Here is a 243793-nt window from a genome sequence, read left to right as displayed (position 1 = left end):
CATCAAATACCTTTAGCTGTCATGTGACAGGAGTGGTTTTCCATTTTTCCAGCAATTCAATGATTTCCAACCCTAGTACCATCGCTGGAACTGTTCTGTGCTGTTCCCCGACTGCTTCCTCCGCCTGCCTGCAAGGTGCCTGAGATGCTGCAGTTTGTCCTCAGTTGCAGAAGGACTTGCCCAAGTCCTTCTGGGGTCCCTCACTCTCTGTGAGGGTGTTTGCTCCACATTACCTGGAGCTGGCCCCAGTTCTGAGTTCTAACTCACCTATTGTGACAAGAGGAGAGAAACGTGATAGTTGATGTGAGTTAACCACAGAGTAGCTCTCCTAGACTCGGGAACGTACAAACGCAATGGAGCAGCTCCACAGCAACTCAGCAGGAATGTGAGCTGCCCAAGCACGAAAAGGAGAAATGTGTGCGCTCTACTTACACCTGTGAAACAGGAACTTTAATGTAGCACAAAGGATTATTAATTCTCATTGCCATGGCAGTAAGGGATAGGAGGGAAGTAGAAATTTGGTGACAAGCATGTTTACAATCAGCAGAGCAAGGAGGATGGTGCCTCACCATTTCATGAAGACCTCTCAATCCCAGGTATCTAAAGATTTTATTATGGTACAGAGGAGGAACAGCTGGATGGGGACACTCCAGGATAAAAGCGAAGCTCCAGGTTAGCAGCGGATTCCCATACCAATAGCCATGAATGTCCCAAATGTCCCACCGCTCTGCATCATCGTTTTGCCAACTCCACCCATCAGCTCTCGTCCTCTCATGCCAATCCTGAGATAAAGAAAAGCACAGGAATTATATAAAAGCTGAAGGCTGACAGGTAACAGACATGCAGCAGAAGACATCTGACACAACCACCTAATGGTTGCCTGAGTGCCCAAATCAAGATGTGTCCTTTTCACTCTAAATTTAAAACGATACCTCCTACATCTGCAAGGGGATGGGCTGCAGTGCCCTATGCCTGAGCTATGGCAAACAAAACCAGAGCTGTTGTGTATGGGGCACTTGAGTGACCCTCACCAATGGCCCATGTGTATTTTTTCCTGCAGTGGTACCAGCTGATGCTGTGCCCTCTTGCCACACCACCAGCAGGAACAGATTTACCTGCTAGTGCCCCAAATACCCTTAATTTGGGGGAAAAAAATTGTGCTAAGTATCTGACTTGCCAGAGAATAAAAAGGGTCTGACCGAGCTGTTGTACTACCATCCTGTCTGGCTGCGGTGGCAGTGTTTTTTAATGCCACTTACTTGAAACCATATTGCAAACTAACTTCCTATTAATCACTAACACTGTATTTTTAACAGGAGAGAAACTTGAAAGGCCTAGAGATGTCCAGGGGCAGTTCTCTTCTCCAGTTCCCATTTACCTGAGGTCAGAATGAAACAAACAAAAAAAAGTGTTCCTTCTCAGAAAGCTCTCATAATATTTGGCTTTTAAGCACTGAGGTGATTGTAGGGTCTGAAGAATTTAATGCGCTTGATTTTTAAAACATGGAGATTTTCCCTCCAAAATGGTACAACAGAAGTAACGTAGCTGTGTCATTCAAGTATGACAGAACCACTGTCACTGCTTCTTCTTAACATCCTAGAGCTGTTTTTTCTGCTAGCATCGTACCACTTACAAATACTCTCCAGGATCTGAGAGAGATCAGAAAACTTTAAAAACTCTTATCAGATTAGACTTTGTGCCTTTTCCTCCTTTTAGGCTCAGTACCAAATCATTGCCCATGTTTAATCACAGATTAAAAACCTCAAGCAGAAAGAGTTCTGCAAAAGATGAAAGAGCTTATTTCAGTAACTCCTTTTCACAGACAGTGTGTGCGAAAACCAGTCAGTGAGCAGCACAAGAGCTAACCTGGGCAGCAAGCATTGTTTGTTTCTGTGCCGGCATGCCAGGGAGCGCTGGAGGAGGGTGGAACATTGTCCCCCTCCGATTCACAGCGGGATTGTGCCAGCGCCAGCCACAGCTCTGCCTACACTCTGGCAATTAAGACTCAGAGTCAGTACAGTCATTGCCTCCATGCAGAGCGATGGGACACCCAAAGCAACCACGATGCAGATGCCCGAGAGCCTGCAGAGTACCTCAGGAGGCTTTAGAGCGAGGAGATGGCTGCACGTGTGTCTGCATGGAAAATTCACCCAGCTCCTCCTGGAACTGGTCTTCCACAGCCTCAGTTTCCCAACGAAAGCTCCCTTACAACTGGCAGGAAAAGGTCTGTGCAACCACAACCTCCTCGCACACAGATGACCCAAAGGTGACGCCTCACCACTGACAGACTTTCCCATTTGAGGTCAGGGTTGAGAGCAGGCTCTCGAACCACAGCTAACTCGGAGCCACTGGCAAAGTTTCACCTACGTGATGACACAGGACCAAACCCACGCCTCCCTTCCCAGTCCCAGAGTGGGAGCATTTCTCTCTGGCTATTGCTGTGTTACAGAAGCCATATCCTCGGCATACCTGAGGCAGGAAAAAGTGCCAAACAGCGCTCCAGCTGCCATGCCCACTGCAAAGCCCATCATGAAACCCATCTTTACTCTGTCAAAGCAGCTGGGCTGCGATTGCCCATATGGGCCCACGGTCACAGGCATCTAGAAAAGAGAGCACAAAAACCGACACAGACTTACTGCTTTGTCTAATCCACTTCTATAACCAAAGTGGGCAGCAGAGCAGGCCCGCACGTTCCAGCGCCCCTCATAAGCATAGTGCCAGAGGCTTTGGAGGCTTTCAGACTTGTTTCCTTGTCTGACATGTAGAAAAAGGCAGGGAGGAAGTGCCGGTGCCTTGATGACGGTCCCGTCTGCCCTCAGCAAGCCCCTGTGTGCGCTGCTGCCTCCGAGAGCTATTTCAAGGCCTCACCCCGTGCTCTTCAGCTCCCGGCGAGCAGTGCACGGCGTCACCGGCCTCGGAGGCAGAGCAGCACGGCAGCGAGCCTGCCCTTCGAGAGCCCAAGGCCAGGGCGGGGGCTCACGGCACTGACCGTCCCAGCGGCTCCCTAGGAGGGGGCGGGGGTGGCGACGGCCTCCCGCAAGGCCGCGCACCAGGGCCCTCAGCGCCCACTTCTCCGCATGAGCATTTCGGCCGGGCCGGGCCGCGCCCCGGGGAGACCCAGGAGACCCGGCCCCCTGCCCTCGCCCGTACCTCGCTCTCACGGCCGCGCCGCGCCGTCCGCCGCTGCCCGCTCCGGCCTCCGCTTCCGGCGCGAGCCGTGACGCAGCCGGAAGCGGCGGGCAGCCGCCCCCCCCACCCCCGCTGCCGCCATGCTGCTGTGGCGGTGCCTGGCGGCCCTGCGGGGGTTCCCCGCTCCTCGGCGGCTTTCGGCGGCTGCGGCGCGACCGGCACCGGCGGCTGCACAGGGAGCGGGTAAGGCCGCGGTGGAGTGTGGGGGGCGGGGGCGGCGGCGGGGCCCGAGGCGCGGGCTGGCCCGGCCGATGGAGCGCGGTCCCGCCGCTGCCGGGGGTGCCTGACGGCGGCTCGCCCCTTCCCCCCCACCCAGGGCGAAGCGGCGATGGAGGCGGCGCAGGCGGCGCGCTGCGGCCGCTCTACATGGACGTCCAGGCCACCACCCCGCTGGTAAGGACCGGCCTCAAGGACCGGCCTCTCCCCCGCGTTCCCAGCCTCCTGACTGCCCGTACCCGGCAGAACGGGGGAAGGGCAGAAATAAGCTTCCTTCTCCTTTTTTCCCGGAGCGCTCGCGCGCTTCCCGCCTTGGGGGCTCTCCCCGCGCGCCTGGGCACGGCCGCGTCAGGGACGGAGGCCTTCAGCCGGGGCCCCGGGCGTCCGGGCCTTCCCCCGCAAGGCCTTGTAACCCCGACACGAGCGTCTCCGCGCCCTGGGCTCCCCGCCGCGGCCCGGCCGTGCGGAGGCTCGGTGCCTCCGTCTGCGCTCTGCGGAGCCGCCTTGGAGCTGGCACCCGCACCTGCGGGGATGAGCACTGCTTTGAGCGGCGGCAAAAAATTTATTTAGCCGAAACACCTACCTGTGTCATTTTTCCTGACTTTTTAAGACCTTGTATTTCTGCCCAGAAGATCCCATTCTTCTGCGATCGTCTTGATGCAGATCGAGGTTAGGTGCGAGGGCACAGAACGCAATTGCCAGGTGCTCGTATTTCCCGGAGGCTGCGTTCTATATAACGTGCAGTAGCATCAAGTTTTTGAGATCTGGCATGAGCTAAACCTCGACACTGCAGCAGAAGTGCTGCCAATCCTGGGGCAGAGGTGGGGGGCATGCGTGTAGAGGGGACGGAGATGCTTTTCCTTCTCCGTTTGTAAGGCTGGGTGGTTTGTGTCCTGCAGGATCCCAGAGTCCTGGACAGCATGCTCCCCTACCTGACGGCCTACTATGGTAACCCCCATTCCAGGACACACTCCTATGGCTGGGAGAGTGAGGCAGCCATGGAGAAGGCAAGGCGGGTGAGTCTTCAGCTCTCTGCAGTTGCAGGGGTTTTCCTGCTGGCGAGGACATTCAATGTTGAAAGAAAATCAAAAGCGATGAGAAAACTGTTGTAGTTAGTTCTGTGTGGGCTGGGTTTAGCAGCTTCCTCTTTGCGTAGCTATGCTTTAGCAGATTTATTGCAAGAAAAAATAGTGAGATTAGAGCAACTGAAGTCGCAGAAACCAATACTTTAGGCAAAGGTGCCTCAGGACTTTTTGTTTCCTTTCGATCATAAGCATGCTGCTGCAGTAATTGGACTAACTTCATATTATATAATTCTCCTAAACTTAGATATGGGTCTTTGGTCTTTTTTTTTTTTTTTTTTTTTTTTTAAGTCATACTGGGTTTTTGTCTACTTAACTTTTATGTTCTTTTATGACAGGCTAATACTTAATGCCACTAGAGCTAATGACTAGGAATTCGTTATGTATTTTATATTAATGCAGATATTTAGACTATTGTACCTGTAGCATAACTTTGTTAGATACTAGCTGTAGTCCTTTCGAGGCTCAAGGGGGTATTCTTGAAAGCATTTTGCACATGTTTTGCTACGGTAAGTTCATTGTATTTTATCTTAATGAATCAAGTTTGTGTTTCTTTTTAAACAGCAAGTTGCAGATTTAATAGGAGCTGATTCAAGGGAAATTATATTTACCAGTGGTGCAACAGAATCAAATAATATGGCAATTAAGGTAAAAAGTTTACACTGATAGTTATTTATTATGTTAAAATTATACTCTTAAGAACTGTATACATCTTTCAGCAGTTTAATGTTAATACATTGGCCTAATTAGGAAATATTTGCATTCCTGGATTTACTGCTTGTGGTATTCTGCTACATACATAGAGGAAGTACTGGGATGTTTTGGTGCCCAGGACATGGCTTTGAGTACAGAGTGTAATACTCTGTGTTTACCTTACATGCACCAAATACAGTCCTTCTGCTTATGTAATTAAAATCTTTATCATGAAGTATAGTAGAGAAGCTGATTACATACTTTTTTCTGACTAAGACTAGGCAGTGTTTTAACATTCTGTATGTGGCTGTTCAGACTTGTCATATATGACTCCATTGCTTTTTTAAAAAATTATTTCTGTGAATAGTGTCTAGAACTGAACATCAGTTGACATTTACACAGGCTTTTTGAAAAGTGCTTTTTGCTTTGGAAAAATGAGTGCTGATGGAAATACATAGTATGAATGACGTGCCAGTACCTTTGAGATTCATGACTTTGGGGCAAATAGGGAAGGTCCAAGTGAATTATATCTAAATAGCAATTGCATTTTGAGTAAAGCTTGCTTTCTTCAGCGGTCTAATGGCAAATTTCTTGTTCATGGATTGTGCCTGACAGGGTGTTGCAAGGTTCTATAAATCCAGAAAAAAGCATATAATTACTACACAAACAGAACACAAGTGCGTGTTGGATTCTTGCCGTTTCTTGGAGACAGAAGGTTTTCGGGTCACTTATCTACCTGTTAAGAAAAGTGGGCTCATAGATTTGAAGGTAGGTTGTTTACTGACAGAAAGAAAGTGAAAATAGAAGAGGTATTTGCTTATGTAGTCTTGATGATAAAGAACAAAGCATGATAAATGTAATGAATGAGAGTCACAGTCAAATCTCTGTCACAGTTGGAGGAGGATTTTCTGTTCTGTCTGGTGCTCTAGACTTTGTCTCAACTGAAACATCTGCCTCTGATCCCACTGTTCACCTGCTGTCATTCATACTCATGGAAGTGGAGCTGTTGCGTAAGCTATAGAGAGCCCAGTACCTGACTAGGATGGAGCTGGCTTTGCTACAGGAGTTAGTGGTGAAATTTCCTGACCTGATCTACTCAAGGCATCAGACGCAGCGATTACAGTACTTCCTTCTGATTGCTGTCCATGAACTGACCCTTCTGGGTGTACTGGCTGCAGTCCTGGGATTTAGAAGTTGTATATGCTTAATATGCAAGCGCCCAACATAAGGAGGACATGGACTGGGTGGAGAGGGGCCAGAGGAGGGCCACGAAGATGATGAGAGGGCTGGAGCACCTCTGCTGTGAGGCCAGGCTGAGAGAGCTGGGGCTGTTCAGCCTGGAGAAGAGGAGGCTCCGGGGAGACCTGAGAGCGGCTCCCAGTGCCCAAAGGGGGCTGCAGGAAAGGTGGGGAGAGACTCTTCAGCAGGGCCTGGTGTGACAGGACGAGGGGTAACGGTTTCAAAATAGAGGGAGGTAGATGTAGATTAGATATTAGGAAAAAAATTTTTACACTGAGGGTGGTGGGACACTGTCCCAGGTTGCCCAGAGAGGTGGTGGATGCCCCATCCCTGGAAACATTCCAGGCCAGGTTGGCCGGGGCTCTGAGCAACCTGATCTGGTTGGAGATGTCCCTGCTCCTGGGAGGGGTGTTGGGCTGGAGGGGCGTTAACGGTCCTTTCCAACCCAAACCATTCTGTGATTGTAATTACATCATTTGTGTCCTGTAATACAGGGCAGCATCAGTTTTATTTCTAGCCGTGTCACCTGGCTTGGAGAAATATTGTGTGGATGTGGTGGGGTGGAGTGGTCAGGCCTACAGGCGCAGAGGTGTCAGTCATGTTCTCTGAGAAATTTCCTGGTAGACTTCTCCTTTGTATGACACTTTCTTGTCTGTAGTGCAGTTCCTTTATAAGCAACCTCACTTTGTCTAGATTAAGATTGTCTGTTTTGTGGGTGGTTAATTCATTAAAGAAAATTGTTCAGAGGCATGTGTGAGACATCGCAAAAGCCCATGCTGACTTGGTTTAATCAAGTCAAGTGGCATGGTGCATGCCAGGGTTAGGATATGCAGAAAGGCAATTGATCATGCTCCTCTTCCTACAGGAGTTAGTGTGCACGTGGATCAGTGCTCTCACCAGGACTGTTTGTCAGAACTGGAGGGGTTTGTTGGCAATACACTAGTTAGGGGGCTGGTGGTGAGGATTTGCTAGCAAATTGAAGGTGTGCACAGGAATCTTGCTTCTGCTGTTAGTCACAATTTCTGTCTGTCTGAATATTTCACCAGGAGTTGGAGGCTGCGTTCCAGCCAGATACAAGTTTGGTTTCTGTAATGACTGTGAATAATGAAATAGGAGTAAAGCAGCCCATTCATGACATTGGTGAGTACACCATGGCTTCCAGAGGCCACCTGATGTCGCTTCTGCTTCATTTTACTTAATATTTTCATAGCCAAGTGTGGCTAAGGTGTAGCATAATAATGCTGTTGCAAGTAAAAACTTATTTTGAAAGGGAAATGAGAACGAAATTAAGTACTTTTACAGTGAGCTTTGCAGCAATTATAGCCTTGTAGTACAGATCAGCTGTGGAGTTTCTGCTTTTGTTCTGAATTGTACGATGGATGAAAAAAATGCACAGAATAACTGGCCAAATTGATTTTACATACTGTAAGGGTTTATTGAGCACTTGCAGTGTTTAAGAGGAAAAATGTGCAGAATTTGGTGTGGGAGGTGATGGGGAGCACCACACTTAGACACCCCTTCCCCTTAGTATTGTCATATGCAGTTATAAACAACTGACTTGGAGGTCAAAAGGCTGCTGAAGAGCCAGCTTTCTGGAACAGGAGGCAGGGAAAGGGTGAGCCAGGCTCTGAGCAGGCAAATGGAGAGTCAGGGACCTCTAAGCGGTCTGGTAGACCAGATGAAGGGAGAGCTAGAGAACCAGGGTCGTTGGAGCAGACAGGGTGAGGAGGTGGCCCATGTGTGCAGCTCCCTGGATCTTGTGGTGATTCATTGATAACATTTCCCATGACACTGATATCAGCCCCTCCCTCCATTTCATTTTCAAGATGTCCTTTCATAAGATGCTTGAGTTCTTAGTTTTTAGGCTTTGGCCTCTGCCCCGGACTTTATACCGCACGGTGCTAGAGGATATTGTTTTCCCGAACTGTGGCACGCACCTTATCCTGTTGGGCAGCTGATTTTCCTCTTGCTTAGCTGCTGCATTTTTCTTTTCTGTATTATGCTCGAAGCAGCGTTTTCCCCAGGGCTCTTCAAGGTTATATTTCTTCATTGACAAGTGATTGACCATCAGTGAGTTGGTTATAGGCCTGAGGACTCTGTTTTCCTCCTGTGCTTATATTGTCAAGGCTATTACTGTTGTCCCACACTCAAATGCCAGAGATTCCTGGTACCAAGCTCTCAGTCCAACAGTAAGTCTCATAACACATTGATAATAGGTCTAATAAGCCAGGACTGGAGCCTTGCAGAGTTAAGCTAAGCCTCTCTTACCAAGAAGCCTGTGGCCTGACGTTAGCAGTAGCAATGCCATTCTTGCTGGAGCACAGGAGAACAACTGCTTCTGTGAAAGATAGTGCTGAACTTTTTCTGCAAGGAGAGGTCTAGGATGCAACTGTGGTACGTATGGATTCCGTGGAAGATGAGTTGTGAGTTTTTTGATAACAAAAAAAAATAAATATTTGAGTTCACTGCCCATGAACATTACATTATTTTGTTCCTTAGTGTGTTGTAGCTCTGGATGCAAAAACATTGATTGCAGGCTTGAGTGACTTCAGGTGGGAGTAAGCAGTGTGTATGAGGACTAATGACAATTCTGAGGACATTTTTGAAGCCAAGTATTGCAAAAAATTAAAAAATAGAGAAAATGCCTTAAAAATACATGGAAAATATAAACTTGAAAGTAAGGCTGGCTTGTACTGGACTGGTGTTGAGAAGAAAAAGAATCAAGGGGAAAAAAAATTAATTTTTGCCTGTCTGTTTCCCTTTGGGGAAACTTGGATGTCCTGTGCAGCCATTTGTACTTAAACTTAGTATGTGTGGATTTAGAAACAATCTTGCTTCCTAACGGTGGAAGACTTTTTGACTTCTAAACAGAAGAAATTCACCATAGTGTTACCTGCTGACCTGCCTATACCTGTGCCTAGCTAGGCATCAGCTAGAATAGCTCTTATGCATCTTTAGACACTTTTTACTGTAAAAGAAACATGACAACACCCATTTGTTTGTCACCTCAGAACTGGTCCCTGCTGTAAACTGATGCTTTAGATTCATTGTTGGAATCATAACAATTAGATGACATAATGTGGTTTTTTTTTTTTTCTTTTGTGTTTTTATTACAGGTGAGATCTGCCGCGCACATAAGGTTTTCTTCCACACAGATGCTGCACAAGCAATTGGTAAAATTCCCATGGATGTCAACGACATGAAAATTGATCTAATGAGCATCAGTGGCCATAAAATTTATGGCCCCAAAGGTACTTACTGAAGTGGTTTTCTGTAGAATGTTGTTTCCATGCCTACCTAAGTACATACACAAGGTATGAAGTCAAACCTATCTGCTAGTGACTCATACTTAAACTGTAGAAAACTATTCAAAGACTGGTATTGGACTGACTCTGGAGTAGTTCAGGCACTGCTGCCAGACTTAGAGCTGCAGTAAGTGGATCTTCAGTATTGATGAATTGTGAGGTGGCTTCACTGAAGGAAGAAACAGTGTCTTATAATGGTGGCAGCGTTAGGAGGAGTGGCTTTTCAGGACTCGTGTTTGGTGTGAAGCAGCATGCTGAAACGGTTGAAGTGAAATCACTGAGTTATAGAGCAAAGTTTACACTTAAGTGTAACTTGCAACGAGGAGATCAAAAGGTAACTGTAAAATTTAAATTCTGGGTGATTTTCATTGTCCGCTACTTGAATGGCTTCTTTCCCCTAACCTCATTTATGCATCTTCTTTGCAGAATGGGGTTTAAAGTCCAACTATGGATTTTCTGGTTGACTCCCAAATGGTAAAAGTTCAGCTATTATCACTATCACAGTCTATATAGTTTGTAACACTGGATGTTGAAAGACAGAAATCAGGTTTGCTGTATTCTATGTGCTATTTGGAAACAAAAGGCAAAATTACTATTTTTTTCAATATGTATTCTGTACAGAGTTTTGTTCAGTATTCTCCTGAGAGCTGAAGATGTATATCTAGACAAGGACTAAGTTTTCAACCAATAAGCTTGTGCGGGTGTTAGACGTACATTTTCACAACTTACTATGATCAGAGGTTGCAACTGTTTTTCCTGTGGTGACAGTCACTCGCTAGGTTTTGCACATGAAGACATGGAAATCAAGTTTCTAGGTGAAGAGACTAGAGAGTGAAATTGGCTGTCAAAACCGAGTCATCTAATCTGCCTGTTGGAAATTGGTGCCATTGATGAGTCTCACTAATGAGAAGAAAGGGAGAGGACTCCTGGGACTGATGGTGGCCTGATAATCCAGAGAAAGGAGTTATTCTAGAGATTTCAGTTGGAAATTAGTAAGGGAACACCAATGAATGAAATATGTGCACATAAGAACTTCAGTGCAAAGGGATGCACTTCAGCTGTGCACAGGAATTGTGAGAAGTACGGGGAGTAGTGAGTCCTTAGGTAGCTGAAGCACACTTGGAGAAACTGAGCTGCTCCCAGCCTGAATGAAGAGGAACATGAACGGTGGGAACAAACACAATTTCCTAGAAAATATTGTGCTTATATATGCATTCACTATGTTTTTCTCCAGTGAGGTGTCCAAATATGTGTTTGCTGTGAAAATAAGGTATGTTTCCAAACCTTGGAGTCCCTTCTCATAATTTCAGAACTGTGAGTGTGTACTGAACCAGCTTTACTTGTTTTCAAGGGGTTGGTGCTATCTATGTTCGCCGTCGACCACGTGTCAGGCTAGAACCCCTGCAAAGTGGGGGAGGCCAGGAGAGAGGACTGCGGTCTGGGACTGTGCCCACTCCTTTAGCAGTGGGCCTGGGAGCAGCATGTGAAGTGGCACAGGAAGAGATGGAGGTATGTGGGTGAAGATACTTGTCCTGGATTCCAGGAAATAAGATAACAGGGCCAGTTAGGCCTTTGATTCCTTAGGTCTCTTTGTGTCTGCGTGCCTGAATTAAATTTGATTCTTGGGTTGTAACATTAAGTACATGTTTTGAGATCTTCAGGGATGTTTTTGCATAATTGGAAGTTGATTTTCAGCTTTCTTAAGTTTCTTTTTTCTTGAAGTAGTTTGAATCATGGTTTACAGTTGACAGTTTAGTGAAATATGGCTTGAAGTACTTGTACTTATCTCTCAATTCTGCACACGTATTAGCAGCATCTCTGAAAAGGAATAAATAATATTTATGTAATGTATAGAGAAGAAAATAACACTTCCTAGGGCATTGTCATACCTATTAAATGTGTATAAGTTTGAGTTTATTGCAGCTTTGCAACTGAGAATCTGGTTTTTTCCCTAGGTTGGACAGTAAAGTTTATTTGCTAGGTCTTGTGTCTACGCCTCTGTGTGCTGCTATATCTGTGGGCACCGGTGCCTGCCTTACAGCTGGAATGTAAAAATCCTTTAATACAGTGGCAACAGGATGCTTAAGCCAGGAATCTACGCATAGCTACACATAGCTTCTTTCTGAGAGACAGGCAGAAATCTGCTGTGTGAGCTGGGTGGTTATGGAAGCCTTGTTAGAGGCTGGAGAGCATGCAGAGCCTGAATTCTGTATGAGCCTGAGGTCTGGATTCTGTTCCTTGCCTGGCAGAGTTTTGGCATTTCTAAACCAAGTAATACTTGAGATAGCCTTGTTTTCTTCTAAAGCTTTTTCAAGCATGTGAACAAGCGTGAATTGCGTGTGTGAGTCTGGCTGTTTCTGTGCACCGGAGCAGGTACTATACCTTACTGCTCTTTTAGCGTAAGTGACCTCATTTCTTAGTCTAGAATGAGACACTGCACGTGGGCAGTTCTCATTGCACAGGTTACATGCTGTTAAAGCTGAGTTCACAGTAATCGGCAAGTCCGTGTCTTTACGTAGTATAGTTTGAGAGCTCCTAGGGAAATAAGAGGCACTTACTGCAATAGGTGCCCTTTCTTGGGTTGCAAAATACATCATCTTATGCATTACCTAACTTGTGTTTAAACACAAAGAACTCAGTGCTTCTATGAAAGCCAATTTGGCAGCTTGAATAAATATATATGTATGTCTTTTTTCTGAATGGTTTGGAATATTTTTGAAGGCTGAGCTAGCTCGGACCAAACTGGTAATTCTCTTTTAAAACAGTATCTAGAGTAGGCAAAGTTTGATAGTTTCTTGTTATGTTTCAAGTGTATTCTTTCCCTACTCTAACCAAACCCAGCTACTTCAGTCTGCTCATGGCTGGTGACACAAAGCAGTTTTAGTGAGGTCAGACTGTACACTGTTTATTATTTTGGTCTCTTTTCTGATTTCTTTCTGCTAGTATGACCATAAGCGAATCTCACAACTGGCAGAACGGCTGGTGACAAAAATAATGTGTGAAGTTCCTGATGTGGTTATGAATGGAGATAGAGAGCATCGCTATCCAGGTAACATTCATAAAATCCTGAGCCCATTAGAACTGTCTGGCTCTTCAGTGTTAATGGCCATGACTGAATAATGCACTTTATCTACACATTGTGCAAGTACTGCCATATGGGGTAGGATTTTCTCTGAATTTCAATTGATGGAAGGTCTTTTTTCTATTTAATTTATTTGTCTGTAGGATGCATCAATTTATCTTTTGCATATGTGGAAGGGGAGAGTCTTCTGATGGCTCTGAAAGACGTGGCTCTGTCTTCAGGAAGGTAAGTGGAATGTGTGGGAAGGATAGCAGTATATTTTGAAGAGAAAATAACATCTGCTAATGGAGGTACAAACTAAGGAGTGGTCTCCTCTGTGCTCCGTATTTTAATGTTTGGCTAATGAGTCAGCCTGACATTGATTGCATTCTAAGATGAGTTTCTCTGAAGTGGCACATTTCAAATGAAGGTCAAATTTACTAATCCTGAAAGCAAAAAAAAAAACAAAACAAAAAAACCCAACAACAACAAAAAACAAACCTCAAACCCCAAAACAAAACTAGAAAAGCCAACCTTTGAAATTCCTACCTGCCAGGCTTGCAGACTGTTTACCTGTGATCTGAGTAGCCTTGACTTGTAACTGCTGGTGACGCTTTCATTCTAAAGGCTACAAGCTTTTTAGCAGCTTCTGGCCTTCAGCAGGATTTCACACAAGTGGCATATCGTAACTAGAATCTAGCGAGGCTGGACAAATATCTGAATTAAATTAGCTTATAGTGCCTGTGTTCAATGCAAAAGCAGAAAGAAAATTGAATACACTTTCATGGAGCTCTTTTAACTCTACAGGAGGGACCGGTAATGTTTCTGTTACTAAGACAAACTTGAAGCTTATGACTAAGTTAATGGAATGTAAAGATGCCCTCCTTTCCTCAACTTTCAGAACAAAGTGGTCAGCATATCTTAATTAGAAATATGTGTTGACACTATAAGCAGGAAGAACAAGTCTCCACATTACTGTCTCTAAAGCTGAACGCTTCTGTAATTTGAAAATCTCTTCTGAGGCTGTGCTTTGCACAGCAGAGAGCTGTGAACAGCTCCCTGGTTTGCGCTGCATGTTGCTACCTGTAAAAATTGAAAAACATATAACCAGTTTTGCCTACTGCTTCAAGGTGGAAGTTCTTCCTAATGACAACTATAACTAGATCATCTTGCTCTGGATTCCTCTGTGCACTGTTTTTCATTGGTTTGTTTGACTGCCAAACAGCAGCTTGTGAAGTCTTTTTTTTCTTTTTGAATGTTCCTGTTGGTATGTTGCCTTCTCCATCCAGTTCTGTCTTGGCTCATTTGCCTTTTTTCATGGCCTTTACTTCAGCTGCCTCTTAGCCTGCATTCCCACTGCTTCCGTTTGGCATTATGTTTATTCTTACTGCGTTACCTGTGCTCTCTCTTCTTACCTCCTGCTCCTAATTTATTACTCTCATTCCCCTCTAAAGCCTGTCCCTTCCATTCTTTTTCTTCAGCAGCAGAAATACCACTCTTCTAGCTTGTATTCACTAGTGGTTTCTAAGAGGCTGGGGAAGCCAATATAGTTTGTGGTAAAGATTCATAGTAATATTAAATGTCTGTAAGTGACGTGCTCTTTCTTGGGGGAGATTAGTGAAGTGTTACTTCCTTGTAGCATCTGCATGTGCACAAAAGTTTGAAATTTGCCTGCCTTCTCTTTCCCTAGTGCTTGCACGTCAGCTTCTCTGGAGCCTTCCTATGTGTTGCGGGCAATTGGAGCAGATGAAGATTTGGCTCACTCATCTATAAGGTGCGTGCAGTGGTCTTCCCTGATGCTTCCAAATACTTTTCTACTAAAAGTAGACGGTGGATTTGTTCCACCCCTCTGTATGCACATTGTTGTCGTCCTTAATGGTTTTCTTTTGGTTTAGATTTGGCATTGGTCGTTTTACTACAGAAGAAGAAGTGGATTATACAGTGCAGAAGTGCATACAGCATGTTAAGAGGCTGAGGGAAATGAGGTGAGCCATCTCTTATTGAACATAAAGCATTCTTAGGTATGATAATAATTTGAAGGGTTGGATTTAGTTGAAAGTAATTGCTTCAGAAATCTAGTGCTGTCTCTATATAAGCAAGTAGTGTTGCCAGAGTGGGCCTAATGTTAACAGTAGTGACAAATTTTTAAGGAAATACCTGATGACAAACCTTCTCCCAGATCCTGCCTTTGCCAGGGAAAGGACATGAGTAGGGCAAGCACATAGGGCAGTACCTAGAAGTTTCTAGGCCAGAGGTGGTATTACTGGGTATTACTGAGTTTATATGTCAATAAGTTGTTTTATTTTGGGAAAACTGAAAGACTCCTGACTCATCTGGACAGTGTTGAATGCGAGGGCTCAGTCTCTAAGAGGCATGAGTACTTTGTGCCCGAAGTGGGAGCAGGAAATGAGGTGGAGCACCTCTTGTGTTTTGGGCTAAGGGCACAGTTGAGGGACTGATCATCTGAAGCTCATTGACCTCCAGGAGGAAGGAGATAGGTAGATAGGTATCGCATAATTTCTTGTGTAGCTGATGAAATCGTCTGTTTGGTTATTGTTGTAGATATCATCCTGTGCATTTTAGATAGCCTGTGTTTTTCTCGTTTCTTTACAGCCCCCTCTGGGAAATGGTGCAGGATGGAATCGACCTCAAAAGCATTAAATGGACTCAGCACTGAGAAAACATTGCTATCCATGGACTAGATGTGGATTAAAATGCATTTTTTGTACATTCCTGAACAAATTATGCAGCACTTCTGGTTTTTGACACTTGCAATTTAACTGGAAAACTGCCCTTTCTGATCACAGAGTCCAAGAAGCCAAAAATGAAACTAGTCTTTATCGTGGAGAAAGGCAGGATGATGTAACACCAACTGCATTTATATTGACACAGAGAAATTTATGCTAAACCGTAATTTATTTGGAAATGTATTTTCCAATCAGAAAATGAAATCAGTGTGTTCTTCTGAGCCAGTGGAATCCTGGTGAGAGGCTGTTGCTTCTCAATGTATAACATCCCACGTAGCTGTTCTGTGTGTAGCACAGATCTATTGCCAGGCCTCCCCTTCTTTCTGTTTGAGGCGGGCGTCCTGCAACAGTAGCTGGCTTGGTGCTGCTCACATGCATTGTATTGCAAGAAATTCTCAGATAGGAAGAAGCTTGGCATTTCTAGAGGAAAAGGATGTCTGAGTGTGGCTACGTGCCTTCACAGTTAAGTTGTACATGCAGTTAAGAGCAATTTTTTTTCCAGGACCTGTGTGGGTTTTGGCTCTTTCTCCTTGTTTTTATCTATTTTTTTTTTTTTTTTTTTTTTTTTTGGGTGATGCTTATACAGACCAATGAGCATGAATCCAAAACATCCTTCTGGGTTATAGAGTTTGACACAATGATGATGCACTTTGCTGTCTCCTCTGTTGTGTTTTTTCCATGCAATTTTTTTCTAAGTAAGGGAAGAAAACTTGAATGACTGGGGAGGGGGATAGGCAGAATGTCTGCTTCAGTTGCAGGACCAGTTTAGTTGGCACATTGGTGGTGGTGGTGGGGAGAGCAGATAAAGTGCAGTGTCTTAATGTAGTCTGGGTTTTTGTTGTTTTGGTTTTCGGTTGGTGTTTGTTTTTTTTTTTTCCTCCCCTTGTGGGGAGTCCTTTGCTGTTACTCTGAGTTTGCCTATTGGCTGTTGGCTTCTGTCGCACAAGGGAGTCTTGCCGAGTTGAGCCTGGATGTTTTGTCTGGAGATAAGAACATGCGGCTCTGGAGTTTTCTCTGAGTGACAGACTGTACTTCTGTCCGACTAGAGACTTACATGGGAATCTGTTCCCTGCAAATGTTGGGGGAAAGTGTCCGTTAAAAAAGGGTTTGGTGAGATTAATTCATATCAGTGTTTCTTACCTTTGTTGATCTTTCCAGTAGGAAACTTAACCCCATATTAATAAGTGCCTTTGTTTCCGTTGCATAAGCAGACAGCTCTCAAATCAGTTTTGTTGATTGATGGATGCTGTATTAGCTGCTGGATTTATTATACCCTATAGACAGTACGTCTTCAGTTCTGGATGGTATCTACCTCGAGGATGAGCCATGTAATGTAAAAGCTGAAGCTAAGTCTCACAAGGTGGATTGTGTTACAGAAGCCTGTTCCTTTTTTGCTTACCAAGGACAGATTTGGTTGTTGGTAATGCAAAGCTAATTCTCAGTTGTCTTATTTGAAATTATTAGCTTTAGCAGTTTTGATATTGTAGGGCTGGCACCTTATATTTCAGCACAACATTATTAAAACTACCATATGCATAAATAGGTTTTAGAGGTGTTGTGTGTACTATATTTTATCCTTGGGCTATATATGTTTTCTGGATTAAGCATGTGATATCACTTTTCCAGCATGTTTTAGAACTGTATGTTTATGAAATTGTTCTTTGTGTTTCATGAATGATTAAAAAAATACATAGATAAGACTTGAACTCGGCTACTTTCAGTCTTTTCGGATCCACCTTTCTGGCTGAACTATGTAGCACAATCAGTAAGTTGCAAAATTGCAGCATTTCATTACAGAACAGAGAGAGAAAAACTCTTCTGTTTTCTGTGAACACTGTTAGGATCTCTTTCTGTTGTCAAGTCAACATTTGACTTCTGATGAGTCATTCTTCTCAAACTCAGTGCTTGATCTGAGCTAACTTTTTTTAAAACTCAAATAGCTTAAATTGTTATTATTTTGAGAAAAGGGAGTCCCAAGTCTTGAAGATTCTGAGCACCTCTTACATGCTAAGATTTAAAATATAAATTCTACATGTTAACATTTGGGCACCTCATTTGCACTGTTAACAAATGTTTGCTTCAAAATGCTTGTAGGACAAGATGAGGAAAAATTCATAGTGGAGATACTTTTCCCCGTGACAGAAGAAAGTAATGCCAAGGATGAATGTGTAGTTGTAGACCACTGCATGCAGTTAAAGCTCTTGGTATGGGGAGGTAAATGTCTGGGAGGAGAACATTTACAAATGGAACTGCCTGTAACTCAAAAGTGAGGGAGCTGTGGGGTGGGGGTTGGTGGTTAATTGGAGCCATGTGCAGGGCATTAAATTGATAATACAAGGTGAGGATAGCAGGAAGGCGAGGATTTAGTGTCACCATTTTGCAAGTGTCATAAAGATTGATCCAGTGGGACAAACTGGAATAAAATAAACTTCCAATAGTGCAAAATGGTTACATAATACACGAGCGGAGCAAAAAATTATCCGTGATGGATTTTAGAGTTTCTAGATGCTGGTAGAGCACATCACCTAACTACAAAATTTATTCAGTATTTCTTCAGGAAGGATGATGCAGAATTAGACAGTTACCTGTGCGGGACACAGAGAGGAAGAGGGTCAGTTAACAGATTTGTTGACAATATTATACAATATGAAAATATTATACAATATGACAATATTATACAACATTTATGGCTGGCTGATGATTTTTAGAAATTATAAATTAACATAAACACTATTGCTTCCAACAAAGTACCAACTTTTATCTTCCATCTTCTATCTGCTTGATTGATGGGCTTTGTGTTCTCTTCTCTGTCCAGTGTGACTTCAGTCATGGTGCAACTGTGTCCAGTCAAATTGTTTCTGCTAACAACATGCATGCCTTGTGCTTTGAAATGATACAGTTTCCCAAAGCTGAGTCCCAAAAAGTTGGCCTAAAAGATCTCTTCTCCACTAAAGACAGTTTTGATTAGATTTCAGGACGGTGAATAAGGTTCTGCACTGGAAGAAAGCAAATGACAGCTTTTGAAACGGAAAAGCTGAGAGCTTGAGAGAACTGAGCACTCTGACAGCTGATGTTCCTCGTACCTATCTGAAAGAGTAATAAAAAAAAGGCTGGTACAAGATGCTCTTACCAGAAAAAAGCTCACACTAATCAGCAATCAAACTGGTTTTATGCTAAGTAGGCATAGTAAAACAAAGAAGGCGTTTAGTTTTAAAAAGTAACTATACAGGATCAATAAGGCACATCATAGCTGACTGACAGATTTTAAGTACAGACAGGAATGAGGAAAGTCTTTCCAGGAGGTGTCTGTGAAGATTATTTCTGTTGGTTATTTCTAAATCATCTGGAAACAATTAAGACTTGCACTTGGCACATAGTAATCAGAAAGGAAAATACAAAGTAGTATGAATAATTTCATAAACTGGGTTCATTCATTCAAACCACATCCTTGTACAGATGATGGAATAGGATCAGAGGTTGTGGTTACAGAATGGTATCTCCACGGTGCTGGAGAAGCAAGGAGCCTGTGATTTGGGGTAATGTTTCCAGACTAATAGTGTAGCAAAAGTATGAAAAAGCAGAAGTGAAAAACAATCAAAATAACTGAATTGTTGAGCTCCCAAATCAGCTGGAAAAGTGTTTGCCATGTGAGGCGATTATTTTCATCCGCTTATTGCAGCAGACTATGCGGGTTTGTTGGTTTTTTTTTTTCATTGAAAACGGATGCAGCTACAGTATCTGTATCTGCTGAAGCACAGCGACAGCATCTCCTGTGTTTGTTCTCCAGCTCAGGCTGCTGCCCCATGAGTTGTACTGCCTGTGCGTTTAGTCAAACAAAGGGCAAACACAGCGTGAGGCAGTTACACGGCAAAGGGCGTCCACCCAAGGTAACATGACTTTCATTTTAGTTCTGCAGCCTGGTCCTAAGCGAAGAAGTCAGAAACAGCCACTTTCCTCAGGGTTCTTTCGTCCGCTGGAAGCTCGATGCCCCGGTGCGAGCCCCTGTTTCCCCAGCAGTAACCCTCCGTTACACCATCATTCATCTCCAGAAAATGTGTCACGCTATCACCGTACTGCAGAGGCAGCTGTACGGCCCCCTCGCTGCGGGTCTGACGTCGCTTTTCTCAGCCTTCCAGCTGCGGTGTTGCCCCATGAAAGGAGGAGGAAAAAGTGGGTGCGGGTAGGGGGCGCGCGACACAGGCCGCTTTTAGAGACGGACCCCGTGGGCCCCCCCGGCCCGTGTAGCGAGGCGCGCTGCGCATGCGCCGTCTGCCCGAGCGCGGGGCCCCGCCCCTAGCGGAGCAGGCGGCAGGAGCCCCTGCGCGCCCAGGCCCCACCCCTCCTTGGCGGCGGGTGACGGCGCCGGAGTGAGGCGGCCATTTTGTGGCGCGGCGCGGTCGGTGGCGCTCGGCTCGGCGCGGAGCGGGGCCTGGGGCGGTTCGGCTCCGTTCTCACCCTTTTTCCCCTTCCCTCGGTAAGAGCGCGGCGGTGCCCGGGCGGGGCGGCCCGGGTCGGGCCGCCTGCCCTGCGGGCCCGCGGCGTGGCGAGGAGGGGAGGGGAGGGGAGGGAGGCTGGCCGGCCGGCCGTGGCGGGCACGCATCCCCGCGCACAAAGGGCCGGGCGGTGGCTTCCGTGCTGCGGGCCCGGGGCGCCGAGCGGGCGCCTCTTCCGCCTCGCCGCGGCCTGGCGCGCTGAGGCCAGGGGGCCTGGGCCTGGGCCGGCGCCCGCCCTCGCCCTCTCCCGCTCCCTCCCTCCCTCCCTCCCTGTCGCCGCGCCCGCGCCTGGCGGCCCGCGGAGCTGCGCGGCCGGCGCGGGCAGGTGAGTATGTGCGGGCCGAGCGCAGGCGCCGTGGGCCCGGCGGCGAGTGACCTTGCGGCGGCGGCGGGGCCCGCTCGGCCCGGCCCGGCCCGGCCCGCGGGGGCTCTGCCTGCGGCGGGCGGGGCTGGGCGGGCGCGGGCGACGCCGCGGCGCTCGGGCTCGCGCAGGCCGGGAGTGGCAGGGCCGTGGGCGTTGTGGTCCCGTTGCGGGCGGCTCGGCCCTCGGGCGCGGGAGGAAGCGGCGCCGGTGCCGGCGGGGCTTGTCCCAAGGGGCTCTTCGCCCGGCCCCGGGGGACGAAGCGAGGCAACCACTTCGCGGGGAAGAAGACCCCTGGTGCTTGCGGCGCTGCCACCGCTCGTCGGGGTTTCCCTGTAAATACCGGCGAAGTTGCCGTGCAGTAACGTAATGCTCTTCTCCACGAATAAAAATCAGCTTTGTAAAACAAATAAAAAAAAAAAAAAAACAAAACAAGACAAAAACCCCCAAACTACCCCACAAAACAAAACCAGCCTAGTGTTGAAGTGGGTCCCAGAAGTAAACCAGGACTCTTTGTGAGCTTTCTTTCAAAAAAAAAAAAAAGTGTTTAACTCTGGTTTTACTCAAACCTACCTACCATTCTTAGTGATTTTCTTACCCACCTTGGTCTGTTTGGATTAGACAGAAAAACCAGCAGGTCATTTCCTTGGTGGACTCCTCTTACGGTTGTTTCATTGGCTGTTTTGTGTCCAGTGGATGGTGGTTCTTTCTGTATAGCTGATAGCTGTTGTGGAGAGTTTCTCTCATGAAGTCCTGGAGGTGTGGTTTCAGCGTTGTGTGGGAGCACCTGTGCCCTGGTCGATGTTTGCCTAGTCAATGTGTGCACCGGCTTGATTGCAAAGGATGCCTTTACATATTAGAGTGGTGGATGGTTTTCTTTAAAGTTGAGAGAATTGAGACTTGTAAACAAAAGTAGATGGTACTTGGTGGAAATGTTAAACGTAGTAGTGTGGAGTTTTGCACCTTTTCTGAAGAATGCTGCTTGGTTTTATATTGTTTCACATTATCTTAGTCCACTGCGAATCTTCAGATTGTTTTCAGTGTTGTGAAGAGGAATATACACAAGGCTGTGCTTGCTATACTGAAAAAAACATCAAACAACTTGGGTTTTTCTTCCTAATGGAAAGTTTCTTGTGCATGAAAGATTTATCTGCTTCTCAAAGCAGATGTGTTTTTGCATGAAACTCTTCTTCAGGTGATTACATTCTTTCCTGCATTTTAAATTACTGTTTGATGCTGCTAGATATGGAAGTATATAGTTGAATCCTTCTAATACAGGATTACTTGTTTCTCTTTTAAGATTTTTTTTTTAATTAGACCTTTATTTTCCTAAGTGCATTTGCCATTTTAAGTCTGAAGAGCATAGTTGTATCTTTCTCACTTGTAAGTCTGCTGTTAATGTCCTGGAAGATCTCTGAACATCTGTGTCTATTTTCCCTCTGTTAGGGGGCTTGTGGATGGTTTGGTAGTACTTCCTTCTCTAAGTTCACTTTGGTAATGATGCTTATAACTGAAAACAGCTTGTTTGGGTTGTGTGAGGAAGAGGCAGTTATTTCATCTTAGTGTGATTCATTCCTGGATAATTTTCCAAATAATCATAATTTTTGTATGAGCTGGTTGACTAAGCAATGAAAGAGCAAGGATTTTGCATCCCTTCTTTAAATACAAGATGCATATGTCGCCACTTAAAACATTTCACTCTTTTGTTGAGTTGTAATCCCAGGAAGACAATTTTTATAAAGGGATGAAAACGAGTATTTGATCAGGATTTGTATAATGACAGATTACAACTGGAAATATGGGATGTCGGTGGGGAGCTCTTACTGTGTGCTCTGTAGAGGTGACTGCCTAGGAGCGGCTGTGAAATGTCACTTAGTTTCACCAGTTTGTGTGGCTCCTGGAGAATTCTTCATGTGCAGCTATAGGGAGGCTTTCTGAGGTGCAGCTTTTGCTGCTTTGTTCAAGTAAGATGATGTGCTGTTGGAGGAAGTAATATCATTGATGGAGCAAGAGTTTGTTAAAATTCAGAATTTTCAAGTATGTAATTCTTGCTCTTTGCCTTCAAAAAGAGTGATTTGTTCACCTGTTGGTGATGGGAAAATTTGAAAGATTCTTTGAATGTGTTCTGGTTCTTTTTATATTCTTTGTGGAAGGCGCATTCATGTCTCGAAAGTATACAAATACTGTGCAGTGCCATTACTGATAAGTCATACAGGGATAAGATGTTACAAAATGCGCTCTTACTCTGGTGGTTGTGTGTCGCAGTGCCTTGTGATGGTTGCAGGTTTGAACTTTCTATATATACAGTTCTTTGTGGGCTGTTACTGCTGTTGTGTTGCCTGCATTGATTTTTGCCTCCATTTATTCTTTATTGCAGTCTAAAAGTTGGTTTTAATTGGTTGCCCACAGGATTGGCTTGGCTTCTGCTACTTGTTAAGAAAAAAACATCTGTCTTTACAGGTAAGAGCCTTTGAATTCAAGACTTCTTTATATGCATATTGAGTATATCTTAAGAAATATTTCAAGCTTTTGGAATCAGTGAATTGATACCAAAACACTTGGGTCAAGTAATCTGTAACTAGTCTATTTACTTTGACTCCTGCTCGTACTGGTGGTTCTGGCAATGTTGTTCTTGTAAACAGAATTTTTTGCCAAACTAATGTTTTGTTGTTTCATCAGCATATTGTAGTCTGGAACAGTCTCACAGTTATTTTGCACTGTTGGAAAATGTAACTATTGTGGTGCAGGCCACAGGTCTGTGTGTTTCTAACTACTGGAGTTTAGAAATGTGCAGTAATGGGTTTTAGTTAGATTTTTGCAGCATTTAAAGGGATCAGATGGGTTCAAATTAGCTCCAAGATTTCTATCTTAATCTGACAGGTTCATTTTAGCCTTTTTTTTTTTTTTAAAAAAAAAAAAACAAACAAAACTGTAGTGTGCAGTTTTAGCTTTTGCTAAAAGCGTGGATACTTAAAATTCCCCCTACAGTACTTAGTTATTCCAGTTCTTAGTCTTCATGCAAGAATTGCAAAATACATTGTGTGTGTACTGTCTGGTTATTGTACTTTAATACTCCCCAGAGACTAAGTTGAATCTTCTAAACTTCTCTTAAATTGAAAAAGCATACATCTTAAAAGTCTAGTCTGGTGTTTTTATCAATTTATGCACGTGACCCAAATTCTGCTTGTTTTACTGACTAGCACCTAGGTGGAAGAAGTGGTATTGTCATCTTGTAACATCAGCATTTTTAGAGATGTTAGTGTCCAGACACGTAAACATGCTGTTAAGTTTCATCAGACAAGTTGAATCGGATTGGTTGTCGGCAGCCCTTTACTCTCAGTTTTTGATCTCTGCTTGCTAATGGGGGTGGCTTGACAATGCTAGGATTTTGTGCTTCTGGTTTCTCTAAAAATATACTAAACACAAAAAATGACAGCAAAACCCACTTTTGCGTTGAAGTACCTTTTTGTACAAGGGGAACAGCAGGCAGGGGAAAAGCAGAACACATCTAACAGCCCTACCAAAAGCCTTCAGTGCACACTTGACAGGCGTGTAGCCCATTCTGCGTCTGAAGTTAATGTTGCCTCTGCATATATGTTGATCATTAACAGTGAACAGCGAAATACGTGAGCAGGCTTCATCAGAGGGAAAATTTGAGTGAGTGGGTTACTGTATCCTAAGTGCATTTTGGGAAAAAAAAATGGACTTGTGAGTGCTTATAAATTTGAAATTTGGCCCTTTTGGTCCTTGTGATTTTTCTTTAAATCACAGAAGTGAAACTAAGACATTGTTAAAGCACTAAAATCCTGAAAAACTTGAAGCAGTAGTATTTTGAGTTGACAAAGTATTTTTTTTTTGCCAAAAGAATTTGATGAGAATAAAGTCCTTAAAATTATTTTTATTCATAGAGTGTTACTGTTAATTCTTGTTCGATAGCAAGAATTTGCTTAATATCATACATGGAATTAACTATTCTGAAGTCATTGCAGCTAGTTTTCCTAGCACTGTTTGCCCAAGCAGCTGTTTGGATTTTTTTGGTCGATAGTGATTTAGTAGACCTAAATAGAATACTTTAGTAGCAAAACTTCAAGATATCTCTTAGCATTTATAATGAAGTTTTGAATTTAGTGCAAGATTGGAATACCTGCGTTTTCCCAGCAGTTATAGAAATGTTCAAGTGCTTGAACTCTTAAGAATTCTTTTGTGACTTTATCTGTTAATTTCTCTTCTAGGCTAGATTGATGGAATCATTATTAAATGCAGTTACCTAGCAGGTTTCACTTCTGATCAAGAGTATATGATGTTCTAAACCAGCAGATCTGAGCAGAAAAGCCTTTCCAAGTTGCCTTTGTTCAACTAATGGCCACATCAGATTGTCATCCCGTTTGCGTTAGTAAGGAAATAAATAAAAGTAATCTCACATTTAACACAAGAAACTTCAAATGTCTAACTCCCAATGCATAAAAAATGATCAAACTCATTTCTTGCTATAGTAGGTAATAGAGATAATGTAAACCTCCTAGCAAGATTTGCTATTAGTATTATTTTAGTTCTCAAAGCGTAGGTGCAAAATCAGGGATGCTTTTTTACTGCTTGCTTGCCTCAGTATCATCTAATTCAAAAGCAGTCCTGTAGCATAACGTAATAAACTTTGGTTTTACAATCCCTTTAGTATGGCTTCCTTAAAGTAGGCAGAATTTTCATTTTAACTTTCATTTCAGGGATTGCTGTCAATGTGAGGCAAATTTAAAATAAAACTACAGAATCATTGAAAAATACTACTGTTTTAAAACAGTGCAAAAAGCAAATGCTTTCTCAGATGTGTACATAACATAGACAGTTTTTACTTTGGTCTGGTTTTTTTTGGTGGGCTGGTTACTTTGCCATTGGAAAATGATTGGGCAATGAACTTTATTCTCAAGTTAAATGTAGATGTCACTATAAGAGATAAATACAAGATGTTGTTTTGGTTACCTTGCCATGGAGATGGGAAAGTTGCTTTTAAAAAAATAATCCCGGGGGCTTAGTATGTATTCCCTTTTCTATTGTTGCCATCCCTTGGTGGAGTAGGGGTTTTCTTAGTGGTACATACAGCTAGATTTGGGGTGTTTTGTTTGGTTGTTTGGGGTTTGGTTTTTTTTTTTTTTTAAGACCTTCTTGCAAGTTCCAGTCTCTCTTTCAAGGTGATGTGGTAAGGGATCAGATGTTCGTGCACAGTGGCTAGAGCTGACTTTGTGGCAGTGAGCTTGTCTGCTGTTCCATGAGCAAGACAGGTTTTCTGCACTTCTCTGGTGTCATCTGGATGTGGGCCGGTGCCCCAGCTTGAGTTCATTAGTGTGTGGAAGGGGTTAGTTCTGGTTTACTGGGCAACAAAACAAAATTCTTAAATACCCATTTGACTAATCTGAAGTTCCATCATGCAAACAAAATAATTACTACTTCCTCCCCACCCCCACCTCCCACCCCCACCCCCACCCCACCCCCCCCCTCCCCGTAGAAGAATTGTTAGTCTTGTTTTCGTGAAGTACTGAATTCAGCCTTACCTGACATGGTTAAATTGTTGGATTGCTGGATAGTGGCTTTATGTAGTGGTTAAGGATGTATTCAAGGCATGTCTACGCTGAAGCAATTAGAAGACCTGGACAGGCAGATGCAGCTGATGTAAAGATTTCACTGGATGCTGTGATACAATACTTAGCTGAATGTGAAATGTTGGGAGATAAGTTACTGATTTTAGTTGATGATGGCTTTGGCATATGGCCGGAAGCATTTGGTGGTGCACTGCCTTCTGCTATTGCATTGTGTCATCTGGTTCATTCTTGATTTCAAATTTCGAAGGCTTGGTTAACACCATTTGTATGTGATTAGTGGGAGACTTGGAGGTCTTCCATACATGTACTGAACTGGCTTGTACTTAGGAAGTCTAGAATTTTTAGAAATGAAGTGGTTCAGGTGAAACAAGGTGCTACTATTGACTGTTTAGGGTGAGAGGCTGGCTTCTGAACTGTTGAATTGTGCTAGTATTATTAATATGATACTTTCAGTCTTTACTGAATATTTGTCAAGAATAGGTGAGAATTACCTAGTTTCCTGTTCATCTTGAACTTCTGATAGGACCTCAGGCACTTCTGTAGAATATGTACAAGGTAACTGTCAAGATCTACCTATTCAAAATTGCTCTTAAGCTTCCACTAACCTCAGCTGCAGAGGTAAAAGTCGTTTACTTGTGCCTGAGATGGAAGGTGTAATATTAGACAGAACATCTGCAACTATTGAAAAGTTTTTTATCTTGTTTTTCAAAGTTGAAAAGGCCAAATACCTAACCAGGATATGCATAGAGGTTAATCTAGTTAAGGTAAGGTCTGTATAGCCACGTAGAGTTATTATGGTTGGAAAAGACCTCTGAGATCATCAAGTCCAACCGTCAACACAATGCCTACTAAACCATGTCCCAAAAATATCTGTGACTAGTTTATAATGTCCCACAAAATATCTTGGGCTAGTTTATAATGGTTAGCTAGCCTCATGGTCACCTGGACCTCTTGCCTTTGCTAAGGGAAAAATATAAGATCAGTATAATCTACGTGGTCCCTGTCAGGATGTTATGTGAGTCTCACTGTTTCTAGTTGTCCCTAAAGGGTTTTTGTTCATAACCAACAGCCTGTTATGCTGCTGATCGTCTTCACCTGGCAGGAGATAAATCCCTCCTGAAATGAGAGAATTGTTTATTTCCTATAGGTGTGCAGAATTTTTCGCAGTCATTTTGCCAGGTACAGTGACTACCATATCAGTGTATGGTAAATTAATTTTGTTTGCTTGGCTGAAATACTTCTTTTGCTTATGTTCCATTAAATATTCAACTACTGATGTAATAGTTCTGATTTTGCTGTTCCTTTTTGGTTTTTTGTTTGTTTGTTTGTTTGTTTTTTTCCACTGACACTTGTGGGTCTTAGTTTAATGGTTATTTTGGAATTTCTAGTGCAAAATGTATACTAATTGTGTTGGTAAATGTTTAATGCTTCGATCTGTATGAAGTAAACATGAATAAGGAACTTGGAATATAAACATGCTTAATTTTTGCAAGATATTGTTAGGTGTATGTAAACAAATATAGTAGATGGTGTCTGTAGGTAATTGCATGGTGTCATAAACAGTAGTCTGACATAGCCGTTGCCTTTTCTCATCTGCAGGTGTGTGTTGTTTCAGCGCAGCATGGCTGTGGTCATCCGCTTGCAAGGTCTCCCGATTGTGGCGGGGACCATGGACATTCGCCACTTCTTCTCTGGATTGACCATTCCTGATGGGGGCGTGCATATTGTAGGGGGTGAACTGGGTGAGGCTTTCATCGTTTTTGCCACTGATGAAGATGCGAGGCTTGGTATGATGCGCACAGGTGGTACAATTAAAGGGTCGAAAGTAACACTATTGCTGAGCAGTAAAACTGAAATGCAGAACATGATAGAACTCAGTCGTAGGCGTTTTGAAACTGCCAATCTAGATATACCGCCATCAAATGCTAGCAGGTCGGGACCACCACCTAGTTCTGGAATGAGTGGAAGGGTTAACTTACCTACTACTGTACCTAACTTTAATAATCCTTCTCCTAGTGTAGTAACTGCTTCTACTACTGTGCATGAAAGCAATAAAAACATACCCACATTTTCTACTGCCAGTATGGGGACTGCACCTCCAAATCTTGGGAGTACCTTTGGTAGCCCAACGTTTAGCTCAACTATACCTAGCACAGCATCCCCAATGAACACAGTACCTCCTCCACCAATCCCTCCTATCCCAGCTATGCCATCTTTGCCACCAATGCCTTCTATTCCCCCGATACCTGTTCCACCTCCTGTACCCACACTGCCTCCTGTTCCTCCGGTTCCTCCAATACCCCCTGTGCCCCCCGTACCTCCAATGACACCTATGCCTCCCATATCAGGAATGCCTCCTATGAATCCTCCACCCGTAGCACCTTTACCCACTGGAATGAATGGGTCTGGAGCAGCAATGAATATGAACAGCGGCTTGAATCCATTGTTTATTGGTCCCATGAATCCTGTAAATCCTATCCAGATGAATTCTCAAAGTAGTGTGAAGCCAATTCCAATCAATCCAGATGACTTGTATGTCAGTGTTCATGGAATGCCCTTTTCTGCAACAGAATCTGATGTGAAAGACTTTTTCCTTGGGCTCCGTGTGGATGCAGTCCATATGCTGAAGGATCATGTAGGTCGAAATAATGGAAATGGACTAGTTAAGTTTTTTTCTCCTCAAGATACATTTGAAGCACTGAAGCGAAACAGAATGCTGATGATTCAGCGCTATGTTGAAGTTAGTCCTGCAACAGAGAGACAGTGGGTGGCTGCTGGAGGCCACATAACTTTCAAGCAAACCATGGGTCCCTCTGGGCAGTCACACCCTCCTGCCCCCCAGGCTCATTCTAGGTCCAAATCTCCTAGTGGACAGAAGAGGTCACGGTCAAGATCTCCACATGAGCAAGGTTTCTGTGTTTATTTGAAAGGTCTTCCCTTTGAATCAGAGAACAAACATGTGATAGATTTTTTTAAAAAGCTGGATATAGTTGAAGACAGCATTTATATAGCTTATGGACCTAATGGGAAGGCAATTGGAGAGGGTTTTGTTGAATTCAGGAATGAAGCTGATTATAAAGCAGCTTTGTGTCATCATAAGCAGTACATAGGCAATCGCTTTATTCAAGTTCATCCAATTACTAAAAAGGCAATGTTAGAAAAGATAGATATGATTCGTAAAAGGTTGCAGAACTTCAACTATGACCAGAGAGAAATCCTCATGAATGCTGAGGGAGAACCAGGCTCGCCAAAATTGTGTGCACATATATCTAATATTCCATACAATATAACAAAAATGGAAGTCCTTCAGTTTCTAGAGGGACTGGCAGTAGAAGAAAGCTCTGTACAAATTCTTGTTGATAATAATGGGCAAGGTTTAGGACAAGCACTCATTCAGTTTAAAGCTGAAGATGATGCTCGTAAGGCAGAGCGTTTGCACCGTAAAAAACTGAATGGAAGAGATGTTGTTTTGCGTTTGATAACTGTAGAAGAAATGAGAGATATTGAGAGAAACCCACCATCTCAAGCGAAGAAGATACTGAAAATACCAATACAAGGAAATGTGACTGTGCCAGGAGCGCAGGGCACTGGTGGGGATGAGCATGCCTTCTTGGGGGGAAACTCTAAAGATGCAAACAATGGTCCTCCATTTAATTTTCCTGGTAACTTCAGTGGGTCTGGCACATTTGGTCCCCCTCTGCCACCACCTGGAATAGGTGCCTTTCCTGATTCTAGACCAGGAATACCTGCAGTTGCAACTAGCGGCTTACCTGGTGCAGGTATTGAGGTCCCGGGTTTTGCAGGTGGTCCTGGTAGTTTGAGTGGACCAGCAGGTTTTGCAGGCGGTCCTCAGACTTTTGGTAATGGTCCTGGCAATTTAAGTGGACCCCCTGCCTTTGGTGCTGGTCCTCCAGGAATTGCTAGTGGTCTTGGACATTTAAGTGGACCTCCAGGTTTTGGACCTGGACCAGGAAATATACATATTAGTGGACCCCCAGGTTTTGGAACAGGGTCTGGGAAGCCAGGACCAACTGTCATTAAAGTGCAAAATATGCCCTTTACTGTTTCGGTGGATGAAATTTTGGATTTCTTTTATGGTTACCAAGTGATTCCTGGTTCAGTGTGCTTAAAATATAATGAAAAAGGCATGCCCACTGGAGAAGCAATGGTTGCATTCGAGTCTCGTGATGAAGCTATGGCAGCTGTTGTTGATTTAAATGACAGACCTATAGGCTCCAGAAAGGTAAAACTTGTTTTAGGGTAGCTGTTAATATGAAGTAGTTGTAGAATAGATATTCATAGTGCTGTGATAAATCCATCCGGATTGGTTTTTATAGTATTTTCAGGATAGAACCTGTGGATTGTTTAAATCGTAAAATAGATTGGTTTTGATAAGACAGGGCACTGGGTTAGCCGTTACGTAAGAAACCGCAAGGATAGATGCACAGTGGATTTTCCCGTACAAATATGTGGAGAAGCTGGACAGATTCTTATTTGTCATAGAAATTTGGTAAACTGTACTGAACACAGTGCTTATCAAGGAATCTAGATTGGTTTTACATAATTTCGGATAAGGGAAATAGATGAAGTCAGTGAAGCTCTTCAGTGCGTGCTCTTGCAAGCCATTGTAAAATAGCTAGCTATTTCTAGATTGGGTTAAAAGCTGGCTGGATTGCTTTGTTTACAGGTCAAAGCTTTGTTTAAAGTCCTGATTTTACTCTGCAACTGAACAAATTCTCAGTGTACACAGATTAATTGTTTTGTGTATGTATCTTTATTTTTTTCCAAGATTCCCACTTGTATGAACAGTTGAATTATGCCCGTTGCTGATGTGTCTACCAAACTAATTCCTATAAGTATGAGCAGAATCGTTCTGTAAAATTCAAGCTGTTCTTTGTGGAATAATCTTTAGTTATTTATATATTGCAATTATATCTGTGCAGAATAAGACTTTTGCCACAAGTATAGCTAACCTCAAACATTATCCTATGAGTTATAGTACACTTATAAAACATTTGCAGTAGAAGTAACAACTTGAAAATACTCATTGTTTAAGTAGCTTGATTTGTTAGGATTACATGAATCGGTTGGGATAGGATCTTTGACAGTTGGATATTGATGTTGTATTTCTCATGTGTCTCTTGAATTCCTTACATAGAGTCTCTGCTAAGATAACCACAGTGGTGATTATTAGTAGAAGATTGGAGTCCAGCTAAAGTTTTAAATTAGTTTATATATGAAAGAAACTTTTATCTGCAGCAACTCTGTCATGAATTACTACTATGGGTAAATTCAGAGATAAAATTTATTTTTCTCCAAAACTTGAAAATACTGAGTTTACTATATATTTTTGCAATAAAGTTGTGCTGTTATATTCAAAGTCTGTAAAGAGTTGCCATTTCCTTTGCTGTGCAGTAAAACTTTCCATGGAAAACCAGAGAATTGGAAAGGAAGTAATTATACAAGTGAAAAGTAGAATTTTTTTGATTCATCCTTGCTTGGCTTGTGATAAATTTTAAGACTTGGGCATTGTCTGAAAAATTGTGCTATTCCCTGCAAATCATTGTACTTAAACATAGTAAACTTTAAACCATTTTGTTTTTTGGACAAAGTAGAACAGTGCCTTTTGGTGTGACATATCATGGAACACTGAAGTGTATGGTCAGGCAAAACTGAGAGGTGTAAGTGGCAACAGTTTTATTCATGTGGTGTGTAGGTGAGATTTGAAAACCTGTGCAGCGCTGCGTCCTGAGAGGATTTGATTTCACAGTACAGGAATATGTGGAAGGATTGTATAAAGGTGTACTTCAATAAAGAGGCAGTTGCATTACACAGATGCTTCTGTAATTCATTAGCATAATTTTGTTTTGACAGATTACTAGGTGGTCCCAACTTTGGAAAAGTCATGTGATTTGTATATACTGTTTAAAATTAAGCTTCCTGTTAATAAAAGTGTCTGTCTCTGAAGCTTCATGTTATGCGTTTCAACGGTCTTTGGGAGTAATGTTTCAACTGCAGATCTTTTGTTTCTTTTTTTTTTTCCTTTGAAAGTCTGAAAGTACTCTTGCTGATGTCAGAAAGATGTGTGATTAGGAGTCAAGCCTTTTGGTTTATTTTTAAAAATTTTGCTCTTTTGTTTTTTTTAAACAACTTTTATTAAAGTTTCATACTATATTGGAGTTATTCGGGTGCTTGTTTCTTCATGTTTCATATTAGAATAAAATTACTGAAAAGGAAAACTTGGCTTCATTGTTCACAGAATTGATTAAGATACTAGTGTGTGTTGACTTGTGGAAACTGGTGATAACTGTTTTTTCAAGTTTAAATTAATCACAACAATGCTTGTCTTGTTGTGAAATGGAATTAAACTACGGTTGTCTGGAATTAGATACACAGTTCTGTGTTAACTGTCTTTTGATTTCATATCTTGATCCTCTTGGTAATGGATACAGGGTTATTAGTGGTTTTTGTTAGCATATGCTGTGAAACATGCTTGTGTGCCTGTTCCTTTGGACTTTCTAAAAGTGCAGGTTTGTTTTGGAAATCTTTCGTTTTATGATTCTTGATTTTCTGTATGGTCTAAAGATGTTGAAATGCTTGTCTATAAAAAAAAGTGCAAACCAATACAAAAAGCCATTGGTATTTGGAACATTGATATGGAACGCTTAAGTGGAGGATTTGGGGTGGGGAAGGGACTCTTCATCTTGCTGAGCAGTTGATGCTCCGTATCTTTTAGCATAAATTACTAGCAAATCAGTTAGTAAATATTCCCTCTTCCCTGAGAGTAGATTCTTGGAAAAAAATAAGAAGTCATAGCATATGTAGAATTTCTGCATGTACTATAGACAACACAGCTGCTGTGCCAAATAGTTACAGTTGATCCTTTAACGCATATATAGAGAAGAGTTCATTATCGTCACTTGTGAATATAATAAGTTTTCTGTAACAACTCGCTTTCATGTTGGAAGCAACATTAAACTGCGTGTTGTCCTGAATTATGAGGGATACCCTTATATTAACAGACTACGTGGCTAAATTTGATAAAATTGCTTACTTTGCACGCTTGTATTCGTGAACAGCCTTGCAAATGAGGAGTAGGACCTCTGAGGTCCCATCTCCAATATGGAAGTTATGTGACTGCCCTTGCATATACACTTCAAGGCTGACTGCTAACAAGAGGTAGTGACAGAAAGGATCAGCAAATGGACACTGCTCAAATTCACAGTTGTTTTGGCCTTGGTGCTTTGAGTGACAGGAACTGACATCCTGCTTAGCCTCGCTGGAACAATACAGTTTGACATTGATGTCCCAGTTTCTTCAAGTTAAGGAAAAAAGGTACTTGTGTTTATATAACTGTCTAAGTTGGTGTTTTTAGCAGTTCCTTGAGTGTTAGTGTCTAAGTACTACTTGTTAAAAAAAAAAACCTGTTACATTCACAACGTGATTTCTGTTAAACATACAGATTTTTGTCATCCCATTCACAAGAGAAAATATGAAAAAAAAATTTGATGATAAACTTGTGACCTACGTGGAAGAACTGCAATGGGTAGATGAAAGTCTGACTTTAAACCAAGTTTTCAGGCAGTTAAAAAGTGTTGCAATCAGATTTTGTTTTTAACACAAATAAATTCTGTAATATCACAGACAGCATTAAAGCCAGTTGATGAATTGTTGCCACGTTCTAAATGTAGATTTATGAGAAGTTTGAGGCTTTGTAGGTTTAAAGAAAACTGAAGGATACTTCCTTTTTATTCTAAGTAGAGTTATTTTAATAGTATTTAGTATTTTCCTTGAATATCTATGCTCTGAATTTGTTCTGAGTGGAGAGGAAGATCAGTGCAAAAATGAAGACTATAGTTGTGCGCCTGTTGACGTTGAAGGTCTACTTCTAAAAAACATACATGCTGGTCAGTTCTGCTAAATTGTTCAGGTTGTCCTTAAAGAAGTTCTTGCCCATACTGTGTGAAATTAGCAGCTTGTTTTGCTGAGATTATTTTGGTACATTAAAGACCGCAGACTCTAAAAAAAAAAAATTACTTTTCCAGTTACCTAGGCACACCAGTTGTCCATTAACTGTAAGTAACGATTTCAGTTTCTGTATTTTGTTCCTTCTCATTCTTCTGCTGTGGTTGTTCCAAAGCTGCTGCTTCCCGCAGTGAATGCTGTCAGTCCTCAGCGTGTGGTTCAGCAGTGCACGCCTCTGAACCATGTTAGCCTTCTGATCTGCAAAATTGAAACAACTACATATTATGGACCACTTAAAGCCTCTGGTTGGACAACAGACCGCTCTTTGAGAGCAGTTGTTTTAGTATGATTATCCAGATACATGGATTAGACCCTGAATCAAAGGATTGCAATTCCTGTTTAATACAGACCCTAGTCCTAGCAAAAGACTAGTTTCTGTCTTTGACAAGATGGTTGGAAGGAGGCAGAAACATTTAGCTTGAGTATAGAGACAGACACAAATTAATTTTTTGTCAGTCTACTTCTTTAGATACTGTGGAGGTCTTTAAAAAGAAAAAAAATAAGAAGATATGCTAAATTCTGTGGCTGTAAGAGGTTTTTCAGAAACAGTGTCTTGGGCCTGGAAGCAGTGTTGCCAAATATATTTGCCTGTCTTTTGCAGGTTTACTTGTGCTCCTTTTTGTTCTATAGCTGTATGTTCTTTCATGGTTTTGGGAAAACTGAGCTAGAGTTTGTGTACAGAGCAAATGACTCTGATGAGGAAATGAAACTGTTAAATTTTTCTACGAGAAGAGTAACCTCAAGGGGTTCGCCTCCTATCTGTTTTTGGCAGTGAGAATGTAATTGTAGTTGAAAGATTTGACTTTCCCACAGAATGAAAATCTGTTGGTAGATGGTATGCATTCCACTTAATGTTTATGGCTGTGTACTAAACTCCGCTATTCTTTCCTTATCTTATGATCAGGTAGGTATACTGTAGCATATTTTCTGTGCATATGACTTTCTCGGAGCTGTGTTGCTATGTGGAATGTTTGGGTGGTGTTTGTGCAGGGAGTGCTTACCTTGCCGACTTGGGTGCTTTTCACTCATTGGGTATAAATACTGCATGTAAGCAAAGCAGCCCTGGAAATATTCCTTTCCCATAGCTGCAGACTGAACGTGGGTGTCAGGTGGTTTAGTTCTGACTCTTTCCACTCACTGGCACTCACTTTGTTACCGTTCTTCTGTTTTTATATATATGTATTCACAGCATGGCAGTTTAGGAGAGAAGCAACCGGATGAATTCTGATCTGAGTAACTTTACTGCTTCTGCAGAGTCAAAGCTTACTCCTTTGTGGCTGTTTTTCTCTTGTATGCTCTTGTCTCTACAGCCTTAGACTTAAATGGTGTTACCAGTTGCTTCCCAAATATATTAAAGCTTTCAGAAACAGTGAGTATATTTCCACAAAATCAGTTTTGTTACTCTGTATTTACTACTCTTACACCAGCTTCACTGTTTTCCCCCAATTTTTGAGAGGTCTTTTGTTATGAGTTGCCAGTGAACTAGGCTGTCGCTCCTCATTCAGTTGGTCACAGTCAGGATAATTTCAAGGAGTAGAGTGGGGATTGACTTCATAGTACAATTGAGGGAGTACAATTCCCCTGTAAAGTTTAAAACTGAAAATTTAGGATTTGGAAGGCCTGCACAGCGGAAACGAGAATTGATCCTGCCTAGAACTCTCTTGGTTGGTGTATTCTGGCTCTTTGGACTTGTCACTGCTTCTGGAAGGCTGGTGACTTTTTGAAATCTTCATGTTGTAGTTACAGTATTGTTAACCAAAGAATCAGTAGTATGGTATTGCTCTGATTTATGACCATCTGAAGGTAGGTGGAACTTCTGGCTAGCTATTTCATACTTTTGATCATTTAGTTTAATTTCAATCATTTCCCATTAATATGACTATGTGGCTGTAGCGTTGCTCTGTGTGATCTGTGTGACAGTAGGAAGCTTAGAAATGCTTTCTAGTCACTTAGAAATTAAGGCGGATTTTGGAAGGAAAATAACAATATAGTGAAAACCTAAACTACTTCAAGAATTCCTTTTTGGTAATTTTGATTGAGTGCCTTTTATGATAAAATTCATAGGACTGCTGTCACAAGATTTTATACAAGACTCTGTAGCACCTATTTGCTTAGTGACCTGCTTGCTGTGGTGACATTTGCCAGAATGTGCTCCATAATGTAAGCTTTTTTCAAAACTTTTGTTGTCAGCAGTATAATGAAATAATTGCTGCTTGTTTTGATGGGAGGATGGATATGGAATGTGAAAAGTCCATGCTTGTTTAAACAGAAAGCTCAACTTGAAAGTAAAAGTAGTGGTTGCTGATACTGTTTAATTTTTAGCAAATGTTTCTAATAAAAGGGCAGTATTGATAAATCCCGTCTTCTTGAGGAACACTAGTGGCCACTAATGAACACTTGAGGAACACCTACAAAAGCAAAGAGGCTAATTAAAATTGGTGGCAGTTCGTTGGCTGAATGTAGGGGAAACCCCCTTCTTTCAGGAGGGGAGGCAGAGTTATTTCTGATTCACTTGCATAGGATTCCACCCGCTACATTCCAGCGTTGCTGCAGAGCCAGTCTGCTGTGTTACAGATCCAGTCTCATGCAATTAAAGGGAGTGATTTTTATAGCGCTTAGAGTTCTTTTCATCTAAGGACTTGAAAGCTTTTAGAAGGTGAGGTAAGTGTGCATGCAGGGTAGTGGTGTATAGCTAATTTGTCTCTGAGTAACCAGTAAGCCAGTGGCAGAATGTTTTCACCCGCGCATTAAAGGCACATCAGCTTTAACATTGGTGAAGTGGCATTAGGGTTGAAATTGAAAGGTTGAGGCCAAGCTTTCAGTCTAGATTTAGTAAAAGCAACCAAGGGATGCCCTAATCTACTGAAGAATGTTTGTGATTCAGAAACTTCAGCACTGAGCTTGTGTGACAAAGAGTAGACTAAAACAGTGAGTAGATAGTTAAAGTCTTAATGTGAAATTTAAATTGACTTGTTAATGATAGAATGCATGAGAGATGTAATCAGTCTAAATGGTCTGCTGTTAAACAGTTAAACTTGAGGCCTCTACAGTCTTATGTATTCTTAGATTGTAAATCAGAATTACATTTGATGGTCAAGTCTGTTTTAAGGTTTTTGAAGACAACTGTAGTTGTTGTTGAAGTCAGTGATAACCTCTGTGTGTATATAAAAGCACTTTGAGTAAATTGGATGCATCTCTGAAAACATAACAGCGTGACGTACTGCACAAATGTCCTGGAGTTGTGAAGGCCTTTTTTGTGGTCTGGACACGCATCCCTCCCTTTGAGTAACTGACACTGTACTTTTGTCAAGATGGTAATTCAAATGGCATTTCTTCCTTGCAGCGCAAGCAATGTGTCATGCTATTTCTTTGAATGAGAAGGTAGTATTTGGCTACCCTAATGACTCCAGGAGCAGAAAGGAGAGTGTGCAATGAGTGTTTTCGTTCTGCTGGATGGCTTGTGCTACTTCTTGTGTTGAAATTTGTCATTAGTTGTGCTTGTAAAAATAACTTCAAGCAGAAACAAGAGTATGTTTTCTGAAACTAAAAATGCTTTGGTTTAAACAAACAAAAGTAGTATAAATCCAAATATGAATCTGCAGATCTTAGATCTCTATGAAATATCAGCTATTTTCAGTCCAGTGGTTTGAATATGATTGTAGTATCATCATTTAATTCTGTTATGTGAAAGGTGAAAGGAATCCCTGTAGTTGAGTTCTGTGCCAGCTGTGGTGTGGTGTTGTAGTATTTAACCTTCCTCTCTGTCTTGTTTAGTCTTGAAAAGGTAGTAAGAACTTGTTGTTCTGAATGTTTTTCAGCAGCCCACACTCCAAGGTTGCTTACGTGTATAATGTGAAAAACAGATACTCTTTTTAATCTTTTTGTGATCTTCAAATCCCTCTCCTGGTGTGTTAGGTACATGTGAAAGTCCTGTTGGTGAAGAATCTGCAGTGAATGAAATGCTAATGTGTCGAGCCTGTGTGATGTTTTGTCCTGGCCTGCTGCCTGCCTCAGTTGTTCAACCATTCCCTTACTATGCAAATAGCACTCCGCTGCCCAGAGAATGTGCTACTTGTAATCTGAGTTTCTAGGTTCACCTAATGGTGATAAGTCCAAGTCTCTCTACATAAATGTAATTTAATTCCTGCCTTTACAGCTGTTAAATTTACTCTAGGTTGTTTGGTTTTTTTTTGTCAGAGAGGTTTTTTGCTTCGAGAACTTCTCTCTTTCTTAGTTTGGTCATATTTATTTAAAAATTATTGAAAGTATTCATTTGACTTTAAGAAAATAAAAATGCTCGCCTGTGGGAGAACCTAAGGCTTACCAGTATTGGGTTATAGGGGTTTTCAGGTTCTTGCAGAGACATGTTTTCTAGAGGGTGTGGAACACCTTTGTAGCAAATCCCAGCTTAATGACAACAGACTTTTTTAGGGTGTAGATTGAAAAGTGTTGCAGTATATATGCTATGGATAGCAGACATAGAAGAAGCGCTTGAGGAAATACCTGTCTGCAGTTGTGGAATCTCTTCTCCCTCAATGAGGGGAGATTGTATGGTCGTTTAGGCCTACTTGGCACTGAGACAAGCAGAATAGCTTGAATCTGTCATCATAATAGGTTTGTGCTTTTGGGAAGATATCCTGGCAGGAAAAGTTGAGTCTGAAGGAGAACAGAAAAGGGACATGAGGTTAGAGTGGTGTTTTGTGGCCTTTAAATACTTCTGTTGTTAGTCTGAATGGGGGAGAGAGAAAACAACTTTTAAATTCCCTTGCCAAATCCTTCCCTTTGTTCTACTTCCTTGATTTCAGGTTTGTGGTGGTTTTTGGTAGTTTTTTTCTGTCTTGAAGTATCATTATTCTGCAGTAGGTTAGGATGGAGAAGTGAAGATGTTCATACTACAGATGGTAAAAATTAAGTGACATGAAAGTATTATGGAGGTGTGAATCTCTTTCTTAAAAATAAAAAAAAAAAGGAGAAAAAGGAGAAAAAAAAGAACCAAAAGACAATGTCCACATAAGAAAGGCTGAACTTGCAGTGAATAACTTGAAAAAATAAATTTCTTATGAATACTGCAGAAGCAATATTATGGGATGATTTTTTTGCCAGGTCATATTTCATGAGGAGCTAGATTCAAGATTAAAGTCCATAAGGAAGAAAGCCTGAATTATGTAATGTGAGAGAGAGTGTGATTCTGTAATGCGTGAGATCTGGAAAGGTCGCTTCTGCTTTATGCCTTTACTAATTTTTTAGGCAAGACTTGTCACTGGGCAGTAATAACTCTAGGACAGCTGAGAATAGTCTAAAGAATTCATCTGGGGTATCTCAACTTTTTTTTGTGATCATTCAGCAGTGCAATATAGACAAGAAATGTGGCAGACTTCTCATAACTAAGTGGCTATTGGTACTATGTGATCACCAAAATTCTTCAGTTATGTGAATTTGGTAAAGCAGCAAAGATTGGTAAAATGTATTGCTGGCCTGTTTCTTCTTAAAGACTTCTTTTGAGCTCATGCTGTCCATATGCAGCATGGTCTATATACTGGTCCATATACTGGTCTAAACAGATGGACCCTAATGAGGTTCTGCCTTGAGGTCACCTGTGTAATACTGTGGCTAGGTTTGCAGGAATGGGTAAAACCATGCAGGCTTTAGAGTAAGTACAGAATGGTTTAGATTTCTGGTGTTTGGGAAAGAGAGCGGCAGAATGAGCACCGAGGTAATGCCTCAAAAATTGCGACTGCGTGTAAGTAAGAAGTGGTACATTGAGGTACTTGCAGGTGAAGCTGCAGTGTAGTTGAAGAACCAAAGAGGAGGAATATGGTGAGGTCTTCCATCTCAGCTTAAGGAGTTCGGACTGTGAAGTGGAGGAACCATAGCCAGCTTGATTTATCTGGGGCATGGGACAGAATGTTTAGCTCTTTGTGCCCGAGATGGGAATAGCTGGAGTTTTAAGGGAAAGAATGAAGCCTTACTAGAGAAAGGCAAAGATTTGCAATGTAAAGCGATATGTTTGGGGTTGTTACAAAGGCCAGTGTGGATGAGGTTTAAGTCAATTAAGTTGTTGTTTACATTTTGTAATAAATATTTGAGAATTGTGTGGTGGGGGTAAAGCAACTGATAAAATAATATGAAAAGAATGAAGAAATCTTATTTAGTGGGAGAAATCCAGTGAAAAACTGTAGGATTGCAGTTACTGTTCCAGGTTGAGCCAAATGAATAATTGACTCCAAAGCTCCAACCTGCTTTAAATTATTTTTCAAGGAAATTTTTTTTTTTTTAATACTCTGCTGCTAAATGGTATGAAGAATTTTGAAATGCGTTTTCTTTGGCATGAAGAGCTTGGAAAAGTAACTTAAGTTTTGTTTAAGTTCAGGTGTTAACTTGAATGCCATTGTAATTTAATATATTACAAACTAGTATTTGAAATAGAGTTAATGTTGACCTATCAGTTCGTTTACTTATTTCTCAGAATGGTGGAAGATATATGTTGTAAAGGCCTGCACAGGCCTTTGTTTGAGCTTGTTGATTGTGATTAAGGGGGATACTGGTGATGCATAAGTTAAAAGTGAACTTGCAGAAGAAGTTATTGCGTCCCTAGAGTTAGGACTTACCTGGCTGTTGTTCATTGGGGGAGAAAGCTGCAATAAAGAAGATGAAATGACTGAAGTTCTTGTTTGCATTTTCTGCTGGAGATTACAATCCCATTTGTGATTTTTGTGCTTTATTTCAACTTTTTTAAAAAACAATCATAAACTTGTTATTTTTATTATTGCATAGATATTACATAGGTATATAGCTATTATCGTATAGATATTTTATTAGCGTATAGATACGGTGCTTAGGGACATGGTTTAGCGGTGGACTAGGCAGTGTTAGGTTAACATTTGGACTCTGTCTTAAAGATCCTTTCCAACCTAAATGATTCTGTGATTCTATAAATGTGAGTTTTGCCCTCAGTCAGTTTCCGTGAATGTCTCGGATCAGACTGCCACAGCGCATGCTCAGCACTTGTGCCCAGCGACTGCCTTCAGATAGAAAAAAATCAAATTCTCATGGTGTTACTGAAGCTTCAGGGTTCATGTTGACAAAACTCAGTAAGTAGAACTAGGTCATAACTTCGATGTGTAGTGGCCTTAGGTGTGCATTAGTCAATAACCTCCTCGCATCAGGCTTGCGTTCAGATTCAGAGCTCAGAAAGGCTTCTCTGCACTGGTGGCTGTGCTGCTGCTTTCCTCTGGTCGTGGCTTGGAGTGTGGTTCAGTGTCAGCACAGCATCGATGCTTCACTGCTGCACCCTGTAGGAAACACTTGTCAGCTTTCCATTGTGTGTCCATCCTCCCTGGGAACTCTCATCCCTGAAATTAAGTCTATCTGATGGACTGTGGACTGAATGAAGCTGCCAGAGCAGTTTGGTTAGAAAGGTGTTCTTAATAGCATTCACTACTCTGTTTCTTTCTCAACAACTAGCAGATGCCTTTTGTTTCAGGTAACAGTTAACCCTCTTCCCACAAAGTTTTGATTGATCAGTCAAAATATATGGTGACAGGTAACTTGGAACACAGTATAGAGAATACTGATTTATTATGTGCCTGTAGTAGTGCTGGTCTTAACAGTCTCTGCTCCAAACCCCCAGGAATAATGAAATGGTAGAAAAAAATGTAGCAATTTATATTCTTTGCAGAGCTTCTGGGCTGTGGGATGAGGCTCTGTGGCCCGTGGAAGAGCTGATGTGCCAGAAAGAGGCTGTGTTTACTGGTAAATTTTGTGAACTGTGGTCTTTATCATGAGACTCTCTTAATCTCAGCTTAAAATAAAGATGCTTTTTAGTGCATCTAGTAATAGAAACCTAACTTTATGATTTCTTGTAGAGCATTACGGAGTTCAGGAAAGTAGGATCACATTAGAATTTTTATCTTGATAATGCATTTAGAAAGTGGCATCAGTGTCAGCTATGTAATACCAAAACACAAAACCTTACAGGCTTCCCTCTCAAAATCGAACTAGTGATCTGAGAAAGCATTGCTTCTGATTTATCTGCACGTTCAGGGACCACAGCAGGAGGAGAGAAAAGCTTCTTTGGAGAAAGTAGGGTGATAACTGCAAGATGTGGGCTTAAACTAAGTAATGGACAAGGAGGGGACGACTGTATTAGATTGTTGGGAAGTGCAAGATTTATTAACTGGGGTGGTCTGTAACATGTGTTTCGGGGTATTTCTTGAGTTGTTGGGTAGCGTGAGGACAAGATGGTGAAAATTGCAGTTAGTACATCTACTGGCAAGGTTGCTGGCACTTCTGTTGTGTTTGTAAGCAGAATGTAAGGCAGAAGCCATATAAGCTCATAGGAAAACAACTGTCTTTAAGCACATATATTAAAGCTGCAAGCTTGAGTTAACCAAGTTCTTCAATTAAAGTGTAATAGAAAGTGTTGGGTATCCTGTACAGAGTGATGTAGTTGATGAGAATTTATTAGTGTGATTAACTAGGAACAAATGGCAGGTTTTCTTGTGCTGAATCCTTGCTTATATTCCATCTTGCATAGAGCAGTGAAGCCAAGCTGATCCACAAGACTGGGTTCTGGGATAACACTAACGTTTTCTCTCCAGAAGACATCACTCTTGGCGTTACTAAAACTACCACTGGTGGTGTTTGAGGCTATGAAGTTATTAGATTTTTCTTGTGCTCTGTGTGACTTGGTGGGTTCTGTGAGCTGCCACACTGGGGTGATCTGAGTCACAACCCCCTTTTGCCCTGTGCTCCCCCTCTTCACCGTGTCCTCCCCAGCCTCAGGGAAAAGGGGAACCTCTGGCAGTATGGAAGCATATAAAAACAAATGTTGTAATTTAATAATTCTCACCTTATATGGTCCAGTACTCAGTCCTTGGTCAACAAAATGGTGGCCTGCAGCGGGATAAGTACAGAGGAGTTTGTTTATGCCTCAGACACCAATATGTGGCATTTAGGGAAATGGAAGACCCTCCAGAGCTCTGAATTGGGACACTAAAAATCTTTCAGCACAGTTGTGGAGTTCTCTTCAAGCATAAGTGAGCAGTGCTTTCCTCTCTTATGCTTGATTTGCTTTTAAGCTTTGGTTAAGCTGAATCACTAGAAGAATAATTATAAATTAATATAGCACTTGTTTGTGGAGTTCATTTTGTTTACATTGGAGAATGTTCTTTTCTGTATGAAAGGAAGTTGATTTTTCTGTGGAATCATGTGAAAAGGGTTGGAAGTTCTGAAATGCTTATCTAAAACTTCAGAAAGCAGGTAATTCCTTATTCTTCTGAATGTGTAAGATGGATATCCTATGTGATTTTCCTAGAATGTTGCAATTTTTTTTTGTCTGCAGTTGTTTAGGACCAGCTTCTTTACTGGTGTGCTTCAATGCAGCATAGAACAGCTTTGTTGGAAATACAGGATTTATCTTTCCATGTGTATTACACCACTGTTGGAGTTCATGATCCTCTTTACAGGGAAGAGGTGGTATGCACAGTAAAAATAATTTTTACTTCTTAAACTGGACCTCAGTTTGGTTGTCTGAGCACTTCTTGAGGTGCCATTCTATGTTTTACTTGAATAACTGGAGATAATGTCTGGTTGAGCAGTGAAAGACTTCTCTGGAGTATGCGCTCGGGATTTTAGACTTCTGTGGGTAATATTTTGCTCTAGAGTTTGTACAGGTGATGTATTTTTCCTCAAAATGTGGTATTGTGCAATTCTAACTAAAGGCAAAAAATAGAGGTGCCTGATGGATCTGAAGCTGTGTTGGAAATTCTTCCCTTGAGAAAGGAATGTGCAGAATTCAGCTCAAGATGAAACTTCACAGGCGATGCTTCTCGACAGTGAGATCCCTGAGTTGTGAGAGCATTGGATCAGATGTGTGTGGCTATTGTTGATATAAATTGCTGATTGTGGGGGGGTATAACATAACATCAGTTGTGATTTTACAGGCTGTTCCAAACAGCAGCACGTACCGTGTGGCTTGCTTGTGTTGCCTTTCCTTCTGAACCCGCTATGCTGGGATGCACCCAGTAGCTTTGGTTTCTGTGTTTTTAAATAGATTGAATTTATTATCATGTTTGGAGTTCATTTTTACTTGGCAAACTGCATTTCTGCTGCTCGAATAGTTTTGTGACTTTCAGACCATGCTGTACCTTAATCTGCCAGTGGTGAGTAAGTTGGAGAGATTGTCAAATTTTCATCCTTGCAATATGTCAAGGACCAATCTATAATAAATCCTTTATAAACTGAATGTGGTTTAATGCCTTTATGGAAAGCAGTTTGCCGTAGCTGCTGGTTTTGCTTTGGAAACATTGCCTTCTGTAAGCCAGAAGTTTCAAATAAGATATTAATATTAGTTATCAAGGGTGCTTGCGAGGGGGGAAGTAAGAAATCAGTGACTTTCAGAATTTCTGGAACTGTTAGAAAATAGAAAAATTTGAATGTTGCAACAAATGTAAATAATATTGTGTCATAGTAAAGATTAACTGTTGCAAGTCTAAAAGCTAGATCTATTTTGTGTGTATGAATGGATATAAATATAATTATACTCTATGAAAACTGAAACAAATTTGTTTTTGAAATATTGACTCAAATCTGCAAGGTGAATGATGTTGGTGCTCTTTGAGTGCATGCCAAGGAAAAGAAGGAAGGCTATTAAAAAAAATAAACTACCAAATTATTTCAGTTTAATTGCACCAAACTGTTTACTTAGCCTGGGATCAGAGCCTTTGTGCGCTGTCTGAGCATGGTAACCACTAGAACCTTTTTCTCTTGTCGTGTTACACAGTCCTGGTAAGCGATGAAGCATTCCTGCTCGGTCTATGGTGTTCAGAACCATACTGACGGTGCAGTACTTGCTTCTTGGGAGTAAGCTGGTACGTGCCAGCTGTCCAACTTTCAGAGCGGTGAAATATCAAGGAGATGTTGCAGGGTTGTATGAAGCTTAAGAGAAGACAGAAGTTTAAGAGAAAAGAGAAAGCATTGCAGGCTTCTGCTTAAACAGAAACAGGAGGGAGGTTGTGTTAGGCATGGGGTTGTTCTAAGTGCAACTGCTGACTGTGGCATTTTCAAAGAATGGTCACTCCTCTCAGAGGAACTGAACAGAGCCTTTATGGAGAGAGATGGAGATAAAGTTAACCAATAGATTTCACATAAACAATTCAGTTTTTAATAGGAAAAGAGATGTAGTTACTGCAATAAAATACCATTTACTATGAAAAATGAAGGTAAATTCCAGAATTCTTGCTTTAGGGAGGAAAAGAGACTGTTTGAGCCAATGCTTATCATCATTAAATCCTGTTTCAAAGTAGCTGATAACTGAAGTTGGGGCTAGTTTTCCTAATTGCTGAGGAACTCCACTGTTGGGGTTTTTTCCTCATTCAGTATTTTTTGTATGTGTGCGTTTGGGAATGAAAACATGCTCAGCTTTTGATCTTTTCAAGCTTTTCAGATGCAGGCAGGTTTCAGGAGACTCGCACTTCTCCCACTAACTGCATGAGCGAGATAACTGGGTGATGGCGCTTACCTAGCAGCTAGGCAGATCTTCAGGCTTGACTGAAACAGATGTTGTGTCTTAGCAGACCTCCTACTCCATTCTGTAGCTGCTGAGATACCCAGACTAGGCTATGATCAGAATTTTCTGCTGCTGTTATCATAGAATCACATGGTTGGATGGGACCTATAAGATCATCTAGTCCAACCGTCAAGGTATTATGCAAGGTATGAATTGAAACTGGGGAACACCATATTTGGAAAGCTGTGAAGTGAAAAAAAACTTTGTGTGGGCTCTTCAAGAATGTCTGTAGGCAGCAATAGATAAACAATTGCTGGCTGAGGTTCAAACTGGTGTTTTCAGATTAAACATGATTTTTAAAATCTGAATCAGTTAAGGAGCTATCCCTCTTCTTTTGATAAGGGTTGTGTCTATAGTTGTTAAACCCACTTCCTTGTTATTCCCCGAGCTGGCGAGGAGGGAGTACAGCGCATTAGAACGGTTCCTGCTCAGCCACCCTGAACACTTGTCCTGCCAGTACTCTGTTGTGTCCTGGTTGTCACGTGCATCAGCTGGTGCCTGTGATCTCCAGATGGAGCAGGAGGATGTGGCAGGAAAGGATCCCCTGTGGTTTGCAACTTCCCAGGGATTCAGCAAAACGTCTGGGCTGTGTTTCAAGGGAAATCCTATGCAATTACTAAATCCAAACCAGTAGGATGAGACAGCATGCTGGGTGTCAGTGTATTGAAAGATAAGTCCTTGAAACAGTGCGTATTTTCATAATTTCACTACTACTGACCTGGAGAAGAGATTCATATAACAGATGGGAGGTGGTAGGGTTTGTGGACTTGTGTCACCTCACCTCTGGGCTTGTTTGTGTGCCTTGGCAGTTCCCATATCAAACTTTTAACTTTTTGTTAGCAGTGTCTTTGTAACATGGAATAAATAACATACAGACAGACTTGTTCTGCGTGCGGCATGAGACCTGTAGTAATGGTTTTCTCCCAGAAAGGGGCAGGTGCTGTTTGGGGACACCGAAGCTTATGGGGATCTGTTTCTTTGAGGTTAACTTCGCTCCTGAACATTTGTGCTCCAGTGGGGAGGAAAGGTGTCTCCTGTTGGTGCAGGAATCTCTGCAGTAAAGGAAAAGTGGAGAAATGTTGGCACAGGAGGCAAGGCTGGGTGTCCTGATCTTCCTTGTTGGCAAACAACTTGTCCTACGAGCTTGTGCAGTTGTCTGTAGAACTGCAGACCCTGCAGACGTCGGACTGTCTCAGATGTAAGCTGGTCTGGTGGAATGGTACGTGTAGATAAAGAAAAACCAATACCCATCACTTGCGATTTTAGGAGGGATGTATTTATTAAAGGCAGTGGTTTCTTTCGTGAATCTTATTTGGGGTTGAAGGCAACTGCAGTGGAAGATGGATGGCTCTAGTAGTTTCAACAGTTGACCAGAGTACTTCAAACTAGCCTCCCTGAAAATGCTGGCGTTAAAGCAGAGGATGGTGATGATGACATGAGTAGAAGCTGAGTGATGATCCTCTTTGCCTAAAGCTTTGCAAATTCTTAGTGAGCGCCAGTTCTGTCATGCTGCCATCGCTGGAGCATCCGAGTATCATGCAATAGTGTGTTAAGTGATGTCAGTAACGTCTGTCCAGGGTGGATTGCAGACTGGGAGGTCTAAGGGATTAAATATTGTCTAATAAAAGCTCACCTCTTTGTTGAGATAAATATTTACACCTTGCAAGCATAAGAACATGTGGATACTCAGACAGGAGAAAGAGCAAACAATTGTTTCCTTATTTTCCAAACTCTGAAGGAGCTTCTCTATGAAATATTCACATTTAAAATACTTTTTAGAGCTCCCCAGCTGCCCAGTCTCTCAGATGTTTTGACGCTTGAAGGTTTACCTTCTAAATTCAGTTTTGAGAATTATAGCCCTTCCTTGCACAGAAGCATCTGCAGTTTGATACGTAATAAAATTTAGTTACTGCCTTTGTTACAAATTTATGTTGCAGTTTTTTTCTGAGGGCAGCACCGCAAAGAAGCGGGGTTCCCTAAGGAGGGAAGGGAGGTCTTGCCGGCTGGGGGGCCCCGGCAGCGCCCCCGCCGCGCCGAGCAGATCTCTGCCTCGACTCGGGGCGGACGCTGCTGGCTCAGGAGGCCCCGGCCCGGGCAGCCTTGGGCTGCAGGAGCTGCGCCGGCGGGGCGACAGCCGGACAGCGAGCTCCCGCGGAGCGGGGGGCGGCAGGCAGGGGCGTGCGGGCCCTGCGGCCGGTGCGGAGGGAGCCGGAGCCGCCGGGAGAGAGAGAGCAGAGCCCGGGGAGAACGGGAGAGGCGAGGGGGGAAGGGCGGCGGGGGCGGCCTGGGCCGCGCTCCTCTCGCGGCTGCTGAGCGCGCCGCGGGGAAGGACGGGGCCGCGCTCCGGCCGTCGTCGCGCGGTGGCAGTGCTGCGGGCGCGCTCCGCGGCGGCTCCGCACCTGGCGCGGCCCCGTCCCCTCCCCTGGCCGCGCGCGCCGCTGACAGCAGCCGCCGCCCGCCGCCCCGGCGCGGCGGCTCGGTCGGTCTGCAGGTCGGTCGGTGGGTCTGACACTCTGCTCTGCCCGCAGATGGCCGGGTGCGTGACACGGGTGGAGCTGTCGGTGTCCTGCCGGAGCCTCCTCGACAGGGACCTGGGCTCCAGGTCGGATCCCCTCTGCGTCTTGCTCCAGGACGTGGGCGCTGGCCAGTGGGCTGAGGTAAGGGCGGCCTTCGGGTGCCAGTACACCGGGTTTGCCTCGTTTCTGTCCCGTTGGTTTTCCTAGCAGGCACATGATACGTTTAATTTGAATTTGCATCCACTGAGCAGCCCCGGATGCCAACGCTCATTTATGTTTGTTGGTTGCATTAATTGCTCATACGTTTGCTTAGAGTTGCATCAGGACTTTTGTTTGCCTGTTACAATATATCATGTCCTCTTTGCTGTAGCCAGGAGCACGCGGTCCAGAATAGTGTTGCAGCAGTGGTTTTTTCCCCTAATTTTCAGAATTTTCCTGTATGGTAACATTTATTATCTGATGCAATTTACTTTCTTGGCGAGCCATCGGTCAGCCTGGTTTGTCACAGAGCATGGTCTGGGGTGCGTAGCCTGGCTGGTGCCTGTGTTAATCTGGTCCAGGGGCGCAGATTAAAGGCTGCATGGGAGAAAGCGCAGTTCTTGCTCATCATCAGCTGCTTTGCTTCTGCATTTGTGCAGGTAGATCGCACAGAGCGGATCAAGAACTGCCAAAACCCTGAATTCTGCAAGAAACTGGTTGTGGACTACTACTTTGAGAAAGTGCAGAAACTGAAATTTGGAGTGTATGATATCGATAATAAGTCCTTTGATTTAAACGATGATGACTACCTTGGAGGGATTGAGTGCACACTAGGACAGGTATGCGTAGAGGCACACTAAGTGATCTACAAAGCGGCAGCAAGAATTGGGGGTTTTTTTATGAAAAATAGGGGGAAAGACTGCTTTATCAAAAGCTTCAGCACATTCAAATTTGAAAACATCTTGAACAGGTTAGTTTGCATTACTGTTGAACGTAGTTAGAAAAATCATTGTGTCCATCACAAAATGAAGGTTAGAAATATACGTGGTTTGCAATTAATTACATAACTTGGGAGGGATTTGTAGCACTAGAAGCAGTTGGGGAGTAAGGAAGGCATGGTGCTTGGAGAGCTCTAAGGAGTTTCCTGTGCACAAAGTGACCATCAGGCCGTAAATTTGGGGAAATAAGGCTATTTGAGATTCTATATTCATTGCCTGAGGAGGGGCTTGTATAGCTAGATAGAAGAAAAGTGGGGTTCATGTTATTAAAGAAACACTTGATAAATTAAATAGTCTCTCTTGATTTTTAATGGCTTTTCGGCTGCTTGTGATGAAAATACCTCTCATGTCTCAGGGGAAGCAAAATTAGGAGGCTAAAGGTAAATTTGGAGGGATGTTAGAGTTTTGCGGTTAGTGAGAGAAGATAACTTTCAGACTGTTCAGGCATTCAGGAGCACAGACTCCTGCGTTGAGGCTGTCACTGTTGGACATGACTTAAATCCTTTTAGATCTTTCAGGAGAGTTTGAAAATTTTGCTGCTGAAGAGTAGTTCTTTGCTCTTTGTCTAACTTGATCTTTATATCATTTGTCTTTTAACCTTAGATTGTGTCCAGCTCGACGTTCACCCGACCGCTGGAATGGAAGCAGGGAAAGCCAGCAGGAAAGGGCACCATTACGGTAAATAAGACTTTTGTGTGGAAAAAATGATTTCTCATTCTTTCATATGTTGTCTGCGACAAAGTAACATTTCTGATTTTCTGTCAGTTTACCTTCAAATGCTACACGTGTGCAGGGAAGATAGATTTTTTTTTTTTTTTTTTTTTTTAAACTATAGTTTCTTTCATGGACAAAGTACAAGTAAAACTCTGGTGTTTCTTGTTTAATTTAATTTTATTTTTTATATTTCTGTGACACAGATTTCAGCAGAGGAAATTAAAGATACCAGGATTGTGTACTTGGAAATTGAAGCCCGAAACTTGGACAAAAAGGTATTGATTTTAAAAAAATTATATTGCATGCTTCTGCGATATTTACAATTGGTGCCTTTTGGCTAGGAATCTCTCTGTATTTGCAGACATTCAGCTAAGCTAGATGATCCATGTATGAAAAAAGACTCACTGTATTTTGTTACTTACAGTGAAGTAAACTGAAGACATAATGTCAAAAAAGAAACTCAACCACTAGGTTTAGGTTTTGGAGGATTATTTTGGCTTTGGAATATTCTGTATATTAATACAGTTAAATTATGTAGTTGTCTCCAATGAATATTGTAGCTGTGAACTGAGCTTTCTCTAATGTTATTAAGGAGGAAAAAGTTGGAAAATTAGGTATGCTGTCTCAGTGTTATTTTAAGTCAAAGACCAATCCAGGAATTTAGTGACTTCACTGCTCAGTCAGCAAAATGGCATTATTTATAGTGACAAAAATGGTCTGAGGAGGCAGTCTTGGAATCAGAGCTGATAAATTCCAATGACTTAGAAAGTGCAGCAGTTTAAAAGAGAAAAGTAAAGTAAAAGAGAGGAAAACAAATGTATCGTTTGTTTGACTTCTCTACTTTGTTTGAAGTATTGTGTACTGACTAGCCAGGTCTTCTCTCATCTGAGTAAAACACAGGAGGCTGATTAGTTCTGTTGGGTATTTGTTTGCAGGATTTCTTGGGTAAATCTGATCCATTTTTGGAGTTCTACAAGCAGAGTGATGCTGGAACATGGCAGCTGGTGTACAGATCAGAGGTAGTATTTCTATGCTGTTTTTCTTAAGTTGATCAGACAGCTTATTCCTGCTGAAAGCAGGAGTCTCACTTCTGGTTGTGCTTTGCACCAGTTCTGCAATGAAAGTCAACTTGTATCCTAAAAAAAAAGGGATTCTGCTCACTGACCTGGCAGAAAATTGTTTGTTTGCTGCCTGGTGGCTGGATTAAACTGGCTCAGTGAAGAGTCCAACCATGCACCAAGTGAGAATAGTGGCAGGACTCTCCACCCTTTTGGTGGTGATAGGTTGTTAAGGTGACCTGGCTCTAAAATTTAACTTTACCCTTCAAGGCTTTATTTTTTACAGAGCTTCTGCTTGGCCATCCATACACATCAGGGTTAAACTGGGTGTGCCGGTTCCTAGATAGCTCTGCAGAACCCTCGTGTTATGTTTCTTAGTGACCTGCATGCTGCATCCCTCGTGTGACATGATGATGTAATTTTTTTAAGGTGATTAAGAACAACCTAAATCCATCCTGGAAGAAGTTCAGTGTTCCCTTGCAGACGTTCTGTGGTGGAGATTTTAATAAACCTATCAAGGTACAGACTTCAGAAATTACCTTTGTTTCTTGTTATAAGTAATCCAGTCTCTGTTGATGTTAACTGTGAGTTATCAGGTTGTCTAGTTGTATTTAAATTTTTAGATTGCCTTTCTAGAATAATAATGTGGCAGATAAATGATTATATGCCTATTAAGTATGAAGTCTGTATTAAAACCTGATCTAGTCAGGGATGTCCCTGCTCCTTGCAGGGGGGTTGGACTAGATGACCTTTGAAGGTCCCTTCCAACCCTAACCATTCTATGATTCTATGAAAACATCATGAGTTGTCAAATTGAGAAGTCAGGAAATGCAGAAGTGACACACTTTCTAATGCTTAGTCATAAGGAGGATTATAACTGATTTTTTTCCCCTATTCTGGCCAGGGTTTCAGGTTGGGTTTTGGTGAAGGATTTTTGTTGTTGGTGGTTTGTTTTTTGTTTTGTTTTGTTTTGTTTTTTCCTTTTAAATTATGACTTTCTAGCACGGTTTCTCAGTTAACTGAGAAGCGTATATATACTGGACAAGCTTGAGTGCCTTAGGATGCTGACATAGAGAGGACCATAGTGCATCTGTCAGATTCATCCATTCATGAGACTGGTAGACTTGTCTCAACTCTTTTTCAGTCTGTTCCAACTAGAAATTTGGGTTTGAGTCAGAACTGCAATTCATTGTGGTCTTGTATATGATGACTAATTCTCTCTGGTCCTGGCTTATGGAGGTGGTAGCAGAACAATTACATCCTTTAATAAGCTTCTGCAAAATAAAATCTGATAGCAAATTAATTTGTTAATTTCTGTTCTAAGCACTGTAAAGACATTTAAATCCGTAGATAGTTCTATGCCAGTACAGTCTCTATCTGATGATCCAACTCCTAAACTGTTCATTTGCAGAATTTTCCTGCCTGATCCTGTCTGTGAAGAAATATAATCCTGAAAGTTTAATCTGAAAGGTGTAGCAAAAAGCATGCATGCTAACGTTTGTATTTGTGCAGCATGGCAGGTCCAAATAATTACTAAGATTACTAATCTGGACATAGATGTTCTGGTGTGCTGGGCTTGTTGATGTGTGGCAGTGTTCTAAGTGGTGTTCATAAGCTTTTATTGTTGGGGAATCAGCAGTTGGGGGATCAGAAAGAAGTCCTTTTGGTCCAAAAGTGAGCAGCAGATGTGGAAAGGCGATGGCAAGGAGATGTGTATTGTCATTTGTCAAAACTAACATGAGATGGCATGGTTTACACATTCTGTTACATGAGGCTGTATTTGTTGTAGTCCAAAAAGATTAAGGGTGGTGGGGGCTGTTTTGGTTTGGTTGTTTGTTTTTTTTTCCTTTTGCTTTGTTTAGGTGGTTTGTTTTTGTTTTTTGGTTTGGTTTGGGGGTTTTTGTTTGTCTGTTTTCCAGAAGCTTTCTGTGCTTTGGAGTTCACTTTGGCATGATCTGCTGCTTGAAAGCATAGATTTTTGCTGTTAGTTCGTTTCAGCGAAAATTCTCGATGCATGTGCAAATAATCTATTAAGTTTCACAATGCCGCTGTGAAAAAGGATTATACTGTTCTAGTACTTAACAGGTTAGGGAGGTCAGAATGCGGAATCCAGGCTGATGGGCAGGAGTTTCACTAGCAGCACTGAAGAGTATAATATTGCACTGGTGTTTCATTTTTCATCTGGTATTTGCTGCTCTGAACCTCTTGTTTGAGGTTTCCGAAAATTACATAGGAACAATTACACGTGAAATAACAGTAGTCAGTGAAGGGGAGAACTCCTTGTACTTCCGCACAGTGGAAACAGCCATTTCGATGTGTCCCCTAAACATCAGCTTTGCCAGCTGTGTATGAGGATTATGTACCAAATAAGTGCATGAGCATAGATCTTTTGATCAAATTAACAATACTACCTAGTATTTTGGTAATTCTTTCTTCATTGTGATGCAGAGTGATGATGTTCTTGGTCTGTGTTAAGAACAGCTCAGATTTGTGACACAGCCTAATCTTCTTTGGCAGTTTCATTAAAAATAGGGGCAACTGAAAGTAGCGTCTCTCCCCCGTAGTTATTTAAATGGAAATAGAAAATGTGAAATTTGTGGGTGTTGGTATTGGGACTAAAGCCGCCAGTCCACGTGCTTGATGGCATGTACATAAAGGCAAATCCATTTTCTGTAAATTTTGAAAGTTCCTCTTGTAGATGAAAGGGGCTTTTTACCTGCTGATTGCATTCCGAGGCTTGTAATGAATACTGGATAGTTCATTTGTGAAGAAACAATTCATCAGTAAATAACTATGTACAGCGTTCTGCAGTATTGCTAGCAGGATTTTGCTTGCAGCAGCACCATGCTTTGGGCTGCATACAATGAGTCTTGGCCAGTTTTTGAAAACCTTTGCAAAAAGAGGTTTGTTTTAAGCCATCTAATCCTGTGAACAAATAATAAAACTGGTCCTAAATACAATTTTATTGGTGTGGCTGAGAGGGGGAGCAGGAGGGGAGAGGAGGTGTGTGGAGGCAGCTGAATTCTCTGCAGCTCTCCAGGTGTATTGGCGCGAAGGAGACCTTGCACCGGGAATCCACACTCTGGCTTCTGCATGAGAACCTCCTTTGCTGGCTGCCTTGGCATAATCCAGTTGCTTTTGGGTGATGTTAAAACGTCAGGATTGTTGAGAAGCGGAGTGGGGTTCAGGCAGGAGGGTGAGCATTGCTTTGTGGTGGAGCGTGCAGAAAAGAGATGTGGAAAGGTGGTGGGTTGGGAAGGACAAAGGGGGAGAAGGGAGGCACAGTCTGTAAGGAGATCTCTTTTACTTCCCATTAAGAGACTGAAGGATGACACAGTGCTTCCCATTTAGGTGGGAAGATCAGGCCATAATTCACCTGGCTTTTTGTACAGATTTCCCACTCATACCAGTGGAAGGTTCTTAGTGGGTCAAAGCAGTGCTAAAAGAACCCTTTCTCAGATTCAGATATTTAGCCATTGAATTTTATATCCTTATTGAGGTGTTACCCATGAGTTCGTCTTGTCCTTTTGTCCTGAGGAGAAAGCTGTCACTGTAGTTTATATGGAATAGCATCAGTTTCTTGATTACTAAAGGCAGATCTTGCAAGCAGAGTGCTTTTGAATGTGTAGCATGTGAACTTCAACAGGGGAGGAAGTGGATGTTCACAAACTGTTCCTTGATTGACTGCTTCTGGAATTACTTGTGTTCTGCAGTTGTCTGTATTGTACATACTGTAAATGCTGCTCATAATTGATTTTGCAGGGAGCTATTGACAGTATATGTCTCACTGTGTTTGCTCTAAGCCATAGTTATGAGAATATTTTTATTTTTAAATGCATTGCTCTTTTGCATTATCTAGTTCTGAAGCTTTTATGCTGAATTAAACATGACTGGTTATTAATTAAGTATTAATTAGTATTTAAAATTTGATTGCTGTAAGATGCAGAAAAAGACAGACCTAGTGCTCTGTGGAAATTGCAGTTTCTTTGTAAATCTATGCTATTGCTGGACAGAGGAAAAGACTATATTCAGAAAGTGCTTAGATAACAAACTTTAATTGCTTCTTCCTGTTACCCCACCTGCTTATCTTGTTCTGAATGATTTCACATTTATACATCTGGGCTGTGAAATGTTGGGGTTTTTTGTAGGTTTCTGTGGTTTTGTTGTTGTTTGGTTTTTTTTAATCTCTTGTGTTTTAATTAAAACTTTCACTGCACATACTTAAATGGGTGAGCAATTGAACATCTTCCTTTTCTGAGATTCGCTCTGGGTGTCTCTATTACGATCAGGTTTTGGTTAGTGATACAGGTGACACCACCAGTTCAGATTTGATGGGGGAGTTCACTAGCATCGCTGCAAAGCTGTTGGAAGTAGGAGATCACACGCTGAGTAGCTGCCGTTCTCCCTAATGCAGTACGCTTGCCCATTGCTTGCTCTCTCTTCCCTTTCAGGTACAGTGTGCAGATCATGACGACAACGGGTCGCATGACTTGATAGGCACTTTTGAAACCAACCTGACTGAGCTGCAGAAAGCAGGTGACAGTTGTCCGGTGAGCTTTCTCAATCTCTTGCTAATTTAGTCCACGATTCAGTCTTTCACAAATCCTTTTTAGTATTGATGTCAGAGATTTTTTTTTAGTTGTTGCCTCCAAAAGTGAATTTTTCTGTCTGTATCTTTGTTCTACTAAGCCAACATCTGGGAAGAATAAAACCTGGTGTGGGAATTATACTGCTCTGATTTCCTTGGATACACTTACCATTCCTGTTCCTAAAGATATCCTTGAGCCCATTGTCTGCTGCCCTCCAGCCACTTTTCCCAACAGTTCAGCTTGCTTTTGCCTCTGCTGAGTCAAGTGGAAATAAAAGGGCTTGTCCACGCCTTAGCAGTTGAGTCCAGAGGTAGGGGTTGTCTCAGATATTAGTGCCTGAGCTGGTCACCCTCATGAGCACTCTCGTCGCCTTTCTAGCTAACGGATAGAAGCAGTGCTTCCAAGGCGTGCTCTTCTTACCTTGTCTTGGGTATCCAGTTTAGAATTAGTTGAATCATTTGCTGGTAGTGCTGGTTTCTCTCTGTTGTCTGCAGTGAAAACCTGTACTCTCATTCTCATGGAGATGTCTCATCTGAATTCAGACAGATGAATAACCTAGGACTGCTTCAAGTTGCCAGCCAACTTGATTTCTGTGGTTGTAATCCTAAAGCTAGGAGAAGATTCTTGCCTTATCCCCTAGCCCATGTGAAATCAGAACTAAGTAAAAAAAAAAAAATACTGCCATTGGGAACCTACAACATAGGCTTTTTTGGCCTCCCCCACCCTGAGATTTTGCCTCCTTGTCTTCTGTTTGAATGCATTCCCTTCCCTTAATCAAAAAAGAATCTGATTATGTTAAGAGAAATGCTCGTATTTGTGATTGACTTTTTTTTTCCTTCTGGTACAATGTCACTGTTCCTTGATTGCATACAGAATAACAGTTAACGTTGTTGAGGAGAGAGACTTTTCTGAGGTCTTTTCCTCATGTTTTGCTCGGTGCTGGTAGCAAAAGCATCCCATTTAGCTCGCCAGATAGCAGCCAAAGTAGTTGCAAATCTTTCTAAAATTAAGTTTCAGAATTCTGCCAGATATTTTGGGTAACTCTGAAGTTATGTGATGTCTGACACAACAGAGTTTCAATAATTTTCCCTGCTGTAAATGCAGGTATTTTGGAACTTTGTTCTTGCATGCTTGCTTTCTGTAGATGGAATTTGAATGCATTCATCCTGAGAAAAAACAAAAGAAAAAGAGCTACAAAAACTCTGGCATTATTAGGATAAAAACCTGCAAGGTAGGAAGATATTTGTTGCTTTTTTGACTTTTTTTATTTTCTGATCATAATGAAGTCTGTTTTTATGGTGAGGTGGTATAACACTGTCTGTCTGTTCCTCTAGATTGAGACAGAGTATTCATTTCTGGACTACATCATGGGAGGCTGCCAGATTAACTTTACAGTGAGTTGTTTCCTCACTGCACATCTTGGTAGATGACAGGACAAGACCAATGAAGTTCTGACTAGTACTTTTATATGCAGTGTGAATGACTGCAAATGCAGTGTGAATTTGCAGTGATGAGGACTGCAAAAACTATACTATATTTTTACTTTTTATGATCAAATAGCAACTTTAATGGAACCAGGGTTTCTTAAACTTCTTTTGAGAAATTGTTTCATAAATCAGTTCAGTCTATCAGTGGAAAGGATTACTACTTCTTAAACATGTGTGCACCCCAGTGGGAAAAGGTACACAGGCTTGTTTGCCTGTCCCTGTTACTGCCTGTGTGCCTAGCAGGACGGGAGCTCTGTGGGCCTGGTCTAACCTTCTGTTTCTGGGTATGGTTAGTTCTTCTCATTTGCTTATGGTGATGCATCAGTGACTTGTTGTCATCATCTTGACTGATTAGGTGGGTGTAGACTTCACTGGCTCCAACGGAGATCCCAGGTCACCAGATTCTCTTCACTACATCAGCCCAGATGGGAAAAATGAGTACCTGATTGCCATCTGGAGTGTGGGAAGTGTAGTCCAGGATTATGACACGTATGTAATGATCTTAACTGAGCTAGTCACAACATCAAAAATGTGTCACAGCGGGTGTCAGTAATCAAGGCTGATAGCTTGTTTCAGGGCTGTAGCATTTGAACACCTGAGGTGCTACCTTTCCTTGGGAGATCCCTTCAGGAGCTGCTACTGCTTCCTCCTGCTTCTGTCACTGCCAGGGAGGGCAGTGGCAGCCCTTTGTAATTTGGCATATTTGCTTGATTTGTCCCTCCAGATCTGCCCTTTTATGGCCCTGGGTTACTCTATAATGCCGCTTTAGTTGTCCACTTGTTGCTGAAGGACATTTCAAACATGAATGCACTTTAGTGCAGTGTTTGATTCAATGGGAACATGTTTGTCAGCTCTGTCCTTTAACCAGGCTGTGTTTGGGTTGGCTTTTCTCTTTCTGCTTCAAAATCTCCTGAGAGTCCTGTGGGGTGCTGTGCTGAAAGCAATTCTGAAACTATTAAGCCCAAGCCTGCAACCCCTGGATAACTGGTGGCTGGCCACAGGGAGGTAGATGGTGTACGCATTCCTTGTGGCAGGAATTGAACCTTGGTCTCCAGATGCTTTCTGGGAATAAAACAGAATAGTGAGTTACTAAAGAATTATTGTTCTTTCTCATTTTTTGTTGTTGCCCTTTCTCTCCAGGGACAAGCTGTTTCCTGCCTTTGGGTTCGGAGCTCAGATTCCTCCTAGCTGGCAGGTAGGTCCTTCGCAACACTGAGCAGTTGCTCCATCCATGTCTGCATTCCCTGACTGTTTGTAATGTCCCCTTTCCTAGGTCTCTCATGAGTTTGCTTTGAACTTCAACCCTAGCAACCCTTATTGTCAAGGTGAGGACACCTCTTTATTAGTATTTCACTGAGAGGGACAGATGTTTAAAGTGTTGCATTTCTTTCATAACTGGTGAAAACAGGTGGAGCACCAAGACACGCAGCACAAACCACGCTTACTCTCACCTGGATGTTGACAAGAGTGGATGTGTGTTGATGCAGACTTCTGTGCAATCTACATAAGCTCGAGTGAAGGGGTCTAGATTTAATCTGATTGTTGGTTTGTGCTGAAATTTTTGTTGCTGCAACTTGGTTACTTCTGGTATATTATAGGTGGCAGTGGATTCAGATCAGCAGTGTGCCTTTCCTGGTCAGGCTTCCAGAGACACCATCTGCTAAGGCTGTTAGACACCATGGTTACTTCATCAGCAATGTGTATATCTTTGAATGTTATCTTTTAAAGGGTTGTCTTAAAAGCTTATTTTCTTTATAGCCATCTTCTTTCATGGAGGTTGTTTCAGCTCTTTTTAATGCGTACTCTCTAAGCTGAATTATCATAGAATCATAGAATGCTTAGGGTTGGAAAGGACCTTCAAAGGTCATCAAGTCCAACCCCCCTGCAAAGAGCAGGGACATCTCCAACCAGATCATGTTGCTCACAGCCCTGTCCAACCTGGCCTGGAACGTTTCCAGGGATGGGGCATCCACTGCCTCTCTGGGCAACCTGGGCCAGTGTTCTACAACTCCCACTGTAAAACAATTTTTCCTAATATCTAATCTAAATCTACCTCCCTCTATTTTTAAACCGCTCGTCCTATTACAACAGGCCCTGCTGAACAGCCTCTCTCCATCTTTTTTGTAGGCCCCCTTGCGGTACTGGAAGACCGCTATAAGGTCTCCCTGGAGCTTTCTCTTCTCCAGGCTGAACAGCCCCAACTCTTTCAGCCTGTCCTCATAGGAAAGGTCCTCCAACCCTCTGATCATCTTCGTGGCCCTCCTCTGGACCTTCTCCTACTGGTCCATGTCCTTCTTGTGTTGGGGGCTCCAGAACTGGACACAGTACTCCAGGTGGGGTCTCACCAGAGCAGAGTAGAGGGTCAGAATCCCCTCCCTCAACCTGCTGGCCATGCTGCTGGGGATGCAGCCCAGGATGCAGTTGGCTTTCTGGGCTGCAAGCGCACATTGCCAGCTCATGTTGAGCTTCTTGTCCACCAGCACCGCCAAGTCCTTCTCCTCAGGGCTGCTCTCCATCCATTCTCTGCCCATCCTGTATTTGTGCCTGGGATTGCCATGACCCAGGTGCAGGACCTTGCACTTGGCCTGGTTGAACTTCATGAGGCTGGCACGGGCCCACCTCTCCAGCCTGTCCAGGTCCCTCTGGATGGCATCCCTCCCAGCGTGTCGATGGCACCACACAGCTTGGTGTCACTGGCGAACTTGCTGAGGGTGCACTCTATCCCACTGTCCATGTCGCTGACAAAGATGTTGAACAGGGCCGGGCCCAACATGGACCCCTGAGGAACACCACTCGTCACCAGTCTCCACATGGACATTGAGCCGTTGACCACCACTCTCTGAGTGCGGCCATCCAGCCAACTCCTTATCCACCGAGTGGTCCGTCCATCAAACCCGTGTCTCTCCAGTTTAGAGAGAAGGAAGTCGTGTGGGACAGTGTCAAATGCCTTGCACAAGCCCAGGTAGATGACGTCAGTTGCTCGTCCCTTGTCCACCGATGCTGTCACCCCGTCATAGAAGGCCACCAGATTGGTCAGGCACGATCTGCCCTTGGTGAAGCTGTGTTGGCTGTCACCAGCCACCTCCTTATGACCTTCTAGGACTAAGAACTCTCTCAGCATACAGTGACACAGAGTTGTTCTTGAGCAAGCATTTTTAACTCAGTTTTTCTCTCTGGTCTGAGGCCAACGGAATCTGAGATTCATTGTTAAACTCCAATCATTTATTCCATCAGTTAATCATTGTCTGCCTCATTGGGATCTGTGTCTTTACGCTTTAAGGGTCCCTGTGCAGTAGTTTTGAGAGTTACCACACTAAAACCTGCATGGTGGACAACGCGAGCGGCAGTAGCAAATGAAGCTACATTCATACAAGCCAGGTACAGGCCAATTTAGATGGATCCACAGAAGAATATGCACCACTTAAAATCAGACTTCTAAAAACAATTTGTTTAGTTAACCTGAGGAAAGCTTCTTGCATAGGAAAATCCTTAGGGATTGCTGTTTCTGTTACAGAAATGTTGCCATCCTGAATCAGGGATCATTGTCTAATTTTCACACAAGGAAAATAAAAAAGTTATTGTTCCAGAGAGCTTCTGACCTTGTTGTCCAATTAGACTATAAGCAATTAAACAAGACAAATTGGATGAAAAGGTGGAAAGAACAAGGTAAGCATAGTATCAGCGTGCCTTCACCGGATTATTTTTCCCCGCAACTTCCATGACCTTTGTGGTGTTAGAGGCACAGAGTAGAAGAATGTACAATGGGGGAGAAATCTGCAAATCCTATCTCGGCAGATATCCACTTTATGTATTTGCTGTTATCCTGCTGCTTATTTGTCCTTTAGGAGTTCACAGATGTGTGAGAATTGTTATCTGTTTGCTGTACTATCTAGTAATGCTTATAATATAATCACCAGAGAGGTTCTGAGGCTCTTGTGGCAGCTTACGTTCCTTGTGTTACAGGGATCCAAGGAATAGTGGATGCCTACCGCCAGATCCTTCCTCAGATCCGACTCTATGGGCCAACCAATTTCTCTCCTATTATAAACCACGTGGCAAGGTTTGCAGCCCACTCAGCACAACAAGGAACTGCTTCAGTAAGTGCAGGTCCTTTCCTGTGGATCCATGTTGGGTTGATGTTTCTGTTTTCATGTTCGTGATGGGATAGAATGGAATGGTAAAGTGTCATTGTCTTCCTTCCTTAGGATCCCAAGTTTGGTCCTGCTACCAGCCTACAAAAGGTTGTTAGTACTTTCTTGGTACATATTGATATGAACCTGTACTTGGTAGACACTGACATGAGTTTCCATTGCTTAAGTGATGTTTATCTGGCGTTGTACTTACTATTGAAGCACACAGAGAATGCTGTGTTGGCTTTTAGACCCGTTGGACTCTGTCAGCAGTTGCCTCGCTCTAACCTGTCCTGCCAAGCTCCATCACTTGTAGGGAATGCATACAGTATAGAGGGGCCCTATATATCTTATTCCAAACAGTTTTGCTCTCCTCTCAAGAAACTACAAAAAGACCACCTCCAAGAAAAATATCGGAGGGCTCGACTATCTGTCCCACCATGGTGGCATGCAGAATCAGGATATCTAGAGGGCCAGATTAACAAAGGAGTCTGAGAACTGTTTGTCTCATTTGTGTGTTTGCATGGCCATGGCTGCTGTTAATATTCAACTCCATTTCCTTAAACTTCATTCCTTTTGCGTAAGCATGAAGGACTCATACTTCCTGATAGATTTAACGGATTCCATTTTGACAGACCAATCAGAAGGAATTTTGATGCACAGTCTGAAACGGGTCTAGCTGTGTCGGTATTTTTGGTTCTTATGTTTGTGTGTGTGTTGAATACATTTCGCACACTGAGATGCTTGGTTTAAGGAGATCCATTTCTTACATTTCTGAGAGTATTTTTTAGCCTTCCCAGCACTTGGGGGGAATCTTCATATTTCTCTTTATATGTTAAATATCTCTACTTTTTCTTACAGATGAAAAACTAACTATTTATATAAAGAATCTGTCAGTAATGGGGTACAACCATAGTAACACTTGTGTTAACTGTATTTTGGAATTGGAAATTCAGTTTTCTTTTATTTTCATTTTAAATTTGTAGATAGGTGCTATAAAGCAGTGGTTGCTCATTTCAGAACCGGGTGCTAAACCTTAGCCTCTGGAAAAGGAAGGACATTTTAAACACTTTACCATGCTAATGTGTTGAGTTGAGGCATTTTTTTCTTTCTAGAAAAGCTCCTGGATTCTTCCCCTCTTGTTATCTCCAGAGTGTCTGTGTGTCGCGACATTTGTCACTGCTGTATTTTGAGATTTCTAATATTTACAATTTAAATTATTTTTAACTAAAAGGAAGGCTTTTTGAGTTACACTCCAGGGTTATTAAATATTAAACTTTAGCCTTTTTGAGATGTCAGTGAGCAAGGCAGTATCCATCAGTGAGCTTTGTATGCAGCTTTGTTGATTTAGTAGTACTTTGCTCATCTCTTAGTATTTTCTGCCAATTGATGTAATTGTTCTTTATAAATTGAATTTAAGCCCCTATCATTTTCTAGTACAGAGGAAATCTGAATTGCACAAGGAAAGGTGATACGTATATGAAAAAATGGGAATAAATGTAAGTTTCTTTTTAATGTTCTGGCTTTGTCTTATCCACAGCACCATCTGATTTCTTTTTTAGAGTAAGAAATTGCTCCATTTGCCTTCAGTTATGTGATCTTTGGAGTTTGTTGAACTCCCTAACTGGGTGCTTTCTAATGTTTTTCAGCAATATTTTGTCTTGCTGATCATCACAGATGGAGAGATCACCGATCTGGACCAAACTAGGCAAGCAATTGTGAATGCCTCTAAGCTGCCAATGTCAGTAATTATTGTTGGAGTTGGTGAAGCTGATTTCAAAGCAATGGAGTTCCTTGATGGAGACAACGGTGTCCTGAAGTCCCTGACAGGAGAACCAGCTGCACGAGACATTGTCCAGTTTGTGCCTTTCCGACAGTTCAAAAATGTAAGTTGTCTTTAACTTGAGAAGCGTCCTGGTGCCAGTATAATACCCAGTTATTACATTTGAAAAACGAGCATGGGTCTAGACAGGGCAGCAAGCTGCATGCTCAAAGTGCTTTCCAAGCTGAGGTGTTTGATTGTATCCAAACCGTGTGCCTTGTTGGAGCTCTCTTGCAGCTTTTCTTAAAGAGGTCTCATTGTATCATTGATTTAGTATACTATCTCTTGGCTATTGCAGAATTAAAGAAGTAAAGGAGATGTTTTCTTTCCTAGGATGCAAACATTTAGGCAAGAAACTGAGATCATATCATCAGTCTCTGATGTTGAGTCCCATGAGTGATTTAAGCTAAGTCTTCCCTGCTGTTGAAATCGGTTCTGTCATTCCCCAGTTCCTCCCTGCTTCCACTGTTGGCCCTAGTGTTCATGCACGTTGCACAGTGAGTTGGGTTGAAGAGTGGAGTCAAATGAAAACAGAAAATAACAGAAATAGCTAGTGGCTGGGGCAGTTTCCCACCCAGATCAGGGCCATATAAAGACTGTGGGAGCAGTGCAGGGGTGGGAAGAAGTGATTTTCATCAGCAGTGCTCACTGAGACTGACTGGAAGTGCTCCTAAAACTGCAGCAAGGAACTCTTGAAACAGGGAGTGAGATGTGGCAAGTGGGGGGCTGCATCCTTGCCCGGTGATGGAGTTAATTTTCCTCTCAGTAGCCGCTGTGTTTTGGATTTCGTATGTGAAGAATGTTGATAAAACACCCTGATGATACCAGTTGTTGCTAATGAGACCAAGGACCCTTTCCAGCTTTCCAAGTCTCACTAATGTGCAGGTGCAGGAAGAAGCTGGAGGTTGCCCACTTATATACTGGGTGGGGGGTATCCATTTTCCCATCTCATCTCTTTGTCTCACTTGCTGGCATGGTTCCCTCTACCTTGCTGGCTCGCTTTCGCTCCTTTACTTGCTGCTCAGTTTTAATTTCTGTGATCTCTGCTCGGAACGGGCTGTGTCGGTCATTGGGACATCGGGTGGTGAGAAATCGTGCATTATTCATTTTGTGGATTTTAATATCCTTGTATTTTCCTATTATTGTAGTTTTCCTTTGCTATTTTAGTAAACTGTCTTTATCTCAACCCACGAGTTTTCCTTTCTTCCCAATTTCTCTCCCTCATCCCACAGGAGAGGGGGAGGGCAGCGAGAAACTGTGTGGTGAATTGGATTAAACTACCACAACTCTGAATTCTGTAAGAGACTTTGTCACTGGGCTGATAAATCCTTTTTCTGAAGTATTTCTGATTTATTCTTCCCGTTCTCCTTGCAGGCTCCCCGGGAAGCTCTTTCCCAGATGGTTCTGGCTGAAGTGCCTAAGCAGCTGATGTCATACTATAAATGGCAGGGATGGCCACCCGTGAAACCGCTGGAAATAAAGATGATGTAGATTGCAGCCTGACCCTGGCCACCTGCATCACTGGGGTGAAGGGAGCTGTCTGCACGCGCGCTCTCCCTTGCACGCTGTGGGTGCTCAGTGCCTCGAGATTGTACCGTTAACACTAACTCTCTTACCTGCTTGTGCTCTGTATCTTTGATCTTTCCTGTTCCTAGTGGGAAGAAATGTAAATACGGACAAAAACACAACTACTGGCAGTTGTTGTCACAGAGAAATAGACCTCGTTTGTTTTCCATCTTGCAACAGCAGCACACCATACCACACATCGTCACTTGACATGGCCCATCCACTTCTTGGCATCAGCGTGGGCATGTGCACTGAGCTGCTCACGCAGCCCTGCTTCAGTGCAGAGTTTGGCAGAAGTATTGCAGTTGTGTTAACTGTAATGATACTTACAATGTGTTCCTTGGGAGGTTTTTTTTCCTTCTGTCAAGCTGCCTTGGGAATGAGGACCCTTCTGTCCTGTTTGGTACCAAAGTCTGTTGGTTGGATGCCTGAGGTAGTTCCTGTTGTGCCTTCATAAAGTGCCACTATATTTTTATATGTAGAGGTTTATTTTTAAATTTCAGTGACCATACTTTGCAATCCTTTTTTTTTTTTTAATCTCTTTTTTTCTGTTAGCAAAAATTGCTTCTATGATGGCATTGTGCTTGGAGTGATTGCTGTAATTTAAGAACACTGCACTTTGCTTATCTGTGGGGAGATTAATGAAGATTAATCATTAATTAATCAGGGGGTGGGATTAGTGAGTCACATTAATGTGACTTTCAAAATCCGGCAACTGGAAACACTGAAATAAAGATGCTTTGAGTGATTTCTTTGTGTCACAGAAGTTACAAAATGAAGTAGTAACTATCTGTGGAACTCCAAAGAGGTGCGTCCTTGTCCTCAGAAGTGTGAAGTGTGTATGACGTGGTCCTGGGGACTGTAGAACAGGCACATGTTAGCAAAGCACAGTTGTTTTGAGAGACAGGAGCTGATAGTTCATTTCAAAATACAGATAAACTTGGCCTTATGTTCTGGTTTTGTTAGTGGGGGGGGCCTAAGGTGGTAGCTTCTGTAGGAAACTGCTAGAAGTCGCTCCCCTTTGTTCAGTGGACTCGGCCGGGCCTAGGGCAGACCCGCTGCTGGCCAAGGCTGAGCCAATTGGTAGCAGAATGTCCCGTGATAACGCCTCTGCGATAACGTATTTAAGTAGGGGAAAACAGGAAAAAGAGGGGGAGAAGATGTGAAGCAGCTGAGCGGGGGGCAGAGAGGGGGAGGCGCGAGCCTCATGGGCCTTGCAGGCCTCACCCTCTGGCCTCCCGCCGGGCAGCCGACTGGGCCCAACTCGGCCCGGCCCGGCTGCAAGAAGTGGAGAGGAGATGAGAAGTGAATAAGATGTAAAAAGGATCCTGAGAGGCGTCTGCCAGCCTGTTGTGAGGAACGGCTGCAGACGCCAAGGTCAGTTCAGAAGGAGGGGGAGGAGTAATATGGCTCCTGGCCAAGATTCCTCTGCAACTCGTGGTGAAGACCATGGTGGAGCGGGTTGTCCCCCTGCAGCCCATGGAGGTCCACGGAGGGGCAGAGATCCACCTGCAGCCCGTGGAGGACCCCACGCCAGAGCAGGTGGAGGCCTGAAGGAGGCTGTGGCCCGTGGAGGGCCCGCTGGGACAGCTGTTCTAGAGGGACTGCACCCCGTGGAAGAGATGACCCACGCCGGAGCAGTTTCACGGAGGACTGTGGACGTGGGAGGGACCCCACGCTGGAGCAGAGGAGGAATGCGAGGAGTTCTTCCCCTGACGATGATACAGCGGCGTAAAACAACGCGTGATGAACTGACCGCGACCCCCATTCCCTTTCCCCCCCCCGTGCCGCTCGGGAGGGGAAGGTAGTAGAGATAATGTTAAGCCCGGGAAGAGGGAGGGGTGGGGGGAGGTTATCTTGTTCCCTGTCTCATTCTCCTGCTAATTTTAGAAAATAAATGAATAGTTTTCCCCAAGTCGAGTCTGTTTTGCCCGTGACGGTAACTTTAAGGATTTCTCCCTGTCCTTATCTCAAACCTTGAGCCGTTTTTCTTATATCATCTCCCCCTGTTCTCTCAGAGGGTGGGGGGAGCGGGAGAGAGACTGCGTAGTCTGGTCCTGATCAGGGCTGAACTACGACACCTTACCATTGCACTGCAAGTGGTCACCACTTTCATAAATAATATATCTGCTTTGACTAGCATAACATGTCTGGACTCTATTTCCTTTCTGGGCTTTTCCTTTTGTTTTCCAGCAATGTAGATGTTTTGGTTCATGGAAGGTCTTAGCTATAGTACTAGCCTGGTGGCGATTCAGCATCTGAGTTGGCTTAGGTTGAGTGTGATTGGCTGCAAAAGTAGAGCAAGTTGCCCATCATCATTAGTTTCGTTAATCACTAAGACTGCTGAATGTATATCCTGCAGCCCTGCCCTGCAGCGAGATGAGTACTTTCTTTACTGTGAAACTATGAAAGAACTTGTCTGATCTACCAGGTAAACCAGGAAATCATAGAATGGTTTGGGTGGGAAGGGACTGTTAAAGCCCATCCAGCCCAACCCCCCTGCAAGGAGCAGGGACATCTCCAACCAGATCAGGTTGCTCAGAGCCCCGGCCAACCTGGCCTTGAACGTTTCCAGGGATGGGGCACCCACCACCTCTCTGGGCAACCTGGGACAATGTCCCACCACCCTCAGCGTAAAAAAATTTTTCCTAATATCTAATCTAAATCTACCTCCCTCTATTTTAAAACTGTTACCCCTCGTCCTGTCACAACAGGCCCTGCTGAAGAGTCTCTCCCCGTCTTTCCTGTAGCCCCCTTTAGGTACTAGAAGAACGCTATAAGGTCTCCCTGGAGCTTTCTCTTCTCCAGGCTGAACAGCCCCAACTCTTTCAGCCTGTCCTCATAGGAAAGGTCCTCCAACCCTCTGATCATCTTCGTGGCCCTCCTCTGGACCTTCTCCTACTGGTCCATGTCCTTCTTGTGTTGGGGGCTCCAGAGCTGGACGCAGTGCTGCAGGTGGGGTCTCACCAGAGCAGAGCAGAGCGGCAGAATCCCCTCCCTCGACCTGCTGGCCACGCTTCTCTTGATGCAGCCCAGGGTGCAGTTGGCTTTCTGGGCTGCAAGTGCACATTGCCGGCTCATGTTGAGCTCATCCACCAGTACTGCCAAGTCCTTCTCCTCAGGGGTGCTCTCCATCCATTCTCTGCCCATCCTGTATTTGTGCCTGGGATTGCCCTGACCCAGGTGCAGGACCTTGCACTTGGCCTGGTTGAACTTCATGAGGTTTGCACGGGCCCACCTCTCCAGCCTGTCAAGGTCCCTCTGGATGGCATCCCTCCCTTCCAGTGTGGTGTCATCGGTCAACTTGCTGAGGGTGCACTCTATCCCACTGTCAGTGTCACTGACAAAGATGTTGAACGGGGCTGGGCCCAACATGGACTCCTGAGGAACACCACTCATCACCGGTCTCCACCTGGACATTGAGCTGTTGACCACCACTCTCTGAGTGCGGCCATCCAGCCAACTCCTTATCCACCGAGTGCTCCATCCATCAAACCCATGTCTCTCCAGTTTAGAGAGAAGGATGTCGTGCGGGACAGTGTCAAATGCCTTGCGCAAGTCCAGGTAGATGACGTCAGTTGCTCATCCCTTGTCCTCCGATGCTGTCACCCTGTCATAGAAGGCCATCAAACTGGTCAGGCACGATAGCTCTTAGTGAAGCTGTGTTGGCTGTCACCATCCACCTTCTTGCTCACCATGTGCCTTAGCATGGTTTCCAGGAGAATCTGCTCCATGACCTTGCCAGGCACAGAGGTGAGGTTGACTGACCAGTAGTTCCCTGAGTCTTCCTTGTTTCCCTTTTAAGAAATGGGGGTTATGTTTCCCCTTTTCCAGTCAGTGGGAACCTCACCAGACCACCACAACTTTTCAAATACAATGGCCAGCGGTTTGGCAACTTCATTCACCAGTTCCCTCAGGACCAGCCGATGGATCTCATCAGATCCCATGGACTTGCACACCTTCAGGTTCCTCAGATGTTCCTGAACCTGCTCTTCACCTACAGTAGGCAGTTCCTCGTTCTCACAGTCGCTGCTTGTGCCTTCCGCAACTTTGGTGATGTGACTGGATGAGCCCTTATCGGTGAAGACGGAGGCAAAAAAGTAATTGAGCACCTCCATGTCCTGGGTAACTTGGTCACCTGTTTCCTTCTGGAGAGGGCCTACATTCTCCCTGGTCTTCCTTTTATCCCCAGCGTACCTGCAGAAGCTTTTCTTGTTGCCCTTGACATCCCTGGCCAGATTCAATTCCATCAGGGCTTTAGCCTTCCTCACCCGATCCCTGGCCACTTGGACAATCTCTCTGTAATCCTCCCAGGCTACCTGTCCTTGCTTCCATCCTCTGTAGGCTTCCTTCTTTATTTTCAGTTGGTCCAGGAGCTCCTTGTTCATCCATGCAGGCCTCCTGGCATTTTTACCTGACTTGCTCTTCATTGGGATGCATTGCTCCTGAGCTTGGAAGAGGTGCTTCTTGAATATCAGCCACCTTTCCTGGGCCCTTCTTCCCTCCAGGGCTGTACCCCATGGCACTTGACCCATCAGATCCCTGAAGAGACCAAAGTCCTGGGCAGAGAGCTTGCTGCACAATACGTTGGAAGACTGCCCTGGTGATTCAGGCTGTGAAACTGGTAGGTTACAAACCTGTGTGAAAGCAGAACCTGGGTTTGAATCCATATCCTCAACTAGACTAGTCCTTCTGTATGGTATCTGCCACCCAACTAGTACATAGCTTGTGCTTGAAGGGCTGTGGGTCTAGGACCACTGCTGAACAAAGACAAATTTGTGCTGGTTTTCTATTCATAGCTAGTTTGTGTCATGATGTGTTCTGGGTTCCACAGGCAGCAGACAGCTTCCTTTAGAGAAAGCTGGGCTGTCTCTCCTGAGATATTCCATCACTGGGTGCCTTCAGCACCCAGTTTTCTTGCACTTACTTGGCTTCAAGCAATGTCTCTTCTTGAGCGGCTGCCTAAACTAAAGTGTGTTACAAGCGTGGAAGAGAAGGGAGGAAAATTGCCAAGTATTCCCTGAGATGCTGCACTGTGGTCGAGAGCATCCTTTACTCTTTTTCAGCTGCTTACGACCTGTAGGCAGAGCTCTCCATCCCCATATTACATGCGCAAGCAAATCTAAGGCAAACCATGTTTGTCTATACTTTAATTTTTTAATTTATTTTAATTTTCTTTTTAATAAAGTGTTCTTTAAAGGATATTCACAGCAGTAGTTCTGAAGGCTCACCAGACTCTTGCTTGAACCAAGAAATACCAGTGGCAGTGTATAGTGCTTGACTTCAATGAATGGTTTCTTTGGCAAGATGTCAGAAGCACATTGGGACTTCCCTTTGCTCCAGCTTGAGGGGCAGAAGATGAGCTCTGAGACTGCAGAATGTGTAGTGGGAAATCCATTTCACCTGTCCTTTTTTTAAACCTCTGCCAGTTCCCACTCAAAAAGAAGACAGTGAATCCTCCGGCTCTCTGCCCTGGCTGTGAGTGGAGTCACTGTCTATTCTGCAGCTAGCTGAGGTGTCTCCAGGTGCTAGATTCGTTGATGGTAGAAGAGACCTTCCCTATTTTGGGGAGGAAGAGGCCACAGTAGAGGCACATCTGAGGAAGTTCTTCCCTCTGCTGGAGCAGAGGAAAACTTGGAGGACACACTGTTTTCTCACAGGTAAGTGGCAGAAATGTGAGCGAGCAAAGAGACACAAGTCACTTGGTTGTCACTTGAGAACAAGAGCTGCATGGGTGTGGGCTCAGGTGAAAACCCATGGAAGAGTCAAGCTTAGAATGGGGATGGCACAATTTTGGCTGTTTTCTCTCATTCTGGAGTTTCCTCAGGGCTCCTAGGCTTACAAGCAATGAAGACGGCTGCTGGGCACTCTGGTGAGAGGCTGGGAGGCACATCTCCTGCTTTGTGCCACCCTGGGTGTAGCTGGAATGCAGATTTATGGCAGGGTTGTTGCTTCAGGTAGACCAGAGCTCAAGTTTTATTCCTCAGGAGAATGTGCTGTTCTTGCCCAGTGCTGGTGCATGCTCTCTGTCATGCCAGACCGCCCTCTTTCTTTATCATAGAATCATAGAATCATAGAATGGTTAGGGTTGGAAGGGACCTTCAAAGGTCATCTAGTCCAACCCCCCTGCAAGAAGCAGGGACATCCCCAACTAGATCAGGTTGCTCAGAGCCTCATCCAGCCTGGCCTTGAACGTTTCCAGAGATGGGGCCTCCACCACCTTTCTGGGCAACCTGTTCCAGTGTTCTATAACTCGCATCTTAAAAAATTTTTTCCTAATATCCAATCTAAATCTACCCCCCTCTATTTTAAAACCATTACCTCTCGTCCTATCGCAACAGGCCCTGCTGAACAGCCTCTCTCCATCTTTCCTGTAGGCCCCCTTGAGGTACTGGAAGACCGCTATCAGGTCTCCCCGGAGCCTCCTCTTCTCCAGGCTGAACAGCCCCAACTCTCTCAGCCTGTCCTCATAAGAGAGGTGCTCCAGCCCTTTTATCATCTTCGTGGCCCTCCTCTGGACCTTCTCCTACTGGTCCATGTCCTTCTTGTGTTGGGGGCTCCAGAACTGGACACAGTACTCCAGGTGGGGTCTCACCAGGGCAGAGTAGAGGGGGAGAATCCCCTCCCTCGACCTGCTGGCCACGCTTCTCTTGATGCAGCCCAGGATGCGGTTGGCCTTCTGGGCTGCAAGGACACATTGCCAGCTCATGTTGAGCTTCTCGTCCACCAGCACTCCCAAGTCCTTCTCCTCAGGGCTGCTCTCCATCCATTCCCCGCCCATCCTGTATTTGTGCCTGGGATTGCCATGACCCAGGTGCAGGACCTTGCACTTGGCCTGGTTGAACTTCATGAGGTTGGCACGGGCCCACCTCTCCAGCCTGTCAAGGTCCCTCTGAATGGCATCCCTCCCTTCCAGCGTGTCGACGGCACCACACAGCTTGGTGTCATCGGCCAACTTGCTGAGGGTGCACTCTATCCCACTGTCCATATCGCCGACAAAGATGTTGAAGAGGGCCGGGCCCAGCACGGACCCCTGAGGGACGCCACTGGTGACCGGTCTCCACATGGACATTGAGCCGTTGACCACCACTCTCTGAGTGCTGCCATCCAGCCAACTCCTTATCCACCGAGTGGTCCGTCCATCAAACCCATGTCTCTCCAGTTTAGAGAGAAGGATGTCGTGTGGGACAGTGTCAAAAGCTTTGCCCAAGTCCAGGTAGATGATGTCAGTTGCTCGTCCCTTGTCCACCGTAAGCACGGGGAACACCCCAGAAGTCCCTTTACCCTGGCTTTGGCTGAGATTGAGCAAGCATCCTTGTATTTGCGGTCTCCAAAGGTATTTTAGCCTCAGGGCTTTGCATAAATGAAAAACTGTTGCACGCGGGAGTTCATCAGGGAGGGTTCCTCTTGCTTCTAGGACACCTAGCAATGAATCATAGAATCTTAGAATGGTTTGGGTTGGAAGGGACCTTCAAAGGTCATCTAGTCCAACCCCCCTGCAAGGAGCAGGGACATCCCTGACTAGATCAGGTTGCTAAATACTGGTGACATTTCATGACAGACTGTGCCATGCCACCTGACAGAGCACCCTCCTCTCTGGGAGACAGTGCTCCATCTTTGCCTCAGCTGGTTGGGCTGAGGGCCCTACTTAGGGTCCAAAATGTTTGGTTCTCCCAAGGATTGTTTCACCAAGTGAGGCATTGTCTTCGGGACTGCTCTGGGTGTTTGAGGAAGCTACACAAGCTCCACGGGGAGATGATGGCTTTTAATCTGCTTTGAGCAAATAGTGGATCCACCCATCACCAGCATGCTTTGGTGGTCCAAATGTCTCATTAAACAGCCTTGCCCCCTTCCATCTGTGATGAGGTCTGGGGTCAGTATACTGAGCTTTCTGTGCTGCCCTAAACTGATCAGCTCCCTCACTTGTGTTCACCAAAGCGGTGCTGAACGCTGCTGCCCTGCTATGGTTTGTTGCTGCCCCATGAAGTGGGATCCTCCCCACCACGCTCGTTTCCACCGTTGGTTTCCCCGGCGCTCCGGGCAGCTCTGGTGTAGGAGGGAGGTAAAGGGAGTAACCGCAGGCCTTGCCTCGGGGCAGTCTGGCGTTGCACACGCGTGACTCACTCCTCGGGGTGTGTGCAGCTGGATCAGCCACCCTGGCTGCAAGGAGCCCCGGCCCGGCCCCGCCCCGCCTGTGGAAGCCCCTGTCCCCCGCCCCGGGGCGGGGAGCGGGCGGCCGGACCGGCCAGGCGAGTCGAGGCTGAGTTACGGCGGGGCCGCGCTGCCCGGACCGGCTCCATGGCGCTCAGCGTCGGCGTCCGCCGCCTCTCCCGGCTGCCGGGCCGCGGCGAGCGGCAGGTGCAGCTCAGCTTCCGAGGTGAGCCCGGGGCGGGGGCTGCCGGGGCGGGGGCTGCGGGGCCGCCCCGCCGGCGCCTCACGCCCCCCTCTCTCCTTCCCAAGGCTTCACCCAGAAGACGAGGAAGATCCGCTGCGGCGCGGAAGCCGTTTTCGGGGAGGTGAGGGCAAACCGGCGTGTCCGTGGGACGGGGACGGCAGTGGCTCGGCCGGTGCCTCGGAGTGGGGGATGGCTGGGGAGCCTTCCTCCCAGTGCCCAGCTTCACCGTCTCGTCACCGACGTCTGTGAAGGCCCAGCCGCGCCGGGCTGGCGGGCGCTTCCCGTGACTCGTCACCCGTCCCGTTCGGATAAAGAGGGGCCCGAGGGGAGGGGGGAGGGGCCTGAGCCTGGGGGCTCCCTCTTCTCCCCGAGCGCCTCTGTCCCGCCCGTGCCCCGTCGCACCCCACGACCTGCCAGCCCGGGGACCTCAGTAGGCACCAGCATCCTCCTCTCCCAAGGCAGTCAGGCTCTGTCTGCTTCAGCGGCCGACCTGCGGCTCTGTGCTGCTGGAGGGGCTCCCTCTCCCCTCCATCCCCACACGCGGGGTCTGCCCTGGCCGGCTGGAAAGCCACTTCCCACTGCAATGGCTTTTTGGCGCGCTCGTCTGTGTGGTCACCTTGCAGAGGAGACCAGCCCACTAGCGAACGTGGGAAAGCAGGGCTGGGAATGACTCTCCATCTCTTCCTGCTCTGTTTGTTTGCAGCTCTTTTGCTGGCCTCACTATGGGAAGCCTGTCATGGGAGAGATGCTGCTCGTTAAGGTTTACAACTGCAGCAAGGTTTTCAGTAACAGGTAGGTCCTTTGGTTGTTGAGTGACCAGCAGAGGTGGGGGGAAGAGGCATCCTGGGCTTTAAATTTTCTATTGGGAGTAGAAAATGTTTATTGGAAATTTGACGGAAGGAAGATGAGCAGGATACAAGTTATAGAAGAGGAATGGAGCTGGTTGTTCTGGTGGGGCAGCAGTCCTGTATGCATTAAATTAAATAAGGGGAATGATTTCATTGTGCCAGCAGTAGCAAAGACCACTGAAAGATCCAGGTCAGACCCCTAAGTGGGACAAAGGTAAAATAGGGCCCTATAAAGTAGAGCTGCAAGGGCAGATATTGCAGCAGAGCAGGGACCTGCTCTCACCCCGTAGATCCATATAGTGACCGTGACTATGCTGCACCCAAATTCAACATGCCTATCAGCAGGGAAAAGCCCGGCACCCGTGGTAGCATGGTTTAACCTTCAAAAAAGAAGCAATTTAGATTTAAAGGATCAACTAGAACTGAAAATGCTTCTAGGCGTCACGGACGCAATACAGTGTGAACTTAACAGCTGTTCTAGCAGGTGTAAAACGCTTCAGGGAAACCCAGGAGCAGAAGTGACAGACTGAGTGGTGGTGGTGGAGCAAGCAGAGAGTGGAGGCACGCCCTCCCAGGACACGTAAAACATAAGGATGCAGGGAAGGGTGCCAGCTCCGATAAGTGAAATGTAAGAACTAAAGGAAAATCAACAGGAACAATTTTCTAGAGGCAGCTAGTAATGCAAACCTTTTCAAAGCCATCACAAGGCTGCCAAAGAGGGTGTGGAGGAAACAGCGGAGTACAGCACATGTGAGACACGTAAAGATAAAGCAAGAGCAGAAAGCCGGCTGAACTTTGTGTCACTGTTTACTGGATGCTTTCCTTATGGGAGCTGGATCAGAGGAATTGTCTCCAACTGAAATGTCAATAGAAATGGCTATAGGACAAACAGATACAACAAACAGTAACAAATCACCAGGACCTGGTGGCACTGAGCAAAGGAGTCCAACAGGAGACGGCTGGACTGGCACTGTCAGTGTCTGTCCGCACACCTCTGCAGCCAGGGAGCAGAGTAACGGCACGTGACAGACAGTACAACTTAAAAGCAGTTGGTCAGTGCACTGGAATGGTAAAAAAATAAATAGAAAGACAGTGTGGAAGGACAGAAGGGAATAATCTGTTACACCACTGTATGATGTCTGGAATTCTGCATGTACAGCCTTTCTGTGGAAGCAACACTGAGCTGGAAAGCTGGAGAGGAGAGGGATGAGCAGAGAGACTCCTTCCTTGGGGGGTAGAAGACTGGGCAGGCTCTGCATCTCAGAGAAGAGGGAACTGAGAGGGGATACTGAGAGATCAGCCCCTCGCAGCTGAAATGGAGGTGACTGGGGAACGATTTCTCCTGTCTTGGTCCCAGGCAGGCAGTGAAACGTGCTGGTGGGATGTTCAGCAGGAAGCTCTGCTTCATGCAGGGCTTAGCTCAGCTGCTGGCAGAGGTGGCATCGGTAGGTGGAGGCCAGCATACAAACAGGCTCTGGACAGCAGCAACATGAGGTGGGGTTGGGGCTGACTGTGACCCCACATGCATTACGGCCGCTTGCAGGGAGCCAAATGACCCTTCCCCAGGGGGAAGCCCCTTTGGAGTAGGTACATTTTGGCCTACCTTACTGCAGATGTCCCCATGGCCATGGCTTTATGTTCTATTTCTGTATTTCCTTGTGTGGAGACTCTAATTCCAGGTTTTGTCTGGGAAGAATCACCTCAGCTCTGCTGGGTCCCCAAACACAGGCTGGCTCCTGTGAAGTCTGGCTCTGTTGAACGGGAGAGCTCACTCGTTCTTGGTGGGACTGAGTCTGCGCAAGCCTTTAACCATCAATGGCAGCTTGGCTCCCTGGGCATGACTGGTGTGGAGGCACGACCTGCTGCAGGGCCAGTGGATCTTGGGTATTTTGGATAGCTTGGGTATTTTGGCTGCCAGACTCCCTGTGGAAAGCAGTGTGGCGGCTGGCTGCCTTCACTGCAGCCCAGAGGGGCTGTGAGCCGGAGAGCAGAGATCCTGGTACGCTCTTGCCCCAGGTACCAATGCTACGGTACAGTACTGCTGCAGCCTCTGGTTTTGTTCCAGGCTTCTCGGTACCCTCGTCCTCAGTCTTCAGCACCTAATGACATCCGGGCGGCTTATCCTCCGGGAGGCCCTCATCGACAAGAATCACACAGTCACTGGTGTAAGTCCTTAGTGGGTGGCCTGGCCATCAGCAATCAAGAAGGCTTTGTGGGAAACCTCATGTGGCGCTTCCCGGGGCTAAGGGGGAGTGCAAGGGGCTGCTCTGAACCGGGGAGCGCTGCGGTGTTTGTGCCTTATCTGCACAGGGTGCAGCCCCTTAACACCCATCAGGTGGTTCCCGGAGCATCCAGAAGTGTGCAGGGTGGGCTGGGGGCCCTGGAGACCTGCTGAGGGACTCACTCCTCGGGTCTGGGTGATGGAGGTAGGAGGTGGTATTTTCTCTGCTTCCTGCACTGCGCTGCGTGGGCTTGGGCTGCTCCGGGATGCGAAGAAAAGGGAAGCTGATGGGATGAGGCTGAAGGTTGGCAGGTGTTGTAGTTTAGCTCCACTCAGGACCAAACTACGCAGTCTCTTGCTCACTCCCCCCACCCTCTGAGGGAACAGGGAGAGATCATATTACAAAAAAGGGTCGAGGTTTGAGATAAGGACAGGGAGAGATCCTTAAAGTTACCATTATGGGCAAAACAGACTCGACTTCGGGAAAACTGTTCGTTTATTATTAAAACCAAAGCAGGATAATGAGAAAGAGAACAAAGTAACTTCCCCCACCCCTCCCTCTTCCCAGGCTTCACATTATCTCTACCACCTTCCCCCACCTGAGCAGCACAGGGGGGAAGAGGGAATGGGGGTTACGGTCAGTTCATCACTTGTCACTTTATGCCGCTCCTTCCTCCTCGGGGGAAGAACTCCTCACATTCCTCCCCTGCTCCACCGTGGGGTCCCACCCATGGGCCACAGTCCTTCATGAAACTGCTCCAGCGTGGCTCATCTCTTCCATGGGGTGCAGTCCCTCCAGAACAGCTGCCCCAGCGGGCCCTCCACGGGCCACAGCCTCCTTCAGGCCTCCACCTGCCCCGGTGTGGGGTCCTCCCCGGGCTGCAGGGGGATCTCTGCTCCTGTGTGGGCCTCCCCGGGCTGCAGGGGGACAACCTGCTCCACCATGGTCGTCACCACAGGCTGCAGGGGAATCTTGGCCAGGAGCCGCATTACTCCTCCCCCTCCTTCTTCACTGACCTTGGCGTCTGCAGCCGTTCCTCTCACAAGAAAAATTCTTCACAGCAGGCTGGCAGATGCCTCTCAGGATCTCTTCACATTTCATCTCCTCTCCAATTCTTGCAGCCCGACTGGGCCGAGTTGAGCCCAGTCGGCTGCCCAGTGGGAGGCCAGAGGGTGAGGCCTGCAAGACTCGCGCCTCCCCCTTCTCTGCCCCTGCTCCAGTGTCTTCACATCTTCACCTTTTTTTTTTCCTTTTTTTTTCCTGTTTTCCCCTTCTTAAATACATTGTCACAGAGGCGTTATCAGGGAACATTCTGCTACCAATTGGCTTGGCCTTGGCCAGCAGCAAGTCCACCCTAGGCCCATCTGAGTCCATGGGACAAAGGGGAAACGTCCAGCAGCTTCTTATAGAAGCTGCCACTGTAACCCCGCCCCCCTCCCAGCAAAACCAACACAGCAGGATACCTTCAGACCCCTGGTGAGCTTTTGGGTTAGCACCAGCGCTAATCAGATGGCTTAACGATGTTCTGCGCAGCGCAGCGTGAGCAGCTCTGATGCCTGCCTGCCCCTCTGCTCTGCGCTGTGGGTCCCATTCCCCTCCTGCCCTGGCACCAGGGCTCACTGGGCCATTTGTGCCAGTGGAAAATGAACGTGAGCCGAAAACGAGCAGGTTCCTGCCAGCTGGGTGTATAGGCACAGTTCAGCAAGTGCTGGAGAACCAGGGCTCGGTGCCAGGGCTGCAGGCAGGGCTGGGTGGAGGCAAGGCGGAGGTAGACAGTCCTGTGATGTGCTGCGTCCCTGTTTGCCCTTCCCACAGGCAACCTGACTCGCCCTCGCTGTGGCGTGTGGCATGCAGCTCTGTGGCCACCAGACCACGAGCCTGAGTGGCACAGGCATGGCTTTCCCATGTTGCTGAGCTGCCCGGATCAGGGAGCAGGTCCGGGGAAACTGAGCATTTCCGGGATGACTTTTAGCCTGCTGCAGCTCAATGCTGCAGGTGGTCAAAGAACGTGTAGATGTGGCACTTCTGGACGTGGTTTAGTGGACATGGTGTTAGGTTGATAGTTGGACTTGATGATCTTGGAGGATTTTCCATCCTTAAAGATTTTATGATTCTATGATAATGCGTTAATGTTGGTGCCAGCAAAGAGACGGGGACTAGACTGACCCTTCAGCAGTGCTCTGTGCTGCCAGTGGTTTGAGGGGACCAAGCTACCGGCACTGGCAACACCATAAGGTCAGAGCTGCTCTGCAGCCCAGCCCTGTGCCCCCGTCTGCCTCTTCCCTTGTGCTAATGGCAGCATGCATGCTGATGAGCCGCTCCAACTGAAAACCAGCCGTGTTTGCTTTTGCTGGGTTGGTTTTTGCTTGTGCAGCCCTGGCTGCACAAGGGTTTCAAGAGACAGAAAGAGGGCAGGCAAGACTGGATGCCTGTCCAAGAGCAGCCTGAGACTCTCAGCTCAGCTGGGAAGAGACACATGCCCACAGGAGAGAGGCTGTTCCAACAGCTGCTCCTTTAGCAAAGTGGGAACAAAGCCCCTCCTGTTATTCTAAGTCCTGTTCTTCTCTGGGACTTGAGTTATTTGCACCCCTTTTTTTCTCCTAGTGGTTGGAAGTGGGGTTTTTTTGGAGCCTCAGCTCTTCACCCAGCTTCATCTCAGGCTTCTGCATCCATCCAGCCTTTGCAGCTGCCTTTCTCGGCAACTACTACTGCTTTCTTGGGCTGTATTTCTCCTGCTGGAAACACGTGTTTTCCAGGGACTGAGCTATGGACTCAGCTTGTACATCCTCTTCAGCCTATTGAGAGGTGACCTCCTTGGCTGTGATTTCAACCTCCACTAGGAAATTCTTGTGGTTTTTTTTTTGGTTTGAAACCAGGCTGGACAGGTTTTTTCAGGCCCGTGCTGGCTGCGCCCATACCCAGCGTGCCCTGTACCTCTCTGGCTGTCCTTCATCACTAACACTAAGTTGATGTCTCTTGTGACGCAGGCTCTGGGTGTGCTTATGGCTTCTGTGGTGTTTTGAACCAAGCTCTCGTGCCTAGGGATGCTCTGCCCGCTGCCTCCCACAGAGAGACTGCTCCAAACCCTTCTGCGTTAGTTTGCTTTCCTGCAGGGCTCTCCCCACTTTCCTTGTTAAAAGTGCCCAGAGACGACTCTCTGAGGCCTCTCCATGGTACATTTTAAATTTGGAAACTTCAGCCAGCTTTTATTCAGTCAGTCCTGGAGTTTGGGAAGCTGTAGGGGTGGGAGATTGGTTAACTTGAGCTTGTTGACAGAGACAGACAAAGAGAGTCTGGGTTTCTTGTGGGGCCACTTCCTTTCTCCTTCTTTCCACCAGTATCTCACTGCTTTTTCTCTTCCAAGCTCCCTTTCCCCTTTTCCATGACATTTCTGCAATTGTTTTGTGTCTGCCAAGCTCTCGGGCAGTTTTGTTTTCTGTTTGTAGATCTACATTGAGTTGGATTTACGCTACCAGCCTCCAGATGGCTCAGCTGGGTCTTGGGTTGAAGAGGACTTTGTCTATCAGATGAAAGACAGGTACTGAAATCCTGGGAGGAGCAAATCTCCAGGCAGCTTGTACAGCTGCCTTGGCCAGGGGCAGCCTTTGGGATGCAATCTAGCCTCATTGGCTCTCCACCTCTGGCCAGGCTGATGCAGGTCTTTTCTGCAGCAGCAATAAGTGAGCAGGGCTCTTGGAAAGAAAATACCTTGTCTTCACCAAGAGCCCGAGACTGCAACCACTCTCTGCACCCTGGGAATCCTTTTGGACTCGAGAGTGTTTCTGCAGCATTCCTGGTTGACGGGAGCAAGATGCCATTGTTGCAAAGGTGCAGAGAGCTTGGCTTTTGGTCCGTAGGCACCTTGCACACCAGTGGTGCCCAAAGCCAGGGGAGATGCAAGTGTCTGGGTGGGCAGGATGACAGGCAGCAGCAAGGTCTGGAAAGTGTTACTGCGAGAGTGCTGGAGACAAAGCAGCAAGCGCATAGGGTGAAGAGTGGAAAAGCATCACTTAGGAGGATGCTTGTGTCCCTGCCAGGAGCCAAGTAGGAGCATGGCTGTGGCACTGTTACTTAAATGCATCAGTGAACAACTGCAACGCTTGTTTTTTCAGTGTAGCATTTGTTTTTCTTACAGTTCGGAGACAATAATCCGCAATCCTGGATTTGAGGAGCTGGAGTAAGTAGCCATACTTGAGTGTATCAGCTCACCCTCCTGCATGGAGAGGAGAGCACAACCCGCTCGTCGGAACTGGTGATGTGGCACATGATGCGGAGGGGGCTTTGCAGGGCAGCTGAGGGGCCGAGAGCTAGTGAGCTGGACAGGAGGGCTGCCACACTGGGCAAGAAGCTGGCAAAAGGCCTGGAGACAGAGGAGGAAGAGGAAGAGGAGGAAGAAGATTTCTACGATGTGTCTGAGATGGAGGTCTCGGGCATTGTCTTCAGTCCTGTGAAGAGGTATCCATGGCGTGCTCTTGTCTCTTGCCCCTGCTTGGACCCTGGGGTGGAAAGTGCCAGCTCATGGAGTGATTTCTGGGGGAGTCCTACATCCATTGTCATTCTGCTTCTGCAAAATGTCAGAAACCTTCAATCTCAAATGGCCCTAAACAGGGACTGTAAGGGATTTGCTCGTTCCTGGGGCAAGGAGCCATTATTTGCCATTGCTTCCCTTGAGGGGGGCTTGCTCAGGTCCATGTAGATGAAGAGACTCACTCACCTGGGTTGTTTTTCTGTGCAGCCGCTCCAGACTTAGCTCCGCACGGGACCTCTTTGCCACCCCGACCCCACAGAGCTTCCAGGTACTGCAGCGTCGGCTGCGCATCCCTGCAGCTGTCTTCTGGCCCCGCAGCCAGTCCCTTGCTGTGGGCACCAACCCTAAGCTTCCCCAGTTGCCACATACCCTGACGAGGCCTCTAGCTTGAAGACACCTTCTTACTTTGTGTGGCTGCCCTGGGCAAGGTGTGAGATTCCCTGAATGGACTGCATCCATGCGTCCTCGCTCCAGCATTAGGCGGCCCAGAGCAGAATTTCTTTTTTGGGCAATGTAATTGGCTATGGATATACAGGAGAAGGAAATCGGCCTGGCAGCCACATGTGCCACTGCCAAACGCTGCCTCAGCAGAGATTTGGAGAGCGCCCAGCTCTGCCTGCCATCTTCCCCTTCTTCTGTTGCCTGGGCCCTCAGGGACATCTGTGGGACATGACTGGGGGCGGAGGGCTGCTGCAGGGTCTTTCTTGGAGATCCTGGGAGGCTGGTATGAAGCTGTGGCTCTGGCTGATGCTCTGACATCAGATTTATTTGAAACCACTGTGAAGTTTGGAAACAGAGTTCAGTCCCATCTTTTGCCCTGCATATTTCAGAGCAAGTTTCCCAGCCTGGCTGTGGATTTAAATCAATTCCTGGTTCTAAGTAAATGTGGACTCACATTTGGGTCTTCCGCTTTTCACGGCTGAGTCGTAGAATCATAGAATCAAAAAAACAGTTTGGGTTGGAAGGGACCTTTAAAGGCCACCCAGTCCAACACCCCCCATCAAGGAGCAGGGACTTCTCCAACTGGATCAGGGTCCTATCCACCAAGCAGGAAGCTTTTGTCAGGGGTGGAATTTCCTGCCATCCTTTTCTTGAAGCTATCGTTCTTCACCTTGACAACTGCCTAGGTGCTTGTAGTGAGAGCAAATGTGAGAACATTTCTCCCGTGTCTTAGACCCGTAACCAGTCACAGCAAATGAGACAGCCACATTCCAGTCTTTACAATGGTGTCCACTTCAGTAGCATTCAAAGGGAATTATTGCCAGAGGAAAGAAAGAGCATCTTTTCCAAGATGCTCTGTGGACCCCACCATGTGGGAGCAGTGGGTTTGCATCTGCATGGCAGGAACTGAGTGGAGACAGTGCTGCTGGGTGGACTGTGCCGCTAGGGAGAGATTTAACACTTAATATCCTGGCTTGTCTGAAAGAAACAAATATCTCAAATACCATTTTGGTTTGTCCTGGCTATAGCAGATTTCAGCAGCCATGCTCTTGCCTCCCCCAAGCATTCACCTGTGCTGTGAGAGGGCCCTGCACACTTGCCTACTGGTACTGTTGAAACAACCTCAAGGTGGAGCTGGAAACAAGGAGAGTACTGATTCGAGGATTTTCTTCCACATTTTCTCAGGTTGGGATTAATATCATTGAAGCGCAGAAGCTGGTGGGGGTGAACATTAACCCCTTTGTGGTAGTCAAGGTTGGAGAAGAGAAGAGGCACACGGCGACACAGAAGTCAACAAACTGCCCCTTCTACAACGAAGTATGTGATATCAACAGAGGCTTTGTCCTTGCCTTACAAGTGTCCTAAGTGGCTGGGGCCACCCTCGCAGGGGATACTCGGGATGTGACTGCTCTCGGGCAGAGTGGTTTGTGGGGCCGTGTTGGGAGTCTGGGGCTCAGCTGTCATGCTCTTCTCTTTCAGTATTTTTTGTTCGAATTCCATGAGCCAAAGGACACTTTATTCCACAGACTCATAGAGATCTCGGTGAGTTTGTCCTCTTTATCCTTCGTTGATAATGGGTACAGCCCAATGCTTCTGCTTGTGGATACTGGGAGTGATGGGCAAAGTAAAGGTACCAGTACCAGGCAGATTTTCCAGCCAAAGGCATCTGTCCTGCAGAAAGACCAGAGGAGCTTCTTGCAGCCACAGTGGGGCAAATACTTGGCCCCACTGTGAGCCCGCACTGGCCAGTGCTGCCTTCCCACCTCCTCTGCGTCAGGATTTCTCTGCATGTAGTGACTGAAGTGAGGCCTCTGGGGCAGCTTCTTAGAACAGAATAGTTTGGGTTGGAAGGGACCTTTAAAGGTTATCTAGTCCATCTTGCCCATTGCCTTGCCGCTCTGCTGTTTTGGGGGTGATTCCCTGCTGCCCCTTACCCTGGAGCCTCATCCTGCAGGTTGTGGAGGTGAATGGTGTGAGAGGAGCTCAGCAGTGATTTGTGCTTGTAGAAAAGCTCAGGAAGACAGAGAACAGTCTTCAAAAATCCCCTGGCCCAAAGCACAGGGGCTTCTTCAAAGTGCAGGGCCTTCTCCAAGTCATGGGGCTTTTCTGAAGATAGCTAAACCCAGCCAGCACCTCCTTTGCCACACGATCTCCAGCGCTTTTCGTGTGAAAGGCTGCATGTCTCTTCTACTGGTGCGAGTTCAACAAGCACTGAGCAAGGCTCGGGTTTTGGGAGAGACATTAGCCTGGTGGGGGCATTGCTCTGCCCTGACCCAGAAGGATGTGGATGTAGGACTCTCTGCGGCAAAGCAGGTCTGCCCTTTGTCCATCATAGGGGTTTATCTTATCTGGGGCTGACAAAGGAAATTGGTTCCACATGAATTTGCCCTGGCCCGGGTTTGAGTGAGGGCTATGGGCTGGTGGGCTCTGTGGGAACGGTTTGTCCCAGGGCTAACTTGGACGGGTCAATGTGCGTGAGGAGCTTGCAACTACTGCCTGAGCTGTGCATTGGAATGGGCATCTCTTAGCAGTCCTGTCCTCAGAGATGTCTGGATGTGTCACCTGGCTGCCCACATCTCTTGGTGCTCAGGGGTATTTGCGCTGTCTGCAGGTTTTTCACTCAGAGAAGATACCGTTCCTGGGAACGTGTATAGGAACATTCAAGATGGACATTGTGACAGTGTACAGCCAGCCAGGTATGTGTACCTGCTCCCTGGCCCCGGCTTTGTCTGAAACTGATGTTTCCTTCGTACTCTGCTGGGTGTAGTGAGGGCCTTGTCTTTAAAGCACTTAGTTCACATGAGGGCCAGCACGCACTTTTCCTCCCAGCTGTCTGAGGGCTGGTGAGGTCTCCTGCACCTTCAGAGGCAGGGTCAGGGCGGTCTTTGTGCAGATGTAGTTGGGATGTGAAACAGTAACTTGGGCTCTCAACAAGGAACTCCTTCCCTTCTCTCTCAGATCACAGGTTTTTCCAGAAGTGGGCTGTTATCAGTGACCCCACAGACACCCGGGCAGGCGTGAAAGGCTTTGTGAAGTGCAACATCTCCGTCACTGCACGCGGGGATGTGGTGGGATCCTTTCCTACATCCTCTGGCAGCCGGGATGAGGACATTGAAAGGTAGATGCATTGCAGTCTTGCCTGGCCCTGAGGAAAACAGTCATGTTGCTCTTCACAGTACCTTTTTTTTGCCCCATTTTTCCCCTCTTCTGATGGGGAAAGACCCAGGGAAAGAGACTTGTGGTGGGGCAGAATCCAAACTTCCTGCCAGTCAGGGCATTTCCCAGCATCATGTTTCCTGGGCTCCAGGAGAGAGCCAGAACATGACTTTGTCTTTCAGAAACCTGCTGCTGCCGAAAAGAGTCCCTGCAGAGAGACCCTGGGCGAGGGTCTGCATCAAGCTGTATCGTGCTGAGGGCCTGCCCAGCATGAGCGCGGGCCTCATGGGTGGTTTCTCCAAGATCATAGGGGAGACAAAAGTCTTTATTGACCCATATGTGCAGGTCTCATTCTGCGGGCAGCAGGTGAGTCTGCTGGGGGGGGGGGTCTGTGTGGGGTCAGGCTGATCTGATCTGTGTGGGCTTGGCTGTACAGCAGCATGCATTGGGCTGGTGCTGCCAGGAGTCTCTGTGGGGCACAGCAACCCCACTGGAAACAGACTGGGAGAGCCCAAGTCTTGCTGTCTTTGGCCATGGCCTGAGACACGTGGCTGTGGAGGTGCAGTGTCTGGATAAGAAGGCTTTTTTGGGAATTTTGTCTCTGCAGAGAGCTGTGTGAGGGACAGCCCTGACCCTGAGCACAACCACTGGCTGTGCAGGCAGAGATTTCATATCCTTAAATGCAGGGAGAGGGTCAAATAAATCCTGGAGCAGAAGTCCTCTGTGGCAAGCTGGACTCAGCCTGACACCCTTGGGAGATTTACTGAGCTAATGGTCCTTTTCTTGCACTCAAGACCAGGGTTTCTGCTCCTGTGATAGCCGTTAAGATGAGAATCGGTCCCTTGGCAGCCTGGTGGGACTGGGGGTGCTCCCAGGGGATGCTGTGACACCTCAGGGTCTGATGCTGCTGCCCACTTGCTTCTAGTGTTTCCCTTGGCTGTGCAGGGCATGGCCAGGGCCTCGGGATAGCCTGCCTTGATGAAGCAGAGAGCCGCTGCTGGGACAGGGGCAGGAGCAGGGACACTGCCACCTCCAGAGCCTGCCCAGCACCATCTGCAGGCAGGACAGGAGACCATGCTGTTCCCAGAGAGGCTCTGAGGTATCCCTTGCTCTGTCCGCTGACTGGGACTGTGTTACTTTCACATTTTCTCCTTCCCAGGGGGAAACATCACTAGAGACCAACACCACCGAGCCCGAGTGGAACGAGCAGATCAGCTTCATTGAGATGTTCCCGCCTCTGGCCAGGAAGATAAAAGTCCAGGTGCTGGATGATGCCAATGTTGGTGACGTGGCCATTGCTACACACTACATAGACCTGCAGCAGATCTCAGACCCTGGCAGGAATGGTGAGACCTGGCACAGCTACCCCCCAGGCAGGGTGCCCCTGTGCCATACACCCTCAGCTTGACCATAGAATCATAGAATCTTTAAGGTTGGAAAAGACCTCCAAGATCATCAAGTCCAACCATCAATCTAACACCACCATGTCCACTAAACCATGTCCAGAAGTGCCACGTCTATGTGTTTTTTTAACACCTCTAGGGATGATGACTCCACCACTTCCCTGGGCAGCCTGTTCCAGTGCCTGACCACTCTTTCAGTGAAGAATTTTTTCCTAATATCCAATCTAAACCTCCCCTGCCACAACTTGAGGCCATTTCCCCTCGTCCTAACACTAGTTACTTGGGCCCTGGTGGTCTCCTGGAGGTGGGAAGCAGGAGTGGCTGAGAGACGCTCACATCCCTGGGTCCTGGGCTATCTTCCTGGGGGAAGGTCTTTCTGCAGCAGTGCCCTGTGGTGTAATTAGACCCTGTCCCTGTTGCTGCAGGCTTTAACCCCACATTTGGCCCAGCCTGGGTGAACCTGTATGGCTCCCCCCAGAACTCAGCTCTGCTGGACATCCACAAGGACCTCAACGAGGGCATGGGTGAGGGGATCTTCTACCGTGGGCGCATCCTCATGGCCATCACAGTGGAGATCTTCAGCAGCCCCAGCGTGACAGAGAGGAAGCTCGGGGACAAGACAAAAGGTGCCCTAAGCAAACTGAAGCTGAAGAAGAAAAGTAGGAAATTCAAGGAGAAAGCCAAAGAACTGAGCCGGCTGCAGGGAGAGGAGGAGGCTGGGGCCTCTCAGGTGGCTGAGCAGCCTGAGGAGGTCACTGTGGACGTGGAAGAGCTTCATCCACTCCCTGAGGTGAGTTCTGTCATGCTGATGTGCCTGACCCATGCCAGCCTGCGGCATGCACAGGCCTCATGGGGAAGAGGCAGTGGGATCACTTGCTGGTGTAACAGTGCTGGAGCAAACCCAGCCTGCCCCAAAACTGCCTCCCACACTAAGGTTGGAGCATCCCCACTTGTGCTGCCTGCCTGGTGCAGGGAAGACTCTCAGGCGGGTGTTACTCCCACCTGCCTTTGAGTGTGTACTTTTTCTTCCCTGCAGCCAGGGAGCTGTTAGCTGGCTCTGAGTTTCCACTTTGCCTGGGAAAGGCAGGCAAGATGCAGCTGTGTTGATACAATAGCCATCCCTTAGCCTACAAACATTCAGTGGCTTCACACAGGCATGAGCCAAAGCCATGGCTCTGCAGCAACCCCTTGGGCTTTGCAAGAAAACTTATCCTGTGTCTGCCAGCCTGGTGAAGGTGACCTCAGCAGCATCCTGCTGATGTCCCTTGGGAGGGCTGGCAAGCAGCAGTCGTGCCCTGGCACTCTCTGAGTCTCTGCTAAGGCGATATTTTGGCACACAAAGCTCTCAGGCTGATTTAGAATTATAGAATCACAGAATGGTTTGGGTTGGGAGGGACCATTGAAGGGCACCCAGTGCAACCCCCCTGCAGTGAGCAGGGACATCTCCAACCGAATCAGGTTGCTGAGAGCCCCGGCCAACCTGGCCTGGAATGTTTCCAGGGATGGGGCATCCACCCCCTCTCTGGGCAACCTGGGCCAGTGCTCCACCCCACCTCACTGTAAAAAAAAATTTTATTGTGAAAATTTTTATTGTAAAAATTGTTAATAATTTTTTTTTTGTTTTCGTCTCCTTGCTCAGAACGCACTGGGGAGGAAGGAGGAATTCCTCCTCTTCGCTGCTTTCTTTGAAGCCACCATGATGGACTCCTCTCTCGGCTCCAAGCCTGTCAGCTTTGAAGTCTCTATAGGTGGGTATTCCCCAGGGCCCTGTGTCCAGAAACTATGAGAACAGTGCGCATCTCCCTCTGACAGCTCAGGTCAGCACTGCGGTCCTAAGGTGCCAGCCCTTGCACAGCTCATGCCTCAGAAACAGAACTCAGGAAGGACAAAGGATGAGGCTGGGGAGTGCGCACAGCACTTTAATTACCTTAAAAGTCTGGATGCTGTCCTGTGAGATTGGAGATTTGCAGTATGTGTCTGAACTGCCTCTTTAGGGAAGTAGGAGTGAGAAGAGATAGAAGGGTTTGGGGGCAAGAGAAGGAAGCAAAGGAGGGGAAGCTGGGATACTGGGGTTGGCTGTGTGGTGCTGAGGGGCTGTGGCAGAGGATGGGTAAACAATGGCAGGAGAGCAGGTCCAAGTCCCTGCCTGCTAAGCTGAGTGGATGGAGATGCTTGGTGCTGAGAAGTCTTCCTGAGTTACTGCTGCTGACCCCAGTATAGGGGTCTAGATGACATCTAGCAGGCACTTTGTGGAACTTGGAAGGCATGCACAAAGACTTTCTTGCAATTGCCCAGCTCCATCTCAGACCTCCTGGTTGTCCATGTAATGCTCTGATGGTTGGATGCTACTGAACAGCTAGTTCCAAAAGCAGTGCATGCCCACGTGTTTCTCTTGGCTGGGTGACTGCACTCTGATTTTGCAACCTAGTAGACTTGTTTAGCAGTGATCCCACTTGTCTGTTTACTGTCTAATGCTTAATTTCAAGGAAACTATGGCAAAGCTGAAGAGATTGTGACCAAAGTATGGAGAAAAGTGGAAAAGGGAGAAGTGAAAGAAGAAAAGCAGCCTTTGCTGGACCCTGGTTCAGATGGTGAGCTGGATGTTGAAGTCCTGGCCCCAGCTTCAGCAGCACTGAACAAGTCGGTGACGAAGAGCCAGAGACCAGAGCCCATGGAATATGACAGGTGAGTCTTTGTCATCCTTCTTTCCCACCTGCCCTGGGGTGCCCCAGCTTCCCAGATTGGTTATTCCAGATGTTATTAGAGGTCTGTTCAGCAATGCGAGTACTGTGCGGGTGTTTCTCCTCTTTGCAACCCTGCAGCTTGCCATGGCGTAACTGGCCACCATTGCCCGTTAGTCCTACAGGCCCTTTGATGTCCACCTGATATGTGCAGGTGGCCAAGGACAGGGTCCCAGGGAAACTATGACTCATCAATAACAGCAGTCCCTTTTCTAGTTAATGAGCAGCATCCTGAGGGCTTGAATCCAGTGAGGAGGAAGCAGGGGAGTGCTCTAGCACATGCTGTCTAATGTTGGGCAAACGAGGCACATGCACAAGCTCTTCTGATGGTTTGTTTGCTCTGGGAATGCTGCCTGCTTTGTCCCACAGGCCTGGCAATGTCTTAGTGTTGGTGTTGTGAGCCCTGTGTCGTCTACTACTCAGTCCCATAGCAGCAAGAAATCTCAGCAGCGTCCCATCAGCCTCATTCATTTGGGCATGTGCTGCTCCCTCTGCTACAAACCCTGTGCGCTAGCTTGGGATGCCAAAGGACAGATCCAGCAGCTTGCATCCATATCCATGGTGCAGGGTCCAAAACAATCAGTTCTCGGGTGTGCAAGCGCTGCATTGTGATGTGGCATGTGCTTTCTGCAAACAGCAGCTGTAACCTTCTATGCCTGCTGCCCTTAGGTCATACAGCTGCCTGCCCATGATGCATGAGAAACCCTGCGTGTACTTGTGGAGCTACTGGGAGGATCACACCTGGAGACTCTGCATTTCCAACTGGATTGTCAAGCTGGCAGAGCGCCTGGTAGCGTGTTCGGGATGTCTTTTTGTGGCACAGTGCTTCCTGGTGTGCTTTCCTTGTAGCACATGCAGTTGCTCTGTGAGACATTTGCCTTAAAAATCCTCACACCCTCCCATGAGAGTCAGTGTCTCAGCCCCGCCTGCCCTTTAGACATGTGGAGTGAGTGCAGAGCCACTGCCCTTTCTGTGCCACAGCCTGGCAGTGTCTCCTGGAGGTGTGAGCAATGCAACATCTGTGACAAAAGGCTTCCCTTTGCCAGTCCTCAGCTGTGCGTGAGCTGGGGAGATGCTGCTGCAAGCAGACTCTCAGCCTCAGGCTGTTGCTAGGAGGGTGCATTCTCTTCCCAGGGCCTCATCTTTCCCTTTTGAGCTTAGAAATCCAAAAGCAGAGCTTGCCGGTGTGTTTCGAAGGCTGCTCAAGGACTGAGACGCAAGGTGTTGTAACAACCAGTGTTACGGTTTTCCCCAGGGAGTCCCTGGCAGTGCAGCGCTGACCTACGGCACTCTCACCATCCCCAGCTCCACAGAAGGGCACAAGCCATTTGTAGCAAACACATCCTTGCAATGTTTCGCTCTGACCCCGCAGACAGGCGCAAGCTCCCTGAACGTGTTGTGCTTTTCCCACAGGAACAGGGGCTGGATGATGTGGAGAAGCTCATGAGAAGGCCAAAGGCTAAAGCAGAAGAGCGGCTCAGAAAGGTGCTGGACGAATTTGTAGCTGGATGCAGGTTAGCATGTCCCTGCATTCCTAAGGTTTCTTTTTCTCAGGTTAAGGGGTTGTATCTTGTTCTGCCTGGGCTATGCGCAGCCTGCTCTCTTGTCCTCTTGATGCAGAGGAGTGAAAGGAAACCAGAATGACCTAGGGAAAGGACTCTGCAGCAGGTCAAGCTTGGAGAGGAGACCCCAGGCCTGGGAAGCACAGGAGTCACAGACTGCAGCCTTGATGTTCCTGGACTCCTGGTGTTTCCTCAGTGTTAGGATATTTTCTCCACTCTCTCTTCAGTCACACAGACAAGAGACTAGTGTTTCAACCACTGCGACTGCCCTGTGGGCTCTGATAGCCACTTCAGTCCCCAGCCTTGTGATGGCGACAGTAGGGAGGGAGCCTCAGGTGCTGAGCGACCCCCAGTGTACCTTCCAAATCAAAAAGCTTGCAGAAGAGAGGGCATTGCAGAGAGGGAGGATTCTGATGCATCCAGAGTAGTACCAGGGATTCAGAGCTTATGTCCCTGCTCTGTGAGCTGAGCTCTGCCTGCTGGGTGCAGAGGGTGCAGAGCCTGTACTGCTTTTCTCATTGCAGGCAATATTCACTCAGCACAGAGAGAAAAACAATGACACATCCAAACAACCTTGACAGATGTCGGATGAAATACCTGATGCGCAATATTGTAAGCTGTGGGGCTGGGTAGTGGTGGTGGGAGCCTGCGTGGTCCCTGCTCTGAGGGGTGCTTCTGGAGGACCAGCTGGAATTGATGCTAAGAGGGAAACTTGGGGCTAAGATTCATGGTGTCAATTGTAGACTTTTACTGCAGCATCTCCCACTTCTGCTCAGAGCAATACAGCTTCCAACACAAGAAACAGAGGCAAGGACTGGCCATGGCTGCCTCCAGTTCTATGCAGATGCTGTGCCCTGATGCCATCCTTCCTCTCCTGTGGGGCACGTGTGGCTGAGCACATGCGTGTTGCTGCCCAGTAGGTTGCTGGAGGCCTTTTGGTGCAGGCTATTCCTGACAGCAGTTTTGGGGGAGCTCACTGAGACCTGTTGCCTCTGGAAACTCAGCTCATAGGCTGGTACCCATCCAGCAGATCTACCACAGCCACCCATCTGCCTGTGCCTGGAAAGTGCAACACATCATAGGCACTCATAATCCTGCAGTTAAGGCCAGCCAGCCGAATGAGAGCACAGCTGCATACCCTCCACACAACACAGCAGAGCATGGCTGTAGTCACAGTCCCCATCAGACTACAAAGCTTTGAAAGGCTAATCAAAATGCAATGATGGCAGCAGGAAATAAAATTTAGGCATTTCCGAGTCCCAGCTCCCTTCCCTCTGTCTCCCCTCACATCATCACCTGAGCTATGGTGAAGGAACTCTGGTAAGTCTGAGACTCTCTGAAAGAGAACCAGCTCGCAAGATTAGTTTTCTGGCCTTGTCAGTCCATACTGGGTTTACACTCTGAAGTCCTTCTAGATTTTGTTATTAGATTTGGTTCATCACAAAGTCTTTCCTCAGATGTGTACACTATCAACTAATGGACATGAAAGCCCAGCCCAATCTTCTAGTTTCCTACGTCTTTGTCTTCCCATACTTCTGTGGCCCCAAGTTGCTCCTTGTGCAAAGCCTCCCCCAAGCATTATTTGGAGCTTTAGACCACCAGCTTCTGAAATGTTTATTCCTTATACATCTTTCTACCCCAAATGATGCTCGTGGGCTTCTGTTATTGGCTGATGAGTTACTGGAGTCTCCAGTTCTTGGCACCCTTTACTAAATGGCTTGCGACAGGTTCATGGAAGTTTGCTCTCAGCAGCTGGGGAGCAAGCCGTGGTGGAGGTCAGGGCGCGATGGGGCAGGATGGATGTGATCGGCACACGGGTTCTTCCCCACGGAGCCTCTGTGAGGGCTGCCAGCATGGCATGCCTGGGTCACAGCTGGGTGCATGACAGCTGTGCTCTCTGTTCAGATCCTCTGTGCAAAGCAGGGGCTCCGCGTGAAGTGCCGGCTGACTCGAACCAACATCAAGGAGAAGGTTAAGGAGACAAAGAGGATCCTGACAAAGCTACGCTTCATGGCTAAAGAGGTACAGCTGCTCCCAGGGCACCCCCGTTTCCTAGCAGGAGAGGGCACTGGGCTGGCTGCTGGGGCTCCCACTAGCTTGAGTTGGGGCTTTTCCTCTGCTGTCTTTCCTTGCTATGTAAAATCCCAAGTTCCAGCTGCTGGAAGTTACGATATTTCATGTAACAGGGGTAAGGCTTGGTAGATTTGCAGGACTGTTGGTGACAGAGCAGGGGTCTGGACAGCTCAGTGATGGGTGGGAGACAGAGCTGGGCCAGCTCCAGGCCACCTGGGCCTCCCTGCCCGGCTCTCTGTGGGGCTGCAAGCAGTCTGCCTGGGAAAACAGCCTTGCTGAGCTGCCCGTGCTCCCACCAGGGACTGACCCTGGTCACTTTCTGCAAATTCAAAATTGCATTGAAATAAGGTCTCTCATTCATAGCAGAGACTCCATTTTCAGAGTTTCACTGGCTCTGTTTTAAGTAACTCTGGAAAATCAATGTGTTCATGTAGTGTAGACCAGAATGCAATGTCCAATGGCTCCTCACACCACCAGAGAAGAAGCTGTCCTCAGGCTCCAGCCTCTTGGGCTGGCTGCAGCCAATCCCCCAGAGAGGAACCTCCTCCCATTTTGCTCCTTGCCATTGAGTGGGAATGCTACTGTCTCTGTAGAGTCAGCCCTGCACATATGCTTGCAACTTTCAGTCCCTGCTTGGAGGCTGGCAGTCTTGATTTGGATCAGTAAAAAATTGCTTCAGCTACTTCTGTACTGAAAAGTTGCCAAGTACAAGTGCAAACACTAGTGGCAGGGAAACTGAGATGGGGAAGAGAACTTAGGTTAGAGTTTAAAAGAAGTTGTTTCTTCCATCTGTGCATTTGCTTTATTGCAAGTCTTGCTCTCAAGCTGTACTGCAGCTTTACGCTGGGATGGCACCCATGTTGCTGGGATCCTGGCTAATGTAGTTCCTTCCCCTGGATCAGCACTCGGGCTCCTGTCAAAGGTGTGGAGTAAAATGCTGCCTCTCTGGTCTTGTGGAGACTCCTCTTCCCAATGTGGCATGGGGTTGAGTGCATCCTCTGGTGTTCGCAATGAAAAACAAGGCAGATTACAGATCCCTCCAAGAGACCTGCAGAGCCATATTGCAGGGCCAGGATTTTCGGAAGCACGTGCCCAGTGTTAGGCTCTTCATTTGCTTCTGGATCTCCAAAGTGCCGTGCAGCCAGCAGTCCCTCCTGCAAGGAGATGGAGCTGTTACCGTGTCCGTGGAGGGAGGACAAGATATGTGCTGTCCTCTGCTGTGACGTTCCTCTCTTTCCTCCCTCCAGCCCCAGTGCACCCTCCCCGATGTCCTCGTCTGGATGCTCAGCAACAACAGGCGTGTGGCATACGCAAGAGTTCCTGCACAGGACATTCTCTACTCAGTAGTCGAAGAGGAGAAAGGCAAGGACTGTGCGAAGATCCAGACTGTCTTTATGAAGGTAGGGTGTGTACCCAAACAATGTGCTCTAGCTTGCTTCACGCTGTTTCTCCTTCCTTGCTTCCCACCCTCCTTCCCAAAACCCTGGAGTTCACAAGGAAACACAGCTCTTGCTCCACCACTGCCTTTGGCCTCTGCCAGCGTGGTGCTCTGTCTCCTGTGCTCTTTGGCCAGTTGCCGGCTGCTGGTGATCATCTTGTGCTGACGGGGGCATGGCTGAGATGGGAAACCTGCTAAACCTCCTGTGCTCTCAGGTCCCTGGCTTACACACTGGTGAGATCTTTGCCAAACTGGAAATCTACATGTGGCTTGGGGTAACCAAATATGCGAAGAACTGTTTGGCGGAGCTGCCTGAGGAGTTCAAGTACCTCTCTGAGAGCGGACAGGAGATAGCCCAGCTCTCGGCATACAGTCCTCCCAGCCAGCTCAGCAGGGATGGTGAGTGCAAATGCCACTTTTCCATGGCTTAACTGTGAGCAGGAGAGCAGAGAGGTGAGAGGTCCCACCCCAGGTCAGTGTCCAAGGAGTAGGACCTGATCTACCATCTCCACGTCATCTCCAAGACATGACTGTGACAGGCAGGTCCAGTTTGCTCTCATGAGGACCTGTTTGCACACTCACAGCTGGAGCAGCAGGCAGGACAGATGCTTCGTAGGCACCAACTGTGCTTCCAGACTGGCAATGGACATGAGTTCTGCCTCTGTGCTGAGGCCTGATGGTGCTCCCCCACTGCAGATGCTCACAGCAGATCATTGCACATTTCACATGTTGCATACTTCCCGGAGGTGTCTGGGAAGCCCATTGGCTTGTCTTCCTTGGCCAAACCTTGTGAGATGTGCTGGCCCTCTGAGAGCCACAGTGAGTGCCCCTAGAAGTGGTACCTATTCATTGCAGGATGTACCCACTCCTACCTGCCTGGCCCTGTTCTTCGTGCATTTTTTTGGCCTCATGCAGGGCTAGTTTGGGGAACTAAGACCTCTTTTCTCTTTTTCTTACCAGATTTCAGCTATTTCCAGCTCCGAGCTCATCTGTATCAGGCTCGAGGGATCCTCCCCGCGGATGACAATGGCCTTTCAAATCCGTTTGCGAGAGTGGTGTTTTCGACTCAGTGCCAGAACACCAGGGTGAGACCACTTAAACTCTTGCCTCTGCCTTCTATGGGACTTAGGGAGAGAAAAATTATCATGTCCTCACTGACACGTTGAAGGCCAGTGCTGTGGCAGTCCTCCTGGAAATTTGTGACTCTAGGCACGAGGTATTTTTGTGTACTCCGGGTGGTATGACTATGTTCAGGGAACATTTGACAAAACATATGTATCTTTGAGCATGGTCTCAAAGGTAGGTTGGCCCTGAGTGCTGATTACGCGCTTTTACCACCTGCCCTCCTGCCAGGCGCCAGCTGCTTGCGGCTGTGTGGGAGAGGGGATCAGCCCACACTTCCTTGCTCTCTTTACAGAGTGTGTGTGGTTTGTTTCTATGGGCTGCTGTATGCTCAGGCTTCCTGTCTCTGTCTGCAGATGCTGGAGGAGACACTGAGCCCCATGTGGAATGAGCTACTTCTGTTTGACCAGCTCATTATTGATGGGAAAAAAGACGAGTTGAAAACAGAGACCCCCATCATCATAATCAACCTTTTCAGCCACAATAAATTTGTAAGTATGGCCATGCTTCCCTCCTGCTGTTGTTTCCAGTACAGGGAAGTCAGAGGAGCTCTGCGTGGGTGCTGCAACTGGGTACGCAGGAGCCACATCTTTGTTTGGTTTCTGTGACTCAGCTCGACCCTGGTTCACCAGTGGTGGTGAGTCTTGGGGCTGTGGCTGAGGTTGAGACCTTTCAGCAGAATTCTGCTGTGAGCTTGGGTGAAGCCACTGGCTGCAGCACGTGGATGGCTCAGAGATGCCCTGAGCCAGGGCCTGACGAGCACTCGGTGGGTCCCGGATCTCTCCTCTTTGGAGAAGCACTGCCTCCTTGGCAGGCTGAGCTTGCAGAGGGCTCATAGGCAGAGGGAAATGATGTAGCTTTTAGGGCTGTTACTTCCCTTCTGTCCCCAAGGTGTCATCTTCTTTCCCTCCTTAGTTCTCCCTTGTCTCTCTTGATTGGTGCTTTGAAGGCACACTTCTCTCCTGGGTCCTCTTTGTTGTTATAAGCAGAATGGCATAACTCGCACCGTATTCTCCTGTGTAGCTCAGCAGCTTTCCTGGCTCCATTTCCTGGGTCTCAGTACACGACAGATACTGACATACTGGAGTGAGTCCAGAGGAAGCCACCAAGATGGTTGGGGCTGGAGCACAGGGCAGAGTGAGGAGAGATGGAGAGCAGGGTATGCTCAGCCTGGAGACACGGCAAAGGCAGTGTCTTATTGCTGCCTGCAGCTGCCTAATGGGAGAGGGTGATGCGCAGATCAAAATCTACAACTCGGAGAGAGTTATAAAGCAGGCATGTTTATTCAGCGCGGAGTGTGTGGGGGATTGCTCCTCCAAAAGCACGCACACCAACAGCACATTTTACCAAAATTTATCCGGTGCAGGTATACATATCCATAGGATTGCACAATACTGACATACATGTGCATGAGTGAGGCGGGGTTATTAAAAACCACTTGTGTTAGCGTTTCAGATCTGTCTCTGGTGGTCGTTTACTTCTTCAGGGGTCTGATCTTCCTCTAGATGAGTTTTAGTCATTCACCCATGCTCTCCTTTCGCTTAGGGATTTCAGCAGTTTCTTAACGACTTCTGACCGGGTTTGTGGTGGAACTAACACTGCAGCTCCTGTTATCATGTCCTTTGCTTGACATATTAGTCTTTGATGAATACCAGTTTCTTGACAAATCCCAGTCCCTGATAAGCTTAAGTGAGTTTCAAGGCTAACAGGATTGTTAGGCATTGTCTATCAGACAGTTAGTCTCCTATATCAAGCAGTATTTAGCAGACAGTTGATTCCCTCTATCAAGGGTAGAAAAGGTGGAGTCAGACTTCTCTTGGAGGTACCCAGGGGCAGGATGACAGGCGATGGACACAAGTTGGGACAAGAGAAAAATACAACTTGAAGTAAGGGAGTAATTTTCATCCAGAGGGAGTTCAAATGCTGAGCTTGGAGCTCAAAGAGCTTGTGGGATCTCCATCCTTGGACACATTCAAACCCTGGCTGGAGGGGACTGAGTGACCTGATCTAGCTTTGATGTCCTCTGGTGCACGGTCCCAGGCTGTTTGCCTACTTCTGCATGGAGATGGACTGGGAGTTAAAAGGAGATGCAGCAGGCACATCTTATCCACTCCTATCTGTGGATGGAGCAGACAAAATCAAAGCAGAGGATGGCAAGGGTGGAAGAGTGGTCTTGTGCTGTCCTGAATTGGCTGGAATGAGTGGTGGTCTTTTCTCTGAGGTGGTGAGATAACCCAGGGATGCTTTGACCCATTTCCCCCTTTTCCTGCAGGGTTCCCCAGAGTTTCTTGGCCAGGCCTTTGCCATCCCGCAGGTGAAGCTGGTCAATGAGCCGTACACCAAACCTGCCCTGCAGTCCTTTGATTTCTACAAAGGCACCAAAGCAGCAGGAGAGCTCATTGCCACTTTTGAGCTGGTTGAGCTGGATTACACTGGCTATTTGGAGGTAATGGGCTTGTCAGAAGCTGCACATGGTTGCCAGCTCTCTGGGGAGAGCTGTGTGGGTGAGGAGCTAGTTGCATGGGGCCCACCAGCGGATTCCTTGTTGAAAGCCACATCTGGCTTTCAACTGAAAGGAGGCTGCAGGGACAGAGCCTTGTGAGCACAGATCAAAAGGGGAGGCAAAGTGGGCATGGCGTGGAGTAGAAATGGCTTTCATTGCTTCATGTGCCCTGGCTCCACCTGTTCAGCCATCAGTGCCTGAGGATGTGGAGCCCAAGGAGCCCGACTACCTGGGAGACCCCCATGCTGGACGGTTCATCATCCCTGAGGGCATCCGCCCAGTGCTGAAGGAGTTTCGCATAGAGGTGTGCTGCCTTCTGCTAGGCTGGCTCCCCACCAGGCTGCCCCATGTGGACAGCCCAGCTAGTCTGTGCAGAGGGCAGATGTTGGGGGGGAGTTGGGTTTGCAGCTCAAATGTGACTTCAAGGCCTGAGCAGATGCCAGAAATGGAGGTGCTTGAGATGGGGGAGAAACAACCAGAGCTGTTGGGTGGCTGGGTTGGGAGAGTGGTCTTGTGCCTCTCGTGGGGTCTGTGTCCTGCGGGGTGAAGGGGGTACCCATACCTGGGCACGAGGCTTTGCATTGTGCTTCAGATCCTGTTCTGGGGCCTGCGGGACCTGAAGCGGGTGAACTTGTTCGAGGTGGATCAGCCCCAGGTGATCATTGAATGTGCTGGCAAGAAGGTGGAGTCGGAGGTGATCGTGGCCTACAAAGAGAACCCCAACTTCACTGAGCTGGTCAAATACATGGATGTGGTGAGTGGGAAGGGAAGTCCTGCCATGCCAGGGTGCACTGTGGCCGTCCTGCACCCATGCACTGCCTGTCTGCATGGGACAAGATAACAGGAGGGGAGCTGCCCCTGGGGTTTTGCTCTCCCATTGCCACATGGTTCAGCTTCAAAACCTTTGTGAAATTGCCCACCAAGAGCAGTCTCAGCCATCACCTGTCACTGCAAGACTTACTTTGGTTTTGGGCAGAGCTGCAAGGCGCTGTCGGACCTCCCTGCCTGTGATGGGGCTGCCATGGGTATCACTCTTGCTCCTGCAAACCTTGTGCATGGTTCTTTGACAGGAGCTCCCAGAGCAGGTCTACCTGCACCCTCCCCTCAGCATCTTTGTGGTGGAAAAGCGGGCATTTGGGCGCACTGTGCTGGTGGGTACCCATGTTGTATCTGATGTGATGAAATTCTCTCCCAGAGAGCTGGAGGAGGAACTGGAAGAGGTGCCCAAAGGTGAGCTGCTTGGTGAGGTTCCCATGGAGGCAACAGGCAGGTTCTGACAGCGGCAGATATCCCTGGCCCTTCTGCTCTCTCCTAGCCAGGCAGCAGAGTCCTGTCCTGAGACCCATAAGGTGCCCAGCAAAAGCATAGTGTGGGGCAGGTTCAGGTTAGAGGCAGGTTTGTGACCCTGGTCTGTTGCGCTTGGCTCCAGACTGGTGTTTTGGGAAGGAGCAGCAGCCAAGCAATGAAGTGCTGTGTAAGGGCTGGCATCCCTCTTTGGGGCTGGCAAAGGGCAATTTACAGACTGTTTTCTCCAAGGCTAGCTTAACCTTAACCTTAACCCCACCACACCATCTGTTCATCTGTGGATGTGGCATCTCCTTGGGGTCTCTCCCAGGCACTGTTTGCCTTACGTTTGTGAAACTACATGAGGGGGAATGGCTCATGATGAATTTTAGTCCAGCAAGACATTTAGCTGGGGCTAGATACTAGACATTAACTTATCCCTGTGGAAAGTTTATGTCTAAAATTGGTCACGTTTAGCCTTGGAAGGACTATTCTATTCACATTTCAACCCTCTGCATAGCCAGGCTAGCTGTCCTCAGTGAGACCTCCATCGAGCTTTAGGGCACTAGGACCAAGGATGGGAAGATTTACACTTCTCTCGCATTGTTGGGTCAAGGTCTGTTCATTGGGTAATGGATTCACTAAATAGCTCTGTGATAGCAACAGCCAGAGCTCCTGATCTGGAAGTATGTAAATAAATACAGCACGAAGGGAAAGAAAAAAGGATTGATTGATTTGTGGTCACTTCCAAGTAGCGAAGGTGTTATCTCATAAATCTGAAGAAGCATGTTGATGATGATGACCAGCTTCAGCACTGTACTTGGATTTCCAATTATATTTTTGCAGGGTCTGCGATCAAAAGCTTTAAAAGCAATCACATTATAGTGGAGTAACAGGGAGGGTTTGCCTGTGGAATAACAACTGGCAAAAAAGTAGGAAGCAGTGGGTAGAAACAAATGCATGGAAACATGAAGCTCTTTCTCTTATTCTCAGCTCGGAAAGTCTCATCCCAACATCTTCCCTCTCAGACTGTGGTAAACATTGGTCTAGCAGCTAGTGACCCAGGTCCCAGCTCTCACCCTGTGAGTCTTGTGAAGGTGAGTGATGTGTTTGGCCCAGCAAATGTTGAAATCTGGAAAGCCAAAATGAAGGTTACAAATAAAAAAGAAAGTTCAGAAGTTCAGAGCTAGGTTTCAACCACCAGTTTTTTGCTCCAGACCCAAACGCTCCTTTCCCCTGCCTGTTCATTTGCACTGCTGTGTGTCCAGACTCTGGCTGTGTTGCCTTTTGCCTTGAAAACCACTGCTTTTATAGCAAAGCACAAACCTGGGGCTACAGGTAACTTTGCATCTCCTGTGCTCTGCCTGAAAGCTGAGCCTCTGCCAGAAGTTCTCAGGGCACTAGAACAGGATGCATGGGTGTCCTTGGTGGTCATTTCCTCCCTCTGAACCCTTTTCTATCTTCTTTTAAGGCTCCTTTTAGGAAAATTCATATCAATAAGCTTGTAAAGAAGAAGGATGAATGTGAAGAGGAAAAACCAGAGCTGGAAGAACTGGATTGGTGGTCCAAGTACTACGAGTCCCTGAAGGAGCTGTATAACCAGGTAATCTTTTATAACAGCTGCCAGCAGGAGGAAAAAGTCATTGCGCTGGCTTGAGGAAGATGTTTTCAACAGCACTGAGCTAATAGGAGCCCTCTTGGCATGGATCTGCAGGAAGATGTGGGCTTTTGTGTGTCAAGCACACATAAGGGTAGCCGGGTATCCAGCATTCACCAGGTGGACTGATTTCAGCAGGCAATGGATGCTGGAACGTCCCTGAGGCTAGGTGCCCACGTGGTTTTGAGAATGCACTGAGCTTTTGTTGAGGGATTCCTGAAAATGTGACTTCGCGGATTTCAGCTGCAATGCAGGGGCTTTCATGCTGCTTACTCTCTGTCCTGGCTGTCTTCCCAGATGTGCTATGGGAGCAGATCTGCCCCAGATTTCCTTCCTTGCCCTGTGTCCCTTAAATCCCAATCAAAAAAAAAGCCAGCAGAAAGATCTGGGGAGAAGAAAAGGTCATTAAGTTACTCATTGGATATCCTCCTGCAATGATGTTAATGCTGAATGATCTCAGGCTAGGTATTATTGACTCTGCTGGCAGGAAAGCTTTGACAGTGTCCTGTGCTTGCATGGAGAAACCTTTGCTGTTGGGGAAGTAGGGTGACTGTTTGTGTGTGTTTCAGACACACAGTGATGAAGAAGATGCTGAGAATGATGATCTGAATCTTGCAGGTGAGTCATCTAGCAATACCCAGCTCTTCTGTGGGGAGAGTTAGGACTCACACCATCCCAGAGGGTGCCAGGCTTGTGGGAATAGGGTCCGAGCAGTCAACGGCTTTGCAACATTCAGCAAAAAAAAACCAACACAAAAGGGAGTGGAGAGACTGGAAACATTGGCAAAGGCTAACAAAGGCTATTTCAAGTTGTAAATACCAAACTTGCCTCAGAAAAGTTTGGGAAGTTGTGCTGAAGCAAGAGCCTTCCTCAGTGAGCAAAAACCTGCAGAAAAATCAGCTGCAAGGATCATGGGATTGTCAGGGTGAGAGCAAGAAGCAAAGGTGGGATGGAGATGGAGAGGCAAAACTTTCCAGGAGCTGAGCATCACTCTGTGCACGTGGGATACTCACCTGGGGTAAAGGATTCACTACAAGGTAGCAAAGTCAGCAATAATAAACAGATGACCTGAAAACAGTGTTACAGCTGTAGGCTCAGGTTTGTGGAGGTGTAAGCAGTGACTAGCCTAACAATGACCTGGGGAGGTGAGACATTAAGTATAGAAGTTATGTAAATCCTATTTAAGAAGAAGCCTGGAGGGTACCTGCATACCATTAACGCTCAAGGGAAATGGGGCAAGGATGCACCCGCTCTGCCCTTAGGTTCCTGGTGCCCCAGAGAAAGCTCTAGCTATTCTCTCTCCATGCACTGTGCCCAAAGTGGTAGTGATGCTTCAGTTAGACATCCCCCCAAAACAACAGTACATCAAATAAGCATCCATCCAAAGAAGAGGGTTAGCTCTCATTTGTGCCCTCCCTCGCAGCACCTGTGGGCTGGACCAGCCACCTTCCTCCATTTGGTCTCTGCCCACTTAATTCCTAAACAGTGGCCATGCAGGCAAATGAGTCTGTGCCAGCTTCTGTCCCCCAGCCTGTCCAGCCATGCCTTGCTGGGAAACCTGAGATGCTGTAGACACCTGTTACAGACACACAGGTCAAAGCCCTGGGTGAAAGTGAAAGCTGTTACTAGGTCCATTCATGGGCAGGCACTTGAAATGATGGGAGACATCAGAGCATTTCCTAATCTCCTATTGCCATTTCTAGATGGAGCGAATTTGAATGCATCCTCCATTGACATGGAAGCACAAGATGAGGCAGTAATTGAAGCTGAACCTGCTCGACCCAAGACAAAGCTCATTGCCACTCTTCAGGTGATTATTGGGGTGGCAGATCTGGCCTTTTTCAACCCTAGCCCTTTGTCCCTGTCCTACTCATATTGCTGTGGTGGAGGTTAGACTGGGAGGACAACCTGCAGTGTGTGCTGGGCCCCCATCATTGCTGGGCTTTGAAACAGCTAGTGAGACCTTGGAGCCAAGCTGGGATGTGTGTGCATATCTGAGAATGGACCTGGGGGAAGAAGGGGAAGCCATAACATCCTGCACTGACTAATACAGGGGTAAGGTAGGACCAGGTGAAATAGTTGAAGCAGGGAAAGGATGATCTTCCTGACTCTCCTCTCCTTTAAGATGGCAGGAAAAGGCCGCAGATGGCTTTCTACTTATTTCAGATCTACAACTCTGAGCTGGAAAATAAGTTTGATAATTTTGAAGACTGGCTGTGTATTTTTCCCCTTCATCGTGGCAAAGCAAATGAGGATGAAGATGGAAATGAGGATGAACATTTTGTGGGAAAGTACAAGGTACTGTATCATTTGAATTACATTTGTGATGCATATGGAAGACAACCCTTAGGACAACCTGTATTTCAGAGTGTGCCAACACCAGCAAAGCCTTGGAGAGGCTTAAAATCATCAGAAGTTGATTTTAAAAGGCCCCTAGAAAACCTTTGGTGCCCCCTGCCTTTGGCAGTTCAAAGTGCCTGGAGATGTTCAGATCTGGCATTGGCAGCGGTCTGACAGCCTGCAGCCTAACTTGTGAGCAGGGACTGCCTGGGCCATGTGGATATGACAGTGCCTTTGGAAAGAACGGTCCCTGTGGGCACAGGGTGTCTGTGGTCTGCATGGGGCAATGGCTCTGGCTTTCCAATTGGCAGGTGAAGCTGGTCTTGGTGGCTCAAATCCCATCTGAGATATTCTCTTTTGTATCTAGTTGTTGCTTGCAATGTCTTTTCTGTAGGGCTCCTTCTATGTCTACCCCACTGAGGAAGCTGGCCCAGAGCCCAAGGTCTCCCAGGGAGTTCCAAGGAACAGACCCATCAAGGTTCTTGTAAGAGTTTACATCGTTAAGGTTAGTCTCTGGTGGTGGTGGCTTAGAGGTCTCCCCCTCCCTATGGACCTCCTGCCATTCTCGTCTCAGTAAATACGAGCACTGACACTTGTGAAAAGCTCAATGCTGGCTTGAAGGCTCTGCCAGCCCAGTGGAAGTCAGCTCTGTGTTGTCCATGGGGAGCCTTCCATGCTTTAGCTTCAGGAGGTGCTAAAAATCCAGATGAGCATTTCTCTGCTCCTCTTATCTGCCTTGAAGACAGTGAGCAAGTAGGTGGGCTGACAGCTGGAGACATTAGTGGCTTGTTGAGTGGGGATTTGCGTGGGAATAAGTGCCTGTTTAATTGCTAGGGCAGCTGCTGGAGGGACCAGACCAGTGGGCTTGGGTGGTCACACGCCTGTGCAGCGTTCCTTGTGCAGGTTGCTCTCTGCAGCTGATGTATTGCAGTACCTCTTGTGTATTCCAGGCTACGAACCTGTCTCCAGCAGACCCCAATGGCAAGGCAGACCCCTACGTGGTGGTGACTGTGGGGCAGGAGCAGAAGGACACAAAGGAGCGATACATCCCAAAGCAGCTCAATCCTGTGTTTGGAGAGTATGCAGGAACTTTTCATCTAGCAGGTTTAATAGGAATAGTGCAAATCTGGGGCTCAGGCTGTGGCCCAGCATGTTTGGTCTTCTGTTCCTTTCTGCTGGAGAGTCTTGTGCTGTAACACAAAGGTCCCAGGCACATCTTTTGCCTTCAGCTGGCACAGGAGCCATAAGTGTTTTGGGTTAAGAGTGGAGCACTCCCATGGGCTTGACTTAACAGGCAAAGTAGCAAGCCAAGCCGCAAGAGAGCACTGGAGAGCTTTTTCCCAAGCTCCAGGACCTCTATCCAAGAACATACATTCCCAGAAAAGTAACTCCTTTGTTTGAACATGCACACACTGAACTTAGAGAGAACAAAAGTCTATCAGAGGTCTTTGAGTTGTCAAATACAGTTCTTAAATGTGTAGGATGATCAAAGCAGAGCATGCGTTTAATTTCTCTCCTCTGTGCTAATTTTACTCTCCCCATCTGCTTCTGTCCAGAGTTGTGGAGCTGACAGTCTCATTTCCCATGGAATCAGAACTCACTGTGGCAATATTCGACCATGATTTGGTTGGAGCTGATGATCTGATTGGGGAGACTAAGATTGACTTGGAGAATCGATTCTACAGCAAGCACAGGGCCAACTGTGGAGTAGCTTCTCAGTATGACATGTAGGTACTGGTGTGACACATTAGGGCCATGACATGCATTCTTCTCGCCTACTGTCTGGGTGGGTAACAGAGCACCCCCAGTTTTGCAGGACAGAGCTTGCATCCACAGTATCTTTTGAGCAAGTGCCCCACAGATTCACTACAAGTTACACAGATAACTCCATCTCCTTTAGGCTCTTACCAGCTTCCTGTGATAGCTCTAATTCTTACTGTGGACTAATATATTTTGCATATAGCAGAAAAAAAATTTAGTGCTTTCATATTGGTGTTCTGCAAGAAAAGTGTTCACTTGACATTGATGTGATTTTGACCTCGTTCAGAAAGTAAGGCAGTTTCTCTGGCAGTAGCTAATTCTGTGAGCACCAAGACTCCTGACTTCTGTTTTCCTTTGGCCTCATTCAGTATGGATTCTCTGGTATTTTTGACCAGTTTTCCATAAACTTCTCTTCTCCTGCCCTCCTATTGAAGAATTAGCTGTGGGCATGGAGTTGAGGCCCCAGCACTGCTAAAACCTCTCTCCCACTTACAAGCTGCAGCTGGAATTGCTCCTGGTGCTGCTCTGAAGCTAATGGTTCTGTGGAGTGCAAACCTGGCTTGTTCTGGGGAAGGAGAGCTTCTTAAGCTTTTTATTTGTTAAGCTTTTGTGTGCCTGTGATTTTTCCCAGTGAAAATCTGAGTAGTGATCTGGCGACATAGCCTGTGCTGTAGGGAAGGCAGGGCATTTCACAGCCTAGGAAAAAAACCCTATTGTCTCTGTGTTGAAGATGTTCTTGATGTTCTCCTTTCCATGCAGAAATGGCTACAACATGTGGCGAGACGCTTTCAAGCCCACACAGATCTTGGATAGTTTGTGCAAGAAAAACTCACTCCCTGCAGCAGAGTACAGACGAGAGGAGGTCAAAGTGGACAATAAAATATTCAAGGTCCCTCCAGAGGCTTTTCCTGAAGGTACAGAGAGCTTGGACGACAATGACCGCTCCCTTGAACAGCTGCTGTGCCTTAAACCGTGCTCAGCAGTGCACATGCTGGTGAGAGGTCTGGGAATGCCTCGCCTCTCTTCCCTGAACTGTCCAGGCTGGCTGCCCCACTCTGTGCCCTGCATGGCCCAGCTTTCTGGGTCACTGCGGGGAGCATCCTCGGTGCTCAGTGGCCTGGTGTCAGTGGACGATGGTGTTGCACTGGGGAAAGAGGTGATCCAGATCATTAGGTCTTGAAGTGGCTTCCCAGGCAGCAGGTGGAGCAAAGTAAATTCGCTTGCACAGCGCAGGGGTTTGATGGCTTGTGCAGCCAGAGAAGGCATAACTTATTCTGGTGGCTGACACTGGCACAAAGCTGTACCTCCATCTGCTTGTGACCACCACCAGCAAGATACTGGCATCTTTTGTTTGTTTGTTTGGTTGTTTTTTTTGCCGGGGGTGCTTTTTCAATCTCCTTTCCAGTTTTATCTAGCTTTGTCCTTCAGGGATGCTCTCTGCTTCTAGCAGCTTTGCGTGCCTTGGGTGACTCTCCAATGCTCCTCACTACTGTCAATTTCCTCCTTGTGGGCAGCTTCTGCTTCCCCTTTGCTGTTTTTCTTTCCTCCTCACTGACATTACAAACCCTGAGCCAAGGCCACGGATCTCCAGGAGCACAGCAGCCTTCCATGCTCTCTGCCAGCAGTGATGGAGAACTTCCCTGAGCACAGGCCTGTCCCTGCCATGCAAGTTCCCTCCTGTGGCCAACACCTGTGCAATCAAATCCAGCCTGGAGGAAAGGATGGAGCAGATGTGGCCTGCTGGCGAATGGCTGGGTCCTGCAAGGCAATGCTATGTAGCCTGTAGGAAGGATGGTCCCTGTGCCTGACCTGCCCACAGAGGGGACACCACCTCACCTTCTGCTCGTTTCCCTGCTGCTGTTGCTCAGCTTTCTGCTGGCCTCTATGGCTTGTGTCATGAGGGGGAAAGAAATCCTGCTCAGGAAAGGGCAAGAAGCCTCCAAAAGCCCTTTTTTTGCCTTTTCTCAGGTCACTGGGTAGCTAGGAAGGGAGAAACAAGATGGTCTTCTGGTGTTCCCCTGAGAGCTGGCTCTGGTTCAAACGCTGCTGCAGTTGGTGCTCCGTGAACCTCTGCTGCCCTCAGGGACTGGTTGGGATGGCTTCAGTCTCAGACTGATCTTCAAAGGGCAGCTGCTCTCCATAAACCCAGGGGTGGGTGGGTCATTGTATTCCCCACCTGTTGGTTCCTGCTTTTCTACCCATCAGCAGGATTTGGTCTTGAACTGCCATTTGACTTCGCTGTGCCAAATAAGTCAATAACTAATCATGCAGACTGTTAATTAACGGAGAGCACAGCTGCATGTCACTGATAAGTGACAAATGGTGCTTTCCTGGAGCACTTCTAGGGCAAAACCTCTCATCCATGGGTCTCTTGGCACTAGCACAGACATGGACACTGCCCCTGAGGGTCACATCCTCCTCAGTGTCCCCTGGATCTTTTTGCCAGGGACATCATAGTAAATTCTTTTTGCCCGTTTCCTCTTACCTTGTTTGTCTTCCTGCCTACAGTTTTCCTCATCACTGCAACATATTGAACACATTCCCTTCATCCTCACCCTCCTGCTTCTCCCCATTTTGTTTTTCTGGGGAGGTGCTTGTTTGCCCAGTCCCTCGTCTTCCTTTACTTGTGCCTGTGACTAACATCCTGACGTGGCTCTTGCTGGCCAGATGCCTTCATCTTCTACCTGTCTGTGTCCTGCTGCAGAGGCCTCTGTGAAGAACAAGAGAGGAGTAGCAGATGAGAACTGCTCAGTGGATGATGAACATAAGGCTTTGTACGTCCTGCAGCACTGGGAAGAGATGCCAGGGTACGGGTACAAGCTGGTACCAGAGCATGTGGAGATCCGGTCCCTGTACAACCCGGAGAACCCTGGGCTTGTGCAGGTGAGAAGTGTTTCCTTACCCAACCTAGACATTGCTCTGGGGAAGGACCTTCGGGGCAGCTGGTTCCCAGCCCCCTGGCTGATCCCTTCTTGTCCTTTTGTCTCCTCATAATGGCACAAATCCTGTGCGTTGCCCCTTCCTGGGTGGGTGATAGGAGCTGTCTGTGGATAGCTGGCCCTGCCATGAAGTGAGGACCATCGGCCTTGGATGTCCTTTGCTCAGATCCACCCTCTGATGTCTCATGGTGCTTCTGAACACCCTTTCCTCAAGAGACCTTTGTCCATTTATGTTGTGGTCACAATGCTGGTGGCCCAGAGTCCTTCCTGTCTCCTCAGGCCATGTAGCACTGCTCTGATGAGGATGTTGTGTGGGTGGCAAGGGACCTGCTTGGCTTTTCTGAGCCCTGCCGCCATGCACCATGGTGGATAGTAGTGTCCTTGCCTATCCCTACCCCTTTGTCTGCTTTGTCCCATATCACCGTTGCTTTGCTCCCCTGCAAGAGCCCTGTTCCGCACCCTTGGCTTCTCCCTGGGGGCACGATTTAACTGCTGGCTGGAGGAGAAACATTCCTTCTCAGTTTTACACAGTGCAGTGATCTGAGCTCAACCGTTCCAATGTCCTGCACTGAATGTCTGTTCCCTCGAGTACCAGAGGACTGTAACAAAGTAGAGCTCTGCAGTCACTCTGGCTTTGGTCAACATTGGAAATGCATGTGGGGAGGGTCAGACCCATCACTTTTTAGTTTTCTTAGTTATGCTGAAGTGTTGCATCATTGCATGCTTCTTGTTAAGACAGAGGGATACTTTTGCCTCTATTTGAAATGAACTCAGTTCAGCTGAAATGTTTGGTTTTTTTTTTTTCTTGGGAGCAGAGTGGGGAGGGAAATAAGCAATTTTTGATACTTTTATTTTTTTCCCTATTTAAAATCCAGTCACATGTCACTCTGAAGTTCTGGGGATAGAGAGAGCCAAGCAGTGGCTTTCTGGTGAGAGCTTTCCTTGCAGGACTAAGCCTTTGCTCCTTGAAGACCTGGAGAGTGGTCTCTCTTTTGAAGTCTCTCTGCTGTCTTCTCTCATCAGGGCTCTTTGCACATGTGGATTGACATGTTTCCAAACAATGTCCCCGCACCGCCACCTGTCAATATCAAGCCACGACTGCCTGTCAGGTAGCACCCATGGGAGCAGGACCAGGGCTAGTGAGCCTGCACTGGGGGCCACTGTCCCTCGCCATGCCGGGTGGGATGTGCCATGGAGTTCTGCACAGGCTGATGGTCTGTGCCAGCCTGGCATGCAGCCCTCCTCTCTGCTTCAGCTCTGGCCATGCGACAGTCTCTTGGCTGCATCAGCATGGGGCATGCTTCAGCTGCACAAATGTTTGTGAAGGGCAGGGTTAATCTCTTTAAGGCTGGACACGAAGGTGATAGAAACCCAGGTCAGAGCTACTCATCTAGCTCTATTTTAGCTAGTGGACAGATGTCCTCTGGGTGCCTGGAGAAGTGGACTTGCAGGAGGAGATCTGCTGTTTTCAGTGATCTAATGGGACTATTTTGATGGAGGGTCTGAGATTCTTCTCAGAGGCATACAGAGGACAAGAGATAATGGACACAAATTGCAGCAAGGGAAACTCCCAACTGGATGTAGGGAAACTCATGCAAACAAGGCCCCGAGCAATCTGATCTACTATGAAGTCAGAGCAAGAGATCGGAGCAGAGGCTGCAGAGGTCCCTTCCTGCCTAAGCTTTTCTGCGCTTCTATGGCTAAATGGTGCTGGGTGGGTTTTCCGCGCACCAGGGATCTGCTTTGCAAAAGCTGCCTCTTCTGTCTGTAGATGTTAATCTTGTGGGGTTGTAGCCCCCCAGGAAGGGCTCTGTGCATGGCAGCAAGACTGTTGGGCTGTGCTTGGCCAGAGGAGCCCTGTCAGGGGACCGTAGTGCTAGGAGGTTTCAAGTCCTGCTGCTCTGCTGGTGTTGGCTTGACCTGCCCTCCCAGGCACCGGGGGCGAGAGGATGTGTCTGTCTCACCCTTGTGTCCTTCCCACAGCTATGAGCTGCGTGTGATTATCTGGAACACAGATGATGTGATCCTTGATGATGTCAACCCAGTAACGGGCGAGCCTTCCAGTGACATCTACGTGAAAAGGTCTGATGGGAGTCAGAGGGCGGCTAGAGCCTGGCTGTCCTGTTCCCTGCCCTGTCCCACACCCTTACTGCCTCCTCTGAACCTCTGCTCCTCCCTGCCTCAGCACGAGGTGCCCTGCTTCAGTCCCCTGCATGGACTGCTGTGCCCCCAAAGATGTTGGTCAAGTATTGGTCCAGCTTGGCTCTTTGACTCTTCCTTTCGTGCTGCCCCATGGGGTTCAGTCCCTCCATTGTTCTGCTCTGTCTTTGAGGCTGGCTGACAGGGGGTAGGAGATAACAGAGTTTCTCTTGCAGCTGGATAAAGGGCCTTGACCACAACAAGCAGGAGACAGATGTTCACTTTAACTCCTTGACTGGAGAGGGGAATTTCAACTGGAGGTTCATCTTCCGCTTCAACTATCTCCCGACTGAGAAGGAGATCACCTACAAGAAGAAGGACTCTGTCTTCTCCGTGGAGGAATCAGAGTTTCGGGAACCAGCAGTTCTGGTCCTCCAGGTCTGGGATTACGACAGGATTTCAGCTAATGACTTTCTAGGTATGGTATGACCTGCTGGAAGTGGGGTGACCTGTCCCTCACCTTGCTGGAGTGTTTCCCCTGGGGCCCAGGGGACACCAGAAGCATCAGATCAAGCTCTTCAGCTCAGCAGTCACCTGGCCTGGTTTTTCACATGTGAGCTAAAGGCAGAGCCTGGAGATATTGAGGTTGCATGCTTGTCCCAGGGCCTCAGTGTCCTTTTTCAGGGCCTACCATGGCACAGGACTTCCAGGTTTTGCTTCCTCACAACCTTTTTGATAAGCTTGCTCATTTTCCCTGCTCTCACTTAGATCTGCAGATCCCAAAGACTTGGCCAAAGAGCAGCTTTCCCAGGAGCTTGTGTTGTGGGTGCAGGGGCAACCTTTGTAAGACCTTTTGCACTTGAGCTGTGCCATCCTGTCTGTCTCTTGGGCAGGATAAAACTCTCTTTATTCATCAGCTTTTATGTTTTTCAGTATTTAAAGGGCTTTACCTCCATGAGGTATTTCCAATGGTGATTGGTTCAGCTGTGCTACTCGGGCAGTGAAGAAAGTGTTAGACAGCAATCCCAACGATTCCTGGCATGTACAATCTCAGGAACTTCTAGGCAGGAAAGGGCTTCTGCAATCTTTATTGCAACCTCCTCCTCCAAGCAGGGCCAGATGCCATGTAGGGCAGGTTGCTCAGGGCCTTGTCTGGGAGAGTTTTGAGTATCTCCAAGGATGGAGATCCCAGCACCTTTCTGGACCTCTTTTCCTGGCTGCACCATTCTCGTAATTCTCAATTTTTTTTTTACTTGCAGCAGCTTGTGTCCACTGCCTTACATGCTTTCATCATCCAGTTCTGAGAAGAGCCTAGCTCCATCCGCCCTAGCTTCCTTTAGGCTTGTCCTCTCTTCTCTGGGCTGACCATGCATTGGTCTCTCAACCCATCCTGCTATGACACATACTCTAGTCTTGACCATCTCAGCCTCTGGACTCTCTCTAGTTAGTTGACACCTTTCCTGTGTTGGGGGGCCCAAAACTGGATGCTGTATCCAGATGCAGTCTCACCAAAGCTGAGCAGAGAACACCCACATCCTGTGGTTGCTGGCTATGCTTTTGCCAATACAGACCAGTATGTGATAAGACTGATTTGTTGCAAGGGCTCGGTGCCAAAGTGGGACAGGACCTCCTTCCAAGGAGGACAGGGACGCAGGGCCAAGCAGGGAATTGAACTGAGGCTGTTTCAGATGTAAGACAGACTTGAAACTTTTAGTTTCCTAGATTTTATATTTTTTTATTGACATTTGCAGGAATGAGAGGGGAAGAGGAGCTTGCACGTGTGAGGAGAGCAGGGTGGGACATGGTGAAGGAGTGAAAATAACCCACTGTACTACACGCAAACCAAATTGGCCACATCAGAGATGAGATGAGACCTGTGGCTTCTGCTTCTTAGTCTCAAACTCTTGGGCTGGTCCTTTCTTATGCTGAGCTTCAGGTTCTCCACCTGTAGATGTGCAGGACTCTGCTAGATCATTGCAGCAGCTGGGACCTACTCATGGTGATGGGAGAGTGGCTGAGACAGTGTGGGGCTGACCTCAGGATTTCACCATGAGCTCTCCTCTTCACTGTGCCTGCAGGCTCCATCGAGCTGAAGTTGCATGACATGGTGCGAGCAGCAAAGAGCTCAGAGCATTGCACCATCAAGATGGCCAAGGAGAATGCAACACCTCGCTTCTCCATCTTCCGAAACAAGCGCATGAGGGGCTGGTGGCCCTTCATCAAACTTAAAGATCAAGAAGATGAAGAGAGAGAGGAGAGGCAGAAGAAGAAGAAGAAGAAGAAGTGGAGCAGCTCAGTCAAGCCAGAGGACATGGAGTTCACAGACCCCAGTGGGAACAAGTATCTCCTGACGGTAAGGCAAGGTGCTGGCACAGGTGAGCAGAGAGCCAGTGTTTGGCAACCTGTCCTGCATGCATGTAACCTACGGAGGCAGCAGTGACCCAGCTACCTAGGATTTTGTGCAGAGTCCTGGAGACTTGTACCATCTGCTGCAAATCCAGCACTGCATCTACCCAGAAGTGCCAGCTGCAGTGGCATGTAGCGGGTGTCCAACTTCATGTCTTACCATAGAGCAGCACTCAGTGCAGGGAGCAAAGCAAGAGGCGCATGGCTTCCTATCAGCCAGACAGGACAGCAGCAAAAGCTTGTCATAGGGTCTCTGCCTACCCCAGACAGGTGCCAGCTGTCCTAGGGCAGACCTGCTGCTGATGGTCCTGCTAGTGACCATTGTTTGTCACCAAGTTTACTCAGTGCCAGTGCAGGAGGCTGCAGACAAATCCAGGTAGCTGAGGACTGCATTACAGTACAGTGCCTTGTCTGCAAAACAGTTTCTGGCCAGGCCACAGTTTCCGCTGGCTGTGAGGTGAGAGACTCATGCCTGGAGAGAAAAGTTTATCGGTCTGAGCATCTGTAAATGTAACTGGGAGAAAAATACCCAGGTCTGACAGGGACTGTGGTCAGCAGGCTGGTCTGTGAAGCAACACATGCGACTGGGTCAGACATGTTCCTCCTCCAGGGTAAGGTGGAAGCAGAGTTCCAGCTGCTGACTGTGGAGGAGGCTGAGAGAAGTCCTGTTGGTTTGGGTCGAAAAGAGCCTGAACCGCTGGAAAAGCCCAAGTGAGTATTTGTGTTACCACCTTTAACATGGATGCACAGTGCTGTGTTCTCAGCAGCTGTTTGTGTGGGGACATGGGTCATCAGCTTGTCGGGCAGCTGAGAGCAGTCAACGAGGCCCTGGGCAGTGGGGTCTGCAGTACTGGGGCTGCCAAGGCTTCCCAGAGCTCAAGTGGGTCCTGCAGGACTTGTGGTTGCAGCATCAGGGCCAGGGCTAATCTCAGTGAGATACTCGAGGCAGCTATGCTGGAACATTGCTTGTACAAAAAGGGCAGCTCTGGTTTAACCATGTGAAGGCACCTATTAGCCACGTCAATGCAGGACAGCTCTGCAGGGGCTATTTTGAAGCTCGGGTCCTGTTGTCTCCAGCGCTTTCACAGGCACTGTAGTCATTGCAGCCCCTAGGATGATCCTGTCTGGAAGCAGCAGCAAGAGCTGGCAACCCAAGAGGGTGGCAGGGCACCAGAGCAGAGGGGTGGACATACTGCTCTGTGGATTGAGCCAGTGCTTATCTGTTCTTCCCCTCCCATTCCAGCCGGCCAAAAACTTCTTTCAACTGGTTTGTGAATCCCATGAAGACCTTTGTGTTCTTTATCTGGAAGCGGTACAAGAAATACATAATTGTGCTGTTCATTGTCGCTATTCTGACCATCTTCCTGGTTCTTTTGATCTACACCATGCCTGGATACATCAGCGAGAAGATCATCAATGGATAAATGCCCTCCAGCACAGGACTGCGAAAAGACAGGGGTGATTATTGCAGGAATCACGACTGGACCAGAAAGTTTAAGGAAATCCTGCAGATGCAAAGGCAACCTTCAAAGTGAGAGACCTGCAGAAGTGGCCCGTCTTTGGGGCCAACATTTCATGCTAACTACCCATGAGATACTAAGAAACCAAGGAACCAACCTACTAAATAAGGCAGACTCCTGGAAAGACAGTTACAGCTTTGGGCAAAAAAAATTATCTGTGTGGGACTGGGGTGAGAGGGTGGGAAAAGAGGGTCTACTGGGGTTGTCCCCACAGACATAGCAGCTGAAACCAGCTCTTGCCATTGAGAGTGATTCTGGTAGAGATGGGGACATGCAGAGCCATCCATACCCTGGCTTGGCAACACTTGGTGCTTCCCAGGCCTTTGCCTGAAGGGTTCAAAACCCATTGTACAGGGGAAGGAAGGTCTGGTGTAGGGTCCTGATGGATGTAGGACCTGCAAGACCTTTGACTAGGGCTCCCCAAGGAGAAGGACAACAGAGCCAAAATAGCCATGAGTTTCCTACTGTGCCAAAAGCACAGGAACAGCTCTTGGAGTTGGAGTCGGCTCTGGACATCGTAGCACTCTGTGGGACATGGACTTTCTGGTTGTCACTCCTTACAAGCTGCTTAACAGCTTTTTCTGCATGTGTTGGGTTGGATTCAGGCTTCCTTCAAACTTCGTTTTGGCTCTTCATTTCCACAGGAATAAAAGCTCCTTGGCTGCTCTCTCCAATGCTGCTGGTGTTTTCTACCTGCTTCCTGGAGCTGGAGGCCAGCCTGCTGCAGGCAGTCCTTGCTGATGCCCCTTCACCCTTCCTCTTGGATAGCACAGTGCCTGGACATCAGCATGGGGTTGTCAGCATGAATCTATATTGTGGTGTTGGACTAATGTAAATGAAATGAGACATGTTCTCAGCATAGTCTCTAGTGCCCCAGGGTTCCTGTCTTCCGCACAGGCAAGCCCTGACATGATCTGATCTCAAGTGGAGGTGCTTCATGCTGAGTTTTGATGGGACAGATTCTTCTGAGGGGTCTCATCCTGATGCAGGAGATGATGCTCAGAGGGAGTGCTGCATTTCCAAAGAAATTAACTGACAACGGGGTTTTACAGTGAAGATGACTACCTAATGGTCTTTTGAATTAAGCAGGAATAGAGTAAGTTTTGGGGAGAAAAGTAGCTGGGCAGAGCCAGGCAGGCAGGTAAGGAGCAGCGAGGACTCTGGCTGGACCTGAAGGCAGGTGCGAGTGTCGGGCACGCATGGTGCTCCCCCGGGGGGCTGGCGTTCAGCTGCGGGATGGGGGCCCCAGAATGGCAAAGGGGGAGCCCTCTCCCTGCCCAGGGGTCCCTTGGGCTGCAGGGGAAGCAAAAGAGCTGCAAGGGACTCAGGTCATGTGGCATCTGCAGGGGACTGGAGCGGGGTCCTGGGGTGTGACAGTGCTTCTCCCAGTGCTGTGTCACCCCCAGCTTTCAGCAGGCCTGTTACATGGGATGTTGCCTTTGCAAACAGTGCCCAGTGCACCCCAGCAGTGCCAAATGCACCCCAACTCATGCCAGCAAGCTCAGTGCATGTCCCCAGGCAGCTCCTTGGCTCTTGCAGCCATGCGCAGCTGCGTTTTCCACCTCACCACCAAGCTGGGGCTCCCTGTGGCTCAAAGCCTGTCAGCCTCAGGCTTCCTCAAAATGTTTCCGCTTATAATTGCAGGATTTGTAGCCAAGCTGCTGTGTGCCTGGCTGTGCAGGTGTGTGTCAGTGTGTGCACACTGAGGGTGGTCTGTGTGTCTGCTCAGGGTGTGGGTGTGCAAGGTGAGGGGCTTGCTCCTGCCCTCACTGCTGGCAGCAGTGTGGCCCCAGCCCCCTGCCCAGGCCTGGCGTGTTCACGGCTCCGGTTAGCAGTTCCCCTTCCTGGTGCCACCTCTCTGCGGCACCACGGCGGACCTCATCTCAGTGTGCGACTTTGTGCGGCAGGTGCAGGAGGACCTCAGCTCGCCCACCACCTGTGCCTTTGCCAGCCACATGGGCCACTGCAAGGCCACCGCCAACGGCCTGGAGGAGGTGAGCAGAGGCAGGCGGCCGCGGGGGTGGACTCCGTGGGGTCTTGGGGATCCCACAGGGCCCGTGCAGAGGTTCAGGTGTCACTGTCTCATTTGTCACTGTGAATGGAGAGTGGTGTGAGTGTCTTTGGGTGTTTGCAAAACACTCAAAGCAAAGATATGGCAAAGGCTTGTGATGGGTTGTGGTGGCCAGGTGACGGGCGTCAGTTGGTGGGGACAAGAGCAAAGGGGCAGAGGTTTGTATGGAAAGGGTGTACCTTGTACTGGGCTCACATTGCATCGTGAAGAGATGACAGAACCCTTTGGCCGGATAAGCATCAAACTAAAAGCCAAACAAAAAGTTAAAGTAAGTTTTTCAGGGCAGCAGGATGGTTTCCTCACTTGTCCAGAGTTAAGCTGTGGGATACGCTGACTTGGGATGCTCGGAGGCCAGATGCATGAATGGTTCCAAAGAATTGTAGAGGCAAGAAGGTGAGAGTTGGCTGCTGAGCACAGCATCCAATGCAAAACTTAGTTGGGCTATACATGCCTTTGTTTTCTTACTGATGGCAAAAGACCCTGATAGGCTGGCACATGAGGGAGCGAACAGCAGAGCTCAATGCCCTGAGAAGACCATGAGTGAGGGCAAGATAGGCCCAGTGGAGGGTCCAGACTTCCCACTGGGAGCATCCCACCGCCCACCTAGATCTGCCTTGGGATGTTGCTGAAAACTACGAACAGCATAGTGCAAGCATTGTGCTGGCCTGTTCCTGGGCAAATCCCAGGAACCTGTGGGTTCCTGACCCAGAGTGGAAAATATCCATGAGGCTTTGCCACCATGGTGGGGCTCTCTGTGTGGTAGTCCAGAGGGGTCTGAGCCTCTTGGTGCCTCCTCCTGGCAGGTCTGGTAAATGGGCTGGGAGCAACCAAACCACACCACCACAACGTCACCTCTCTCATTATTCTGTAGTTTCAGCAGATGAGGGGATGGTGCCTGGGACTTTACCAGGGCCTGTCTGTGGGCTGTGACTTCTGCACTGCCCTGAGGCCCCCCCCAGTGCCTGCAGGCTTCAAGCAGATGGGGAGCTGTGCTCTTGTAGATCATTTTGTCAGTGGTGGTCACTGAGGTTTTTTTTTTCTTCTCCATTCTCTGGAGGCCAGGACTTGCTCAGGAGCCTCTGGGCATGGGGTGATTTCCTTGTGTTGCTTAATTTTAAACTGTTACTCCGTGTGAGAGATTTCAGTGATGGTCCGTGTAGGGCCACTGTGGGAAATTACAAGCTGCAGCCAGCTGTGAGAACGTGACCTTGGAGAGGGGAGCTCGGAGGGTTGTTACTGAGCAGTATGTTGTGGCTATCTGGGAACCACTGTTGGCCAACAGAGCACATCCTTGGCAGGCCTTGCTGCATGCGCTGGCCACACGTGCACCAACACCTGGTCAGTACTCTGCCACTGAATCTGCTGAGGGGATAAACAGAGGCGGCGCGGAGCAGAGAGAGGACCCAGAGCACTCTACCAACAACAGGGGACGCCCTGAAGGTGCTGCGCCTGCCTCCCTTCTCTGCTCTGACCCTGCTGCTAATCACCCTCCTGCTCGGCGGTGTCTCCGGCTTAGTCAGGTTGGTAAGACTCTCACAAAGGGAAAACAATACGCTGCTAACTGCTTATGCTAGGAGCTGTAACTGCTTATGCAAGGCTATAATAGAGCAATAAATACTGTTGTGCTTTTAAATATCATATGCTGGGTGATCTTTGTGCATAGGAATCGTATGAATCGCATACATACTCTATCACTTGCACCGCAAACAAAGCTAAAACTTCAGTCCTTTGAAACAGAGGTGCTACTTCAGGAAGCTGTGGTTAAAGAGAAACACTGCTGAACTTGTTCATATCTGCAGATCTCCTGGCTTGGGATTCATGTGTCAGAGTGGGCATAAAACTCCGGACATGCTCCCGCTGCTGTGTGGCAGCAATGCCCAGCACAGTCTGCAGGAGATGTGCTGTGGTGAAAGCGCGGAGGAGTGGTGTGAGCCACGCTTGTCAGGCAGCAGCAGCAATTGTATAAGCCAGGAGACACAGGGCGATGATTTCATCTTTGGGTACAGATCAGAGCTGGACTTTGAGCAGATGGCAAGGAGAAATTCCAGCACTGTGGAGTATCCCCAGTTGCTCTTGCTGGAGTGTTGGTATGGGCAGGAGCTAGCTGCCTCCTGTCTCTGCCTGTCCTAGAGGAAGACCCTCTCTGGCTGCAGCACTGCTGGCCTCTGCCTTGCTTCCTCCCTGAGCCCAGCACTCTCTTGCCTTGCAGCCAGGTGAGGCTGACCAGGCTCTTGCCTGGGACGTAATTCCTCCTGACCTGTGTGGTAGCTCAGTGGCCACGTCTGTGTGCTTTCACTCGGAGGAAGACTCTGGTGCTGGAGAAGGGCAAGTGGGAGCCAGCAGCTGGGGGCTGAAGCTGAAAAAATAAATTAGTTGCAATATTTTAGCAGTGACTTAATGAGCTACTGGTGTGCGTGGCCAAAACATGAAGCGAATGTTTGGTCTCCATCCTCTTTAAACACAGCATGGATGTCTTTCTGGCGATCACTGAGTCCCAGACACAATATAGGCTTGTGCAAGGTTGGTTTGTGAGTGTTAATGCTATGCCTATCGTTCAGACGATGTGAACAGACGGTCCCTCTCAGAGTCTTTCTCCACTCTTGAAAACGAGTGAGAAAGTCCAGTGAGCTGTGACCCCCCAGCACCCTGGAAATCACAGACGGGGTGAAAACAGATCTGGAAGGGTTGGAGCCACAGTGTCCTTCTGTTCCTTGGTCTCACCTCTGAAAGGCAGAAATAGTGGTGCTGGTAACTTCTGCAGTGGTTCAGCCAGCAGCTTTTATTGATGGTGTAGGGAACTTGGTACAGCAAAGAGTCTCAGTGCATGCAAACAGCTGGCAGCATGTGTGTCCTTGTAAAAGAGAGCAGCAAGCACAGAAAGAGCCTGTCCTCAAGCAAGGAGAGCCCTGGCATGGTGTGCATTGGGCCTGGTAGCGGTGTGGGCAGCCAAGGGAAGGAGCTGCAGAGAGAAGACATCAGCCAGTTTTTCACTGCTGGAGGCAGGTGCCCAAAGGGGAAGTCATGTAGCTTGGCTGAGTGCAGAACCAGATCCCTGCCTGCAAGGCAAACGAACGCAGCTAAAAGTACAGGCAGGGAAGAGGGTTTGGAGTTTTCTGTGCCAACTACCAGATACATAATTTCCTGTCTTGTGCCCAGGAACTGTACTAGCACACAGTTCATGTTCCTTGGAGGGAGTGCTGCCTCTTGCAGCTGGGCTTCCTGAATGAGGGGAGCCTGCGAAGGTGGAGGAGCCTGTTGGTTGTGGCCTCTGCAATGCCACGAAGTCATCTCACCATGGTGATGCTCCTCCAAAGCAGGGAAGACTCCTGGACCGAGAGTATCAGCCCAGTAGGCAGGGAACAGTCCCAGAGGTGGGAATTGGTCACTTGTGGACCAAGGTTACACATTCAGAGAAGAAATTGTCAGGAGAAAGGAAAAGGAAGGCCGTGGATGTGGGAGGTTTGAGCATCTGTGTGTGCAGAGTTGAATTTTTGGTAAAAGATGAAGTATAAACGTGACTGGCATCACGAAGGACCTGGGCAGGCTCCAAGGGACATTTCATCCTTGGTCAAGGTGGGTCCCAGCAGCAGAGGGGAGTGAGAGGGAGAGGAGCTCTGGAGGCCACAAGAAGGTTGTAGATCAGGGTCTTAGTGGCAGCAGGCTCCAGTTGCTCCCTCCTAGCGCCAAGGGCAAGTGGGGAGGAGAAGAGGGCAAGTCCGACTGTGTGGCTGCTGCAGGACTGAGGAGATCTGAGACATCTGGATCTGGGAAAGCTGCCCCAGTGGAGCCTCTGCAGGGGAGATGGGCTTCACCTAAGCGAAAAGGGTTTAGTCTAAAGAAGGATGAAGTGATGCCTAAGGTTCGTGAGCTAAATCCCACGTGCAATGGCTCAGACAACTGCAGGGAGCTGTGTCGCGGGAGGAGACTGAGCCTGCCTCTCTGCAGCACTCACAATAACCATGCAGTTGTGAGGGGGATGTGTTAGTCCTTGAAGTCCTGTCACTTTCTGAACACAAGGGTACGAGTGTCTCCAACAGGTTTGCCAAAGGACAGTGGTCAGATGCTCTATCCCACCACTGCCTTTCTGACCTTGGCCCATGGGTATCTCTTTGAACCATAATACTGGATTCCCTGGATTTGCAACGCTTGGTGTGATTGTAGTCCTGCTGATCCTAGAGGTCTTACACTAATTGCCCCAGTAATCTCTATTTGAGGGCTTGGCTGGAAAACCTCAGTCCCAAACTGGGCTGGACAAGAAAGTGCAGGCACTAAGGGTCATGGGTGGCAGTTCTTCCCCGGGGAGCAGAAAGTCTGGCAACTCCTATTTTGGGGTACAGGTCCATAATTTAAGTTCTCAACATTCCTGCTGCACTGAATTCTGGAAACCTGCAGGCAGATAAGTTTCCAGCACTATTGCTCCTTGGGTACCTAAAGGCTTATAGTGATGTCCCTGCATGCCACAGTCTTGAATGTGCTCACCCATGCAGAGCATGACTTGCATCCTCCTCTACTAGATGGGTTTTAGCTGTGGGGATTGGCTGGCGTGGTGCAAAACAGAGGACAAAGCCAGTGGTGGTATGACTCCCCTGGGTACCCACCTGCCCACCCAGCTGTTAAAGAGCCTTAGCTGTAGCACACAATTCCACGCAGAGCTGTTCTTTGCATTCCCAAATGGCTGTAAAACTTTTTTGCTCCCACAAGTCGGTGTTTGTGGATCTCAAAAGCCTGTGCCTTGTCTTGGAGCTCTAGCACTGTCAGGACAAAGCCCAGTCACTCCCTGCAGGGCCCACCCAATATGGGAACTGTCGGGGCTTGCACCGGTCTGGTGAATGAGTCACACCTGAAGCACTGTCCCCAGTCAGGAGTGATGTGGAGAAGCCAGAGAGGGTCAGTGGCTGGTAACAGAGAAAGAGAGCTGGGCTGATTTAGCTAGATGAAGAGAGGGTGACTGACAGCAGCCCACCACTCCTCTAAGAGCAGTTACAGACAATGGTGTCAAGCTCCTTTGAGCAGCATCAGTTGATATAACATGCAGCAATATCCACGTTGCGGCTCAGGAAGTTCAGGCTGGACTTTAGGAAAAGGAGTTTCTGTTTCTGCAGAGGGTGGTGCAGCCCTGCAAGAGCTCACTAGAGAGGTGACTTCTGTCCTGGGGGGTTTCAAAGCCCGACTCAGCAAAGCACAGCCAACCTGATCTCATATTGACAATAATCCTGCTCTCAACAAGACATTGCATGAGAGCCCTTCCAAGCAGTACTGGTACGAAATAACACCTGTAATCTAGTCTCTCATAGGCAGAAAGTGTAAATGCCTCATTCCCCTCAGCCACCTATATCTCCTCCTCTTAGCCCAGGAATGACACTGACAGTGATGGAAATATGATTTGCAACTAATAGTCTCTTGCCACCAAAATCCACATTTTCTGTCAATGCTGTATGTTCCTTTTTCTAATATATTTTCCAATTCTCTCTTAACACTTGACCACTTCTTCCAGAAGAACAGCAGGAAGACTTGCAGATATTTAAGATATACATGGACTACTCTCCACTAGATCATCACCTGTCTGCTGGCACAACAGTCTGGCCTGGGGATGCTAAGGCCTGTGCTAAGCCCTGTGGGTTACAGAAATGCATGTATGGATGCAGTCAGTGACCATCTCTTCTGCATTTCCAGGCCTTGGATGCTGACCGAGCTGTGCTGCAGAAGATGAGGAAAGCAGCCAAGGCAGAGCACAGCTGTGGACAAGGGCAGAGCAGAACTGAGCCTCAGGAAGGGGAAGAGGGCAATAGGTGGATGAGTGGAGTCCTCAATAAGGTTGAGTTGACCGTAGCAGGGAATATGGGTTTCAGGGGTCCCTATAGCTGGGTGGTGATGGGGGCAGCAGAAGCCGACTCTGGTGTGTGAGCAGAACCAGGCATGGTAACTCCCAGGAGGGAGGCAGTGACACGCGGATCAAACTCTACAACTCGGAGAGAGTTATAAAGCAGGCATATTTATTCAGCGCCGGGTACGTGGGGGATTGCTCCTCCAAAGGCACACACACCAACAGCACATTTTACCAAAATTTATCCGGTGCAGGTATACATATACATACATGTGCATGAGTGAGGCGGGGTTATTAAAAACCACTTGTGTTAGCGTTTCAGATCTGTCTCTGGTGGTCGTTTACTTCTTCAGGGGTCCGATCTCCCTCTAGATGAGTTTTAGTCATTCACCCATGCTCTCCTTTCGCTTAGGGATTTCAGCAGTTTCTTAACGACTTCTGACCGGGTTTGTGGTGGAACTAACACTGCAGCTCCTGTTATCATGTCCTTTGCTTGACATATTAGTCTTTGATGAATACCAGTTTCTTGACAAATCCCAGTCCCTGATAAGCTTAAGTGAGTTTCAAGGCTAACAGGATTGTTAGGCATTGTCGAGCAGACAGTTGGTCTTCTAAATCAAGCAATATGCAGACAGTCTCCTATATCAAGCAATATTTAGCAGACAGTTAATTCCCTGTATCACTGGGGCACCCTTCGGTCCTCTGCTCCTCGAGGGACCAAGGCTGGCTTGTGCTGGTTGGTCTGTCCTAACACTGATCCATGCTTTGAAGAGCAGTGCACTGTAAGCTAGCCCTTGGAGCTCCTATGCTGGTACTGTTAGGATGCTGCTGCTGTTGGAAAAGGCAGAGGAGCACGTCTTTAGAGACCAGGGCTGAGAAGACAAAGCTGCTGGCAGAAACAGCAGCAGCATCACAGTTCTACACCTTGGCAAGACTGGTTCCCACCATCCTTGCCTGGCTTTCCCATGTCCCACCTCTAAGAGCCCAGCCTGCTTTCCGGGAGACTCACCAAGTCCTGCCTGACTTCCCATCTGCTGGTTCCAGCTCTGCTTCTAACCTGACGCATTTCTCAAGTCAGACTTGCAAGCAGAGAAAAGAAAATCCCTGCCCACGCGTTTGTGCCCATTCTCCCCTGGTGCGTCACCCCAGGAGCCCTGCTCAGCCCCAGCTTGCTGTGGACCCCTGAGCTCTTCTTGCTCTGTGTTTAGCTCCTGAGAGGCATATCCATCCTTCCTTAACAGCTCGCCCGGCTTTGCTGAGGACACAAGAAATAGGAGGAGCCCTCTTCTGCCTCTGAGCATCAACCACAAGTGCACATCCTCGGAGCCGGCAACTTGGGTACCACTCAGCCCTGAGCAGCCCAGCCTGAGCAGTCTCTCTTCACATAAGGACAGGCTCAGGAGGGGCAAGGAGCCAGACCACGCTGATGGGCAGGATCTGCTGGAAGTCTGCAGTCCGGCACCCGCACCTAGGTCAGGTTGTCTGCGGCTTTGTCTGGTGGAGCCTCATTGGTGTATCAGGCCCGCCACACTTCTTGCTTGGGCGCAGGGCTGGGAGCTGTGGCACTGGACAGCAGGCCCACAGACAAGCACGATGGGGGCTCCTCGCACCCTGGCTGTTAGACACTGGTCCCTGCAGGGCAAGGTTATTCTGGAGTTTGCTGGGCTGTTGGACATGCTGAATTTGGAGAAGGGAATGACCCAGTTCCCCCCCTTTCATGTAGTGGATTTCTTTCTGCGGGTGCCCTGTGGCAGAAAGATGCTCCCCTCTCTGCACCCAGGCAGGGTGGCAGGCTGGGGACTGAGGCAGGGACTTGCACAACACAACCCTTGGACAAAGGGGCAAGTGCTCCAGGAGCAGCCCCACATGCTCTGGGATGGAGATCTGGCCATCTGGAGCCTCCAGCTGCCTCTAGAAAACAGTCTCATCCCAGCAGAGCCCAGCAGTGTAGGGGGATGGAGGAGGCCAAGCATGCAACCCATGGCAGCTGCATCCTTCTCTTGGTGCCAGCAGCTCTTGGGGCACCTTGGAGTTGCACAGCGCATTTCCCACCTCCTGGTAACATGTTTCTCACCCCAGCCTTTGCTCTACATCCTTCTGCTTCCTAGCCGCATCCCCTTCCCCTGCTGCCCCTCTCCATGCTGTCCCCAGTTCCTCCCCTTTCCAGCTCCCAGACTGATGGGGTGCTTGTTGCCCATACTGTACCGTGGAGGAGGACCACGCTGCACCGTGTTGCCCAACAGTGATGTTTGCTGTTGTCCACCTATGATAAAAGGTGGAAGGAGATGACCAGCCTGAATGTGTCACAGGTTCCCTGAAAGCCACAGACCACCTCTACATGCCTGGCCCCAGCAGAATGGGACAGGCTGGCCCACACTGACTCCTCCAGGAGCTAGATCCATCTTCTGGCCATGCCCAGGATGTCCCACTTCTTCTTCCTCAGAGGAGCAGTTTGGTAGGTGGCCAGTGGCCAGGATCAGCTCAGCTCCCACATCTGCCAATATTTATCACTTTCAGGTTTGAACTGAGCTGGAGTTGGCCCCAGCAACTTCTCCTCCCAGCACTTCTGCTGTCACTCCCTGGCTTTGACATGTCCCTGCTAGGTGCTGGGACTGCTCCCAAAATCCCCATAAGGCTCCACTGCCTTTTAAGGGTAGGCTTGTTTATGATTTTAGGCTGTTGGCAGGCCAGGAGGCAGGACATGAACAAGGGTGCAGTGTCCACACTGGCCCTGCCTCTCTGAGGACACTGCACAGAGGGAGAACCCTTTTGTTAGTGGGACCTCTCCTGGATTGCTTGGTTTTGGCGTTGGGCTAAGCATCACTACTGGGAGGAGGGGGTCTTCTGCTAAGAGCTAAGCACACTGGGAGCTCGGAAATGCAAACAAGTGCTGTGGAGCCAGCTCCGCCCCGAGCCTGTGCCGTCCAGAATTCCTCCTAGCCAGGTTTACACTGTTCATGCTCCATAAAATGTGTTCTGTGGCAGCTCAGAGCATTACTCCTTTGATGCCTGGTCCCTGAGCAATGGCAGAGAGGCCCTTGGAGCCCACTGCCAATAAATGTGTGGGAACGTAGGCACGGACCCCCATTACATGCTAAGCAAAAATTATTTATTGTTACAGCTTATGTGCTTATATACCCTCTGATCATCCAAACACCACCAGATGTCCTTTATCTTGTTTTCCTTCTCTCAGAAAGTTCCTTGTTTGTCATTCCCATGGCTTCTTCTTTCTCATTCCCATGGCTTCTGACATTCATCGCCCCAACACTTCCCCCTTCTTGTTTTAACAGCACAGCATATGCGCTTCTCTCAAAAGCTCTTGTGAGGCCTTCTTGTAGACATCGTAAAATACAAGGGAGAACACATGCCATGGTCAACAATACTATAATTATAATAATGGCTTCTTTCAAGAGTAACATAATCCATCCTTATTTCATTCTTGTCCAAGTAACAGTTATGCCACACACAAGCTTAGCCAATAAAATTACTGATCACACGTTATACATATTCATGATTGCTAAGCAAAACTAAGTTTCACTACTTCCTAGTAATTTTCTACTACAGCATTCTTCTACTATTACAGACATAACAACTCCAGCAACCTTCCTATCTACAAAGCCAGTGACTAGTTTTTTGCAAGCCTCTGTTGAAACAAGCCATAAATTCTGCTAACAATGTCTTGTATCTTAAAGCTTCCCTTCTCATTCCATGGCTTTCTTCCTGCGAGCATGATTGTATCCCTCTCCCAAGGTCAGTGTGCTTTCACCGACACCGTACTGGCTCAGCGAAATGCCCACATCTCCCCCTTCTTTGTTTATGAAAAGAAGCTTGTTTCAACGCTTTATCTATTAAAGTTTGCACACATTTCAACACAGACGGAATACAGATCAAAATACATATATAAAAAGAATAAATAAGCATCCTACACCTATTTGTAATAAGCTTTTTATCAATCCACCAAAAAGATTTCTGAATATATCAAAACCATCACTTTGTTGCAGTTTTGTACGCCTTTTTGCAAGTTTTGAATACTTTGTGAATAGATTCCGAATAATCAGACAGATTCATGCAGCAAAGCCCATCAAAATTCTGGCAACCATGACTTTGTACTAATAATTTAAAAATCTATTGCTGCTCTGTTCTGTTACCAACCTGACTTCGCCGGAGACACCGCCGAGCAGGAGGGTGATTATCAGCAGGGTCAGGGCAGAGAAAGGAGGTAGGTGCAGCACCTTCAGGGCATCTCATGTTGTTTGCAGAATGAGCTCTGGGTCCCTTCTCTCCGTTCCGAGCCACCTCTATCTACACCCTCAGCAGATTCAGTGGAAGAGTACTGACTAGACGTTGCTGCACGCGTGGCCAGCGCATGCAGCAAGGCCTGTCAAATGTGCTCTGCAGGCTAACGGCGGTTCTGTTTTGTAAAGCGTAGGGTTTAGAATCTACATCAGTCAGCAGCGTTGATAGTGCTGATGCAGTTGCGTTTGTTTGCTTAGCAAGCCAACAGCCCAATTTATTTAGTGTAGCTAATGCCTGGGCACTTGCCACACCAGGTGCAAGGATTGAAGCAGCAATAATATCACGTGCGTTCCAAGACTCTATATTGTCTTGGCGGTCAGATTCAAAGCTACGTGTGCTTCGTTTAGGTTTTTTATGCTGTAAAAAACATTGTATCGTTGTATTGTAGATCCATCCGCGGGTCCTGAGGGAACCGGCAGATGAAGTTGCCAAGCCACTGGCTATCATATTTGAGAAGTTGTGGCAGTCTGGTGAGGTCCCCGATGACTGGAAGAGAGGGAACATAACCCCAGTTTTTAAAAAGGGAAATAAGGAAGACCCGGGTAACTACAGGCCGGTCAGCCTCACCTCTGTGCCTGGCAAGGTCACGGAGCAGATTCTCCTGGAAACCATGCTAAGGCACATGGAGAGCAAGGAGGTGGTTGGTGACAGCCAACATGCCTTCACCAAGGGCAGATCGTGCCTGACCAATTTGGTGGCCTTCTATGACGGGGTGACGGCATCGGTGGACAAGGGACGAGCAACAGACATCATCTACCTGGACTTGGGCAAAGCTTTTGACACTGTCCCGCACGACATCCTTCTCTCTAAACTAGAGAGACATGGGTTTGATGGACGGAGCACTCGGTGGATAAGGAGTTGGCTGGATGGCCGCACTCAGAGAGTGGTGGTCAACGGCTCAATGACCATGTGGAGACCGGTCACGAGTGGCGTCCCTCAGGGGTCCATGCTGGGCCTGGCCCTGTTCAACATCTTTGTCGGCGACATGGACAGTGGGATAGAGTGCACCCTCAGCAAGTTCGCCAGTGACACCAAGCTGTGTGGTGCAGTCAACACGCTGGAAGGGAGGGATGCCATCCAGAGGGACCTGGACAGGCTGGAGAGGTGGGCCCGTGCCAACCTCACGAAGTTCAACTAGGCCAAGTGCAAGGTCCTGCACCTGGGTCATGGCAATCCCAGGCACAAATACAGGCTGGGCAGGGAATGGATGGAGAGCAGCCCTGAGGAGAAGGACTTGGGAGTGCTGGTGGACAAGAAGCTCAACATGAGCTGGCAATGCGCCCTCGCGGCCCAGAAGGCCAACTGCATCCTGGGCTGCATCAAGAGGAGCATGGCCAGCAGGTTGAAGGAGGTGATTCTCCCCCTCTACTCTGCCCTGGTGAGACCCCACCTGGAGTACTGTGTCCAGTTCTGGAGCCCCCAACACAAGAAGGACATGGACCAGTTGGAGAAGGTCCAGAGGAGGGCCACGAAGATGATAAAAGGGCTGGAGCACCTCTCTTATGAGGACAGGCTGAGAGAGTTGGGGCTGTTCAGCCTGGAGAAGAGGAGGCTCCGGGGAGACCTGATAGCGGTCTTCCAGTACCTCAAGGGGGCCTACAGGAAAGATGGGGAAAGACTGTTTAGTAGGGCCTGTTGCAATAGGACGAGGGGTAATGGTTTTAAAATAGAGGGGGGTAGATTTAGGTTGGAAATTAGGAAAAAATTTTTTAAGATGCGAGTTATAGAACACTGAAACAGGTTGCCCAGAAAGGTGGTGGATGCCCCATCCCTGGAAATGTTCAAGGCCAGGCTGGATGAGGCTCTGAGCAACCCGATCTGGTTGGGGATGTCCCTGCTTCTTGCAGGGGGGTTGGACTAGATGACCTTTGAAGGTCCCTTCCAACTCTAACCATTCTATGATTCTATGATTGTATTATTGGGTATAAACATCCCTAAGGTTCTCTGTGGTGCAGGGGCCCCCTTTTATATCGCAGGGTATCCCTGCGCACGCACAGTCCCCACATATGAAAAACATACCATCAGGAAGGCCCACTGGAGTAGTGCTGGATTTTGATATGTTAGCACTGGCATGATCACACCACATGTGTCATTGCAATGTATAGGTTCTGAAGCATTTACAATCACTACCCTTCTAGTAACATTAGCTTCTGAATAGTTAAAAAATAGACAGAAGTCCATCTTTACTGATCCCAAAAGTTCTCTCTCTTGTGGTTCAGCACTCAGCGCTCGTGGCTGCTGTTGTTTTACAGAGTTGCCACCCTACCGTTATCTGGCACGTCGACCAAACACATTCTGAAAGGGTTATTTGCAGATGATACAGACAAATGGCGTCCTGTCCCATGCCATTAGCCATAGTTACCCACACATTTCTTCTTTCTGTGACTGATGTCCATGGAGCTGCCACACAGATGAACGCAAGGCGGCTTGGAGCACTGGTTGTACCCATCGTGCAGGGATCCACTTGTTTACTGCTCCTGTAGAGACACAAGCATATCCTTTCCCCAGCATCGTAAGAGGAAATGGTCCTTCCCAATTACCTGTTTCCAAATTCTTAACCATCACCGGAGCTTGCCCTCGGATGGCATCATGTACAGCAAATGATCCAAAATGTTTCTGTGTTGGGGGAAGAATTATCCCTCCAATGATTTAGAAAATTCAGCACATACATTGCTTTTGCTACCTTTTGGTTTGTAGATTTTCCTTCCATTTCCCTTTTTTTTTTTTTTTTTCTTCTTCTGGTGCCAGCATATCTATAGTTATGGGGGCTGTGGCTACAGTCCCTGCTGGGGCTTGAACCCCCCTCCCCTCAGCACAAGCTGGGACAGCGGCAGGGCTCATTAGACCCGAGAACAGCGTGCTGGTACCAGAGGTGGACCCACCGGCTGGAGTTAAAGCTGCGAAAGCAGACGTGGCGGCTGAACGTTCGGCTTTCCTGCTTATCAATGTTTCATTAATTAGTCTCCGCATGGTGGAGAGTTTGCTCACCTCCTTTGATCCCTTACTTATTTCTTCCCACAGCTCTTTCCCTATTTTTTCCCATGCTGGGGCTTCAAAAGCAGCATCAACTGTGGGGATTAATTCCCTTTTCTTTGCCCACTGCAGCAAAGCTTCTAGGACGGCCGAGTCATACTTCAATCCTCTCATAGAGAGCATATGCTGGAGGAGCTTAACCACTGCTGACTCCTCTTTGGTCAGCGTGGACCCCATCTCCTCCCCGGCTGCTCGCCTGGCCAAGACGAGATTCCCACTGTACCTTCTGTACCTTTTGCGCTAGCGTCTTCGAGTGCCGGGGCAGCGCTCGCCTTCGACTGGCTTCCGCCCCCTCTTTTCTTCTTTCCTTTTTCGGTTCCGTCGGGATGTCCAACACCGGATCGGAGGGTCCCTGCTCGGGCGCCACCTGCTGACGCAGAAGTCACGGACACTGCACACGACCAATATCATCAAGCAAATGCCGATTTATTGTTGATACATCCCGGTTAACATAGCCCTTCTAGTTCCGTATCACGTGCAAGCTCTCTACTAATTGGCTAACTATATCATGCACGCGCTCCTAGCTAAAATATGATTCGTTAAGTCTCTATGTTCACGCGCACGGTTCTCTCCACCTGCACCCCGCTTCACCTTCAGCCCCCAGTCACGTATGCCAGCTGTTTCCCTTCTTCTTCTCCAGGTTGCTTCATTACTTTCTCACAGGCGGCCTCATTGATGTCCTTGAAGCCTGCTACTCAAAAACATAACAATTCCATTCGGTCTGGATTGTTCACTAAGTGCCCCTGGCTCTCCAGGTATCCAACACTGAACTATTAAATTTATTGCTGTTAAATCTTGTACTAACCTCACCTATATTCCTCACCTCCTGGCTTTTTCACAAGTAAGTGGGATTCACAAGTAAGTAATTCTGATTCACATTTGACTAAGATATCGATAAGTCGATATCTTAAAATTTTTTTTCAATTATTTTTTTTCCAGGCCTTTTCTAGCTTCTAATTTTAAAGGGTACTGCTGTTGTCTTACAGGTTTGCTGCCTTCCTTCAGAAAAATCTTTACCTGTTCTGCTGTTTTTGAATGTCCAGGACCTTCGCCAGCCCACACCAAAGGGGTTACTGCACTCTCCACTTCTTGGGGGATTTCATACGCCTCTGGAGTTGTCTGTAACATTAAAAAAATCTTGCCTCTGTGGCTTTTGATTCAGGAATATTAATTGAATTTCACCATTTTTAAAACGAATTTGTGCTTGCACTCTGCTCAATAAATCTCTCCCCAGTAAGGGAGCAGGACACTCTGGTATATATAAAAATCGGTGAATTCCCCATTGTTTACTCACCTTAAAGTTAAGGATTGAAAGAAAAATTTCTTTTCAGCTTTCCCTGTGGCACCAGTTATGTCTACATGCTTTTTACTCAATTTTCCTCTACAAGTATTTAAAACTGAATAGGTAGCTCCAGGATTAACCAGAAAATCCATGGTTTGGGCCCCCAGCTGGATTGTAACCAGGGCTTCTGCTGGGGAATTCTCCGCCGGTCCTCTTCACACTTCTGACAAAGGCATCTGCTGTGCTGCCGGTCTTGTTTCTTCTTCAGAATAAGGACATTCGTTTGTCCAGTGCCGCCCTTCTTTACATTTTGCACAAAGATTCTTCCCTAATCTCTCTCCCATTGCAGTTATTTTATCCATTCTTCTACCACACCTCTGACCTCATCCCCGGTTTGCTCCCCTACCACTTGTCAAAGTGGAGGCGGGTGCTTGAACCACTCCTTGTTCTGCCTGATCTTGTTGGCTTCGAGTTCTCCCTGCAATAGGACTGAACCCCTCATTACTCAACTGCCCCACTCTGCAGCTCCCACCGGGGGTTTGGTGTTCTGCCCCCTATTACTTCATTTGCTAAACGCGCATCAGCACTTAAAGAGCACACACACATTCTAACACAGAAATTCTACATCCTCCTCTTCAGTTCCAACATTTCAAACACCACTTTCCTATGCTACAAGCAGAACAACATTTTCTCAACCTTTTCTGTATTTTAGAATATTAGAATATTTTTCTAAAATTACATTGATTAATAATTTTTATCATAACACAACCATGGCTTCCGCCGGGGAGCCTGCAGCGAGCGCCGTGCTGGGGCCTTGTCCGCGCCTCGGCGCCTCCGGCCTGGAAGCAGCCGCCGCCCGCAGCTCCCCTCCTCCAGCCCTTTCCCCAGCCCGGCTCTCGCCCCGGCCCTTTGCTGGGCGGCGTCCGCGGCCCCACCTGCGGGGTCTGGGCTTCGTCCCGGGCTGGAGCTCCCGCTCCTCGGGCCGGCAAGGGCCCGAGCTGGAGCTGCCAGGAGGAAGCGCTGCCCGCTCGGGCGGCTCCCCGGGCCGCGGACCCTGCTCTCTGGATGCGGTCGCTGCGGGCCCCCCCTTCTCGCCGCAGTGGCCCCGGCCGCCCGCGCCAGGGGCTCGCGGCAGCGCCTGCCGCCCCCGACGTTCCCCGGGGCCGTTAGCGGTCGCTGAGCACAACTCGGCGGAGCAAAGCGCTGCCGGGGCGGCCTCTCCCCCGCGGCAGCACCGCAGCGACGAGCGAGAAGGGCCCCGCGGCCGCACAGCAGCCCCGAGCGAGCCCGGCTCTCCCGCCCCGCGGCCCGGCTCCCGCGGAGCAGCACCCCCCAACTCCCCTCCCGTCCCATCCCCGCCGCGGCGCCTGGCAGGCGGCGGAACCCGGCTGGCGAGCGGGGCCATGGCGGCGCGGAGCCAGGCCTCCCTGCAGCGCCGGCAGCAGAGCTCGCAGGAGGCGCGGCACCGGCAAGCGGTGCTGCTGCGGAAGCTGCAGGCGAAGGTGAGTAGCGGGGGAGCTGCCGGGGCCGGGCTGCCCGGGCCGCCCCTCTCCGCGCCGCGCTCAGAGGGGACTCGGCGCCGGAGAGCTCGGGGGGGCGAACGCGGGAGGCGAACGCGCGGGGACCCCCACCCGAGCCCTCCCCGCCGCTGCTGCGGGCGGGACGGCGCCGAGCCCGCAGCTCGGAGGAGGCCGCGGGACCCGCCCTGCTCCGCCCGGCCCGGCCCGGCCCGGCCAGGCCTGATGGGCACCTCCCGCTGCCGCTCTCACCCCACCCGCCCCGAGCCTCTGGCCAGGGCTCTTCCCCCCTGCGCTCCAGGCGCCCGCCTCGCCAGCGCCTTCCCCTGCCCGCCTCAGCAGCTTCCCGTGCTCAAGGCTGCCAAAAGGCTCGGGCAGGAGGGGCCCCGGCTCTCACCAGCGCCCTTCGCTCAGCTCCCTTCGCTCTCTCCCCCCAGGTACTAAAGTACCGCACTCGCTGCCGAGAGTTGGAGCAGCAGCTGGAAGCAGCAGGGGTGAGTGTGCAGCTTGCAAACTGCAGAGAGTCCCTCTGGCGCTGGCTAAGGCCCCCAAAAAGCAGCTCCCCAAAGCAGGGACCGAGGAAAACAAGATTTGGCCGCCTGAGGCTTGTAGGAGGCCCTGCTCTAAGTTTGCCCCTCAGGCTTTTGCCCAGCCAGAGCCCTTCTGACAGCAGCCAGAATGGAGTAATGTTTGATCTGCAGTTTCCTCTCCATTTCCTTTCTTGCTGGAGTGACATTAGTCCTAGGTCTCAGGAGAGGGCTGTACTGCCTGGTATGTTGTATGGCTGTCTCTGAAAAAGAATCAGTTGAAACACAGCATTTTGGAAGGCAAGAATGCTGCCCTTCAATGTACAGAGCTGGCTCGGTGCTTTTCTTTCTGCTTCAGGGCTAAAGGAAACCTAGGAAATACAGGAATTTGACTGCACTTTTCCTTTCTTCTTCAGGGATCCCTTGCTGGCAGGTGGGAAGCCAGAGAAGACTACGGCCTGGAGAAAGCACTGCTTCAGCTGGAAGAGCAAAGGTATAAGGAAGAAGCATTCCCTCCTGCGGGGTATCCTGGTTGCTCCTGGCAGCGAGGGAAAACCTGTCCGTGCTACCTGGTCTCTCTCTAACCGGTAGAAATATGTTTTCTGGATACAAGTTTCCATGCAACTCAGTTTCTGTACTCAGCTGTAAGGATGATGAAGGATTTCTTCCTGGAATGACTGCCTGTGGGTGTCAGGAGCAAGAAAGTCATTCCTCTGCGTATTCACAACCTGCAGGTCTGTGAGAGAGACCCTGGAGTGCCACCTGTTTGAGGCTCAGCAGCACATATTTGAGCTGGAGATCACCAGGAGTCAGCTGGAAACCCAACTTCGCATGGTCATGGAGGCCAAGGAGGTGACCCAAGGTGACAGCTTCATGCGCTTTGTTTCTGGTGATCCCCCTGCCCAGGGAAGGTGCTATGAAAAGAGCTCTCTGTCCGCAGTGCTTCTGAGGAGTGAAGGAGCCGGAGACAGATCCTTCCCAGGCTGAAATTCCAGTGGCTTAAGGTCAGTAAAGTCCAAACCAGTGTTGGTGTAGACTCTGAGTCTTGCCTTTTGTGGTGTTTGCAGGGCAGGTGAAGTGCCTTCAATGGCAGCTGGAAGCAGAGAGATCTCGCATGAAACAGGAACGTGAAACCGTGGCACAACAGCTCTTGCAGACAGAACAGCAGTATAAGGATAGCTTGAAACTTCAGCAAACTGACCATGAGATGGAAGTAAAGAAGCTGCTGCAAGACCTGGTAGGAAACAAGATGCTTTGCATTCTTCCAGGCAGCTTTGTGGGCTGGCTGGAGGAGAATAAGAGCCTGGGCATGGGAAATGGCAGCAGTCATCTGCCACAGGCCACACATCGCCAGGCCAGGCAGAGAGCCAGTAGCTCCTACCTGAAGGCACCTGAAGGCCCCCAGGACTGTGCGGGGACAGGAAATGTAGCCACAGATTTGGTGTTGGGCGTAAGATGAGTTCAGGAGAAGGTTGGGTGGTCCCCACCCAAAGCATGGCAGCACAGGGGTAGGATCGTGGCAGATTCCCGTCTGCCATGAAGTAGACTCCTAACATGCCTGCCAACTGCAGTCACGGGAGCTTTGTTCCCTTCTTTCTGTCCTTTTCCTGTCAGTTGACAGAGGGATTCTCTTTGGGCTTGATGCATACAGAACAGGCCCCTTGTTCCTGGTACTTTGTTGGTGGCCTGTCTAGTGAGTAGAGCATGGGGGTACTGGGCTCTTTCTCACCCTGCAGGCCACCTGCGCCTTGTCATCGATGAAAAGGGAGGTGAGCTTTGAAAACAGAGACTGGGAGGGTAGAGAGAATTCTAGAGGCAAGAGGTGCTAGGGAAAGAGGCAGCCATCAGAGAGGGGAAGGGAACAGCTCCTTTTCTTCCACCTGCTGAGCCTCCTTTGCAGTTCCTTGACAGGCCGTGAGTTCTGGAGGGCACAAAGGCAGGAGTGTGCACTATTGAGGTGGGGCTGTGTGGGAGGGATGAAGCTTCAGATGGTTTTTGAGGAGCCGGGCTGGAACTGCATCTCAAAGTCTTTTCCTGCCCTCATCAGGCAAGCGAGCGGGAAGGGCACCGTTCCGAGCTGCAGGGGATGGTGGAGCAATGGGCAAAGGAGAAGGCAGAGGCAGAAAGGGAGCACGAGAAGCAGCTGTTTGATATGAAGCAGAAAGTTGCTACCCTGCAAGCTCAACAAGAAGAGGAACTAAGCAGAGTCGAAAATGCCAAGCAAGAGGTAAAGAGCCTGGAAGGAGAATTTGTGTGGGTTTTTGCAAGGCTGGAGCTGTGGGAGACAGCTGGATAGCGGGCCGTGTGGAGCAGGCCCTTCACGTTTTCTGCGTTGAATTTGGAGAGGTGGAAGGTGAGGTGCAACCCTGCGGACTAGGAATGAGAAGTCTCTCATTCCTAGTCCCCAGGCAGAGACTTCACCTTTCATTTTGGACTTTTGTGCTGCTGTTGTGGGTTGTTTTTTTTAAGACTGACCTCAGAGTAGCTTCACTGTTCTCTTAACGGTCCTCTTCTGATGTTTGTTTTACCCTCAATCAGGTTATTAAGGACGTAACAGATATGTTTACTGATAGGTGTATATAGCCTGAACTACATTTAAGAGCAGAGGTTATAGGACTGAATCTCCATGAGGATGGGGTTTTTGTATTACATGGTATGGGTTGGGGTGTCAGGATTGTTGAGAAAAGAAAACATTTTTTTTAAACACTCCTTTGAAATATTTCTAAGCAGTGAAACAGAGGTGTCTTTTGGGCTGTTTTTTTAAGTCACTTGCTGGCACAAAAGTGCCCAGATCTCCTGTGCCAAAGCAACCCTGTCATACACCGAGAGTCCTCCTCGTGTCCTACTCGCAGTCCTCTTTATGCAGACGGGCTAGGGATGGCAGGACCCCCACCTGTGTCTACAGGACTTGAAATGACAGGGCAGCAAGCCCATCAGTCTTTTGAGACTTTCTGCACCAATCTTGTAGGGGAAGTTTAAACCCCGTCTTCTCTTTATTTCTGTGCAGCTGCTGCTAGAAAAGCAGCGTGAGAAGGATGCTTTGTTAGAGACGCTACTCCAGACTGAGGGAGAGCTCAGAGAAGCCTGCCAGCAGCGAGAGCAGCTCAGGCAGGAGGTGGAAGAGCAGCGAGCGCAGGGGCAGGTAAGTCCCACTAGTAGGGCAGATTGAAAGAAGAGGCAGTTGGCACCTGGGCGTAAGCTGAGAGGGAGGCTGAGAGAAGCCAGGTTACAGAGCGAAGAGCAGTGACAAGGAAAGAAAACAGAAGCCCTGCGAGTGAGGAGGCAAGGACTGCTGCAGGCACGGAAAGCACAGAGCCTGGTAAGCTCCAGAGACCAGCAGCAGGAAGGAAGGCTTCCCACGGAAGCAGAGCTGGGTAGAAAAGCAGAAAGAAGTGGCTGAATGAATGTGATTTTGAGACAGAAAGGAAAAAGCTGGAGCTGATGGCAGGTCCCAATAACTTGCTCTCCGTTTGTGTTTACAGAACATCACAGAAAAGCTGCAGGCAGAGCTGCGGGAAACTCGGAGAACGATCAAGGCAGAGGAGAACAGGCACAAGGAAGAGATCAAAACTGTCAAAGAGGAAGTGAATATCCTTCTTCAGCAGAGGGGTGCTCTACAAAAGCAGGTGACTGAAACAGCAAGAGCAGCTCCAGCCATCAGACAGGGGCTCTCTGCCCTTCTTGCCTTTGCGTTGCAGAGCAGCAGGCTGATGGGGTAGTCCCGCTGGTGGCCATGGCACTGTGGTCTCCATCTCAGCTGCTCTGAAGGAGACTTACTGGTCAGCTGAATCTCAGCTGCTGCCCTGGACAGACGGGCTGGTCCTTTTGCCTGTTTGCCAGCAGTCGTCAGAATGGATTTCTGCTGGTCTTGTGTTTTAAGGTGGTTTTTCAGATGAACGTGGTGACCCACTCTAGACTTTTCAGCAAGTCGGCTGTATCCATTGTGACTCTGGTGCTCTCGTGAGAGGGTGACCCTTCAAGTTGTTCTTTCCCTTTTGTTGTAGTAGATGATATGGCTGACAGGGACAAGCTGCGTCTTTGACTGCTTTGTTGTTTTTCACTTGAGGTGGAAGAGTTGACAGCTCAGCTGGCAGCCTGCAAAGAGTCTCTAAAGGAGGAGGCTATGACTCTACGTCAAGAGGTGGCGTCTTTGGAAAGGAAACTCGGGAACACTGAGGAGCAAAGAAAGGCTGTCCTGGTGAGGCTGGCAGACGCCCTAAAGGGCCACTGCTTACCTATTTTTTGCCCTTCAGGTAATAGCTTAAGGAGCAACTGATGTGGAGTGGTCTTGCGTAGGTGCAGTCCAAATCGGAGAAGGGAGAGAGGGGGCAGCCATTAACTGCCACTGAAGCAGGAGGTCAAATCTAGTAGGAAAAGCAAAGATATATTGGTGGAATTACTGAATGTTTTCCTCCCTGTTTGGCAGCATGAATGGGACAGACTGCAAGCACTTCAGGAAAAACTGGTGTGGGAGCTCAAACTTCTTCAGGAATCAGTCACAGCCTCTGAAACCCGAGCAAATACGGCAACAGAGATGACTCGCTGCCTTGAACAAGAACTCCAAAGTACATTGTCTGTCTTAAAAACAAAAAATGAGGAAGTGGAAGTGCAGTGGGAGAAAATCCAAGTGCTCCAGAAAGAGGCAGCAGAGGGAAAAGCTTTGCAGGAGACTCTCACTCAGGTGACTGCCCTCCTGTCAGAGAGGGAGGGAGAAATGAAGTTGTACAAGGAACAGATGAGAGTGCTGGAACAGCAGAAAGAAATGCATCAAACGACTCTCAGTCAGGTTATTAAGGACATGAGAGAGAAAAAGCAGGAGATGGCAGCCCAGCAAGAACAGATCCAGGAGCTGGAGAAGCAGCAAGAAAGGCAGAGGAGTGCTGTCAGCAGGATGAGCAAAGAGCTGGAGGAGAGAGCGCAGGAGATCAAATTCCAGGTGGGGAAATTAATGACTGTCCGTGACCAACTGGAGTGGACCTTAGAAACCGTAAAAGAAAAGGACAGGCTCCTAGACAGCCGAGAGCAACAAGCAAGGAGCTATGAGGAAAAAACAGAGGAAGAGCTGGCCGTCTTGCGCAGAGACTTAGAAGACGCTACCACAGTCCTGAAAGAGAAGGATTTAACAATTGAATCTCAGAAGGAACTGATTGAGACCTTGCTAAAAGAACAACAAGACTCTGAACAGCAGAAGGAAATTGTGCAGCATCTTGAAGTGGCACTAAAGGAAAAAGAGCAGGAAATGTTATCCCTTAGGAAGCAGTGTGAGGCATGCAAGGCAAAGGAGGAAAAGCATGAAGCTGAGCAAGCAAATCTTCAAGCAGCAAGACGGATTGTGAAAGAAAGAGAAGTCCAGATCGGGGATCTGGAGGAGGCTATCTCTAAGCTTCGACAGCAGAAGGAGGAGGCAGCAATGCAGACTAAAGCCATACTGCAAAAACTAGAATGCGCTGAATCTTCCCTAGAAGCTCGAGATGAAGAGATAGTGTCTTTGCAGGAGCGTGTCCAGGACCTTCGAGAGCAGAAGGAGCTGGAAAGCAAGCAGGCCAAGAGTCTAGAGCAGGATCTAGCCAGAATGAGCCAGACCTTGAAGGAGAAGCATTTGGAGCTCCTCAAGCAGGCAGAGCAAATGAACATGTTGCAGCTTTGTGGCGAAAGCAGGGAAGCAGCCCTAACATCATGCCAGCAGCGAGTGAATGTGCTTGAGGAAGCGGTGAGGAAGAGAGATGAAGACAGGGAAAGCCTTCTGCAAAAACTCCAGCGCCAAGAAGAAGAACTGAAGACCTTGCAGAATCTCCAGCTCAGGCTAACCAAGAAGAATGAAGAGCTTGGACATCCCAGAGAGCACGAGAAGCTGCTGGAAGAAGCCTTGCATGAGAGGGAACGAGAGACCGAGGCTGAAGGGGAGCTGAAAGAGTTAGAAGAGGAAATGAGAGGTCTTTGGGAAGAGCTCCAGCATGTCCAGCAGACTGTGACACAGAAGGATGAAGAGATCAAGCAGCAGAGAGACAGAGTCCAGTATTTAGAGAAGACTCTGAGAGGGAGAGAAGGAGAGCTTAGGAGGCAGAGCGAACTCCTGAAACAATTGACATCAGCTTTGCGATGGAAAGATGGAGAGGACGCCCTATGGAAACAAATCCAGAAGCTCCAAAGCTGGCAGGAAGAGGAAGCAGAGAAGAGGAGAGTTCTCCAGGAGAGAGACAGTCTCTTGCAAAGGCAGAAGGAGCTAAGCCAACAACTGGCAGAGGAGCGGAGAGCAAAGGGGGAAGAACTGGAGCGTGTGATTGCTGTTTGGAAGCGGAGTGAAAGCGGAGAAATGGAATGGAAGGAGAAGGCACAAGCACTGACTCTTGCCCTTACCGAGAGCGAAGCGGCCAATGGGACTCTGAGGGAAGAAGTAGCCGTCCTGCAGCATATGGTTACGGAGAGGGACAAGGACGGGTTCCATCATCAGGTAGGCAGCGTGACTGCTCATCAGTCAACTCAGATGTCTAGAAAGGATTCTAAGGGCGTTGCCCATAAAGATACGGGAAGATCTATTCCCAGAAACAGCTGACCTGCTTGGCCAACAAAAGCATGGCTGCCGGCAGCAGGCTTGCCTGTCTGTGCAGCTCCGCCCAGAGGCCATTCACCTGCCGGCACGTTTTCTGTCAAGCCCAGAGCTCCTGAACGAACTACGGAGCTTGCTGTTAACATTAACTGCAGTCCACAAAGTTGGGGGTGGGTAATTGGTTCTCCTCTCTCTCGGCAAGCTGAGCCAATGTGTGGTGGTTAGGATTTGGCATGGAAAGGATGGGGCACAGGTGACTAGACTGATGTACTAAACTGAGTAGCATTTTATAGCGATGGCTGAACAGCAGCTACACTGATGGTGCTTAGAGGAGGCTTTCCGAGATTGAGGTTTCTGAGGCAGAGCTTTTCCAGCGTTTGTGGCACCAGCTCCCATAATCTCCTCTCTGAATCCCCGCAGGCCATTGCAGAGGGGGAGCAGCTGTCGTGTCTCTCAGAGAAGAGACTCCTGTTGCAGCGGCTGGAAGGTCTGCAGCGAGCAGTTGCAAGGCTGGAAGTTGAGAAGACGGAGCTGCAGCAACTGAATGCTGAGCTGGGGAGGACTCTTGGGCAGGTAAAACAGGCTTTCCCTGCCTCTGCAAAGCCTCACGCGCCTCTGGAACACAACACGTTGCCACAGATGGCCCTTTGGAGTCCGCTGCTTGTTTCTTCCCTCTCCCACTTTGCCCTCTGGGTGCCCGCTTTTGTGTTTTCTCTCTCTTCTGGCACCCCACTGCCTTCTCAACTACGCATTCACTCCGCTACCGCCCTTCCTGCCCCAGCGTCCCCATACCCACACGTTTGACACTCTTGTGTCAGGGACCTTTTCCTCTGGCTCTTTCTCTGCCATAGTCCCCTTCGAGTGCTGTTTGCCCTCGCCGTTCTCTGGTGCAATTCACAGTCTCTGAGCAGAAATCTCCTTGCCACGATGAGCTGAGGTCCTTTTGCTCCTTGTGTGGGGGCAGGTTTCTGTGACCCTTTTTCCTATCCAACGTGCAGGTGGAACGTGAACGGAGGAGACTGAGGAGACGTTGTAGGGGTCGGTCGCCACCAGATGCATGCGGATCTTCTCTCTCTGACCAGCACAAGGTGCCTGCTGCTAGACAGGTGAGAACAGAATCTTACTTGGTGGGAGGAGGCTCTGGCCACACAGCGCAACGATGGCAAAACCATCGGTACAGACCTGATAGCAGCCCAGTCTCGACCGTGGCCCTGGCCAAGCTGGAGACCAAAGAGAAATGCTTGTGTTTTCTTCACAGGAGTCATCTCCCGTGCGTGGCAGTGGTCGGTTAGCTGAGCTGCAGAACCAGGTGAGGAGGAGGAAAGCTCTTGTCACAAGCTGCTGGGGCTGTACTGAGGGGCCCAGCTCTGCACCATGCTACAGCCCGAGCTTTGTGTGGCTGTGGGGAAGGGAGCACAGCAGGCAGGGGAAATACCCAGCCAGACGCAGCTGTTGGCCACAGCCAAACAACTTCATTCACCTGGGCCTGGTCTCTGACTTGCCTGAAGGTCCAGCAGGGTGGGAGAGGGCTTGGAGGAAACTGAGGAAACTGAAACTTCCTGGAAAAGAGAGAGTCCTCTCAGGATGTGGCCCTTGAGTCTAGCTCATCTTGTTGACTCTTTCTGTTTGACCTCGGCTCACGTAATGGTGGAGCTTGCACCAGTACCTCCCAGTAGGGGACTGAGTCAGAGACGCTGGGAACCTCTTACTTCCCCCAGCAGGAGGACCAAGTCTTTGTCAGGGCTGGAGTCAGAGGGTGCATCTTCCCCGACAGCTGGTACCACGGAGCTACGGCTGGTCCTAACAGCGTGGGCTTGTCTCTTGCCTCTTCCAGGTGTCCCTTCTGCAGACGCAGCTGGCATGAGACTGCTGTGCCAGGACCGGCCAGGAGCTGTCAGAGCTTCACCGAGAGCTGTCTGCTCAGCAGCTGTGGTGAGGGAGCCCAGAGCTGCTGTTGTGGAAGCAGGGCCTTGCAAGCTGGGTTAGCGCCTGAACCTCCTTTTCCTGTAAGAGGAAGAGCTGCAGTGTCACTGGGCTCCTATCTTGTGCCCTTTCCCAAAATGCGTCATGTTTTGCTGTGGGACACGGGGCTGCATTTGTTCTGTTTGCATTTGGAAGCATCTCCCACTGAGAGTGATTTTTAAATTTTTTTTTTTAATAAAAGCAATCTTGCAGGTCTGATTGAATCTCTTGAGTCTGTAGCCCTGCCCTGTGAGGAGAGAGGGAAATGGAGGTGTTCCCAAAGTGAAGGGCGGACGACCACCTGGCAGGGAGCAAAGGTGGGACAAGGGAGTGGGGCTTTTCCTTTCCTTCCCCGCTGGAGCCCCAAAAGCGCTGCGTCTCGGCTGAGAGGATTGGCTTTGTGGCTGCGCCAGCCAGGCCCAGGGCCAGCTCGGCTGTCGTGCACAGGGCGTTAGGAGCCACGGGCAGCCCTTCCAAGCTGTCCAAGCGGGTGTCCATGGCGCCGGCCAGCAACTTCGACGGAGTGGGAATGGCGGTGCGGGCACGGTCTGTCGGGTGCCCTTCGCTGGGCGGGAGGCTGAGCAGCGAGCGATGCGCTGGGCAGAACGCTCCCGCCGGGCAGGAGCCCCGCGGGCGCAGCCCCTCCCCCGCATCCCCCCGGACGGTGTCGGGCCGGCCCCGGAAGCCGGCTGTGTTTCCGGGCCGCGCGGCGCCATGGAGTCCCTGTGGGGACTGAAGCGGTTCGATGCCTTCCCCAAAACCCTGGAAGATTTTCGGGTTAAGACGTGCGGGGGCGCGCTGGGTGAGTGGGCCGGATGAGGGTGGGCGGGGGCCGGCGGGCAGGCCCGGACCTCGGCCTCTCCGTGGGGTGTCCGGCCACGGGGACCTTGCGGGCTTGCGGGAGGCGGTGGCGGGTGAGTTGAGGCGAAGCGGTTGAGGGTCGCGAGCGGCGGGCCTGATGGCGGTTCTCGTTTCCCCGGCAGTGACGGTCGTCAGCGGCTTCATCATGGTGCTGCTTTTCTTCTCGGAGCTGCAGTACTATCTCACCAAGGAGGTGAGTGGCGGCGGAGGGGCCCGGCCCGCCGGTGCTGCCTCCCGCCTGCGGGGTCCTGGCGGAGAGGCGGCCTCGTGGCCCGGGGCAGCGCTGTCATGCCCCTGAGCCGTGGCCTCCGGGCTACCCACGCAGCAGCCTCACTCGGTGCAGATCTGTTTGGGGTTGTTTCTTTTTGCTGCCCGGTTGCCTTGATGGTGGGAGCGGACTGCCCTCCCTGAAAGCCGCTTGACACAAAGCTTGGCTTGTTACCTCCTGAAATGCTGTCGTAGGAGCGCATCTCAGAATCTCTTCTTGCTATCTCCAGGCAGGCAATACAAAGACAAGAAAGCAACCCCCGTCCCCACTGCGCATTCTCGGCTTCCCAATATCCTGTCTTTTTTTTAAAAGCATTACAAGTGGCAAGCACTGAGCTACTGTGGCCAGTGCACGAGGCAGCAGCTCAGGTGGCTCGCAAAGTCCACATCTTCAAAATCAGCTCCTGAGCCAGCACACGTGAGGGAAAGAGGCCTTCTGATTTGTTTCCAAGTGAACAGGATGCTTTGTTTTTCCTTTGTTCCTAGGTTCATCCAGAGTTGTACGTTGACAAATCAAGGGGAGATAAACTGAAGATCAATCTAGATGTTGTTTTTCCACATATGCCTTGTGCTTGTGAGTCAGACTTCTGGCTATTTGGGCTAATTTTCGTCCTTGCTGAGGGCCCGAGAGGCCCGGTGTGCCTGATACCTCCGCGTGCTGCAGTGCTGCTTGGGCCACGGGCAGGGAGGAATTGGAGATCCCCTGTGGTTACACGCTGATTCCAGCCAGACCCGCTGGGCGCTCGGACCAGCACTGCCGGTCAGGCAGTGTTCTTTTCCTAGATTAGAAATGAGGCTGAGGTATAAACCCCCTTACCTCTCTGTGTGCTGCTGCACTTTGTCAAAGAGCTCGGTTATACTGGAAAAGCTGGCACAGAGTTCTCTTGGGACTCATGATTTGACATTATTGCTGTTGAAAAACTCTGGAGTCTCCTGTGGCAGTTGCTTGACGAGACACGACTTTTCCATGACTTTTGTCCTTAAATTCTGATTGTAAGGCGGGTGCCACAGGCCATAACAAATGTGTGTTTAAAGATCACTCTCCTTGCTCGTTGGTTTCAGATTTGAGCATTGATGCCATGGACGTAGCAGGAGAGCAGCAGCTGGATGTAGAGCACAATCTGTTTAAACAACGTTTGGATAAAGCTGGCAATCGTGTGACTCCAGAGGCCGAGAGACATGGTAAGATGTTGTTCTGCCTTTCTTGAATGGATGCTGTTATAATCTTTCCATCACTATATGCCTGTTTTGAGATTCACGGGAAGAAGGGACAGCTGAAAAGCATTTAAAGACCACAAACTCTTCAAGAGTTTATAGCAAATCTGTTGAACTGGGAGATCAGACAAACTCCTGTTATACTCACTACTTTTGCAAGGCAAATCTTTGCCTGGTCCCTCTGAAACTACGCCAAAGACTCACGGATATATTTCGGGAATAAAGCTGCTGAGTTAGTGCTCTTTTACGATGAGGAATCAAGCAGCTGTTCTGGCAAAACTTGACTTTGGTTGTATCTTTAAATCACAGAGGGCTGACGAGTGGGGCAACCTGCTTAAGAGGAAGGAGCCTCTCCGCAGGGAAGGCTCCAGTGACGTGACCCTTAGGCCTAAGCTTGCGCCTTGCTACATTTACTTTGTGTCTGTTAATGCGTACCTGATAAATATGGTTTAGTTGATTTATAACTTACAAGTTGTAGAAAATAGTCCTTGGCTACATAAACCTCTCCTCTACATTTTTTACATGTGATGAGTCATCCTTGTATTTCGGTACAAACCAGGAATGGTTCTGGCAGAGTGTTGCAGTCTAACAGTAATACTGTCCTGACTTTTCCTTTCCAAAGCATGAGCTCCTTATTAGCTTTTCTGGGAGACAGTCTAGTTCTGTGTATCGGCATGAACTAAATTTGTTGATTTGTATCCCTCGGATTTAACTTTTCTGTTCTTGATGTTGAAATGCTAAACTGAGCCAAGAGCTGAAAAATTGGTACGTACGAGGGTTTCTTCCGTTGTCCCGGGAAGGTGGTAATAGCGTTCTTACTGCTGTGTCACTTAGCAGCCTTTCTGTATTCAGAGGTTGTGGCATTACCAGTGTCATGTCTGAGGACAAGCACAGCTTTTCTGCATCTAATTCCCTGTTAGCACATGTAGGCCTCCTGCCTTACCTGTATTGCCAGTCTCCATCGGGATTGCTCTGTCTGAACTTCTTAAGTAATCAATGGAGAGGAAGAGAAACTTGTAGGGAGCAAACCTTCTTGCCTAGAATAGGCATTTTAAAAGACATCAGGTGCATTGCATGCAACAAGCAATTGCTTCTGCTGTCTGGAAAAAGCACATGGCTAGTTTGGTTTCCATCCACAGGTTCGGTCAGAAGTATCCACCCATCTTCATTAAACTCTATGATTCCCAGTTTCTATTGGGAACACTGACTTTAAGTCGTTTATTTAAATGGCCACGATAGCAGTGTTGACCTTAAAGTAAAGCATACTAAAATTTTATGGAGTAGTATCTGGAGGCTTTTCCTAATCTTGGTTATATTAAAATAGTTACTAGCGTAATGATTTCTGTGGTAGGTTGCATTCTGTGCTTGGATGTCGTCTTACTCAATTCCATTGAGTGACAATGAATGATTGAATTCTTTATTGGTGGTTCTTATTGTTTCCTTCCTTTTAACGTGGACAGTTTGCCAATTTCATGTATCATAGCTGCATGCAAGTTGAGGACCATGTTAACAGTGAGAAACCCTGCATGTAGAGTTCTGTGTACTGCAGTTTCTTTATAGTATCTAAACTGTGTGCACTACCTCTGCATGCTCTCTCTCAGACAACTCAACAGGCAGCTACTGATTCCAAAAGCTGTTGCTGGTTGCTGTATCTTGAAAAACTCCATGTATTGCACAGGTGTACTTGTTCAGATAGTGGGAATCATGACTTTGACAGAGCATAGCAATGGTTAAGCTGTATTCTTCCTGATGCTGTCTTTTAGTGTAACTGCAAGATTAAAAGCTATACAAATTTTTAAACAAGGAGTTATTAAGTGCACTTTCAACTCCTTTCAGTGTTGTAAGCTTTAGAAAGGTCTCATATAAGGTTGTTTAATAGTGGGTATATTTTCTTAAAAGTTTCTGTTTGCTTGATCATAATGACCATAAAGTATTTTCTTAAAGACATAAGGTTAATGATTGACTTTCATGCGTATCTCATACTTTCTAATTAAAATATCTTTTTTTTTTCCTGTGGCTAATAGGAAATACAGACATCTTTAATACTTGCTTCCATCTGCCTGTTAGACCTCCCAGTCTCCACAAACAAGGCCCTGATAACGTTTTATCCTTCAGCAGTGTCTCACTGTGTACCTTATCATCTTCCCCAGCATTAGGTATCCAAGGAGCCACCTTTTCAGGACTTACAGGGGGCAGTGCAGCAATGTCTGTAGAGAGTGAGCCTTAGAGGGCTTTTGTAGCCCAACAGACTTGGTCCTGTCCTTCAGCCTGATTTTAAGGGGGCCTCTTATGATAAGAGCCAATGCTTCTGAAACTTTTAGACTCAAAATTCCTTGGCTTACTTATTCCTACCTCCAGATTTGTAGACCTTTGATACTTGCTTTGGTTCTTGACAAAACAAAAGCCTGCTTGAGTTTTCTGTAGACTTCTCCTGCCCTTTGGTGAGTTTCAGCTGTCACCAGCTCTCCTCTCCTCTGTTACAAGTCCCTCTTCAGCCTTCTGCACACAAGAACATAAAACTTCAGGAGTTGGTGCCCCAGCCACACTGCAGCTGTGCATTCAACACACATGTGGCACAGGCATTGGCAGAAACGTTAAGTCACAAAGAAGGCAGAAATTCTTTGGAGATCTCTAGTGAGCAGTGGTTAACGTGTGTGTCTTGTCAGCATTGTCATCCTGGAGAACTGGGAGTCAATTTTCCACTCAGAAGACTCCCACTCTGATCTTGTTTCACAGCAATATATAAGCATGTTCCCGTTTGGGATGGGATTATGCGTTACACGCTCTTGGCTGTGGTGAACTGTATTTAAAATTCTGTTTCTGTAACAGGTCCTGTACCAGTCACAATGATGGGGTCTACTTCAGACAACAAACATTTTAACAAAACCTTTATGCAAGTAACATCTGATCAGTGCTCCAGCAAGGCTTACAGACAGCCAGTTCTTTCTGTGTAGGGTGTTCTTGAGATGACAAATGTTAATTGATCTTACTTCACACCTCAGCAGGCTCTGTGCATGCCATTCCAGGTGGGCTTTGGGTGCAGGATGTGCAGCTTCCAACACAAAATCGTTGCATTCGTGTGTAGAGCAGTTATTGTGTGTAGAACAAAACAAGAGTGCAAGACAGCATTTGTAGACATGCTTCATCACTTTGAGTCCTCTTTTCTCTTAGAGCTGGGGAAAGAAGAAGAAAAAGTGTTTGATCCCAGTTCTTTGGATGCCGATCGCTGTGAGAGCTGTTACGGGGCAGAGTCAGAGGACATTCGGTAACCGTTACACCTTTTCATCTCTTCTTAGCACTTGAATTCTTACTGTTCTGTTGCATGCACGTTTTTTTTTTTTTTTTTTACAAATGTCTGTGAAGGTCTGTGCAACCTCTTGGGCAGGGGTTCAGAGAATGGTGAGAACTGTTGTGGTTTTGGTCTGTCTTTGGAAGCTGCACTCATGGTTGTTAAGAATGTGCAGAGTTAGGTTGTCTACATTGTCTACATGCCTGTTTAAGGGCAGTGCAGATTGTGCTACCTTTGCAGTAGCACAAAGATTGTACCTCAGCAAACGGAATCTTTTCTGGGGTTATGTGGTGTCCAGAGCGGACCTATGCAAATTATTTCATTGTTACGTGAGCTTTCTTGGAACAAAACCTGGTTATGGCTTTGTCTAAATGGACAGGCAAATCCCTTTTTGGACTCAAGCACTGTATTAAAACAGCTTGCTTCCTCATGCCAAAATCTTGAAAAGTACATCAGGAAGCTCAAGCTCCTTCAGGAGCGTTTAGGCCAGCTTTCAGGGTCCGGTCCCTGGCATTTGCTTCACTGCTTTCTTGAAGAAGACCTAACCAAGGATTCAAGTCCTGAGCTGGAGCATCTCTTTCTAGCAGTAAAGATGGTAAGATGGTCCTTGTGCTTTTCCAGGTGTTGTAACACTTGTGACGATGTCAGAGAAGCATACAGGCGGCGAGGCTGGGCCTTCAAGAACCCGGATACCATAGAGCAGTGCAAGAGGGAAGGGTTCAGCCAGAAAATGCAAGAGCAGAAGAATGAGGGCTGCCAAGTGTATGGTTTCCTTGAGGTCAACAAGGTGAGAGATGGGTTTTGCTGTGAACCTGCTGCATGATGGTGAGGACCATGAAAAGGCAGAGATCCTCTCCTTTTCCAGCCTTAGGTGTTCCCGGCACTGTAATACAGTAACCCCTGGGCTCAGCAAGGTCCTTGTGCCTGTAAGAAGGTTCAGTAGGAGAGTCAGGAGAAGCAGTGGGAAGGGGATAATTCTGTGTTTTGTTGTGAGGGCTGGTGGGAAGCCTTTGGCCTTTCATTGACTTTGCCAGCAGATGATCCTTAAACCTCTTCAGTCTGAAGAGGATATGCCTGAGACGCGTCCCAGCTCAGGGGAGATGCTGGACACAGCCTGCTGTGATCCAGGAGAGCTAGACGTTGTGATTTCAGCATTATCATGGTTACCGAACTGTTACGGGACCCTTTCTCACAAAGTGTGATGAGCAGGAAAGATTCAAAGGGGAATGCTGGCGCTAGCAAGGGTCCAAGGGTGGGTGTCACTGGGGACATTTCTGGGGGCTGTTGTTACGCACTTGGAATTTTGCACATCTCCATTCTCATCAGGTCTGCAGTTAACAGAAGCAAGAGGTCTGCACAGACATCAAAGGTGTCCCAAGCACGTGAGCTTGGGACATTCAGATCTTCCAGGGGAGAGTGTGTGTGTGATGGCTAGTTAAGTGTCAGGGAGGGCTGGCACCTAATGTCCGTATCCCTTTCAGACTCCAGGATGAAGGTTTGACAACCTTTGTCTTTTGGGATTTTTTGGGTGTTTTTGCCTTTTTTAGCATTAGTGCTTTATTTTTGCATGCAGCTTATTTTCATGGATGCATACACAGGATCACCGCTGTTTATTTTGTTTAGGTATTTTTTACCCTGCTCACTTTCCCTCTCCGTTACTTTCTCCACTCCTTTTGTGTGACACTGTTTCAGATTTCCTGCAGCAGCAGTCAGTTCCTTCCCAGTAGAGTTAATTCCTCCGTCTTCCTATTTTTATGGCCACCAAAATAATTTGCATAAAACAGTTCTTATCAGCATCAGTATGTAATTATGGCTTTCCACATGACTGCCTGTGAGGAACAGGGGAAATTCCTGCCTCTTTTAGGACAACATCTGCTGATAGTGTGACCTGTGAAAAGGAGTTGCTTGGTCCCCTTGCTTAAACAAAAATTTAAAAATCCAAGCACCAGTGCTTTATTTAGAGAGGTTCAGACCTTTTCATGAAAGATTACTGTCTCCTGCAGGTAGCTGGCAATTTCCACTTTGCACCAGGAAAAAGTTTCCAGCAGTCTCACGTACATGGTAAAGTATTTTCTTTTGCTGTTTATTGTGGCCTTTAGCTTCCAAATGTATCTGACTGTTTTCTTAGCTTTGCATTGCTCTCCATAATAACACCAGCACTGCTTCAGTGGGGAGGACGTTGTTGGAGTTTTATTACAGAGTTGTCTCCATTGTTCCATGACTTTGCTGCTGTCCTGTAAAACAACCTCCAGGAAGGTGTTCAGTCCAGGACATGAATGTCAGTATCTCTGGAAGGGATCTTTTGGAGAGTATCTCAGGAGAATTTGGAAGCAACTCAGAACTTTTGGAGTAAAATTTAAGTTGTAAGGAACTTCCTCAAGTTTATATATAAATACACAATTGCCAGAATAATAGTGGTAGTGTATAGAATGTCTTCCTTATGTCCAGTCTGAATCTACCCTCTTTTAGTTTAAAACCATTACTCTTTGTCCTGTCACAACAGGCCCTGCTAAAAGATTTGCCCCATCTTTCCTGTCAGCCTCCTTTAGGCACTGGAAGGCCGCTATCAGGTCTCCCCGGAGCCTTCTGTTCTCCAGGCTGAACAGCCCCAGCTCTCTCAGCCTGGCCTCACAGGAGAGGTGCTCCAGCCCTCTGATCGTTTTTGTGGCCTCCTCTGGACCCACTCCAACAGGTCTGTATCTGTCTTGTACTGAGGACTCCAGAGCTGGATGCAGTACTGCAGGTGGGGTCTCACCAGAGCAGAGTAGAGGGGCAGAACCCTCTTCCTTCACCTGCTGGCCATGCTCCTTTTGATGCAGCCCAGGATGTGGTTGGCTTTCTGGGATGTGAGCACCTGTTGCTGGCTTATATCCAGCTTTTCACCCACCGGCACTCCCAAGTCCTTCTCCTCAGGGCTGCTCTCAATCCTTTCATCACCCGGCCTATATTGATGCCGAGGGTTGCCCCGACCCAGGTGCAGGACCTTGCACTTGGCTTTCTTGGACCTCATGAGGTTCACAAGAGCCCACCTCAAACTTGTCCAGGTCCCTCTGGATGGCATCCCTTTCCCCCAGCTTGTCGACTGCACCACTCAGCTTGGTGTCATCTGCCGTCTTGCTGAGGGTGCACTTGATCCCACTGTCTGTGTCGTTGATGAAGGTATTAAATGGTACTGGTCCCAGTACGAATAGCTGAGGGACACCACGCATCACTGAGCTCCACGTGGACATTTAGCCATTGACCACTACCCATCCAGTTGATTACTTATCCACAGAGTAGTCCACTCATCAAATCCGTTTCTCTCCAATTTAGAGAGAAGGATGTTGTGGGTGATTGTGTCAAAGGCCTTACAGAAGTCCAGGCAGGTGACATCAGTAGCTCTTCTTTTGTCCACTGATGTAGTCTCTCCATCATAGAAGGTCACTCGGGCAGTCAGGCAAGACTTGCCCTTGGGGAAGCCATGCTGGCTGTCTCAAATCACCTCCCTGTCCTCCATGTGCCTCAGTGTAGCTTCTAGGAGGATCTGTTTCATGATCTTCCCAGGCAGAGGTAAGGCAACTACCTCAGAGTCCAATACCATCAGGACTCTGGGATGCATCCAGTCAGGTTCCATGGACTTAAGTATGTTCAGGTTCCTGAGGTGGTCTCGAACTTGATCTTCTCTTACAGTGGGAGGGACTTTGCTCCCCCAGTCCTTGCCTTGTGTCTTTAACAAGAACTTGATTTAAAAGATCTGTGGTTTAATGGAATGTTTGCAGTTCCCTTGATCAAGTTTTCAAAGTGTGAAATTTGTAGTAAAGGCTTCATAAAGAGCTTTAATTTCAGCCTGATTTTTTCCCCCTCCTATCACTCGCTCTATTTTAACCTGTGCCACTGAGATAAAGGTCAGGGGAGAATGTGAATGTGCTTTGTGAGAGCAGCTGGTGCTTTTGGAGAAAAACAAGCAAGCTTTTGAGCACAGTTTTTACAGATGAAGCAGCACTTCTGTGAAAAAAAAAAAAAGCCTATTTTTTCCCCACAATATTAATTGTTAATAATAAAATATTTTGCTTCTTCCTGCAGAACTTGTTTTGTGTGCTTAAAATAACATGACAACAGCAACCTTACTACAGCTGGGATTTATAACTTCACAGCTGTCGTAGTTCAGCCCCAACGGGGACCAGACTACGCAGTCTCTCTCTCACTCCCCCCACTCTCCGAGAGAATAGGAGGAGATTTGACAAACAAAATAAAACCAGGAAAAAAAAAAAAACCAAACATGCGGGTTGAGATTGAACAAAAAGTAAATTTAACAGTAATGACAGAAGAAAACAATAGAGTGATGGAACACAAATACAGTATAATAGCTCACAACAGATCTCTACATCCAGTCTCTTCCAACTAGGAGGACCTCCCTTCAGCACCCTCCTCACTTATATACTGAGCATGATGTCAGATGGGATGGAATAGCCCTTTGGCTAATTTGGGTAAATTAACCCCAGCTGTTAGCTAATTAGTTAACTATCCCAGCCATAGGGGCTACCAGCTTCAGTTCTCCACCCAGCTCAGGTAAATATTAACTCTATCCTGGCCAGAACCAGGACAACAGCATGTGTCTGAGTTAATAAGAAGGCGCTCTGCATTGCATCTGTTCTCTGTAACAGGCATGAATGCAAGCTGGCTGTCCTGAGAGCAAGTGCTTTGTGTACATAGAGGAGGGGGTGAGGTCAGGATAGCTCTCTGACTGCATGTGCCCCAGAAGTCTTGTACAACTGAACTGGAAAAGGAAGGGCTTACACTGGGAAACTACAGGTAACAACCAGAAAGTTGTGAGCTGCAGACTATCTAGTTACAGCAAACCTTTTGGAGGCAGAGTTAGGAACATGAATGTTTTGAGGACAGTGAAAAGGAGTAGGAGGAGGGATGATGGGCAAACTTTCCACTTTCTGGGAATTCTGTCACATTATGGAATGAGGAGTGAAGGCTCCTAATACTCTTCTTCATGTGCAACTGTTTTCAGCTCTTGGGATCCCCCAAATCTGTTACGGCCTATTGAGAGTCCTCAGTGGCTCGCTCTCAGGTACTTTTCCCATCTCACCATGAACCCACATAAACGTTTTGCACTTGCAACCCCCTGGTTTTGCAGGGCATTCAGCAGTTCTGCTCTACTGTGAGAAAAAATGCCTGCCCTCGCTTGCTTCCACCAGCCGTGTCTGATGGCCCTTGTCCCTCTGTAGGAAAGGAGGGAAGGGTCGTTGCCCACTCTCTCCCTGCCTCTCAGAATGTTGTAGACTTTTACTGTGCCGGTCTGCAGGCCCTGACTTTCCCCCACTGAAGAGTCCCACCTTACTCAGATGGTCCTGTGTGGAAGCCATGTGACCTCTGCGCTTCCTTGCTGGCTTTCTCTGAACCTCTTGCAGTTCAGCTCTGTCTGGGGGTACACGACTGCACCCAGGATTAAGGTCCAGGCTAAGCATCGTGTAGGCAGTGGTGTAAGGATTTTCTTCCTTTTGTTCTCTCCTGCTTTCCTAGTTATTCGTAACATTTGATTTCCTCCCCTCTGCTTTTTTGTTTCCCCAACCTTTTTCTGGGCAATGTTTTCATGGCACCAACCAACAACCAAGGAGTTTTCCCTGACCCCTGAGGGAAATGGACAGCTCAGAGCCTGGTCTTTTTTTTGTACATGGAGCTGAAACTGTTTCCTGCCTCAGTATAACCTTTCTTCATAATATTTTTTTTTTTTTCAGTTTACAGGAAGAAGGAGGTTTTTTTCCCCTTTAAGTACAGATAAAGATCTTGACCAGTACTGGTCAAAGCTCTGGGAGCTCCCCTGGAAATACCTCGTTTGGATCATAATTCCACCAAAGAACTGATGTGCCTGTGATTTTTGATCCCTTTGATAAGGTCTACCTTAATGCTCAGTCCTATTAACAGACTGAAGAGAATGTCACGCAGGGTGAACTTGCATGTCTAAGAGAAGTCTGACTGTTCCAAACTCCTACCCTCATAAACCACATTAACAATCCCATCAAACGAATAATTTGACCGGAGCTATTTGGCACCAAAATGTGATGACTGATGGTATTTGTCTCCTGCCGATGTGAATCAGTAGGGAGCAGGGTGGTGAACAAGAATGTCAGTGCTATGGCAAGTTCATTCCATGGCACCTCTCTCCTTGCCTTATGGCAGAGGAGCTGTATGACCTTTGTCCAGCTGATGGGTACACCTCAGTCCATACTTTTTTTTTTTTTGGTGCCATTCAAAGTTAGCACACCAGCTTTTCAGTTCCTTGCACTGTTACTCTTTGCTTCTCTGGAGGGTTCCTGTAGTTTAAGAGATCTCCAGCTGGGGAATCTGCACAGGGCTCTTTGTGATGGTGCCGAGGGTCCTATTGAGAAGCACTTGGTAAATCTGACCCTAAATGGAATCCTGATCTGAGCTTCTGAGCTTTTCTCCTGTGCTTGGAGTTAATGTCTTCAAAACCCTAACTTCTCCCTGAGTAGAAGCAGGTTGAAAGTGCTTGGTTTTTTGTTTTTTCAGAAAGTAGAATACAAAGTAAGAGGAGACGGGGCTAACACAAATGCAACCAGCACCAGCACTGAAGAAGCTGCAGTTCTACTTCTGTTTAGTTTTGTTAGCTTTGTGTGTACCTCCATCTTTCTGTCCTTTTAGTTTTGTTTGAGTAGCTGCCCTAGGACAGATGTGTCTCAGAGGAAGTCTTATTTGTCAGGGATTATTCATTTCTTGTTTGAGCTTCAATTTCCTTACACAATTCTCTCTTCTTGCCTATGTTTTTCTTCTCACATCTTCATATTTCTCCCCTAGAAATCCTCTGCCTGAAATGTTTCATAGATTGTCGCGAGGCTTGACAGCAGCAGCTGAGTGTGAGAGCAATCCAGGGAAAAGGCAGGGAGTGGCCTTGCCCAGAGGAGTTAATCCCATTTCTCACATCCACGAGCCTTGATTCTTTGGCTTTGTCTTGGCAGTAAGACAGAGAAGATCAGAGGTCCTTGTTTAGACTAGGAAAAAAGATTGAAATTATATTCCGGTTTGCTAACATCAGCTAAATATGGCAGACTAAATTCAATTCCTTTCCTAATCAGGAGAATGCTGCTAATGAGTAGCCACCAAAGTCAAATTATTAGCAATTGCTCTCCAATTTTTTTCATTTTAAAATATTATAGAAGTGAGTAAGCCTCATGAAAGCCACCCTTCCTAAGAGTTTACTGAATATCAGGTTTTATTAGTTATAACCCCATTTAGATATTATTTATTGATAAGATAGTATATATATGTGTTTTAATGCAGACATGTATCTTGGCTAAGGAGAAAGAAAGTTTTGAAGCACTCAAAGTGAGTGCTGGACATTTCACTTGTTTTAACACAAGTTCTCCTTCCTGTCTTTATGCAATATTCATGTGTCTGAAGGATCCGGAAACATTGGAAATGATGAAAAACTAAAACTGTGTAAAAAAAAAAAAAAAAAAAAAAGAAGGTTTCTGCACTTGTAAAAAGTAAAAACATTATTTTGTCCTTTTAATTTTGTTGTTTCTGCCTGCATGAATGTTAAATCCAGGTGAGATGATTTCACTTCCCATAATGTTGTTTAGATAGATTTTTATTTTTTATGCTTTTATGTAACTTTGTTCTCATGTTCTTCTGATGTTGGTTCTGTATTGAAATATATATACGCAACCTAGGTGAAAGTTCTTCTGCACAGTCATTAAATACAGCTTTGCATTCCTTTTGGTTTCTCATAATCCCCAGGCCCAGAAGGAAAGTAATTTGGAAATTGAGGGAGGATATTTTTCTGTCTTTAGATAACTGAAGAGAAAGGTCCAACTCTGCTGGGTTAATGCAATTTTTATCTATGCATATTCACATTTCCAGTGTACCTAACTGGAAGATATAAGAATTGATAAAGTTTGACCCCTCTTGTAGACTTCTACTGAGCTTTCCCTCTTAGCTGGTTCCTGAGTAAGGAGATGCTGTGCTCTTCTCAGCTGACCATGGGAGGCTGAACATTTTATTACTAGAGGTATTTCTGCAGCATAGACTTTGTTCCTATTTTGTCTTCGTTTCATCATTGCTAGATGTTTTACTGTGTGTTGCTGTTCATTCTTCATCTCAGCTCGTCAAAATTGTTCTCTCTAGAATTCAATTGGCGGATCATATGCCTTTGTGCCATCTATAATGGCTAATTTCCTTTTAGCTGGTGCGTAAATATACTGCTTGTACTTCTTGGACAGGTGCTCTGTTTGTCCTTCACATGCTGTGAAGGACATGCCCAGACAATCCGAGCTGAAACTTTGAGAATTTGCTTTTGAAGCAAGCAGTGATGCTGATTTTCATCCCAAGTTATTGGAAGCATTGAAAACTGGTCGCTTTAAGCCTGCACTGTGATGTTCCAACTTCAGTGTCAGAGAAGACCCCCAACTCCCTAGTGTCATACTGACTGCAAATGGTCTGTCTTGTTCCTCACCTCATCTGTGGTCCAGTTGAGCTGAGCAATCTCAGGTGGTTAGGAGGACTGAAGGAGGTTGTGAGGAAGACTGAAGTGCTTCCGAGGAGACTTTTTGGCACTGAAGCTAGTAGTCTTGGCTGTCCTGCATCAAGGAAAAACCAGAGTTAAACATTATTACTTACAGTCTTCTGTTCCAAGCAGCACAGTCTCAAGCCCTGCTTATTCATTTGGTACTAGCTGAGATTGGGCTTACTTTGCTGTTGTCTGCTCCACAGGCTTTGAATCCTAAATGGAGATTTTAATATTCTGTTTATGCAGGGTGCTGCAGGTTTTGGTGAAGTTATCTCTTTCACTTGTGCCTCTGGAAGGACAGCCTCCAGCACCAGCTGTGCCTGTTTGTGATTCTGGATACCATAGCTTTTTTCTTTGGAGCAGTTCACACCTTCTCTCTTTCCTTCCTATCTCAGAGAAAAAAGGAATGATTGACTGATCTGACTTTTTAACCTCCTGAGGTTTGGGGGTTCAGGCACTGCTGCCATTTCTGTCCATGCCTGTGCAGTAGCAGCCATCTCCTGTTTCATTTGCGGTTGTTGGCAGCGAGTCTCCAGCATGTAGGAGAGTCCTTAGGGGGATAGGTTTCCCAGGAGAGAGGTGATCATCATACCGTTTCCTTCTTCCTTGTCATGTTTCTTCTAGGTAAGGGGAAGCTGAGGCTTCTCATTCATCCTTTAAATTATCTTTGGACTATTCTGTTGCTGAGGTGCCATCATCACTATTTTTTAGGGAAGACAGTGCCCATTGGGCTTTATTGGCAGCCAGAGAGCTTTTCAGGGTTCCTTAAATGTGTCGTTAGATTCCTTCAGTTCCCTAGAAAAGAAGCTGATGACAACATTCAGGACATTCTCTGTTCTAAAGATACACTGTCAATGTCTGTGACTATTTCTGTGGGTGAAGCAGTTCTGTATGTGGTCTGAATTTTGTAGTTTTCTTACACCCTACATGGTCCACTGGAGGAACAAAGTTACCTGTGAAGGTACTGTTTTTGTGATTACCATTTGTTTTCCTTCTCATTTGTGGTGATGATTGTGGAAGGAAAAAACACAAATAAGCTGCTCTTTGAGTCAGTGATGTTTCTGGAAAAGGAGCTACCTACTCAGAGCCACTGAGCTTTGCCTAGAAGTGTGTAAAGCTTTGCCAGCTCTCTAAGAGCACAAATTCACTGGTCAGTTGTACATCTTCTTTAATGTTCTGCCTATGTGCTTAAGGGAGTGTTTATTGTGTCTCTACTAGCGATTTGTTTGACAGCCAGAGCCTATTTGAAGGCATCCTTGGACACTATGGATGACTCCTAACAGCCTCTTATTAATCTCTAATGTTTTGAATGCTGAATTGCAGAAGGACCTAGAGTCTTTGACTGAAGACTGGTTGTCATTTTTTAAGTCCCTTGGCATCTTCTCATTGGCAACCAAGAGCAAGTGAGATTAATTCTTTTTTTCTGCAGAGACTGCAGCCTCTCTTCATTTCCTGGAGTCCTGCTGGTTGTGGGGTTGTTACTATTGCACAGGCCTTTTACAGATACCAGTTCCTCATTTGAGCACTTCTGCGTATAAATATTATTGGGAAATGGACAAACTATTTTCAAATTATATCAAGTCTGGTTTGGGGACCATAAACATGACATTTCCATTTGTCACCAGACTATAATCCATCAGAGCTGAAGTCATACCAGTTGTTGGGAGTGCCTAGCATTTGTCAAGCAACCGTCCGGATGCTCTCTATACCTTCTATGTACCAAAATCTGTGCTGTTGTAGAAGCCCCGCCAGGGATGTAGCGTTTGGCAAAGTGGATCAGAATTGCTGTGTGAAAGATGTAGAGGCCCATCTCTTCAGGAGGTCTAAGTCTATGACAGTTATTGGTTAGTCATGCACAGCATTGAATATACATGAATAGACTTTTGAAACAAACCAAAAAGGTTAAACTCCTTTGACATATGCCATCCAAACATACATTGCCCCTGCCCCCTGTCCTTCCAGGTATCACCTTTGTTGGGATCTTGCAACAGAATTAACAAAAACAACAACAAGGTTAGCTACCTTCTCTCTGCATCAGGTGCAATGAAAGAAGCACAGAACTTTTGTTTTTCAGAACAAGAGCTTGTTACCCAGCTTTGACTGTTAATATGTTGTGAAAACCTTGAGTGCACTTCTGGATAGCTGTGGTTGCTTTTAAAATGACCTTTCAGTTACCTTAAGACTGAAAAAGAATATAAATACAATCAACATGTTATCTGGCATGCTGCTTTAGAGCTCACTTAACATATATGGACATCCCACTGTCTTTCCTTTTAGTGATTAATTCCTGCATTTTTGTTTCTGTTACTCTTTAAATGATAGCTTGTCCATACAGCAATCCTTGGCTAGTTAGGGAGTCATTTTATGTGGCCGAGAAAGAACATTGGCAAAGCTATTAATCTTCCCCTTTTTGATATGAGATTTAAATGCTGCTTTATCTGAATACCTGTATCTTTTCATTGTCAGGATCTGAATATTTCTCTTTTCTCTCCTACTTTGCTTGTTTTTGCAGTGCACACTGTTGAGAGTAAGTGTTTCTGTATCCTTTGTTTTGGTTTGGTTTGGTTTTCCCCCAAAACCTTTTACTACAGAACTAACGTAATTTCTATTCTTTTCTGTGGCCATGAATCTCCTTTGGGAGGAGCTGTTGATCTAGGCTGGAATTTGAGAAGCTTTCATGAAAGCTAAAAGGAGAGCCATCCCAGGTCATTCTTCTATGGTAGACACGGTCCCCAGATGGAAAAGCTTGAGAATCTTTGTCTTAAACGATTTTAATGTATCAGTGTTGGATATGATCTGTTGGCAGATTATTAGTTGCTCTGTGCAGATAATGTAATTGAGGGGAACATGGTGACACGTTGGAGAGACTTCTGGCTTTTGAAGTCAGATGGGGTAATGATCTCATTTAATCTCATTTGTACAGCAAGGTAGAGAATTTCTCCTGGGAATTCATGCACCAAGCCTGCTAATCTCAGATTGCTTGGTAGGAGGTTTTCTGAGGGTTTGTAGGCCATTGGATTTTTTTAGGCTAATCATAGTGATTACAGGTTGAGATGTGATATTTCGACTTGGTAACATCTAGTAGAGGGCTTGGGCTCTTGGCTTTGCTTACTCTCTCCTCTAGCTGTAACATTTTCTGTGTTGCTCCCTGCCTCTATCCCCTCTTCATGGTGCATCCTTATGCCACTCATCATGTTCCTACCAGTGTGCTCCTGTAAGATGTTTTCCTCCAAAAAAATTCAACCCCAGTGTACTAGCTCAACGGGTTTGGGTAGCTGTGTCTCAGGTTTTTTGCAGTATTAATGTGTTTATTGACAGAGTCCTGAGTGGCTGTAAGTGCTGTTAACCCTGTTTTACAGATAAAGGACTGAACTTCAGAGTCTAAGGAGGCTTTGTGGTTGTTGTGGTCAGAAATGCAAGATGGCAAGAATTCTTCAGATAGAGAGCAGTTCTTAAAACTGTGTTACTAAAACAGTGAAGAAAACTAGGATCTATAAAACCAGGCACACTTCTTGACAAACTTAAGATGCTTACAGGCATCTCTATTTTATCTAGCTAGGCACTTAGCTGCAGTTACAGAAAGGAAGGAATGTGTGTGTTTGTTTTCAGAAAGAACAGTCTCTGGTCCTAGCTGACAGTCCTTTAAGATATTCTGTTCTGTTTCCTTGTTTTGTTCCATTTCTAAGTAGGCTAGAATAGCCTATTTTATGTTAAGCAAACTATGGCTGGCTAAATATTTATCTGCAGTCTAGAGTATATCCACATATGCTTAGCATAATCCTCAGTGATCAGAGATAAAGAAACCTGTGATCTGGTGGAAGACTGTTTTAGAAACTGAACGTATCAGTCATGCTTTTTCACAGAGTTGTAAATAATTTCTTGGAGAGGAGTTTTATAAAAACTAATTAATTGGCATTTTATCCGTGGAAGGCATAGCAGAGCACTGTGGGGAAATTTTGTTTTGGATAGCCATTAACTGTTAAAATGGGTCACACACAATGTAAATCTGGTGTAACAGATTAGTTCATGACAGGTGTTACTCAAGTGTTGCTCTTGAATTTCTCTGGTACTGCGTCTGTTAACTGTAAGATTTATCATCCTTACCAGTACTCAGCTCCCACTTCACGTGCTATCGAATGGGACTCCCCAAGCATTAATGCTGATAAAACACCATAATCCCAGAAAGGGTTCCAGGAGCACAGCAACCAGGAGGAGCTGTGTATGGCTGCACTGCACCAGCACAAGTGTCCATGCGGCTGTGTGATTAACCTGACTTTGGAAGATTAACCTGGCTGGAAGAATAGCCTCACACAGAGCAATACTTACATTTCAGCCTGTTATGTTCTCATATGTGGCTCATGACCAAAAGTAGGGTGGCACAGTGAGCCATCAACAGAAAGATGCGAGGGGACAAAGCCTGTTTTATTCCCTTGGCAGTAGGTCCAGTTTAAATGCAGATCCACCAGAGCCAGGGTCTCTGTAGAACTTTGGTATTAACTGAAGTTTGGCCTGCTAGTGTCTGTACAGAAGGCAGTGGGACTTGACATTTCACTGACAGTTAAGCCACTGAACCCTTGATTTCAGTGCAAATAATACAGGAACATGAAACAGGATGTTGATGAAAAGAGAAAAACGGCATAATGTAATCCCATGGCCCCTTCTCCCTTCTTTCCTTTTTCTGACCACCATTTCACATCTATTTCCAAGTTGTTAGTAGGAGTTTCTTTTTTAAAGGCAAATGAGTTCTTTGGTCCAGTTGCCAGCACAGGCACACAAACCACTGTGCCAGTGGCATTGATAGCTCTGCACACTTGTCAGAGCCAGCAACAGGAATATCTGGAGCCAGTGCAGAACCATTGCTTTAGTTCCAGTGACTGCAGCCTTAGTTTCTGAGCACTGAACATTTTAACTGTGACATGCAAGTGCCTTTCCTGAGATCAGAGTGTTAGGAGGAGTAGAGTTTGGATTTAGTGAGAGGTTTATGTCAATACAAGTAAAGCTGCTGGTGTTTTATTGAAAGATGTTAGTGGGGAAATAAAAGTTCACAGCACACTCATGTCAAATAAATGTTTCAAAGGACAGGCTAGTTTCAATCAGTTCTTTAGCTTTGAAGCCTATCTTGTGCTAGGCTATGTGTCAGAAACCCTTCAAGGACACAGCATTCATAATCTTTGTTAATGATGTCGCAGCACTTGGTGATCTGACTCCATCAACTTATAAAATAATAGCCCACAATCTTTGTAGTGTGTTTCTCTTTGCTAAGGTGAATGCTGAGGTCTGGCTTCCTGAGCACATAGAGTCACAGAGTGGTTTTGATGTGAAGGGACCTTCACATCTAGTCCAGCCCCCCTGCGAGGAGCAGGGACATCTTCGATTAGATCAGGTTGCTCAGAGTGTCAAGATGCAAAGCAAAATATGAATTCTGGGCCTAGGATTCTAAATTTGGCAACCAAAAGTCATCCAGTGCTGGTTTATATTCATGCATTAAGGAGTTTGTTGTGTGCAGAATGCCGCACTTGGAGCAAGCACTTCTTCCAACAGAAGTGATGTGATTTTACTTCCTCATGCCGGTATTATCAGACCAGTTGTTGCCAAGTCTCAAGAATTTAACACAAGTTACAGGTCTTGAGATACTTGTTTGGGCTTTTTTTTGTTGTTGGTGGTGGGTTTTTTTTAACACACACACACATGGAGACAGATAATTATATGAGTGTCTTCGTTTTTATTTGCCGGGGCAAGGAGAGGGAAGGATAAGAAGTCTAAATATGAAAAAGGTCAGAGAAAAGTTAAAAAGAAAAAAACAAAACAGCCTTAAGGCTCCAACCCTAACCATTCTATGATTCTACTGAAGAGGATCTCCCCGTCTTTCCTATAGGCCCCCTTGAGGTACTGGAAGATTGCTCTCAGGTCTCCCCAGAGCCTCCTCTTCTCCAGGCTGAACAGCCCCAACTCTCTCAGCCTGTCCTCAGAGGAGTGATGCTCCAGCCCTCTGATGATCTTTGTGGCCTTCCTCTGGACCTTCTCCAACTGGTCCTTCTGATGTTGGGGGCTCCAGAGCTGGACGCAGTACTGCAGGTGGGGTCTCACCAAAGCAGAGTAGAGGGGCAGAATCCTCTCCCTCAACCTGCTGGCCACGCTGCTGGGGATGCAGCCCAGGATGCGGTTGGCCTTCTGGGCCGCGAGGGCGCATTACCTGCTCATGTTAAGCTTCTCATCCACCAGCACTCCCAAGTCCTTCTCCTCAGGGCTGGTCTCGATGCATTCTCCGCCCAGCCTGGATTTGTGCCTGGGATTGCCATGACCCAGGTGCAGGACCTTGCACTTGGCCTGGTTGAACTTCATGAGGTTGGCATGGGCCCACCTCTCCAGCCTGTCAAGGTCCCTCTGGACGGCATCCCTCCCCTCCAACGTGTTGACTGCACCACACAGCTTGGTGTCGTCGATGAACTTGCTGAGAGTGCACTCAATCCCACCGTCGATGTCACTGACAAAGATGTTGAACGGGGCCGGGCCCAACACAGACCCCTGAGAGACGCCACTCGTCACCGGTCTCGATCTGGACATTGAGCCATTGACCACCACTCTCTGAGTGTGGCCATCCAGCCAATTCCTTATCCACCGAGTGGTCCATCCATCAAACCCATGTCTCTCCAGTTTACAGAGAAGGATGTCATGCGGGACAGTGTCAAAAGCTTTGCACAAGTCCAGGCAGATGATATCCGTTGCTCGTCCCTTGTCCACCGATGCTGTAATCCCGTCACAGAAGGCCACCAAATTGGTCAGGGACGATCTGCCCTTGGTGAAGCCATGTTGGCTGTCACCAGCCACCTCCTTGCTCTCCATGTGCCTTAGCATGGTTTCCAGGAGAATCTGCTCCGTGACCTTGCCAGGCACAGAGGTGAGGCTGACTGGCCTGTAGTTGCTTGGGTCTTCCTTCTTCCCCTTTTTAAAAATGGGGGTTATGTTTCTCCTCTTCCAGTCGTCAGGGACTTCACCAGACCACCACGACTTCGCAAATACAATGGCCAGTGGCTTGAATTTACCTGTTCAAATGGACCACAGACTCTGGCTGCTTTAAGGTGATTGTGTGACTTTGGGTAAACATGGTAGGAGCGATACTGAAATAGAGTTGAGAGTTCTATTTTCATCCTGAGAGTGATGCTTCTGGCATTGCATAAAGTCCTTTAAGTAGCCAACCAAAAGATACCCTCCTATTGCTCATATCTTTGCCAGATTTCTTGTAGGGGTGCATGGTGCTGCCAGAATCATCATGTTGCTGCAGGAAGGGCAGAGAGAGGGCAGGCCAGATTCGCCAAATCCTGGCACTGATGACAGTCACCTTGGCCCCACCAGTTGTTTGCAAATATTCTGCTCAGGCCATCCTTGCAAAGACTTTTCCTTTCCCTGTGTGTTCTCCAGGCAGCTGTAACAAGGCAGAGTGGTGTGAGTTTCTAAGATGATGATGATTTCTTTAGGGCACTTGCATGTGATATTAAGGCACATGCTTTCCTCAGTTATTAGTTCAGATCTGTTGTGCCTCTGTGTTTTACAGCAGATAGAGGAGTTCTGTATATCAGGTGAGGACTGAGATAACAGTGAAGTTTTCTTTGCTTGCCCCTGGGATCTCGTTTTTGCCCTAGATTAAGAATACATTCAGGTGAAGACTGAAGTACCCGATCTGAATTACGCTCAAATTAAAGGTACTTCGCACTAGCAGTGGCTAGTCTATGTCAGGAGGGGAGCTGTAGCAGTTTTATCTATCACATACCCTACTGCAAGCAAGAGAGAAACCCAGGCAATTTTATTGCCATTTTAGATTGCACTTATAAGCTAGAATAAGGTAAATAGATATGCTTGTTATCACAGTCTGAACTATATTGTTAAACTGTTTTTCTGTTACAGTTCACGATCTGCAGAGCTTTGGACTTGATAATGTAAGTGTTCCTAAGCTAGTGTTCTAGTTCTCTTATCTGTTTTCCTTCTGGATTTCCCTCCCTTTGCCACATTGAGATCCTAGTGTGCTGATCCTGGATAGATTTGTCTTTATGAGTCTGAGCAGAACCTGGGACCTGCTTTCACAGAGGGCTCTGAAGTGTGTTCTGGGACATCTGCTTGTTCCTTGGCAAGCCTGTTCCCTTCTTCCTTAGACTGCCTTGCTCCTTAATCTATGCTTAACAGTTTTCCAAGGTTGACATTTTCCCAAATGCTTCTGGGTCTGTGGGAGTTTATCTTGTGCTGGAAGGAAAGCAGATGATACTCATACCTCTGCTGCCAAGACAGCTGACAGTATGGTGCTCCTATGGCAGGGGGAGGAGTGGGTGGGAGGGCCTGCTCTGTAGATGAGAGGGAAGGGCGCTGGGATCTGGGGCTTTCCAGCAGGCAAGTAAGAAATTCCACATCTTGGAATCTTGCATGAATTAAAAAGAAGAGCAAGTGCTTTGGAGTTTACTGTTAGGACACAGAGAGTAAGGGAGGACCTATCTCTGTTCCAGAGCCACTCTCAGAAAAATAGACAAATAATTAGCTTTAGGCCCCTTACCTTTCCCCTTGGATGCTGTGCAATTGTTTGAGTTATTAGCATTTCCATTTCAGATCAATATGACGCACTATATCAAACATCTCTCATTTGGAAGGGATTATCCAGGCATTGTGAACCCTCTGGATGGGACAGACGTCACTGCACAGCAAGGTAAAAGCCAGCTGAGAGAAACCTCTTTTTAAGTGTCTGTATTAATAAGTATTAGAGGAGAACAGAAGTGAAGTTCCCAGTCTTTAACAAGAACCCTGACAGCATTGTGGAGAACGTGGACTCCTGCACCTTGTGCTCTTTCTGGAACAACTGCCTCCATTCATCTGGAACAAATCTGTCAATGTGTTTGATTCTGTGAGCTTTCTGAAATATCTCTCTTTTCAGTGTTCATGGATGCCGAACAGCAGGTACAGCATGTCATTGTTAAATGCCTACATCAGGTGTAGTTCAGGGAGGGCCCTGTCTAGCTACTGTGTGCAGTAGGAGATAACCAGAAGATGCAGGATAGAGAAGAAAGGCCTAATTGATAGTTGCTGGAGAGCTGTGGTGTCTGCCTGACCTTGATCTACCTAACAGTAACAGCTGCAGTTGGAATACTGCTGATCTTTTCTAGGTAGCTCAAGTTTAATGACTTGAGAAGGAAAGGCAAATCTCTCCTCATGCTACTGCTGCTCAAACTGTAAGCTTGGTTTATTCACACAAGCCTATTTGTGTGCATTTTCCATGAAAGATCCTGACCGTACCACTTTATATAGCACTGCTATATATTTTTTAGATCTGCTGAAGTCTGCAAAGTTTGTCTTTGCAGGTACTTGGGGTACTGTTATATAATAAAGCTTGGAGAAAGAAGTAATTTGCTTTGAGATGGTGGTAGGATTGTTAATCCTACCTGAATCCATTCTTTTACATTTTCCACCATTGATTTTAATTCTTGTACCCAAATCAAAGGATGATGCTTAAAATAAAATACAGAAAATTGAAAAAGCATCATAATGCTTGATAAGATCATGATGCCGTAGTTTTTCTGTGGAGTAACAAACTGTCTGAGAGGGAGCCTGTAGCTGGCTGGTAGAATTCCCCCTGTAGGCTGAAGCTTTCCATCCTGGGCCTCGGAGAAAGATTTGGCAAATTCTTGAGGCATTAGGACCAAAGACATGCTCCAGAAAAGAAGTGGGAGAAGCAGATTGCAGGTCAAATTTCTGTTTATTGCAGACCAGCTAAAGATATTCTATATGAGAATGACTTCTTCTGTAGGAATAGTAGAATAATCTTCTCCAGGGAATTCCATAGAAAACAGGTTTTCAAAGCAACTCCTACCTTCCGTTATCCTTAAGAGAACTGAAGGGACAGGCTGGTCTGAGGCAGCAGCAGGAGTTCTCCTCCTATTTTTTTCTTCAGTGATTTCTTCCTTTTCATCTCCTGATAGAATAAAAACCATGCTTCTACAGGAATAAACTGTAGTGTTGATTGAAGTTGATAGAGGATTCTCATTTAAAATTGAGTATGTTTTCTTAGCGCTATGCTGTTAAAGATAAAGGTATTCATGTGCTAGAGTAAGAATTTTCAAGAAGTTGTGCTGGTAAAACTAGAGCAAGATAAGTGATTTGTAGAAAGTTTTCCATTTATTCAAGGCCCAAATCCCAGTAGTTTTGATTTTGATTGGAACAGAATGAGATTCACTTTGGCAAAAGGAAAACTCGGGCCAGACATTAACTTTACTGTCCTTGAAAATTTCCAATGGCTATTGTGCAGAGAGCTGTTCCCTGATGAGTTGAATGAAACCAATTTGTGTCTGTTTAACCTGTCAGTTAAGCTTTCCAACTCTTCACTGGTTATTAATTGTGTCTCTCTCTCTTTGCTTATAGCTTCCATGATGTTTCAGTATTTTGTCAAAGTGGTCCCCACTGTGTATATGAAAGTAGATGGCGAAGTAAGTACCTTTTTTCTCTATTGCTTTGGCAAGTGAAAGCCTTCAGACTTTCTCGTCGTATTCTGATACTGACCATATCCGACCTCTGGTGGAAGCAACACTATCTGTTCAACTTTCTTCATGTAACCACCCCAGCAAGAATAACAGTTTCTATGGTGTAATGTTATCTGTAATGTTGCAGCGGTGGTGAAACACATTTCAGCCTCCGCCATCCCACATAGATCAAAGTGGCCATGCCATTTTCTTCATGTTCCCTCATGAATCCCTCTTAGTGCATGCTCAGGAGAAGTCAAAGCAGCAAGGAGATCCTAAAAATGTTCTTTGAAGAATGACCCAAGATCAACTTGTCTCAAATTTAAAAACTAGTTTAGCCTATGAAAAAGCATGGCTAGATGTTCAGCCCTGTTTTCAGAGCATGTCCTCCTTTTGGGACAGGTAAGACAAGTCGGCTTTGTCGGGGGCCCAGCTGAAGTGTCTCTATACCAATGCACGCAGCATGGGGAATAAACAGGAAGAGCTGGAGATGCTTGCACATGAGCAGGGCTACGACCTCATTGGCATCACAGAGACATGGTGGGATGACCCATACGACTGGAGCGTCAACATGGAGGGGTATAGGCTTTTTAGAAAAGACAGGAAGGGGAGACGAGGAGGGGGTGTCGCTCTCTACATCAGCAACCGGCTGGAGTGTGTGGAGCTCCGCCTGGGGATGGAGGAGGAGCTGACAGAGAGCTTATGGGTCAAGATTAGAGGATGGGGACGGACAGGGGACGTCATGGTAGGGGTCTGTTACAGGTCGCCTGGCCAGGAGGACAGAGCAGACGAAGTGCTCTATAGCCAGATAGGAGCAGCCTCACAGCGGTCACGAGCCCTGGTCCTCATGGGGGACTTCAACCACCCTGACATCTGTTGGAAAGACAACACGGCAGGGCACAGGCAGTCCAGGAGGTTCCTGGAATGCGTGGATGACAACTTCCTCCTGCAGGCGATAGAGTAGCCGACAAGGAGGGGTGCCATGCTCGACCTTGTGCTCACCAACAGGGAGGGGCTGGTGGGGGATGTGAAACTAAAGGACAGCCTTGGCTGCAGCGACCGTGACATGGTGGAGTTCAAGATCCACGGGGCAGCAAGGAAACTACATGGCAAGCTCTCTGCCCTAGACTTCAGGAAGGCGGACTTCGGCCTCTTCAGGGACCTGATGGGCCAAGTGCCATGGGAGGCGGCCCTGGAGGGAAGAGGGGCCCAGGAAAGTTGGTCTATATTCAAGGAGCACCTCCTCCAAGCTCAGCAGAGGTGCATCCCGATGAAAAACAAGTCAGGCAAAAAGGCCAGGAGCCCGGCGTGGATGAGCAAGGAGCTCCTGGACCAACTGAAAGTGAAAAAGGAAGCCTATAGAGGGTGGAAGTGGGGACAGGTAGCCTGGGAGGACTACAAAGAGGCTGCGCGAGTGGCCAGGGATAAGGTAAGGAAGACCAAAGCCCTGGCAGAACTGAATCTGGCCAGGGATATAAAATGCAACAAGAAGAGCTTTTATAGGTACGTAGGGGACAAAAGAAAGTCCAGGGTAAATGTATGCCCCCTCCAGAAGGGAACTGGTGTCCTGGTTACCCAGGACATGGAGAAGGCTGAGGTTCTCAATGAGTTTTTTGCCTGAGTCTTCACCGACAAGAGTTCCTGTCCCACCGCCCAAGCTGTAGAAGGTGCAAGCAGGGACTGCAAGAATGAAGAACTGCCCATTGTACTCGAAGAGCAGGTTCGGGATCATCTAAGGAACCTGAAGGTGCACATGTCCATGGGTCCTGATGAGATCCATCCACGGGTCCTGAGGGAACTGGCGGATGAAGTTGCCAAGCCACTGGCTATCGTATTTGAGAAGTCGTGGCGGTCTGGTGAGGTCCCCGATGACTGGAAGAGAGGGAACATAACCCCAATTTTTAAAAAGGGGAATAAGGAAGACCCAGGTAACTCCAGGCTGGTCAGCCTCACCTCTGTGCCTGGCAAGGTCATGCAGCAGATTCTTCTGGAAACCATGCTAAGGCACATGGAGAGCAAGGAGGTGGCTGGTGACAGCCAACATGGCTTCACCAAGGGCAGATCGTGCCTGACCAATTTGGTGGCCTTCTATGACGGGGTGACGGCATCGGTGGACAAGGGACGAGCAACTGACATCATCTACCTGGACTTGTGCAAAGCTTTTGACACTGTCCCGCACGACATCCTTCTCTCTAAACTAGAGAGACATGGGTTTGATGGACGGAGCACTCGGTGGATAAGGAGTTGGCTGGATGGCCGCACTCAGAGAGTGGTGGTCAACGGCTCAATGACCATGTGGAGACCGGTCACGAGTGGCGTCCCTCAGGGGTCCATGCTGGGCCCGGCCCTGTTCAACATCTTTGTCAGCGACACGGACAGTGGGATAGAGTGCACCCTCAGCAAGTTCGCCGATGACACGAAGTTGTGTGGTGCCGTCGACACGCTGGAAGGGAGGGATGCCATCCAGAGGGACCTGGACAGGCTGGAGAGGTGGGCCCGTGCCAACCTCACGAAGTTCAACCAGGGTGCAAGGTCCTGCACCTGGGTCATGGCAATCCCAGGCACAAATACAGGCTGGGCGGGGAATGGATGGAGAGCAGCCCTGAGGAGAAGGACTTGGGAGTGCTGGTGGATGAGAAGCTTAACATGAGCAGGTAATGCGCCCTCGCGGCCCAGAAGGCCAGCCGCATCCTGGGCTGCATCAAGAGAAGCGTGGCCAGCAGGTTGAAGGAGGTGATTCTCCCCCTCTACTCTGCCCTGGTGAGACCCCACCTGGAGTACTGTGTCCAGTTCTGGAGCCCCCAACACAAGAAGGACATGGACCAGTTGGAGAAGGTCCAGAGGAGGGCCACGAAGATGATAAAAGGGCTGGAGCACCTCTCTTATGAGGACAGGCTGAGAGAGTTGGGGCTGTTCAGCCTGGAGAAGAGGAGGCTCCGGGGAGACCTGATAGCGGTCTTCCAGTACCTCAAGGGGGCCTACAAGAAAGATGGGGAAAGGCTGTTTAGTAGGGCCTGTTGTGATAGGACGAGGGGTAATGGTTTTAAAATAGAGGGGGATAGATTTAGATTAGAAATTAGGAAAAAATTTTTTATGATGCGAGTTATAGAATACTGAAACAGGTTGCCCAGAAAGGTGGTGGAGGCCCCATCTCTGGAAACGTTCAAGGCCAGGCTGGATGAGGCTCTGAGCAACCTGACCTAGTCAGGGATGTCCCTGCTTCTTGCAGGGGGGTTGGACTAGATGACCTTTGAAGGTCCCTTCCAACCCTAACCATTCTATGATTCTATGATTCTAAGATAAACAAATTTATGAGGAGATACCAGAGTGAGACAAAGATCCTGAGAACAGAGACAAACTTAAGCTGTCTTCTGAAGCTGGCCTGAGGGAGCAGAAAGAACTGTGATTTCTTTCATTCCTTTGGAAGCGTTTATTTTGGTTGCCGTCATTCTGCAGGGGAGCTCAAGAGCTACAGAGAACCTCTTTTTAAAAAACAAACCAAACCAAACCTGTCAGTTATTATTTGGGCCCCCATAGTCTTAGGGCAGCAGACTGATGTAAGCTGCTATGTTTCTTTTGCAAAAAAAAAAAAAAAAAGTAGAGGCAGCAGCTCTGCTGTTGTGCAGACTTCACTACCAGTGCTACCCAGTGTATCCCAATACCTCTGTGAACATTCACATACAAGATGGCTTAGCTCCCTAGCTGTCACCCAAGTTTTGGTTCTCTATCGTTTATGCTGCATGGTTGGTCCATGTCCAGCTTCACTTTAACACCAAACCAGTTTCCTCTCAGGTGAAACCCAAGTGGGGCTCCCAGAGTGGGGCTCATTCCGTGCAAGGACTGATCTACATGTGTATGAAACTACATCAGAATTTTACTCCCTTGTCCTATGTGGTTTTATAACACTATGCAAACCACACAACACTAGGAACCCTTACCACCTCAGGCTCTTCACCCAAACTCATGCCACTTTGGGCAGGTACCACATATCCTAGAATCATAGAATGGTCTGGGTTAGAAGGGACCTTAAAGATCATCTAGTTCCAATCCCTGTGCCCTGGGCAGGGAGACCTTCCACCAGACCAGGTCACTCTAAGCCCTATCCAACCTGGCCTTGAACACTTCCAGGGATGGGGCGTCCACAGCTTCTCTGGGCAACCTGTTCCAGTACCTCACCACCCTCACAGTAAAGAATTTCTTCCTTATGTCAATCTAAATGTACCCTCTTTCAGTTTAAAGCCATTGCCCCTTGTCCTGTCACTACATACCTCTGTCAAATGTCCCTTTCCAGCTTACTTGTAGGCCCCTTGAGGTACCGGAAGGCTGCTATAATGTCTCCCTGGAGCCTCCTTTTCTCCAGGCTGAACAGCCCCAACTCTCTCAGCCTGGCCTTACGGGAGAGGTGCTCCAGCCCTCTGATCATTTTTGTGGCCCTCCCCTGGTCTCGCTCCAACAGGTCCATGTCCTTCTTATGTTGGGGGCTCCAGAGCTGGACTGCAGGTGAGGTCTCGCCAGAGCAGAGTAGAGGGGCAGATTCCTCTCCCTTGACCTGCTGGCCACGCTCCTTTCGATGCAGCCCAGGGTGCGGTTGGCTTTCTGGGCTGCAAGCGCCCATTGTCGGCTCATCTTGAGCTTCTCGTCCACGAGCACCCCCAAGTCCTTCTCCTCAGGGCTGCTCTCAATCCATTCTCCGCCCAGCCTGGATTTGTGCCTGGGATTGCCCTGACCCATGTGCAGGACCTTGCACTTGGCCTGGTTGAACTTCATGAGGCTCACACAGGCCCACCCGTGTTCCTTCAGGCACTCTGAAATGTAAATCACCAGCAGATTATTAGTTACATCAGAGGCTACGTAGGAGCCACAAATCTGAGGAGCTACATGGCCAGAGTAGATACAATGCAGACATTCAAGCAAAGCTGTCCTAGAGCAGTGTGGGCAGAGCAGTCTAACAGAATCCATTGGAAATGGAGATGTAGTTTGTATTTCTTCATCTACCCTAAAGATTGTAACTGTTTGCAAGACTCAGTTCTCATGGGATAGACCTTTACATGGACCACTCTTTCTTCAATCCCCTGCCTAGGAAGGACCCATCTGATCTTTCCTGGAAGTTGAGTGAAAGTTACTTGTCATGAGGCGATACTGGGAGAATCTTCAGACCATGTTTGAAGCTCATTCTGCTTGAATTCAGGATGCCTCTGCAGTTTCTGTGGATGAGTGTAATTCCTGAAGTACAAAGAATAGTTAACCAGAGCCCTATTCTTATGGCCACCTCCCAGTGCCATAAGCCACCATTGCTTCTGTTTCTCTTGATGAAATCTCACATGCTTCTGTAGAGCTGTTGTTCAATTTTCAAAGGACTTCTCCTGTTGAAAGAATTAGTCACCAGGAGAGGAATCCATGCTGACTCTGATGCTTATGGGAACTATGGATCCGAGTGTGCTGCCAGATGTATTCTAGGGGCTGTGTTATCCATTCAGTACCTGGAACCCCCAAACGTGGAATTTGGTAAACAAACTGAATAGTATCTTTCTCGGTTTGGATCATAATTTGTGTCAAATAGCTTATTAGGAATGACAGAACATAAATTCCTTCTACAGAAACCTGATTTATTTCCTCAAAGAGTAGAACTGGTATGAATGATGTGTAGAAGAATGGCAGGGCACAGAACACTGCAGAGTGATCTTCATTTATATAAAGATGGACAATCTGTGTCCTTCTGCAGCCCTGGCACTCTCCTGCTTTTATGTATTATTTTCTTTTTTTCTCAGTGACTTTGAATATATATGGCTTTCTCGTATCTGTGCTGCTTAGGTGGGCTACATTTTGGTAGAGGGCGATGTGGACTTGGGGTTGAGGTCAAGAGGGACAGTTCATGCCATTACTTGCCAGCAGAGACCAACACAGTCCAGCCTGGATCATTCTTTGAGCTAGCTGGGGCTTTAACTGACAGCCTGTAGTAAAAATAGGCCTGATTCTCATGGTACTCGTTATGACCCTTTGTAAACACTGTCAGGGCCCCGACAAGTGAGTGGGCAGGGCTACATTAATGTGGTTCACTGAACTCATGTTTTAGTAGCCTTTCCTATTCCTCATTAAGAAAATAACATTTATGGTGTTTGTTTCTTGCTAGGTGGTAAGGACTAACCAGTTTTCAGTTACACGACATGAGAAGATAGCCAATGGGCTACTAGGAGACCAGGGTCTGCCTGGTGTATTTGTGCTATATGAACTTTCGCCCATGATGGTGAAGCTGACAGAGAAACACAGGTAAGAGACATTTCAATCTATTTCATTCATACTCCATTGATTTTGTAATTTTGCGTAGCTTAAAACTCCATCCTCGCTTAGATGTGACAGTCCAAATGCCTGAAAACCACCCAAGCCTGTTCCCAGTCAGTGGAGAGGCGGAGGCTCTCCCAGATGCCCTTCCTCTCAGTGATGTCACCTGGGGCATTTTAATACAGTGTCAAGATGGAGAAGAAAATTGGTGCAGCAAGCAGAAGTCTGATATAATGGTTCTCAGTTCAGACTCGTTTCCTCAAAGTCTTTTTTTAATGGGAAGACTAGATTTATATAGTATACCCATCTTACCAGCTCCTACAGCAGCACCCACACTAATCCAACCTGGTCACTTACTCTGCATTTACTATAGCTTTTCTGCATGTCATAGTCAGTGTGGAATCTCTTTCTTTTCGGGTCCTCTATTAATCACAGGCATGTAATCACGAGAGAATAGAAGGGCTTGTAGCTGTTCAGTCTTTCAAGATCATGATGAGGGACAGCCAGTGTCTATACCTTAAAATGTATTAACATATGCTTAGGGATTTAGTTCTTGTGTTACAGCAGCCTGCTGTCTGGGTAGGAATGGATAAATTCTTAAGGATTAGAAGTCCATTCTTCAGGTTTATAAATTCAATACTTGCCTCCTAGGGTTGTCATTGAGCTCATTAGAGCGCACTGCTGTAATGCTACTCAGTAAAAGTATCAGTGAAAGACTCCATTCTGTAGTGAATATGGGTTATTTAATTGTTATAATCTGTTAATTGTCAGCTATTAATATTTTTATAATCTATACTTATGTGCTATGATGAACATTATGATAATTATGAGTTATTTTCTAATAGTTAATTGTTACTTATCGGACATTTGACCTTTAAAGGTCCCTTTCAACCTGACCTATTCTATGATTCTGTATTGGTATCTGAGCTCGTGCTGGTTGTTTATATTGTTTTCCTCATTCTAGGTCCTTTACACACTTTCTCACAGGAGTTTGTGCCATCGTTGGAGGCATATTTACAGGTACTGCACCTTTCCATCTTTTTTCTTTCTAAAGTGTAAACTTTTGCCACCTTACTCTTTCTGGTAATAAATCCCTGTTTGATGGGGAGAGATGGTTTCAGCCTTCAGGTGGATATAGTATGTTCTCCAGAGCCATGGGAGTGGCATCAGATTGTAATTAGGACTGCAGACTTTCAAGATACTTTAGATGACGTAGACCTATTGTAATATTTCATTTGATGAAATATTTCATTTCATTATAATGTAGACCTATCATCATATTTAATTCTGATGCTCTACAGGACATTTTGTGTTTGAATAATGTCTTTCACATACCAACCTGATCTGGTTGAAGATGTCCCTGCTCCTTGCAGAGGGGTTGGACTAGATGACCTTTGAAGGTCCCTTCCAACCCTAACAATTCTATGATTTTAACAGCAAGGCTGACTAAGGCATGTCTCATTAGTCCATGAAAAAGGAGGTTTATAAGGTCATCAGGATGTGTGGAACATTTGAAATTATTACAGCTTTTAATTAGAAATGCAAAGAAGGAACATCAACCCCTGGTAGTCTTCATTGATTTAGCTAAAGGCTTTGACACCATGAGCTGTTCACACATAATTACAGTTCTTAAGCAGAAGGACATGGACAATCATGTTATTGCCCTGATTAAAAACGTGTACTATAACATCAATACCTGTATTGACCTGAAGAATGAACAGTCGCATCCCATCAGAATTCGAATTGGTGTAAAACAGGATGATCCAACATCTCTGATTCTATTTAACTTTTCTGTGGAACCCCTGCTGTGTAAGTTGGCAGAGGATTCCAACATGGTTTGAAAAATATAACAACTATGGCTTTTGCAGACAAGTTGGTACTGTTGAGTGAATCATGGGAAGGAATGCAGAAAAATATTGAAATTGTGGAGGTCTTTTGTGAACTAACTAACCTCAAGACACAAGGGGAGTAGTGCTATGGCTTTTACATCAAGATCATATATGATCAATGACTGTCCTCCACGGATGATTAACGGAACCCCTGTCAATGTGATAGCTCTGAAAAGTACCTGGGTTTATCTATTGACCTATGGACTGGAATATTGAAACCAGAACTGCTGGGAAAAGTAAATGGATGGTTACAATGGACTGGGAAGGCTTCATTGAAGCCATTTCACACAGTTAATATCTTGAAGGGATATACTATTCTGTGATTGATTTACCTAGCAGATCAAACTGATGTAAAAGCTACGTACCTGGAAACACTTGATTTGGCAGTTTGAATGGGCATCAAGGAATGATTACATCTACTGGCGAGTACTGGTGATGCCATCCTGTATTCCAGCACGTGGGATGGAGGCCTGGGTGTTACCAGACTCTCAAGACTGATGCCTAGTGTACAGGCTTGAAGACTACACAGTCTTCCGATGAGACAGTAAGAGCAGTCATTTGGCAGGAGAGTATTGAGAAGGAATTTGAAAGCAGCAGGAGGAGATAAGGATAGAATTCCATCCATTTGGGACCCCAGAGCAGTCATGGTGATATCAGAGGAATTAGTCAGTGAAGCACCAGTCTCAGAATGGGAGATACCTGCTGCAAAAGTCATCTTTCCGAGACTGGAGAAAACAGGAGTTTGTGAATTGAACTAACTTGGTGTCCCAGGGCTGTGGAATTTCCAAGTTTGAGAAGGACAGAATCAGTAACAACTGGATCAAATGTCAAAAGGGCATTCCCCACAGGAAGCTCATCACAGCATTACAGCTAAAAGCCAATGTCTACCCCACAAGAGAATTTTTGGTAAGGGGTAGACAAGAAACTCAAATCATGTTAACATTGTCTGGCGGATAATGATACTTATTCGCATATTGTTGGATACTGCCCTGCGATACAGGATGCTAGGCTTGAGGGACAGAAGCAACTATGTAAACTGTTGACAAATGAAGCCAGAAAGAAAGAATGGGTAGTATTCCAGGAGCTGCTGCTGAAAGATGACCAAAATGAATTATATAAACCAGACATGGTATTCATTAAAGGAGACAGGCCCTGGTGGTAGACATCACAGGTAGGAGAGTAAATTAGCATCTTTGGTGGATGCAGCGACAGAGGAAGTAAAGAAATACCAACATCTTCAAGATCAAGTCCAAGAACTGACAAATGCCACTGTTATTACAATTATAGGATTTCCTTTAGGTGTATGTAGAAAGTGGCATCGAGGCAATTACGAGTTGTTAGCAGAACTAGGACTCTCCAGTTCCTGAGAGGAAAAGGTCAAATTGAGCGTTATTTTGTTCAGTAGATATTTTACCTATAAGCACAGACTATTTTAAGGTATTAATGAATTAATGAATTGTAATTGAATGCACTAATGAATTGTAAATAAACTGCCTGTTTCTATCTATCTAAGGCAGGAGACGGATCCTCAGGAATACCGAGAGCAAAAGCCAAGAGGAAGCAACACAATAGGGTATTGATAGTATGTAGGGACAATAAGGGACTGGGAATCATGATGTGTCAACTATCCTGCCAAAATACATTAATTACCAGTCTTTACTTAGGTGGATGGCCTTTACTCAACCTGGAAAAGGAACATGTATAATTTTATGTATGTTTGATAAAAAGCCCTCTCAGCTAGACAGAGTCCTGTAAGTAGAGACTGTTCCTGCAGAGCCATTTGAGTGTCTGGACTTCATTCTCAGTGCTTGTGAAATAGCTAATCAGTATCTGCTCAGCTCCATGCATGTCACAGACCCCAGCCTCGGTCCAGCCTTGCACTCCAGCTAATAACCCAAGGATGCTCTGAAATGTGGTCAGAGATGTTCATGTGGCTGTGAAGGGCCAGCCTGGAGATCTGGTCAGCAGATCTTACTGGACCTGAGAAGCCACCTACTGTATCACATACCACCTGTATCACATACCTTTATCACATACTACCTTTATCTGCAAGGTTTTCCCGTCACTTAAAGTGTCACAATGCTCAATTAACCTGATACTGTTAAACAGGATTTCTGTCTGTAATAAATTTGATTGTACTAATGTCTATGGTTGACCTGGGGAAAGGCTTTCAAAAATTATTTTCATGACAAATGCCAGTGCCTTCCAGCACTAGTTAGGTTTGACAGCCAGTTATAGAGTCACGGTGTCATAGAAGGGAAGTGACCTTTAAAAGTAATCTGGTTCAAGTGTTTGCTGCCATATGCCATGTTCAGACTATATTGTAGAGGACAGATCCAATCAGCTGTGTAACAGTTTTTGTGTTACAGCATCAAATTGATTCCACAAGAGAGATCATTTCAGAGCAAAACAACCACAAAAGACAGTCATCTGAAGTGTTACTCAAAGACCAGATAGTAAGACCAATAATTCCATATTCTACGGTAATAAACAGAAGACTTAGTTCCTGTTTTAGCTGCTACTCTTTATATAGTATTGAAACCTGATCTGGTTGGAGATGTCCCTGCTCCTTGCAGGGAGATTGGACTGGGTGGCCTTTAAAGGTCCCTTTCAACCCAAAACATTATTTGATTCTATGAAATGTCTGTCTTTATGTAGGGACAAGCAATCGCTTACTTATTTCTTAGATTGCAGTGTTGAATTAAAAAAAAAAGAACATGAAAGGCATTGAAAATACCTTTGCTCGTGGGCACCCTGTGTTCCCTCCCTGGCAGGAGCTTGGGGTTGCTGTCCTGTGAAAGATGCCTCGATGGGTGCAGAGTTTTCTGGGTTTCGTGGTGCAGTAGACCCATTCTGAGCTTTTCTGTGATCCCAAACAAACACTGAATTCATAAGCTCCTTCAGTGCTGGAGAGATCTGGGGAAAATACTGCAGAAAGACTTGTAGGCATCAGTTTGTTTTGCTTTGATTCTTTGGTGGGTAAACATTCCACTCTCTGATAAATGGCAGCACTGGGTGGAGTAGCTTACTCTTAAGGCTACTGTGGAATGAGCAAGAAATGGGAAACATGCCCTTGGCAAGCTGGGTCAGGGCAATGACATGGCATAAAGCTCTCAGCATCAGCTTCTGCCCCAAACTCTTCTCACTCATCAGTAAACACACGTGACTCGGCCTGTCTTATTTTTACTTATGAAAGCGATCATTTTCTAGAGAAGCATCATCACCTCTGGCCTGCAAGCTGGATCTTGCCTGTCCTAATGAGATGAGGACCTGAGCAGCAGGAACTGTTTTTTGTCTAGGGGAGCTGGAATTCCTTTCCACCGAGAGAAGCATTTGTGTTTTCTTTCTTTGGGAGTTGTTCTCTCTTCAAAGCATGTCTGGCTTGATCCATCTGTTTTTTGTTTTAGTTGCAGGATTCATTGACTCCTTGATCTATCACTCAGCACGTGTCATCCAGAAGAAAATTGAACTTGGGAAAACAATGTAAATAAGCAACAACTTCACCCTACAGAAAAAAAAAACTCTAAGGAAAACTAAACAGGTTTTTTTGAAACACAAGTGATCTGAGTGCACAAGAGAAGAGGTTTGGAATTACCTGATGGCCCTGACTGCTCTTATGTTACTGTCCCATCATTCTTTGTTTGGCATTAATTTGTGGATGGAACTGCTTGAACCTTGTGGCTATAAAGATTAGCCATCCTCTCTGGCTGTGCAGACCCTACTGTAAAAACCCTTTTGTGTCAATCCATGTTCATCCGGTCCCACTCTGTCCCCCACCTCCCCAAAAAAGACATGCTGCAGTCTGTTTGCTTCCAGGAATTTTCATGAGACCTGGAGTGGATTGAAGTTGCCATCAAATAAGCTTTCTAGCAACACCGTCTAGCTTTTTAAATTTTTCTTAAAAATGTTTCTGAGTGTGCTGATGCCAGACATCTGTGGTAATGTGCTCAATCCCATGTGCTTTCCTTCCAGCTGTTGTGGGCAACAGGGTGGGACCTGGCTCTTGGGATGTGCTTACTGTACTGTGGGGCATTGCAGTTGCTCCTGATTGAATTTGAATTAATTGAATTCAATTAATTCTATTAATTCAATTAATTCAAATCAAGAAATTGAATTCTTAAGAAAGATTGTAAGTGATGTTTCAGAAAAAAAATTAGTTGGAGTTTTAATTGATTTTTAAATTAGATTGTGTTTTTCACTTCCTCTCTGTTTATATTTTGAAATAAACTCCATCCTCTCTGTGTTTTGGTAAAGCATTTGGAAGAATAATTAAATTATTTGACCTAGTCCTGGTACTGAATTGGACATTATAATTTAAAAATACACCTGCATTGTAGCAAAGTATGTAGATGTCACTCTCGTGATGGGGTGGTGGGTTTTTTTTCTTTTTAATAAGCTACACAAGTGAGTAAAGTGCTTGGTATATGAAATTATATTGGGAGAAATTTGAAAATAATGAGGAAAAATAAAGTATTGTGGATTCCTGCCTTATTTTGAAGCAAACCAGACTCATGACTGAAATCTCGGCTCTGAATTTACTTTGCTATTGACTCTAAACTTGGTCCAAGCAATGGGTCCAGTAATGCACACTGAGTGTGACAGGTACAGTGTCATAGTTTAGCCCTGCAGGAGCAAGCTACACAGTCTCTCGCTCACTCCCCACATCCTTTCAGGGAAGAGGGAGAGATAATATAACAAAAAGGCTTGAGGTTTGAGATAAGGACAGGGGGAGATCATTGAAGTTACTGTTACAACTCGACTCGGGGAAAACTACTTCAATTTATTATTGTGAATAAAACCAAAGCAGACTAATGAGGAAGAGAACAAAACCAACTTCACCCCACCCCTCCCTCTTCCCAGGCTTAACTTGATTTCATTTATCTCTACCTCCTTCCCCCCCTGCCGAGCAGCACATGCCAGGAGGACGGAAATGGGGTTGTGGTCAGTTCATCACTTGTCGCTTTACGCTGCTCCTTCCTTCTCAGGTGGAAGAACTCCTCACATTCCTCCCCTACTCCAGCGTGGGGACCCTCCCATATTCTACAGTCCTTTGTGAAACTGCTCTAGCATGGGTCATTTTTCCACAGGGTGCATTCCTGTGTGAGGGATTTCAGTGATGGTCCGTGTAGGGCCCCTGTGGGAAATTACAAGCTGCAGACAGCTGTGAGAACGCAACCTTGGAGAGGGGAGCTAGGAGGGTTGTCACTGAGCAGTATGTTGTGGCTCTCTCCAATGCTGCTGGTGTTTTCTACCTGCTTCCTGGAGCTGGAGGCCAGCCTGCTGCAGGCAGTCCTTGCTGATGCCCCTTCACCCTTCCTCTTGGATAGCACAGTGCCTGGACATCAGCATGGGGTTGTCAGCATGAATCTATATTGTGGTGTTGGACTAATGTAAATGAAATGAGACATGTTCTCAGCATAGTCTCTAGTGCCCCAGGGTTCCTGTCTTCCGCACAGGCAAGCCCTGACATGATCTGATCTCAAGTGGAGGTGCTTCATGCTGAGTTTTGATGGGACAGATTCTTCTGAGGGGTCTCATCCTGATGCAGGAGATGATGCTCAGAGGGAGTGCTGCATTTCCAAAGAAATTAACTGACAACGGGGTTTTACAGTGAAGATGACTACCTAATGGTCTTTTGAATTAAGCAGGAATAGAGTAAGTTTTGGGGAGAAAAGTAGCTGGGCAGAGCCAGGCAGGCAGGTAAGGAGCAGCGAGGACTCTGGCTGGACCTGAAGGCAGGTGCGAGTGTCGGGCACGCATGGTGCTCCCCCGGGGGGCTGGCGTTCAGCTGCGGGATGGGGGCCCCAGAATGGCAAAGGGGGAGCCCTCTCCCTGCCCAGGGGTCCCTTGGGCTGCAGGGGAAGCAAAAGAGCTGCAAGGGACTCAGGTCATGTGGCATCTGCAGGGGACTGGAGCGGGGTCCTGGGGTGTGACAGTGCTTCTCCCAGTGCTGTGTCACCCCCAGCTTTCAGCAGGCCTGTTACATGGGATGTTGCCTTTGCAAACAGTGCCCAGTGCACCCCAGCAGTGCCAAATGCACCCCAACTCATGCCAGCAAGCTCAGTGCATGTCCCCAGGCAGCTCCTTGGCTCTTGCAGCCATGCGCAGCTGCGTTTTCCACCTCACCACCAAGCTGGGGCTCCCTGTGGCTCAAAGCCTGTCAGCCTCAGGCTTCCTCAAAATGTTTCCGCTTATAATTGCAGGATTTGTAGCCAAGCTGCTGTGTGCCTGGCTGTGCAGGTGTGTGTCAGTGTGTGCACACTGAGGGTGGTCTGTGTGTCTGCTCAGGGTGTGGGTGTGCAAGGTGAGGGGCTTGCTCCTGCCCTCACTGCTGGCAGCAGTGTGGCCCCAGCCCCCTGCCCAGGCCTGGCGTGTTCACGGCTCCGGTTAGCAGTTCCCCTTCCTGGTGCCACCTCTCTGCGGCACCACGGCGGACCTCATCTCAGTGTGCGACTTTGTGCGGCAGGTGCAGGAGGACCTCAGCTCGCCCACCACCTGTGCCTTTGCCAGCCACATGGGCCACTGCAAGGCCACCGCCAACGGCCTGGAGGAGGTGAGCAGAGGCAGGCGGCCGCGGGGGTGGACTCCGTGGGGTCTTGGGGATCCCACAGGGCCCGTGCAGAGGTTCAGGTGTCACTGTCTCATTTGTCACTGTGAATGGAGAGTGGTGTGAGTGTCTTTGGGTGTTTGCAAAACACTCAAAGCAAAGATATGGCAAAGGCTTGTGATGGGTTGTGGTGGCCAGGTGACGGGCGTCAGTTGGTGGGGACAAGAGCAAAGGGGCAGAGGTTTGTATGGAAAGGGTGTACCTTGTACTGGGCTCACATTGCATCGTGAAGAGATGACAGAACCCTTTGGCCGGATAAGCATCAAACTAAAAGCCAAACAAAAAGTTAAAGTAAGTTTTTCAGGGCAGCAGGATGGTTTCCTCACTTGTCCAGAGTTAAGCTGTGGGATACGCTGACTTGGGATGCTCGGAGGCCAGATGCATGAATGGTTCCAAAGAATTGTAGAGGCAAGAAGGTGAGAGTTGGCTGCTGAGCACAGCATCCAATGCAAAACTTAGTTGGGCTATACATGCCTTTGTTTTCTTACTGATGGCAAAAGACCCTGATAGGCTGGCACATGAGGGAGCGAACAGCAGAGCTCAATGCCCTGAGAAGACCATGAGTGAGGGCAAGATAGGCCCAGTGGAGGGTCCAGACTTCCCACTGGGAGCATCCCACCGCCCACCTAGATCTGCCTTGGGATGTTGCTGAAAACTACGAACAGCATAGTGCAAGCATTGTGCTGGCCTGTTCCTGGGCAAATCCCAGGAACCTGTGGGTTCCTGACCCAGAGTGGAAAATATCCATGAGGCTTTGCCACCATGGTGGGGCTCTCTGTGTGGTAGTCCAGAGGGGTCTGAGCCTCTTGGTGCCTCCTCCTGGCAGGTCTGGTAAATGGGCTGGGAGCAACCAAACCACACCACCACAACGTCACCTCTCTCATTATTCTGTAGTTTCAGCAGATGAGGGGATGGTGCCTGGGACTTTACCAGGGCCTGTCTGTGGGCTGTGACTTCTGCACTGCCCTGAGGCCCCCCCCAGTGCCTGCAGGCTTCAAGCAGATGGGGAGCTGTGCTCTTGTAGATCATTTTGTCAGTGGTGGTCACTGAGGTTTTTTTTTTTCTTCTCCATTCTCTGGAGGCCAGGACTTGCTCAGGAGCCTCTGGGCATGGGGTGATTTCCTTGTGTTGCTTAATTTTAAACTGTTACTCCGTGTGAGAGATTTCAGTGATGGTCCGTGTAGGGCCACTGTGGGAAATTACAAGCTGCAGCCAGCTGTGAGAACGTGACCTTGGAGAGGGGAGCTCGGAGGGTTGTTACTGAGCAGTATGTTGTGGCTATCTGGGAACCACTGTTGGCCAACAGAGCACATCCTTGGCAGGCCTTGCTGCATGCGCTGGCCACACGTGCACCAACACCTGGTCAGTACTCTGCCACTGAATCTGCTGAGGGGATAAACAGAGGCGGCGCGGAGCAGAGAGAGGACCCAGAGCACTCTACCAACAACAGGGGACGCCCTGAAGGTGCTGCGCCTGCCTCCCTTCTCTGCTCTGACCCTGCTGCTAATCACCCTCCTGCTCGGCGGTGTCTCCGGCTTAGTCAGGTTGGTAAGACTCTCACAAAGGGAAAACAATACGCTGCTAACTGCTTATGCTAGGAGCTGTAACTGCTTATGCAAGGCTATAATAGAGCAATAAATACTGTTGTGCTTTTAAATATCATATGCTGGGTGATCTTTGTGCATAGGAATGGTACGAACCGCTTACAATTCCCTCCAGGACAGCTGCCCCAGCGGGCCCTGCACGGGCCACATGCATCCGCCTGCCCCGGCGTGGGGTCCTCCACGGGCTGCAGGGGGATCTCAGCGCCCCGCAACTGCCCTTGGCGTCTGCAGCCGTTCCTCTCACAAGAAATTCTTCACAACAGGCTGGCAGATGCCTCTCAGGATCTCTTCACATCTCATCTCCTCTCCACTTCTTGCAGCCCAACTGGGCTGAGTTGAGCCAGTCAGCTGCCTGGCGGGAGGCCAGATGGTGAGGGGCCACGAGGCCCACAAAGCTCATGCCTCCCCCTCTCTGCCCCTGCTTCTGCTTCTTCACTTTTTTTTTTTTAAATTTTTCCGTTTCTTAAATATGTTATCACAGAGGTGTTATCACTGTCACCAACTGGCTCAGCCCTGGCCAGCGGCGGGTCTGCCCCTAGGCACTGAACAAAGGGGTAACTTTTAGCAGCTTCTTACAGAAGCTGCCACTGTAGCCCCCTTCCCCCCCACCCCCCCCCCAAAAAAAAAAAACAAAACAAAAACCACCACACATGGGATGAGATAATGCAGAGAGAAAGCTATTTTATAATTCATTTGAAAGGAAGTTTTTTTGTTTGTGGAGTTGTTGTGGGTTTTGAGTAGTTGGGGTGGGGTTTTTTTTATTAATTAGTTGAACTTATCTACAAACCAGCAAGTATAAAAACCTGTGGGTGTTTTTTTTTTCAACTGGGGAGAGAAGCAATTTGAAGTGTGGGTAAGGAGACTGATTAATCTTCAAGCTAGCATACTGAAAAAAATGGTTTTGAAAAAAATATTAGATTTGAAACAAGGATATTTAACAAATCCATTGGTTCAGGATCATATAGTACTACTACAATGTGAGGAAGTGGACATGGTATCTATATGTTTTATCAGCAGAGTACACAGCTTTGTAACTAAATTTGAAAGAATAACTGGGGGGGGGTGGGGGGGGGTGATGATGAATGGAAATGATGTAGCAAGAGTTAAACAATTACCAGCTAATCACTTCTCTTTGATAAGAAAGCCAATGACTTGTAAACCTCAGGAGAGCATTGGGCAGAGTACAGCTTGGCACCTAGAGAGGGATGGTGAAGGGGGTAGGCAGGTGCAAGAGTGTGGGAAACTGGCTATAATGGAGAAGAGAAATACAGATTCTACATGGAAAGGTAGAAAATCAATAAAGCTAATAGTTAAGCAATGTAGACTTCTGCTATAAAATGGGTGCTTAGTAGGAGAGATCTGGTGGTTTTAATAGACTGAAAGACCAAGTGACTAGTAGCCATAAAAAAGCTGATGTTCATGTTTGTGATTGAAAGTAGGAAAATATAGCCTGCTAACCCTGCTCTGGAGGAAAAACAAAAACAAAAAAAAACCCCTCCTTTTGGGAGCTCGGTCTCCAGGGTCTGCAATCTTGTTCTGCAGGGTGGGGCTGAGACAGATTGTGCTGTCTTTTCAAAGCAGCAAGGGCTCAAAAAGTAAAGCAAATGTTAATAGTAGATTCACATGTGTTTTCAAAGTTTATTCAATCTAAGATCATTTCAACTATACTTGATTCCTCCATCATTTGACTTAGCATGCTTAATTTTTTTTCCTTTCTTACTCTTCTTTGATACAATTTAAAAAAAATATTTTCTTAGTTAGACAGGAAGGGAAGATGCCTGTCCTGCTTCTGGGTAGGATAAAGTTCATTTTCACAAGAAGCTGGAAGGAAATGCAGCCACAACAGCTGACCCAACTGGCCAAAGAGATATTTGATACCATATGACATCATGCACAGCATAGAAAGTGGGGATGTCGCTGAGGGGACAGGAATCGCTTCTCAGGAGTGGGCTGCGCATCAGGTTCCAGGAAGTGAGCAGTTTCTGCTGTGAATCACCTGCTTAGTATAGTCTATTATTACTACTGGGGTTTTTTCCTGTTTTCCTTTGCTGTTCTGTTGAACTGTTTTTATCTCAGCCCATGAGTTTTGCCTTTCTTTTTCCCTATTCTCCTCCCCATCCCACTGCAGGAGGGGGGAGGAGTGAGCAAGCAGCCACATAGTACTTTGTTGCCAATTGGGGCTAAACCACGACAATGCCTCTCTCCCCTACCTGAAGAACAACTACAAACCTCCCACAAAAGCCATCAGTGGTTGGAAATGTCAGCTCTGTTATGCAGACAGCCATGTTTGAGTGGCTGCTGTCACCACTACCGTCGTCACCTAATGGCTTCATGGCTGCTGCAGGGACATGCACAGCAGCTTGCAGGCTCCAGCCCCATCATCTCCGCTTCCTCTCTCCCAACCAGCATGAGCAGAGCCATGTACACCTGTGTCTAGCCAACCACATGTCCCCGGTGCCATGGGCACGTGTCACCCCTGGCACCCACAGTGCCCAGCTGGTGGGACCAGCACAAGAAGCATCGAGACCTTGGGGATCACAGGTCTGCGAGTCTGGTCACATGGCAGACTGGAGGGAAGAAGCAAGCTAAAGAGCTGAGGCAGGTGCCGGCAGCGCAGAGGGCTGCCAGTTCCTGCACTAATGGCCTGGCTTCAGTTTCTTGGAAATCCATCATTCATAGAACGAAATCCTGCCTTCGGCTGCCAGTCTCTCAATCAGGCTGAATTCGATGTCAGCGTCATGGACCCTCGTCCTGCGAAAGGCACCGGACCAGCGATTTTTCTCCCAGTAGTGGTGCCAGTTCCCTTCACTGTCTGCTCCAAAGCCAAACACGGAGACCTGTGCACATGCCAGCAAGAGCCATTGCTGCACGGGCGCTCGATTGGCCTGAGAGTGCGCAGACAAGCAGTGTAGTGGTGATATGGTGGCAGTGTCTGGTGTCAGCAGCCGCACTCACCTGCTGGCATGCATGTAAGGCGAAGAGCAGGGCTGTGAAGCCAGTGGACGGGTACCGCCCGTGGTGCTCCATCCAGTTGTCCTGGATGTACTTGAGGAAAGCTGGGCTCAGGATCAGCACCTGCATGGGGAGTGGAGGAGCCATGAGCCACTCACTGTGCTGCAAAAGCGACAGGCAAACCCGGCCACCAGTGCAGCCAGTGGCCCTCCCGCTCACTGGCTCTGCCCACATCCTGCTTAAAAACAAGCCTGGTCTCTGCCCAGCAGAGCCCAGCCTGCCCAGGAGGACCTGGAGCCTGCCGAGCCCTTACCTTGTTTCTGTCAGCTTTGATGAACTGTTTCACTTTCACATATGTGCTGCAAAAGCCAGAGGACAGCAGTGAGCATGGGGTACTCCCACTGCCAAGGACTCTCCTTTTGAGGCAGCGTTTGCCAAGTGTGGCTGTGTCTGCCAGAACCCAGCCCCATGGCACCCCCAGCCCCTCGGGCTGGCCCAGCAATGTCTCCTGGCCTGGCCCCATAGTGGGGACAGTCACCATCCCATCCATGGGGGCTATGGGACTGCAGGATGACTGAACCCTGGGGGGACGGGTCAGTGCCAATCTCCCCAAACTGCAGTGCAGCGGGATGTCAGCACCCTCGCCTGTGCACCCTTTGCCCCACAAGGACTGTGATGCCAGAGCCCTAGTGAGGCACCAGGGTCTCCAGGACCACCCCATGCCATCCCCAGGGTCTCCAGCACAAGAGATGCTATCCCCTGAAACCAACGCACTGCGTGAGCTCTCCAGTGGAAAAAGCGCTGGCCACCCACTGCAGGTCCAGTGGCTTGAAGGGGACGAGGACGAGGTGGACTCCAGGCCTGAGGTTCACTGCACTCTCCGGGTACATGAAGTGATGGGTTGTTCTCATGCCAACATCCAGCTCAAAGCCAGTGGTCTTTGCTCTGTTCATCCTAGGTGACAGTGAGAAGGCACGTCCTGAAATGAAGGTGCACACTGTGCTGGTCCCATTGGGCAGGGATACCAGGTCACCCTGGCCGGTAGCAAAGAGGGGACATGGGTGACACAGGGTCAGTGTGTGCCCCAGAGTGGGGGTCTCCAGGGAGCAGGGCTGGCAGCTCCCCTGCCATTGCAGGACATATGTTGGTGGATTTCAAAGAGTGGGTGGGGGCTGGGGCATGCCAGGGTCCCAGGGAGGCAGGGAGGGGCCAAGCCCCTTCTGGTCACTCACCTCAACACCCAGTCGTGGGCATCGATCCGCAGCCCATGGCCAGATCCCTTCAGCCGCCCCGAGTTCCCCACCACAGCACAAGTCCTGCAGCGGGATGGGTCCCACAGGCCGCTGGTTGGGACCGGGAGAACAGCGAAGAGCTGCTGAACTATGGCCTGGAGCTGAATGCCACTTGTGGGGGGACCCTGCAGGGTCTGGGGGAGCAAGGGCAATGAGAGGCAGCATCAGCCCCCCCTGCCAGTGCCCCCAAAGGGGGACGGAGCCCCACTCCTCCCAGCAGAGCTTTGGGAAAGGCACAGAAAAATCTGATGGGATAGTAGGAAAAGAGTGCAGGACAGGCCAGGGTGGGGGGAAAGGGAGGTAAGCTGGGGTACCTGCATCCCCTTCATCCCCTATCCCATCTGTCCGACCTGGCCTCGGCCCTGCCCCACCGCAAACAGACTGAGGAAGCCCGGGGAGAGCCCCGAGCTCCCGCCCATGCCCGCACTCACCAGCCACCACTGAACCACGTCGGAGGACAGCTGGTGGGCCGCGCCCGTCAGCAGGGGCCCCGCAGCCATGTTGTAGCGGGTGTCGAACCACGCGGAGCCGTTGGTGGCACCAGGGCAGGGGGCAGTGGGAGCGTGGAGGACGGAGGAGCCCCAAGGGAAGGGGTCAAGGCCGTCTGTGGGGGCTCGGAAACACTGCCACAGGACCAGCAGCAGGCACAGAGCCAGCACCGCCTGCACACGCCGCTGGCACAGCATCCCTCATGCCACCTGCAGCGAGATGTCACCGGGACCAGCGGCACCTCGGGACCCCTTCCCACCGACCCACCCCTCCCCTACCCCCCCGCCCAGCCTCCTGGGACACCCCCCTGGCTGCTCACCAACGCTGCAGGGATCTGAAACAGCCCGGCGCGCCTTTCCTTTCCAACCCGCCCAACGGCGCTGCCGCCGCCGAGCTGCGGGCACGCCCGGAGAACCGCGCCCTGCGCCAGGACTCGTTCTGGACTGCGAACCGAGCCCCGGAGGGGCGGTACACGCCCCCCGCGGCCCCCGCCCCACTCCCGCCCACCTCCGCAGAGGCAGCCGCGCCCCCGCGAAGCCCCGGCCCCCGCCGGCGAGGCTCTGCCCCCGCCGAGCCCGGGCAGGCGCCGTGCAGACGGCTCTCCCGCCGTACCGGTGTTTGAGTGACGTTTCTGTCCTGCGTCTAAAAGCACTCGTGTAAACCCTAGGTCAGAGGGCAGAGAGTTTCCTCGTCCTCAGAGAGTCCACGAAGTGCTCAGCCTTTCAGGACCTGGCTCCCTCAGGCCAAGGTGAGAGCAGGAGCAGAGACAGCATCTGAAGCACATTTGGGGGCGAGCAGTCCCATCTGTGCTAGGTAAATGTTGGCTCTTCACCTCGTAGGACCCCGCAAGTGACGCTCTCCCTGACGGTGGCTGCAGGTCCCCCTGACCTAGTCTTTTGCCTGCCTGCAGCAGCCATGAGCATTTCCCATGATGGAGGCGAAGAGCATCCATCCAGCGTGCCGGTGGGGCCAGGAGCCAGCGGCTCCCCTGGGCTGGTTCCAGCGCTCATGGAGCCTCGGGGTTATTAAGCCACAGCCCATGGAGGGGATGAGCTGCCTGGCAGCTGCACGGCCAGCACCAGCACCTCCATTAGGCCCAGCACCTCCATTAGTCCCAGGGGACTCAGGCAGTGCAGTGAATACTTCATGAAGTTTTTTGCACTTGCCCATCACTGGGGAGAGCAAGGCTCTGGGTATGCGGGGTGGAGCGGCCCTATCTCCCTGCCTGTGCCTATGTGCAGCCCCTGCTCTGTGGACAGGACCTCTTCACCTGCACCTGTACCACCATGGTGGCTGAAACGCACCCCACAGCCCCACGCCATGAGGTGCTCTTGCCTTGGTGTTCCCCAGTCCAGTGCCATCAGTCACAAGCCACCGCACCACAGCCATGTGGCCACTGCATCAGGCTACGCCCAGTGGCTGCAAACCTGTTGCTGTCCCCAATCCCATGCAGCCCCAAGGGACACCAGCGGGAGCTCCCCAGCCCTGCAGCCAGAAAAGAGGCCCTCATGGTGTTGTGACCCCCCCACCCCGTCCCCAGCCAGCTCTCCCCACGGCCCCTCACCTCCTCAGAGGAAGCACCAGGGGAAGGAGACACTCCTGGGCTCGGTGGCCTCACCAGTGCTTGTTGCAAGCTGCAACAACCACCACAGGAAGAGGAAGTGTTGCACCATGACGTGGCGGAGTACAGAGCCTCACAGCGAGCGGCACAGGCAAGGTCAGGGCTGCTGTCCCTCCTCCGGCAGTGCCCATCACCCTGGCATCCTGGCATGGCCCTCCCACGGCAGCCCAGCACCACAGCGGCCATCAGTCCTGCTGGATGTCCTGGCCCTGTTCCCAGGGCCAAGTCAGGAAATTCATCATTAAAATGTTCCTCTGAGGGTGGGAGAAGCTGCCTGGAGTGGAACTGTCCTCCTACCCCTACGGATGCTGCTGGGATGGCTCAACTTCTGCCAACACTGACATCAGGAGGTCTCACCAGCCTCGTACATCCAGTGCCTCACCAGCTGGTTTCTTTTGCTTACCTGGATGGGATTTTGGCTCATAGAGGACAGAGGAAGGCTGTGAAATGTGCCTTGGCAACTGGAAAAACACAGCCAGTGGAGAAAAGCCATGCAAGCTGAAGTGTGAGTAAATTTTGTCGGGTCAGCCGTCTTTGCTCCAAAGCCTGTGAGGCAGTTTGGTGCCTGGGGAGAGTGGCAAACAGGAAGGATCTGGAAACTCAAACTAAAACAGCCCTGTGAAATACGAGCACCGAAGAGCCAGTATTTTTTTGTTGGGGATGACGAGTATCAGAAGACATGAGAATAAGAAACAAGAAGCCATGGAAATGAGAAACAAGAAGCCATGGGAATGACAAACCCAGCTGAACTCAGGAAGTCTGCGCAGTATCTGTTACCTCGACTAAGGGAGGTAAAGCAGCTAGGAATGACGAGAAGCACGGCTTCAAAGGAACAGAAATCAATTTTAACAGTTCTAACAAAAGTGTTAGAGAAACAGAACAGTGCTATTAATAATACTGACTTGAAGAGTTTGTTGGTTTGGGTGTCTGCTCATGTCTCCGATGCTAACACCTCTAATATATACACAGTGGGCACCTGGGACAGTCTAAGTGTTGAGCTGTGGGACTGTGCAACGCGGGGTGACCCTGCTGCTCAAAGGTTATCACTGGCGTGGCACGTAATGTTTGAAGCCTTAAAGAATCACGCGCAGAAAGGGGATCTGACAGCACCTGTTACCCCGTCTGCTCCTCTGCCCGTGGAAACAAAGACTAACAGTGAGCCGGAAAAATCCTTTGATCCAGGTCCCACAGATCCAGAAAAGGAGCCCTCAGTCTTTGGAGCTTCCTTGTTAGAGGTGGCATGTTTGTGTGTGTGACCTTTGTGTCGACCGCGTCGTGCTTTTTTTTTTTGTGTTTGTGTGTCCTTTGTGTCAACAGTGTCATATTTTTGTTACTGTTTGGTGGTGTTGGTGTGGATGTAAGCTTATTCCAGCTGATTCATATTTGTGCTACAGCTGAGTGTTCTGGTGTGCGGTGTTGCAGGTCGACCCCGTTAGAACAAGGGATACATCCAGGTTGATATTGTTGCGTGCAAGGCGCAGTGTTAAGTTATAAGATCTTTAAGTGGACATGGATAGGCAGTGCAAACAGAGAAATTAACAGATTATAGTCTGGAGGAAATTAAATGTTTCCTAGACAGTCTGTGTGTGTGCATATGGGCATGGAGTGAATGGTATGGAATAAGGGGTGAATACTGTCTTGGTTTCAGCAGGGATGGAGTTAATTTTCCTCTCAGAAGCTTTGGGTTTTGCATGTGAAGAATGTTGATTAAAATGCTCTGATGATCAGAGTTGTTAATGAGACCAAGGACACTGTCTGGCTTTCCAAGTCTCGTTAACATGCCGATGCAGGAAGCTGGGTGAAAGAGAGTATTGTTCATTTGGACATTGGGTGGTGAGAAATTGTACATTGTTCATTTTATATATATTAATGTTCTTACATTTTGTTATTATTCTAGGTTTCCTCTTGGTAAACTGCAGCATAAAGCGATGTGTGATTAACTGACCGTGGCCCCCATTCCCTCTTCCTGCCCCACCACCCTGTCCCACTTGGGGGGGGTGTCACCAAAATCGGGAATCAAACTCCTTAACACCAGTGTAGCATTAAGAAGCAGGCATTCTTTATTGCGGCGCCGGATGCACGGGGGATCCTTCCACCTAGCGTGCATGCCGGTCTGAAAGCTGGGCAGAATATATTTAGTGATTTCATGCATAAGCATTATTCCTAGAAATCATTATAATATTCCCCACCCACTTGCACATGCTCAGTCTTTTGAGTCGAGGGTCTTCTTGTGGTCCCAGGGGTCATCGGAGCGCCCCTTCCTGGAATTCGCTGGTCGAACCCATCCTTAAAATCTCCATATGTGGTCTTGAGAACAGGTCCCATTGCTCCTTGATTTTCTGGCTACAAAGTGATGGCTCAGGGCCTATTTCCACAGCTAGTGTTTGAGGCCTCCCTTTGTTCTGCCACCTTTCTTAATTACCCCAGACACGCTAGGCTAACCTTGTCTCACCCTGGACTGCCTTATTGAATCTGATTTTCTTTCTCATTTTTAACAAACGAGATGTTGTAACAGTCTTAAGACTCCCTGTTCCCTCTAAAGAAAAAACAGATTTCATATAAAATTTAACCTGTGTGACTACAGTTCTATAGTTAGCAAGAATCACCTCATATTGATATTTAATTATCAAAAATCATATTATTCTAAAATTATACTGATTAAACATTTTATGTCATGTAACGGGGGCTGGGGGGGAGGAAGGAGGTGGAGATGGTGTTAAGCCTGGGAAGAGGGAGGGGTTGGGGGAGGTTATTGTGTTCCCTGTCTCATTATCCTGCTTTGGCTTTAGCAATAAATGAGTAGTTTCCCCGGGTTGAGTCTGTTTTGCCTGTAACGGTAGCTTTAAGAATGTCTCCCTGTTCTTGTCTCAAACCTCAGGCCTTTTTTTTTTTTCCCCCCCCCCTGTTATGTGCCTGGGCTGCAGCTGCCGCCAGGGCAGCTTATCCAAAAACTGACATGGTTACAGATGCTCCCTTCTGGGTCGACCAGTGGCCTTTAGCAAGAGAAAAGTTGCAACATTTGAATGAGTTAGGTGATGAGCAATTACAGCTTGGACACATACAGCCAACAGACAGTCTCTGGAATACACCTGTGTTTGTAATACAGAAAAAATCAGGCAAATGGCGACCCTTACAGGATTTAAGGGCAGTAAATTTGGCAATTGAGGATATGGGACCTTTGCAACAGGGGTTACCATCTCTGTCAATGATACCTCGAGATTGGAATACTATCATTATTGATTTAAAAGATTGTTTTTTCACTGTACCTTTACAGCCTGAGGATGCTCCACGATTTGCATTTTCTGTGCCTTCAGTCAGTATGGGAGAACCTAATCGCTGGTATCATTGGACGGTATTTCTGCAAGGTATGAAAAATAGTCCAACCATCTGCCAATGGTACGTTGCACAAGCCATAGCACCAGTAAGGTGCTTGCATAAGAATAGCCTCATTTATCATTATATGGATGACATTTTAATTGCAGCACCTGATGATTCTCTGGGGGACAGAGTTCTTAATGATATCACCAATGCATTATCCCGATTTAAATTGGTTATTGCTCAAGAAAAAATTCAAACGGTATCTCCCTGGCAGTATCTCGGCTGGCAAATTATGGAAAGAACAATTATGCCATAAAAGTTAAAAATGCCTCAAACAGTGTTTACCTCAAACGATTTGCAGAAATTGCTGGGAGCTATCAACTGGGTATGCCTGGTATTAGGCCTCTCTACTGAATTGCTTTCTCCACTATTCCAAATACTTAAAGGAAACTCAGATTTAACCTCCTCTAGGAGACTAACTCCAGAAGCCCAACAGGTATTACAAACAGTTTTGCTACAGATCTCCATTCATTGGCCCAAACAACCAATGCTGCAATTTTTAGGAGAATTAATGTTGTATCCAGCAACTCATCTAAGTTACACTCCCATAGAAAATGCCTTAAGAATGTTTACAGATGGATCAGAAAAAACGCACAAATCCATGATTGTGTGGAAGAAAAATGATGAGTGGCATTATGACATACAATTGGTAGAAGGTTCAACCCAAATTGTAGAACTTGCGGCAGTGGTACGATTTTTGTATAAGTGGAAAGAGGAATCCCTCAATGTTGTCTCCGATTCTGCCTATGTGGTCAATGTAATACAAAGCGCTGAACAGGCAATGTTAAGGGAAAACAGCTATTATCAGTATTGCATCTGTGGGATCATCCTCAGTTTATTGTACATCTGAGAGCTCACACCCCGCTTCCAGGACCTGTCACAGAAGGGAACAGGAGAGCAGATGCTCTCACTAATGCAGCCCTCATTCCAAACGTACTCATGCAAGCCAAGCTATCCCATGAATTTTATCACCAAAACTCTACAGCCCTTCAACAACAATTACAGCTGACACGGGAACAAGCTTGGGCAATTGTGCATTCCTGTAGCAGTTGCCAGAACACAATTATACTACCTCTATATGGAGTTAATCCGCATGGTTTGTGCTCTCAAGAATTATGGCAATCTGATATAACTCATGTCCCATCATTTGGCCAACACAAATAGGTACATATAACTCTTGATACCCATTCCAGCTTATTGTTTGCTTCTGCTCCTATAGGAGAATGTGCTTGAGATGTTTGCCAACATTGGACATCAGTGTTTGTTTTCATGGGAATTCCCACGCTTATTAAAACAGATAACGGGCCAGCGTATGCTTTTCGTGCAGTCCTGTCGTAGTTCAGCCCCGATGGGGACCAGACTACACAGTCTCTCTCTCACTCCCCCCACTCTCCGAGAGAATAGGAGGAGATTCGGTAAACAAAAGAAAACCAGAAGAAAAAAAACCAAACACGTGGGTTGAGATTGAACAAAAAGTAAATTTAACAGTAATGACAGAAGAAAACAAAACAGTGATGGAATACAAATACAGTATAATAGCTTACAACAGATATCCACAACAAGTTTCTTCCACGTAGCAGGGAGACTCCCTTCAGCACCCTCCTCACTTATATACTGAGCATGATGGCAGATGGGATGGAATAGCCCTTTGGCTAATTTGGGTAAATGAACCCCAGCTGTTAGCTAATTAGTTAACTATTCCAGCCATAGGGGCTACCAGCTTCAGTACTCCACCCAGCTCAGGTGAATATTAACTCTATCCTAGCCAGAACTGGGACAAGTCCAAACCTTCCTTGCTCTTTGGGGCATTGAGCATGTTACCCGTATCCCACATAACCCCACTGGACAGGCCATCATTGAATGGCTGGAGCACCTCTCCTCTGAGGACAGACTGAGAGAGTTGGGGCTGTTCAGCCTGGAAAAGAGGAGGCTCCAGGGAGACCTGATAGTGGTCTTCCAGTACCTCAAGAGGGCCTACAAGAAAGATGGGGAGAGGCTGTTCAATAGGGCCTGTTGTAATAGGACGAGGGGTAATGGTTTTAAAATAGAGGGGGGTAGATTTAGATTAGATATTAGGAAAAAATTTTTTACAATGTGAGTTGTAGAACACTGGAACGGGTTGCCCAGAGAGGTGGTGGAAGCCCCATCCCTGGAAACATTCAGGGCTAGGCTGGATGAGGCTCTGAGCAACCTGACCTAGTTGGGGATGTCCCTGCTTTTTGCAGGGGGGTTGGACTAGATGACCTTTGAAGGTCCCTTCCAACTCTAACCATTTTATGATTCTATGATTTTTTAAACCTTTGGAGTGACAATTTTTCCCCAATACAGAAACATTTTGGATCATCTGCTGTAGATGAGGCCATCCGAGGGCAAGCTCCGGTGATGGTTAAGAATCAGTCACAGAAAGAAGAAATGTGTGGGTAACTATGGCTAATGGCATGGGACAGGATGCCATTTGTCTGTATCATCTGCAAATAACCCTTTCAGAACATGTTTGGTCGACGTGCCAGATAACGGTAGGGTGGCAACTCTGTAAAACAACAGCAGCTGCGAGCGCTGAGTGCTGAACCACAAGAGAGAGAACTTTTGGGATCAGTAAAGATGGACTTCTGTCTATTTTTTAACTATTCAGAAGCTAATGTTACTAGAGGGGTAGTGATTGTAAATGCTTCAGAACCTATACATTGCAATGACACATGTGGTGTGATCATGCCAGTGCTAACATATCAAAATCCAGCACTACGCCAGTGGGCCTCTGTCGTAGTTCAGCCCTGATCAGGACCAGACTACACAGTCTCTCTCTCACTCCCCCCACCCTCTGAGAGAACAGGGAGAGATAATATAAGGAAAAATGGCTCAAGGTTTGAGATAAGGACAGGGAGAAATCCGTAAAGTTACCGTCACGGGCAAAACAGACTCGACTTGGGGAAAACTATTCATTTATTACTACAAACAGCAGGATAATGAGACAGAGAACAAGATAACCATCCTCCACCCCTCCCTCTTCCCAAGCTTCACATTATCTCTACCACCTTCCTCTCCTGAGCAGCACGGGGGGAGAAGAGGGAATGGGTGTTGCAGTCAGTTCATCACATGTTTTTTCACGCTGCTGCTTCATGGTCGTGGGAAGAACTCCTCACATTCCTCCCCTACTCCAGCGTGGGGTCCCTCCCACAGGCCACAGTCCTTCGTGGAACTGCTCCGGCGTGGGTCATCTCTTCCACAGAGTACAGTCTCTCCAGAACGGCTGCCCCAGCAGGGCCTCCACGGGCCACAGCTGCCTTCAGGCCTCCACCTCCCCCAGTGTGGGGTCCTCCACGGGCTGCAGGTGGATCTCTGCCCCTCCGTGGACCTCCATGGGCTGCAGGGGGACAACCTGCTCCACCATGGTCGTCACCACGGGCTGCAGGGGAATCTTGGCCAGGAGCTGCATTACTGCTCCCCCTCCTTCTTCACTGACCTTGGCGTCTGCAGCCATTCCTCTCTCACGCAAAGTTCTTCACAACAGGCTGGCGGATGTCTCTCAGAATCTCTTCACATCATCCATCTCATCTCCTCTCCACTTCTTGCAGCCAGGCCGGGCCAAGTTGGGCCCAGTCGGCCGCCTGGCGAGAGGCCAGAGGGTGAGGCCTGCAAGGCCCATGAGACCTGCGCCTCCCCCTCTCTGCCCCCGCTCAGCTTCTTCACATCTTCTCTTTTTTTTTTCCTGTTTTCCCCTTCTTAAATACGTTATCACAGAGGCGTTATCACGGGACATTCTGCTACCAATCGGCTTGGCCTTGGCCAGCAGCAGATCCGCCCTAGGCCTGGCCGAGTCCACTAAACAAAGGGGAGCGACTTCTAGCAGTTTCCTACAGAACCTACCACCTTAGGCCCCTCCTCACTAAACAAAACCACAACAGCCTCTCTGATGGTATGTTTTTCATATGTGGGGACTGTGCGTGCGCAGGGATACCCTCCGATATAAAAGGGGGGCCCTGCACCACAGAGAACTTTAGGGATGTTTATACCCAATAATACAATGATTTTTACAGCATAAAAAACCTAAACAAAGCACACGTAGCTTTGAATCTGACTGCCAAGACAATATAGAGTCTTGGAACCCATATGATATTATTGCTGCTTCAATCCTTGCACCTGGTGTGGCAAGTGCCCAGGCATTAGCTACACTAAATAAATTGGGCTGTTGGCTTGCTAAGCAAACAAACGCAACTGCATCAGCACTATCAACGCTGCTAACTGATGTAGATTCTACACGCTACGCTGTTTTATAAAACAGAACCGCCGTTAGCCTGCAGAGCACATTTGACAGGCCTTGCTGCATGCGCTGGCCACGCGTGCAGCAACGTCTAGTCAGTACTCTTCCACTGAATCTGCTGAGGGTGTAGATAGAGGTGGCTCGGAACGGAGAGAAGGGACCCAGAGCTCATTCTGCAAACAACATGAGATGCCCTGAAGGTGCTGCACCTACCTCCTTTCTCTGCCCTGACCCTGCTGATAATCACCCTCCTGCTCGGCGGTGTCTCCGGCGAAGTCAGGTTGGTAACAGAACAGAGCAGCAATAGATTTTTAAATTATTAGTACAAAGTCATGGTTGCCAGAATTTTGATGGGCTTTGCTGCATGAATCTGTCTGATTATTCAGAATCTATTCACAAAAGTATTCAAAACTTGCAAAAAGGCGTACAAAAACTGCAACAAAGTGATGGTTTTGATATATTCAGAAATCTTTTTGGTGGATTGATAAAAAGCTTATTACAAATAGGTGTAGGATGCTTATTTATTCTTTTTATATATGTATTTTGATCTGTATTCCGTCTGTGTTGAAATGTGTGCAAACTTTAATAGATAAAGCGTTGAAACAAGCCTCTTTTCATAAACAAAGAAGGGGGAGATGTGGGCATTTCGCTGAGCCAGTACGGTGTCGGTGAAAGCACACTGACCTTGGGAGAGGGATACAATCATGCTCGCAGGAAGAAAGCCATGGAATGAGAAGGGAAGCTTTAAGATACAAGACATTGTTAGCAGAATTTATGGCTTGTTTCAACAGAGGCTTGCAAAAAACTAGTCACTGGCTTTGTAGATAGGAAGGTTGCTGGAGTTGTTATGTCTGTAATAGTAGAAGAATGCTGTAGTAGAAAATTACTAGGAAGTAGTGAAACTTAGTTTTGCTTAGCAATCATGAATATGTATAACGTGTGATCAGTAATTTTATTGGCTAAGCTTGTGTGTGGCATAACTGTTACTTGGACAAGAATGAAATAAGGATGGATTATGTTACTCTTGAAAGAAGCCATTATTATAATTATAGTATTGTTGACCATGGCATGTGTTCTCCCTTGTATTTTACGATGTCTACAAGAAGCCCTCACAAGAACTTCTGAGAGAAGCGCATATGCTGTGCTGTTAAAACAAGAAGGGGGGAATGGGAATGAGAAAAAAGAAGCGATGAGAATGAGAAACAAGAAGCCATGGTGACGTGCGGAAAACGGACTCCACAATTTGTAAGATTGTAAAGTAGGTATGTTTATTCAGCGCTGGGCAGCACAGGGGGGTAGTCCCACCAAAAACGTGCGCACCTGACGCGGCAACTCACTTTGAATTTATATAACCAAATGTTACATATACATAAAGTTTCACAATATGCCTATACATATGCATGAGCTATCCCCGCTTCGTATTAAAATTAGTCCCAAGGGGTCATTTTCATAAACTCCTCCTGTCTGGGCTTGCGCAGTGCCTCCTGGTGGTGGTCGTCGGGGGTCGTGGGGATGAAGGCAGGTGACTCCTCTTTGTCACCACTAGTAACCTTCTGTTCTTGCGCAAACTCAGTTATCCCTTGGCTTTCATTCAAGCTGCAGGGTCGGTTTTAGCTGGTTCTTGAAGTGACCACCTAGTCCTTACCAGGAACTGTCTTTTGTGAAGAACTGCAAGACTTTCTGCTTCAGATAGTTTGCACAATGGTTAGCAAATCGTTAAGCAAGTGGTTAGCAAAACATTAAGCACTATTTATCAACTTGATTGCACAGCAATAATTAATCAATGCCATATCTACTAAAATTTCTTTAACTGGGAATGAGAAGCAAGGGACTTTCTGAGAGAAGGAAAACAAGATAAAGGATATCTGGTGGTGTTTGGATGATCGGAGGGTATATAAGCACATAAGCTCTAACAATAAACAATTTTTGCTTAGCATGCAGCGAGGGTCCATGACTACGTTTCCACAGTTCACTGTGTGGTACTTGAAGGATGCTTTTTTCTGCATTCCCTGTGACAAAAAATAGTCGGGCGTATTTTGTCTTTGAATGGGAAAATCCCACAACTGGGCAGAAGACCCAGTTCACCTGGAGAGTGTTACCTCAAGGATTTAAAAATAGCCCAACAGTCTTTTGAAATCAATTGGCTAAGGGGCTAGAAACATGAAAAAGAATTTATCCTGAAGGATTTGTGTTGCAATATGTAGTTGACATTTTAATAGCCACAGAAACCAGAGAAGAAAGTTTCAACTTGACTGTTAACCTGTTAAATTTCTTGGGCCAAAGTGATAACAGAGTTTCCAAGAAGAAAGCACAGACTGGGAAAGAGATTGTCAAGTGTTTGGGATTTGAAATTACACAGGGACAAAGAGGACTTGGAAACGAGAGAAAGGAGACAACTTGTCAAATGCCGGAGCCAAAAGGAGCCAAGGAGCTGCGAACATTTCTGGCAATAGCCAGATGGTGTCACCTGTGGATTCCTAATGATGGACTATTGGTAAAACCTTTCTGTGAGACTTTAAAGTCTCACCCTGGTGTGGGGACCTGAAGCTCGAAAGGCATTCCAGAACGTAAAGGTAGCTCTTGATGTCTGCTCCTGGTCTGGGGTTGCCTGATTTAACCAAACCCTTTTAAATGTTTGTACATTAAAGACAACATTTAACTCTTTGAGTCCTTTCTCAGGAAAATGGAGAATGGAGAAGACCGGTTGATTCTTTCTCCAAACAACTGGACAATGTTAGCCAAGGTTGGCCAGGCTGTTTATGAGCTGTTGCAGCAACTGTCCTCCTGACTCAAGAAGCTTGTAAGCTGATAACGGGACAGCCAAGAACAGTTTATGTACTGTATATGGTACTTTCTGTTCTGGAGCAGAAAGGAGGACACTGGTTATCCCCAAGCAGGATGCTCAAATAGAAAATTGTCCTGTTGGAACAAGATTATATTGAATTAAAAACAACTACGACAACAAATCCTGCTGCTTTTTAAAAAATTCAGTAACAGAAGAATGAACCTAGACCTGACCCAGAATTTGAGAGACTCACCGACAGAAGCAGCTTTGTGTGAAATGGAAAAAGACTGGCTGGATGTGCAATGACAACGACAAACTCAGACCTTGATGGAAGGCCACTTCCAGTGAATACCTCGGCACAAAAGGCTGAACTGATAGCCCTCACAGAAGCCCTAAAATGGATGGAAGATAAAAAAAAGTAAATATATGTGAGAGAAGGAGTTAAAGAAATCTTAATAGATATGGCATTGATTAATTATTGCTGTGCATCCTAAGGAATCAAGTTGATAAATAGTGCTTAATGTTTTGTTAACTACTTGCTTAATAATTTGCTAACCATTGTGCAAACTATTTGAAGCAGAAAGTCTTGCAATTCTTCACGAAAGACAGTTCCCGGTAAGGACTAGGGGGGTCGCTTCAAGAACCAGCTAAAACCGACCCTGCAGCTTGAATGAAAGCCAAGGGATAACTGAGTTTGCGCAAGAACAAAAGGTTACTAGCGGTGACGAAGAGGAGTCACCTGCCTTCATCCCCACGACCCCCGACGACCACCACCAGGAGGCACTGCGCAAGCCCAGACAGGAGGAGTTTATGAAAATGACCCCTTGGGACTAATTTTAATACGAAGCGGGGATAGCTCATGCATATGTATAGGCGTATTGTGAAACTTTATGTATATGTAACATTTGGTTGTATAAATTTAAAGTGAGTTGCCACATAAGGCGCGCACGGTTTTGGTGGGACTACCCCCCTGTGCTGCCCAGCGCTGAATAAACATACCTACTTTACAATCTTACAGATTGTGGAGTCCGTTTTCCGCACGTCAGTTTGGCGAGCCAGCCAGGAGGATCTCTGCTTGGCTGCGGGATCGACTGCGGAGCGGACGCCCCTAGGCGCGCCCCGAGCACTTTCCTCGGAGGAGCCTCCGCTGCCAGCCGCTCACCACGGGAGCAGACAACGACCTCCTGAAACCGCGGACCAAACGGTATGTTTAATGGTAGGGGCCTGTAAGTCGTACGCGTGGCTGGGGCAGCTGGTAAATCGCGCAGAGACGTCTGGCGTGCAGCATAGTCCCCGTTGGTTGGGTACCCAGGTTAGTTTGGAGCATCAAAGGGGACTCGCTGACCGATAGAGCGGCCGCTAGCGATCTTGGGGGTAGATCGAGCGAGTCCGAGGTAACCGCTGCATCCCATTGCTGGGAGCCAGGACGGACCTGCTGATGATCGGTACATGAAAAGCAGGAGAAGGGTAAGCGGGCCTCTTTAACCCGGATTTGGAGATAGTTTAACATCAGTAGGTGAGTTTGTTCTTGCAACCATTTTGCAGCTGCTTTAAAAGGCTGGTATGAATGAGGGATCCCTGTGCTGTATGGTTAAGAGAGTGTGGTTGAGTGATTGATTGTAAGTGTGGTGTGGAGGAGTGAAATAGTTAGTCTAAATTTGAATCATTCATTGAGACCCTCTCACAGAGGAAATATAAAATGGGTAACACTCAAGGGGGAATATTAAGGAAAAGCCCCCTGGGCTGCATACTCGCCCACTGGAAAGATATTGCCGGGGGTGGAGGTACGGAAAGTAAAAAGACTCTTATTAAATATTGCAATCAGTGGTGGCCATTGTATAAGTTAGAGGGTGAAGTCAAGTGGCCGTTCAATGGAACGTTGGATTACAATACTTTGTTGCAGCTTATGTTGTTTCTTAGAAGAGAAGGGAAATGGGACGAGGTGTCGTATGCAGATATGTTTTTTACCCTACGAAATCACCCAGAGTGGCAAAGGGACTGTGGGATGATATCCCCGCAGGATCCTATAGTGCTCGCACTCGAACGGGAGAACAAGGGGGGTGGGGGCAGGTTAAAAAGGTGCTGTTCGTCATGCAGCATTGGGCAGAGGTGTACGAAAGCAGATAAAGTACGCCAGGTTCCAGAACAAGATTTAAGTGATTTGTTTAAACCTCCCCCCCGATCACAGGACCAGGACGCAGACTCGGAAGGGACATCGAATCCCCCTGATAGCCCTGTATCTTCCCGTACTAGACAGAAATCTGCTCCGACAATCTTACAAGCACCCCTCCGGGAGGCGGTGGGGCCGGATGGCAGAACAATGCTAATTAAAGTACCCTTCTCCACCGCTGACTTGGGAGAGTGGAGAAAAATTGCTAAAGATTACAGAAGCGATCCGGTAAGTGTGGCTAAACATTTCCAGTTCATTGTAAAACAACATAATCCGGACTGGAAAGACATACAGCTGCTATTAGAATACATGACTGAAACGGAGAAGCAGTTGATTTTAAAAACGGCAGGAAATCTAGCCGAGGATTATTATAAAGTTACCGGGGGAGATGTTAAGGAACACTTCCCCCTCCAGGACCCGAAATGGGAGGTAAACAGGTCAGTACATATGGAAAGATTGCAGGAATATCAGGAGTGGATTTCGAAGGGGATGGAACGGGCAATCCCTAAGACTATAAATTGGTCAGCCTTATATGCAATTAAACAAGGTCCTTCCGAGTCTCCATCTGAATTCCTGGATCGACTGAGGGATGTGATGCGTCGTAGCACGCCGCTGGACCCGGGGTCTGAGGTAGGGATACAGCAACTAGTTTCTCTGTTCCTGGGTCAGTCTACGGGGGACATAAGACGAAAGCTTCAAAAGTTGCGTCCTGCGGAAAGCAGGAATTTAGAGATATTGCTGGATGAGGCTTGGAGAGTGTTCAGTAATAGAGAAGAAGGGTATCGGCAGGGACAAAGAAGGTTGGTGGCTGTTGTTCGGGGAGATGGGGAGTGGAGAGGTAGGCGAAATCAGCCTCGGTTGGGGTTGGAAAAGGATCAGTGTGCAATGTGCAAAGGCTTTGGCCACTGGAAAAAGGAATGCCCAAGGAACAAGAAAGAAGACCGGAGGATCCCGGCGAATGCGAGGATAGCTAATGTGATAGAAGACTGACGGGAACCTGGGGAGTCTACCCTAGCGGATCCACTGGTTATAATTAAGCTAGGGGAAAAACAACAAGAAGTAGAATTCTTAGTAGATACAGGGGCAACATATTCGGTTCTGAATCAAGCTTTGATGCCCCTGGGAAATGATTATGTCATGGTAAAAGGAGCGACTGGCCAAAGTGAAAAGGCATATTTTTGTAAGCCTCTAAAATACAAATTGGGAAAACAATGGGGTATCCACAAATTTTTATATATGCCCAACTCCCCGAAAGCACTTTTGGGGAGAGATCTATTGGAACAATTGGGAGCAAAGATTATATTTGAAAAAGGAGAAATTACTCTGGAGGTAAAAGATCAGCAATATATTCAGATATTGAGTCTAACCTTAACCAGTCTCCCCTCAGAAGGAAAAATTAATGAGGAAATCCTAAACCAAGTGTACCCGGGGGTATGGGCTACTGATGTACCTGGAAGGGCGAAAAGTGCTCCACCTGTTGAAGTTAAGGTTAAGGAAGGCCGACGACCGGTAAGAATTAAACAATATCCCCTAAAGAAGGAAGACAGAGAAGGAATCCGGCCGGTGATAGAAAAATTTCTACAGTTAGGACTATTAAAGGAGTGTGAGTCAGAATTCAATACCCCTGTATTACCTGTTCGGAAACCCGACGGGTCATATAGGGTGGTCCAAGACTTACGGGCGGTGAATAAGATAACTGAGGACCTCTACCCAGTAGTGGCCAATCCATATACCCTGCTGACTGTGTTGACACCTGAACTAATTTGGTTTACTGTTTTAGATTTGAAGGATGCTTTCTTTTGCCTCCCTCTCCATGAAGCCAGTCAAAAATTGTTTGCGTTCGAATGGGAAAACCCTAAAAGTGGTTGGAAGACCCAGCTCACTTGGACGGTGTGCCACAAGGATTTAAAAATAGTCCTACCATTTTTGGGAATCAGCTTGCAAAAGACTTAGAATCCTGGGAAACCCCATCTGGGGAAGGAAAATTGTTGCAGTATGTAGATGATATCCTGATTGCCACGAAAACAGAGGAAGACTGTATGGCATGGACGGTGAGTCTGTTGAATTTCTTGGGACTCCAGGGATACCGTGTCTCCAAGAAGAAAGCCCAGGTAATGCAACGTAAAGTGAATTATTTGGGCTATGAAATTAGTGCGGGGCAGAGAACTTTGGGACAGGCCCGCAAAGAGGCAATATGCCAGACTCAGAGACCTCAGACAGTAAAGGAGTTACGGACTTTTCTGGGAATGACCGGGTGGTGCCGATTGTGGATCTATAATTATGGACTGCTTGTTAAACCACTGTATGCTCTGACAGCTACTGAGCAGAAGCACCTTGAGTGGAACAAAGAGACCGAACGAGCCTTTGAGCTACTGAAAAAGGCGTTGATGTCGGCCCCGGCCTTAGGACTCCCAGATGTGAGTAAGCCGTTTCTTCTTTTCTCCCATGAGAAACAGGGTATTGCCCTGGGAATATTAGCACAAGATCTGGGTCCATATCGATGGGCAGTTGCCTATCTCTCTAAGCAGTTAGACGCCACTGCAAAGGGTTGGCCTGGATGCCTACGGGCGGTTGCAGCTGTGATACTGAACATACAGGAAGCCCGAAAGTTTACCCTGGGCCAGAAAATGACTGTTTTGGTGTCTCATACAGTATCAGCGGTACTGGAAGCAAAGGGTGGGCACTGGCTCTCTCCACAAAGGTTCCTGAGATATCAAGCTGTATTAGTAGAACAGGACGATGTGGAAATCGTGGTCACTAACATTGTCAACCCAGCTTCTTTTCTCAGTGGGAACACAGGAGAACCAGTGCACCATGACTGTTTGGAAACCATCGAAGCAACATATGCAAGCCGCCCAGACCTGAAGGATAGCCCAATGGAAAATGGGGAAAACTGGTTCACAGACGGGAGCAGTTATGTCTTAAATGGCAATCGACATGCGGGATATGCCATCACTACCAGCCAGCAGGTAATAGAGTCAGGGCCTTTGGCCATGAACACCTCCGCACAGAAGGCAGAAATAATTGCCCTAACCCGAGCCCTGGAGTTGGCCTAGGGCAAAACTGTGAACATTTACACGGACTCAAAATATGCCTTCGGAGTTGTGCACGCACATGGAGCAATCTGGAAAGAAAGAGGACTATTGAACTCCCAGGGAAAAAAATATCAAACATGCAGAAGAAACTTTGAAGCTACTAGAAGCTGTCCAGCTCCCTGAGAAAGTGGCAATTATGCATATTAAGGCACAGCAGAGAGTGAGCTCCGATTTGGAGAAAGGGAATGAACTGGCGGACAGAGAGGCAAAACAAGCGGCCAAAATGAAGGTGAGAATAGAAGGGGCTCTAATTCCTGATAGGCAAATGTCTCTAGAAGGTAAGCCAGAATATACCAAGGAAGATCAGAAACTTATCACAGACTTGGAAGGGTCATATAATGAAGAGGGGTGGGCTTATACCCCACAGGGAAGACTAATTATTCCCTCTTGTTTACTGTGGCACTTGATACGGGAGGAACATAGAAAAAGGCATTGGGGAACAGAGGCTCTGTATAAACATTTGATAAGGGAAATCGTGGCTAGAAACTTATATACCACAGTGAGACAGGTGACTCAACAGTGTGACCTTTCCCTCCAGACTAATCCAAAAAAATACTCCCAAACCAGAAATGGGCCAGATTGGGAAGGGCAATGGGCCTGGACAACAATGGCAGGTTGATTTTACAGAACTTCCAAGAAAAGGGGGGTATCGCTATTTGCTGGTATTAACTGATACCTTTTCAGGTTGGCCAGAAGCGTTCCCAACTAGGACAGCCAAGGCTCGGGAGGTAACTAAAGTGTTGGTACAAGAGATAATACCACGTTTTGGGGTTCCGGCAACCATATCCTCAGACAGAGGACCACATTTTGTCTCAAAAATAGTGCAACAAATCAGCCACCATTTAGGTATAGATTGGCAACTTCATACCCCGTATCGCCCTCAGTCGAGTGGCCAAGTAGAGAAAATGAATCACTTAATCAAACAGCAAATTGTGAAATTGGGACAAGAAGCAAACTTAACGTGGCCTCAGTCACTCCCTTTAGCCCTTCTGCGTATACGAACGAGACCAAGGGCAAAGGAAGGACTGAGTCCCTTTGAAATTTTGTATGGACGACCCTATGGAATACAGAGGGGAATGTCTACGCAAGCTGGGGATGAAATTATGACTTCCTACATGGTGGCATTGGGCAAACAGCTCAATAAAATTGGAAAGCATGTAATTGGGACCCGGGGAAGAGGTCTAGATGAACCTGTGCATGATATACAACCTGGAGATGATGTATATGTAAAGTCTCTTGCAGAAAAAACCTTGGAACCACAGTGGGAAGGACCATACCAGGTACTCCTCACCTCCTTTACAGCAATTAAGATCAGAGAGCAGAATGCCTGGATACACCACACTAGGGTAAAAAAAGGCACCACAAAAACTCTGGACTTCTGAAGTTCAGGGACCCCTAAAGCTTAAACTGAGAAGGTAGAATGTGGATTAAGGTTTGTGTAATCCTGGTAAATCTACAAATGATGAACATAGCTGACAGTAAAAGAATTTACTAATTTTCTAGAAAAGGGGGGACTGAGAGAAGGAGTTAAAGAAATCTTAATAGATATGGCATTGATTAATTATTGCTGTGCATCCTAAGGAATCAAGTTGATAAATAGTGCTTAATGTTTTGTTAACTACTTGCTTAATAATTTGCTAACCATTGTGCAAACTATTTGAAGCAGAAAGTCTTGCAATTCTTCACGAAAGACAGTTCCCGGTAAGGACTAGGGGGGTCGCTTCAAGAACCAGCTAAAACCGACCCTGCAGCTTGAATGAAAGCCAAGGGATAACTGAGTTTGCGCAAGAACAAAAGGTTACTAGCGGTGACGAAGAGGAGTCACCTGCCTTCATCCCCACGACCCCCGACGACCACCACCAGGAGGCACTGCGCAAGCCCAGACAGGAGGAGTTTATGAAAATGACCCCTTGGGACTAATTTTAATACGAAGCGGGGATAGGTCATGCATATGTATAGGCGTATTGTGAAACTTTATGTATATGTAACATTTGGTTGTATAAATTTAAAGTGAGTTGCCACATAAGGCGCGCACGGTTTTGGTGGGACTACCCCCCTGTGCTGCCCAGCGCTGAATAAACATACCTACTTTACAATCTTACAGATTGTGGAGTCCGTTTTCCGCACGTCATATGGACTAAGTCAAAGTATCCTTTTGGAGTAGTGCATGCTTGTGGAGCCCTATGGAAAGAGAGAGGAACGCTGACAGCACAAGGAACATTCATCAAACACTGAGAAGAAATTTTGCAATTGCTCCAAGTGGTGCGAAAACCTAAAGAAGTTGCAATAATGCATTTCAGACCCCACCAATTTGGGAATTTCCCAGTGAACACTGGAAATAGATTAGCCAATCAAACAGCTAAGGGAGATAGTAGAAAAAGGCATCACGGCAATAATACCAGGTGAAGAAATGAGATTCAAACAACAAACACCCTGTAGTAGTTCAGTACCTTACAGTAAGGTTGATCTGGAATTAGCTAAATCACTTAACTCAAATAAAAATTAAAAATTATGGATGATTACTCCTAAAAATCAAGTTGTGGTTTCACTGCAATTGATGCTTGGAATAAATTGAAGAAAATTCATTGAGAAATAGAGGCAATGTTCAGCAATTTAAGGAGACAGGTGATTAGTGTTAGGATGACAAAGTTAATAAAATCAGTAATAAAAAAAAAGTGTGAAATTAGTTTAAGGAACAACCCTAGAGATATTAAATAACCACCCCCAGGATCTTCAGAGAAAGGAAACTTGCCTGGAAATGGTTGGCAGATTGATTTTTTTCAGAGTTGCCATGACAAAATGGATGTAGATACCTATTGGTATTAGTAGATATGGCCAAAGGCTTTTCCCTGTCACACCAAGAAGGCAAGAGAGGCGGCTAAAAATCTGTTGAAGGAAATAATACCACGGTTTGGAATCCCACAAAGAATCTTATCAGACAGAGGTCCTCATTTTGTAGCTGAGATTACTGAGCAAAATTCTGGGAATTAAATGGGATTTACTCATTAGAGGCCACAATCTAGTTGACAAGACTTAAGAGACAGATAAGTAAAATTTATCAGGAAACATCTTTAAAATGGCCTCATGCTCTTCCTTTGGCACTTTTGAAAATCAAGATTCAACCCAGATCTAAGACTAAAATTAGTCCTTATAAGTTAATGTGTAGAAAACTTTATCAGGCTCCCACCCTTCTTCAAGATTTGACTGTTCCTGGGGATAATGAAATGACATTGTATTTGCTATCCCTCGGAAGAACTCTGAATGCTTTAAAAGGATATGGAACTGTCACAGAGCCTCTTTCTTTCTTTAGATTTCTCCCATTCACCGTTTTCAACCAGGAGATGATGCGTACCTGAAAATTTGGGAATCAGAATCTCTTCAACAAAAATGGAAAAAACCATATCAGGTGTTTCTAATACCACATACAGCCCTTAAATGGGAAGGTGTTCATTCTTGGATTCATTATATAAGAGTCAATATAATGGAAGCACCGCCTCCAAAACAGAAACAATGGATTTCTAAAGAAACAAGACCTTTAAAGCTCATTTTAGTGAATTATAGAAATCATATCAAAATATGGAATCTATCAAAAGAATTTTAGTAGTAGTGTTAATAATACTTTTTGTTTTACTGATTATAGAGATTAGTTATAAGTAAATGAGACTTACTGAAAAAATTAAATAAGTCTCAAAGCGGGGAAATGTTATGATAAAGAGGATTAATCAATGTAATTTTAGAATAATATGATTTTTGAAAATTAAATACCAACACGAGGTGATTTTTTGCTAACTATGAAACTGTAGTCGCATAGGCTAGATTTTATGTGTAATCTATTAATCTTTAGAGGGAACAGGTAGTTTTAGAATCGTTAAGAAAATGTATTATTTGGTTTGTTAAAAGTTAGCCTAGCATATCTGGGGCAATGAAGAAGGGTAGTAGAACAAAGGTAGGCCTCGAGAATGAGATGTGAAAGCAGTCCTTTGGAGGCAGAGAAGATGGAGGAACACCATGACCTGTTGTCAAGACCATAGATGGAGGTTCTAAGGGAGGTTGAAGGAGCAGATTCGAGGAGGGGGCACTCTGACAACCCCCAACTCAAAAGACTGAGCATGTGCAAGTAGGTGGGGCATATGATAACAATTTCTAGGAACACTAATGATTACGTATCAATATTCCAGGAATTGCTCATGATTGTATATGAAATTACTGAATATATTCCATTTGTATTTTCAGACCGGCGTGCACGCTAGGTGGAAGGATCCCCTGTGCATCTGGCGCCGCCATAAAGAATGCCTGCTTCTTAGTGCTATGTTGGTGTTAAGGAGTTTGATTCCCGATTGAGGTGACAGTGGGACCTTCCCTGCTTTTATTTATTTCAAGACACTTCTTTCTCCAAAACTCTGCACAGGAATCTCCTTGCAATGCTGGCCTGTGGCTCCTCTGCTTCCTTTAGCAGGCTTCAGGTGGGCTTTCGCCTAGCTTGGGTCCATGTGGATAAATATGTACAAACACGGAACCAACATCCAAAGAATGTGAGAACAGAGGTTACACAGAAAAACATCCATGCAAGCAACAGTGAGTGAAGAAAAATAATGTCACTGGGATTTAACACCATGCAGCAGAAACAAAACAAAGTAAAAAGGACAAACTTTTTTTTTTTTAAAAAACACAGTTGTAGTCTTTCAGCATTTCCAGTGTTCTTGTAACTTCAGGCACGGGACTGTTGCATAGACAGGGAGGAGAACTTGTGATAAAAGGACTGACATGTCCAACACTTATTTGAAAAAAAGAAAAACAACCAAAACCCAATTATTAGGAGACCATGAGAGATGCTTTAGGGGATAAAGATTACCAGGCTGTAAGGACACCTAAGAAATAATTCTGGGATCACATGAGATTCGGCTAACACATGTCTTTCTGAGAAAGTCTGAGGTGTTAGGGGCCTGACTTTTTATGAAAACCCCTCAGGACATCTGGAATGGCAAACCCAAGTGAAAGGGGGTTTGCATCTGTTTCAGCAGGTGTCACCCTAGGAGGAGAGCCTGCGCTTGCAGCTCTTGAGAGCAAGAGATTCGCAGGCTCCCTGCTCCTAAACTTTCATTCCCGTTCATCAATGCACACGTCTGCGTTAAAACGCATACACACAGCCCCTTGGCAATAAATCACTCAGGACATCCAAATGTGGTTGTAACTAATAAAACCTGGTATGCAGTAACTCTGCAGCAGGACCTTCATGAGGCTCACCCACTCCCCCAGCATTTCAAAAGGTAAAACATTGAAGAGCAATTGCTGACGAGCTGGTTTCAGTGGCTACTCCTTAGCATGCTGCTGATGAGGAAAGGAACTGCATTGAGCTGATGTTAGCAAACCTGTAGGTAACTTCAGTCTTTTTCTTCCTAGCCTAAACAGGAGCCGTGATCTTCTCCGGATTAGTGGAAGGATTTCTGCCAAGCCCAAGGCTCGTGGCTGTGAGAAATGGGATGAACTCCTCTGGGCAAGGCTGCTCCCTGCCTTTTCCCTGGATTGCTCTCACACTCAGCTGCTGCTGTCAGTCCTCCCCTGAGGATGAGTACGGCAATCTAGAAGGCGTTATTTCAGGCAAACAATTTCGAGGGGCAAAATATGAGGATGTGAGAAGAAAAACATAGGCAAGGAGAGACAACTGTGTAAGGAAATGGAAGCCCAAACAAGCAATGAATAATCCCTGACAAATAAGACTTCTTCTGGGACTAAAAGGACAGAAAGATGGAGGTACACACAATTAAAGCTAACAAAACTAAACAGAAGTAGAACTGCAGCTTCTTCAGTGCTGGTGCTGGTTTGCCTGTGTGTTAGCCCTGTGTCTCCTCTTCTTATTTCTGGAAAAAAGCACTTTCAACCTGCTTCTACTCAGGGAGAAGTTAGGGTTTTGAGGACATTAACTCCAAGCACAGGAGAAAAGCTCAGAAGCTCAAATCAGGATTCCATTTAGGGTCAGATTTACCAAGTGCTTCTCAATAGGACCCTCGGCACCATCACAAAGAGCCCTGTGCAGATTCCCCAGCTGGAGATCTCTTAAACTACAGGAACCCTCCAGAGAAGCAAAGAGTAACAGTGCAAGGAACTGAAAAGCTGGTGTGCTAACTTTGAATGGCACCAAAAAAAAAAAAAGTATGGACTGAGGTGTACCCATCAGCTGGACAAAGGTCATACAGCTCCTCTGCCATAAGGCAAGGAGAGAGGTGCCATGGAATGAACTTGCCATAGCACTGACATTCTTGTTCACCACCCTGCTCCCTACTGATTCACATCGGCAGGAGACAAATACCATCAGTCATCACATTTTGGTGCCAAATAGCTCCGGTCAAATTATTCGTTTGATGGGATTGTTAATGTGGTTTATGAGGGTAGGAGTTTGGAACAGTCAGACTTCTCTTAGACATGCAAGTTCACCCTGCGTGACATTCTCTTCAGTCTGTTAATAGGACTGAGCATTAAGGTAGACCTTATCAAAGGGATCAAAAATCACAGGCACATCAGTTCTTTGGTGGAATTATGATCCAAACGAGGTATTTCCAGGGGAGCTCCCAGAGCTTTGACCAGTACTGGTCAAGATCTTTATCTGTACTTAAAGGGGAAAAAAACCTCCTTCTTCCTGTAAACTGAAAAAAAAAAAATATTATGAAAAGAAAGGTTATACTGAGGCAGGAAACAGTTTCAGCTCCATGTACAAAAAAAAGACCGGGCTCTGAGCTGTCCATTTCCCTCAGGGGTCAGGGAAAACTCCTTGGTTGTTGGTTGGTGCCATGAAAACATTGCCCAGAAAAAGGTTGGGGAAACAAAAAAGCAGAGGGGAGGAAATCAAATGTTACGAATAACTAGGAAAGCAGGAGAGAACAAAAGGAAGAAAATCCTTACACCACTGCCTACACGATGCTTAGCCTGGACCTTAATCCTGGGTGCAGTCGTGTACCCCCAGACAGAGCTGAACTGCAAGAGGTTCAGAGAAAGCCAGCAAGGAAGCGCAGAGGTCACATGGCTTCCACACAGGACCATCTGAGTAAGGTGGGACTCTTCAGTGGGGGAAAGTCAGGGCCTGCAGACCGGCACAGTAAAAGTCTACAACATTCTGAGAGGCAGGGAGAGAGTGGGCAACGACCCTTCCCTCCTTTCCTACAGAGGGACAAGGGCCATCAGACACGGCTGGTGGAAGCAAGCGAGGGCAGGCATTTTTTCTCACAGTAGAGCAGAACTGCTGAATGCCCTGCAAAACCAGGGGGTTGCAAGTGCAAAACGTTTATGTGGGTTCATGGTGAGATGGGAAAAGTACCTGAGAGCGAGCCACTGAGGACTCTCAATAGGCCGTAACAGATTTGGGGGATCCCAAGAGCTGAAAACAGTTGCACATGAAGAAGAGTATTAGGAGCCTTCACTCCTCATTCCATAATGTGACAGAATTCCCAGAAAGTGGAAAGTTTGCCCATCATCCCTCCTCCTACTCCTTTTCACTGTCCTCAAAACATTCATGTTCCTAACTCTGCCTCCAAAAGGTTTGCTGTAACTAGATAGTCTGCAGCTCACAACTTTCTGGTTGTTACCTGTAGTTTCCCAGTGTAAGCCCTTCCTTTTCCAGTTCAGTTGTACAAGACTTCTGGGGCACATGCAGTCAGAGAGCTATCCTGACCTCACCCCCTCCTCTATGTACACAAAGCACTTGCTCTCAGGACAGCCAGCTTGCATTCATGCCTGTTACAGAGAACAGATGCAATGCAGAGCGCCTTCTTATTAACTCAGACACATGCTGTTGTCCTGGTTCTGGCCAGGATAGAGTTAATATTTACCTGAGCTGGGTGGAGAACTGAAGCTGGTAGCCCCTATGGCTGGGATAGTTAACTAATTAGCTAACAGCTGGGGTTAATTTACCCAAATTAGCCAAAGGGCTATTCCATCCCATCTGCCATCATGCTCAGTATATAAGTGAGGAGGGTGCTGAAGGGAGGTCCTCCTAGTTGGAAGAGACTGGATGTGGAGATCTGTTGTGAGCTATTATACTGTATTTGTGTTCCATCACTCTATTGTTTTCTTCTGTCATTACTGTTAAATTTACTTTTTGTTCAATCTCAACCCGCATGTTTGGTTTTTTTTTTTTTCCTGGTTTTCTTTTGTTTGTCAAATCTCCTCCTATTCTCTCGGAGAGTGGGGGGAGTGAGAGAGAGACTGCGTAGTCTGGTCCCCGTTGGGGCTGAACTACGACAGTTATTTTGGCGCCCAACGTGGGGCACGAAGGGTTGAGATAATAACAGATCTGACTTTTTTCTTTTTTTTTGCTTGAAACAAATTTGTTTATACGTGCTTGTTGTATTGGTTGTCAGTTATTGGTCATGATGTTGCAGTGGTTGGTTATGTTGTTGTATTGTCTACGCTCTTATATGTACTACGTGTTCCCAGTGGTGGTGTTTATCACCTCAGGGAAAATGATGAGAATTATCCTTCTGTTATACTATGCCATATACATCTATGACATGGTGACATCAATGGCCTTAGAGATAAATTGGTATTCCTATGTGGACAGCTTCCCGAATTCTTTCACTTCCAGGGTAGTTAAGCCACTTTTTGAGAACTTTAAAGATCTGGGGGATATTCAAGCCACTATGATGTTGTTGTTATGTATTTTGAATGTGTGCCAAGTCTTGTCTAGAGCTGCAAACCCACTTTTTGGGAATCTCCTCCCGAGATTTACCCTAAGGCAAGATACTAATACGTGGCATGGTGTGAGGGAGAACAAACTGACCTGCAATGTAGGTACTCAAACCCCAGCAACAGGCATTGCAGCTGAATCAGAGGGTGAACCTGTGCTAGTTTCAGTTGCCCCTGTATCCAAGAAGACTTGGAAGCGGAAGTCAGCTCGTTTAGTGAGGGAAGAAGAAGCCCCTTTTAGGATGGAGCAGGAGGAAGAAGAGGAAGGTTTATTTGCTACATGCCTAGGAAGAACTCGGCAGGCAGGCTCTTCCTCAGGGGAAGAACTCCTAAAGGAGACAGTGAGCACCAGATTTCTATCCCTGAGCGAGCTGCGAGACATGCGAAAAGATTTTAGCCGTCATCCTGGGGAGCACATTATCAGCTGGCTGCTGCGGTGCTGGGATAATGGGGCCAATAGCTTGGAATTAGAAGGCAGAGAAGCTAGGCAACTGGGATCCATTTCTAGAGAAGCAAGCATTGACAAAGCAGTTGGAAAAGGGACACAAGCCCTCAGCCTCTGGAGGCGACTCCTGTCAGGTGTGAAGGAGAGGTATCCTTTCAAGGAGGATATAATGTGTCATCCAGGCAAGTGGGCTACCATGGAGAAGGGTATCCAGTACCTGAGGGAATTAGCTGTGCTGGAGATTATTTATGATGACCTGGACAATGATCAGTTACCTAAGGATCCAGATGAAGTCAGGTGCACACGACAAATGTGGCGGAAGTTTGTTCGAAATGCACCATCATCATATGCCAACTCATTGGCAGTTATGACCTGGAAAGATGGAGAGGAAGAAACAGTGGATGAACTGGCTGGCCGACTCCGGCAGTACGAGGAAAGCCTGTCTTCCTCCCTAAGGGCCTGTGTCTCGGCTGTGGAGAAACTATCCCAGGAGTTCCAGCAATTCAAAGCAGATATGTCCCATTCCCCACCGGTACGGGCCAATATTTCAGCTATTAGGAGTAAACGTTTCCCTGCTCAAGAGAGATGGTTTACGCGGCGAGGTACCCTGTGGTTTACCTTGCGTGACCAAGGAGAGGACATGAGGGAGTGGGATGGGAAGCCTACCTCTGCCCTAGAGGCGCGGGTACGTGAGTTGCGTGGAAAAACCATTGCAAATAGAAGTTCTCCCCGGAAAATTGTTGCACCAGTCTCCAATAGGGAGCGTAGAAGGAATAGCTTTAGTTCTGACCCTCTTGAAGGGACCTCTCATGCATATTTAAAAGAAATGAATAATGAATACTGTGGCCAGGATTAGAGAGGCCCTGCCTCCAGCCAGGTGGAGGAGAGGGATAACAGAGTTTATTGGACTGTGTGGATCCGATGGCCTGGCACGTCAGACCCGCAAGAATACAAAGCTCTAGTGGATACTGGTGCACAATGTACCTTGATGCCATCAAGATATAATGGGGCAGAACCCATTTGTATTTCTGGAGTGACAGGAGGATCCCAGCAGCTATCTGTATTGGAGGCTGAAGTGAGCCTGACAGGGAATGAGTGGCAAAAGCACCCCATAGTGACTGGCCCAGATGCTCCATGCATTCTTGGTATAGATTACCTCAGAAGGGGGTATTTCAAGGACCCAAAAGGGTATCGGTGGGCTTTTGGTGTAGGTGCTTTGGAGATGGAGGAAATTATACAGTTGTCCACCTTGCCTGGTCTGTCAGAGGATCCTTCTGTTGTGGGGTTGCTGAAGGTTGAAGAACAACAGGTGCCAATTGCTACCACAACTGTGCACCGGCGGCAGTATCGCACCAACCGAGACTCCCTGATCCCCATCCATAAGCTGATTCATCAGCTGGAGAGCCAGGGAGTGATCAGCAAGTCCCACTCACCTTTTAACAGTCCCATATGGCCAGTGAGAAAATCAAGTGGAGAGTGGAGGTTAACAGTGGACTATCGTGGCCTGAATGAGGTAACACCACCACTCAGTGCTGCTGTGCCAGACATGTTAGAACTTCAGTATGAACTGGAATCCAAGGCAGCCAAGTGGTATGCCACCATTGATATTGCCAACGCGTTCTTTTCAATCCCATTGGCACCAGAATGCAGGCCGCAGTTTGCTTTCACTTGGAGGGGCGTCCAGTACACTTGGAATCGACTGCCCCAGGGGTGGAAACACAGCCCCACCATCTGCCATGGGCTGATCCAGACTGTACTGGAAAAGGGTGGCGCTCCAGAGCACCTGCAGTACATTGATGACATCATCGTATGGGGCAACACAGCAGCAGAAGCTTTTCAAAAAGGGGAGAAAATAATTAAAATCCTCCTGAAAGCTGGGCTTGCCATAAAACGATGTAAGGTGAAAGGACCTGCAAGAGAGATACAGTTTTTGGGGATAAAATGGCAAGATGGGCGTCGTCAGATTCCAATAGATATAGTCAACAAAATAACAGCTATGGCTGCACCGACTGACAAAAAGGAAACGCAAGCTTTCCTGGGCGTTGTGGGTTTCTGGAGGATGCATATTCCAAATTATAGTATGATTGTAAGCCCTCTGTATAAAGTCACCCGAAAGAAGAATGATTTTAAATGGGGCCCTGAACAACAGCAGGCTTTTGAACAAATTAAACAAGAAATTGTTCACGCGGTTGCTCTCGGGCCAGTCCGGACAGGGCAAGAGGTAAGAAATGTGCTCTACACCGCAGCTGGGGAGAATGGCCCTACCTGGAGTCTCTGGCAGAAAGCACCAGGGGAAACTCGTGGTCGACCCCTTGGGTTTTGGAGCCGGGGATATAAAGGATCTGAGGCCTGCTATACTCCAACCGAAAAAGAAATCCTGTCGGCATACGAAGGAGTTCGAGCTGCTTCAGAAGTGATTGGTACTGAAGCACAGCTCATCCTGGCACCCCGACTGCCAGTGCTGGGCTGGATGTTCAAAGGAAGGGTCCCCTCTGCGCATCATGCAACGGATGCTACATGGAGCAAGTGGGTTGCACTACTTACACAGCGGGCCCGAATAGGAAACCCCAATCGCCCAGGCATATTAGAAGTAATTACAGACTGGCCAGAAGGCAAAGATTTTGGAAAGCCACCAGAGGAAGAGGTAACACGTGCTGAAGAGGCCCCACCATATAACAACCTCCCAGAAAATGAGAAGCGGTATGCCCTATTTACTGATGGGTCCTGTCGTATTGTAGGAAAACATCGGAAGTGGAAAGCTGCTGTGTGGAGTCCTACACGACGAGTTGCAGAAGCTGCTGAAGGCCAAGGTGAATCGAGTCAGTTTGTGGAGGTGAAGGCCATCCAGCTGGCTTTAAACATTGCTGAACGGGAAAAATGGCCTGTGCTCTATCTCTACACTGACTCATGGATGGTGGCAAACGCTCTGTGGGGATGGTTAAAGCAATGGAAGCAGAGCAACTGGCAGCGTCGGGGCAAACCTATCTGGGCTGCCACTCTGTGGCAAGATATTGCTGCCCGGTTAGAGCATCTGGTTGTAAAAGTACGTCACGTAGATGCCCACGTACCCAAGAGTCGGGCCACTGAAGAACATCAAAACAACCAGCAAGTGGATCAAGCTGCTAAAATTGAAGTGGCTCAGGTGGATCTGGACTGGCAGCATAAGGGTGAACTATTTTTAGCTCGGTGGGCCCATGATACCTCAGGCCATCAGGGGAGAGATGCAACATACAAATGGGCTCGTGATCGAGGGGTGGATTTAACCATGGACACTATTGCACAGGTTATCCTTGAATGTGAAATATGTGCTGCAATCAAACAAGCCAAGCGGTTAAAGCCTCTGTGGTATGGAGGACGATGGCTGAAGTATAAATATGGAGAGGCCTGGCAAATTGATTACATTACACTCCCACAAACTCGCCAAGGCAAGCGCTATGTACTTACAATGGTGGAAGCAACCACTGGATGGCTGGAAACATATCCTGTACCCCATGCCACTGCCCGAAACACCATCCTGGGCCTTGAGAAACAAGTCTTATGGCGACATGGCACTCCAGAAAGAATTGAATCAGACAATGGTACCCACTTCCGAAACAATCTCATAGATACCTGGGCCAGAGAGCATGGCATCGAGTGGGTATACCACATCCCCTATCACGCACCAGCCTCTGGAAAAATTGAAAGGTATAATGGGCTGCTGAAAACAACTCTGAAAGCAATGGGTGGTGGAACCTTCAAAAATTGGGATAAACATTTAGCAAAAGCCACTTGGCTAGTCAACACTCGGGGGTCCACCAATCGAGCTGGCCCTGCCCAATCTGAACTTCTACATACTGTAGAAGGGGATAAAGTCCCTGTGGTGCATGTAAGGAATATACTGGGGAAGACAGTCTGGGTCATTTCTCCCTTGGGCAAAGGCAAACCCATGCATGGAATTGCTTTTGCTCAAGGACCTGGGTGTACTTGGTGGGTAATGCAGGAGGATGGGAAAGTCCGATGTGTACCTCAAGGAGATCTAATTTTAGGTGAAAAGAGCCAATAATTTGAAGTGCTTGATGTCAGTTACTATACAGTACTGTATGTCGTTATCTAGCTATTATGTGTCCCTCCTTGCTTCTTCCTGCTCCACGCCCTGAGATACTTATGTTGTGTCAAAAGTATTATAGTAAAATCGTTTATACCAACAAAGAATGAACTTTAATAAAATAGGAAAAATTGCAGCAGTGATGCAACCAGAACTGGCTCTTGCTACTAGCACCTGCCAACAGATCTTCAGTCTCCGGACTATGAACTTGCTAAGTCACTTGCACCAGACAGACTACCTGAGGAAACACTGTGTCATCTGTCCTATGCTGAGAGCCTGTTATGACAGATGGAGCCCAAAGTTATGGACTGGATAAACTCAACAGACCTTTTGAAAGGATGGACCATGGACTAAGAGAGTTACATCTGTGTGTCTGCATACAAGTAGATAAAAGGAAGAAAAAGTTGATGATTAATTGGAAAGTGTAGGATCTGGGCATGATGTAGATGGTATGGAATAAGGGGTGGATAATGTCCTGGTTCTGGCCAGGATAGAGTTAATATTTACCTGAGCTGGGTGGAGAACTGAAGCTGGTAGCCCCTATGGCTGGGATAGTTAACTAATTAGCTAACAGCTGGGGTTAATTTACCCAAATTAGCCAAAGGGCTATTCCATCCCATCTGACATCATGCTCAGTATATAAGTGAGGAGGGTGCTGAAGGGAGGTCCTCCTAGTTGGAAGAGACTGGATGTGGAGATCTGTTGTGAGCTATTATACTGTATTTGTGTTCCATCACTCTATTGTTTTCTTCTGTCATTACTGTTAAATTTACTTTTTGTTCAATCTCAACCCGCATGTTTGGTTTTTTTTTTTTTCCTGGTTTTCTTTTGTTTGTCAAATCTCCTCCTATTCTCTCGGAGAGTGGGGGGAGTGAGAGAGAGACTGCGTAGTCTGGTCCCCGTTGGGGCTGAACTACGACAGCTGTGAAGTTATAAATCCCAGCTGTAGTAAGGTTGCTGTTGTCATGTTATTTTAAGCACACAAAACAAGTTCTGCAGGAAGAAGCAAAATATTTTATTATTAACAATTAATATTGTGGGGAAAAAATAGGCTTTTTTTTTTTTCACAGAAGTGCTGCTTCATCTGTAAAAACTGTGCTCAAAAGCTTGCTTGTTTTTCTCCAAAAGCACCAGCTGCTCTCACAAAGCACATTCACATTCTCCCCTGACCTTTATCTCAGTGGCACAGGTTAAAATAGAGCGAGTGATAGGAGGGGGAAAAAATCAGGCTGAAATTAAAGCTCTTTATGAAGCCTTTACTACAAATTTCACACTTTGAAAACTTGATCAAGGGAACTGCAAACATTCCATTAAACCACAGATCTTTTAAATCAAGTTCTTGTTAAAGACACAAGGCAAGGACTGGGGGAGCAAAGTCTCTCCCACTGTAAGAGAAGATCAAGTTCGAGACCACCTCAGGAACCTGAACATACTTAAGTCCATGGAACCTGACTGGATGCATCCCAGAGTCCTGATGGTATTGGACTCTGAGGTAGTTGCCTTACCTCTGCCTGGGAAGATCATGAAACAGATCCTCCTAGAAGCTACACTGAGGCACATGGAGGACAGGGAGGTGATTTGAGACAGCCAGCATGGCTTCCCCAAGGGCAAGTCTTGCCTGACTGCCCGAGTGACCTTCTATGATGGAGAGACTACATCAGTGGACAAAAGAAGAGCTACTGATGTCACCTGCCTGGACTTCTGTAAGGCCTTTGACACAATCACCCACAACATCCTTCTCTCTAAATTGGAGAGAAACGGATTTGATGAGTGGACTACTCTGTGGATAAGTAATCAACTGGATGGGTAGTGGTCAATGGCTAAATGTCCACGTGGAGCTCAGTGATGCGTGGTGTCCCTCAGCTATTCGTACTGGGACCAGTACCATTTAATACCTTCATCAACGACACAGACAGTGGGATCAAGTGCACCCTCAGCAAGACGGCAGATGACACCAAGCTGAGTGGTGCAGTCGACAAGCTGGGGGAAAGGGATGCCATCCAGAGGGACCTGGACAAGTTTGAGGTGGGCTCTTGTGAACCTCATGAGGTCCAAGAAAGCCAAGTGCAAGGTCCTGCACCTGGGTCGGGGCAACCCTCGGCATCAATATAGGCCGGGTGATGAAAGGATTGAGAGCAGCCCTGAGGAGAAGGACTTGGGAGTGCCGGTGGGTGAAAAGCTGGATATAAGCCAGCAACAGGTGCTCACATCCCAGAAAGCCAACCACATCCTGGGCTGCATCAAAAGGAGCATGGCCAGCAGGTGAAGGAAGAGGGTTCTGCCCCTCTACTCTGCTCTGGTGAGACCCCACCTGCAGTACTGCATCCAGCTCTGGAGTCCTCAGTACAAGACAGATACAGACCTGTTGGAGTGGGTCCAGAGGAGGCCACAAAAACGATCAGAGGGCTGGAGCACCTCTCCTGTGAGGCCAGGCTGAGAGAGCTGGGGCTGTTCAGCCTGGAGAACAGAAGGCTCCGGGGAGACCTGATAGCGGCCTTCCAGTGCCTAAAGGAGGCTGACAGGAAAGATGGGGCAAATCTTTTAGCAGGGCCTGTTGTGACAGGACAAAGAGTAATGGTTTTAAACTAAAAGAGGGTAGATTCAGACTGGACATAAGGAAGACATTCTATACACTACCACTATTATTCTGGCAATTGTGTATTTATATATAAACTTGAGGAAGTTCCTTACAACTTAAATTTTACTCCAAAAGTTCTGAGTTGCTTCCAAATTCTCCTGAGATACTCTCCAAAAGATCCCTTCCAGAGATACTGACATTCATGTCCTGGACTGAACACCTTCCTGGAGGTTGTTTTACAGGACAGCAGCAAAGTCATGGAACAATGGAGACAACTCTGTAATAAAACTCCAACAACGTCCTCCCCACTGAAGCAGTGCTGGTGTTATTATGGAGAGCAATGCAAAGCTAAGAAAACAGTCAGATACATTTGGAAGCTAAAGGCCACAATAAACAGCAAAAGAAAATACTTTACCATGTACGTGAGACTGCTGGAAACTTTTTCCTGGTGCAAAGTGGAAATTGCCAGCTACCTGCAGGAGACAGTAATCTTTCATGAAAAGGTCTGAACCTCTCTAAATAAAGCACTGGTGCTTGGATTTTTAAATTTTTGTTTAAGCAAGGGGACCAAGCAACTCCTTTTCACAGGTCACACTATCAGCAGATGTTGTCCTAAAAGAGGCAGGAATTTCCCCTGTTCCTCACAGGCAGTCATGTGGAAAGCCATAATTACATACTGATGCTGATAAGAACTGTTTTATGCAAATTATTTTGGTGGCCATAAAAATAGGAAGACGGAGGAATTAACTCTACTGGGAAGGAACTGACTGCTGCTGCAGGAAATCTGAAACAGTGTCACACAAAAGGAGTGGAGAAAGTAACGGAGAGGGAAAGTGAGCAGGGTAAAAAATACCTAAACAAAATAAACAGCGGTGATCCTGTGTATGCATCCATGAAAATAAGCTGCATGCAAAAATAAAGCACTAATGCTAAAAAAGGCAAAAACACCCAAAAAATCCCAAAAGACAAAGGTTGTCAAACCTTCATCCTGGAGTCTGAAAGGGATACGGACATTAGGTGCCAGCCCTCCCTGACACTTAACTAGCCATCACACACACACTCTCCCCTGGAAGATCTGAATGTCCCAAGCTCACGTGCTTGGGACACCTTTGATGTCTGTGCAGACCTCTTGCTTCTGTTAACTGCAGACCTGATGAGAATGGAGATGTGCAAAATTCCAAGTGCGTAACAACAGCCCCCAGAAATGTCCCCAGTGACACCCACCCTTGGACCCTTGCTAGCGCCAGCATTCCCCTTTGAATCTTTCCTGCTCATCACACTTTGTGAGAAAGGGTCCCGTAACAGTTCGGTAACCATGATAATGCTGAAATCACAACGTCTAGCTCTCCTGGATCACAGCAGGCTGTGTCCAGCATCTCCCCTGAGCTGGGACGCGTCTCAGGCATATCCTCTTCAGACTGAAGAGGTTTAAGGATCATCTGCTGGCAAAGTCAATGAAAGGCCAAAGGCTTCCCACCAGCCCTCACAACAAAACACAGAATTATCCCCTTCCCACTGCTTCTCCTGACTCTCCTACTGAACCTTCTTACAGGCACAAGGACCTTGCTGAGCCCAGGGGTTACTGTATTACAGTGCCGGGAACACCTAAGGCTGGAAAAGGAGAGGATCTCTGCCTTTTCATGGTCCTCACCATCATGCAGCAGGTTCACAGCAAAACCCATCTCTCACCTTGTTGACCTCAAGGAAACCATACACTTGGCAGCCCTCATTCTTCTGCTCTTGCATTTTCTGGCTGAACCCTTCCCTCTTGCACTGCTCTATGGTATCCGGGTTCTTGAAGGCCCAGCCTCGCCGCCTGTATGCTTCTCTGACATCGTCACAAGTGTTACAACACCTGGAAAAGCACAAGGACCATCTTACCATCTTTACTGCTAGAAAGAGATGCTCCAGCTCAGGACTTGAATCCTTGGTTAGGTCTTCTTCAAGAAAGCAGTGAAGCAAATGCCAGGGACCGGACCCTGAAAGCTGGCCTAAACGCTCCTGAAGGAGCTTGAGCTTCCTGATGTACTTTTCAAGATTTTGGCATGAGGAAGCAAGCTGTTTTAATACAGTGCTTGAGTCCAAAAAGGGATTTGCCTGTCCATTTAGACAAAGCCATAACCAGGTTTTGTTCCAAGAAAGCTCACGTAACAATGAAATAATTTGCATAGGTCCGCTCTGGACACCACATAACCCCAGAAAAGATTCCGTTTGCTGAGGTACAATCTTTGTGCTACTGCAAAGGTAGCACAATCTGCACTGCCCTTAAACAGGCATGTAGACAATGTAGACAACCTAACTCTGCACATTCTTAACAACCATGAGTGCAGCTTCCAAAGACAGACCAAAACCACAACAGTTCTCACCATTCTCTGAACCCCTGCCCAAGAGGTTGCACAGACCTTCACAGACATTTGTAAAAAAAAAAAAAAAAAAACGTGCATGCAACAGAACAGTAAGAATTCAAGTGCTAAGAAGAGATGAAAAGGTGTAACGGTTACCGAATGTCCTCTGACTCTGCCCCGTAACAGCTCTCACAGCGATCGGCATCCAAAGAACTGGGATCAAACACTTTTTCTTCTTCTTTCCCCAGCTCTAAGAGAAAAGAGGACTCAAAGTGATGAAGCATGTCTACAAATGCTGTCTTGCACTCTTGTTTTGTTCTACACACAATAACTGCTCTACACACGAATGCAACGATTTTGTGTTGGAAGCTGCACATCCTGCACCCAAAGCCCACCTGGAATGGCATGCACAGAGCCTGCTGAGGTGTGAAGTAAGATCAATTAACATTTGTCATCTCAAGAACACCCTACACAGAAAGAACTGGCTGTCTGTAAGCCTTGCTGGAGCACTGATCAGATGTTACTTGCATAAAGGTTTTGTTAAAATGTTTGTTGTCTGAAGTAGACCCCATCATTGTGACTGGTACAGGACCTGTTACAGAAACAGAATTTTAAATAGCAGTTCACCACAGCCAAGAGCGTGTAACGCATAATCCCATCCCAAACGGGAACATGCTTATATATTGCTGTGAAACAAGATCAGAGTGGGAGTCTTCTGAGTGGAAAATTGACTCCCAGTTCTCCAGGATGACAATGCTGACAAGACACACACGTTAACCACTGCTCACTAGAGATCTCCAAAGAATTTCTGCCTTCTTTGTGACTTAACGTTTCTGCCAATGCCTGTGCCACATGTGTGTTGAATGCACAGCTGCAGTGTGGCTGGGGCACCAACTCCTGAAGTTTTATGTTCTTGTGTGCAGAAGGCTGAAGAGGGACTTGTAACAGAGGAGAGGAGAGCTGGTGACAGCTGAAACTCACCAAAGGGCAGGAGAAGTCTACAGAAAACTCAAGCAGGCTTTTGTTTTGTCAAGAACCAAAGCAAGTATCAAAGGTCTACAAATCTGGAGGTAGGAATAAGTAAGCCAAGGAATTTTGAGTCTAAAAGTTTCAGAAGCATTGGCTCTTATCATAAGAGGCCCCCTTAAAATCAGGCTGAAGGACAGGACCAAGTCTGTTGGGCTACAAAAGCCCTCTAAGGCTCACTCTCTACAGACATTGCTGCACTGCCCCCTGTAAGTCCTGAAAAGGTGGCTCCTTGGATACCTAATGCTGGGGAAGATGATAAGGTACACAGTGAGACACTGCTGAAGGATAAAACGTTATCAGGGCCTTGTTTGTGGAGACTGGGAGGTCTAACAGGCAGATGGAAGCAAGTATTAAAGATGTCTGTATTTCCTATTAGCCACAGGAAAAAAAAAAGATATTTTAATTAGAAAGTATGAGATACGCATGAAAGTCAATCATTAACCTTATGTCTTTAAGAAAATACTTTATGGTCATTATGATCAAGCAAACAGAAACTTTTAAGAAAATATACCCACTATTAAACAACCTTATATGAGACCTTTCTAAAGCTTACAACACTGAAAGGAGTTGAAAGTGCACTTAATAACTCCTTGTTTAAAAATTTGTATAGCTTTTAATCTTGCAGTTACACTAAAAGACAGCATCAGGAAGAATACAGCTTAACCATTGCTATGCTCTGTCAAAGTCATGATTCCCACTATCTGAACAAGTACACCTGTGCAATACATGGAGTTTTTCAAGATACAGCAACCAGCAACAGCTTTTGGAATCAGTAGCTGCCTGTTGAGTTGTCTGAGAGAGAGCATGCAGAGGTAGTGCACACAGTTTAGATACTATAAAGAAACTGCAGTACACAGAACTCTACATGCAGGGTTTCTCACTGTTAACATGGTCCTCAACTTGCATGCAGCTATGATACATGAAATTGGCAAACTGTCCACGTTAAAAGGAAGGAAACAATAAGAACCACCAATAAAGAATTCAATCATTCATTGTCACTCAATGGAATTGAGTAAGACGACATCCAAGCACAGAATGCAACCTACCACAGAAATCATTACGCTAGTAACTATTTTAATATAACCAAGATTAGGAAAAGCCTCCAGATACTACTCCATAAAATTTTAGTATGCTTTACTTTAAGGTCAACACTGCTATCGTGGCCATTTAAATAAACGACTTAAAGTCAGTGTTCCCAATAGAAACTGGGAATCATAGAGTTTAATGAAGATGGGTGGATACTTCTGACCGAACCTGTGGATGGAAACCAAACTAGCCATGTGCTTTTTCCAGACAGCAGAAGCAATTGCTTGTTGCATGCAATGCACCTGATGTCTTTTAAAATGCCTATTCTAGGCAAGAAGGTTTGCTCCCTACAAGTTTCTCTTCCTCTCCATTGATTACTTAAGAAGTTCAGACAGAGCAATCCCGATGGAGACTGGCAATACAGGTAAGGCAGGAGGCCTACATGTGCTAACAGGGAATTAGATGCAGAAAAGCTGTGCTTGTCCTCAGACATGACACTGGTAATGCCACAACCTCTGAATACAGAAAGGCTGCTAAGTGACACAGCAGTAAGAACGCTATTACCACCTTCCCGGGACAACGGAAGAAACCCTCGTACGTACCAATTTTTCAGCTCTTGGCTCAGTTTAGCATTTCAACATCAAGAACAGAAAAGTTAAATCCGAGGGATACAAATCAACAAATTTAGTTCATGCCGATACACAGAACTAGACTGTCTCCCAGAAAAGCTAATAAGGAGCTCATGCTTTGGAAAGGAAAAGTCAGGACAGTATTACTGTTAGACTGCAACACTCTGCCAGAACCATTCCTGGTTTGTACCGAAATACAAGGATGACTCATCACATGTAAAAAATGTAGAGGAGAGGTTTATGTAGCCAAGGACTATTTTCTACAACTTGTAAGTTATAAATCAACTAAACCATATTTATCAGGTACGCATTAACAGACACAAAGTAAATGTAGCAAGGCGCAAGCTTAGGCCTAAGGGTCACGTCACTGGAGCCTTCCCTGCGGAGAGGCTCCTTCCTCTTAAGCAGGTTGCCCCACTCGTCAGCCCTCTGTGATTTAAAGATACAACCAAAGTCAAGTTTTGCCAGAACAGCTGCTTGATTCCTCATCGTAAAAGAGCACTAACTCAGCAGCTTTATTCCCGAAATATATCCGTGAGTCTTTGGCGTAGTTTCAGAGGGACCAGGCAAAGATTTGCCTTGCAAAAGTAGTGAGTATAACAGGAGTTTGTCTGATCTCCCAGTTCAACAGATTTGCTATAAACTCTTGAAGAGTTTGTGGTCTTTAAATGCTTTTCAGCTGTCCCTTCTTCCCGTGAATCTCAAAACAGGCATATAGTGATGGAAAGATTATAACAGCATCCATTCAAGAAAGGCAGAACAACATCTTACCATGTCTCTCGGCCTCTGGAGTCACACGATTGCCAGCTTTATCCAAACGTTGTTTAAACAGATTGTGCTCTACATCCAGCTGCTGCTCTCCTGCTACGTCCATGGCATCAATGCTCAAATCTGAAACCAACGAGCAAGGAGAGTGATCTTTAAACACACATTTGTTATGGCCTGTGGCACCCGCCTTACAATCAGAATTTAAGGACAAAAGTCATGGAAAAGTCGTGTCTCGTCAAGCAACTGCCACAGGAGACTCCAGAGTTTTTCAACAGCAATAATGTCAAATCATGAGTCCCAAGAGAACTCTGTGCCAGCTTTTCCAGTATAACCGAGCTCTTTGACAAAGTGCAGCAGCACACAGAGAGGTAAGGGGGTTTATACCTCAGCCTCATTTCTAATCTAGGAAAAGAACACTGCCTGACCGGCAGTGCTGGTCCGAGCGCCCAGCGGGTCTGGCTGGAATCAGCGTGTAACCACAGGGGATCTCCAATTCCTCCCTGCCCGTGGCCCAAGCAGCACTGCAGCACGCGGAGGTATCAGGCACACCGGGCCTCTCGGGCCCTCAGCAAGGACGAAAATTAGCCCAAATAGCCAGAAGTCTGACTCACAAGCACAAGGCATATGTGGAAAAACAACATCTAGATTGATCTTCAGTTTATCTCCCCTTGATTTGTCAACGTACAACTCTGGATGAACCTAGGAACAAAGGAAAAACAAAGCATCCTGTTCACTTGGAAGCAAATCAGAAGGCCTCTTTCCCTCACGTGTGCTGGCTCAGGAGCTGATTTTGAAGATGTGGACTTTGCGAGCCACCTGAGCTGCTGCCTCGTGCACTGGCCACAGTAGCTCAGTGCTTGCCACTTGTAATGCTTTTAAAAAAAAGACAGGATATTGGGAAGCCGAGAATGCGCAGTGGGGACGGGGGTTGCTTTCTTGTCTTTGTATTGCCTGCCTGGAGATAGCAAGAAGAGATTCTGAGATGCGCTCCTACGACAGCATTTCAGGAGGTAACAAGCCAAGCTTTGTGTCAAGCGGCTTTCAGGGAGGGCAGTCCGCTCCCACCATCAAGGCAACCGGGCAGCAAAAAGAAACAACCCCAAACAGATCTGCACCGAGTGAGGCTGCTGCGTGGGTAGCCCGGAGGCCACGGCTCAGGGGCATGACAGCGCTGCCCCGGGCCACGAGGCCGCCTCTCCGCCAGGACCCCGCAGGCGGGAGGCAGCACCGGCGGGCCGGGCCCCTCCGCCGCCACTCACCTCCTTGGTGAGATAGTACTGCAGCTCCGAGAAGAAAAGCAGCACCATGATGAAGCCGCTGACGACCGTCACTGCCGGGGAAACGAGAACCGCCATCAGGCCCGCCGCTCGCGACCCTCAACCGCTTCGCCTCAACTCACCCGCCACCGCCTCCCGCAAGCCCGCAAGGTCCCCGTGGCCGGACACCCCACGGAGAGGCCGAGGTCCGGGCCTGCCCGCCGGCCCCCGCCCACCCTCATCCGGCCCACTCACCCAGCGCGCCCCCGCACGTCTTAACCCGAAAATCTTCCAGGGTTTTGGGGAAGGCATCGAACCGCTTCAGTCCCCACAGGGACTCCATGGCGCCGCGCGGCCCGGAAACACAGCCGGCTTCCGGGGCCGGCCCGACACCGTCCGGGGGGATGCGGGGGAGGGGCTGCGCCCGCGGGGCTCCTGCCCGGCGGGAGCGTTCTGCCCAGCGCATCGCTCGCTGCTCAGCCTCCCGCCCAGCGAAGGGCACCCGACAGACCGTGCCCGCACCGCCATTCCCACTCCGTTGAAGTTGCTACAGTGAAGGCAGAGAGCCTCCTCGTCCGGATCCCCGGAGCTCTGCGGGAAAGAGCGAGAGAAGAGCCGCGAAAGCTCCGAGTGCGGCCAGCTCGCGTGTGGCCGCGATGATGCGCTGTTCGTTGGTTGGAGGGCGACTGCCTTCTGCGCGGCTGCTTCCAAGTTGACGGTAACTGCCAGCGTGCTAGCTGTGTAGGACAGTGAAGAGGCTGACGTGTGTGTGTCCGTAGAGCTGCTAGAAAGCGCACGTGAAGAGCAGGAAGGGCTTTCAGAGCAGCCGGTTCTCGTCTTGGACAGTCGCCACACATCCGCACTTTTAGTGCCTCAGAACCCCGGACAGCTTGCAAAACACGGCTGTAGCTGTCCCAGCGCAAGCTGTTCAGGAAAGCACAGAGACGCGATGTTCGCGTGCCTTTAGCGCTGCTCGCAAGAAGCCTCCGGAGCAGGCACTTCTCGTGCGGCAACAACCGTGCCTTCTACGATCTTTCCTAGCCTCTTTTCCTCGGGGCAGCCGGCTTTAGCTGACGAGAACCGGCTGCTCTGAAAGCCCTTACTGCTCTTCACGTGCCCTTTCTAGCAGATCTACGGACACACAAACGTCGAGCCTCTTCACTGTCCTACACAGCTAGCACGTACCGTCAACTTGGAACCAGCCGCGCAGAAGGAAGTCACCCTCCAGGTGATGAACAGCCGATGATCGCCGCCACACGCGAGGTGGCCGCACTCGAAGCTTTCGCGGCTCTTCTCTCGCTCTTTCCCGCAGAGCTCCGGGGATCCGGACGAGGAGGCTTTCTGTCTTCGCTGCACAACTTGAACCGCGAAAACCGCAATGATCTTTGTCCAAGCTGCGCAGAAGAAACAAGGCACTAAACCGGCCGATGTCTGGTCAATCTCCCAAGTGAAAAGTGTCAGCAGGGAAAGCTCTTGCTGCTCTTCTCAAAGACAAGGAGGTACTGAAGTTAAAAAGAAATTGGTTAGGTATTGTAATCAGTGGTGGCCTCTATGGAAACTGGAGAATGAAGTGAAATGTCCTTAGGAGGGAGGACTGTTATATTATGACACTCTCCTGCAACTATTGTTTTTCCTAAGAAGGGAAGGAAAATGGGATGAAGTATCATATGCAGCCATGTTTTTTTTGTCCTTCGGGAGAAACCTGAATGGCAGAGAGACTGCGGATTAGTAACCCCTCGGGATCCTATGGTACTAGCCCTAGAAAGAGAAGATAGGAGAGAGCGTAAAGGAAATTTGTTCCGCATGTAGTATTGGACAAAGATGTTCTAAACTAAACGAGGAACAAGAGCCCGAGTTAGGTGATTTATTCAACCCATCTTAGGGGATAGGGAGACAGGGCTCTGCCGGGGCTCCCAATCCACCCCCGGACGAATGGGACATCCCACAAACTATTTCTAAAGAAGGTCAAATGCCTGCCTCCACACAAGGAAACACAAGAACCCCCCCACTACGGCTCCAAGTAGCCCAGTGTCTTCACGCACTGGACGGAAGACTGTCTGTCCTGGTTTTGGCAGGGATGGAGTTAATTTTTCCTCTCAGTAGCTGGTATGTTTTGGATTTTGTGTGTGAAGAATGTTCATAAACACCCTGATGATACCAGTTGTTGTGAATGAGACCAAGAACACCGTCCTGCTTTCCAAGCCTCGCTAATTTGCAGATGCAGGAAGCTGGGAGAAAGACAGACAGCATAATTGATCCAAACTGGCCAAAGAGAGTATTCCATGCCATAAACGTCATGCTCAGTATATAAGTGGGGGCAGGCGAGGGTGGGTATCTGCCTTCCTGGCATCCATCCTTCCTGCTTGTTTTTGCTGGCATCATTCCCCCTACCTTGCTGGCTCCCTTTTGCTCCTTTGCTTGCTGCTCGGTTTTGTTTCCGTGATCGCTGCTCGGGAAGGGCTGTATCGGTCATTGGGACATCGGGTGGTGAGAAAACACATATTGTTCACTTTGTATATTTTTAATATCCTTATATTCTCTTATTATTGTAGTTTTCCCTTTTATTTTAGTAAATTGTCTTCATCTCAACCCACGAGGTCTCCTTCCTTCCCAATTCTCTCCCCCATCCCCCTGGGGAGGGGGAGAGTGAGCGAGAAACTGTGTGGTGATTTGGGCTAAACCATCACACTGTCTTACAGGCACTGCTCCGAGAAGCCGTAAATCCGCATGGAGGAACCGTGAAGATAAAAATCCCATTCACGGGCTCCGATCTGAAAGAATGGAAAGAGGTTGCCCGAGAATACCGAAATGATCCGATAAATACGGCACAAAATTTTAAATTTATAGTGAAACAACACAATCCGGACTGGTGTGACATACAATTGTTATTGGATTGCCTGACTGAAACTGAGAAACAACTAATTATAAAAACAGCAGGAGAGCTTGCAAAGGAACAGTATGATATAAAGGGAGGTAATTATAGAGAATGGTTTCCCTTGTTTGACCCGACATGGGATCTAAACCGCTCTGCTGATATGGAAAGGTTACAGGAATGGATATTCATAGGGATGGAAAAAGCAATTCCCAGAACAATAAGCTGGCCAATGTTATATGCGGTCAGACAGGGTCCTTCTGAAACGCCGGTCGAGTTCCTAGCCCGACTAAGAGATGCGATGCGCCGGCACACATCTCTAGATCCGAATTCAGAGGTAGGCGCACAGCAACTGATATCCTTCTTTTTGGGACAATCACAAGGGGATATTAGGCACAAATTGCAAAAACTAAGACCTCCTGAAAACAGAGCCTTAGAAAGGTTATTAGAAGAAGCACGGAGAATATTTAGCAATCGAGAGGAAAGTTACAGGCGAGACCAGAATAAAATACTAGCTGTGGGAAGAGAAAAATGAAAATCGGAAATTTAAAGTTAAACCAATGCGTGGGCTGACGCCTCTGGGTAGGAATCAATGTGCGCTATAGAAAAAGACCAGAGACTGGAAGAACAAGTGCCCTGAGCGCCAAAGGAACGCTAGATGGCGCAACAATCAAGGGAAAACGGTAGCTCACGTGGATGAAGAAAATTGACTAGCCGCCCTCTTAGAAAAATAAAGTTAGGGGAAGAACAAAAAGAAATCAAATTTTTAGTCGACACGGGAGCGACTTATTCTGTTCTGAATCAAGCTTTGATGCCTCTGGAAAAGGATTATATTACAGTGAAAAGTGCGACAGGCCAGACTGAAGAGGCTTACTTTTGCAGACCCTTAAAATACAAATTGGGGAAGCAAGTGGGGATCCATAAATTTCTGTATATGCCAAATTCTCCAAAGGCCCTTCTTGGTAGGGATTTATTAGAACAACTAGAAGCAACAATCAAGTTTAAGCAAGGGGAAGTTACTCTGGAGGTAAATGATCACCAATACGTTCAAATTATGAGTCTATCCTTGGTCAGTACCCCTGCAACAGGAGAAATAGGTGCAAGAATTGTTGACCAAGTATATCCCGGAGTCTGGGCAACCGATACACCGGGACGAGCAAAGAACGCACCACCAATAATAGTAAAACTAAAGGAGGGACAGAATGCCGTAAGGATCAAACAATACCCACTGAAAAGGGAAGATAGGGAAGGAATTTGTCCTATCATAGAGCAGTTCATAGAACTAAGACTACTAAAAGAATGTGAGTCAGAATTCAATGCACCTATACTTCCAGTTAAGAAACCTGATGGGTCCTATAGGATAGTTCAAGATTTAAGAGCCATCAACAAAATAACAGAGGACCTGTGGTAGCTAACCCCTATACCCTATTAACCATGCTAAAACCTGATTTAGCTTGGTTTACGGTCCTAGATTTAAAAGATGCTTTCTTTTGCCTCCCTCTCCATGAAGCCAGCCAGAAAATTTTTGCTTTTGAATGGGAAAATCCCAAAAGTGGTCGAAAGACCCGGCTCACATGGACGGTGTTGCCGCAGGGTTTAAAAATAGCCCCACAATTTTTGGGAATCAGCTAGCAAAGGACTTGGAATCATGGGAACCACCATCAGAAGAAGGGAAGGTGTTACAATATGTAGACGACCTTCTTATTGCAACCAGAACCAAAGAATCCTGTGTCATTTGGACCGTGAGTCTGTTAAATTTCCTGGGACTACAGGGATATCGGGTTTCTAAGAAAAAGGCACAGGTGTTGTTACAACCCCAGGTCACGTACCTGGGGTACGAGATGAGTGCCGGACAACGGATCCTAGGACAAGCCCGGAAAGAGGCCATATGCCAAACCCCCCGACCACAAACTATAAAGGAACTACGGACATTCTTAGGAATGACGGGGTGGTGCCAACTTTGGATATGTGATTATGGTCTGCTTGTTAAGCCACTATATTCCCTGATAGCAGCTAACCAAAAGGATCTCCAGTGGGATGCTGAGTCAGATCGAGCCTTCCATCAGCTGAAGAAAGCCCTGATGTCGGCATCAGCATTGGGACTTCCTGATGTGAGTAAGCCATTTTTTCTATTTTCCCACGAAAAACAAGGAATGGCACTAGGAATATTGGCACAAGATTTGGGACCATACAGACGGGCGGTAGCATACTTCTCCAAACAGCTGGATGGCGCTGCGAAAGGGTGGCTGTTCTGGTTTTGTTAGTGAGGGGGGGCCTAAGGTGGTAGCTTCTGTAGGAAACTGCTAGAAGTTGCTCCCCTTTGTACAGTGGATTCGGCCGGGCCTAGAGCGGACCCGCTGCTGGCCAAGGCCGAGCCAATTGGTAGCAGAATGTCCCGTGATAACACCTCTGCGATAACGTATTTAAATAGGGGAAAACAGAAAAAACAAAAAAGGGAGAGATGTGAAGCAGCTGAGCGGGGGGCAGAGAGGGGGAAGCGCGAGCCTTGTGGGCCTTGCAGGCCTCACCCTCTGGCCTCCCGCCGGGCAGCCGACTGGGCCCAACTCGGCCCGGCCTGGCTGCAAGAAGTGGAGAGGAGTTGAGCAGTTGAAGTGAATGAGGTGTAAAAAGGATCCTGAGAGGCGTCTGCCAGCCTGTTGTGAGGAACGGCTGCAGACGCCAAGGTCAGTGAAGGAGGAGGGGGAGGAGTAATGCGGCTCCTGGCCAAGATTCCCCTGCAGCCTGTGGTGACGACCATGGTGGAGCAGGTTGTCCCCCTGCAGCCCATGGAGGTCCACGGAGGGGCAGAGATCCACCTGCAGCCTGTGGAGGACCCCACGCCGGAACAGGTAGAGGCCTGAAGGAGGCTGTGGCCCGTGGAGGGCCTGCTGGGACAGCTGTTCTAGAGGGACTGCACCCCGTGGAAGAGATGACCCACGCCGGAGCAGTTTCACGGAGGACTGTGGCCCGTGGGAGGGACCCCACGCTGGAGCAGAGGAGGAATGCAAGGAGTTCTTCCCCCGACGATGACACAGAGGCGTAAAACAACGCATGATGAACTGACTGCGACCCCCATTCCCCCCCCCGCCCCCGACTCCCTCCTCCGTGCCGCTCGGGAGGGGAAGGTAGTAGAGATAATGTTAAGCCCAGGAAGAGGGAGGGGTGGGGGGAGGTTATCTTGTTCCCTGTCTCATTCTCCTGCTAGTTTTAGAAATAAATGAGTGTTTTTCCCCAAGTCGAGTCTGTTTTGCCTGTAACAGTAACTTTAAAAATTTCTCCCCGTCCTTATCTCAAACCTCGAGCTGTTTTTCTTATATCATCTCCTCCTATTCTCTCGGAGGGTGGGGGGAGCGAGAGAGAGACTGTGTAGTCTGGTCCCGATCGGGGCTGAACTACGACAGTGGCCCAGCTGTCTGAGAGCAGTAGCAGCTGTCATTCTAAACATTCAAGAAGCCTGAAAGTTCACTCTAGGCCAGAAAATGACTGTCCTAGTTTCCCAGACTGTATCTGCGGTCCTTGAAGCAAAAGGAGGGCATTGGCTTTCCCCACAAAGGTTCCTGAAATATCAAGCTATAAGGGTTGAACAGGATGATGTTGAAATCGTGACCACAAACATCATCAATCCAGCCTCATTCCTTGATGGGAACATCGGGGAGCCGGTGAGTCATGACTGCTTGGAAACAATTGAAACCATGTATTCTAGTCGAACGGATCTTAAAGATGTCCCTGTCGATGGAGCCGAACATTGGTTCACCGATGGAAGCAGCTATATGTTAAATGGAAGGCGACATTCCGGATATGCTGTTACCACTTTTGAAAAGGTGACAGAGTCCAGGCCACTATCAGCCGACGTCTCAGCCCAAAAGGCCGAGATCATAGCCCTTACCCAAGCCCTGGAGAGAGCCCAGGGAAGGACTGTAAACATTTGGACTGACCCTAAATATGCCTTTGGGGTGGTACATGCCCATGGAGCAATATGGAAGGCAAGAGGACTGTTAAATTCTCATGGAAAAACCATCAAACACGCAGAAGGGATTTTGAAAATCCTGAATGCAGTCCAGCTTCCCAAAAAGGTGGCAATTATGCATATTAAAGCACACCAGAAAGTGAGCACAGAATTGGAAAGAGGAAATGAGCTGGCAGATAGGGAAGCAAAACAAGCAGCTAGAGAAACAGTCAAGGTAGAGGGTGCGCTAATACCTGATGGACAGGTATTTCTAGAAGGTAAACCAGAATACACAAAGGAAGTCGGCAAACTTATTAATGATCTAAAGGGATCATATAATGAGGAAGAGTGGGCCAATTACTACCCCTCACACAGGAGGGTAGTAGTTCCCTCCTACATGATATGGTCAGTAGTCCGAGAAGAACATAGAAAAAGACACTGGGGGGAGGGGGGGGGGCAGAAGCCCTATATAAAGATCTCATCAGGAACGTAATAGCGCAAAACTTATACACTGCCGTTAGACAAGTAACTCAACAATGTGATCTTTGTCTCCAGACTAATCCTAAAGTTGTAAAAGGGCCGAAACTTGAAAAAATCGGAAAGGGGAATGGTCTGGGACAACGTTGGCAGATTGATTTCTCAGAACTCCCTAGAAAAGGGGGGTATCAATACTTATTAGTAGTTACGGATACCTTTTCAGGCTGGCCAGAAGCTTTCCCATGCAGAACTGCTAAAGCCCGGGAAGTAACCAAAATACTGCTCCAGGAAATAGTACCTAGGTTTGGAGTCCCAGCAGTAATGTCCTCGGATAGAGGACCACATTTTGTGTCCAGAATAGTACAAGCAATTAGCCACCATCTAGGGATAGATTGGCAATTACATACCTCTTACCGACCACAATCAAGTGTCCGGGTGGAGAAAATGAATCACCTAATCAAACAACAGATTGTCAAGTTGGGTCAGGAAACTAATCTAACTTGGCCTCAGTCTTTACCATTAGCTCTTATACGAATACGAACCAGACCAAGAGCAAGAGAAGGGCTTAGTCCATTCGAAATTCTATATGGACGACCCTATGGGGTACAAAAGGGAACGTCTTCACAAATTGGTGAAGAAATAATGACCTCCTATATGGTGGCACTAAACAAACAATTAAAAAGAATTGAAAAACATGCAATGGGAACACGTCGTAGGGGTCTGGATGGGCCTGTTCACGATATACAACCAGGGGACTATGTATATGTTAAATCTCTTACAGAAAAAACTCTGGAACCACAGTGGGCCGGACCTTTTCAAGTCCTCCTCACCACCTACACGGCAATTAAGGTAAAGGGACAGAACTCCTGGATACACCATACTCGGATCAAGAGAGCCTCTGCAACCTTGTGGAAAGTAACTCCAGACAACAACGAAGACTTGAGACTTAAACTCGTTCGAACGGATAAGGGCGGGAACAATGTGGGTAACAAGTAAGTGAGCCAAAAGCAGTAGTGAACCGGAGGGACACCACAGCAAACGATACCGGACAAAGAAACCGGGACCGGCCAGTAACTAATCTCGCCTAAATCTGTCACCGGTGCAGTTTATATCTTATTTGTCATTTTATTATAGGAAATATAAAACCCATTTTAGCAGGTCACCAAAGGCAGTACATTATCTACAGAAGTAGCTGTACTAATCCACTAGACCAACTAAATCCTAAAATGACCAATTGTTTAATTGGAATTGTGATTGGGCTTACAATATTTTCCTGCATCTTACCACCAACTTGTAATCAAAAGGACACCAAATGGCCGTGGTCTCACGCCTCCCTTGGGTTTACAGGAAGCATGGGACCACCTTTTAAACGGTCGGGCTTAAACTTGGCCACTGTGGTTATGCACAAAATGGAAATGTACTCAGGGCATGAGTGGGGCTGGGACAGAGGCAACAGGGATCCTTAATACTATGGTGCGCCCCGTTGTGATCTTATTGATTAGCTTAGGAGTTTTATTAATATTAACTATTGTGCTGTACCTATGGGTTTGGAGACTGTTTAAGAAAGTAACACTGTCGTAGTTCAGCCCCAATCAGGACCAGACTACGCAGTCTCTCTCTCACTCCTCCCACCCTCCGAGAGAACAGGGGGAGATAACGTAAGGAAAAACGGCTCGAGGTTTGAGATAAGGACAGGGAGAAATCCTTAAAGTTACCATCACGGGCAAAACAGACTCCTCTTGGGGAAAACTATTCATTTATTACTACAAAAAGCAAGATAATGAGACAGAGAACAAGATAACCTCCCTCCACCCCTCCCTCTTCCAAAGCTTAACATTATCTCTACTACCTTCATCCCCCGAGTGGCACAGGAGAGGGAAGAGGGAATGGGGATTGCGGTCAGTTCATCACGCGTTGTTTTACGCTGCTGCTTCATGGTTGGGGGAAGAACTCCTCACATTCCTCCCCTACTCTGTTGTGGGGTCCTACTCATATGCCGGCTGCTCTGAAAGCCCTTCCTGCTCTTCACGTACGCTTTCTAGCAGCTCTACGGACACACACACGTCAGCCTCTTCACTGTCCTACACAGCTAGCACGCTGGCAGTTACCGTCAACTTGGAAGCAGCCGCGCAGAAGGCAGTCGCCCTCCAACCGGCGAACAGCGCATCATCGCGGCTACACGCGAGCTGGCCGCACTCGGAGCTTTCGCGGCTCTTCTCTCGCTCTTTCTCGCAGAGCTCCGGCGATGCACAACTCGAACCGCGAAAGCCGCAATGAGCTTTGTGCAAGCTGCGCAGAAGAAACAAGGCACTAAACCGGCAAATGTCCAGCTAATCTCCAACGTGAAAAGGGTCAGCAAGGAAAGCTCTTGCTAACAGCCCAGAAGCATTGCGACTCTTCTCTGGGTGATTTGCCCACCAACACTTCACATCAGCTCAAGCCGGCTGCCCGGAGGAAAAGAGGCTAGGAAAGATCGTAGCAGGCACGGTTGTTGCTGCACGAGAAGTGCCTGCTCTGGAGGCTTCTTGCGAACAGCGCTAAAAGCACGCGAACATCGCGTTTCTGTGCTTTCCTGAACAGCTTGCGCTGGGACAGTTACAGCCGTGTTTTGCAAGCTGTCCGGGGTTCTGAGGCACTAAAAGTGCGGATGTGTGGCGACTGTCCAAGACGAGAACCGGCTGCTCTGAAAGCCCTTCCTGCTCTTCACGTACGCTTTCTAGCAGCTCTACGGACACACACGCGTCAGCCTCTTCACTGTCCTACACAGCTAGCACGCTGGCACTTACCGTCAACTTGGAAGCAGCCGCGCAGAAGGCAGTCGCCCTGCAACCGGCGAACAGCGCATCATCGCGGCTACACGCGAGCTGGCCGCGCTCGGAGCTTTCGCGGCTCTTCTCTCGCTCTTTCGCGCAGAGCTCCGGCGATGCACAACTCGAACCGCGAAAGCCGCAATGAGCTTTGTGCAAGCTGCGCAGAAGAAACAAGGCACTAAACCGGCAAATGTCCAGCTAATCTCCAACGTGAAAAGGGTCAGCAAGGAAAGCTCTTGCTAACAGCCCAGAAGCATTGCGACTCTTCTCTGGGTGATTTGCCCACCAACACTTCACATCAGCTCAAGCCGGCTGCCCGGAGGAAAAGAGGCTAGGAAAGATCGTAGCAGGCACGGTTGTTGCTGCACGAGAAGTGCCTGCTCCGGAGGCTTCTTGCGAACAGCGCTAAAAGCACGCGAACATCGCGTTTCTGTGCTTTCCTGAACAGCTTGCGCTGGGACAGTTACAGCCGTGTTTTGCAAGCTGTCCGGGGTTCTGAGGCACTAAAAGTGCGGATGTGTGGCGACTGTGCAAGACGAGAACCGGCTGCTCTGAAAGCCCTTCCTGCTCTTCACGTACGCTTTCTAGCAGCTCTACGGACACACACGCGTCAGCCTCTTCACTGTCCTACACAGCTAGCACGCTGGCACTTACCGTCAACTTGGAAGCAGCCGCGCAGAAGGCAGTCGCCCTGCAACCGGCGAACAGCGCATCATCGCGGCTACACGCGAGCTGGCCGCACTCGGAGCTTTCGCGGCTCTTCTCTCGCTCTTTCTCGCAGAGCTCCGGCGATGCACAACTCGAACCGCGAAAGCCGCAATGAGCTTTGTGCAAGCTGCGCAGAAGAAACAAGGCACTAAACCGGCAAATGTCCAGCTAATCTCCAACGTGAAAAGGGTCAGCAAGGAAAGCTCTTGCTAACAGCCCAGAAGCATTGCGACTCTTCTCTGGGTGATTTGCCCACCAACACTTCACATCAGCTCAAGCCGGCTGCCCGGAGGAAAAGAGGCTAGGAAAGATCGTAGCAGGCACGGTTGTTGCTGCACGAGAAGTGCCTGCTCCGGAGGCTTCTTGCGAACAGCGCTAAAAGCACGCGAACATCGCGTTTCTGTGCTTTCCTGAACAGCTTGCGCTGGGACAGTTACAGCCGTGTTTTGCAAGCTGTCCGGGGTTCTGAGGCACTAAAAGTGCGGATGTGTGGCGACTGTCCAAGACGAGAACCGGCTGCTCTGAAAGCCCTTCCTGCTCTTCACGTACGCTTTCTAGCAGCTCTACGGACACACACGCGTCAGCCTCTTCACTGTCCTACACAGCTAGCACGCTGGCACTTACCGTCAACTTGGAAGCAGCCGCGCAGAAGGCAGTCGCCCTGCAACCGGCGAACAGCGCATCATCGCGGCTACACGCGAGCTGGCCGCGCTCGGAGCTTTCGCGGCTCTTCTCTCGCTCTTTCTCGCAGAGCTCCGGCGATGCACAACTCGAACCGCGAAAGCCGCAATGAGCTTTGTGCAAGCTGCGCAGAAGAAACAAGGCACTAAACCGGCAAATGTCCAGCTAATCTCCAACGTGAAAAGGGTCAGCAAGGAAAGCTCTTGCTAACAGCCCAGAAGCATTGCGACTCTTCTCTGGGTGATTTGCCCACCAACACTTCACATCAGCTCAAGCCGGCTGCCCGGAGGAAAAGAGGCTAGGAAAGATCGTAGCAGGCACGGTTGTTGCTGCACGAGAAGTGCCTGCTCCGGAGGCTTCTTGCGAACAGCGCTAAAAGCACGCGAACATCGCGTTTCTGTGCTTTCCTGAACAGCTTGCGCTGGGACAGTTACAGCCGTGTTTTGCAAGCTGTCCGGGGTTCTGAGGCACCAAATGTGCGGATGTGTGGCGACTGTGCAAGACGAGAACCGGCTGCTCTGAAAGCCCTTCCTGCTCTTCACGTACGCTTTCTAGCAGCTCTACGGACACACACGCGTCAGCCTCTTCACTGTCCTACACAGCTAGCACGCTGGCAGTTACCGTCAACTTGGAAGCAGCCGCGCAGAAGGCACTCGCCCTGCAACCGGCGAACAGCGCATCATCGCGGCTACACGCGAGCTGGCCGCACTCGGAGCTTTCGCGGCTCTTCTCTCGCTCTTTCTCGCAGAGCTCCGGCGATGCACAACTCGAACCGCGAAAGCCGCAATGAGCTTTGTGCAAGCTGCGCAGAAGAAACAAGGCACTAAACCGGCAAATGTCCAGCTAATCTCCAACGTGAAAAGGGTCAGCAAGGAAAGCTCTTGCTAACAGCCCAGAAGCATTGCGACTCTTCTCTGGGTGATTTGCCCACCAACACTTCACATCAGCTCAAGCCGGCTGCCCGGAGGAAAAGAGGCTAGGAAAGATCGTAGCAGGCACGGTTGTTGCTGCACGAGAAGTGCCTGCTCCGGAGGCTTCTTGCGAACAGCGCTAAAAGCACGCGAACATCGCGTTTCTGTGCTTTCCTGAACAGCTTGCGCTGGGACAGTTACAGCCGTGTTTTGCAAGCTGTCCGGGGTTCTGAGGCACTAAAAGTGCGGATGTGTGGCGACTGTGCAAGACGAGAACCGGCTGCTCTGAAAGCCCTTCCTGCTCTTCACGTACGCTTTCTAGCAGCTCTACGGACACACACGCGTCAGCCTCTTCACTGTCCTACACAGCTAGCACGCTGGCACTTACCGTCAACTTGGAAGCAGCCGCGCAGAAGGCAGTCGCCCTGCAACCGGCGAACAGCGCATCATCGCGGCTACACGCGAGCTGGCCGCGCTCGGAGCTTTCGCGGCTCTTCTCTCGCTCTTTCTCGCAGAGCTCCGGCGATGCACAACTCGAACCGCGAAAGCCGCAATGAGCTTTGTGCAAGCTGCGCAGAAGAAACAAGGCACTAAACCGGCAAATGTCCAGCTAATCTCCAACGTGAAAAGGGTCAGCAAGGAAAGCTCTTGCTAACAGCCCAGAAGCATTGCGACTCTTCTCTGGGTGATTTGCCCACCAACACTTCACATCAGCTCAAGCCGGCTGCCCGGAGGAAAAGAGGCTAGGAAAGATCGTAGCAGGCACGGTTGTTGCTGCACGAGAAGTGCCTGCTCCGGAGGCTTCTTGCGAACAGCGCTAAAAGCACGCGAACATCGCGTTTCTGTGCTTTCCTGAACAGCTTGCGCTGGGACAGTTACAGCCGTGTTTTGCAAGCTGTCCGGGGTTCTGAGGCACCAAATGTGCGGATGTGTGGCGACTGTGCAAGACGAGAACCGGCTGCTCTGAAAGCCCTTCCTGCTCTTCACGTACGCTTTCTAGCAGCTCTACGGACACACACGCGTCAGCCTCTTCACTGTCCTACACAGCTAGCACGCTGGCACTTACCGTCAACTTGGAAGCAGCCGCGCAGAAGGCAGTCGCCCTGCAACCGGCGAACAGCGCATCATCGCGGCTACACGCGAGCTGGCCGCGCTCGGAGCTTTCGCGGCTCTTCTCTCGCTCTTTCTCGCAGAGCTCCGGCGATGCACAACTCGAACCGCGAAAGCCGCAATGAGCTTTGTGCAAGCTGCGCAGAAGAAACAAGGCACTAAACCGGCAAATGTCCAGCTAATCTCCAACGTGAAAAGGGTCAGCAAGGAAAGCTCTTGCTAACAGCCCAGAAGCATTGCGACTCTTCTCTGGGTGATTTGCCCACCAACACTTCACATCAGCTCAAGCCGGCTGCCCGGAGGAAAAGAGGCTAGGAAAGATCGTAGCAGGCACGGTTGTTGCTGCACGAGAAGTGCCTGCTCCGGAGGCTTCTTGCGAACAGCGCTAAAAGCACGCGAACATCGCGTTTCTGTGCTTTCCTGAACAGCTTGCGCTGGGACAGTTACAGCCGTGTTTTGCAAGCTGTCCGGGGTTCTGAGGCACTAAAAGTGCGGATGTGTGGCGACTGTGCAAGACGAGAACCGGCTGCTCTGAAAGCCCTTCCTGCTCTTCATGTACGCTTTCTAGCAGCTCTACGGACACACACGCGTCAGCCTCTTCACTGTCCTACACAGCTAGCACGCTGGCACTTACCGTCAACTTGGAAGCAGCCGCGCAGAAGGCACTCGCCCTGCAACCGGCGAACAGCGCATCATCGCGGCTACACGCGAGCTGGCCGCACTCGGAGCTTTCGCGGCTCTTCTCTCGCTCTTTCTCGCAGAGCTCCGGCGATGCACAACTCGAACCGCGAAAGCCGCAATGAGCTTTGTGCAAGCTGCGCAGAAGAAACAAGGCACTAAACCGGCAAATGTCCAGCTAATCTCCAACGTGAAAAGGGTCAGCAAGGAAAGCTCTTGCTAACAGCCCAGAAGCATTGCGACTCTTCTCTGGGTGATTTGCCCACCAACACTTCACATCAGCTCAAGCCGGCTGCCCGGAGGAAAAGAGGCTAGGAAAGATCGTAGCAGGCACGGTTGTTGCTGCACGAGAAGTGCCTGCTCCGGAGGCTTCTTGCGAACAGCGCTAAAAGCACGCGAACATCGCGTTTCTGTGCTTTCCTGAACAGCTTGCGCTGGGACAGTTACAGCCGTGTTTTGCAAGCTGTCCGGGGTTCTGAGGCACTAAAAGTGCGGATGTGTGGCGACTGTGCAAGACGAGAACCGGCTGCTCTGAAAGCCCTTCCTGCTCTTCACGTACGCTTTCTAGCAGCTCTACGGACACACACGCGTCAGCCTCTTCACTGTCCTACACAGCTAGCACGCTGGCACTTACCGTCAACTTGGAAGCAGCCGCGCAGAAGGCAGTCGCCCTGCAACCGGCGAACAGCGCATCATCGCGGCTACACGCGAGCTGGCCGCACTCGGAGCTTTCGCGGCTCTTCTCTCGCTCTTTCTCGCAGAGCTCCGGCGATGCACAACTCGAACCGCGAAAGCCGCAATGAGCTTTGTGCAAGCTGCGCAGAAGAAACAAGGCACTAAACCGGCAAATGTCCAGCTAATCTCCAACGTGAAAAGGGTCAGCAAGGAAAGCTCTTGCTAACAGCCCAGAAGCATTGCGACTCTTCTCTGGGTGATTTGCCCACCAACACTTCACATCAGCTCAAGCCGGCTGCCCGGAGGAAAAGAGGCTAGGAAAGATCGTAGCAGGCACGGTTGTTGCTGCACGAGAAGTGCCTGCTCCGGAGGCTTCTTGCGAACAGCGCTAAAAGCACGCAAACATCGCGTTTCTGTGCTTTCCTGAACAGCTTGCGCTGGGACAGTTACAGCCGTGTTTTGCAAGCTGTCCGGGGTTCTGAGGCACCAAATGTGCGGATGTGTGGCGACTGTGCAAGACGAGAACCGGCTGCTCTGAAAGCCCTTCCTGCTCTTCACGTACGCTTTCTAGCAGCTCTACGGACACACACGCGTCAGCCTCTTCACCGTCCTACACAGCTAGCACGCTGGCAGTTACCGTCAACTTGGAAGCAGCCGCGCAGAAGGCACTCGCCCTGCAACCGGCGAACAGCGCATCATCGCGGCTACACGCGAGCTGGCCGCACTCGGAGCTTTCGCGGCTCTTCTCTCGCTCTTTCTCGCAGAGCTCCGGCGATGCACAACTCGAACCGCGAAAGCCGCAATGAGCTTTGTGCAAGCTGCGCAGAAGAAACAAGGCACTAAACCGGCAAATGTCCAGCTAATCTCCAACGTGAAAAGGGTCAGCAAGGAAAGCTCTTGCTAACAGCCCAGAAGCATTGCGACTCTTCTCTGGGTGATTTGCCCACCAACACTTCACATCAGCTCAAGCCGGCTGCCCGGAGGAAAAGAGGCTAGGAAAGATCGTAGCAGGCACGGTTGTTGCTGCACGAGAAGTGCCTGCTCCGGAGGCTTCTTGCGAACAGCGCTAAAAGCACGCGAACATCGCGTTTCTGTGCTTTCCTGAACAGCTTGCGCTGGGACAGTTACAGCCGTGTTTTGCAAGCTGTCCGGGGTTCTGAGGCACCAAATGTGCGGATGTGTGGCGACTGTGCAAGACGAGAACCGGCTGCTCTGAAAGCCCTTCCTGCTCTTCACGTACGCTTTCTAGCAGCTCTACGGACACACACGCGTCAGCCTCTTCACTGTCCTACACAGCTAGCACGCTGGCACTTACCGTCAACTTGGAAGCAGCCGCGCAGAAGGCAGTCGCCCTGCAACCGGCGAACAGCGCATCATCGCGGCTACACGCGAGCTGGCCGCGCTCGGAGCTTTCGCGGCTCTTCTCTCGCTCTTTCTCGCAGAGCTCCGGCGATGCACAACTCGAACCGCGAAAGCCGCAATGAGCTTTGTGCAAGCTGCGCAGAAGAAACAAGGCACTAAACCGGCAAATGTCCAGCTAATCTCCAACGTGAAAAGGGTCAGCAAGGAAAGCTCTTGCTAACAGCCCAGAAGCATTGCGACTCTTCTCTGGGTGATTTGCCCACCAACACTTCACATCAGCTCAAGCCGGCTGCCCGGAGGAAAAGAGGCTAGGAAAGATCGTAGCAGGCACGGTTGTTGCTGCACGAGAAGTGCCTGCTCCGGAGGCTTCTTGCGAACAGCGCTAAAAGCACGCGAACATCGCGTTTCTGTGCTTTCCTGAACAGCTTGCGCTGGGACAGTTACAGCCGTGTTTTGCAAGCTGTCCGGGGTTCTGAGGCACTAAAAGTGCGGATGTGTGGCGACTGTGCAAGACGAGAACCGGCTGCTCTGAAAGCCCTTCCTGCTCTTCATGTACGCTTTCTAGCAGCTCTACGGACACACACGCGTCAGCCTCTTCACTGTCCTACACAGCTAGCACGCTGGCACTTACCGTCAACTTGGAAGCAGCCGCGCAGAAGGCAGTCGCCCTGCAACCGGCGAACAGCGCATCATCGCGGCTACACGCGAGCTGGCCGCACTCGGAGCTTTCGCGGCTCTTCTCTCGCTCTTTCTCGCAGAGCTCCGGCGATGCACAACTCGAACCGCGAAAGCCGCAATGAGCTTTGTGCAAGCTGCGCAGAAGAAACAAGGCACTAAACCGGCAAATGTCCAGCTAATCTCCAACGTGAAAAGGGTCAGCAAGGAAAGCTCTTGCTAACAGCCCAGAAGCATTGCGACTCTTCTCTGGGTGATTTGCCCACCAACACTTCACATCAGCTCAAGCCGGCTGCCCGGAGGAAAAGAGGCTAGGAAAGATCGTAGCAGGCACGGTTGTTGCTGCACGAGAAGTGCCTGCTCCGGAGGCTTCTTGCGAACAGCGCTAAAAGCACGCGAACATCGCGTTTCTGTGCTTTCCTGAACAGCTTGCGCTGGGACAGTTACAGCCGTGTTTTGCAAGCTGTCCGGGGTTCTGAGGCACTAAAAGTGCGGATGTGTGGCGACTGTGCAAGACGAGAACCGGCTGCTCTGAAAGCCCTTCCTGCTCTTCACGTACGCTTTCTAGCAGCTCTACGGACACACACGCGTCAGCCTCTTCACTGTCCTACACAGCTAGCACGCTGGCACTTACCGTCAACTTGGAAGCAGCCGCGCAGAAGGCAGTCGCCCTGCAACCGGCGAACAGCGCATCATCGCGGCTACACGCGAGCTGGCCGCACTCGGAGCTTTCGCGGCTCTTCTCTCGCTCTTTCTCGCAGAGCTCCGGCGATGCACAACTCGAACCGCGAAAGCCGCAATGAGCTTTGTGCAAGCTGCGCAGAAGAAACAAGGCACTAAACCGGCAAATGTCCAGCTAATCTCCAACGTGAAAAGGGTCAGCAAGGAAAGCTCTTGCTAACAGCCCAGAAGCATTGCGACTCTTCTCTGGGTGATTTGCCCACCAACACTTCACATCAGCTCAAGCCGGCTGCCCGGAGGAAAAGAGGCTAGGAAAGATCGTAGCAGGCACGGTTGTTGCTGCAC

The 243793-nt window shown here is 47.5% G+C and overlaps 9 protein-coding genes across 24 annotated transcripts; 6 read left to right on the top strand and 3 right to left on the bottom strand.

Annotated features, from left to right (window-relative positions):
• Nucleotides 1–592: 592 nt before the first annotated feature.
• On the bottom strand, nt 593–3274 carry ROMO1 (reactive oxygen species modulator 1). Its single transcript, XM_086760362.1, has 3 exons — nt 3151–3274; nt 2470–2600; nt 593–782 (listed from the first exon to the last, which is right to left on the bottom strand). Exons 2-3 carry the CDS (start codon nt 2598–2600, stop codon nt 674–676), a joined length of 240 nt encoding a protein of 79 aa, XP_086616488.1. The 5' UTR covers nt 3151–3274; the 3' UTR covers nt 593–673.
• NFS1 (NFS1 cysteine desulfurase) lies at nt 3270–17238 on the top strand. 2 transcript variants are annotated; one of them, XM_086760360.1, is made up of 13 exons: nt 3270–3372; nt 3506–3582; nt 4305–4421; nt 5052–5135; nt 5796–5948; nt 7466–7559; nt 9536–9670; nt 11076–11233; nt 12668–12773; nt 12950–13031; nt 14476–14559; nt 14681–14770; nt 15399–17238. In XM_086760360.1, exons 1-13 carry the CDS (start codon nt 3270–3272, stop codon nt 15460–15462), a joined length of 1347 nt encoding a protein of 448 aa, XP_086616486.1. In that variant the 3' UTR covers nt 15463–17238. The 2 variants fall into 2 exon arrangements, with proteins under 2 accessions (XP_086616486.1, XP_086616487.1); XM_086760361.1 differs by lacking the exon at nt 5796–5948.
• Nucleotides 17239–19880: 2642 nt separating this feature from the next.
• Nucleotides 19881–65178, top strand: CPNE1 (copine 1). 4 transcript variants are annotated; one of them, XM_086760533.1, is made up of 17 exons: nt 19931–20006; nt 22796–22846; nt 48100–48228; nt 48726–48905; nt 49668–49742; nt 49982–50053; nt 50714–50797; nt 51266–51355; nt 55288–55386; nt 56570–56656; nt 56760–56819; nt 57268–57401; nt 58053–58107; nt 58186–58237; nt 60876–61009; nt 62692–62928; nt 64239–65178. In XM_086760533.1, exons 3-17 carry the CDS (start codon nt 48100–48102, stop codon nt 64353–64355), a joined length of 1605 nt encoding a protein of 534 aa, XP_086616659.1. In that variant the 5' UTR covers nt 19931–20006; nt 22796–22846; the 3' UTR covers nt 64356–65178. The 4 variants fall into 4 exon arrangements, with proteins under 4 accessions (XP_086616657.1, XP_086616659.1, XP_086616658.1 ...); XM_086760532.1 differs by having other exon boundaries at nt 19952–20006; nt 22764–22846; XM_086760531.1 differs by lacking the exon at nt 22796–22846 and having other exon boundaries at nt 19881–20006.
• RBM12 (RNA binding motif protein 12) lies at nt 19952–31948 on the top strand. Its single transcript, XM_086760530.1, has 3 exons — nt 19952–20006; nt 22764–22846; nt 27577–31948. The coding sequence occupies exon 3, from the start codon at nt 27599–27601 to the stop codon at nt 30239–30241; it is 2643 nt and encodes an 880-aa protein (XP_086616656.1). The 5' UTR covers nt 19952–20006; nt 22764–22846; nt 27577–27598; the 3' UTR covers nt 30242–31948.
• A 7535-nt stretch (nt 65179–72713) lies between the features above and the next one.
• On the top strand, nt 72714–113575 carry LOC104478759 (fer-1-like protein 4). 3 transcript variants are annotated; one of them, XM_086760527.1, is made up of 45 exons: nt 72714–72807; nt 72891–72946; nt 73529–73617; nt 75739–75838; nt 79342–79433; nt 80031–80072; nt 80183–80350; nt 80631–80691; nt 82050–82181; nt 82344–82406; nt 83476–83560; nt 83823–83982; nt 84203–84386; nt 85180–85366; nt 85849–86213; nt 87063–87171; nt 87910–88108; nt 88834–88954; nt 89578–89678; nt 90251–90338; nt 91632–91748; nt 93047–93199; nt 93453–93636; nt 94198–94322; nt 94716–94850; nt 96632–96805; nt 97050–97166; nt 97455–97616; nt 97933–98092; nt 99140–99243; nt 99618–99749; nt 100373–100421; nt 101507–101613; nt 101970–102101; nt 102538–102648; nt 103094–103221; nt 103700–103870; nt 104664–104818; nt 106609–106787; nt 107867–107952; nt 108827–108925; nt 109219–109460; nt 111061–111335; nt 111999–112099; nt 112632–113575. In XM_086760527.1, exons 1-45 carry the CDS (start codon nt 72729–72731, stop codon nt 112810–112812), a joined length of 6060 nt encoding a protein of 2019 aa, XP_086616653.1. In that variant the 5' UTR covers nt 72714–72728; the 3' UTR covers nt 112813–113575. The 3 variants fall into 3 exon arrangements, with proteins under 3 accessions (XP_086616653.1, XP_086616655.1, XP_086616654.1); XM_086760529.1 differs by lacking the exon at nt 97050–97166; XM_086760528.1 differs by lacking the exon at nt 111999–112099.
• Nucleotides 113576–131950: 18375 nt separating this feature from the next.
• LOC147598670 (uncharacterized) lies at nt 131951–140186 on the top strand. Its single transcript, XM_086761030.1, has 11 exons — nt 131951–132320; nt 132399–132695; nt 133506–133685; nt 134466–134600; nt 134941–135084; nt 135525–135656; nt 135885–137909; nt 138426–138578; nt 139004–139111; nt 139264–139314; nt 139840–140186. Exons 2-11 carry the CDS (start codon nt 132573–132575, stop codon nt 139867–139869), a joined length of 3081 nt encoding a protein of 1026 aa, XP_086617156.1. The 5' UTR covers nt 131951–132320; nt 132399–132572; the 3' UTR covers nt 139870–140186.
• Nucleotides 140187–140679: 493 nt separating this feature from the next.
• On the top strand, nt 140680–176862 carry ERGIC3 (ERGIC and golgi 3). 3 transcript variants are annotated; one of them, XM_086760754.1, is made up of 14 exons: nt 140680–140769; nt 140951–141021; nt 141582–141669; nt 142158–142277; nt 145482–145575; nt 146221–146386; nt 147603–147660; nt 156627–156641; nt 162017–162048; nt 162707–162803; nt 164510–164574; nt 170738–170874; nt 171851–171906; nt 176183–176862. In XM_086760754.1, exons 1-14 carry the CDS (start codon nt 140682–140684, stop codon nt 176260–176262), a joined length of 1167 nt encoding a protein of 388 aa, XP_086616880.1. In that variant the 5' UTR covers nt 140680–140681; the 3' UTR covers nt 176263–176862. The 3 variants fall into 3 exon arrangements, with proteins under 3 accessions (XP_086616880.1, XP_086616881.1, XP_086616882.1); XM_086760755.1 differs by lacking the exon at nt 156627–156641; XM_086760756.1 differs by lacking the exon at nt 170738–170874.
• Nucleotides 176863–182593: 5731 nt separating this feature from the next.
• Nucleotides 182594–187314, bottom strand: LOC104480128 (CMP-N-acetylneuraminate-beta-galactosamide-alpha-2,3-sialyltransferase 2-like). Of its 3 annotated transcripts, XM_086760999.1 has the most exons (8): nt 187284–187314; nt 186332–186382; nt 185662–185928; nt 185171–185364; nt 184713–184892; nt 184252–184297; nt 183942–184061; nt 182594–183823 (listed from the first exon to the last, which is right to left on the bottom strand). In XM_086760999.1, the coding sequence occupies exons 3-8, from the start codon at nt 185914–185916 to the stop codon at nt 183656–183658; spliced, it is 963 nt and encodes a 320-aa protein (XP_086617125.1). In that variant the 5' UTR covers nt 185917–185928; nt 186332–186382; nt 187284–187314; the 3' UTR covers nt 182594–183655. The 3 variants fall into 3 exon arrangements, with proteins under 3 accessions (XP_086617125.1, XP_086617124.1, XP_086617126.1); XM_086760998.1 differs by lacking the exons at nt 186332–186382; nt 187284–187314 and adding an exon at nt 186039–186111; XM_086761000.1 differs by lacking the exons at nt 186332–186382; nt 187284–187314 and adding an exon at nt 186039–186111 and having other exon boundaries at nt 184752–184892.
• Nucleotides 187315–196380: 9066 nt separating this feature from the next.
• Nucleotides 196381–226207, bottom strand: LOC147598668 (endoplasmic reticulum-Golgi intermediate compartment protein 3-like). Of its 6 annotated transcripts, XR_015260339.1 has the most exons (9): nt 226118–226207; nt 225866–225936; nt 225218–225305; nt 224610–224729; nt 221311–221404; nt 220499–220664; nt 219225–219282; nt 198015–198153; nt 196381–197895 (listed from the first exon to the last, which is right to left on the bottom strand). XR_015260339.1 is itself a non-coding variant. In XM_086760698.1 (8 exons), exons 1-8 carry the CDS (start codon nt 226203–226205, stop codon nt 198143–198145), a joined length of 696 nt encoding a protein of 231 aa, XP_086616824.1. In that variant the 5' UTR covers nt 226206–226207; the 3' UTR covers nt 196381–198142. The 6 variants fall into 6 exon arrangements, 5 of the variants coding, with proteins under 5 accessions (XP_086616824.1, XP_086616820.1, XP_086616822.1 ...); XM_086760698.1 differs by having other exon boundaries at nt 196381–198153; XM_086760694.1 differs by lacking the exons at nt 196381–197895; nt 198015–198153 and adding an exon at nt 207481–209667.
• Between the last annotated feature and the right edge of the window lie 17586 nt (nt 226208–243793).

The sequence above is a fragment of the Chlamydotis macqueenii genome, chromosome 16, assembly GCF_036417535.1.
Source record: "Chlamydotis macqueenii isolate bChlMac1 chromosome 16, bChlMac1.mat, whole genome shotgun sequence".
NCBI classification, from domain to species: Eukaryota; Metazoa; Chordata; class Aves; order Otidiformes; family Otididae; genus Chlamydotis; species Chlamydotis macqueenii.
The sequence above is the reverse complement of the archived record's forward strand: the minus strand, read 5'-3'. Positions and strand labels throughout refer to the sequence as shown.

Coding starts and splice junctions, on each gene's coding strand:
- NFS1 (XM_086760360.1), top strand. CDS start 3,270: ATGCTGCTGTGGCGGTGCCTGGCGGCCCTGCGGGGGTTCCCCGCTCCT. Junction 14,560..14,680: donor TTGGCTCACTCATCTATAAG/GTGCGTGCAGTG, acceptor CTTTTGGTTTAG/ATTTGGCATTGGTCGTTTTA. Junction 14,771..15,398: donor AAGAGGCTGAGGGAAATGAG/GTGAGCCATCTC, acceptor GTTTCTTTACAG/CCCCCTCTGGGAAATGGTGC.
- ROMO1 (XM_086760362.1), bottom strand. CDS start 2,600: ATGCCTGTGACCGTGGGCCCATATGGGCAATCGCAGCCCAGCTGCTTT. Junction 783..2,469: donor GGCACTTTTTCCTGCCTCAG/GTATGCCGAGGA, acceptor TCTTTATCTCAG/GATTGGCATGAGAGGACGAG.
- LOC147598670 (XM_086761030.1), top strand. CDS start 132,573: ATGAAACAGGAACGTGAAACCGTGGCACAACAGCTCTTGCAGACAGAA. Junction 135,657..135,884: donor AGCAAAGAAAGGCTGTCCTG/GTGAGGCTGGCA, acceptor CCTGTTTGGCAG/CATGAATGGGACAGACTGCA. Junction 139,315..139,839: donor TAGCTGAGCTGCAGAACCAG/GTGAGGAGGAGG, acceptor TGCCTCTTCCAG/GTGTCCCTTCTGCAGACGCA.
- LOC147598668 (XM_086760694.1), bottom strand. CDS start 226,205: ATGGAGTCCCTGTGGGGACTGAAGCGGTTCGATGCCTTCCCCAAAACC. Junction 225,306..225,865: donor AGTACTATCTCACCAAGGAG/GTGAGTGGCGGC, acceptor CTTTGTTCCTAG/GTTCATCCAGAGTTGTACGT. Junction 224,730..225,217: donor TCCACATATGCCTTGTGCTT/GTGAGTCAGACT, acceptor CGTTGGTTTCAG/ATTTGAGCATTGATGCCATG.
- LOC104480128 (XM_086760999.1), bottom strand. CDS start 185,916: ATGCTGTGCCAGCGGCGTGTGCAGGCGGTGCTGGCTCTGTGCCTGCTG. Junction 185,365..185,661: donor ACGTGGTTCAGTGGTGGCTG/GTGAGTGCGGGC, acceptor TTGCTCCCCCAG/ACCCTGCAGGGTCCCCCCAC. Junction 184,893..185,170: donor GCCCACGACTGGGTGTTGAG/GTGAGTGACCAG, acceptor ACTGTCACCTAG/GATGAACAGAGCAAAGACCA.
- RBM12 (XM_086760530.1), top strand. CDS start 27,599: ATGGCTGTGGTCATCCGCTTGCAAGGTCTCCCGATTGTGGCGGGGACC.
- LOC104478759 (XM_086760527.1), top strand. CDS start 72,729: ATGGCGCTCAGCGTCGGCGTCCGCCGCCTCTCCCGGCTGCCGGGCCGC. Junction 73,618..75,738: donor AGCAAGGTTTTCAGTAACAG/GTAGGTCCTTTG, acceptor GTTTTGTTCCAG/GCTTCTCGGTACCCTCGTCC. Junction 100,422..101,506: donor TGATGATCTGAATCTTGCAG/GTGAGTCATCTA, acceptor TGCCATTTCTAG/ATGGAGCGAATTTGAATGCA.
- CPNE1 (XM_086760531.1), top strand. CDS start 48,100: ATGGCCGGGTGCGTGACACGGGTGGAGCTGTCGGTGTCCTGCCGGAGC. Junction 56,657..56,759: donor TTAGGATAAAAACCTGCAAG/GTAGGAAGATAT, acceptor CTGTTCCTCTAG/ATTGAGACAGAGTATTCATT. Junction 61,010..62,691: donor CACAACAAGGAACTGCTTCA/GTAAGTGCAGGT, acceptor AATGTTTTTCAG/CAATATTTTGTCTTGCTGAT.
- ERGIC3 (XM_086760754.1), top strand. CDS start 140,682: ATGGAGTCCCTGTGGGGACTGAAGCGGTTCGATGCCTTCCCCAAAACC. Junction 146,387..147,602: donor GTTTCCTTGAGGTCAACAAG/GTGAGAGATGGG, acceptor TGTCTCCTGCAG/GTAGCTGGCAATTTCCACTT. Junction 171,907..176,182: donor CGTTGGAGGCATATTTACAG/GTACTGCACCTT, acceptor TTTTTGTTTTAG/TTGCAGGATTCATTGACTCC.